This window comes from Parambassis ranga, chromosome 2 (assembly GCF_900634625.1).
Source record: "Parambassis ranga chromosome 2, fParRan2.1, whole genome shotgun sequence".
NCBI classification, from domain to species: domain Eukaryota; kingdom Metazoa; phylum Chordata; class Actinopteri; family Ambassidae; genus Parambassis; species Parambassis ranga.
In genome coordinates this window covers 21,958,782-22,212,036 of record NC_041023.1, presented here as the reverse complement: position 1 = coordinate 22,212,036, position 253,255 = coordinate 21,958,782, and the positions used below count along the sequence as shown (strand labels likewise).

The following is a 253,255-nucleotide window of genomic DNA, read 5'->3' as shown; positions in this document are numbered from 1 at the left end:
TCAGCAAATCTTCAGGCCGGTTGGTTGTAAAGGATTTCTATGCTGTAGTAGTGTCCTGCAGTGATAGACCTGATCACTCTGACCATTTGTCACAGAAATAACTGAAAATTGGGCTAAGAAACCAAAAAAGCACCAGGCAGCAGCAAGAGCGCCCCCTCTGTAGAAAATGACTGCACCTTTAAGCTCTTCATTTTATGTGAGAAGTATGCAAGTACAGAACTACTGCTCTGTGGTCTCTGCCTTCTTGATCTCTTTCACCCTGCGACCCCCTGTATGACCCAGGACCCTCATGTTGGGCACCACTACACTGACCTCCCTTCAGCTTTGATGGAGCGTCCTCTGATTCAGCAGCAGCTGAGTCATGCAGGGACATTTGATCGTGTCTGTGTTTTGACCCACTTTACCCCAACAACCCTATAACTGTTGCGTGTCTTTAGCCTCAGTCCCCTTTGGATCCGACCCTGCTTGTGATGCACTGACACACACTCACACACAGACACACATGCTGGGGATGCATGCATGCTGGGATACAGTGTCCTGTTTTATGATTGGGTCACAGCACTGATCTCATGTTTAGTGATTGGATCAGTGTTGATATCCACAGTCTCTGCTGAAAACTCCCTAAACCCTCGTCGTTGTGTGAAGCCGCAGTCTGTTGGTGCCTCCGACACACTGTGGGCCCCTGACAGTGGGTGGCCCTGCACACAGAGGTGCTTCAAATCTGAAAATGTCTTCTTCACCATAAATTCCCAGGATGCTTTTAGTCTTCCCACATCAGAGGAGCATCTGCAGGCTGAGTGATTACAGTGACAGGGCAAATCCTGCACAAACTTCACATGTGGCTCATATTTACAATAAATAAAATCACATTTTTCTACATTCACGGCTTTTATTTTTCGCTCTGTGGATTTTACGCGGTGCCAAATTACGCAAGAACAATCAGGAGTCGTATCAGAACTTCCAGCTCTGCTTTAACGTCTCCTTCAGCAGCTTTCAGCGCATAAAACAGTGTGTTGTGTGAGTGTGTGCTCCTCCTGCTGCTGCCGCTGGTGTGGCTGCAGCGCTTTTTTTCCTCTATCTTGATCTGAACTACTAACCAAGTCTTAGAGAGATCAAAATCCAATCCCGTTCTGAGAAAAAAGAGAAATGACGTTATTTGAATATGTGCCCAAAATCCTTAATGAATAACTTAGGACGAGTAGGAGGCAAATGCTGCCCCAGCTGTTTCCTGTTGAAAATGTCTGTGTAATGTAGATAAATGTGAGGGATTTTCTCTCTAAATCCGTCTCCTGTTCGCTAAATCTCACTTCTCCAAAACGAGCCTGCGCAATGGAACAAAGTCGGAATATTGAGATGTGACATTGCCCGCATCTCATCCTCTTTCTCCCCGTTTTTAATGACTTCAAACAAGTTCATTTTCGCCGGGCTTTGTCTTGCGGAGACCCGTGGGGATGTCTAGCGCTCTTTCCTTTCAGTGGCATTTATGTGATGTCTTCAAGGTAACTTACCTGATTTCCTTCGACACTATACATTATCACCTTGCTTCTTCACTTATTTGCACAGAGCATCCTTACATATTTTAACAATAAAACTGGGGATTTCTGTCGCTCATGTGTATTTTTTAGCTGTTTAATGCATGATAAGAATTTATTCTCACTTTTATCATTTTATGAAGCATGCATGTTTTATTTCAATGGATAATTAGAATTTTTCACCTTTTTCGTTATTTTTTTTATTAATTTTTGGAAATCTTTGAGTTTCTCTGGGCGGGAGGATGAGGAATATTTTTTCATCCCCAGCACCTCTGTGCGTCCTGCGCTCCTTTTTCAACCAGAAACATGAATGCAGCTCTGCAACTTTTAAAGTAATTACTGCTGAGTCTGCATTATGAAGTGCTAAATATCCTAAGCTGATGCTGTGCGGGGGGGATGGAGACGGAGAACAAGAGGAGAGCTTAACATGTAAAATACTTGTGTGCGGTCGGGGTTGATGCGGATGGATAGTGTCCTGTGTTTATTCTCTTTATTGTGAACATTTGGCCCAGTCAGCTTCCTCCGCTGGCTTTGGCGGGAGAACCCTTTTCCATCTCACATTTTGGATCGGAAAGATCCCTTGGCGAGTTTCTTTTATTCTCCGAATTTTGAAGCACTTTTGTGCGTAATAACGCGCTGACAGCTGGGTTTTGGCACCTGGGAAACGCTGAATGATGGGTGTTAATGATAGATGTGATGGATAAATTTCGTTACGTTGATTATTATATAGAGTGTTGTAAGGATATGCTATACAGGGGCTGATGATTAGAGAGGAAAGTGTGCTTTCAATTTGGATATGCTCTGCTCGGTTGCGCACAGGCGCTCCGGAGCATCAGACCTGGTCTGCCTCCAAAATCCTGTACAGTTCCCATCTGTTTCTTTCTCTTTTTTTAACTGGTTTGAAAATGTGTAACACTGCAACTGCTGCTGCGCCCTCACACAAGACCAATGTCACCTTAAATGAAACTCTTCTCCTCTGTGATGATACTCTGCCTCTAACAGCAGTCAAACTCTCTCCCTGTGCGCAGTGTGCGATGTGCTGTATCTCCTGTAGCCACACCCTCTCACTACTGCTGTGCGTCCTCACCCTGACTCCGACGGCAACAGGGGCGGGCCCTGAGACCCTGTGCGGGGCGGAGCTGGTCGACACGCTGCAGTTTGTCTGTGGAGAGAGAGGCTTTTATTTCAGTAAGTGCACCTTTTTATTTATTCATAAAGGTTGGCTGTATATGTCCCAGAGCTCTCCACCTCCAGCAAGCTCATAAATAAAAAAGCAGCCGGTTTGACATCTTCTCTTGACTTTCCCTGCATTAATGTCTTTCCCTTTCATTGGGTATCTCTAAGTTCATCAATGCACATTTGTTTTAATGCTCTTCTCACAATGTTGGTCTGAAGCCCAGTTCAGTGAACAAGAAAAATGAAATATGTAATAATAACTATTGTTGGTGGCAAATTGTAGTTTTGCCCACGGGGAAAGGGCTTTAAGTGGAATTTGGCTGACTGTCTCTAAGAGAAAGGAGGGGTAGAAACTAAATGTTGCAGTGAAGTTTTTTCTTTTTTCCACCAGAGAAGGGAAAGCTACCCAAAGAAAACCCTCGACCAAGAATCCAGGATTTAAATCTCCAATTTTTCCATTAAGGGTACAACCTAGCCCAGAACAGCACAGGATATATGGAGCTACCAAGGTTAGGTGCAGTGTTCCACCGGCAGCCAGAGTTTCTCAGGACATGTATCCTGATCTGTCTGTCAGACGAGCTGAGCGACCATACATTAGCAGTACCGCTGACTCGGCTTTGGACCACATCCACCAATTAATCCAATTTGCACTAAATGTCCTCAGTGTCTAATAATTGATTGTCCCTCTGACTCCTGTGCAGCTTTGACATAATGATCCATTATGAATGGTTTGGTTCGGTCCCAAAGTTATGAAGGATTTTCCACATGTGGTCGGCTTTGTCAGCTGCCAGTTTCAAAAAGAACATATAAGATTTCTGTGGGAGATCAGCAACATCTATAATGCATCTGCAGCCCTTTTCTTTTCCAGCATTTCGCTGCTTTTGCTTAAACCTCAACCTGGACTGGTCTGAAAATGCACCTTTAAGACCACCTTTAAAACAGCTGGAGTGTATAGTGGATTTTGTTGGTACAAAGATAAATAAATCTTACAGCTATGTTGGAAGTTCTCTGGTGCCACAATGCTAACTAGTTAGCATTCTTACATTTGCTAATAAGCACTAAACACAAAGCATTTTCTAAAAGCAGGTTCATCAGATCTGAACTGACGAAGCTTCTTGGAGGAGCAGCAAAACGTCAAGAAAACTTGATAAGTCCACATCACTTCAACCTTTTGAATGCAAACATTAGCTGATAGTGTTCGTAACGATTCTGTTGCATCCTACAAAGGACACAGTCTACAAAAATCAATCGAAGCATTGTTAAATAAGACACTGGACGACAGAGGACTTTCCTGAGTCTCAATTCAGGTGGTGCATTCTTCAAAGGATGGAATCTACAAAGGTCAAACCAAGCATTGTCAACTTTCTTGTGTCTTTCCAAAGCTTGTACCAGTGCTAGCATTTGCTAATTAGCCTAGGACTGTTTTCGATGCAAACATCTCTCTGTCTACAGCGCGAAGTTCTGAAGAGATTTTGGGATTTTTTTGTCAACAAACACTTTATGATTATGAAAGATTGCGGATGCCTGATCCACCAACCTCCACTCTACATGTGTTTTGCAACATTTGTGCGTTGGATGTACATGCTGTCATGCAGAGTTCTTGAATGTGGACTCAGCAGAACCCAAAGACCTTTTGTTCCTGCACAGCGTGTAGCTGCTAAGGTTTTGTATTGATCGAACTTCAGTGTCAGCCATAGTATTGTTAGTCATGCTAACACATTAGCAGTCCAGCGATGCAATCAGATTTCTTCACTCCTCCATTATCAGCTGTCTGGCAGCCTTGCTACATGCACCTTGCTGTTTCTCCCCACCATACTGCTGTGTGCAGCTTTTCCAGGAGCCGTCCACAGCTTTCTCCGCATCACGGGCCTCTGTATGGCCTTTATTTGCCAGAAACTTGTTGGAGGGCCACCAAGCTACTGCAAAGCTTCGAGTCTTGTTCGTCCAGATGCTGCTGGCAACACCCACATTCTGTGAAGTGGTCATGACAGGCCGTTCCACTGCCAGCTTTCTGCCAGTTAAGGCTTCTCGGTCTTTGGATACCCTCTGCTGCAGCACTTCTCTCGTATAAATGAGTATTTAAACTTAGAAGCAGAGGAAAGTTGTGGACTACACGATCACACACTGTGTTTTAGTGAATGCAGGCCGTGGATTTCTGCTATTTGTCCACAGTTGTTTTGTATTCTGAGTAAACAGCTGCTAGCATCTGGACTTTGCTCTCTGGTAGAGAATTCTGTAGAGGTGTCTGCAGCTTGTTGAAGTGTTTCAGACTTTGACAGTGTATGAGGGTGTCCAGAGATTGGATGATGTGAGAATGTGACAAGTGTTGGCCTCCTTCACTACACAAACGATTTTCATAGACTCATAGTATCGTCCGTATCCATCTCATGAGAAGGTGCTGAACAGATGCCAATACCTCATGAATCCTCATGCAGGATACCCTTCTTAAACAGGAACAGACCTTTTTGTGGTTCAGGGGGGAATGTATTTGTCTTTCCCGCATTAACTTACAGTGAGCTGTCACTGAACTACACAGCCTCCATCTATCAATGCTACATTTTCCTGTTGAAAAAGAGGTGTATTTCACCAACACTCCATCCTTTTTCTGAAAAGATGATGAGGTTTGAGCAGCAGGGTGCTGTTCCTTGGAAAATATGCTGCTCACTGTCTTCCTCGGTTTCTCTCGCTCTCTCATATTCTCGCTGTCATTCTTTCTTCCTCCACTTTTTTTGGTTGCATAAAATATCTGGAGAATCCATTTGGGTTCCGTTGACTATAGGGCCCGGCAGTGCTCCTTTCCCTGAACTCTTCCCCTCCAGTCTGGCCGTGTTGAATTTGGCAGCGCTCTGATTGATAATGTGTCCAGAGACAGTGTTGCAACGACAGAGGGGTCTCTGTGTGTGCTCGCAATGCTTCTTTTTGCCAATCCACCTTAAAGCATGCACACTTTCAGATTTCCTACCCTGACAGAAAACACCAGTTAGTGGAAATTTTTTAAAGGTAATGAAACAAACTGTGGTGAATACAAAAAAAAATCCACCATCCTAGTCAGTTTTTCCAATTATTAGCCTGACCTAGAAATCCTCAGTTGTCTTTGTAATGCTTTAGCAGGCAGCACTGCGGGCTGATTTCACTGAGATGTTCATTCCATGAATCAGATCTGTTGTGGGACTTTTTTGGCATAAGTGTAAGCACTAAGTAGCTCCGTGTCCTCAGTCACTTTCAGTTCATGCTGAAATATTCAGCTGCTCTGGAGTGGGCGTGAGATATCTAATCTTACTGCAGCCTCTCCTGAATTACACCATGAAATAGTCCATAATTTTTCTTGGTACACCGAGTTATATATTAATAAAAGAACAGCCAGATATGAAACATTTTTTTTGGTGTTACTGTGGCTCGCACGTGAACTATAGGTGGAAGGTAGAGGAAGTTTTCTTACAGCAGCCTCCTCTTCTTTAGCGTCTGTCAGTTTTATCTACTTGAGCCGGAGAGAGAGGTAGAATGTGTAAACAGCACGTCACACGCCTGCACGCACACACGCACAGCTGGGCCATGTCCCTCAGCAGCAGGGGATTATGTGGATTACAGGATGATCAGGACACCCTTCCCCTCCCGCCCTCCCCTTGCCGTACACTGGACCTGAACGCAGCGCCTTCTGAAGAAAGACCTCCTGTGTCCTCACCGTCGCTGTGAAAAGGTGTCGTTTTTCCCATTACGACCTGAACTAAAAAATCTCTGACCTCCCTGCGAATTAGCGCCCACTGGAACAAAGAGGCATCTCATGAAAAGGACAGCCAGGCATCCTCTAGACTTAGATCTGTATATTAGGTGAAGTTGAGACTGGAGGGGATTTGAGGACACTCAAACAGTACCATACCTTAGAAAGTCCTCACCAGTTTAATCCAGGCACACAATGGAGGACCTCGAAAGAGAAAAAAAGAGACATGCACAAGTCCTGCACATACATGATGACTCATACTCGACATAGATAGGTTTGTGGCCTAAAACCATTCAGCTCCTTTTGTTTTCATTAGTGAAGAGGTAGCAGGCTGATGGGTGATGGGTGAACAGGTGTTCACCTCACTGATTTGTAGACTCTGGTTGTTTCCACTGTTGGATGGTCCACCCAAGTCTCATCCATGGTTACAAACTGCTGCCAAAGTCTCTCAGTATCCGACTCAAAGACTCGCCAAATTTGATTATTAAGACTTTCAGGACTCAACTGTGAAAGAATTTTGGGTATTCCTTCCGGTGTTTCTTGCCATTTCTTCTTATGAATGACAAAGAAGAATTTAGGATGTGGTGATGTCCTTCTATAGTATGAAACCTGCCCTGTGTCCTTACAGTTCTGGGTAATCCAGGTACGTGAACAACATCAGCAGGACAAACTTGTACTGTAACATCAGGATGTCTTCCTTTCCGGACAGAGCAGTCTCTGTTTGGAGACAGAGAGATGGACTTGTCTGAGTAAATGGAAACTATATACTGTAGATGACCCCTCTGTTAAGAGAATTTTGGGTGATGGTGCAAGTGTTCACTTGTCTGGTCAACTGCGTTTTTTATAATTGTTTGACATTAAGAAGACTTCTCAGCCCTCATGTCCTTGACGAAACCTTAAAGATATCTTCAGCATTTTTAACACCACAAGTTATCTGTCTCCTCGGTCATTGGGAGTTTGTGGTGGACATGTTGCAGTGAGACACCCAGCTCTGTGACAGTGTACTGGTGCCTTATTAGATCATGTCACAGATCTTGTCAGATGTCTCATTTGTGATGATGGGGAACAGCCCTCCAGGAGTCACATCGTCTTCCAGGCTGTCTCTGCCATGTCAGCGCCTCCATGGGTGATAAGTTTTGGGAACAAGGTAGCAGGTACTGCCTAAGAACCAATGGACACTTCCTGACTTCAAACCATCTGTGTAATCACTCAAAGGGTTGAGTACCATGTGTATTTAATAAGAGCTCTGTAACTCACCTCTTCCTACCTCAGGCCAAGAACATCTCTATCACCCATCTAAACTTAGTGTCTTAACCCTCTTGCCAAGAAAATGTACCCTTAATAAATTCTGTTTTATCCATCCGTGCTGCCATAATACCATGAACAACTCATTTAAATGGAGTACCGGTGCTTTTGGACATGGTTCCAGTGTCACAGCACAGGAACACTTCACACATGCCATAAACTCTTTGTGGTACTGGTGATAAAGAGGCAGTTTCCAGTACTAAAAGCAGCTCTCATAGCCCCTGCCCAGCCGTAAACTGCCTGACACTTTGCAGGAAGAGCAGCACGTCGGCTCCAAGAATCCACTGCTTTTTATTGACCATGACCAGGCAGTAAAAACCCAGATACTTTCTGTGCCACTCTGGAATGGAGGAATCCAGCCATCTCTCTCTCCCTCTCCAGTGCCGCTCCTTAGAGGAATGAACACTATGCATGCTGAGCCTTTCAAATACCAAAAGATGTTTCGTGAAGCCGGGCAGTGTCGTTGGATGAAACGTTGGTGGAAATCTGTTCTAGTTCAGGGCTTTCAACCAGCAGACCCTTAGGGAACTTTTGTATTTAAGCTTCACTTGTTCTTTTCATTTTGATGCTGTTTTCATCAAAACTTTGACAAAATACACAAGAAAAGATAACAGGGTATCTTTAACAGGTAACAGGTTTGAATATAATCAGTACAAGTAAATGATAATTTGACCCCCTGAACAGTCATCATAAAAAGGGAACTCATCAACAGAGACCGAACTGTTTTTATACCAGGCTATAAACTTTACTGGTGTAATTTTGGACCTGTAGGTCTATGGGGGAATAAGCCAGCCCTTAAGAGACCACAGAGAAAACTGCAGGTTTTCTTTCTTTGTGTTGGCTTAATCTCTAACATGCCACCAGCAAATTATTCGACGAAACCAGGTTGTGTTTGTTAGGATGATGTCATCTGCATAAAAACAAACTTCTGCTTAGTCTTGTAAGTGGTATTTGGAGCACAAATGACTCTTCAACTTTGGTTAGTTGTACTTTTTGACTCCTCTCCGACAACAGTCCTGTCATCACAACTGCCCTGTTTCACTCTAATATGCTGACACATGGTTTTTAATCTGACTTGAATCCTTGCTGTCCCTGCATCCTCTGCCCTGAGTCCATTTCAAACAGCATAAATCCAGGAGCCGGGCATGCACTGGCAGAAAAGGCTGTTTACCCTCATTTGTTTAACAACAGTCACAGAAAACAACTCTTTGTTTATGAGGGATTACAGCAGTGATCTGTGGCACTGAAGCATGTAAAACCGAAAGCTTTTAGACCTGATTATTGTATGCGTGTTTTTCCCCCCGACCTGCTCGAGCTGATTATCCTACATGTTAGAACCGGTGCCAGCTGATTTCTCTCTCCCTTCCAGCTGTTTGTGCAGCAGGGTGGCAAACTATTTTCAGAATAACAGCGGATGTTAATTTGTGAGGGATTGGAAAACAGGCCAGGCTATGAGGCGCACGGCCTCTCTTTTGGCTTTCAGCAGCCATTATATAATCGCCAGCCAGGGCTCAACGTCATATTTTTCTAAATGTCTTGATATCAGGTGCTAATATAACAGCGAGGCTGGTCCCACTGATACACACCATCTGTTTGCTGAAAGCACAGAAAAACATTTCCTAGAAAAAAACACACCGTGAAAATAAACGTTTCAGTAAATCAGCTTTAAAAATACTTTTTTTTTAGACATGTAGATGTTTCTATTTTGGAACTTTGGAAGCTCTGGGTGAATCCGCCTCCTTTGATTCGTGAATAATGCAGGTGCACGCTGTACTTTTAGCATCATTCTACCTCATGTGCAACATGAAAGCTTCACCTGTTGTCCCCCCCATTTCATTCACACCTCCATAAGCCTCCGCTTAGTGGGGGGAGTGGGGGGGGGGGGGGGGTTGAGCAGAAAGATGATTCTGTTTCTGAATGAAAGCAGCTCCCTGTCCAAAACAACGTTGTCAGGACAAGGCAGACAGAGAGCAGAAGTTAATGCACTTTGTCAGCACTGGCAGGCTCCTGAGCCAAGAGCTATTAACTCTGAGAGGGAAAGGCATTTCCTCCTTGTAAATGCCATATTAAATTATTATTATTTCATTTGGTAACAGGGAAAAGCCCATCAGGGCTACATTGTTCTAGGTGAGCAGGGAATAGTAAATGGAGAGTCAAGGTTTTTCTAAAAGTCACCATACAGGAGGGTGAAAGAGGAAGTGTTGGCGTCATCGAGTCAAAAATCTGTCACGCTTTTAAAACAGTCTTTACATTTTATTTTTGCTCGCCCTTATTCTCCATCTTGGATTCTGAATGAGCTGTCAGCTTCTGCCAAATGAGAATGTGAATGAACAGAGGAGCAGTCTGGATGTTTCTGCAGGTGGATCGGGCCCACAGGACTTGTGGCTTGGCCTCGCCGATGTAAAAGATACCTGAGCCAAAATGGCTGAGTGGGATATTCTCAACGTCGAGGTGACTGTGACCCGGGGGAAGCAGCTGCCAGAAATGGGTCCACAGCGTGCAACGTGATATGCTGTAAATTTTACACGGAAGAAATCAGTGTCATTAAGACTGTTCATATATCAGAAACATCTGACTCGTGACCTGAACATTATCACGGTTTTACTGCGAGCGGGACGTCTGGACGCTTGCCACAGTTTGTTTGATTAATTCAGCTAAGAAATAAAACGCACCAGAGAGGAAACAGAATCTGATTTATAGAAGCTGAAGTGACTGTTTGCTAAACCTGCACAGTTCATACGCCATTTACCGCGATGACGGTGGATTTACCGCCTAAAGTTTGTAGTAAATTTCAAATCAATGAGTCCTTTATTTCCCAAAGAGATGGACAAAAGCAGGCTTCATTTCTAACTTGATTGTGTTGGCTGAGAGGATATTTACCATTATTAGATTTTATCAGCTGTAGACAGGTAGCTAATTAAACCAATGGTAGTTTCATGAGCTGATTAAATACGTTGTTTCTGGCTGAATGTCAAAAAAGTCCTCAACAGTTTTTGATAGAAGACATGGAAATTATGAACCAGCTTTCTCAAAATGAATAAAGATGTCTTTCTGAGAAAATATACCATGTTTCCAGGGGTTATGGTTTTCAGGGTCTGTCTGTGAAGGTTCCTTTCAGACTCCACAAAAAGAAGGATTTATTCACTGGGAAAAGGTGAAGCTCATGCCCCCTCTGCAGTCGTCACCATTTTCCGTCTGTGACTTCTGTGACCATTTCTGCCATGAGTCCCATCCACATCTGCTCCAGCAGTGTTCAAACAAACCATTTAAAACTGCCACGTTTGTTCTTTTCTACTGTTCCTATGTTGCCTTTTTAGTGCATTAAGCAACAAATGCAAGTCTAGAACAGCAGCTACAGACAAAAAAAGCCTTAGTACTTGGCACTTACTTGTAATTTAAACTTAATTTTCATTTTTAGGCTTCAGGCTTTACCTTCTATGTGAGCTAAATGCCAGCTACTGTATCCATTAGATATCATTCCTCACCCTGTATAAGAGTTGCTTTCAGAAGCTGGCATTTGTGAAGCTGCCAGCTCGGAGTCAAGAGGGGAAAAACAAGAGTAAAAATGAAATGGTAACTCACTTAGAGCAGTTTAGCTTAAATAAACACAATTTCTAGGCTCAACATTATTCGGCTATTCCCCAAATGTGAACCCAAAACATCTAGATTGCGCCCTATTGGCTGGCTGTGGTATAGGACATAAACCCTGCCTCCTCTATGTCAGTAGATGGAACACTGACTCAACTAAACCCTTAAAGAACTTCTCAAAAACAGTGTTTCCCAGATGGGTTTATGGCTTGTTGGCTAGTTTGTATCATGCTGATCTGCATTCAAGGGTTCAAGTTTGTATTCTGTTCAGCCATCAGCTCAGCTCTGTAAAGCAGCAATAACCAAAACATCTTCAGATCTAAATCCCTCCCTGCTATTTTTTTTCTTAAACAGGTAAACCAACAGGCTACGGCCCCAATGCACGGCGATCCCGCGGCATTGTGGACGAGTGCTGCTTCCAAAGCTGTGAGCTGCGGCGCCTGGAGATGTACTGTGCACCTGCCAAGACTAGCAAGCCTACTCGCTCTGTGCGTGCACAGCGCCACACAGACATGCCGAGAGCACCCAAGGTTAGTACCGCAGGGCACAAAGTGGACAAGGGCACAGAGCGTAGGACAGCACAGCAGCCAGACAAGACAAAAAACAAGAAGGTGAGCATGGCACTAAACAGATACACTCTAAAAAAACAAAAAGGTTTTAATCAGGAAAGGAGGGGATAGGACAGATGTTTGTGTCAGCATGCATACACAATGTTTTGCTTTGGAAAATACATTTATGTTCATTCTTGTAAACTGTGAGATGCTCATTGGGCATGACATTACAGCTTGTTAGCCAAAAAGCCAAAGCCAAAACATAAAACAGTCACTAACAGAAGCACAAATGTTTAAGTTTAGTCATAAAGGAAAGCACTGGATATATATCTGTGTCTCTACATTCACCCAAAATCCTTGGGTTTGGGTCCAAAGGCTTAATTATACTTTATTATACATTAGCAGACTTGTGAAGAGGACTGTTGCACCTGCAAAATTTCTTTTACAATGATTATATATATGTGTTATATATATATTTGGCATTAGGAGAATGAAAGAAAAAAAGTTTTCAGAGGGACTCGGTGGTAAACCAAAATAGATCTGTATTGTATAATTGCTTTTCTTCCTTCAGACTACACTAAGCTAAAGGCTGCAGTACATAATGATCAAAATACTCAGTTTACTTTTAAGGGTTAAGGGCTAAACTTTATCCACCTGAAGATGCTTCACTTCTCTCCCACAGAGACCTTCATCTGGACATAGTCATTCATCCTTCAAGGTATGCACAGTTTTAGTAACATTATGTGATTCAGACCTTTATCAAACAGTCTGAAGCATCTGATGACATAAGAGCTTCAAAGATTCTGTAATGTCTAAATTCAGAATCTGCAGCAAGTGTGAACCTTTTAAGGTTCATCTGTGTGCAGCTTTTTACCCTTTTTTCCTCAAAAAAGAAAACCATTAGCAAGACAAGGAGCTAAGTGGTTTTTGTGGTAGACCCAGTGGCACTCCCTGCTCCTCCCTAGGCGGAGCCTCCACTCTGCTGCTGTGCAGTATGTCCTGAAATTCAGACGGCTCGTCACAACAGGTCGATGCTGCAGAGGAGGCAGGAAGATCATGTTTCTGTCGCACTGGCGGTGATGGAGAGGAAAGGAGTCGTGTGATGGAGTATTTAAATCACAAAAAAAAATTAATAGGCGGTAGTCAGAATTAAGAAAGAACATAAAAATCTGTTATTCCAACTGAAAATCAAAATTAGTTAGAATTTGGTTGCTGTTCAAACTGCTTCATAACAAGCTACCTACTTAGCTGGATTGCTAACTGACTGGCAATCGCTTTTGGAGCCAGCCTCCAGTGGCCACTTGAGGAACTGCAGCCATCATAAGCCTATTAACTAGCTTACTAAGAAGGAGGAGACCCGCCAATTCTCAATATACTGTACATAACATTAAATGTATACCTTCAACATCTTCACAGCTCCAACCTTGTGGTATGAGTGGTAGCTTCCATGCTGTGTTATTGTCGACATTGTTTTGTCTCTTCATTATGTGTCTGAAGTACAGCAACACACATAAAGTATATCTATATGTGTCTAAAATGTGCTTCTCTTCTGTTGCAGGAAGTGCATCAGAAAAACTCAAGTCGAGGCAGCACAGGGGGCAAAAATTACAGAATGTAGGGAAGGAGCAAATGGACAAATGCCCAGCAACTTGGCAAGAGAGAAGGGAGTGGCCTTACCTGGTACCCCTGTGGAATGGTTCACTGTAAAACAAAACAAAGAGGATGCTAACAATGGCCCGCAAACGCTCTCCAAAATCATTGAATCCTGAGAGCTTAGCGGCGTTTTAAGGGTTTTGATGAGCGATCTTGTGATTATTTTGTACACTGCACCATTCCATATCGGGAGGAATTCTTTGTTAATGCAATGTAACAGACTAGTTTAGCTGCTGAGACACAAACAAGAGCTTATTATACCTCCATGTGTGTGAGCTGCAGCATCCCCCTGGCTCCAGGAAAGGTGTGTGTGTGGGCTTCAGCCGATCATAGAGAGCGGAGCAGAGGTGTGTGTTGGTTGAGAATGAGTGCGTCCGTCCTGTCCCCTGAACTCTACGGAGGTAAATCCTTTCCAACTCGGAGAGAGTGGATCCACGCTTTTTAATAAGACAGGGAACTTCTTCACCGGTCACATTTAACAGTTAGTACCCAAGTTCGAAGCTAATATTTTACCTTCAGAGTTTGATTTTTGCGCACCATGCATTACTGTGGATGTTTTTAATATGTAAGGACAAAGGCCAGGTGGTTCATCATTAGTCTTTAAACATTGTAGTTATTCTATCTCCAATCAAATCCTGACAAAGTGGAGTCTCCAAATCCCTGCTAAGCCCCAGGAAGTGTTGAGAACCTGAGGACTGAGTCTGCAGTTCAACAACAGATCAAGCACCATTAGAGACAAATTCATCAGACTCTAAACTAAAGCACTTGTTTTGGTTGTTAAAAATGGGTCATTCACTCAGAGGACTCAAAGTGCATTTGGCATACATGAAAGGTAAAAAATTTCAGAGTGACCATTAAAATGTTTGTCGTCTGCATCCTTTTCACACGTAAACACCCAGACCAGAGTTTGGTCAACAGTGACCTCCGATCCAGCATTTCAGGTTCAGGGTGGAGGCTAAGAAAAAAAAAACATACTCTCTTACTCTTATAAAAAATAAAAAAGGCATTATACAGTTAGAAGCATGCAGACAGAGAGGCTTTACCAACAGCCGGATCCATTCTAAAGTTTAATGATTGATTCGTCTTGACCGCGGATATTTGGTCAGTGAAGACAGGGTGAGAACTTTGCTCCTACGGTTGTCGTTCAGGCCGCATTATGTGCTCAGTTGGCAAAACTCCACGGCAAAGTCCACACAGAATAAACAATTTGGTAAATAATGCCAACCAAAATGACTCCTGGAGATTTGAATACCGGCACACACACACACATAACCAGTGCACATATGCTCCCACAACAGAATTGTGCAACTAGGAGCAATGGTCAAGCACACACACACATACACACACACACACACGTGTTTCATGGAAAGCCCGTTCTGAGAAGTCCTTGCATGAGGACCTGTTTGTTTGAGGCTCATTGTGGATTCATTTTGTCGCACAAAAATCGACATCTCTGCCTCCTCTGCCTGTGTATAATCAATCAGTACTCCCATTATGTTAACCTATGCATTACTATCATTCATTGTACATGATGGTTTCATATATCAAAACTGTATTAAGAATCCTATCCACTGTATAATGGTGCTATTTTGTAGTTTGTTACTTGCAAGAGATGGCTAAGACAGACAGATGGCAGGGCTTACATTGGAGGTCTTCCCTTTTGCACAGCCTTGAGGCCACCATTTTAATAGTGTTTTTATTTGTAAGCTGTTTCAATAAGGTAGTAGTGTAAGCGAGTAAATGTATCTGTGTGAATTCTGTGAATGCATGGAGAATAAAACAAAAAAGAAAAAAAGATTATATCATGTTGTGGTCCCAAGAAGGCAAAATGCTATTTTTTCTACTGTTTTTAAATTATTTTCTCAACATAGATCCCTTATGCCAAATAACTTGACAAAAGTACTGTGAACTGTGATTCTTCCAATTGTATTGAGATTGTTAAAAGTGCGGAGGTGTGTGTGTGTGTGTGTGTGTGTGTACGTACACACCGCACTCAAAGCCAAGGTACTGAATATTAAAATGACTTTAGCAGCGAGACTACGCAACTTTTGCTAAACAGCGGCCACTGTGGCCGAAAGTGGTAACTACAGGACAATCCAGAGAAGCAGGTTGAATTCCCTTAAAGACATCAATATGTCTGTCTGTCTACACACAGATCTGTCTATGTCTGTCTAAGTTGTAGCGCCTTAAATTTAAGATGCATTGCTTTGGGAATGTTAGCTTTTCTGTAAAAGGTAAAATAAGAAGATCAGTTCCACTCTTATCTGTGTGTGAGTTAGCCAGATAGCGTAGCTTAGCATTAAGACAGTCACCAGGAGCAAAAACCCTTAAATTAATCCACCTACCACCTGTGAGTGAGGCTTGATTTTAGCTACAGTTAGCTATCTATAGCTAATACTGTGGCTAAAGAAGCGCATTATATTATCTTGAGAAATATTCAAGGAAAAAAAATCTACTTGGGAAAATTGCTGCAGTAACTACTATGCTTCACCTCCATTAGCAACAAAACTGAGCTTTCTTTAGGATTCTGTCAAAATATCACCATGCTAGCAGATATACCTTTTAGCTAGTGCTAACATGTAACAGCTAAGTTGTTAAAGCTAAGCTATCTTAGCATTGGAGAGAGAGAGTCCCTATTCCATATTAAATGATTAATTGTGTGCTCTAATTCTAAAAGTCAACTGTTTATCCATTTTCAATCTTTATGCTAAGCTAAGCTACGCTAACCTTCTAATCATTTGTGGCTTCTTATGAAAGTGGTGTTAATTCATAAACATCATCCTGCATTCACTGCTAAATAAGGCTGTTATGACAAAAGCATGCATTAAAATGCACAAAAAATGTGTTCATACATTTTTAAAGTTACATGTCTCGCTTTCAGAGTACGCCAGGAGTTTTCATTTATATTGTTCAAATAATTTGTTAGGAGCTCTCTCGACTTTAACAGATTAATTGAACATTTACATTTGTTTGTCTCTATTATAAATAATATAAAATTGACATTTTCTCTTTGTTTTTGGTGTTGGTTCCATTCAAATTCCTTCTTGTCAGTTGGCCTGGCGACTGAAATGAAATAGAAGCTGGTTGGAGAACAGCTCTGGTCCTCAAACCAAAGACTTTTTGATGAGAACAAAGCCTCACTTAGCATTTAAAGAATCAATGCCATCCCTGTCTCGTCTACACTGCAGCTACAGTCCGCCCTTCACACACACACACACATTGTCTCTGCTACCTGAAATAATATAGCTTGTGTATTAAAAATGCCTCCAGATCATTCGACAATAAATCATTCAAACGTGTCAGCTGTTTGAGATAATGGCAGAGCGTGGGAGTGAGTGAGTCATTCACCACTCTAATGAGGACGGATAATTTCCAGAGGCTCGCTGTCCAAGAAACTGTTGATTACAGCACTCTTATGGTGCTCGATGCCTTCTGTAGAAATAAATACTGACAAACTGTTCACCATTCCTGCTGAATAAACCACTTGTCAACATCACAGACATGCCTCCATGTTGTCCTTTAATGCACACTGACCTTTGTGTTACTATGAGAAACCCTGCAGACCAGAACCTATATGTTTCCACCTGTTTATCTGCTTTTAATCACATGGTAGCAACTCAGTGCATTTATGCATGTAGACATCGTGACAATAAAAAATGATATGAGCGGCTTTGAACATGCCGTGATTGGGGCAAGACGGTCTGAGAGGGGCTACAGCAGCAGACAAAAGCACAGAGTCTCTCCTGTCAGCTTAGACTGTATCACCATTTGACTAATTGGCCTAATGTGTGTCCTCTGCTGCCACATTCAGGTGGCAGGTTCAGAATTTGAAATCTCTATGAAAGCATAGAGACCTGTGATGGACTGGTGCCTCTCCCCCCGTGACCCTGCACTGCGGGACGAAGCGGGTTCGGATGATGGATGAATAAAAGCATGGATCCATGCTGCCTTGAATGGTGTAAAGGTCCCCTCAGTACAGCTGAGCATGGTTTGTTCTATCTATCCACATATCTAAATTGTTTTGAGTCCCAGTGGGAGACTCCAACTGCCGCCAAGTCAAGTCTATAATTAAAAAGAGTGAGTCAGTAAGGATGTTATAAATGGAACCTATCAGCAGAGACCAAAACAGTCTTTGTACCAGGCTGCAGACATGTTTCTGCTGTAAAGTCAGGCAGTTTAACATGGAGGTCTGTGGAGATTGAAGCACAAAGATTTTGGAGCCAACCCCCCAGAGGCTGCAGGGGGAACTGCAGTTTTTGTCACTTCCACATTGGCTTCATTTCTCAGCCCTGGAGGTTGCTGCTTGGTTGTGACCATGTCCAGCCCATCATGAAATTCATCTCTAAAAAGAGCACCTGTATGTCTGACTGCAGTAGTCCAGCAATGTCACACCTGCAGCACCTGTGTGATGCTATCATGTTGATGTGAACTGAAATCTTAGAAAAGTTTGCACCTTGTTGAATCACCATTCTGAATACAGCCTAGCACTAGCCAGGTGTAACTAACAAAGTGTCCAAAAAGCTGCATGACAGAGACACTTTCCGGGTCTGAGTGTGGGGTGTGGTGCTCCCTGAGGCCTGGAGCTGCATGTTCAGCTCTTTGGAGGATGCTCGCAGTGACAGCATGATGGCCCAGACTCACTCAGCAGTTTTTAGAGGATGTATACAGGATGACAATGTAATAAATAAAAAATGGGTAGGGCTCAGCAGAGATCAGGATGCAGAGCAGCAGGCAGGCTGGCCAGGTTCTGGTCATCACAGCCATCCTGGATGTTATTTCATCCCTCACAAAATCAATTCAAGGTCTGAATACAGGCTGCAAGCTTAGCAGCACGGGATGTTTTGTGAATGCCCTGTTTACTCTCCTATTTGTGCAAATGTCAGATTACACGGCGAGCCGGAAGAAACACACAGAAGAGGTTTGGATGACCTCAGGAACCAGGATGATTCTGGAAAAGCACACACACACTCGCTTCCCATTGATCCCAGCGCACTCAGGATCCAGTGCATCTAAGGACACAGATTTTGGAGCGAACTCTGAAACACAATCCCTCCACACTCTTCAACTCCTCATCTTAAGCACAGGATTGTCTTTTGAATGACCTTGTGGTCTGTTTTACTACGCTCACCAATTTTTTACTACTTATTCTGCTGGTCGTTTTACACAGATCTCTTTTCCAACAAGATTTTTAAGCTTTTTCACCATTTTCTCGGGCTGTGATCCTGGAGAGTGATGAGATGATTGGGACAAATTTACAAGAAGCACCGCGTTACATTTGATCGTTGTTATGTGCCAAAGCCTGCAAGTGCACCGCGATACCACAAGAATATTAAGATTAAAGCATGTATGTGTAAAATAAAGTGTCCAAACCATTGGATTTGGAGATTGAGTCGACAGTGGAAATTCACTGAGGCTTGATTATAGCAGGAGAGAGTGTTGGCTCAGCTGTGTGCTTTAAGAACCCATGATGTCAGAGCCTTATTTTCCTTGGAGAGACTCTCATCAGCTGCATTGTTCCAGGAAACCATGGTCTGTTCTCTGGGCAACAAAAAAAATCCTACCAACCCCCCCCCCCCCCCCCCCTCTCTCTCTTTGCATCCTGAAGCATCCTGCACGGAGCATCACATTTCCCCGTCCTCTTTCTTTTTCATTAGTGTCGGTGATGAAAGGCAGCGTGTTTATATAGAACCAGGAAGCAACATGTTGGACCCCTGAGGATTACTAAACAATGCTGCTAATGACGCCCAAGCTTCTAAGGTAAACTGACAGGTGATGCAAGCAGCTCGAAGTTCAAAACACGACATGATGCCAAAACCTTAAATCTGTTGTGGAAATAATAAAAAACAATTGTAAATAATCTTCACCCAATCACATCTGGTCCTCATAAAATCATTTGAGTCTTGGCTTTTTTGTTAATGTTCCTTGTTAGGGAACCGTAGTAATGATTTCCTAGCAGTTCAGACTCAGAGTTCGTCAAATCCTCCTAAGAGGATGGCTGAGAATCAGGTGGATTCACGGTCCATGCCGCTTCATGCGTACAGCCTGTATCAGGGGGAGAAAAAGGGGGGGGGGGGCGGGGGGCATTATCAGAAAAGAGCGAGGAAGGTTACAACAACAGAGCACAAAGCTCACAAGTTCAGTTGTGCTTCTGCTGGAACGGCCGTGCCCCTGTGGACAAGTTCAGTCCTTCAGTAGAAGTCCTCGTCCTCCAACAATAATACTTACAAAATAAAGGCTCCAAGTAAAATCACTTCAGCTGAGTTCTATAGCTATTATTCATGTCCTGGTTCTCCACAGCTCCTGTGATGTTAATAAGGTAAGCCCTTCTGAGCTGAGGAGAAGCCTATAAGGAGCTAAGTCAACATTTTGCTTGCCTCCGCCTTTTATCATCAGCTGACGCTCAGCACCTTGGTGTGTGTGCTTGTCGATCACAGAGCCGAGGCAGATCGAATTCGCCTTTAAACCATGACTTTGACACTTTGCTTATTTGCGTTCTTACTGAGACGTTAGATGAAAAGATCAATACCACTCTTTGATTAGAGTGGTAAATTCAAAGCTGCTGGTTAGCTTTTCTTAGCACAAAGAGTAAAGAGAACATTTTCAATGTTGATGAAGATTCTCACTTATCCAGGTCATTTTCATTCAAAGGGGGTGGAGGGAGGCAACTGGACTTTTAAATTCTAACAAAGGTTACTATTGGCCTTATTGGGTCATTCTGATTTGTTTTTTTTCCATGCATGCATGCATCACATTTGTATTTTTGGATGGTTTACATTCACAATCTGACCTTTATGTGTCACTCTGCCCATTGAGACTTTCACTATTAACTGAATCACCTACAACATACATAACAAACATCTCGCTGCCGCTGCAGGTGGATGGCAACAGCCCTCAGTGTGTGTGTGAGTGTGTGTAAAGGTGTCATGTGGCCATAGTTCAGCTCTATAGCTTGTTTAAGACCCCTAAGGTGAATCAGGACCTAGAATTTGGCCCAAAAAAATCAACTTTCGAGGGAAAAAAGTTTTTTTTTTACAGGTTTAGATGCATATGTGTTGTACACTCACAATTGTTATTGTTTTTCCATTTATTTATTTATTTATTTATTTATTTTAATTGCCTACCATTAAGCACTTTTTCTGTTTCACTTACTGTGTTTTTCCGGGGTAGTACGCTGTGAAAGGTCACAAAATCATTTAAAACGTATTTATAGTATTGATGTCATGCACCTGCGTGCTAAAATGAGGAAATGTTAGTGCTGCTAAGTTAGCTAGCTAATGGCGGCCGCCATATTTGACCCTACTGGTATCAACATTTATTTAGACACCTTGAACACTTGAGTGCTCAACCTAAAAATTAGAAATATGATGCTTTTATTAAATTAATACATTCCATTGTTGAAAACATTTAAAGTTAGATATCTTTTATTTCTATGCCTGTGCTTATAATCATAATCATATTTTAATATTTTATTTAAGTAAAATAGATAGATAGATAATACTGAACAGAAATACTGAGAGAAGATTTAAAGTTATCATATAAATACTTCAAAATATCCTTGTAAAAAGCAGAGAGGGTCTATTGGAAGTGAAGGATACAGTTTGTGTCTTCATTCCTTTAATAGGTTCTGACTGATGCATTTAAATATTTTGATACTGTAGTTCCAGCTTTGGGACACGTAACATGTATGCAGTAATTCAGACGTGGCTTTTTTATTTTATGATAATGGAATTTACATCATGCAGGCTCAAGAACAGGTGGATTTCTGTGCAAATCTATGTTTGACAAATCTATGTTTGACAAAACTTGCATACGTTAAAAATAGAACTTTGACTTTGGTGATTACATTTGTGGCTGTATGGTGACTCAAATTAGCATATGTGTGATGCTACCAGGTGGACTAAAATAGTCATTAGCTTTCCAACATGAGTTAACATAAAAAATGTGTTTTTTGTTTTGGCCGTTAATTTCCTTATAGAGTGATATACAGGTTACATATGATAGAATTTGTGAGTTTTAGTGGTGCACACATGACAGATCTTTTCACCTTTGCCGAGCTAACAGGCTGCTACAACAGCTTTACATTAACAAGTATTAAGCTGAGCAGGAGTACATTCTGCGCTAGTAATTTTTGCTTCCGTTCATCATTTTTTGCATCATCATCATTAGTTTGGTGGCTTTCATACGTGTTACAGATCTTCACTGATGGTCAGTCAGAAGATTTTGTTTGTCCGCTCAGAGGAGATGACTACTTGCACCCACTCAGCAGGTGTCCTTCTTATCCTCACTCTGCCTCTGTTCCATCACCTGCTGGGTTCATTTCACCATGTGGATGCTGAAGGAGGAGATCTACAAATATTTCCTGCCCCCAACCTTCTGTGAGTCCTCTTGACCCCACTCTGTGAGCTGGTGGAAATTACAGCCCACCATGTTCTTCCTTTTTAGTCATTTGAATTCATCACTCATCTCTGAACACACTAAATAAGCCTATTCATTCGTTTCCTTCCTATTAATGGAGATAAAGCACATTTGCTGTGACCTTTAACCCTGTTGTAACCTTCATTCTTAAAGATGGAAGCATCCCTGCTGGGGATAAGATGTCTTTTTACTTTATACAATTTCAAGTTGATGACAACATTCAGTCTGCGTTTGTATAAAAAGCAGCAGTGAGCTCAGTCACGTCAGTCATCCGTGAACAATCTAAATACTCTAGATACCATGATCTCCATCTACTCTCTCCTGTTTGCATTAGTGCTGTTCTCTGAGCTGAACAGCCACTCGGCCACTGTAGCCATGCCTGCAGCTAAAGCAGAGGATGGGGTGGCGGAACAGGAAGGCCTGACTTCCATACTGGGTGACGAGTCCCTGACCGAGCCAGCCGTGGTTCCCTCTGTATACCGTCGGAACCTCGTGGTGGACACCAACACCAGGGATGAAGACAGGAGCCCTAAAATCATCGTCATCTCAGTAAGTGCCATCCTTTTTTTCATCACTTATTATGAAGGCTTTATAAGATTTGTTTTTTTTAGTGGGAAAATTACTATTTTATCACAGCTATAGTACAGCTATAGTTTTCCAGTCTATGAAGTGGTTTATCAACTACTTCATCACATGTGATGTAATGTGATTTCCCAAGTATGTTTGATGTCAGAAGAAAATGTATTTTTTTTTGTCAGCGAGTCAGTTTAATAGTGCTCTGTCATAAAGATGGAGGACTTGAGAGGACAAGTTTTTATTTTTTATATTTTTAATCAATATGCAAACCCAACAGTGCAGCATCCTACCCGTCCCACAATGCATTACTTATCCCTCATCAGTGTTTCCTTGTTTTTAACAGTTTGCACTGATAATTTAACTCTGGTGCATACATCATATGTGACTTTTTATAAATACATTGAAAGCTCCAAATTAAATCCAATTGTCAGAAATCTTTGAACATGAACGTACAAACTAAAACCTCTACATGAATCAGTAGTCTGAGTAGGCCTTAAGGCATGTAAATATTTAAACTTACCAGGTATTTTACAACAAACTGTCTGCAGTCATCCAACTTACTGTAATACTATTCTGCCAGTGACATTCATGCATAATAACTATTCATTGTACGATATTTCTTCCAATAAACAACCTCCACTGACCGCAGTTCAACAACAAAGAGCACATTATCTCCATCCTGTGATTGAGCACTTGACCCCTTTTAACTGGCCACCGTCCTCGCGTCTACTGTTGAGTCAATATTTCATACAAATCTATAAAAGTATTTTACAGCAGCGTAGGAAAACCGGGAAATACTATTAGCTGAAAAGGTCAAATGATCACAAGCCTATAAAGATTTATTGAAATCACAGTGGGAAGAATGATGATATCTCAGAGCTCCCTCAAACCTCAAACGTTTAGCTGCGATGTGTTAGGAGTTTATCTGGCGACTGCATCTCCTGTGTGTCATGAACATGGTAGTTATCTCTGTTGTAATGGGGAACAGGCAGCCAGGATGGAGGCAACAAAGACATCTGAGTGAACCAGAGCTTTGGAAGAACACAGGCCTCTGTGATGTAGTAAAAACCAGGGTACACATTTCTTCCATTTGGGATTCCCGAGGCTTGGATCAGCTGGTAAAGGCAGATCCAACACCTGTGCTACAATTTAATATCCAGAGTTCACATCCTGCATTGTGTGGGTGTCATATGTAATCCCTGATCAATATGGTGTTTCAGGACACGAGGCTGAAAGGGCACAACGGTCGTGGGCTGAACCCGGCCTTCACTCGGAGCCTTCCTCTGCTCTTAGACCGGAGCTTGAGCTTCACTCCTGCTGAGCAGAGTTTGAAAATAGATCGTAGAAACACCGACCTGGATGGTGAGTATTTATGGAGACACACAGATTTAGGAGAAAATATAATAGAAAATAGACATTAGATTTGTTTGTATAAACTAATCTTTTGTATTGTTTCCCCTCTTTTTCCAGTGCTGCGATGTATGATAGGAAGAGTGTACCGACCCTGCTGGGAAGTATAAGCATCTCTACTGTGCCGCTGCCTGCCCATAAATGTCCTGTACACTGATATGCATTTCCTTGTAGAAAAGAAGAGTGGACAAACCCGTAAAACAAAATAAAGTTTATTAAAAACGAACGACAGAGTTGCTTTTGTGCTGGAATTTCACAGGGTAAATAAAAGCAAAAATGACTATGATAAAGTGCAATGACCAAATCCAGGCTCATCCCTACAAGACATAACTTTTCCCCCCACAATGCCAATACCAAAACGAAAACATTTTTAATATTTGTTAGCTGTTCCAATATGCTAAAGCTTGTTAGCACTAACTACATATTGGTGACAGAGTGGCACTGATTTTCCTGAACTGACAACACAGTAATTGTGTCTTTGTGTGTCTTTTAAAAAATGAAAAGAGCACACCCATATGGCATCATGAATATTTAAGGCTCGTCAGTTTGAGTACAGTTAATCGATTACCATTCGACCGAAGTCCATATTGTCTCAATTTGTACAAATGATGATGGTTAGACTCTGAAGAAGCTGGTAAGCTTCCCCTGTCCTGCTATTAGCTGCTTCTTACTTGACGCCTTGGTGACATTTTTGCCAGGCACTTTGACTGACCCATGAGTGGGCCGTTTCTTCTCAGGAGGCTCATTCTCTGATCTGCCATCTTGGTCAGTATCCAGCTGCTTCCTCTTGTTATCCTTGCTCTGCCTCTGAGTGCCAGTTTTCTTTCCGTTACCGGGACCTTTGCCTCCGTTTGTGGCATTTCCATTTCTCTGCGTGAGAGCAGCCCCCTGCTGTACCTCACTGTGCTCCTTGCTCGGACATTCAGAGGTATTCTTGGCTGCAAATGTTGAAACAAAGCAAACGCAAGTGTGACAAGTTGGTAGAGAAAAAAGAGAAAGCGTGGTGACGAAATTGCTGACGTTAGCGGCTAGTTGAAGCACGGCGTGTGTTTATTCTATGAAGCTGAAATTCAACATTTGTCATGTAAACCTGATGGAGCTGAGCCCGAATTCCCATGGAACATAATGCAGAAGGGGAAATGGGCAAAAGGTCTGAGAATGTGTGTTTGGTTTTTACTACAGATGTGAGCAGGTTTTATAGAATAGGGATTCATTTAATGGCTGATGGTGAGTACCAGTCCCAGGGCTGGGACTGGGAAAGGTTCAAGGCCAGAGCCAAGAAGGTGTGCCTGGGCCTCAGTCCAGCTGTGTGGCGTCAGAGGAAACAGAGGTCTATTCTAGCAGAAAGAACGCAGCACAGCTCAGCTTGTGTTGACATTTTAAGCTTGCAGCAAAATACAAGAAGTACCTGTAGTGTTTTAAGGTTAAATCTGTACCTGTGGCTAAGTCATAGCTTCTCTCTTCATCCACAGCTGTCATAGTTTTGGGTTTGGGTGCTGGATGCACACAGGTAGGGACCTGGCTGGTGCTCGGGAAGTCCAGGACATGGTTGAGGGGTAGCTCCTCATCTTTGTATGTGCAGGCAAACTGAGATCGGATGACTCTGTCTTTGGGCTGAAATACACAAAAAAGGCATTTGTTTTCTGTGTTTTAAAGCTTTGGTTTTATGAAGGAAAACACTCTACTCTTGCTGATTTTAAACAGCTTCAAGCGAGCACCAAATGTTAGCAGCTCTGCTATTGTCAGTGGTATTAGCTACAAAAGGCAACTACGAACAGATGCAGGATTTGAGAAGAAGGTGTACAAAGATGTCAAGGCATGCCTGGAAAGCCACTTCCTATCAACAAATCAGGCATCCACTGTACTACATCTTGGCCTTCATGTCCTTAGTAAAGGTTGACAAATCAAAATACTGTGCGACTCATCCTATCACAATTATGTCTAAAACAGCAGTGCAGCACTTCGTTAATATGCTTCTCAGAACAGCCAAGTTAGTTATTAGAAAGTGAACGATATTAAGGACCACAATCCTGGCCCAGGGGCACACAGATCCACGGCTTTGCATCCACTGTTTGATCTACGTCTGCTTGGGATTATCACAATCCATGGATTTCACCCTTAAGGCCAGTGGGCCACATGAGGGGGGAGAAATGTGAGGGGGAAAAAAAATACAGGGAGAAAAGCTGGGTGGGTCCACAAAGCACAGAGGGATCAAAGCCTCTCAGCTTTTCAAAAGAACTTCTTAAAAAGAGCACCTAAAACAACAGAAGCCCACAAGGCCTGAAATGTACGCTGCCCTGGCTGCATGCTAATAAAACATATCAGAAATAATGGGGAGGGAACGGAAGAGTGAGCACGGCCAAGCTGTGACTGATGGAGGAACACCTAATCCAATTACAACAGGTGGGAGCCCAACGTGGCACCGTGTGGTCAGACGGCCCCTCATTCCTCTGCCGTCCCAAAATAACCCCCTGCACACCGCCTGACCCGACAAACACCTGACCATCACATTCCTGATGGTGCTTCCAGGAGCAGGTGCAGGTTATTTCTGCAGCTCAGTGTGTTTTGATGTGTGATATCACTCACAGGTGACAGAAGTGAGATTGAGTAGCAGGTGTACCATTAAGAAATGATACAAATGAATGATGAAAGAAAGTATAAATGCTTAAGTTATCTAATGCGTCTATTCATAAGCATCACTACAGGAGCAGTGGTTGCCTTTTTTTTAGTTAAGTTAGGTTTTTTCCCTATGTTTTGGATCATCTGTGGCACTGAGAAAAAGATTTGGACAAGTCCCAAAAGCAGAAACTAAATCTGTCCATCTCTGTGTGTGCCAGTTGACGTCAGTGCATGATGAAACCGCTAGAGAACTCTGGGATAAAGTCATTTAGCAGACAACAGGAAACAATAACCTTTCAAGTTTCCCTTGCTAGTCGAGTTACGCGACTGATATGGCATCTTCAAAGTGAAATTGATGCAGAAAGCTTCCGCTCACAGAGTTCAGGAAGCGGTGAGCTGCCCAGGGACCATTACGGCGCACTCGAACAGGAAGGCAGCCAGATTGTGGAGAGCTAAAATGACATCTGCTAGTTCAATTAAATAAACCCATTTCTCAAAATGTGTTCAGCATACATGTCCTTAAAAAAAGGGGGGGGGGGTGTTACACAGCTGATCAGCTTCGTGTCAAAAGGGCAGTGTGAGGTTGAACTCTAAAGCTGATCCTGTTTTCTGGGTCAAACAGCAATTTGGGAGAGTATGCAGCAATTATTACTGCAGGTTATCTGTGCAGTGTATAAGTCAAAATATCACCAACAACATGAGATTTATTAACTATAGTCTCTACTCTGATTGGTCAGTTGGGGCTTTCTACAGTCTATTATATGTGAAGGACAGACTGTTGCTATGGACACGGTTCTGATCACATCCAGTCTACTACAGAGGACCAGTAAGTTAAACTTTCAGGTGAAATTATTGATTATCCTTTCACTTTGCATGGGTAATCCTACACATTTTCTGTAAGGTTGCACGTTCCACTTGCTGAACTTGCACACTTTGTCAAAACCTGTTACAATACCCACAATGCAATGCAATGCTTTTGCATTTTGCGTGTAGCTACTGATGTAGCAACAAACTGCAAATTGTATGTGCTTGCAGAGCTGACATAGGTACCAAAGCTGGGTGCTTGTACTTTGTTGTCTTTTTTTGCATGTCTGGGATTATTGATCAATCGGTAATGACAATAATTAGGTGAAAGTTCTGATTTTCAAGGATTAAAATAGAATTTGACCAACTTATCTTCAAATTTATCATTATTTTGGCAAATTTTGTTGCTGGAGGCTACTTTTAGGGTTGAGGAATGACATGGCTTGTTGATTAAAAAAAAAAAAAACCTTACTCATGTTAATATGTTTGTATTAATGCCACATTTCCTAGGACTGTATACAGAACAATAACAGTTGAATCCTGGCAAGTGTCCCTGATCGTTTTACTCCAGAAAACATCACAGTGAAAACAGCTGAGCTCGCAGCCAGGAAGAAAGGAAGAGACATCGATATCAAATACACAGTACCCCACATTGTGCACTGTAAGCTAACGGGCCCTGAAAAGGGACCATCAGAACTGCTTAATGGGTTGAATCCCCCGCAAATAATTCATTTTATAACACAGATTTAAACAGCACACCCAAAACAACACGAAGAGCTAAAACACAGCTGTGCAAACGGGAAAGGTGGAAGTCAGTTAAGATGTGAGCTTCAGCTAAGCAAATAAATAATATAATACCAGGGAGAAATTACAGGATGTAAAGACATTATTTTCAGTGTTTGCACATCTGATTCAATTTGAAGTAACTGATGGTTTGGATTTGGGGCTCTTGGATAAAGGGGGCCGCTTTACCTTGGGTTTGAGCAGGTCTAGCCGGCTCTGGACTCGGTTCCTCAGGGGTTCTGGAGAACATCCAGTAGATACTTCAGGGGATCTGGGAAGAGGCAAAGACAAGAGGTTTATAAATTAGAAAAGCTAGAAGGTTAAATGGTCACACTAACCAAAAACATGTAAAAAGAGGTTTTCACAAGCATCACCCTCCTCTACATACAAAGCCAGTGGCTATTATTTTATTTTTATTTCACATTCGACCGGAGAAAGTGTTCCAGTGAGATGTGGGAGGATTTTCCTCCATAGTGGTAGAGTCCCGCGTTGGTCTAATTGCTGCTTCAGGGTTTTTCCCCACTCTCAACATTGAGGTGGTGAGTTCAGTCTAATCTAATTCAAACTTTGATGACTTTTCATAGTCACATTCAAGATTTTGATTCCCACGCTTTTGATTCAAATGCTTTTTGTTCACACAAGCACATGTGTTTACTGACGTGCAAACAGCAGACACCATGCTTCAGCCCTGATAGTGCTATGACCAAGAATGAATATGGATAAAGAATTTTTTTTTTTGTTTAAAAATGTTCTACCATCATCTCTTGTCAGTTTATTGACTAAAATGCCAACAAGTAATAAAAAAAAGGGACATTACAAATTTTCTAGAGACCAAAATAAAAGCAGCTTGAATATTTCTTGTGCTCCTGAATATTAAACCAGACCAACATGGCGGTTCATTTAGAAACTCTGTATTTAAATACTTTTAAGGCTAGCTAAGTTATTGGTGCAGTTTCAGAATCTGCCTTCAATTTAGATTATGTCACGTGAATCACAAAGGGTCACTGACCATATGGTGTTTTATGTTAATAATCAATGTGAAGCGATGGATAGTTTGGACATATCTTGTAATAGTTGCCTTAGTTGTAGTAGTTATAGGGGAAGGTACACAAACTCACATTAAATGAAGACAATTTTTTTGACCTGGGGACCAAAATGTCTGCTTCTACTGTTCTGCAGAGTAGGCATTGTTGAAGATATAAACATTGGGTGCATGTTTAACCCTACCAGTCATGTGCTGGTCTGTGCTGGCTGGGCGTGGGGCTATAAAAATGCTATGTATGGCATATGCAACCTGTAGGACCAACCTGAACAGCATGAGTACACAGGTTCCCTCAGCTCCACTAAGGACTGGCTGGTCCTCAGACAGCAGCTCCGCCTTGTTCACACACGGAGGAGTCAGGGCTTCTTCATCCAGCAGCGCCATCAGCACCTTCACAGTGTCCCGACCTCCATACGCTGTGGCGTGATTAATTGCATACACTTTTGGCTGGAGGTGAACACACACAATCAGAGCTCTGTCAGAGTGTGCAGTGGAGTGTGTGAACCTATGGACCTATACTGGAGCTGTATACATTACCCTGGCAGGACTTATTCCGGTCTTGCTTCCAGTAGCGTGTTTCTGGGTCTGGTGCAGCTGGCAGATCCTCTCCTTCAGGTCCTTTGCAGTCTCTTCAGCTGCAGCGTACACTACATCTCCACTGCTGCGCCCTTTCACCAGCGCTGCCCTGATGGCGGCCACCAGCCTGGTTCCACACGCACTGTGAATCCAACAAAGTGACGGACACTTACTGAGCTGTGTTATTACTGTATTATTTAATATTGTGCATCCCTGCTGCATTTGGTTTGGAGAGGAGTGGATTCATTTTTTTGCACACAGGTTTTCATCTGGATGGAATTATTAGTGTTCAAGAGTTCAGCCAATATTTGCCAACATGAATAACTCTCTCCCAAAAGTGAAAACCCAGAAAAGCCAGGGCCTTCCTCTGAATGTCTTCAAAAGATATACTGCAGCTTCACTTCCAATTAATTGGACACTTGACTTTAAGGGCTCAGAGTAATTGTTTTTAGTGTTAGCATCCAGTCGAGCTTTATTTCAATGTAACACTGCTTTGCCAATGGTAACAGTTACGAAGCAGAAAATATAGTTCAAATCCATGTTAAAGTCACCCTGGGCACTGTCACTGCGCTCACCGACAGACCATCCTCTGACAAACACCAGCATTTTCCCCCTCTTTTTAGGGCCCGAGCACCGAATGATGCAAGAGCCCTATTGAAACCTTAGGGATCCCCCCCTTTTTTTGCGGCCATTTTTTGGTGATTTCTGACCCTCCTACAAAACTTTTCACGCCTCGCATACTTCACCCAATTGAGCTGAAATTCACTGTGTCCACTTAGGACATCATAGGGAATAGACGCATTCCAAAACTCTTACAAAAGTCTCACGGTGTGGCCTCAAAGTTTGGCGATTTCACAGGAAACAGGAAGTCACTATAACCTCTGTGTTTACTGTCCGATCTGTACAAAACGTCACATGTATGATCAGAGTCTGACCCTAAACACATCTATACAACAATATTGAGGATTTGACGTTGACCTATGAAAACGTTGTGTTTTCATAGGTTTTTCTGCATGCCCCTGTGGCCTGTTTTGGGTAGGCTTATGAAAATTGGCACACATATGTATCACCCCAAGATGCAAAAAAAGGCTCTTGGACCCCCCCTCCAAACTCAACAGGAAGTCCGCCATTTTGAAATTTATGTTCACTTTTGGCGATTTGTGACTCTCCTACAAAACTTTTCACGCCCTGCATACTTCATCCAATTGAGTTAAAACTCACTGTGTCCACTCAGGACACCATAGGGAATAGACGCATTCCAAAACTCTTACAAAAGCGTTGCGGTGTGGCGGGGGCGTGGCCTCAAAGTTGACCATTCACCATTACAAAGGAACTCCCTGTATGTTTTGCCCTAACGCGTAGCCCCTCTGGCCGGTTTGACACAGGACCATGTAAATTGGCACACATATGTATCACCTCCAGATTTGTATCACCCCCCCCCCCCCCCCCCAAACCCAACAGGAAGTCCGCCATTTTGACTTTTGTTGCCATTTTTTGGTAATTTGTGACCCTGCTATAAAACTTTTCACGCCTCACTTACTTCATCCAATCCAGCTGAAATTAACTGTGTGCACTCAAGACACCATAGGGAATAGACGCATTTAATTTTTTATTGTTTTGGGGGTCCAAAAATCATAGAGAGCTGCAAATGTGATATGTTGCTAATAGTTGAGTGCACTAAAGCATGTTGGAGAAAGATTGCAGTAAGGTGGAGAGGCGGCAGTCCAACCCTGACCTGGCTCAGTAACAGAATCATTTGGGAAAACAGATGTTTCGCTGAACAAGGGGCCCTGAACTTGCCACAGAAGGTGTTTGTATGAGGAAATACAGTACTCCACTGAGAGTGTAAATGCACTGCCTGTTGAAAGATGCATGTTGGCCGGGTTCATCAGTGTCTCATCAGACGGGAGCTCTCTCATCAGTCTGTATGAACTGAGAACCCTCAGAGGAGCAGCAAGAGGTGAACTGCACAAACATCTCAATGTGTTGTTATGGCTCAACTGAAAGAAGCTAACGTTGCTACTGGGACTGCTACAAAGGGTGCCGTCAATGGCTTCACATGACTGAGCGGCTAAATCATTTCTGATAGCCACTTTTGTTGTGGTGCCAAACACTCATCCAAAATAATCTGTAATGGTATGGAGAGTGATCTGTGGGGCTCGAGGCTTGATCATCAAAGTGAACAGGTTATTCAACAAAGATGGGCTTTGATGTAGCAGAGATGAACATGCTTTAGCAATCCAAATGTTATCATGAGCAGCTTAGATGGGAGTCATTACAGGGATTTGAAGGAAATAATAACAAGCTGTGGTGGTACAGGTGGAGTTTATGATCACAGGTGTGATTTCAGAACACAGGTGTTCTCGTCCCCACCAACCCCCACCCCTAACCTCCCTTGCCTCCACCTCCACACCACCAGCACCATCTCTGACACACACAGAGTGCTGAATCTACATCTCAAACATGGAGGAATCAGAATTTAACCTGAACTCAAACAGCAGACGAAGTGAAGCAATTCAAAGAAAATTCCACTTAATCATAAATCATGATATTTCAACTGAGGGTCCTGCCAGACGCTCCGCTTTTCTTGGAAACTACGCACCCCTCTCATCAGCCCAGGATGATTTCTCTGGAAGTGGAATACATATATGGACTGTAAAACCCTAAAGGACTTAAATTGTAATGACGTTTCATTAAAAAAAAAGGAATTTACCAAGATAATCTACTGTACTATATGAACAGTATGTGATTTATTCTAAAAAAAAAAAAAAAAAAAAAACTCAAAAATGTTTTTATTTTAATATTGATTTCTCCACTGAAAAAGCTTCAAGGATACAGTAGTTAAAAAAAGGGTCTATATTCTGTCAAACACATTGCTGATGCAGTGTTTTTGCTAGTTTCATGGTAGAATTTTTTTTAAATATTTTTATTAATATTATTTCTAAAATTAGATGCAACATATTAAATACTAAATTTAAAAACGTACTTGATAGAAAATGGTTTAAAGTCTAAATAAAGCTAGAGATTGCTGTTTCTTTTAGTTTACACTGGCTAACATTGTCTGCTAGCTTTAGCCTTGTTCTTAACAGGCCCTAGCAAAAGCAGTGCAAACAGTTGGGTTTTGATCAAAATGACTAAAAACATCCCAAACAACTCCAACCTGTCATTTATATTCAATTGATTTAAGCCAGTTCTTCCTGCTGGTGAAAACATGAATTGCGACCTGGAAAATATTCAAAACTGAAGCGGAATGAATCAAAAATTTACAGTCCGTTGTGAATGGAGCACATCCCGGCCTCCCAAAATTTACACTCAATACTGTCACATGAATTGAGGAACTGGTTCAAACCCAGCAGTAAGACAGGGAGCGTGAGGAAGTCTGGATTAAGCTGTATTGTGTACCTTGGGTCAGGAATCTCTCCCAGTATTTCTTCCAGGTTGTCGAGAAACTGGACAAAGTCAGACAGGCCTTTGACATGTTTTCTCAGTGGGTCAGACTCAGATGGAGCGTAGCCCTTCCCTCCCAGCTGGATGGCCCTAACGAAAGACGTCACAGCCTGCAAAGAAACATGAAAATGTTGCAGCAGAGGGAATTGCTCCAGTCATAGTTTTGGTTTTCTGGTGATGTAAAGTGTGAATATGTCAGCAGAGGATCCGTGTGGACTTTTCTCACCAAGAAGAGAGACATATTGTTGTCACGGGCAGCATGCTTGATGTCGGTAAATGTCTGTCGTCCGAGAGCGCGACTCGGAACGTCAAGGGTCAGTGCCAAGGCCAAGTCATCTTTGGAGTTGACAAGAAGGTTGAGATAGGCGCAAAAAACCTGCCTTACAGCCATTTTCACCTATTTATAGCAATAACAAAAACACACTTTAGCTTAGCATAGAGAAATTCAGACTGCTTCAGCTAGCAAATAACCACTTGAGTGCAGTTCCAGTTTCCACAGTCCTCCATGTTAAGATATCCTATATTACAGCAGAAATAAACACATTTAAAGCATGACACCATGGGTAATAGGTCACCACCTATCCACCTTTGGATCAGCTCTTTGATGTCTTGTGATGTCACGTCTTTGTTAATATAACATCTAGAGCTCTTTTCTCAAAATTCAAAATGATTAATTTAAGTTAAGAGTTTTCTGCCTGAGATCTTACTAAATTGGATAGTAGCCTTAATGAATGAATAAAAACACTGAAAAAAGCAGCAGCTGTAAGCCTGTGTTAAACTCCAAAAATTACATCACCGTTAACTAGTAATGCAGCAGCAAGTCTCGGCTTAAAAAGAGAGGAAGAAGGAGACTGTTACAGAAGCTTGTGTCCAGTCCCACATCGTGTCGTGTTTTAAACATCTGCTTGGTAATTGAAATCACATTGCACTCTTAAATCTGAGTGATATGATATAGAGTTGCTGTCAATAAGAGCAGGATGGATTCCAGACAGAAATTAAGAAGACTGGAAAAGTAAAAGCATGGGTTATTGCCTGCAGGAGAAAAGCATGTCATATTACTAAAACAACTTTATATGACGTGAAAAGACAGGATTTACTATGAGATTTTATGATCAGTTGCACCTTTTCTTAATGCAGGAAAGCAGGGCCGGGCCTACCTGTGAGCTGCAGGGCCTGCCTTTACTGGATGGTGTTGATGGGACTGTGGATTCTGAGAACTGTGAGAGCTCCATGTTTCCCGATAGGAACTCAAACAGCTGGATCTTGGTAAAAGAATAGAAAAGTATTACAGAGATCAATTGATTGGCCTTATCTTGAACTCAGTAGCCAATCTGATCATCCACACTTTCAACCAGCCCCTACACACCGGGCTCACAGGCTCCTCTGGGTCCATGTCTGCGAGTCTCAGCTTTTTGTACATGAAGAGGACATCAACCAGGTCTACGTTGTTGGAGCGTTTCAGGAAGGACTTGTATGCCTCCAGGATGAGATCATAGTTCTCCAAGCGTGCAGAGCTGGGGGGCAGCAGGTGAAGTTTGTCTAACAATAAGTGCTTCCAGGCCATCAGGACATCACTCAGAGCCACTTTGAACTCTCCGCCACGCTGTCACAGGAAGAGAGAAAACAGTGAGAGCAGCCGCCGCAATTACTAAAGGCCTGGAACCAATCAGTTCAAAAGAAGGAGAGGACCTTCTGCTGCAGTCCAAAAATAAGCCATGAGCGGTCTCAGCCGGAAATCTGTGGTAATGTCATCAGTTAACGACGTGATGACAATCAGCCGGATGGTTCAGTTGAACTATGATAATGATATGAACTGGGCTTATATAATCTCGCTATAGACTAAGAGCAAGATTTTAATGTTTTATTCTTATTCAATTTGGTTTATTTGCGTCAATTGCAAAGTGCAGTGCTTCTTGGGACTGATATGCCTCCACTTCTTTTGACTCTGTGAAGCGCAAAATTGCCACTGCTACAATTTCTCAATTTCTTATCGCTAGAAACTTTAAAAACACAAATTATCAAACACTATGCATTCTAAGATCCAAAAAGCATTTGCTCTAACAAGATCTGTTTAAAAAAAACCTGCACTCCTCAGCACAACTAGGAAGCCATGATTACAACCTGCAATCATATGACAGATATTGTGTGACAATTTGGCTGATCTGCAGTGAAAAACTGCTTTTTAAAGGCAGACACAGCTCCTCTTTGTCCTTTTGTACAAATTGAAGAAAATCCAACTTTTGTTTGTTATTTATTTCTGTCTTCATAACTGTGTTATACTGCACTAAAGCCATATTTGAGTCCTCTGCTTCTAACTATGATTGTGTTGTTTTCAATAAAGATGTTACCCGTTTGTTAACTTCTGCCATGACCAGCTGCAGCACCATCAGCATGCCATCCGCACCAAGAATGGTGGCCCTTTCAGACTGTAAAACCCCGTGGCACTCTCTCCTAAAGGTTTTCACCATCAGCTTCAGACGGTCCTCTAATGTCTCCATTAGACACTGAAAACAGAAACAACAGGGAACACTGCCTCAACTCTTCCTTATAGCGTAGGCCTCAAGCAAACAACTGCTAACAATTATTTTATTAAAAAATACGTCGATGTCGATGCAACGTAAGAGCAGTTTTACACATGTATTATTAACAGTTTAGTACAGACTCGCAGAAAATAATGATTAAATTGTTCTAACCTCTGTTTTTCGTCCAGTCTCCCGAAAATTTGCGTCCACGTTAAACAGCTGCCGTTTTGAAATTTTAAATCCTCAATGACGTTTTCTGCCTCCCGGCCAATCAATTTGTAGCATACAGCGGCGGGCGTCTACTAAGAAATAAAGTTTTTGTTTAGATAAATTAAATGATAAAGCGCAACAAAATAACACTATATGGTTTTTGTCACTTAATTTAAAATTATTTATTTTAATTTTACTGTCGTGTTTCGTGAAATAGTGTTGATGATTTCATGCACATTGTGTGATTCCACCCCCCTCACATTTCTACCTAATGGTATAGTCTGTGTCGTACGCGGAAGAACACTAAAAACACCACAAACGCGCGCAGCATTTGATTCAGCGAATTCATTGAAAATAAGAAGGTAATGTATTACAGTCACGACTGTATTCTGAATCGGAATGACCTGTTAGCAGTATGTGCCAGCTGTTACGTTTTCAGTTTTGACGTTAAACTATGAAAACGGGCGAGATATACTTTTGTTTGGCTAATTGCTAGCTAGCAGTACTCACATTGCAGCCAGACGGCACTCACGTTTATGCCTGACAGAAGACAGGTTAACACTAGGAGCTGTGAATATAACTCACGAAATAAAATACATATGTATTAGTTTGATTTTGAGAGCGATCAAACTTTATTTTGTATGAAATTACCATAAAACAAACCACTCTATTTAAATTCACCTACAATCGTCTTCTGCATTTTACTGAACACTTGCATAAAGAGGTCGTTTTTGTCTTTGACATTTTACAGATTGAAGATTAATAGTGTAGTTCATTAAAATAAACTAGCACACTCCACGTGTGCCTGTACCCTCAAAATATGGAGATGTGGAGACATATAAGATATGTCTCCATATCAAGCAAACAAAGCACATATTACAATCAAATTTAGTTCTAAGATCCTTACTTGACTGTGGTATGTGTTGAATATCTGATTTAAGATTAGTCTTAAAAGGTTGAGGATTTTTTTTGTCATTGATTTGTCTGGAATAAATTTTGCTCTGTATATTAATGCAAAAGTCTAATCTTGTCTCCTGATTGGATGCAGTACTGTGGAAGCTGTGATCTGCAGCCTGCTTTGTCAATACACACCATGCAGGAGGACTCTAGCCGCAGTCCCAGCTACACAGTGCAATGCGAGGACTATGTTCACGTGGTGGAATTCAGCCCTTTCAGCTCAGGTACCCCTGCCTCTCTTCTTGCCTATGGTGGAAACCAGTATGTCGTAGTGGGCACCTGCATCTTCCAGGTGAGACATGCAGTGCAACACAATGTAGTACACAGATAGCACAATGTTTTCTGAACACACACTTGCTCCCACAGGAGGAAGATGTGGAGATTGAGGGAGTGGAATTTAACGTTCTTAAAGCATTTCATCATGGGCTGCGTGTTGATGCTCTGGCGTGGAGTCGTGAATCTCGACTGGACAGGATACCTACTATCAGGTACTTTTCTTTCAGAAATACTGTATTAATCCCAGGGGGAAACTTTAACATACACCTGCCTTCAGCACCTTCCAGCTGGATCGTTATTTGATTTAATTAATGACAGGGTGAAGTAGTTTTAATGTATGATGTTTGTTCCTCTCGCTCTCATATGCTCTCTGTCCTGTCTACCTCTTCTTCTCCTACTCTACCTGGCCGGCTATCAGTAGGAAGGTTCTCCCTTATACTCATAAGGGAGAACCTGCTCAAGGTTTCTTCCTGTTAAAAAGTTTTCTTTGCCACTGTTGCTTTTTAAGGGGGTTCAGGCTCTGGGTGAATGTAAAGCACCTTGAGAGAATTCTGATTGTAAAAAAACACTATATAAATAGAATAGAATAGAATTGTATTTATAAGTTGTTATTTAATAAATAAGATCTGTTCCTGCCAAGTGTTTTAAGTTTAATTTAAACAAACTTTCATTTGTTTGCTCTGATGCAGTTTATTTGAACAAACTCACACTTGGTCTAATCAATCAAAAACAAATTAAACAGCATGTGGTGTCAAAAAAGTCAACCAAACTGTATTTTCACAACTGTTTTGGTGTGAACAAGTATGTCTATCATACAGCTGCCACAGCTGGTGTTACAGCTTTACACTAACAAAAATCAGACAAATTATCTGTCTAAAGCAAAAGTGTGGAACCTTGTAACCAATGACTGGAATAAAGTAATGCATAGTTTTGGAATACCAGATAAGAGGTGCTGAGTGATGCCTTACATATTCGAGGTAAATAAATTCCTCTTTGTTAGAAGGGAAAACGTGACTTCTCAAATTCAGAATGGGGTGTATGGTGGCACATCTGTACCTGTTGTTATTTAAGAGGACATCAGACTTTCTTCACTTCCATAGTAGAAACCTGATATTTCTGTATTTTAACATAAGAATATAATTATTCCAAACACTCCTCTTGTGACCAGAAAACGAGGCGGTTGTAGAGAAAGCGGAGCAGCCGCACCGTGTGAACGTATTCATCATTGTATCTCACTATCACACTGCAGCTGCCAGGATGTGAGCCAAGTTATTTCAGGTGGCTGTGGACTGTAGGGAAGTAGCCTAACTGCAGATTGTTAGAAAGCAAGAGTTTCCGCCTAATTGGAGTGGTGAATGGGAAGGCTCTGCAGTCCCTCCGGAGGTGTTTAGGCTTTCTGTAATTGAAAGGGAAAGGCAGCGATAATTCCAGGCCTTCTGTGGTTTACTCCACAGGACCCTCGAGCCAGTGCTGTGACGTGCGCACATGTTATTGTGCTGATGACTACCCACTCAGGTTCCATCTCTCTATTCGGTCTGCACGTAGCTGCGCCTTCCAGGAAAAGTACAGCGTTCTCACGGGCTTGCCTCAAGCAGGGGCCCAGAGAGAGAGAAAGAAAAGAGGCGGGGGAAGAGAGGGGGGTCAAGCTGCCACCACAGCAGACATACAGAAATGCACATTGTTTCAGAGAGCTGGCTGTCATTTAATGAATATAACATGCGAAACATCAGACGTGTCAGCGAGTCCTTAGTAAAGTGACTCAAACCAGTGATGCTACATGCCATAGGTCAGGGTTCATACCCTGGGATGCCCTTATATGATTGCCATTAATCACTTAGATCACATACCTTGCACTTCACATCACATGAATACCAAGATGTAATGTTCACTCTTGGTACCTATATTATGAAGACTGCCAAATAACTGCAGTGTCCCCAGTCCCTCACTCACTGTCTTTGTTTCCTGTGTGCCCTGTACTACTAGACTCAACCTAGTAAACAAGAAAGGTGTAGGCTAATTATTTTTTTATATCCTGTTTCTTCAAGGTCAAGTCCAAGTAAAGAATTTTAGAATACTGTTTAAATGGAGATGGATAAAATTTGTGGCTGAAGACATGGGCCAGATGTCAGAGGGTTTTGCCATAAGTGTAAGGTTCCTGCATTAATGATGACACCTCTGACAACGAGAATATCACTGTTTTAAGGTGATTTTTGACATGAGTTGTTGTCTCAGTGAGACAGACTCATGACAAGATCTCACTTTTGTTGTGGTGCTGAAATCCGTGAGAATTTCCCTTATCATTTAATTAAAAAGGTGAGAAGATCCAGCATGTGTTCTGTGCTTAACAACAAACACTGATTCTCAGGGCTAGCCGGCCTATCCTAATATAATCTAATCTACTGTAGCTGTAAAAACCCTGAAGCACGTTAAGGGTGTTTGTAGTGACATCATGCCAAATCCATCTGTGCCTGCGACTGAGAATGTGTGAACCGCTGTCTGTTTATTCTGGTGATATGTGTGTGTTTTTCTTGTCATAAGTGAGTTAGTGTAATTGTGTGAATAATTGCAGGCGCTGGTATATACGAGGACTGATTAGAGGGAAAGTCCTCTGCCTGGCTCCGTGCAGGTTTTTTGAACAGAGACATGCGTAAATGGCGTGAGGAATCTTGTTTTTCTCCGTGTTTATCTTAGCTTGCAATTAGAATCTCCCTGGCAGCATTTCTACTGATCACTGTCCAAGTTTCTACCACACACACTCGACACGCTCATCTAGAGGTGTCAGCCCGGGCGTGTGTGCAGAAGGAGATGTCGTCTGTCAGCCTGACTCTGTTTTGATGTTCTCTCTTTGTTTATTTTTGTATGCGCTCTTTCTTTTGCTCTTCCTTTCTCTTTGCAGATTGTGCACTGCTGCAGCTGACAGAAAGCTACGCCTGCTGACTTCTGATCTTCAGGATAGGCATGAAGTCAAGGTAGTGCAACATCTGGAGCACATTGGCCAGAACTCCGCTTGTCATTTGGCATCAAACTTTCTCTTCCTAGCGCTGACATTCAGTACTTAGTGATACAGGAAATGTAACCTCACACACAGAGAGCAAAGCTGTACAAAAGTTTGCAATGAAACACTGGTTTGATACAATAGTAATCATATGTTTTATGTTTTTGTTGACACATTGTTTTTCTATCATGTTTCCTAGGTGATGGAGGGCCACACCAGCTACATTAACCATTTGGTGTTTGAGCCCACGGAGGGGAAACAAATTGCTTCCGTCAGTGATGACCACACTTGCAGGTCCAAACCGTTTTATTTCCATCTGTGTGTGTGTGTGTGTGTGTGTGTTCCCGGCTTCTGATTTTCAGTTCTGTTCTCTGTTAATGGTGCAGAAAGCCCTGACAGTGTTTCCACAGTGAAACATGATGCTAAGCACAACATGCTCCAGTGTGACTGTGCGCAAGCACAGAGCTGCTTTGTAGCTTTCCTATCTAATTGGTTAAATATGGAAATCCAATTAGCTGCACAAAGATTTTCCTCTCTAAGGGGGACCTGTTAGAAGGTCCCCAAATTTTCCTTTTCAATTAAGGCTAGAGGAGGGAAAAAGTGTGTCAGGGGTCAATACAGGGACAGCCTTCGTGCATCCTGAATCTGCTTCTCCTGCAACATGCAGGCCTGTGTAGCAGAGCTTAGACCTCACTTTTAGCTATCTCAGCTTGTTGAATACTCTTACACATTTAGCCTGTTTTAGCTACAGTAAGTCTACTAGCTTCAGATGTTTCAACAGTTAATTAGCAGCATGCTAATAAACTGTTGAAGTGGGCCCTGTTTTTACAACCCGCTTTATGAAAAAACAATGCAGAAAAATATACATAGGTTAATTTATAGTGGGTGTCATTACATAGTTCTCCCAGCAGAGTGCACTCTAACTCAGCAAAACAAAATTTGTCGTATAATTTGAAGCCATCAAAACTTATCCCTTGCAATGTAATTAACAATGGAAGCAACCATAGTCAGCAAGCCACAGACAAACTAGGTCCACCACAGTGCTGAAACATCTGATGTATCTCAGATCTAACAGCTGGTTAATTAGTCATTATAAAACAGCGTCATCAGTGTGATGATTGTCCTGTCCGACCACATCTGAGATCGCACAGAGCAGAACAAGTCTCCTCCACTCCCATCCACTCTCCTCCTCCCCTCCCTCCACTGTGCGGCCAGAGAAAACAGGAGTGCGCTCCATCTGCTGAAAGATTTAAATTCTGTCATGTTGAGAAAATATGGGACGCGGGAGGAAGACAGAGGCGGAACAAGGGATAGATCAAGTTAACAGGAGAGGACCTTCCAGTCAGCCCACACAAACTGGGCCGCGAAATGAGAGGAGGAAGGTGGTCCTGCAGAAACAGGAGGGAGGTTTATGTCTGCATGTATAGGCTCATGACCTCTCCGTCACTCTGTTGGCTTTGGCAGCAGCTGCTCTACTATAAGTTTGCTTAGTTTTGTCATCACTGTCCCCTGCCGTTGCAGGACCTCTGTGGTTGCCAGAGTGCAACCTGATCCTACAGCATCTAGGTAGGGAAGCAGACTCCACTCTTCCTCAGAGGAGTTTGCCTGATGTAGTCTAAACAACTCATGGTGTCAGTGGAGATGGAGCGGGGTGGGGTTTGTGGGGAAATGTGCCACCTAGAGATCACATGGGCACACTGCAGAGTCGTGAGAGGATTTGGGGTTGACCGAGTTCATTGCTGAACTCAGGACAATGCACACCTGCTGTTGCGGCTGCTTTATGTATGTGGTTTAAGGCATTTTATTCTGTTCTTAGTGATAATCTGTTTGTTTTTTCCCTCCATTGCTATTGTTGTGTGAGACAAACTCCAGCAGCAGTCTTCCATTATACTGGTGGTGGTTTAATGTATCACTCGCAGCCAGCTCTAGCATCCCTCTGTTAACTTTAAACATAGCACCTTTGTGCCATTTTTATTGTTTTTATCTATCTATTTTATACATTATGTATTGCTATTTATCCATTATGATGCAGCTATTTCAATATTTTAGTGCATATTACTTTTAGCTGATGATAAACCTTTAAGCTAACTATTAAAACCATTTTCGATCTGTTTAGCTAGCCATAACAAAAATATTTAGCCTGAACGTATCGCCTTCTAGCAAAAAGGCTGTTTATTTGTGTCATTAGCTGTCTATTTCAACAATTTAATACAGATAACTTAATAATAAGCGAATATTTAGCTTTAACCATAAAAATTTAGCTTTAACCATATATCCAGTGTGTATAATACTATACATAATAACCAAATTATCCATGCATAGTTGTTTACATCTTTTACAGCAATTTTATTAATTGGTAAGCACTTTGATCTGTTTAAACTATATATATATATATATATATATATATTTTGTTGATGAAGATTAGCAAGATTACTTGCATTAAAATGTTGTTGTGCCTGATTCTGAATCTTGAGAAGGTCCAGTTAGAGTAGATGCTGATGTAGACAGGATGGCCCTTGGAGGCACTGGGATGGGATTATATTGTTTGATTCCAGTTCTCTCCCCTCCAGAGAGTCACCTTCGATTATTTACTCTGCTCTCTACAATAAATCAGATCACACAGCGCTAACGGCATTTCCCGTTTCCTCCACTTATGGGAAACCCTGACAAACCGTAACGCTTTGGCCTCACTTAGATAACACAATACCGGACTGAGATGTCCTTTTCAACTCTGTTGTACATGGAAGCAGAGTGTTATTCTTTGATGTTGTGTTATGCAATTACACAATGTTTTATCAGAGGCGGTCACACGTGTTTTCGTGTCTCATGTCTTTCACCTCATTCGGCAAAGGTTATGTTTTTTTGGGGAGCCGGTGCTCTTCATTTGAAGGGCAGAGTGGTTGACCACAGTTTGGCCGTTGGTGGTGTAGCGTGCAATTGAGCCCCGCTTGGCTAGTGGTCTGAAAGAATAGGGTTTAGTTGTTGTTTTCCTGATGTGGTCTGGGGGTTTTTCTTTTCTTTTTTTTTTTTTTTTCCTCCCCAGCCTCACTCTTGCTCTACGATGGAGACTCTGGCTGAGTCTGCACATGGGCAGAGGAAAGAAGTCAAGAGTTTTGACAGGACTCTATCCTGCTGCAGGGGAGACGAGGCAGGAAAAGTTGAGTGTTTACTGTGGTCTTCATCTGAGACGGGGCATATCCTTCTCTACACCGCACCACTGAGGACATCAATCTCTCCAACAACACACTTGACATTTAGATGGTCTTTGGAGGTACTTTTTGGGCTGTATTACATGATGTCTTCTGCATGACCTCATCAGTCAGCGCCTTCCCATGCTTCACAAGCATTTGTTTTATATTCCCAGAAACACTTGCAGTCTCCCCCTGTGCCCCTCGTCCCCACCTTTTCTTCTAGTTCAGATGTGGTTAACCAGAGATCCAGGTCTCAGGAACCGCAGTGCTCTACGGTTCCAAGTGATTCATTACATCCGTGGTGTTCCTCAGCTGCTTTTGCTATTATACATCTTATTCAGCCATTGGAGCTACCATTATTTTAATCAGGATTGGTCACAGGCTCTGCCTGTCTTTGAGGCTGATCTGTGTTTCACTTGCATAAAGCAGGATGCCCTTCAGCTCCTCAGCTGACGTGCGCTTTGCTGCCCTCTCAGAAAGTGAATGGCAGCGGGCCGCCCACAGCGAAACACAGCAAAATTGTGCTGTAATGCAAGCTGAGCGTAACGCAGACTCAGGCGAGGGTGCAGCACCCCACCCACACCCATCCTTACCCTGCTATCACAGCTCAATGTAATGTAAGGCTGGCGTTTTCTCTGTAAGAGAAGTCCAGCATTAGTCTGTCTGTCTTCACAGCTGAAGGCCCAAATCTGAGAACACAACTCATTTTCCCTGGAAAAGCATGACGACCCTGCACATCCCCGGCAGGAGTTGGATAAATTAGGAGCAAACATGAAGTTGGAAGATGACTTGTCGTCTGTCATCGCATGCCCTTTAAGCCAGTTGTGTCTCACATTTAGCTACAGATTTAATGAAAAAATAGGTCTACATGAGAATCAGGAAATTTTGTGATTAGGCTCCACTCAGAGAGCAAAGTTTGAGGTGAATTCTTTCAGGCGTTATGTAAGTATCTAAGGGTGGCTCAAAATCCGACCCTATTTTTAGCAGTGCTCTCTAAAACCCGATTTTTGTTGTTAATTAAAGGCTAGCGGATTTTGTTTTGGGATTTTAGGCCAACACCGGTTCACATATCCAGCAGAATCAATCTGTAACATTACTAATTAAAGCTGATTTAAGTCCATCACAATAATGAGACAACCACACAGGTTTTTGCAATTAGTTCTCACAGCACTCATGCACACAAGCACACACACATTAGTTTAATGAAACCAAAGTAGGCCAAATGAGGTTACAGCTCAGTCTCTGTGTTTTTATTGGTGTTCCTTTTAATCCTAATTGTTGATGTGAATTTGTTTCTGCAGGGTGTGGGACCTGGATGGAAATGAAAGCATAATTCTCAGACTTCGCTCTCCTGGCATCAGTGTGTGCTGGCACCCAGAGGAAGTCTTTAAGGTAGGATTCTACATACCTACACACACACTTATTTGGAGGTCAAACTTCTAAGTGCACTCTACGTTTACCATTGTACTGGGGTCATATAAGGTGCTCCACAACTGCAAGAACTCGGGCTGGAGCACCAATGACAGTCTCCCTGTTAGGAAGCTACGGCTGAAAACAAAAAGAGAACGGAGCAACTGGTCCCTAAAACGAACTCCACCTCTATGTTCGGTACTGTTTCTGCCGGCAGCAGCGGCGCGTCTTCTAAGCCTGTGTGTGTATCTGTGTGTGTGTGTGTGCACGCGACGTGTGTCGCAGTGGTAGGGCATTGGGCAACAATTAAATTGCTCCCAGTGGTTGCATTATTGGTGTGAAAATGTGTTTGATAAGGTAAATATGAAGTAGTGTCAATCACTATTGACTAGGTAGAAAAGTGCCGTATAAATACAGACCATTTGCTTTCTGTCCTCTTCAGTTAATGGTGGCAGAGAAGAAGGGGACTATCCGTTTCTATGACCTTGTCACCAAGCAGGCAATCCTGTCTCTGGACTCCGGACCGTTCATGTCGGCAGATTGGTGCCTCACAAACACGATTAAAGTCGGTGCTGTGTCCGGCAATGACTGGCTCATCTGGGACATCACTCGCTCCAGGTTAGGGCTTGTATGGCACATACGTTATGATAATGTGTTGTCTTTTTGGCACGTGTCTACATGATGTTTTCATGTTTTGCAGTTACCCACAAGAGAAAAGACCAGCGCACATAGACACAGCACGGCTATTCAAGTAAGGAATTTCTTTACTCATCAACATTTAGGTTGTTGTAGAAAGAAGATATAAAATCACCCAGAAGCTGCTAGTTCAAGCAAAGCAGATTGATGACAAGAGGTTGAAGCTTTTTTTGAAGATTTTATGTTGGTTGCAGTACTCTCATAACTTCTTGAGAGTAAATAAATAATGAAAAAATAATAAACAAACGTTTGAATAAAAAAAAATCATGTGGCAAACCTGCTCAGGTGGTCTCGAGCCAATGAAAACCTCTTCGCCACCACCGGGTGTCCAGGAAAGATCAGCAGTCAGTTACTCATCCACCATCTAGGCCACCCACAGGTGAGTGAGTGCCTTTTGCCGATCAGATAATTGTCTTTTTAGCCTTGTTGTGTCACACTGTTTGTTTCATGTTGTTACAGCCAGTGATGATCGGGTCCGCAGCAGTCGGATCAGGCCTTAGTTGGCACCGGACACTACCTCTGTGTGTGGTTGGTGGTGACAGGAAACTTTGCTTTTGGGTGACTGAAATGTAGATGTCTTACTAGATCCTGTTTCTATTTCTGTTCAATAAAATGTTTTCTAAAAGTTTACGTGGAATGCATTGATGCATTTTTGAGCTTTTTTTCTGACTACCCCCTCAGGTCCAGATAAACAGGAGGTCTGTGCGAAGAGCTTGTTCTTTTCTGTGAAGAGTAAGTTACATCAGTTGTCTGTCATGTCCTGCCAAGGGAGCTGTAGTTCAAAGGAATGCATGGAGGCAGCGCTGCCAGCTCTCCACTTGGTGTTCATCGTGCTACAGGACAGGTGTTTTCTCTCTGCTTCTCTATTTCTATGAAACTTATCAAGAGGGTATTTTTCTGTAAATCCACAGGAAGAGCATGGGGATGCTCCAGCTGTTTGGGAAGCTTTGAGTTCATTTCAGGTCATGTTTATCTCCCGCAGCATGCAGGTTAGTGAGGAAGAGGAAGAGATGCATGTCGTCTTATGGTGGTGAATAATTATCAACGCTCTGTAGACCAAACAGGGGAGGAAGGGGGATCATTTGGAAGGAAAACAAGGCCTCATTGTGCTGTCACAGGAATGCCATGGGTGAGAAACCACCCTCTCTATTTTCAAAGCAGCCAGGTACCTGCTAAGCTGCAGGAGGCACTTGTTTAATTAAGTTAACATGAATCATTTGAGGTGACAGCTGAATACTTGTTTTCACAGATATACCTAATCTGCAAAGGTACAGCCTAACAGAGCCATTTATTGTACTTTATGAATGTATATGTCAGCTGGAACACTGAGCTGAATTGACTCCGCATGAGAGAGAAGAGGAGGAAGCGCTTCTCTTTTCAGATCTGGTTCGTCAACTATGTTTCTTGGACTGGACCTGTTGACCGCCATCCACAAAGCATGACAGGCTACTGCTCTCCTGGTCCAATGTGGTCTCTGCTCTCTCCCTCTCTCAGTGCCGGAGCAGCTGCGTACAACACAAAGACATCAGAAGGCTGCCATTTTCATCTGTACACATTTTTCCAAAGAGCCCAAACTGCAGCTGTGCAGAACTCAGGACTTTCAAACATGAGTCATGAATCTTATTAGGAGTCCAGTGGCTCAATGACACCATCTGATGGCAGATGAGTAGAACAGCACCTTTATTCCACCTTTATTTGTGAACTGCTCTCTAACATGTGATCCATCTTGGAGGTTGTATCTCTTTTCCTGGAAGCACGATGCCACCGCACCCCCCTCCCCTGCATGCTGGTCCTCCATGTTACCTTTTGATGTGGCCTGAATGGAAGCTATTGTGCTTCACAAACAGTTTGATCTCTTGTGGTGGTGTGTGTGGACTAATAAACTGTGAAACGGATAAGAGCGAGATCAGACCACCTTTTAAAATCCTCACCAACTTTCTCCTAATCTCTCCCCTCCTCAGATGGTTCTTCTGCCAGCTTTAAGCCGACGGCTCAGCGAAAAGTGAGAGCAAATAAAAATAATGAGGAGTGTGATATGAGGGGAAACAAAGACTAGAGATTAGAGCTCTTTGGGGCCGGCATTTGATTTAATCTCATGGCTGGTTTGTTTGCGATGCTTTCCCAGAATGAAGCGATTATGTTGATCTTGATGAGGAGGAGGAAAGGGTCAGTCGAGAAGCGACCTCGTCCCTGCCTTGAGAGGTAGAGTTTGCTGATCATTGAATTATTGAAGCAGCTGTGTGGCAACTTTATACCCTTGAAGAATGATTGTGACCCTGTTTGCCCCTTCAGTGGACAGTTCAAGGCAAAATGAACAAGAGTGTGGCAAGTGATAGAGCTCTCGTGCAGTTATATGTGCACTCAGCACCACCTGAAAAAATGGCCTTTGAGTACTAATCCTCTCCCTCAAGGTTTTAATCACTAAAGGAGGATCCAGAGGACAAGGCAGCATCACTGGGTACTCCTTCTTAGGATGACTGCTGAATCAATTTTTGTAGCAGTTTACCTCTGCTGAGGCCCCACTGAGCTACCCGCGTGATCCCTTTTTCTTGGAATAACTGCAGAGCTTCACCCTGAGATAAGATCACCAGCTCTGCGCCAGGTCATCTTGGTCTTCCAGGTTTTTCTTTCGCCCAGAGGACAACAGTCAGCACATCTTTTCCAATCCTCCAATGGCACGAGGCACAATTAGATTACAGCTGGTTGCCTTATTTCTCTTTCTTTTGGCCTTTCTACTGACACAGAAAATGCTTGACTTTATCTTCATGACTTGTAGATCCTCTCTAAAAGGTTGTTGAAGGATTTGTTGTCTGTTTTGTTATCAGGCCTTAGGTCAGAGTGAACTTCATCACCCTGCTGCTGCGTGTGGATGGTGCAACCATGACATCAAAAAAGAGAAACACTTACTGTGTGGGATGATAATGGTGTGCAACATAAGAAACCTTTTTTTGCCCTGTTGCCACAGCAACCTGCTTTTGTTTGGTACTCAGCAGATTCAGATCCTGGCAGTGGTTTTGTGGGGATTTGAGAGCACGATGTAGTAGGAGATACAAGGAATTATAACGTGTCAGATTTTTGGTTGGTGTGTGTGTTTGTGAGACGCTGCACACTTGTCAAGCTGTAGATCACTCTTTCCCTCCACTTGCTTCCACCTCTCACCCCACCTCCCCGTCTTCACACACAATTTTTTTTCCTGTGCAAACATAGGCTTTCCCAGAGAAGCTGAAGCAGCTTGATTTACTATACAGTGGAATTATGGGTAGGGAACACTTCCCAACACAAGGTGGCTGACATGAGGGTTTGCCAGCCACCAACTCCGTGGTCATGGTGGTGGTGATGCATTGTGAATGCCGCAGATGGAGATGATTTGTCTCCTCAGGAGGGCGGGGGGGGAGCATTGACGTACTCTGATATGCACTGTCGCCTGTGTGGAGATCAAAATGTTGGACGTCTGTCAAAAACTCCTTGAAGGCCAAATTCTCCAGTCGCACGCAGAGAGAGAAATAAAGAGAAAAGAGCGTCTGTCAGCACCACGGCCGTGTGCACCATGCTGCGGTCGACTGTGAGGTCCCACTGACCTGGCCCCACCTCAGTGCTGGCTCTGGCCTTGACCAGCAGCAGAGAGAACATGATACTTAAATCATTTATAATTAGCTCCTTCCCCTTTGCTTAATAACACATGAAAATAAATGGCTTCCAAGAATTTTCCAAATGGAAATAGTTGGTTTGGAATTAAAAACTAGAAAATGGTCTACAAGCCCTGTATTGTAGTGGTTCACCCTCTCACTTTTCTGCCTATAAAACACTCAGGTTCTGATCTTCATGAAAATAAATGTTTCTTATTTTTTACATGATTTTCACATTTTAAAATACTTTTAAATTATACACACAAATAGATAAACAGGCCTGCCTACATTACGATTCTTTGTGGCAAAAGTTTCTGTGACTTTCTTGTCAGAAAATCTGTTTCTAGATCTCACGCTGAGCTGAGCTTCTCCATGGCGCTGTGAAGGGTCCTCAGTTCTTCTCTCATCTGGCTCAGAGCATTCTGGATCTTGCTGGGCTGATCCAGGACCTCCACGCTGCAGGTGAAGGGGTCGTAGCGAAGGGCAAATGGGCGCCTGATGTTGGCAGAGTACTTCCTGGAGAAGCAAATGAAGGCATAGAACTTGAAAGAAGGTGTGTCTTATGTATCTCTCTTCATTTAGGACCAGTGTGGAGTTTTGAGTTGTCTTGTGAACCTTTGTTATCACATCTCAACAGGTTTCAGTATTTCAGTATTGCACCAACAAAGTCCCTGTGTCTGAGTCTACAGTTCAGTTGACTGATTGATGACCATTAGCAAAATTAGCATTTATAAAGCTTTGACACTGCTTCCTGTTCATGCCGGTGTGCTGAAAATGGCAGAAGTTTACCCAGAGAGCACTCACAACAAAGTCCACCATAAACAGGAGTAAATGCAGCTTAACTACTAAAATAACTACACCTGCTTCTGAACAGAAAGCTCACAGTTGAGTTTGTTCTAATTCAATGTTAATTACATGTCAACGCTAAATTATTATTATTTAAAGGCTAATATTTAATCTTTCTGACAGTGATTTATGCAAGTTTAACGAGTGGTTATGTCTCAGATAGAAATTCTCTTGAATTAATCACAACAACAATAGATGTGGATGCTGTAGATGACAACAAAAAACACTGAATTCAGTAACTGTTGTGGTGTTTTATGTCCTCCTAAATCAAACTGCCACAAACACAATAACGGCTTCTAAATTGTAGTTTTCAGTGTTAAAAAACAAACAAATGAGCTGCCTCTAAGAAAAGAGGATGCATCACTTTTTCCTAAATGTGAAGAAAATGATTCTTAGTGGTCAGTATAAGCTGATTGAGGTTTAAATGCTGTGTAATCACCTCAGCTTTATCTTTGCATCCTCAAAGCTCTCGGACACAAAGTAAACAGGCTGGTAGGTTTGGTCCTGGTAGGGCTGCACGGCGGCTTCTTCTGGATTAAAGGGCTTGTACTCCGGCTCGTTTGAGAGCGCGTACTAAAGAGACAATTCAGACAGTGTCAGCACATGAAGCAGACTGGTATGTAGCTGGATATGACCAGATGACACTCACAACAAGCTCTCCATAAGAGGAGAGGAGTCCAGCTCCGTACGCTTTCACCCCTCCGTTCTGCTTGCAGAGGCCAAACTCCACAGTGAACCAGTACAACTGTGGTGAAACATCAGATGCAGTTGATTATTTGACCACTAGATGGCACCAAATACCCTTAAATACTTGAAGGTCTAGACTTAAAGGTACATCCTACCGTTGACAGTTTCTCAATGTCCTCATCTGAAGCACCAAGAGAGGTCAGTCCAATCTCCTGAAAACATTCAAAATGATGTCAATGAAGTATAAACAGACAGATTACATAACAATAAATGTACCTACCTGTGAAAACTGGGCAAACTCCTTATCTGCCAGCATGGGAATGTGTCCTAGCAGCTCGTGGCAGCAGTCTCTGTCAGGGAAGATCATTTTGAGTCAGTGACAGAAATCAGAAAACAAATGTGCCACTGAACCAAAGTGACTCACGGCTCGGGGGAGTGCATGGGTGCAGAGGAGTGTCGGATGTACTGCGTGCACTGAAACACCCTGAAGGCCAAGCTGGCGAGGAAGTCTCTAGCTGAGAGCAGGCCGGCGACGGGACGCAGCTTAAAACCAGTTTTCTCTGAATCAGAAGAGAAAAAAGACACAAAAAGTAAATTAAATTCACATCTTCCTCTTTTTTGTTTTGTTTGTAGAGTTCCTCTTAATTAACTCTCATCTTTCTTATGGAATGTGATGACCTTTGACCTTAGTTTTTCAGCCATTTATAGGCAGATGCTTCTGTTTGTACTTTTTACTTCAAATTAATCCTGAAATGCAGCTGATCAATAGTCAATCACCACAATAGTGATTATTATTTTATCCGATTTGTCTTTTGAAAGCTGAAATCTCTCGTAAAGGGACAGTTCACCCAAAAATAACTGTATTTTACTGCCTTTCCCCCCAGTGTAATGGAAATGGATGGTACCTAGCTCTTGGTGCTCAAGGTCCCAAAGAAAGTTAAGTTATGGCAAATTGTCATAAAAAATCACTGACTTGGATGTGATAAATTTTATGCACGAACTACAGTACACTCCGCAACCACATATAATATAATAAGATGGAAGAGTTAACATCTCTCACAAAGAGCGAGTGTGTGTTTCGTGAGGCGTCTGTAATGTGCTTTACAGAGACGTGGCTGCACGCAAACATACCGGACTCTACCGTGAGTTTAGCCGGCTTTCAGTTGGTACGGGCGGACAGGAACTGCACCGAGAGCGGCAGGAAGAAAGGAGGGGGACTTGCGCTCTACGTGAACAATCGGTGGTGCAGCCCGGGACACGTTACGGTAAAGGAGCGTGTGTGCAGCCCGGACATTGAACTGCTAGCGGTGAGTCTACGTCCATATTATTTGCCCAGAGAGTTCTCTCACGCCATTGTACTCGTTGTTTACATTGCTCCCTCGGCTGAGGCGTCGCGGGCTACTGACGTCATCAGCTCTGTGACCGCGAGGCTTCAGACCCAGCACCCTAATGCCTTCATAGCGATTTCTGGCGATTTTAACCATGTTAATCTGAAATCAACTCTGCCCACTGTCAAGCAGTTTGTGGACTGTAAAACAAGAGAAAATAAAACTCTAGATTTACTGTATGCTAATGTTAAAGAGGCATACAGCTCCATAGCTCTCCCTCCCTTGGGCAGATCAGACCATAGCCTAGTCCACCTCAAACCCCAGTATATACCAGCAGTACAGCGGCAGCCGGTGACCACCAAAACTGTACGGAGGTGGACACCGGAAGCCCTGGAGACCCTGCAGGGATGTTTTGAGGTGACTGACTGGGATGTGTTCTGTGACACCCACGGTGAGGATGTAGACACACTCACAGACTGTATCACAGAATATGTTAATTTTTGTACAGATTCTCTAATCCCCACCAGGTCAATACGCTGCTTTAAAAACAATAAACCATGGGTGACAAAGGACATCAAGGCATCACTCAACAGAAAGAAGACAGCCTTCTTGAGTGGAGACAGAGAGGAGATGAGGAGGGCCCAGGCAGAGGCGAAGGAGAAGATTGGAGAGGGCAAGAAGAGCCACAGGAGGAAGCTGGAGAGCCAACTTGCCCGGAACAACTTGAGGGAGGTCTGGAGTGGCATGCGAACCATCACCGGCCACAATAGGATCTCCGACCAGCTGATGGATGGAGATCTGCAGGAGGCCAACCAGCTGAACCTGTTTTTCAACAGGTTTGATAGTCCACTCCCTGACCCCCCCCCCCCCCCCCCCCCCCAACCATACTAACCAGTCTCACCTCCCCATCAATAACATCACCCCGCCCCCCTTACCCCACCTCCCATTAACAACCCCCCACCCTCCCCCATCAGATCTCTCTCTCTGCTCTTCTGTGTCCACAGTTACCATCACCACAGAAGATGTGAGGAGGGAGTTCAGTCGCCTACGACCGGGAAAAGCTGCAGGACCGGATGGACTCAGCCCCAGAGTACTCAGGGACTGCGCCACACAGCTGTGTGGGGTCTTCCAGCACATCTTCTCCCTGAGTCTGAGCCTGATGACTGTCCCTGCCCTGTGGAAGACAACATGCCTTGTTCCTGTGCCCAAGACCAAACATCCAAGCACACACAGCGACTACAGACCAGTTGCTCTGACTTCACATGTGATGAAGTCTCTGGAGAGGCTGGTCCTGAAACACCTGCGTGCTGTTGTGGAACCATCGCTGGACCCCCTGCAGTTTGCTTACCAGCCCCGTATTGGAGTGGAGGACGCCATCATCTACCTGCTGCACAGAGCACACACCTACTTGGAGGAGGCAGGTAACACTGTTAGAATCATGTTCTTTGATTTTTCCAGTGCGTTTAACACCGTGCAGCCTGCCCTTTTGAATAGGAAGCTCCTGGACATGCAGGTAGAGACCCCACTGGTCACCTGGATCACTAACTATCTTACAGGTCGACCACAATTTGTGAGGCTGAGGAACACCGTCTCGGACACGATAGTGAGCAGCACGGGGGCACCCCAGGGCACGGTACTGTCTCCATTCCTGTTCACACTCTATACATCGGACTTCAGACACTGCTCACAGTCCTGCCACCTGCAGAAGTTCTCGGATGACTCTGCCATTGTGGGCTGTACCAGCAGAGGTCGGGAGGCGGAGTATATGAGTGTGGTGGACAGCTTTGTGGAGTGGTGCGGACAGAACCACCTGCAGCTGAATGTCACAAAGACAAGAGAGCTGGTGGTGGACTTCAGGAAGCACCAGACACTCCCAAACCCAGTCAGCATCAAGGGTACCAACGTGGACATTGTGGACAGCTACAAATACCTGGGTGTCCACATTGACCACAAACTGGACTGGTCCACAAATGCAGAGGCAATATACAGGAAGGGACAGAGTCGCCTGTATCTACTGAGGAGACTCAGGTCCTTTAACGTCTGCCAGACCATGCTGCAGATGTTTTACCACTCGGTGGTCTCCAGCGTCATCTTCTACGCTGTAGTGTGCTGGGGCAGCAGGATGAAGACGGCCGACACCAACAGACTCAACAAGCTCATTAGGAAGGCTGGCTCGGTGCTGGGAGTGGAGCTGGAGTCTGTGGTGGAGGTGACAGAGAGGAGGATACTGAGGAAACTCCTCAGTATTCGTAACAACACGTCTCACCCCCTGCACGACACACTGCTGTCCTACAGGAGCACATTCAGCGGTAGACTGAGACTACCGAGGAGCAGCACAGAACGCCACAGGAAGTCCTTCCTGCCAGTGGCCATCAGACTGTATAACTCCTCCCCTTTCTGTTGGGAGAAGCGCTAGATAATCATGTCAGGCATCACTGTCATTCCCTCCACTTGTCTATATTTATGTTTACTTAGCACCTTACATCTCCATATTTGTATCCATGTATCATATATTGTGCTCATACTGCGTACTGTACTCTTATTTGGATTATAGTGACACTTATACTCTTATACTCTGTACTTAACTGCATTTAATGTAACTTGATACCTCTGGCACAAGAATTTCCTTCGGGATTAATAAAGTTTTATCTTATCTTATCTTATCACAACACAACAGGGATCCTCACATGCTGTCACACCGGACAGGGTGTCATCAGCATGAGCCTGGTGTCATGGGTGGACTCTGCCTTCTGTGCAGACTTTAAATCACTTTAAACATTACATTCCTCTTTTTCATTGCTCTTCCTGTCTCCTGCAAAAATGTATTTCTTCTTTTAACTACATATAACTCCTCTAATTCAAATGTTTTTTTAGTGTCACCTGTCAGGAAGGCGGAGACTTCTCGGAGCTGAGGGATGCGCTCCTCTCCATAGCCGCACTCCTTCTCCAGCTGCTGCAGGCCATCCAGGAACTGCCTGCAGGCCAGACTGGGATAGATGCTCCTCAGCTGCTGGTAAACCTGCCTCCTGTGCATAATATCACGCTTCATTAACCTCCACACAAACACAATGTATCTATATCTGTGACTGCGCACGATCCTCACCATGTTGATATTTCCTCGACTGTGTACTCTACTGTGGGCAGTGGGTCCCCCCTGCAGTAAACAGCATTGTATTAATGATTGTTTGTATGATAATCAGATACACTGTAGAGACGACACTCACTGTTTGTATCTGAAGGCCAACTCAGAGATGGCAGCTCGCCTCTTTCTGTATTCGGAATCACTGTAACCCTGCAAGAAAGCACCAAATTAACATACATAGGCTTAAAAAAAACTCATACAGAATATTCATGGTAAACACTCACTGGGTGGTCCTGGTCCATGTCCGGATCAAATTTAGTTATTAACATGTTGCATCTGTCGAGGTCTTTTATCTGCCGTGGAAACCAGGGAACTGTAGAAAGAGGGGGGGAATGGTTAATTATATTTAGATTTTTAGATTTTTTTTAGATTTATTGGTCCTGTTATCATAAAAACATCAGGTGTGCTTGCCCTTTTCCTCCGGTATGGAGCAAACGTCGTCAGCCACCCTCTTCAACGAGTTGATAAACACGTCCAGGTCAGAGCTGTGAACTTCACACTTCATGAAGAACTCCAGCTCGGCCGAGCCGTTCTTCGACTTTCTGCCCGGACGGCTTTCGATGTGCAGAAGTTTGGCTTCAAACGTCTGGAAAAAAAAACACGAACAAAAACTTAACTTTATTAACTTTAAAGGTTTTAATGTAATATAAACTTTTAATTTTTTTATATCAGTTCCTCTTGATGCATGTTTAGGACTGTTTTATCATCTGCTTTAGCACAATGGCTGCAAAAATTAAAATTGGCTTAGCAATTTCAGGGATTTTTCTAAGAATCTGAATGAATATCTTAAAAAGCACAAGAAATCGAACCTGAAATTTACCATTTACCATTATTATTATTAATATATGTTTAATAATAATATTGTTGTAGGATTAATTATATTATTATAGGATTTTAAAAAAGCATTACATTATTTCGTCTTATGCATTTTAATCATTCAAATGTATTCTTATTTATTTGTATGCCCACATCTATTAAAGAAGAATGTTTATTAATGTGAAGAACACTATAATTCTGTCAATTTTCATAACACTTAACTAAATTATATAATATGTGTGTTTGCAGCAGTAAATTAAGGTGTGGCCATGTAGCCTTAAACTTAAGAATCAAACTTAATAGTAATATTTAATTTAAATAATTTATCCCCTTTTTAAAATAAAATATTGATCGAGTCTTTACCTCGAATATTTTCCCGGTCTTGAAGAAGCCCGCGTTCTTTCCGTTGCTGAGGCTGAACAGCACGTTCAGAGTGACCCTGCCGTCCTTCTCCTCGAACACGAAGCCATCTCTGTACCTGGAGGGCCCCGGGGAGCCTGCGGAGCCGCTGCTGCGCTCCCTGCGCGCGTCCTCGATCAGACTCTGCTTCCTCCCGCTGAACGTCTGCACCACGCCGTCCGTCTTCATCGTTCCTGCACGGTCACCGCAGCGCCCAGGTTGTGTGTTATCCGCGCGCCTCCATCCAGGTTTAAGTAGCCTGTCATCATCAGAGGGCAGTTCAGTTGCGCAAGTGCGTAAAAGGGTTTTTTTTTGTGCGTGTGTGTGTGTGTGTGGGGGGGGGGGACCTGTTTGCGTCATGAGGCCATTTCTATTTATGGTACAAATGGTGCCATTAAATAACAGGCCACTTTACAAGACCAAGAACACACCAGGATGGGTTACTTTTATTATAAAAGGGAGAAAGACTGGGACCTGCAGCTTTCCTTGTTTTTCTTTTGTGTTGAGTCACCTCAATGGGCTGACTGGAGCTCCTTTAAATTTATGGTAGCTCCTAAATAAGATATTTTAGCTTCCAGGTCTGTGACCTGCTTGAAAGTTTGTAACCGGTTAAGAATTTCTATATTTCTGCATAAATATGATTCAAAACATCCACCATGCTGCTGCTCATCAGGATGGAAAAGGTTACACAACCACCTGTAATGATTTTAACAAATAGAGGAAACAGGAGTGATCTATCAACAAAGAGAACTCCAAAAACAAGTCTTGTAACAGGCTGCAAGGTTACAAAGGATCCTATAAGAACCCTATAAAGGCCTTTCTCAGGTTGGTTAATGTTCATGAATCCACCATCAAGTGAACACTGAACAACCATTGTGTGAATGGCAGAGCTGCATGGAGCACAACACTGCTCTCTAACCTGGGTGCTGCTGCAAACATGCTTCACTCACATATGTGATATTGGATCATTTTCTTGTGTGAGAATGAGGTGATGCTAACAAACGTTTTACCTCTTTGAATTGGGCTTGAGGGCCATCTTCTATTTTATAATCATTTTTATAATAGCTCTATAGCTTCCAGGTCATGTGACTGTGCTTACTTGTAGTCCTGTCAGTGTTGGACTTGAGGGCTTCTTTGGAATTTTCTAATATTTTTCTACAGAAAAATTACTAAAAGCCCAGTTGTAGTTTGACAACAGACATAAATGTTGACATTTCTTCTTTTATATTGTTATTTTTTTTTAAATAGAAAATCATAATTTTTTATTGAAAACCTAACCATTGTTGTAACTGTAATGCTGTTCACATTATGGAGGACAGACACAGAAAAAATGGAGATCTGTTTATTTCATCATTTCAACATTTCATGCATACAAGAAAACGTTTCATTTATCCATCTAACATGAACGCTAACAAACAGAATCAGATTGCTGCATCATACTGAGGGAGAGGGTTCACACTAGATAGGATCATCGAAGTGATTGTGAAAAACATGTTGGTGTTATAATGTAGATAAGGTCTCAGCTTTTAAACATACATTTCTCATTGTAAGCAACACTTAAAGCTAAAATAATGTTTCCTACTAGCTGGATTACACTGGTATGGTCATTGTGTTTCATATACAAATAAAGCTAACTTGTAAGCATGCTGAGTGGAACCAGGCCATCAGCCTGATAAAGAACAAGCATTTCAAGGAAAGAAAGATGGTCTCACACGTCACCTTCCATTACTCCAGTTTCCGCAGGGCTTCACAGAGTTTCCCCAATTCACCTAAGAAACAAAAAGAAAGAATGACAATGTTATACTCAATGAATCCAGAGTGCCTAAAATACTCTGAACACGTCTGTGAGCCACTGGATAATAATGGTCCTGTTATGTTCAGTCCAGTTAATGTGCTTACTATAGACCAGCCAACTCTATTATCAGAGCTAAATGAAGCCATTGTTGTGTTTTTTAGCTTCCAAGAGACAGCGAGAAAAACCTGTGTGCAGCAATCCTCATGTTTGTGTGAGTTGTATTTGTCTGTGTTCAATGATACACAAAGATAGGATGACACCGCCTAATTTGGCTGACATAATGTAAGCTAGTATAGAGAAAAACCGCTCGCTTCATCATAGTCTGTTTTGTACTAGTGAAGATTTGACATCAATTATAATGAAATTAATCAGACATTTTTCTAATATTTGTTTATAGACACCTTTTAATATTTAAGTTTGTTATTTTGTTGTGCTATCACCACTGTGCATTGATGACTGATAACCGCCTTATTTCTTACTGAATGTTTATGTAAGAATTATGTTCCTATATGACAATTGCATAACTCTTATATAATAACTGAAGATTTGAAAGATTTTTTTATAGATTTTTTATTAGAAAAGGTTAAAAATAAGAGTCACTCTGTGATTTGTAAATTTATGAAGCTGGTGATGACTTGATCACAAACAATGCATACCATTGCTTTAATCGATGAATATAATAGTTTTAATCAAATGAAATATCTCAGCCATGCTTACTGTTGATGCTGTCAGCCAGGTTCCTGATCTGCTGGGTGTTTTCCAGCACTTCGATGCTCTGGGTGTACGGGTTGTAGCGCACTGAGAAAGGCTTGGGGATCGTGCTAGCAAATTTCCTGTAGACAGAGACTGCAGTTTTAGCTCAGGACGTCAAAGTTTCTAAACCTATAATCTGTGAGAAGGAAACTTGTACTTACCTCACTTTCTCCTTGGCATCCTCAAAGCTCTCGGCGACAAAGTAGACCGGCTGGAACTCTGTGATGGGGTATTTCTGGAGGCAGGTCTTGTCGGGGTTGAAGGGCTGCAGTTTGGGTTTGTCTGTTAAGCAGTACTGTAAGAGGAACATTTATTTGTTTGTGTGTGGATTAGTATTTCTTAATTAACACCTCTTCTCAGTAAACAGGATGTGCAGCATGATCGGCTGGTGCACATCCTCTGCCGACAGCAGCTGATGTAACCTGTGACCTCGATAGCGAGCCGCTCATCCTCCCTCTGCCCCCACTTTACCCAGTGAACCACTTTACCGCCCCCCTGCTGGGCCGACAGCCTGACTCCCCCAGTGACACATTAAACCTGAATCTGAGTGGACCACTAACCTACTGCCTGTCACCATGCTGCTGTGCTGCATGAGGTGCCGTAACAAATAATGCAGGGAAATACTTATCGCCACTGTGGGAGTCCACACAACGTCTTCTTACCTGCAGCTCTCCAAATGATGACAGCAAACCTGCTCCGTAAGCTTTGATTTCACAGCCCTGCTTGCACAGCCCGAACTCCACAGTGAACCAGTACACCTGAACACACATAAAAAGGGATTTATGCAGCAAGTCCAAAACACAGGGATGGGCTGGTAAAGAGCACAGCCTTAAGATTTAAGGGATCAGTTCACCTGAATCACTGATTTGCAGAAACCATAAAAAGCAATGCACCTTTGTGAGAGGCAGTACAGTTAAACCTTCAGTCTTATGTTCTGTGGCTGCTTTGCTAGAGTTACACAAACTTTTCATTTTTGTTGTTCATGAGTTCTCTTTCTTGTATGCAGTACTCACAGTGGCAAGTTTTTCAATGTACTCATCAGGGGCACCAAGGGATGCCAGACCAATTTCCTGTGTGGAGTCAAAACATCAAGATTAGAAAACTATAGAATGTGTCCTTATTAAAAGTTGTGAGTTTTCAGGTATACAGTTGTATTTCTGTCTTGAAGTGGTTTACCTGTGAGAACTGGGCAAAGCTGGGATCAGCAAACAGGGGCACGTGTCCCAGGAGTTCGTGGCAGATATCCCTGTGTCAGAAGCAGAAAAACGTTCGTTCACATTCTGTAGATTATGTATATTTTCTTCTTGAGATGGACTCCTGACACTCACGGCTCAGGTGTGTACGTGGGCTTGGAGCCGTGACGGATGTACTGTGTGGAATGGAAGACACGGAAGGCGAGTCCAGCCAGGAAGTCCCGGGATGAGAGCAGGCCGGCGACGGGGCGGAGCCGGAAACCTGTGCACGCTGCAGGAGAGCAGCGGGGAGATGAAAGACGGGAGAGGCTGAGTGTTTACATGTGTTGGATAAGAGCAGATAGAAGGGAGGAGGGGGGAGAGGAAGTAGGGCGCTTGAACAGATCTCCCACATTTTTCTGAAAAGATCAGGAACTGGGTGGCTCATCACAGTAATACATGTTACTATTAAGGATAAGCAAAATAAGACTTTTTACCATGTTGCAAACATATTAATAATTCAAATTGCCTTTTATGGATTCAATTTCTTATTGATTGATGCTTATTTAGCCGGAGATGGCAGTTAGCTCTACACTGCTAACATTTAGCTGAAGTCAACATTAGCTTGGGTTTTTTTCTACTATAAATGAATTAGCCATTGTTTTAGTCAGTGATGTGGAACAACAAACCCCCACATGTAAGATAACTGTATTGATTCATTCAGCAATTGTGGTAAGATGCATGGTGTAATTTCATTATTTATAATAAGGATTCACATGTATTTTTGGATATTTAATACTAAACATGAGATGACACTAGTTTAACTCCACTTACACTGCAGGAAGCGGGAGACGTCCTCCAGCTGTGGGATATTGTCTGGCCTGTAGCCACAGTATTTCTCCAGCAGGGGAAAGACGCGGTTGTGTTCACGGCAGGCGTGAGTTGGGTACAGAGTCTTCAGCTCTTTGAACACAATGCCCCATGTGGTCTTTTCCTCCTCTGTGTACTCCACCCTGGGAATGATTTGGCCACTGGGACAAAAAAGGTAACAACAACCTTAATAATGCTAACAATGTTTTCCACAAGTCTTTCAGATCCACAGTATTTCAGAGGGGCCCCTCAGAGAGCATTTTACTGGGTTCAGTCCTGTATTGCTTTAGAATTATAGACTACATATTGAATCAAGCCCATTTAAATCCACCATATTTGTTATCATTTTAATTTTTTTTACCCACAACTTTGTAAGTTGTTAAATAAGTGTAGTTACTGTCGGTAGTTGTAGGCGATGTCGGCGAACTCCTTCCTGCGGGCTCTGTACACTGGATCTGTGAAGCCCTGAACACACACACACAAAAAGGCACGTTAGATCTTATGATCGCAGCCGAGCTACTCACAGCTGAATCAAAGAGTGGAAATCCTCTGCTGAGGCTAAGCCCTGTGGCCTCTGACAGCATTATGCCCTCCTGTCTCTAAAAAGAGCATGCAAATACATATTCAAATGAAGCCTTTGTAGAGTGTTTTTCAGCTTACAATGAATACATTCTGATTTAATGGCAGTGGCAAAAGGGAGCAATTATCTATAATTATAGGGGCTCAATTAAAGCAATGACATCAATTTGTGTGTGTGGATAGTTTCCATTAGAATAGATGGCAGAGTGCGGCCTGTCATCTCCGCAGCGCCGCTTTTCATAAGACGTGTGGGGGCGTGAGTGGACGTGTATTCACACAAACACACACAGGCAGGATGTGGATGAGTCAGTCCTTACCGGGTGATCAGCATCCAGCTCGGAGCCATAACTGAGGATCTGGTTGGCAAAGCGGTCCAAGTCCTGGATGTCGTTAGGAAACCATGGCACTGGATGAAAAAAAGGGTCATTAAACATTGATGTGTGTTTTTGTTCATGTCAAATCAAATACATGTCCAAACAGAAGAGAATTTATAAACACAACAAATGTTTGTTTTTCTTATTTTTATTTCAAAAATGACTAAAATACACACAAAATAATGATGAATCTATTGTTTTAGATGACAAACAAATATAATAAATAGGGGCAGTTTGAATTTTGTCTAATTCTTCCTAACAGACGACAAACTGGTTTTTTTTTTTATTGCTGTGGCATTTTGACACTCAACAGGCATATATACATGAGCAGCATCTGGTTCTTCATATGGATTTATGACACTCAAAAAACACTGGGGACCTATCATTAATCTATATTTGTGCAGTGTGGTCCAGCCCCGAGGCCCCCGGGAAGACAACAGGCCCCTGCCAGGCTCCTCTGTAAACAGGCCGTCTCCAGTTCAGGCCATGAACATCCCCTCATCCACTTGACCCTGACCAGTAGACCACACTGTCTATGCTGGGGTCGAGGGAGGATCTTTGGTGGCCCTGTCCGTCTCGGCCTGCCGTGACCTTGGCATGGTCTCCTGGCCTGTGTTAGTCTGCAGTGGAGACACAGAGCTCCTCTGTTCTCAACAGGCCTGTTGGTCCTCAGAAGCTAAACTAATGTCATTCTGGAAATAACCAATAAAGAGGGCTAGTTGTGGGCGATGGGGCCATTGGTCTCATTGGCGACGCTAGTTATCCATTACAGAGTCTGGCTGCGGGGGGAGGAGGGGGCAACGCCCAACACTGTGCTTAGCTGGTTAAAGCTACAATGGTCTCAGTTTTATTATTTCCCAGGGGATACATCTCTCATGCAACATGTGAACTTGATGAATTGACACACAGTTTTAACTTTTTAGTGTGGTCTTTAATTATTTTTGGTCGTGAGGTTGTGTTGAACTGAAATGTCTTGCTTAATTCGGGATAGATTTCTATGAAGTTTAGTTTTTCTTACAGTATTAAATGTAACCATCTCAATGACTTTCAGTCTAGCGCCTACAGGCTAAAGCTGCCATTGCATCTTCACTGGCCTCAGATTCTTTTGTGTTAAAACAATAATATATTAGTGACACACTTACTAACCTGTGTCCTTCTCTTTGTTACGTGACAGCTCATGCACTTGGCCAGAGATTTGTGTGCGCAGGCCGTCAATAACCTCATCCAGGACCTGAGAGAAGTTGGAGTCCACGCTGATGAAGAACTCGTACTCATCTTTGTTCACCCGGGACGGACGAGACTCGATGTGCGTCAGGTTGATGCCTTTCTCCTGCACGGACAAAGCAAGTATGTTGTTGTGTGCTCACCTTTATAATACATGGCTGTAATTATGCAGGCTGCAGCACTGCTTTCTTCTACCACTAGGTGGTGGTGTGCAGCAGCTTATCTGGTGGTTTGTTATCAGGCTTTGTGGCGTCCACTGAGACCTGCTCAGGTCGGCCGCCTTGAACTCTGCAAACTGGCTCTGAGCCAGTCTGGAGGCTTTCAGGACATATTGCGGCTCAGTGCAGAATTGTGAGATACAAAAAAAATCATGGAGGCATTTCTCATTCTGCGGCATGAGCCTAAAACCCTTGGGAAGATTCCAGACTTTTCTGGCAGCACTTCATCTCAATGGCCGGCATGTGAGGAGGCTCTGGCTCGTGTGTTTTAATGCGTGACTTGTGCTTGTATGTGCCAATTATTCTAAATGTGTTTTTGTTTATGCAACTTTTGGGGAGGGATGGGGAGTGTGTTGTTCTCTGTCTTCTATAGGCCAAGTAAAGAGGAGGGTGTGAGTGAGTAGGGTGTGAGCGAGGAGGGCCTCACGTTTTCTCCTCATCTGGATCCCATTCCAGGGCCCATGTGTGGTTCTGCGTGTCCCCCCCCTGGGAGTGATTGACCAAAGATGAGTCCAGACTGGCATTTTTGTGATGTAGTATTCGCGACTTGACTATCAGCAGATTTACCTTGTAAAGAAAAGACTTAAGTGTTGCCCTGTCTATAAATTCAAGTTTATGATGTAGAACCCGATCTCTAGTAACTGGAAAATTTATCCAACACAGATGTTTAATTTTAAAAATTAGGACATGAATTTGAGGGAATGTGTGGAAAGACATGTCTAAATCTCTATTTCTGCTGTTAGCTATGTTGAATACCAGTTGAGAAGCACAGAAATGTGTACCTGTTGTGTACTTTTTGTGCCCTGGACCAGATTAACAACCCTAATTCCTAAACCTTCGCAAGAGTTTTGTACCTCTCCGTCGCCATCCCGGTCACGCTCTGACTAAGGTGCAAGGTCAAGGTCGGCCCGTGGCATGACGTGTCACAAGAAAGGCATGCTGCCATGTCACATGTGTGCTAAGCTAAGCAGGTTAAATGTGTGACTTTTTTACTGAATGAAATCTGGGGATTAGGTGTGAGCAGGAAGACGCCACAGCTGCGTGGCTAAATGTTAGCACGTGGCTCCTCACAGCAGTCTTTCTCAATTAGTCAGAAACGAGGAAGCAGCACGTTCTCTTTAAAGCTGTGTTTTATGTATTTGAGGGTAGAAGAGGAGGAGGAGGAGGAGGAGGAGTGGGCGTGTTGATGGTTTTGGGGGGTCATTTGGCCTGTTTTTATAAAAAGCTGGAAATGCAAAAAGGGGGTGGATGGAGGGTGGAGCAGGGGGAGGATCGGAAAAGAGGGAGCTCATAGGTTCAATGAGGAACCTGATGTTTACTGCTATAGCATTTGGTACATACTTGGCATTCATCAGTCTCCCCCTCTGAAGATGTGAATCCAACCCCCAAAAATTTTCTTTAATCAGAAACATATTTTATATTCAGCTACACTATATGCATGTTGTTTTTTTTTCAAAAAGACATGTTCTGTCTGTAAGAAGAGCAAACTTGGACCTTGATATCAAAGATTAAACAATGGAGGTGCTGCCAATTACTGTTTAGTTCAACCTGTCACGTACACACATGCAGTCCAAATCAATAAAAACAAACACGCAGCTAGCTGACTGATCCTTTCTAAACTCAAATTTCAATTCACTTTTATGGCTTTTGAATTCAATCATCACGATATTATGACATGATTTATGACATCCCCAACAACCTAGACCTAACTAGGTTATAAAATTCTGTGTTTCAGTGCTAATTCCTGCAGCATGCCATAACCAATACTGTTGCATTGTGGGAAATGTAGAATCCAGACTCATTTTTTATTACAGTTTACAGTTAAAAGTGCTTTAGTTGCTCCTATGTATGGGACTTAAGTGAGTGTAGATTTGTATTACTGGTTTGCGTGCATAGCATGGATCAGTGGATCAAAGAGCCACTTCCCCTGTTTGCACACCACTGATACACAAACACGTGCGATAAACTCAGTTTGTTTAGCCTCCTTTTTTTAAAGGGTCGGAAAAGGTCTGCAGCATGAAAACAACAAAAACATCTGTATATCATAGACGCCTGTCCACTGCACAGACACTGCCAGAGTTACCCAGTCAGGCAGTATAATGGTGCTGTAATGTAGGATTTTTTTTTTAGAATTTAAAATAGTTTCAGTGGCTCCAGTTTTTACAGTGAGTCCAGCTGCATGAGCTCTTAATGGTGTCTTTTTGAACGTCTTGGAACAGCGGCAAAGACTCACTCTGATTGGCTGTTCAGTAAATCACACTAGCACCAGAAGAGGAGACAGAAATATGCTAACTGATTAGCATCTCTTTACAACACTGCATATTTACAGTTCTTGCCATTCCTGGCTCTCCTGCTTGAATAACGAATACAGACCACTGCCACCTGCTGGTATGAAGGTGTATTTCCTCTCACACAGGTGTGCTAGCTGTTGACTTTGTTCTTGGGTGCAACATTCCTGCCCCAAACTCTTGCCACTTTTTTGTTGCTTTCAGTGTGGTATGTTAAAGGTAAGCAATGATGACAGATGGGTGTGATAATGTGACACTAAGCGAGATAAGTCCCCGTTCACACTGGGGAAAGTCAGTTCAGCTAGAGTAGGATTGAATCCAGATGCTGTCCTCCAAACCTAGGTGTGGCATCATAAAAATCAGCCCCCTTTCAGGCCAGAGTAGGAGTGAATGTGCGCATGCATCGCAAGGTTTCTTGGGATCAGTCAAGATGGCTGGAACCCTTATAGATGTATGCAACCTGTTTTTGGTAATGTTTTTGTGGAGAGAGGTGTCCCTTCCAGCCATGACAAAAACAAACTCTTTTCAACGGATATTTACACCCGGCTTATGTACGCAACCCGGACACTCCCTGTGAAACATAACAACCCCAAGCTCTAGCCGGATTCGCTAGCTGCATTTGCGTTCAGACCTGAGCCAGATGTAAGCCAATCCAGCTAGATCCACCTCTCAGAGGTGGCTTGAGATCTATCCGGGTTTATCTGAAATATGTGTTGTTCAGACTCAGAAATAATCTATCCGGATATATCCAAATACGGCCCAAATCCTGCACTAGCCAGATTCATTTCCCCAGTATGAACAGGGTCCGGGGTCAGGAGTCTTTTAAAACCCAGAAGAGACTGAAGGTTTAAAGAAATTCATCAACAATCAACAAATGAGTCACATGATGGCCCCTAACTTTGAATTTCAAGCGTTTTTTTTTTATTACTTGTCATAAAGTCCTTTATGTTTTTTTTCTAACTAAAGTAATTGCCCCACAGTACTATTTTAACATTCCTCCTTTTGGGGTCTTGCTGCATGTAAATTTGCTTTTTTCGCAGTTCGAACTGTGACTAAATAAAAAGTTCCTCCTCATGATAGTCATGAACAAACAGCATGTAAACTTTCCTCTAGTCAGGAAAGATGTTAAGCGCAACTCCAGGTGGAGTAAAAAGGTTACCTCAAAGAGCCGCAGGGTCTTGGCTAAAGCGCCGACCTCCTCTTTCAGGGAGAACATGCAGGAGATCACCTCTGACTTCTTGTTGGTCTCTTCCTCCAGGTACATGGAGCCCCGTCTCTTCTGCAGAGAGAGAAAGAAAGGGACACATTTATGGGTAAATAAGGGGAAAATACACGTTGAAAATATGTGTGAATCACATCTTTGGATCACTTTATTTCATTTTTTATTTATGTTTGGATCTCTGTATGTATGCAGTGAAGGAGGAGCGACCATGAAATCTGGTTTAAAGCCGTCACATTCTGCATGAAAGGCATCTGATCTTAAAGCTCACAGGCGTCACACCTTTAACCTTCTGCTGCTGCTGCTGCTGATGACGACCCCGGGCATTAAAGTGACCACACCACCACATGCCTCCACAGGATTTAGGGCAGCAAAAAAAAAGAATGCAAACACAACATCCCACAATTTCCTCTGCACAAAGGCCAACATACCTCACAAACACTCACACAGTTCTGCCCGACGTTATATTGAGTGTGAGGTTTTGTGCACCTTTATGTAAGAAAAATCTGGACTATTTGCCACAAAGGTGCATGAAATGCTAAAAAGTTACTTATATTGTCAGTTAAATGTCTAAAACTACAATTATATCACATTAAAGTAATTTCTCAACATACATTTCCAGAAAGAAGAGAAAATATTTCATTTATGTAGCTGGAAGCAGTAAAAACTTTACATTTTTCCCTATTTTCTTTAAAAAACAAACATGTGTGATATCAATTAAAACCTCCAATAAAGTAATCTATTAAATAATCAGATTTTTATAAAGCTTCCTTTTTGCTCCCACTGAATGTTTTGTTGTCCAGATGTATTGTGAGGCTTTTCCTCGCGTCAGCTGTTCTCTATTGTCTGCGCTGTTGGAATATTCCAGCTGTCACCAGCTGTCTCTGTCAAATTAGCTGCTTTTTACTCGTAATAAACAGGCGACTTTAACTGTAGTGCCATTTTAAAAGTAATAAATGTTTGTTGTTGTTTAGATTTACCCTCGTGCCCTGGTCCCCTGTCTCCGGGCCGTGGTCTCCGTTCACCCTCTTGTACGCAGCGTCCATCCTCCTCTGTTCCTTCAGGTGAGTCTCTTGGTAAGTGTGTGTGTGTGTGCTGATGCTGAGAGCTTCAGTAAAGTGTCTGAACGGCTCCTGTCTTTAAACACACTCCGATTTAACGTCGATCCACGTGACACCACACCCCCTCTGTATCGGTATGTCTGTCACGGGTTGTTGTGAAACACAATTACAATGACGCATCTGGTTCTTGTTGCGCACCGCTGGGGCCGCGTGTGCGGAAAGTTTTTTTTTTTTTAAGTTTAGCCCATGGCGGCTGACCTGAGAACCAGTAGAAATAAACGAAATTATTCAACTTTAACCATCATGTGTGTCCTTAAAATATGTAAGTAAAACAAAACAAAGTAACACTGATGATATAAGGTTTCCCAAGCCATGGTCTGAGGACCTTCATAGGGCCATAGACCCAAATAATGAAGTCACAGAGACAGCCTACAATAATAAACTAGTGTCACTGATGTAGAAACAATGATATAGGTGACAAATATGCTGAATATGTTTGTTACACAGACAAATACAATTTTTATTATCATTCTGAGGCTTGACCTGGTGTTAAAGTTAAATTAGCATTTTCATCATTTTTTTTAATGCTAGAAAAGAGCTAACTCAGTCAATCTGTAGGTCACCATCTGTAGGACACTACAATACCCACAATTTCCAAAAGACATACTTGAAAAAGAAAAAAAACTTTAAAAATCTCCTCATGGTGTGTGACAGTTTTGGTACCGAATCAGCAAAAACAATCATTTTGTTTAAAAAACTGCTGTATATAATGTGTGATTATATTACATGCATTTAATAATATGTATATTATATAATATTTGATACTCAAAGAAGTTGAAGACAGAAAGAAAACATATTTATTCTGTCTGTTCTGTTAGTTCTAGTTCTATTTTCCATCTTTGGCTAACAAACTAGGTAAATAAAAATAAATAAAAATAAAAAAACTAGGTAAACTAGGCAGGCGAGGAGGCTAAGTTACATGCACAATTTTTCTGTTGTGAAAACTATGCGCATCCACATGAGGCTGAGGGGACCCTCGGGGGCCACATGAGGGCACTGTGGGTTTGGTTATATGTGGGGAACAGCGGCAGCACACAGACCCACACATCCACTCTAATCCTGCAGGCTACATGGCTGTCAGACACTAACTTTACAAACTTTAACACCTGGATGTTATTAATGCTGATGTTTCATGTCAAAAAAGGTGTGATGTTAAAAATGGTCAAAACACTGTAAGATGCTTGAGGTGGAAGTCAGAACAGGCTGGTGTTGTGCTGTGTTTTTTGATCAGTTGGTCTCATCTGCTCAGTTTTCCTCTGGCACCACCATGAGGTTGTCAGCTGGGGTGTTTTTGTTATTTTGCATTTCTTTTGTTCATTTTAACCATCTCCATCTTATTGTTTTTGGTGTTTCACAGTTGTGGTTTGTTTAAAGCATCTGAACATTTTTTGTTTTTGTCATTTTGTGTGTTTATTTGTGCTTTTGTTGCGTATCTTTATCTTGTTGTCTGTTTCTCTGTGGTCTGTTTGTGTTGCATGTTGATGTTCACCTCAGGATGAGCTGTAAGTGATCATTTTTTTATATCTAGCACCTTCATCAAAATTTAAATTGTTGCATTGAGATGATATTTTGGATGGTTTGTTCAATGCTAATTAGCTAACATGCTAACACACTAAACTATTCAGTTGACCTGTTGAAAATCAGCTTGGTGGCTGTTTAGTGCAGCTCTTCATCCCTTTTTTTTGCACATTTTTGTCTGCTCAAGCTGAAATGAACACAAACATACTGTTTGCCCGCTAATATGGACTCACAATGGGCTTTCTAAAGTGCCCATATGGGAGAGAAATGGAGGTGGCCATGCAGCCTGTCCTGCCGTTCCTGCCGTGTAAACCTACTCTTAAGGTGTTTTTTTTTAATGGCAAGATCTCAAAGTATGGTTTGTGGTGGTGTGATCATTTAGAGCAGGAAGATCATCAGCTGGAGGAACTACCAGGCTGTCCTGCAACAGCACAGTAGTTCCTGCAGTTGAAGAAACACATTTTAAAACTACACCTGCTGAAGATCAGCATGTTGGCTATTTAGTGCTGAGGTTTAGCTGCTCATTTTTCTGTGCATTTCACAAATCAAAATGCACACTACATACAGTCTTCCTTCCAATATGGACCCACAATAGACCTCTCTGTGCTCATTGTCTTCACCGGTCAGATGAAACCATCTGTGGCCGTGATGTCACATAAAAATCTTGATAACATTGTACAGTGGATGGAGAGCTCCCCACTGCGTCATTTACTGTCATTAATGGTGATGGACACAATTGCTCATTTATCGCAAGAAGTGGTGCAGTGTGCGTCCACAATGGCCTCCTCCATAGGGAGGAGGCCTTATTCACACACTGAAGATCCTTTCTCACTCATAATTAGCCAGATGCGAGTCAGCTTCACTGTCCCATAGACTGGGAGGAATGAGCTCTTTAACACACAGCTGTCCTCACTTAACAAAAAATGATTTTTTTTTTGCTTTTCTCATGATTATGCAACTGCAATTCCACAATTGCTTTGGGGTTTGTTTGTTTTTTAAAACAAGCCCACAAATTTTGAACACCAACTTGAGCATTGCAGTGCAGGAGGAGTAGCAGGGGTGCTCAGAGATGGTAATCGGTTATAGAGTTGTGAAGTTCCTAATTGTGGTTTCATGAGATGTCGTTGATAAATGAACTAGTTGACAGACATCCTGCGAATGCTGTCCACATGTGCGCTGTCCACAGGGGTGCTGAAGAATCCACTTCAGCCCTCCAGCAGCATTGTGGAGGCTCTTTTCTGAGAGCAGGGGAGGGAGGGGTGGAGGAAGAAAAGGAGTCGGAGCAGAGAGAAGAGAATGAAACTTGGAGGCTTTCGGCAGTGCTGTTGTAAAGGGGAGTGAATGAGAGCGGGGGCCGTGCAGCCAGCCACATGGGCTGTTCTCACTCTGGATAATGGAGGCTTTTCTGTGGTTCTTAACCCCCTTGTCGCACGCTGGGAACGGGCAGCCTTCCGTCCTGCACTCACAACAGACACGCTCAGACACACTCACCCGCTGTATAATTGAATTTTACACCCAGGAAAGTCACCCCTGTCCCTGGCCAGGTCCCCTGCTACACGTGGCCCTGACAGAAACTCTCCCAGGATCAACATCTTATCCAGGGGAAGGATCCAAGTCAGTGCAGTCGGCCAGTCCCACAATAGAACTGCTATGGATTGGCATTAGGTTTTGATTGGCGATTATAAGTGCCTCAAAGACCTTAAGGCTAATGATGCTTTTCAACTGCTGATCTCTGTATGCAGAAGTACCCACCATGTAGACTTCTTTCTGAACTTCATGGTGCATGGTATTGTAATCATTTTAGTGGCACCTGCAAGGAACTACTAGGCTGTTTTACAACAGTCCAGTAGATCTTTCGTACATTTTTAGACTATAGGTGTTTTTTCACTGCAGTAACTCTGCACTAAGAAGTACCTACCACCCAGTTGCTTCTTGTTTCTACCTAGAAAACAGCCCTGAAAGAGATCCTGTGGGAGTCCTGGGTCTGGCGGTGGAAATCAGCTGAACAGAAGAGTTCTTTGTGCAGAATGATCAAACAGCTGTCAGAGAGGTGTCGGGTTAAGGTGGAGGCCGTTTTGTCAGTGCTGCCATGTTGTTTCCTAAAAATACAGTAAAGATGGAGATTAGATCAAATTTGTGGCCAAGGGCTGGTGTGTGTGGTGTTGATGATGAGTCATTAAGACCCTTCCTCCTTCACAGCCTCAGGCCTGTGGACTCGTCAGGAGGGGGACTTGGGTCACCGCCCTCCTCTAGCTCTCTGACCAAACACAAAAGGTGTTTCCTCCCTTCGGCTGTGGTCACTTTCACCTGTCACTCAGACTTTCTCTGTGGAGGGTGGCTGCTGGTGAGCGTTCACGTGTGGCTAATGGCTCATCCACTGTCCTGCACCAGGACACTATGAGATATACGGCACACCTATGAAAATGTCTGTATGTTCCTTCAGTGTGAAATACTCAGTTTCAACTAAGCATTGGAATTTTTTTTCTTATACAAGACTCTTGTTGCTCTGCTGAATGTTGTTATGAAGTCCCAAACATTTCAAAGTGACATGTTCATCATTGGCTCCTCCTACGTGTTTGCCTTTCAGGTCATCCTCAGGTCTCTGTTTACCCAGCCGTCATTGGCAGAACGTACAGTGTGCTGTAGGTGGAGGCTTTTAATGAGAACTCTGTGACTGATCCTCATTCATGTTGCTTGTCACACAATACCTACAACAAATACACACAAAGGAAAGAGAACTCTGCAGCTGCTTATCTGACTCAACATATGACAAGTCAGTGACAGCTCGTTTCCCCACTTCACAGTGCTTTTATTTGGAGAAACAAACTCTCTGCATATCAGAATAAAATGATTGTAGACTCATAAGCAAAGTATCTAAGTAAGTGATCAATAACTGGGACTTATTATTATGAATGATGATTATTAATCTGCAGTAAAATCTGTGCAGATTTTTAAGAAGCAGAATGAAAACACTAACAGGATGTCTTGTTGTGTGTTTTATCTACAGCTGCTGTGACACTCCTCCTCCAGCAGAGGGCGACATTCGCTTGGCTTCCTCTGCCCCCCTCCCTCGACCCTCCACCCCACCATCCTCCTTTAGTCCTCTGCGTCCCCAGCGACGGCCCTCCCATCAAAGCCATAACCTCTCCTAATCCACCCCCTCACCACCACCACCAACACCCCTCGTTGTCCTGGAGACGGCTCAGACGAGCAGGTGATGCATTGACAGGGAGCAGATGGTTCCCTGTGGAGGTAAGCATGGCTGAACAATGCTTCCATATTCATCATAAAGTCTTGCTAACTCTCTGTGTCTCCCTCCTTCAAATGTGTGTACACACATAACTTCAAAGTTGAATGACACACACACACAGATATTTGCTCGCTTGGGGGGGATCAGGTAACACACTGAAGGCTCTGTCAGTGAGGCGAGGTGAGGATGTTGTGACAGAACTTGATGAAAACAAGCACAAGTTTACAGTACATCAGGGAAAGTAAAGAAGTGCAGTTGCCTCCCTTTGTCCACTGCAGGTGTTTTTGTGCCGCAGTAACTCACTCTTCTAAAGAAGCTCCTTCCTTTAGCCCATGTCTCCCCTGGAGATAAAGTACAGACACCCCACTCTCTCTGCCTCTTTCTTTCAGCTAACTCCTGAATAATCCAGCAACAATACAGGCCTCTGAGGCGGTGTGCAGCGATTTGCCGGAGGCCCGACTTGTTTTGGGGTGCAGCGGCGGGGGTGGCTTTATGGAGATCAGCTAATGCATGTAAAACGCTGCATCCAATTTTTTTTATTGGAACAAGTGGTTAAAAAAATAGTGTGCAGCACAATAGAAGCTGTGTAGCGCTACACTTAACCCACCACACCTGGAGCACACAACAGGGGGTGAGAGCAGTAGCAGCAGCTCACCTCCCTCCCTTCCATTCCTCCTCCTCCTCCCTGCCTCACCCATCATCAGCAGCACCTATCAATACAGGCTGTAAGGAGCTTGGTTGGGCTTCAGGAGGAGGAGGGGTCGGCTGTATTCAGGGGCCTGACTATGATAAAGACGCACAGTGAGGAGCCATTGAAGAGCCCTGTGCCCATAATGGAGTCACTAATAGGTGCCTATTCAGCAGGGAATGTGTTTTCTGGAGGAGAAAAAAAGTTTCAGGGAAGCAACAATCACTTTGTCTGCTGCCTTGTGTATGTAAAATTTATGCAGCGCTCCTCCCCTCCACCCTCTCCCAACTCTTTTTGCTGTCTTTTTTTCCTTTCTTTAAAGAGCGTCAACCATGAATAGACGACATGCATAGTTTGGAGTCTTCCTTTCATCCTTACTTCAAAATACACTGAATGGTCTGTGCTCGAGTGAGTTTAGTGCAGAGGTACAGGAATACACACACACTTCTCAAAGTCCCTCACCTCATTAAACTATTAGCAGTATGCACAGGTGACCAGTATCTAGATTTACAGCTGTACAGAGAGGTGTTTGGACTAGAGACAGTGTAAAAAACATTGCAATATTTAATAATAACTGCTTAAATTCATGCACACAGAGGTAATTTTGCATTTGTGTTTGTGAAATGTGTGTTTTAAAGTCTAAACTCCACTTCAACTTGTATGCTTTCCTAAATGTGGCTTCTCTGGGACATTGGAGCCTTAGTTTAAAGGAGTTTTTACCATTTTCTACTTCTGTGTTCTTGTTTATCGCTTTATTTACTATTCTCTTCTTATCATGATACAACAAGGAACAATTAGCAAAAAGGTTAACAAGCTGGAAATGAAGATGAGGATGGACAATAAGACCAAAAAGCAAAAAAGAACAAAGTGACGATGTAGAAGAGCAAACAGGATGAAGATACACAAGATGATGAAAAAGAAAAGATGCACAAGAAGACGGCCATCGGTTCAAAGAAGATAAAGATGAACACGACCGAGAGGAAGACACTGATGAAGACCAGGACAAAGAAGAAGAACACAAAGATGAACGAAAAGACAGAAGAAAAAATAAAAACAAGAAGATCATTAAGGAATAAGGATGACAAACGAGAAATATGGGGAAACAAGACAATGATGAAGATGAAGATAAACAAGATAAATACCATAAAGTGCAAGAATAAGAAACAAACATGAGAACACAAGGAACGTGATAAAATCATCAACTTTATTATCATTTTCTGTGATTATCATCTGCTACACCGGTGAAGATGAATATGACAAACAACAACTAAGGAGGCGATGAAGAAGATGAAGAAGACAGTGATGCACTTTGGACCGCACTGTGTCAAAGTTCGAATGAACACAACAAGCACAGAAGTCTTAAATGCACATGTGGCTGCTTTTTCAGTCCTGAAAGCTGCATCTACATTCACTCCTCACTCATCCTCCACCACCACCACCACCCAGCAGACCTCATGGGTGAGCTGACTGATGTTGAAATACTGGAACCACACTGAAAGAGAAGGCCTGAAGTGAAAAATACTGGGACCATATTGTGCTGTGTGTCAAAGGGCTTATCTGACAGATTGATGAGATGAGGAAATAACGGAGCTAACCGGGGGAGGGAGGGGGGAATCCCAGCATGTCATGGCAGCCAGGGCTTTGGAGTCAGTGCAGGATTCCCCACAGGCCTGCTGGCCACAGCCGGCGCAGGTCAACGCTCTTTGATTCTGGGTCCCGCAGCCGACAAAGGGCAGCACGCTGTGGGCAGGGCTGCTTTCCTTAGAACAGCATGAAAGCCCTTGTAATGGCATTTTTATGTGTTTTGTGAGGGGCTTTGTCAGCTTTGTGTGCTGATGTATGTGTTTATTTCTCTCAGACTCTGTGTGCATCAAAAAAGCATTTTTATTTAACTCTCAAAACCAGATTTAACATTACATTTTCATCTTAGAGGAAAAGGTTTGTGTAACAGATGCAGCACCATCTCCAGAGGCGCTGTTGTATCCATGTTTGAGTTTACTGACGCAAAGACCAGTTAAATCAGCGTCGAAGTGCAACGTCCACACAATTCACGCAAAATGTTAATGGTAGAGTCAACTCAGCACTCCGCCAGCAGTGAGAATGATCTAAAAACTAGGTGGTGTCTTTAACACTGCTTCTTTCTCTCTTCTTTGACTCAAAGCGGACTATCTGTAGCTCGGCAGCACGCTAGCCCTCAACATTTCTTTTGCATAGAGTTGTTTCTTCAAATTTTAGTTTTGTTCACTTTGTTTTCCCAACATCTTTAAGACACACGTTTACCGACTTTAATATAATTTCAAGTAAAGGTTATGGATTGATTTTATGCTGCTGTCAACATTTGATGAAAAGCTTCACAAAACAATCCATATTTTATAATTTTCTGTAAAATAAAAATCAGAAAATGTATAGCTGTCCAGATTTGTGCGGCAAAAAAAAAAAAAAAAATGTTTTAATCTCCAAACTTCCCTGCACACACCTTTTTCTGGCAGTTTCTTAGCAACTGATATTGAGGCATCTGGATTACTTAATGTGCACTGCAGGGCTCCTGCAGACCTGAACAGTGAGGTCTTGATCTCAGCTGGCTTTAAAATGTGTCACATGTGGTGCTCTGTCTGAGGGCTACTACCTCTTTGTCGTCTTAGATATATTTAATAGATGCACTACAAATCTGAAGATGGAGAGCCTTGAGCTCAAAACACACTCTGGATAATGAGCTTTGATTGCAGATACAGATAGAGGGCTGTTCAGACTGCACACACACACACACACTGCTGAACTCTGATTTGTAGAATTGATAGGCTCCATTGTTTCCATAGAGCTTGCCACTATATGCCCTGTAATGTAATTAAAGCCAGCAGATTTATGCTTCTGTATAGCAGCCCAGAACCTGATCCATGTTGTGTCTGAAGCCGGCCTGAAAAGCCGTGGCTCTGTCCAGCTGGTGCTGGTTTCTGCTCTGGCCTCTTTGGCTTTGGTTTATTGTCGCCTTTGTTTTTGTGTCACATGTGAAAGAAACATTAGGTTGCTTTTCATTATTTCCCAGAATTTTTTAGCAGAAGGGGACAATGTTGTCTGCCAAGGAAACATGCCTGAGTGAGCTGCACCAGGTTAGCGAGGTTGTAATTATTAACAGCCATAGTTAGATAGGCTGCATTTTTTAGCCTCCCACAGAGAGTGACTGCTCAGCTCCAACTACAGCAGCTACAAAGAGCTGAGGTGTATGATCTGAGTCTTTTCCTGGATAAATGGTTAGTGGGAAATGAGTGAGAGATTACAGCTCCATGGACATGTCTGCTCCGGACGCTTGGAGGGAAACCAGACCTTCCAGAAATCAGGATTTGCAGCGTCCTCTGAGGGTTCTGGCTCGGCCTAGGCATCCTGTCAGCACCAGCACCTGGCTGCCCAGCGGCCGCGACTCTGCATGCAGGGTGAGTCCATCCATGCCCACCCAGCTCTTTCTAAAATCCACAGCTGAGCGGCCCGTTGCCGCCACCGCCCACATCTCCAATATCCCAAATGAAAGACACGTCAAATGCTGCTGAATGAGCCCCATGTTGGGAACATGAGAGAGAAGATCCGTAAGTCCAGCAGCATCTGTCCACCTCTCTGACACTAATGAATGTTAAGTAGGTTATCTGCTGGTGCACCAGTGTCTCACAGGTCATTGTGGCCAGCAGTGGCAGTGAGGCTGCGCTTTTGTCAGGGTGCGCCAGCCCACAGTCAGACGTCTAAAATGGCTGCACTGCTTTCTCCTGCACACAATCCCAGCAGCAATAGTCACCATATTGATCCTCCTTGCTTGCAGATTAAAGCATAAAAGAAGCTCTGTCCTATCAGCAGGGGTCCCCACTGACTCCCAGAGCTCATTTCAGGGTCACAGAGTCCTTGCAGCCCCCTGACCTGGACTCCAATGCAAACACAGAGACACCGGTGCAAGGAAGGACAGAAACCTTTCCAAGGATGAAACCCATTAAACAGGATTGGTTGGATGCTCACATTCATGGCTCATTATAGCTGACCCCGGGCTTTCTCTGTCTCTCAATCAGGTTCTGTCCTTTTCTATCTGCAGCTCTAACCTGGCCAAAGCCATGCTGAGGTGGTCACCAGCACCTTTTGTTTGCATTGATAGCTCAGCCATTTACTTGATTGTTTTCTGAACTGGATCTCCTCATCCGTTGTGTTGTGTTGCATTGTCGAGTTCCTGTGGTGTGCTTTTAAAGATTTGTCTGAGCTGTGGAGACAGTGTATCCCTTTTGTCTCAGTGTTGGAACAGGGCACCTAAACACTCAAACCACATTCATCGGCCATCCTCTCTGTAACTGGATAAGAAATAATTATTTCTGTAAAAAATGGACACCGCCAATTATGAGGCCAGCTACACAGACCTTTGTTGTGTCTTTCCTTTCATTGTTTAGCCATCAAACCCCATGAATTAACTGTATTGATCTGAAGAACACACTAGTGACAGATTTACCACAACAAGATACAACACATCCCAGCCTCATCCCATCAGGTGAAATAGTGACATAATCTAGTGAAACTGTCGCTTTTTTCATGCATATGTACACAAATCAGTCATCTCACAGTGTACAGTCAAGAAGGCTGGCAGGGATGTGGATGGCTTCAACTTGCCGGACCTTCATCCAGAAGTCTGAGGTTCGTGTTCTACCTGTGCCATCGCAGCTTTATTTAATGTGATAAGGTGCTTTGACTGTGACTTCCACTCGTTGTTGGGGTTAGGCTGGTTAAGGTTAGGCATTACAAACAGGGTAAGGTTGATTGTGTTAGCTGTGAGCAAAGGTTTTATAATATTATTGTTTTATATACAACCCATAGTTTCAGTGTTTTGGCTCGGGTCATACCATAGACCGTATAACAGCTTTGAATTTTGTAGACTCTGTGTGTCCTTGGTGCTGACCTCACCAGGATGTAGCTCTGTACACTGGCTCCCTGTACGATGCCTGCTCCCTTAATTAAACGCTGATTAAATGCCTATTAATGTGCGCTGACTCACAGACAGGGTGTAATCAGGTGAAACACAATTAATAAAATATCCAGCATGGTGCTGAGGAGGAGGAGGAGGAAGGACTCCCCTGAGGAGGATGGACAGATGGCGGCAGGAATCACCAGCGAGAGAGGACAAAGCTGGGTGAGGGAGAGGATAAAGCAAAGACCAGCCACCACTTTGGTGATTAGGTCTAAATTGGTAATTCGATCTAGCTCCTTCCACCTACTCATTATTGATAAGACTGCCCATATTTGAGCATATTTCCCCCTGCTGGCTCAGGCTGACAGCACAGCACTTCCTGTCCACTTGAGTCCTGCCAGCCCACGCCGTAGTGCTCTCAATGGATCCAACAGGAAGTACATTGAGGTGGAGTTTGTGTGGACTGGGGTTGGAGGGAGGGGATACATGCTGTCAGCACATACACAGTGGAAATCCCATCTGCCAAGAATCTCCCTAATCTCATCATCTGAATTGAACAAGGAAAAGAAGAGCAGCAATCGCTTTAGACAAACCCTCTATGGGATTATGTGTTGTATTCCTGATGATGGGTCAAATGACGACATCAAAGGGAGAGCAAGACCCCAGACCACAGGCGGCCCCATTCTGTTAGAGCTAACAGACCGCTAGCTTTTTAGGGCCTACATTAGGACACCATAAAGTTTGCTGTAATGATGGTAAAGTACCAATCAATTTAAACTTCTACAGAATTTCTTTTTTAAATGACATCAACATAAAGAAAACTTTATAGCTGTTCTGCTATTGGTGCCAAAATAATACAGTTTTCAATACAAAGTGCTACAAGGAAAATATGCTAAGGTGGTGCAATAAGATACTGTATAAACTCACTGAACAAGCTAATAAATGCTGTGTGTATAGCATAGCTTGTTTAGTAATCTTCTTGTTTTGACATACTAATCACCTTCCATCAAAATAGAAATTATAAAAATAAAATATAAATAAGTACGGTATGTATCATTTAAATTATCAACATAGACAACATTAACATAATCTCTGCTAGCATGGCTTGCTAAGAGCATGGAGACATAATGTGTTAGCGCTCCTTCAGCAGGTGTAGAAATCCATTTCATCCAATGATCTTATTTTGACATAACATGTGAGAACAGAGATGTAGTAGTGAAAATATATATATTTGGGGAGATACAAATAAACACAGGGAAGTTTTACTTTAAGGGTGTTTTTTCCATCTACATTTTAAAAGAAAATCATCTTAATTGCTTAATTTTTCTACAGTTGTTTCCATCATTCTCTTTGTTTTTTTCCTTTTCAGTTTGTGTAATGTTCCTGTATTTTAACCACTGTCTGACCCAACCCCCAACCACTTCATCCTCTGCTGTCTGGAAATGTACTTGATTTCACATTCAGCATAATTAGTGACAACAAGGTCACTGGGCCACAAGCACCCATGATTCATTGGGAAACTGGTTGTTGTTCCCTGTTGCTTCATTATCCAGCCTCGATTAAGGCTCTTATTAAGGATGGAGGGCCTGTGAATCATTTCTGGCATAATGTGTATAATCACACATGATGTGCTGTGTTAAATACAACAGGTACAGGTTCAAATGAAGCCCGAAACACAAAGGCGACGACACAGCAGCGCCCTCTATCCTCTCCTCTGGCACTGGAGAGGTTTGAAATCCAAGCTGGCAGAGAGCTCCACATCAATGTGAGGGGAAGTGCACACAAACCAAATCTATTGTCTTCCATCCCCTGTTGCCCCCTGTCACCCACTCCGGTCCGAGGTTACAGCCCATGAATGAAGGGTGAATCCTGGGAGGATCTGCTCTCTTGCTCCCTGGAGTGGATCGATTCTGGAGCTGACTCGCTGCTTCTGGAAGCTGCCAGAAGCTGCAAAGCGAGATGGATGAGCTGCTGGGCACTGGCTGGTGATGTGTCCACTGTGATTGATGGTTTAACACAGTGGTTACTGATCCACAGGTCAAACTAATGCACCCTGACCATACGACCACCATACTGTCCTAAGGAGCAGGACATTTTGAGCAGATGTTGGAGGGTGGCTGCGTGGGAGCACAGACTTCATCATTGAGTCAAACCTCTGGAGGTGTTTTCACTGCATGCAATGATAAAGACAGAGGGCTCATTAATGCACTAGTTGGGGTTTAAATGTCCCCAGAGAGCCTCTCACTGTGTTTGTTTTACCAGACTGCAGACTTTGAGGCCCATTTAGCTACTAAATGTGGTTGTAATTGATTAATTTGGATGATCCATTTTAAATGTGCCAACCTTATGTAATCAATACACTTATATTTGGTGTCTTTTTCTCTCACAGAGACCCATTTTTGTGTCATTTGTCAGTAAGGCCATCTTATGGGATCGAGGAGTCTGCCACTACACTGTGAGTGCTTCACACAACAACACACACGTTTCTGGGACTTTTCTTCATTAAGTGTTCAATTTCAAACTGATCAGTACACCCTCTATATGATACTTGAGTAACATTTTGGAGGTTCTTGTTTTTAAGGTTTCTTGTTCAGCTCCGTCTGTGGGGTTCAGGATATAAAGATATTGCTGCTAGCTATAGTTTGTTTTTAGCCTCAACATCTTGTCAACCATCATCACCACCATCATGTGACCCTAACCCTTCAGTAGGTGGCTGGAGGCTGTTTGTTTATATGATTTAAATATATCTCTCCTCTTTCTCCCTTGATGAGAGACTTTGACTCACTTGTCCACCTAGTGGTACAAAGAGTTTACACAGATATAACTGGTTAGCTTCATCTCTTCAACAACATACATAGATATCATGATTTTATTCCCTCTCAGATGTTTGGGTGATTTAAACAACTTTTTACATTAAGTTTTATTTAATTTAAGCACATCTTTGTATTTTGTTACAGTTTAAATTCAACTTAAAGCTCACTTGAAACATTTTTTGAAACTCACAGTCTCTATCAGCAGTCCATTACCCAAATATATACAAATATATAACCAGGGAAAAGAGCAAATCCTCACATTTAATTGGGAAAAAAGTGGATCAAAAAATAAGTAAATTCACAAGTTTACTCTTAGAAGACAATTTCAAGTCCAGAAAATGTTTCTAAAATTATACTGGATGTTTTTGCCTTTAACAAGCAGACTCAAACACACATGTACTCCTCTTCTCCTTTCTCTCCTCCGACACTCACATGTCTCCACCTCTCCCCTCTGCTGAAAAGAGTCTGGGAGTGGATGTGCTACAATTAACAGTGGCGTTGCCATGGGGACAGCAGGGCTGTGTGGGCTGGCTTCCTGTCTTGGCCTCTGGTTAAACAAACAAGTAAAGTCGGCAGACAAAGAAGCCCGCTGGTCCTTACAGCCTCATTTACATCCTCAACTGCCTTCAGCACTTCTACATTCAGCAAGTTCATCAGGCTCCGCCATATCCCGTTGCCATTCTCCACTCCTGCTCTGCTCCTGCTATATCTAATAAATCAGCAGCGCATTGTGATGGTAAAGCCGCTCCCGTCATGCAGCCTTTTACAACCAGGGTGTCGCCGTCTAAATAGACAGGCAGCCGACAAGAGGCTGTTGACCCAGCGGTCTGCTTTATGCAGCTCCTGTACTGTCGCCCGGGACACGAGCTGCAATGTGGTGGCGCAGGTCAGAGCGCACAGGTGCCCAAACAAGGCACCTCTGATTTAAACCTGATTATAATGTTTCTGTACAAGCAGCTCCAGCAACAGCTCCCTAAACTCTCAAATTAAGGATAAAGAAAATATAGGTGTTTATTTTTTACACACCTTCCTGTGGTTGTATGAATAAGTGCATTTAAAATCATCAAGATGGAGCAGAACCAAAACATGGTGCTGAAACTTGTTGCAGACAGGAGGAGTTTGCCTCATAAATATTTTAATGCTGTGTTTGTTTTAACTCAGTATATATATACTGTATATATATATATATATATATATATAATGTTTCCATACAGTCATTCTCTAAACTGCTATGTGGCAGCAACAGGGGGGTGCAGAGATGCTCTGACCTACCTGTCTCCATCCACTTCCTCCAGCTCCTTATGGATGATCCCCGCCCTGGAGATGTGATCCATTTCAGTGGGTCCTGCATGGAGGATGGAGGCCTTGTTATGTCAGACAGGCTTGGCTAGTGGTTGAGGGGCTGGTTTGACACTCCTGCTTCAGGAAAGCAAGCAAACAAACATAAAAACCCTACAAACCTTCAAGCATCTTACAAGTGTCTGAGCATTTTGTCGACTATAAGCCTGTGTTGCTGTTCACAGTCATCCTGCACTCTGCTGTGTTGAGTTGTTTCGGTGGCGTCAGTGGGTGAGATGGGGCGGGGGAGTCAGCAGAGCCCTCTGGGTCTGCGTGGGCCTGTAAAGCAGGGTCATTGTCTAAACCAGCGAAAGTAGAAAGTTGCTCTGAATGCTAAGCTGCATCTGAGCCTGGCTTCTGACACGAGCTGATAATCAGATTTACTCCCCTGAATCCGCCGGACTCCACAAAGCGCCCCACTGTCATCGTCCCCCACTTTGCCTTTCGCCAGCATCCCCTTCCCTCTCCTCCTCCTCCTCCTCCTCCTCCCCCGCAGCAAAGCTAATTACACCCCGCAGAAACACAAATCTCCATGATTTAAAAAGTCACTCTTTTTCAGGGGTTTAACCTTGTTAGGGCCTAAGCCTGGCTTTCTTGTGAAGAATTCTCTGTTCCTGCAGATGCGGGGACATAGACACACTTCTGTCTTTGCTCGTCGTCGTCCGCCTGTCAGAGGGTTCACTTGGAGGCACTGTAATTAAGTGTGTGTGCATGTCTACTTATGTCTGCTGTGTGTGTGTACATATGTTTAGAGGTGAGGCGGGGGGGTGGGGGGGGCAGTGAAGGAGCACACGCGAGGCCGTCCCTCTGCAGGCCATCTGGGACTCTCTGACGAACTAATAGACTTCCTACATTCATCGAGCAGCACTTCTTGTACATCTCAATCAGGGTGCTGTTGACCACAAACAGGCCCATAATGACATTAGCCAGCTCTGGCTGTGTGAGGACAGCGTGTGGGTTGCCTGACGCCAGGAGGTCAGCCTGTTTCCTGGGGGCCTGCAGGGCCGCCGGAGGGAGCCCACGGGTGTCTGCAGAAATGACAGTCCTATACCTACTGTCACTGCCGGACATGCCGTCTTCTGTGACATGTTGCAGCTAACTGTAATCCATCTTACAGCTTGAAAATAACATTTCCATTGATGTTTTTTAACGACTACAACTTTTGTCTGGACTTATTTATTTCTGGCAGGGGGTGCAGTCTTAATAATAAAAGCTGCTTCTTAGTTTATAGTTACGTTTACGTTAATGGAACATATGACCGCATTGCCTAACGCAGTTGATTTTCACTCAATGTTCGCGTCACCCTGACACCACCAGTTGTTTTGTTTTCACCCAATAATAAGTTTTTGTGTTTTACTGTGGCCGTATTTGGCAATAAACAGATTTTCCAGGCATGCTAAAATGAAAACTGGTTTTAGAACCCATTCGTCATTCTATTGGAGGTTAGATAGCAGGAAGTTGCACTTAGCTGTGGCTGAGATTTAGCATTCACTCCACAGAAGCCTGGTGGACCAAAAACTCAGGCTGATGATGGCATTAGATAAAACGTTTTAACAGTTTTGCTGTGACATACTTCGGTAAATGTGAGGAGAAGGTTGTCAGTAACCTCAGTGATGCAGCTTCATCCTTTCTCTGACAGTTTTTGCGTGTATTTCTGCATTAGAACTGTCTGTTTGTGGCTTGTAATGCTGCTAACGTTCATGCCTGGACCTGTTCCGCAGAAGGTCGCTGGTCTGATGACACCAACCGAGCCGGGCCTCACTGACGGGCCTGAGTGACAGGTAGTGAGGATGAGGTTGTATGGGGGGAGGAAGAGGAGCATGCAAGGAAAGAGCAGCCTCTCTTGTTTTCAACTCACTTCTCCTTCTTTACATCACAAGAATGCAAATCTGTAAAGCCTCCACATCTGAGAGAAGGGACTCAGTGGAGATGGTGCAGGGATTTAAAAGCTGATCCTCCCTGTGTGAGTCACAGACAGTCACCCCACCTTCCTCCCCCGTGTTCTCCCTCCATCTGAGGCATTCAGACAGATGTTTTTATAGTGCGATAAAAGGCTGAGGAGCTGAACTTTGTTTTAGATGAAGCTTAAATACAAGTCAAATAAAAGCCTGGCGTCCATTTCTTACGACTGTTTGCCATAGAATGAGTCACTGTCCACAGGGCTGCTTTCAGTGGTCAGTGGTCCCTCCACATTTTCAATGTTGACCGGCTTTTATCTGCTGTGTCTCTCTGGCAGTGAACACTGAGGAGATCATTCTCTGTCTCCTCTCTCTTTCTCAGAGAAGGGAGGCGAACAGGTTGTTGCATTGTGTGTTGTTCTGTTTTGTCGACACAAGGGGGCAGCGGTGGCACCATGCATCATTTGAATGTTTCTTTCTTTCCCCCCTGCACGCACCTCAGCTCCACAGCAGGGCACTGCTTTCAGTGTTTTTTTCCCCTAAATATTGTGAAATTTATTTTTAATCAATGTTATTTATATTATTTGTGCATTTTACATTTAAACTTCTTCTTATAATATTTTTAATTATCCATTTTTATTAATGTATTTTACTGCTTCATATTTGCCTTTTTATTTCTTTCAATATTTATTGTAATTTAAAAAATATAATCTAGTTTTTAATTTATTTATCTATGCTTTTTATTGACATTTTTTAATGTTTTTTTATTCACTTATTAAAATGTTTTGTTTTTCTTTCTTAATTTTTATTTATTTAAAAAGTAATTTTCACTGTGAAAACAATGAATCTTTTTCGAGTTTCTTCATGCAGGTCCCTGAACGCCCGGTCCATCGTCCCTCTCTCTGTCCCCGCTTCCTGTCCCACATGAAGGCTTGCCCTGAAGACTTCAGGCCTCCATATTTCCTGAGCTCCAAGTCCAAACCTCAGCCTCTACCTCAGGAGAGGACGCATGCACACACTCTGACTGCCCCACAAGTGCTGAGTGAGGGTGAGTCTTTATAATAATAAAACACCTGGTGCCTTCACGCCATCACAGCCACAACAGAGGGAGGGCGCTGACTCCTTTAACTCTGCAGCCCTGCTCATTAACAGGTTTTCTCACCTTTTCTTTCTGTCCTGAGTCCTGGAGGTGTACAGGCCACCAAGCTTGTCGTTAGCTCTAATCTCTCGCTGTGGTTGTGTTTGGTTAAGTGCAAATCTCGCCTATCCTCTCTGGTGAGGAAGTGCCCACAGCGCCGCCCTCCTGGTGGTGGTCTGGTGGGAGTGAAAGACCCGGAGCCCAGAGACCTGCCGCTCCTTTCAGAGCCCCAGGCTCTGATGTGAAGGCATTTTTTCCCCTTTACACACACCTCAGCTCCACAGCAGGGCACTGCTTTCTGTGTGTGCATTACTGTGTGTGTGTGTGTGTGTGTGTGTGTGTGTGTGTGCATTTGTGTGTGAGGAAGGGGGGCATTTCTTAGCACCAGGGTCTAATACTAATTATTCTACCATATGGTGGTCGGCTCCCTCACAATCATCCTCAGCCCTCCTCCCTAAAGAAACGTGCTGTGCCCAACGCCTTGGCTTTGCACTCTGACACATGTCATTCATATGCACATCAGCACACACACACACACTAGTTTGTGTGTGCGTGTGTACAACAGATGCACAGCAGGGCATTGTAAGAGGAGGCAGTGCAGAAATGTGCTCTCCAGTGCGTTTTCTTTATCCCCCTGTGCTGACTCCTCTTGGCGGCAGACCCCCAGGAAACAGGAGCAGATTGTCTGACACCCTCCACCCTTACCCACCACAACACATACACACACCCTCACCGTAGTCAACAAAAAAAATGGGAGGAGATTTGGAGGAAATGGGTGGCGCTCGATGGATTTAAAGGTTGTGGAAGAGAATCTTAGAGGGATGAAAGGCAGAAAGATAAGATGGCTGTGGCTGCACTTCATGCGGGCATTTTCACACATTTTCTGGGTATTACGTTTCATGCTTTAACACAGTAATTTAAGTCATCTATCAGCAGAAACCTAATGCCATCTTAATCTCAAGGCAGCTTCCATAAACAATTTATATATTAAAATGTCGACTTCCAGGGGACTCTTATTGTGAAAAAACTTTACAACTTTTAGGTTTCCTGCTTAGTCTCAGAGTTCTCCTGTAACTCCACCATAACTAACCCCAAAATATTTTCACCATCATGTAAAAAACTTGAAATCTGTAATCTGAAAATGATGCTAAGCTCTAGAAACTTCTTTTTAGGATGTGAGTGTGTGAATACTAGAGATTGTGTGTCTGTGTGCTCCCATGCCCTCAGGTCTGATTACTATTGTGAACGCTGGTTGGGAAACAGGCAGCTGCTCCAGTGGGGCAATTTCTCGCTGCCTTTGTTAGCCATCCGACCCACTCAGCAGGGAAACAAGTGTTTGCTGCAGGACTGAAGAAAGTGGGAACGAAAATGTCAGTAGCAGACCTGCAGCAAGTCGACCTTTCAGAAAGAGAAAAGTCAGTTCAGGAAGATCAGCAGAGAAACGTCTTTGTAATGATATGAAATGTTTTGTGTTTCTTGAAGGGCGCTGCCATTTTAATCCCACCAGGAGAAGAGGAATCACTGGTCAGAGTGCAGGTTTGAACCCAGGAAGGCGCTCTGCTTCCATTGTTGTTCCCTGTCCTCAGCCCCCTGCTACACCACCTCCACCCACCCCTTCTCCATCACCTTCCCTTCACAACACAATCCATCCTGAATCTGAAAGCAAGTTAAACACAGTCCCAGCATCTCCCCCTGGCCTTCCTCTTCCTCATCTGCCTCCTCCACGGGAAAAAGAGGAAGAACTTTCAGAGAGGGAAATGATGTCACAGCCTGCTGTGGAAGAGCAGGACTGGGAGCTGAACCTGGAGTGTGATGTATCAACGCCCTCAGCATCACCAACCTCCCTCTCCCGGGAATCTTTCTCAGACTTAAGTCGTCCAGCCTCCAGTTTGTTCAGCCGGAGCACTGACCTTGCTAGTGGCAGGAGCAGCATCCTGTGTGATGAACCTGCTGGTGAAACTGGTAGAGTCTCTGCTGCTTTCAACGGTGACTCATTTCATACAATTCATTTGCACCTTGCATTAAGATGTTCACATTTTTATCTTGTATTGTAGCTGACACAAAAGAACACTTCTGTGAGTTTATAAATTCACTTTTAATTTTCTTCTGTCTGTCTGCAGCAGATATTGAGGACTCAGATCTTAAGGACACCAGTTGTCTTTCTCCTCTTCAGCCTTCCCCAGTATTGCAGTTACTTACTTCCCCTCCAACATCATTGAATCCCCATCAGAATAACACCGTGACCACACCTCCACTCTATGAGGCAGGCTTTGGTCAAACCAAGTCCCTCTCACCTCACCTAGTGCAGGGGGCCCATCCTAATTCAGATAAACCTCTGTGCAGCAGCAGATGCACAGACCCAGCAGAAAATCTCCAACTTGATGCCTCCATGGACGCTGGTCTCAACCCATCGGATCAAGCACATCCCTCACTGGCTTTCCCCTCTGCCACTTGGTCGTCCTGCCCCAGTCCACAGAGGACCACTCTCCGCTCAGGGTCAGGAGCAAAGCTGACCCCTTCTTCTCCAGTGTCCCGGCTGGAGTCTCAACGCTGGCCCGTCCTGCCTCCTATCTCCCCTGTCAGAGGTGAGAAATGAGCCCTGCTGGCCACATATGGACCGTTCACAGCCTCCTCCCTGCCCACTGGTTACCCTCCTGTCCACTTTCTAAGGGGCCTGATTGTCCTGGACATGGCTGGACATCCAAACAGAGACAAAGAGATCAGGCCAGACAGAGAAATCAAAGCCTGCCTCCATAGTGAGGCATTAAGATGCTCCTGCCCCCATTAGTACACTGTGAAAGCATGGCTGTCAGCCTGTTTTCTCCACCGCCTCCCACCACATAATAAATAACGCAGAAAGCTTTTCTTTTTCCTCTAAATCAGCAATAGAAAGGAGGGCTTTTGATGAAAAGCTGGTACCGTTTGATTCCCCCGTTCAAAGGCGTGAGGCCCCAACAATAGAAGTCGGGGTCCCTACCTCGTGTGCCGTGCCTCTCAGCCTCAGCTCCCCCATGCTTATGCTATTCTCTGGGCTCCGACAGGGAGACAAGTGGCCGATGGTCATAAATCCACACTGACCACCGCTCACTGACGGCAAAACACTGAGGCGGACCGCCACAATAGAATACCTCTGTGGCTTTCCTGCGGCCGCTAATTTACCGTTCCCAATAGGGATAAAGGACGGGGCCACTGACATCTGACTTCTCCAGGAACTTTATGAAAGAAAGCAAACAATGTGGAAATTGTGTAAGGATTTTCTCTTTTCCATCAGAGACATCTACTGTTCTCTGTGTGGTGCTGTGCTGCAGGGGGCCCGCGCTGTATCATAGCACGCTGTTCTCTTCATGGCAGACACAGAGCGAGTGTCACTGTTTCATTTATTTCAGCGCAGATGGAGGCGATTCACTCAGTGTGGGAGCATGTCAAGCTCAAAGATAATTCCAGTTTATTACAAGTCTGCTCTGATTTTTTTTTGGATGTCAGTGTTCCAAGAAAACATTGCACAGGATATAAACAGGCCAGGGTTTTTGATATATTGTGTGCATCACAGCAAAGTATACAAGTTTGTTCTTTTGAAATAAAAGTGACATTCTGGCCCAGCTCAGCCTGCAGATCTCTGTCACCACGGCAATTATTCTCAACATGGCAGAGGTCTGAGCAGCATATACAAGAAAGAAGTTCAGACTTCAAGACTCATGTTATTGCCTGAAAGTCACATAATGACATGCAAACCTTTATGAATTGTCCAGTTATTTGCATTTTATCCATGCAGCTTTACATAATTTAGCCATTTTAAAGTTGCAAAAGTCTGGATTAAGAGGTAGGGCGCGTGCAGGATATGTATAACCCCCAGTGGACTTTGACCCTGAAGTCCCACGTTCGTGTCTACTCCACTGTCGCTTTATTTTTGTGTTTCATGACTATCACTTCCATTTTGTTTTCCACTTGTGGTTGGGGATAGGCAATAAAACACAACTGGTTAAGGTTAAGGTGTTACAAAACAGGGTACGATTGTAAGCTCTTGCACTGGCCGTCACAATCATGACTTTGTGTCAGTCAAAAAACAATAAATCACATCAATGATCATTTCACAGGGTTGGAAACTTTGGAAACTGAAGAGAAAGGTAAAAATAAAAATAGTATATACATGGCATGGATGCCACCCTGATGATGATTATGCCACTTACATGTCTTGTAGTAGGTGCTCAAGGTTTGGCAATCCTGTCAGATTGAAAGTTGTTCTTCACCGTGACTCATAGCCCACAAGCAACCCGTGACAGTGTGCAATGTGTGAGTGGGTCATGCCAGGAGATTTGTGACTGCTGGTCCTTCAGACTTGTGGAGCCTTCTTTGACATGTTTTGTACATGTTACTGGACAAGAACCCTGACCAGGCTCCTCATCAGATCAATGATAAGGAGAGCATCCATAGCAAACACGGTGTTTGTATCTGTAGCAACAAACTGTTTTAACCCCACAGTGTTGCTGCGGATGGTGGCAGAGCCTCTCCTCATCTCACTCAGGCCTTTGTGACCTCCAGCATGATTTTCTCAGATCCAAATCTTGACCCTGCGCTGACCTGTTTTCAGCAACATCTCCAGAGTTTAACTGTCCCTGACAATGAAGAGGGGCACTGTCCTGGCCTGTCCTGGCCTGGCCTGGCCTGGCCTCACCACTCGGGGGCTTTTCAGCCTGGCACTGTGACCAGGAAAAGAGGGCCACAGGCACACAGAGGCGGTGTTGTCTTCCCCTGCTGCTGTCAAATCAAACCCGCCGACCCCCCCACCGCCACCCTTAACCTCCCCGAAAAAACTCGCCCTGACTCAGTACAGCCCTCGTCGGCTCAGAATGACAGCTGAGTTGACAGCAGCAATATGCTTTGAAGTGTCAAGTCAAGTCCTTCCATTGTCTCCCTGAGTAGATCACCAAGCCGCTCAAGTGCACAATAGTGCAGTGGTGTGTGCGTGCCGTTGTTCACATACTCCACTGTGGCTTCATGTGTACGTTTATACTGAGTTGAGTTTGCCTTTTCCTTTTAGAGCCTCTGTATATATTATCCTTTTGTCCGGGCCAAGCTGTTCTGCATTTCTAATGTGAGAAAAGCCTCTTTCAGTGCAGCGACAAAAAAACACCACCCAGTGAAACAGTTTCTCCTGCTAATCCTCTGATTTTTAAACCAGGCAGAGTGAAACAGTTTTGTTTTGAGATAAGTAATTAGCCTGACAGGTCCTCTGAGTGCAGCCTGTGGTAAAGAGGGCTTAGGGGCACATTTTCTTGCCCTGTGTTTGTTGTAGGTGAGATGAGACGGCTTTTGTCCCAGGGTCTGTAACATACCTCACCTGAGGGGCTTCACTTATGGACGTTCAGACTGGGAGGTGTCCACCTGTTGGAGTGTGATGTCTGAAAGGGGCACGTTTTAACTAAGCCAATAACAACTACATAATCTACAGTATTAAATGTAAATATAATCTAGAAAAAAATGTGTATGTAAAAGAGCAGAGATATCTTTAGCAAAAGGGTTTTTTTTATTTATTTTCCTTTAAATAGTATCAGTCATACTACTATAGTTTAATAGTAAGGTGTACTATATAGACTCTAATCATCAAAAATATTTTATTTTTTAATTATTTATGTCTATAACTTTGGAAAGAATTGAACCATCTTGTTCACATTTCTAAATGTTTTCAGTATTTAAGAGTATTTAAGATAATGTAATCATCTTTCCCTTTACTTATGTTACCTTAAAGACAATCCATTGCTCAGGCTAATGTTAGGTATTAGATTCATATTTATCTCTTTAGAACATCCAGAAGCATCTCAAATACTGTTTGCTGCTTCATCTGTTTTCCTGTTACATCCACATGAAGGTGCAGCTAGTGCACATTAGCTTAGTTTAGCATAAAGACATAAAGCAGAGTGAAATGTGCCAAACTAACTAGCTGAGCTGTCTCAAATATGATAAAATCTGCCCATTTAAATGTCATTGCTAATATACTGGTTTAAGATGAAAATAGAAACCCCAACTATCATGTTAAAATCAGATACTATAACCCTGATGTACTATTTTCTAATACAGCAACCCATGAGCACATTTATTCTTCATCATCATCGTCTGTGCTGTTACAGGTCGCTCAGCAGCCTCTCACAGCTCGGAACTCAGCTGCACTCAGTCCTGCATGTTCGATGAACTGGAGGCCATCGCTCCTCTCTCCACTTCCTGTTTGTCTCTGGACGAGCCGTCAGACTCATCAGACAGCCCCTCGCCTGATACAGGTAACAACTCAGGGCACACGGTCTCCAGAGGATATACACAGGTCTGAATTTGGTAATAATCTGAGATTTCTTTTGCGCCACTATGAGGCTGTTAGTCAAATATCTGAACAGCTGTTCAACAGCTTGTTGTTTCTTGTAGTCAGAAATACAAGATTGCCCATAATTCTGTCCATTTAAACAGATTTATCAGTGGATCAGTTCACAGGTTATCAGTGATTGGAAAGTCCCCCAGACTTGATTCTTCAGTATTTTGGAACAAAAAAGCCACGTTTGTTTACTGTTGTTTTTCCTCTGCATGGCCTTCACTAACGTCTCAATTAGACACGCTCGTCTTCCTCTGCAACATCTGCCTTGTTACAGACAGGGACGGGCTTATCCGAGCACTCACTGCTCACTCTTTGTATCAGCCCATGTTGGCCAACAAAGGCAGAGTAGATGTGATGTGGAGGTCTCTGTCAGATAGCCTGTGTGTGTCCTGGAGGTGGTTCAGTGAGCTGAGGACAGAGACAGAAATTAGCCAATGAAGACTTCCTCCTCCCTCAGAGCCCGCTAATCCCTGACAAGGTGTTTAACCTGCTTGCTTGACCCGAACCTCTGTCTGACCCCGGCGACCTTCGCCCCAAGGATGTGGAGGGATCAGGGTAACCGCTGCCATAGCAACCAGCATGATAAAATCAACACACAGGCTCAAGCTAGAAGCTCTGCCAAATGTGAGCTAATGCTTCAGACTGATTTTTATCAGGCCGACGCAAAACACAATTTACATTTGTATGGGACGTGGCTGATTTACTGCTTCACTGCAGGATTTGTTAAAACAAAAACAGATATCTCATCAGGTGAAAATCTCAGTGTGGCCACATTTAGAGGAATATTCAATCCCCCGATGCATGCCATAAACTCACAATGTAATAAGACACAATTTTATTTAGTCAACTCATAATCACCTTAGCAAAATCTATACTATATGTGCCCATGAGGGTCTGTAATCCCAGTTTGTTGTGACCACTTGGCAACATGAAAACTGAGATGGCTGCTAAATGAAAGAGGCCGTTACAGCCTGCCATTAACAATATTTGTCTTTAAAGTCTTTAAAGAACCTGGTCTCAGATACAACTTTCAAATGAAAACACTGTTCGATAAGAGATATTCAAAAATATTGCCATTACATGAATTCATGAACACCATTTTGATGATATAGAAGTCTGTTTTCAACTTCAGCTGCTGCTAATTTAACATTACTAACAAATCCAATCAGAACAGAGGAAACATTTGAATCTGAAGTGTGTGTCTCTGTGACCCTGAGTGGGTGGTAAAGTGTGTCCAACACCTTAATCACAGGATTACACGTGTTATCAGCCACTGTGGTTTGCTAAGTGTTTTTCAATCTTGTGGCTACCTCTGGTTAATGATGGACTAATACCCGGCCTAACTGAAAGTGTGTCGCGCCACGTTACGTTACGCTCACAGTTATCCCAGGGATTTCCTCTTAACGACTCCTTAATTTATCAGCGGAGCTAACAGTTCCTTTTTTTTTCTTACCTGAGGTATTATTTTACCAGTTTGACTTCCCAACTGAAAACACTTAACAGAGAAATGTGTTTGGACACATTTTTAGAACCCGATCAAGACAAACTGTGATGTAGAGACCTTTTCCACTGCTTTCTAGTGTGTGTGTGTGTGTGTGTGTGGCGGAGCATGTTGTGTGAAATTCCCATTTAGATAGGAATGGTAGTAGCTCCACACCCAGTCAGCATGGGCTGGGGATTTGCGTGGGCAGCAGGCCACACTGTCACTGATCCGCTTTTAATTCAGTGTGACGATGAGAACTTTGGAACCGGGGGGTGATGGAGGGGTGGTAAAGGGGTGGTGTAATGTGTGTTTCATTGTTCTAGTTTAAGTCCTGCAGTCTACTCTGGAGCTATCAAAAGGTCAGCACATCTGGACAACCTTTACATAGACATACATTTAGTGAAGACTAGAAAGCCAAATCAAAGGTTGCTAACATGCTAATGAAGGATGCATCAGGTGGATCATCACATGTGTCTGATGAAATCTTTTTACCTATAATACAGCTCCAAACAAACTGAACTCCAATGACTGCAGGGTAAACAATAAAGTATCAATATCAGCGTCAGGTTGGTATGAGACCAAAATCTGGTGTGACTTTCTAGGACTAGAAAGCACACAGGGGATGCAGCCCCTGAACAACATGTTTCTGGTTTACAGATCTCCACGTAATCCACATATGCAAAACCAAACCTGTCTTGTTGCTGCAGGACATTAAAACACTGTCACTTCATTTGCAGCGCTGTCCCCAGGCCTCGCAGCGCTGACGGTGGGCTGTGACTCTGGGAATCTGGGTTCCCTGTCCCGGGTCCAGCTGCTCCTACTGGACCGAACTGTGCCTGAGAACCTGGTTCTGGAGGAGGAAGAGGAGGAGTTCTCACCAGTGGAGGACTGGTCTGATTTGAGTATGGATCACATCTATCCAGGTAGGATCAGAAGATGCATCTAAAATATATAAAAATAACAAAATCAAGAATATGGAAACAGAAAAAAGTTACATATCACAAAAAAATGAAGGAAATGTGACTGACACAGTCTCAGTTGACAGAGTTTAAACCTGCTCTGATGAAACTTTCTGACAGTTTGGCAGAGATAGTTTGATAAGCAAAAAACTGTCACTGTAATAGCAGGGAGCAGTCAGACAGGTGTGTGTCTGTGTGTGGAGAATGACATGAAGAAACACACAGGGGGAAAAACATGACACTGTAGGTGTGTCCTGGTCTGCAGACGTCCTTGAGACTAAGTGATGCCTTTATGGCACGGTGCGGCTTTTCTTTTTAACGAGCTGTGATACCGCCTCTCATCTGCTCCCAGGCATGCCGCCACGAGCTCCTAACTGTTTTCTTTCCCCCCTTAAGGTGTGCCGACACAGAGGAGACGTTTATAGGTTATCAGGATGTGCCATATTAATAAAGATCAAACCGCTAGAGTGGATCATTAACTGGGAAAGTCCGTCTAAGATAGCAGGAGATACTTGGAACAGAGTGCAGCACACACAACAGAGAAAACGTCTGTGTGCTGAAACTAGTGCAGGGCCTGATGTTTAAAGTCTGATAAGACTCAAATAGAGAGATTGAAGGTTCAGTTAAAGCAAAACACAAACAAACACTGACACCAGTCCAACATGGCTGCCTGCCTCGGCTGTAGAGTGTTCAATGTGATATCATAGCATGACATATATACACTACCGTTCAAAGGTTTGGGGTCACCAGGCCAGTTCTACAGCCTCTCTGATCAGCAAAACAGTTCAGCTGTGCTAACATCATTTCACAGGAGTTTTCTAATCATCAATTAGCTTTTTTAACACGATTAGCTAACACAATGTACCATTAGAACACAGGAGTGATGGTTGCTGGGAAAGTGCCTCTGTATACCTTTGTATATATTCCATTAAAAGTCAGCCTTTTCTAACTAGAATAGTCATTTACCACATTAACAATGTCTAGACTGTATGTCTGATTACTTTAATTATATCTTCATTGAAAAAAAAACATTTTTTTTTAAAATAAAGGCCCCAAACTTTTGAACGGTTATATCTATATATATCTATATATATATATATATATATATATATATATATATATATATATATATATATATATATATATATATATATACATGCAACTTGTGATGACATTCTGTGTGCAGTTACTACATATTATGTGTTATTTCCGCACTGTTTCGACTGTATTGTTGAGAATTTAAAGCTAATTGTGTATTATTTTATGCAATTTCTGACCAAAACAAAACATTGGTGATGTTTTGACTGATGTCATCGGACATGTCATGAAATGATAAAGCAACAAATGTCTGCATAAAGTTTCTGGCTGGGGATAAAGCTTTGGACTTCCACCCAGGAGTCAGGGTTCAACGCTGCTGCTTTAAGCATTGCTAACTATTTTTCACTCGCTGTTGGATTTCTACACGGAGATACCAGGCTGCTCTGTTATCTGCTTCTTGCTACTTCCATCTTGGTGCTCTCTGAGAGAGAGCATCATAAGTTAAAGACTTGGCTGCAGAGGGGTTGTTTTTTTCAGCATCAAACACCTGAGCATCCTCCACAGATCAGCCCACATACACCCAGACACAGGCAGACAATAATCAGTGACCAGAGGCAGATTCAGCAGCCTCTTTGCTCTGGTCGTACCTACACTTTTGTTTGTATTTGCAGTCAAAAGACAATTTTTAAAAGGCTGGGACAACATAATGTTTTTTTCTAAGATAGAAATAATCTCTATGAAAACATCATTGTGGATGAATCTCCACTGAAAATCCTCCACTGAATTGGAACGGCTGGAGATATTGTTTTCCACAACCATCAAAAGAATAAAATGTGAAACATTGGTGGTTTTGTTTTTGGTATTCTGTGTTTACAGAATCTGTCTGAGTTTGTAAGAAGCTTGTCTGTGTGTCTCCAGAACAATGTTTGCACCTGGCACACTCCTGGAGACAGGTGCTCTGCCGGGGTTTTGTTGCTCCATTTTCTGCCATTATTTGCTCAGAGATTAGGAGCCATAATTGAAACTACTACACGACATTGCTCATATCTGAGCACACACACTCGAACACAAAAGACAAATACATGTAAAGTGTGTGTCAGAGGCCAACATTTATGTACACACATGCACAGACGCACATGCCTGCCAGCAGTACGACTGCAAACACATGACTGCTTCCTCTCCCTTCATCCTGACGCTGTGTTCTCTGTGGTTTCTGTCAGGTGTTTCGAGGCCCAGCACAGCTGGCAGCATCTCTGAAAGGTGTGACTCCACAGGGGAAGTCCAGGAAAACAAATCGGTGAGTGCTGCTGCCCCCTGTGAGACCACTTTTTATGCTTTACCCCCCTCCTCTCTTCATCTATCTATCAGATTTGCACCAAAAGCAGTGGCTGTGCCTGGTTGTGAGAAAAACACTGGACCTCCAGGACTCGACTCCTGTCGCACAATAACTTCGCATCATGCGCACACAGTCTCCCTCCCACACAAAGACCCTCTTTTACAAACTTGAACTAACATGCATTTATAACTGTCATTCCAGTAAGACGTGCCAAATTGTTGTTGATAATTGAGACACAATATAACAGAGGGCACGCGGCGTGCAGCAGGTGTGTGGTTAATCAGTCACGGGCAGCAGGAGGAGGAGGGGGAGGGGAGGGGTGGCGGCATCCCGACTGTATGGCAGACACCACCTCATTGCTCTGTTGCATGAAGCGAGGAGGGTGTGATGAATGCACAACTGAACGCACGACTGAACGCCTGACACGGTGGGATTCTTTTGGAGGATGCACCACCACCAGGATCAGACGGGTTCAGGGGTCAGGGGAGGAGGGTGTAAACAGGGCTTGTGCATGCTGGGCTGCAGTGGAATGGACGCAGGTGCTCCACGTGATCTACGATTAATCTCCCCTTTATGACAGACGAGAGAGAGAGAGAGAGAGCGAGCCCCTGAAAAGCATGAATGAGACTCATAAGCCCCCCACAATTAGTCACAATGAGGAGCTGGAGTGCTCCGAGCAGGATTCATACGACTGTTTGCATAATTCAGCTCTAGGATTATTTTTAATGAAGCAGTGGTATGTTCTGAGCTGCAGACGATGAGGATCCTCAGCAAAGAAACACAAAGTCTCCTGGGTAATTTAGGATGATATCATAGAGATCTGTGAATGTGGACACAAAACCAAGGCTGGAGCATCCAACCATGCATATTTATAGTGACAAACAATAGCCCTTAGCAGCAGCATGTTCCTCAGAAATAACTGCAGAATTATTTGTGATAATCTGAGTATAATGTTCTCTTGTGTGTACTTGTGCTAAACTATGTTATGCTGATGGCCTGATCAGCTACAACTTCACTTCTAAGAAACCAAACCATCCCTTTAATGCTCCTTCAAGCCTTCGAAACGTTTCTAACTGTGACACCTAACTTTTTCTGTCTCCCGTTTCCTTGCAGGATCTGTCTGTAGGCGGTTCTGGCTCACCGTCTTCATGGATCATAGACCAGAGTCCGTCATTCCACATGTTCAGATCCTCTGCCCTCAGTACATCATCCTCTCAATCTATGTATTTTCCCTGCTGTGTGTGTGGGTGTGTGTGTGTATGTGTACTCCTACTACATGCCACCTCTGTGTTAAAACTAGTGCTGTTTATTACAACAATACTTAATCAATACAAGAGCCAGGCTTCACCATTAGTGTCTGATCCGGTAAAAGCCCCTTCAGTCCCTGTCAGCTCTTCTTTATTAGGAGCCATTGTCTCCCCACTGTCAGCACTGTGTTTGGCGTTCCCTTCCCTCCGGTACACTTAAGCCCGTTAATCCTTGCTCGGGCCAGCTGGCTTGCAGTATCACCTTCACCTGTAGGGCTGGCTTGTGTACATTCATGAGTGATGGTTCAGAGGCAGCACTGACTGTACACATCACAAACACTGGAAAAGCACCGCAGGAAAAAAAGGGGGACTGAGCTACACTTGAGCTAATGGCTCACTGGTTTGTTTCCTTCCTCCCTCATTGACCACATCAGTCAGATGTGACCATGCTCCATTCTGCTGTACAGGAACGATGTGATGCTAATGGTCCATGTTGTACACCACAAATTCCTCCATCACACCAGCGATTGATTTGTCTGAAGTTTGAGCTGCAGCTCCATCAGCAGTGCAGTGATATGTCCATTTAATCCAACATGTGTGATGTCAGCGTCACATGGCTGCTGAAGAAACAAGCACGCTAGATAATAGGGTTTATACTGACTGGAACTGGCTGTGAGGAAGAGGGATTCTAGTCCCATTTCAGTGAGAGAGACAATGTCTGCAGAGAAGATAATGTCACAAACTTTGAGACAGTCTGGAAGGAATTCATAGTGTTGCATCATCCAGATAAAATCTGACAGAAATTGTTGTGTCAAGAAACTGTGTGTTGCAAAACCCGTGCACTTGAATGTCAGATTATTGTTAACAGCGATGGTTGGAACATATAGACATTTATATGGCTACATAAATAAACATATATTTACTCAGGCAGTCCCTTAATTGAGCTGTTGTCACTAGTGACACCTCTCCTCCATAAATGTTGACTTGACTGTGCAACATGTTTCTTTATCTCCTGTGTGTTTCTGACAGAGAGGAGTGACCACACAAGTTAAGGGCAATTTAATGCAATTTAAGGGTCGTTCTTAGAGAGACTGATTGATTTATTAGCCTGTTAAATGTATACGATGTACATCCATTGTCTGCGTGTACAATGAGTGAAATTCCCTTCAGCTTTAAAATGCTGGTTTTGCAGCCCCTGACATTTTAAAACAAGACATTCCTCGGTGTGACTGCTGTCAAACAAACAAGAAAAAAAAAAGATGTCACACAGAGGATCCTGGTGGTGGCTTCTTCCGTGACCTTTTAAAGGCCAAAGGCATGGTCACCCTCTGAGGGAGGAAGGGGTGGAGGGTCATCAGCAGGACGTGAAGAGGTCGCTCCTGAGGTCACACAGTCTCTAAAAGATGCCCAGTGTGTGGCATGTCTTTGTGTGGCTAGGTGAGATTTGGTTACCCTGGAGGTGTGAGCAGGTCAGCTTTTCAATAAGGCTCATAAGTAATGGAGGGACTGACCTCATTCTGACTCCATGCAGTGGAGAAAATGGGCTTCTGCTGCTCAGATTAAATGAGTAGACCTGCTGATTTACATTTAGATTCTAGGAGGATGAAACATTCAGTGTTTAAATGAGTCATAAAAAGACATATTTCCCTTCCTTTAAATTTTAATCCATATTTTTTTTAGCGAATGTAACATCTTTTAGCATAGTGGCCATATGTGGAACTGCAGTTTTTTTGTTGTAATTTTTTGACCTCATAGATGGCTGTTTTTATGCCCAACTGCACATGTGCATAAATCATAGATGCTGAGTCCAACTTTTCATCTTTGTAAATGCTCCCATAATGGAACTGAAACTAAATGTTTCATTATACAAGTTGTTGTTTATTAGCCTGCATCATGGTTTGTAGCATGAAAAAAATTGATTTTGACCCCTACATCGGTGAATAATCTGTTTTCTTTGGATCGATTGGTGATTTAGAGATTAAACCAGCAGCAGAAATCCTCTGTGATGCGATGCTCCTGCTTCCCGCTGCGGCTTGCGATGAGACCTTTGTCCATGTTTGCTCATCAGGAATTCATAGGTAGAATAATCCTTCCCCTCATAATTGTTTCATGGCTGTTCCCCCCCCTCAGACTTTAGCATTCAGCTGCTACTAAAGATGTTTGTATCCACATGAATGTAGCGATGTGCGGGGCCACAAAGAGCACTAATCTGAACTGACCCTGCCGGATTGTTCTGGGGAAAGCTGAGGAAGCTACAGGACAGATTAGGCCGCAGAAAGACAGAGATGATGCTGGGAGAGATTAGTCGTGTACTAAAGCAAGGATCGTTTCCCCCCCGGAGGACCACACACTGACAGTGTAGCCATGTCACTATTGTCTCTAAGCCACTGCCGCTGTGGACTCATTGGCTATTGTCTCTGAAATCCTCCAGCGTTTCCCCAAAAACCTGGACTCAAGCCCTTTGATTGGCACTTGTCAGGACTGATAGAGAGGGTGACGTGTTGGGAAAGGCCTTGAGAAAGGAGGTCTGAAAGGAAAATCCCCTCCCCATGAATAATAATTTGGGGAGGATTTTCCTTTTTACTTTCATTCTGCCTTTCTCTGAGGAGATAGAGGAGTGGGTGGCATCACTGAATGGCCTTGGCACGCTGATTGTCTCGCTGATGCTCATCCCTTACTCAAACATGCAGAGAAAGAGATACAAGTCCAACCTTCTTGCCTCTGCCTGGTGCGCTGGATGTTAAGGGGCAGGCAGTGTGTGTGTGTGTGTGTTTTTGTCTCTGGTGGCCTTTTCCAGATCAGCAAGGGGATTTGACTCGGCCGCTCGCAGCCAAATCCAGCTATCTGCGGTGTTCAGATGCTGTGGTTGGTATGGTAACCTGCTCTGTGTGTTTTAGATGGGCTCTTGTTTCCAGCCTGAACTGACCAGTAATCACTGCGCTGCATCCACGGATTAGGCCGTGCTGGAGGTTAGGGAAGGAGGGTTTTAAAAAGAAAGAATGATTTCAGCTGGAACCTCACCCAGATGGACAAACAGTTCAGGCAGTGCTAAAATTAGAACATTAATCATCAACAAATTTTATCAAGAAGAAGAAGAAGTAAGTCTTCAGTCAATGATTATTACAAATGTGATCTGTGGAAAAGTGTTGAAGCCAAACTGTACGATTCACACACGTCGCCAGAGAGTCTTTTTAACCCCTTTTACAAAAAAAACCCACTTTTGTCTTTAGAAGAAAGTAGTAGAATCCTAATTTGGACCAAACCTGTTTGGAAAAAAAGGCAATTTGCTGTGTAGCACAAGAACTCCAAAAACCAGTGTTAGTAATAAGCTTTGACAGTAATGAACTATGGACGGAGTGTCCATGAGGTCGCTGAAGTACTTCTATGGGTCTCTTGGTGGCTCCAACCCTCACCATTTTTACAGTGTCACACTTCCTCTAAACTCCATATACAGGCAAAGGCGTGGAGCACGAGTTGTAAATTGGGACATTTTAACAGGAGTCTGTAGAGATTGACCCGCTCTTGGAGCCAGCCGCTAGAGGCTGCAAGGTGAACTGCATATTTTTAGCACTTGGCAATGAGAAATGTGAAAAATCTCAGGATGACACGTTGCTGCTGTCTCATTCTATCTGTGAGGGAGAGTCGGGTCTTATGTATGTATGTACAAAAGATATCCAAAGGTAGAAAACCGTTACCGTTGCAAGTGAGATACAGACACATAATTATTAAACAAATTGTTCACCTAATTGTTTTATTATTAGAGTTTTTAATTATTTAATTAAAGAATCTAACAGATTAATGACAGAATGTTTCAGGAGATTTTGAAAACGAGTATCGTCTCACCTCATTTGTCATCATGTCACTGTAAAGGTTTGCTGTTGCATATGAAACGGGATGATGAATCCTCCGCTCTGAAGATGAATACATTTCTCCTCGTGTGGCGTGTTTCAGTGAGGTGGACAGGGAGGCGTGTGATTGTGTGCAGTGTGGTGGAAGACAGCCCGTCAAATGAGACATGGCTCCATCAATCTGGGCTGCTCTGACCTCTGTGCGTTCACCACCGGGACAAATGAATGCACAGCAGCAAGTTCAGGAGGCTTTAAAGAATTTGAAGGCTGTCAGCCTTTCTGCTGGTCAGCCTGTGTCCTCATAATGACCTGAACTATCTCCAGATGTATCACGTTTTGAATTATCACACAAGAAACACTCGTGTTTCCAAAGGTTGCCAAGAGAAAAGAGTCTGAAACTCTATTTGAAACTGTTGCAAAAGACAATCTGAGCCTTCTTTAAGCTCTAGTCTGCATTGATGGCGCTCTTTGTCTCTGTGCTTCCACACCAAGTGTATTCTCTGGACTTTGTGTTCAGAAATAATGGGGCTCTTAATTGGCTGGTCAGTGACAAAATGGACGGCTGTTTAAGTTTCAGGGACAGCGTCCGCTCTGCAGAGAGGCTCTGAATGGACTGAAGGGAGATGTGACTGTGGCATTTAACAGAACAATGATGTGAGAATTAGTGTTTATTAAAGGACCAGAAATGGGCTTTAGTGCTCTTTACTAAGTGGCTACTTTCATGTAGATGACCATGAATACCAATGTGTTTTTCTTTGAGTGTGCTACTGTTGATACACATTTTTTTCTTTAAATATTTTTTTTTAGGTTCCCACACAGATGTTGGGGGCCTCCATGAGGAGGAGTCCAATTATACAGGACAGGGGGACCAAGTCGAGCTCTCGGATGAAAGTTTTGTATATGGAGCGGACGAAAAGGAAAGGAGGATGGAGGAGAGGAAAACACAGGTGCTGGACATGCTTTCCAAACTTCAGGACGACACACCACGTCAGAAAAAAAGCAGTAAAGGACGCTCCAACTTTGAGGACTGTGAGTACATAAAGTTAGAGTTTTTCATGTCTATATCCCTTTCTGTTCCAATTTTTAAGACCACACCAATAACGCATAACCCAAAATAGGATCACAGCTCCCTGGTTAAAGTGTCATGCTTAACTATAAGCATTTAGCAGCATTAAATCTACATCTGCCCTCAGCCCTCCTCTTTGCCTCCTATTCAGACAATGCAGGAAAAACAAACACCCCGACACTTTCGTCAACTCTGTAAATTTACCCTCAATTACAGCACTTGATTTTTAGAATTGGCCTTTTCTGCAAACAGGAGTTTTGGCCAGGAATCCTCCAGTTTCCCTCAAGTACCTAATTTCTGGCATCCAGGCCTTTGTGAGAGCACCGGGACTGATGGCGCCCCACAATAAGCATCTACACCTAAGGTCAAGGCTGAGAGGCTGGCCCTCTGCGTGGGGTCAGCTGGGTCAGAGTTGTCCTGTGAGTGCTGGTACTCGTGACTGGGGCTGATTAGACAGGTTTGTTCAGACGGTAATCAAGCAGGATGGAGAACCCTGCAGCTGGCCTGGCTACTCTGCAGCAAGGTTTACTACCGATGGAAAGCTTTTGTGTTGGTACAGGAGTCTGCTTTGTGTATCAACAGTTTTGCATCATGTTGGCTGGTCTTTCTTTTTGGACCATAGAGATGTAATAATTGGTAAGTGTGCAGCCAGTGTGGCTACACGAGTCAAACCGGCGAGGACAGTCTAAGAACCAGAAGTCAGGAGGTGGTGGAGACCAAAAACAGAGCAAAAGTGTTGATAATGTGAACGGCCTATTAACACTGCAGGAACATTTGGTTTCAGGTAATGTTAATGAAATTCCTTCTGACACTAAGAACACAATGATGAGCGTGTGTGTGTCTGGGCAATTATTAAGTGAAAGATGCTGCGTTTGTGTTAAAGGGCGTGGTGTGTTTACACCCATCTGTCCTGGTATGATCTGTAATTTTTTGCTTTGGCAGGGTCCTTTTGTTCTCTTGTGTATTTGTGTGTCTGCTGGCTGCCACTCATCCACACTCTTGTATCTGTGGCCCCTCATTAGTCTCTGAAAAGGACTAACTAGTCATAATTGTCCCTGACCACTTGCCAAGAGATTCCCAAAAATCCCCCCCACTCCACTCCACTCCACTCCACCCCACCCCACCAGCCTCTATGTGTACCCCACACCTATAACTTCCTGTAGTTTCCGGCATGTCCTCCATTCACCCCATGACCCTGCAGTGTGTCATTCTACACCAAAAATGTTGTAAATAATTGTTTTCAATTAAGTTAATATGGACCCACTAAGGTCGTAGTGGTTTCGTTTGTGTTGCTTGCAGTCTTTGTGGGACTGATGAATATGTCGATATGGAACATCTGCCAGCCTGACTTTGACCCCACCCAGTAACACCACCTCCACCACCATCAGCAGCAGCCTGTACTGCTGTCCTCTTCAGAGATATTAATAAAAAGAAGAAAAAATTCTGTGAACAAGAGAAGACGAGCCGCATACAGTAAGAGCGGTAATATGAGTGTGTGTAGAAGGACATCCGCAGTGTGTGTGTGTGTGTGTGTTTAGGTACAGTGCCTTTATGTAACCCCTGTTTGCTCAGCCTTTGGTCTAGAATACCTCTATGTATTTACCATCAGTCCAGAATGGCTTGGCAAACAAACAGCTCACCTATTGATGAGCAGCAGCGTGGAATATGCCCGCTGTATTCATAAGAGAGAAAGAAAGGAGAGAGGGCAAAGTAAATCTGTCAAAGACTCCATTATGCAGTGTCCAAACAGAGAGCGCCCTCCACAATGGCCTTATTAATGGCACAATGTCAAGGAGCGGCAGGGTGATAATAGCAGATGATTTTGCTTTGTGAGGTTATCTCTAGAGATCTGGTGTTGCAGCAGAGCAGATGATTTGGACTCTGGGGGGAAATATCAGATCTGCAGCAGGAGCTGATTGGTCGTAGGCATGTGTGTTTGTGTGCACGGGAAGCATAAGTTGCGGTTTGTGGTAAAGGCTGATGGCGTGCAGCCAGAGACGTGGAGTGTGGCCACTACGTGTGTCTTTGTTTGTTTTCCAAGCAGAGCCTTAACGCCCCCACCCCAACACAAACACACACACACTCCTCAGAGAGAGTAAGGAGGAGGAGGAGTTTTGTGTTCATAGTGCCTGCAGGAGAATGCTGCCAGATTTTGTCACCCTTGTTCATATTGTAGTGCCCACTCCTGAAAAACAAGCGCTTGTTGCCAAATTCTGATCTGAAAAACATACCAGTATATGTTTTTTAGATTTTGAAAAACAAACAAACAAACAAACAAACAAAACAGCAGCTCTGCTTTTTGGTGCCAAAGTTCAGTCCTTTTCTCAGTGCTAACTATGTCTCACAGCTTCCAGCTTTATTCTGAGAGAGGGCAGCCACACGTCACCACAATGGGTCCTAAGATCTGTAAACTCACATCATTATATTTAGGAAAAGGTTTTAAGAATACAAATAAACTTTTACATCCCAAAATTGTGAAGAAAATGACAACAATCCAAATTTTGAATTTGAAAAAAATGTATGATTTCTAGAGAAAATTGCAAAACATGTTTTTATTGCTGCCCAAAAAAGCAGAATAAAAGTGACTTTTTTACTCAACTACCATGTTATAAAATGACTAGATTTAGACTTCTGACTGGACTGACTGGATTATAGTAGCCCAAAGAGAAAAGTAAAGGTCACACTGATTACACAAAATGTCCAACAGCAAAGCCACTTTTATCATCTTTATGACAGACTCATAAACATGATTATAGTTTGATGCAAAAGATGCACCTCTTCAAGATAAAAAAGGAGCATCAGACACAACATCTGATTCTTTTATTCTGTCATTACCACCCCTCAGTCATTGGCTTTTGGTACCTACTGCTGTAAAAGATGCCAGACGGTGATTGTTGGCATGTTTCTCAGCAAAATCATGGAAAATTTGACACAAATGACACTGAGATGACACTCTGACATGGATTTCCATATTAGACAGGAGTCTAAAAAATGACTAGTTTAGTAGTTACACCAACACATAGAATAAAATGTACAGATTTCTCTATATTTAATGATGGAAATTGTCCTTGTTGACATTATTACCAGTAAACGCTGTATTATCAGACAACCTATAAGGGTTTTTCCTGTAACACTTTCATCAGATAAGATTTCAATCTTCACTTTTGTTCAGAGCACCCGACAATGCCTCGTTCTGCACTATTGTAAAAAAAGATACGCCCGGCCAGGTTTGAAGGTCTGCTTTCTGCGCCCAGACCTCTCACCTCCTTATCTCTCTGCTCCACACTTGTCTCAGTGCTTTGAGATATGAAGGATCATCTCATATTTAAGGCCTTAAACATTGAACATCCCTTAAACCTATTTCTCAGTGCAGTGCGGTTAGAACCTACTTTAGACTCCTTATATTTGTGTGTGTGTGAATGTATTTTGCTCCAGATTTGCACTCTTAATCACACATTTCAGGCCTCTATATGTGGGGCATGTTTCACTCTAACAGTGTCGTGCCATTAAAAAAAAAGGGGGTCACCTCCTCTTTGCTGCTGAATGTGACCTTTGTTAAAGGAATTATAGTTTATACAGTGTGATAATGAGCAGAGACAAAAGTCTGGGATTAAGCGGGAAAGAGAGCAACAAACAAGTGGACATGTTCAAAACACAATAGAGCCCTCTGTGTGCGTTATAAATTGTTTCCCTCTCTCACATTGTTTAGAGGTGCTTATATGTAGGTGAACACAAAAAAGTCAAGGCATCAACACAGAAGAGCAGAGCAAGTAGTTTTTTATTTTATATGATAAGAACGTGTGAAATAATATGAACTGACAATATTAGCTGATTATTGTTTTAATATGCAAAATGTTCCGACTAGAATGTGTCTAAGCACAGAGTCCTTGCCCTTTTTAATGTTTCAAAAGTTTAACAATGGTGAATTTTAACTTGTGACAGAAAACACACACAGGAAGCTGATACTTTTTTGAATCTATGTCTGAAAACAAACTTTTTTGTTAGCCTTGTCTGATCTTAAATCTCCTTATTTGGTGCTACAAAGCATAGCATGCTGCCAGAGAAGGGGATATGAATCATACACAGATGAGTACCGACGGTGGTCAGAGGAGCCGTCAGCAGTGTTTTTCATCTGTCAGCTGCAGACATTGAAAGTGACGTCCAAGTGTGTGTTAAATGAGTTGTGACCTGCGGCTGTTTGCAGCCTGTGGACCGGTGCAAGAGCAGTAACTCTGCAAGAGAAAAGGAACAAAACAGAAAAACAAACGCCAGTGAAAGAGTGAACCTCCCTGCTCATCATCATCATGGACCCATTCTTCCTCTCTCAATTGCAACTGAATCGCCTCGGTCTCATTACAGATTATGGCCTCAACAGAGTGACTCTCCCCTTTCTCTCGCCTTTCTCCACACAGTCCCTCTCTTGATTAACATTTTCTGCTAGGCTTCACACCAAAGGCACAACCTGTGTGCTTTAAAGGCAAGGGGAAAAAAAGCCATCAAGCGCTGGAGTGGAATCAGATAAGGCTATCAGGCAGGAGGCTTTACTGCCTCGGCTTTGTCCTGCTCCTCCACCCGCCCTTGCTTCCTCCCTCAATCTCTCACTCCAGTGCACCTTTTGTCCAGCTGATTCCCTGACGGAGTGCTCCCCTCAGCCGGGGACCCCCGGCCTCCTCCAGCACCTCGGCACCGTGAGTGTGTGTGTGTTTGTGTGTTTGTGTGTGTGCGCGCACGCGCATGAGGCAGAACTGATGTTGAGGTTGAACCCACCTTCACAGAGCTTCACAGCCTTTAATAAGCACTGTGGACACAGATAGAGAACATCTAAGCAAAACACTTTTGCTATATTTTCCTTAAAGCGGTAATTTCCTGAGTGTATAATAATCACCATATCACTGTTTATTTTAGATCTGAAAAGTACATATAAACACATATAATGTGATTATAATGTGTGATTACACATTAAATTATAGACCTATATGATACTGCAGAATATTTATTTATACACCAATTTTAACCCAGAAGTTAGCATCACCATGTTTACCTCAACAAAAGCTCAAAAATGTCCAAAAAGTCTTCACTAGCCTTTTAAGCTAAAATCTAAAAAGCGGGTGCCATGCATTAATGCAACTACACCACCAGGTTGTGGCATTTGACGGTACCCACTTTCATGCTGAGATGGTGGTTTAAAGTCACAATGATGATCCTCTCATAAACTTTTAGTATTCAGTTTAGGTCAGAACCAGCAGTTGTTCTAAGCAGCTCAGTTTTTAGATGGTCTCCATTGGCCATAATGTCTTCTAATGCAAGTGCAGCTATATACCTGACCTCTTCCTGCTTTATTTCTTCTGCTCTATATTTTGGGAAGAATTTGTACTCCAAACCATCATCTGCACTCAATAATTAATGAGTAAAAGATACCTTTTGACTATATTACAGTCAGAGTGACATCACAGCTGCATGTTTGTACTGAGTTCAAGGTTCCAGTGTGTTGAAATTGACTCGTGTCTTTCTTGTTTTTTAGTAAGATAAGGTCAAGATGTTTTTATTTTTTCATGTTGTGGATTCTCAGAAGTCCCCGTCAGCTGCTCCTCTCCTCCAGCTGGTTAGGGATTCAAAAAAGGAGGAGGTGGAGGAGGATCCATTCACTGCACCAGCTCCCTTCAGCAGATTGACCAGTGTGCTGATCCGGCCGCAGCACGCCTTTTGAAGCGAGGAGGACTTTAAATCTGAGCTGCAGATCCTCGTCCTGCAGCCTCTGCTCACTGCAGATATTTGCAAACAGATGCAAAGAAGGCAGCCTGCAGCTTTTTTTTTTTGATCAATCAAGCTTTAACAAGTCAAGTTGACTAGATGCGAATGTAATATTTTGCATGTCAAAGGCTGAGGCCTGGTTTTGATTAGGCCTAAGCTGATAAATGGCAGATTCAAACACCCCCCCTGCTATTGCAGAGAAACCCCAGAGGTCCAGAGGTTTAAGTCCAGACTGATATCAACTCTGTTGCTCCTCTTTCTTCGCCAGACCAATGAATAGATCCATTATTCAGTAGACTCATTCTCATCTCCTAAATTGAAGTGGCAGCAGCTTAAAAGCCCCATTTTCTACCCCTCCCTTTATTTTCCAAAGTCGCTCTCCCTCCTAAATTTGCTTACTGAAATATTCATGGGCGGGGTTTGTCTCAGTTTGTCCCCTCATGTAATCATTGCTTTTATATTTGGGACTTTTGCACCTAGTCAAGGGAATAAATTAATGTTTTAGTTGTTTTTTTTTACTCCGCAAACACAAAGAGTGTCAAATATAATGGATATGTCTTTCCTCCTTTCCTCACTGTTTCAAATGCAGCATTGTCACCTTTGATATTTAGTTTTGCATGCAGCATCCTTCCTATTCAGACCTAATACTTGGTATTCTTCATCTCAAAATCCTCAATGAATTGCCTTAAAGGGGCAGTTCACCATAAAATCTAATATTTTCTGACTACTATAGATCACTCTTAGTCCCTCATAAAACTTATTGCTGTTGTGTTAGATATCAGTTGTTTTCTGGCTTCTCAAACAAACACTTTTTTTCCATAGGAAAGTCCAATTGGAAACCCAAATGCAGGCCTCAGATTAAATATAAACATCAGATTTTGGGTTGACTGTCCCTTTAACTCCTAAACTATTCACCTTTTTCTGTGTTAAAGCAGAAAAAATGTGATTTATTTAGCTGCTCCAGCCTCTCCAGCATCTATTCATGTCACTGTATGTCTTTATAAGAAAGACCCAGCAGCCAAGTGCCACTCTGACCCCTCCCTCCTTCCTCCAGATCCTGGCCAACTGGATGCCCTGTGAACTGCTCACCCTGCATTGTCCCCCCCTCCCTGACCTCAGTGCGACCAGAGGAGAGAAATATTGCTCTAATCCACTCTGCACACACTGAGAAGCTTGAAGCTAGAAAGCGTTTTTTACATATAAGATGCCGCCGTCTGTTGGACTCAGAAAGTACAATTAATGTGAATTCTTTTTTTTCTTCTTCTTCTTCTCCTTCCAGTCGACTTCTTGGCAAAGTACTGCATTTTCAGCCAGGAGAAGCTGGCTGAGTACAAAAGAGCTTTTGAAGCAGTAAGTGAAAAGGGATTTAAATCCTTTATATTCCCCTTCTTCTTTCAGGATATTCTGTTTCACTCACTGTAAAATGTTGCTCTCCCTGCCAGAAATGAGGTGATTTCCCCTAAAAAACTACAACAAACTAAAACAAAAATTTAAATTAAAAATTTTGAAAGTTTTTCATTTTTAGGGATAAAAATGAAAGATATAGTATCAATAAATCATTTGAATTATTCAGCATTAATCAATTAAATCACAAATTCTCCATCAAAAGACATCATTTCACATTTCTTCCTCTTCAGCCTTTAGAATGAAGCTAACTATGATGATGATGATGGTGTTTGCAGGAGGACCGTGATGGCGACGGCTACATCTCCTGTGTTCAGGTCCTGCTCGCTCTCAAAAACATCCTCCCTCCGGAGCTGCTGTCGGATGAAGAGGAGATCTACGTCTACAGGGTTGGCTGCTCAGCTGCATCTGCACACATTCAAACACATGCTGACGCTGTAACTGGACTGTGGTCTCTCGTAGATCCTGGAGATGGTGGACTTCAGAGTGACAGACGGACTGGTGGACCTGAGGCTGTTTGCTGTGATCGCCAGCCTGGCGCAGAAAGTCGCCTGCATGGAGTAAGTGACCGTCAGCAGTGAGGAGGAGACCAGAGGAGTCACTGACCTCCCATAAAAAGTGTACGCAAGTTTGTTCCAGTTGGTTTGACGACGTGTGTGACCCTCTTTGATCCGGGTTTATACGACTTTAGAGGTCAAGGTTTTGAGATTGGAACATCTGAAGGGACTGCATTATCAGTCAAAATGTCAAACCTTAAACCTCACCATACTGTTTATTTTTTTGTAATTTTAGACAAAACCAGCATGAGAACTTCAACAGTAATACATGTGAAAGTCAAACAGCAGGGATAGGCTAAAGCTAATTTAACCACTTTATCATGTTTCTTTGAGCTCTTGAAAAGTAATGTAGTGCTCCAGCACCTTATATTTAATTTATTTTGAAATATTAATCTAAATCTTGAATAATGGAGATAAATAGGAACACCAGGTACAGTCCTTCATAAAGCATAGGTCCATTCTCCACCAGGTTTGGTTCTACATTGTGCTCACTCGGGATGTTTCATCACTGATGAGTTGCGATACTGATTGCTGATTGCTAAGCCTAAAAACCTAAAAACAAGCCACAGGGTGCAGGAATATCTCTGCATCTTCACCAAAAAATATGTCCTTGTGGTTCAGCTGTACTTGAACGTTTAAAAATAATTATCAAAATCTTTGATCATCAGGTGCTGTCTGCTTTAAATCATGTCTATAAATACCATTCCAAAATGTGAGAATGTTACTTACATTGTACATTTTTACTGTTTTCCAAACAGCTGAGTAATGAATTAGCAGATTGATGGTAAATAACCGAGTCTTGAACCCTGCTCAGGCCTCCGTGTCCCTGTCTCTCTACATTATGCCCCATATGCCACAGATTCCCACACACAGCGCTTTCCTCCCGCCCCAGGGTCTATAGCTTCCTACAGACAGAAGTGTGTGGAGCCAAAGCCTACTCTGGAGGTCCCACAGGGTCAAGGCCTCCACCCGGAGCCCTCACCCCACAGTGAGAGCTCCCTCTCAGCGAGGACATGGCCGGGGTCATGGGTCCTCTGATTTACGGCCAGGCCTTTGTGTGGAGGCCCGCAGACTGACTGCCTCACTGGCACAGAGGGACCAGGGTGTCTGCTCTGTATAGAGACAATTATAGTAATGATAATGAATGTCCATATTAAACCTCTTTCCACAAAACTCCTTTTTGCAATTTAAATAATAAGGAGAGAGGAGATCAGCGTTCATAATGCTGCCTCCCGAACAAGAGGAAAACAAAAGCATCCTTCTGTCATCTCATCCCAACTGAACTAAATTGATCCTCTTACCTGTTTCACTTAATCCTGTTGTCGCTAATCCTAGCTTAGAAATGAGCTGCAACAGTAGTTACACAATCAGCCTCTCTGATCATGCAAGGCTCAGAAATCTGAGGCGGTGCAATCCACGTTTTCAGTTATGTCTCTGGCACTTTTACCTCACACTAATTGCACCCTTCCCCCCGTGGCTCTCCTCTTTCCTTTTCAACTTAAACTGTCCGTCCCTCTCATCTCTGCAGCGTTCCTGTCACCTCCCTCTCTCCCTCTGTGTTGTGCTGTTTTGGCCCTTGACTCAACCCATCTGTCCCTGTGTACCATTGTGCTCTGCTCCTCCACCACCTCACACGGTGCTGCATTCCCTCAGGGTCTGCCAAACACCACATTTTCATACAGGATTCCCAAATGGTGGCGCCACCGTGGTTGTTGTCATCATTTGTTGTGAGCATGCATGTGTGCACAGAGTTACCATAAGTCTTCTTGCGTTTGGAAATTCATAAGTGAGTCAGCAAGAAAACAAGTGACCATAAAGTGCCCCACCTCCTCCTCCTCCTCCACTCTGCTGCAGCCCGCAAAATATCCCAAAACAAATCACAGTTCTTCAAATCAAAGTAGGTCAGGATATGTTTGCATCCCTTCACCTCCCGCCTCACTGTATACCGCCAAAATTTTGGGCATTACGTAAGCGAGAAGTCTGCTGTGCTGGCCTCAGCGGGGTGCCAGAGGAGGGCCGACAAAAGATAATGGGTTAGGCTGCTATTATCATCCCTGCAGTCCATCACCGGTCCCACTGCCCCTCGTTTATGCTAGCCATTATCACGGCAGTGTCCTTAGCGCACCAGCATTTGGGCTCTTTTACTGCAAACCATGTGCAATTAATGATCATTAGCTGCCTTGTCTCGCTTCATCCCCATCAAGCCCCTGCCTTGGCTGTGGTTGGAGGACAAGGGCCAATCACGGCACTGGGAGCACTCAGGCGTGCGTTGCACATGATGGCCTAGTGCTCGGCCATTCTTTGGCCTAACAGGCCATTGAGCGCTCGACGAGGAGGCGCTCATTAACACCGGGCGCTCGTTAGAGAAGGGACGACCGTCGCTGTGCCACACGTTGGACAGGGGAGGTCTGTCCCAACACAATCGGCCGTGTCTCCCTCTAATTATCCCAGCGGACCTACATTTTGTTGGTCTGCCAGCACTCACATTGAACCAGAGTGTGCCCCCATGGCCACTTTCTCCCCTCCCTTATAAAAAAAAGAAGACTCCACACAAACCCTGCTCAGCTCTGCTTCAGCCCCTCCCCTCCACACCCACCATCCCCAAAAACCAGAGCAGTTTTATCCGTTAGTGTGGCGGGATGTCCCCGTGTGCCCACGCATTGTTTGTCAAATCAGCCACTGTGAGCAACCACAATGGGCTCAGAACACTTTACCATCACTTTACCAACAACGTCGCACGGGAGCAGACCCGCCAAAAAAGTTTACCCGCCACCTCAAACAAGAGCACATAATTCTGACTGAGCCACAGCTCAACACGCAATCAGATATTTGTGTTTCACCTGTAATATGTTTCCATGTTTTGGTGTTTCATCAGATCTCTGTGCACACTGCCTTGCGTAGTGACGTGTTTTTTTTGTGTTGTTTGGTGGAAAATAGTTCCAGTAGGAGGCAAAAAGCTGTGTTGATTTTCTTGAGGAATCAGATTGTTCTAATATATTTTGATTAAAAGGAGGGAGAAGGCACTTCAGATCGTATTAAGTGGTGGGTGCCATGGTTGGGTCGCACTTCTTGCTGCTGTAAGAGGTTGTCCAACGATGACCTACGCTTGGAGAAATGAGGGCTGGTGGAGGACATCAGAGTCTATGAAACCATTACTTTTATTTGCACCTAATACTTAATCACAGTGTGAGCTGCCATCTTCCATGACTGTCTGCCTGCCTCAGCCCCACTCATGCTCCTCCTCTGTCTGTATTTGGAGTGTAGGTGGACTGTGACGCTGTCAACATAGAGACACTCTTCTGTGGATCTGGGTGTTGTAGTATCTGTTCCTGCCGATAAAACACTTCATTCAAAGTCTTTCTAATGATGACAACATAGGAGAGTTGCTGGTTTTCTCGAAGCAAATCAAATTAAAAACTCTGAAACCATCCAAACCTAGACCAAGAGACCCGATCTAAAACAAGACAAAGTCCAAAAACAGGAACTTTGAATATTCACTGTGGACTCTGTTTTCTTTCTTTCTTTCATCAAACTTTATTAGAATAATCAGGTTGAAATGTTGGTGTTAAATGTGACTCTTTGTGAACCTGACTATGTATTGCTACAGCTAATATCTCCAAAACGTGGCAACTTCAAGATGGATAAAGAAAAATGTTTCCCTTTAAAACAGTTGTTTTAGGTCAGCAGGTAGTTCTCTTTGCAGTGGCCCAGGTGTAGTCTAACTGCAGGTCATCTCCCTCTCTTTATTCCTATTATATCTTGTAAAGGCAAAGTGCTGCAAAAATACCTAAATAGAATTTTCCTGTTAACTAATTGTTGTTGTTTTCTTGCAGTGAGTTTATGCGCTCGCTCATCAGCAGCATGGACTTTCGCTCTCTGGAAGTGAAGCTTTTCAAAGCGAAGGTAACGTCTGTGAAAACCTGCCCACCGCATGCTTATAGTCCTGAATCTGTGCTCACAAGGTGGACTTGATTTACCTCAATGCAACATCAGATTAACTCTCACATTAGTCACATTCACACCATCCCCGCCTCTCTTTCATGGCGCCGCACGTATAATTATGATGAAATAAATATGGGCAAACACTTTGAAGAGTGATTCCAAAGCTTTCTACAGTGAGCTCCTTTTTTTCTTTCTTTTTTTAAGGGGCATTCAGGCCTCATGCATAGAAATGAGGGAAGCAGGCCAGAGAGAGAAAGAGAGGGGTGCTTTTCCCTTTTCATAGATTAGCACAGCCCTAATCTCATTAAAGTGCCCAGCAGTGAACATGCCGTCCACTCCGCCCAGCCCTGTAATCAGGCCGAGACACACGGCTCATCTCAGATGGACCGGGACCCGGCCCACCAGCTGGCTGCTCACAGGCCGGCCCGGCCTTCATTCATTGGAAGAGGTGCTGAGCCACTGAACATGAAAGCCTGCAGCCGTGGGTGTGGAAACTGAGCCCCCAGCCAGGTAGGGGAGGCTTTGTAATTACAGAGCTGTTAGGGATAGGGTTGTTAACTGGAGAGGCTGGTGGTGAGGGAGGAGAGGGGGGGACAGGCTAATTGCCAGGATTATTCTCTCCCCACTTTCCTCTCCTCCTCCCCCCCAACAATTATTACCTAGACTGCATTAACAGTGCAAACAGGTGCGCTCTAACAAGACTAGAAACGGGCTGTGGTAATCTGAGGCTAAAGAGCACACACACACACACACACGCACACACACACACTGTGCTGCTGAAAATGAGTCCAGTTGTTCTCTTTGAAACTTATGATTCTAACGTCTGCAGCAACTCTTCCTGTTCCTCCTGGAGGAGCAGCGAGGAGACGCAGGAGCTCAGAAAGGCTTCATCAGTGCAGAGCAGCTGCTGCTGGAGCTGAAGGCTGGCGGAATCCACCTGGAGCAGGAGGCGGCCGTCCGGCTGGAGCTGCAGCGTATACCTCCTCTGGACCTGCTGGACTTCCTGGCCTACCTGCCGCTCTTCATGCTCATCCACAAGTCGGTCATCTCCAATCCGCTGCACGACTCCAGCAACCTCTGACCTCAGTCAGGTATCAGCTGCAACACCTCCAGTCTGTGTAGCCATGACAGACTGTTTGAAGGGAGTGAGTCATGTTCTGTTCTTTGAATTTGGCAGTAATGGCTGCTTTTCCTGATAGTGCTGAGCTGATGTAGCATGCATGTTTAATGCTTAAAATGATTCATAGTGATGAAGAGAGTGAAGGGAGGAGAGGAAATAAAGAGAGACTTTGACTCACTATTGGAGTCATCCTTGTTTTGTGGAACTGTTCCACATTGCCAAGTAACAAAAAACACACACTTCTTGGTACTTTTAGGCCTTTATGCTCAACATTACCCCTCTAATATGACCCCTTTATTTAGACTTTGTAGTTAGATCAACCTGAGGAAGCTGAACTTTTCATCCAAGTGCTGTCTGTGGTCCTGAAATGTCCTGTTGGCTTTAATAGTCCAAACTCTGCTTCTAGTATGAGCTTCATGATGCAACAAGTGCTTATATTCAATATCTGCATGGTCTCGGCTGCAGAGATGTGGGCTGTTGCTCAGTTCTCTCTGGCTTAATCAACACTGATGAATGATATTCAGTGAGATAATCCACTAATGTAGTTTGAGCCTTTGTTTTGCCTCAGCATTGCCAATTAGACATGGCCGTGCCGTTTGTGCACGCCTGACAGAGGAAAACATAATGGACTCTGACAGGCAGTGAAGCCGGACTGTTAGATCAGGGACGTCCTGTAAGCGGCATATGCCGTCATGAAGAGACCAGAGAAAACTGCCAAAACTGATCATATTGGGTTGGTAATTTGTTGTTATCTATCTTCATTGTAGTGTTTCTCCTAGCTAGATGGGCTGTAAACGTTGGCAGCATTTCAGTGAATGTTACTTGTAGACAGAAAAACACCAACATATTTCTGTAGCTGTCAAACAATCTACCATGATTAAAAGCAGAGAGTTGAGCTCTGCAGCTCTCCTTATACCAACATGCAGACCAGCTCTTTGAAGAGGTTGATAGGCTGAAAGTTCAAACATCTCTTGTGGTTTTTCTGTTTACAGTATTAAAAAAGGTTGACGCTGTCTGAGGAACTCAGCCTGAATTTAATACTACTACCTCTTCCCCAAGATGACGGAGGACCTCACAGGTCACCATGTTCACAGATGATGAACTGATCTGATGCTCCATGGCTGCTTAACCTCACTCTGACATGTGTGATGCTGCCTCATTGGTTTAAGGCTTCTGACTTTGTCTTTTATCAGATAAAACACTTGTTGTTAAGATTAATTTCTGTTTTATTTGTCTCCTAAAAAATAAAAGATTGTAAACTGTCAAACCTGTCAAACCTTTTCTGTTTGTAGTTAGAAATCGTATTTTGGACTTATTTTTAAATCATTTTTGTTGTTGTTCATTTGATGGGATTGTCTATATGTGGCAGGTTGCTCTATTAGGAAGTAAATCATCTTTTTTGACTTTTATTTTCAATTTAAATCAATTTTAATAATTTTATTTTTGTTTGATTTTGTTTGTATTGTATTTTACAGCTCTCTTGTAGCCCTGTGAAATCGTAGAAAAGTTTCTTATCTCAATGGATCTGCTGCCTCTCTCTCTCTCTCTCTCTCAGGCCTGGTCCACGAACCCTTCTTTCTGTATAAATATAATCTTGAACGCAACACGAAGTTTTCGTGTTCTCTGTGTAAATACTAACATTGCATCATACACATACATATTACTTTTAATATCTTACATTCTTAGTCAGCACAAGTAAAACAAACACAACTTGAGACACAGTTTTTTTTCCTTCAGGTGGTGGTGTTGGTGTTGGTGGAGGCTGTGTGCTCAGCGGCAGGCTGCTGTCAGGAGGCACACGCCATCAGCCAATTCAGCTCCGTGTCTCCACTCGACCACCATCCAGAGCCCATTCACTCATTAAACCAGACACGCGTCCGGCTGCAGCCTCCGCCCTACCTGTCAAACTTAGTTGGCAGAGAGAAGCTCTACCTCACAATCCACTGCTGACCTCCGAGTGAAACGAACCCACTAAACCAGTCCGTCCTTCTGTTTAATTTTAAGAGCCAACCTCATAGAAACTCATTTTTCTCAAACTGGCACCTGAATAGAGAATTATAGAGGTCTCTTTTCTACGTAAAATAGAGCATGTTAGGATTTTACGCACGTTTTCTTTTGACTAAAATGTATCTCCACAGTTAAAGACACCATCCACTAACACAAAATATAAAGTGTAGAGTTGGACAGTGGGTGGTTTGGTGATGGACCCATGACTAAAAAGCTTTATAGCCACTCTGTGTTGAATTTTGTCAAAGCAGTAGGGCGACATTTTGTGCGTAAAGGTGTTTTTCTGTGTAAATAAAGCATCCAGTCATCACTTTCCTGTCTATATGGCGCGTCAGGTTTCTGTCATGTTGTAGCTCCATCCCTCTAACTATGTGTTTTATTCACCCAAGTGCCCACCCCTTCTTTTAAAGAACAATAACACACAGAAAGTGTTTCAGTAGCATCTCATCTTTATTCTTGGACTAGAGTGTAGAAAATATGGTTATAAGACTTCTTATTTTCAACATCTGTTCATGTGAAGAAGATACAGAGCTGGCAGTGTAAAGAGACAATGCATGGCTATTGGACTCCGTTTGGACAATAGCTGCATAAAGTGTTTGATCATTGTGACATGACGTAATGCAATAACATGGGTCTGCTATTAAATAAGACACATCGGTGCTAGGATAAAACGCCGGAGTATCAAACTCCATCTGGAAACCTCGTGAACAGAAGAGCCAGAGAATAATAGACTACACGTCTACATAGGCAGGAGGTATAGAAGCAACTTCGCAATATATAGACAAAATATATACAAAAGGTTGTGTACAAAACATCTATAAATCTCTTACATACAAAAATATCTTAATATATTCAGAAAAAGCGTTTGATATAGAATTTAATAGAATAAATCCGTGACTTGGAAGCATTTTCGGAATTCAACGTCTGAGAGGTTAACCAAAGGGTTGCTGTTGTTTGATTGGGTTAGCATAGTTGAAGAGCGACGTTTTAAATAAAGTTTTAATGTGCTGCCGAAGAACATGAATTCACGTTTTGTCTGTTTATCTTGGGCAAAATGCGCAGAGGTTTGGATTCCCACGCTGTCAGGAACCCCGTCTTCCCTTAAATCCTTTGGCGCTGATCTCTGGCCTGATTTCTCCATCAAGTTTTCAGGACTTTTAAGGCCGTGTCTGTCTGGCTGTCAGCCTGGGGGCGCCGGGCGTTTAGGACAGACGACCAAAACGCTTGTACAGTGCATCTTGTTGTTGAGGACGCCCAGCCTCCTCCGGGAAAAACCCAAGCGAAGGACAACAGTGGAGTGGAGTTCATCCATATTTCTGTGAGGAGAAAAGACAAAAGTTAAACCACTGATCTAAGTGTTAATGTGAGGTTTTATCCAAACAGTCTGATCATATTTATTCTTACCTTTTACAGATGCTCAGAACCAGTTGGTGAAGTCCAGCAGCTCCTGTTCTTCTGGACTGAGGGGGTCGTAGGAGCCCTCGTCAGATGAGTAGGAGGACACGGGTGAACCTGCCATGGAGTTCATGTCGGCGGAGTATCCCTGCGACATGGTGGGCGACAGGACGCCGGACTGAAACGCCGCGCTCACCGCGTCGTGTTCGTCCAGTAGCTGCTGCAGCGCGCGGATGTACTCCACCGCAGAGCGCAGCGTCTCCACTTTGCTCATCTTCTTATTGGCGGCGCCGTTGGGGACGTGTTCCCGCAGGGTGGCGAAGCCGTTGTTGACCAGCTTCACCCGGTTGCGCTCCCTCTCGTTCCTCCGGGCCACTGCGTGCGGCTGCTGCTGCGGCAGAGTGTAGCCGAAACCCGCAAAGTTCAGCCTCCTCTTGCACCGCAGCAGCTCTGGAGAGGAGGAGCGCTGCCTCTTGGGCTGCTTGGACACCGACTTCCCGCTGCCCTGGCTGCTGCCGCTCGGGCTCAGCTGGATGCTCTGCGCCGCCGCGGCGGAAAAGAAACACGCAGGCGGCACGAGCTGCTGCTGGCTGACGTTAATTTCCATTTTGGCTGTGAGGTCCATCCCCGGGTTAAAAAAAACACAACACACAAAGTTATAAAAAATCACCAAGTCTCCAGGCGGTGCGTCCCGCTCGTGCCGTTCACGTGGTTGTGGTCGCTTGTCGCGCACTTGTTCTAGTGGGGGCAGTCCGCTGGGCTGCTGCCTCGCGCGCTCCTCAAAGCTGCTCTGAGTCCTCGAAGAAAGACGCCACTGCTTTTCAACGCGTTTGGATGAGGGACAGGCCACGCCCTCCTGTCGCGTGGATTCACCTTGGGCTCCTGCCCCGGTACCGGTGTGTTGCGCGCGCCTGACGCGTGCCGCTGGAAGCACTGAACAAACAGTCAGTGGTGAGTTGTTTTGTGTTGTTTTGTTTTCTGTGGATCTGTCACTGGTGTCAGAGGAAAGTTTTCAGCGGAGAGGAGCTTTAGGAGACAAACACGTGTTGATATAGAAACCGCAGAAATCTGCGGGTTTCTTACAGTTTGTGCAACTTTTAACAAATCATATGGAGCAATTATTTATCCCTTTGACAAAGCACCGGCCTCACACATCACTTTAAAATCAGTTTCATACATTGTTTAAAAAACAGTTCATTCAACAGGTGAACACAAATCATAATTATTTTGACAAGACAAATAATTCAATATATATTATTAAAACGATAATGATTCTGAAGGTAAAATTATTTTAAAAAATCTAAGATTTATTGGAAGAAAATTGTCTTCATGGTACAGAAAATAAATAAAAGAATATTTTTCCTTTTTTCTCGGGTCAGGACCAAAGTTTGGTGCTCCCACCTCGACACAAACCATTAACGTCCCCCCCGTCTGCGTGTAAATCTCTCTGTCACTTCAGCTCCAACTCAGTTCAGTTATATTGTTACATTACAGACGCGCCTGGATGCCGCTCATTTTAGCGACTATTGTGCATCAGCGGCCGAATTTTCCACTTTGATTGGCGCAGATCATCAGTCGCACAGGCGGAACATAAAGAGCGCAAATCTGTGGAGGGGCGCTAATAAGCGGCTCGAAGGAGGCTTTGTGTTTGATTTGATACACCCGATATGGTTACAGTAACGTGGATGCGGTGTGTTCTGTCGATTATTGTGGCTTCGAAGAGAGAGGAATAATAAAAACACATCTTTTCAGGGAGGGACAAAAACACACACACACACATACACTGTGTGTGAGTGAGTGCGCATAGTGAAACGCAAAGTTTTTTTCAGTTTTACGCACGACGTTCGTCTCTCTTCCTCTTTATTTTCCTATCTGTAGCTGTTATATATCTGTATGTTTGCGTGTGAGGGAATGAAATTGTGTGTTTGCGTGTACACAAGCGATGCACATGTGCACAGTAAAACTCAGAAACACACTAGAATGTTTTTTCCAGTTTTACGCACGAAGTTAATCTCCTCTCTCTCACCCTTTCTGTCTGTTCTCTCTCTCTCTCTCTCTCTCGCTGTGTGTGTGTGTTTACACATGCACGGCAATAAATTGCAAAAAGAAACCAAACTTAGGATTGTTATTCATCTTTACGAACTGAGCCCCCTCTTCTCTCTCGTTGTACCCCCTCTCTCCCTCTCTCTCTCTCTCTCTCCCTCACACACACGCAGCCTGTCAGCCCTCCCTTTTTTTCTTTCTTTTATTTTTGTGTGTATAAGAAGGTGCACGCGCAACTTTTAGAGAGAGGGTGTAATAAACTGTGCAATTTTTGTGTGTTAGCAGTGGCTTTCAGAAACAAGCTTGCTTTGAACAACACTGCTACACACACACACACACACCACCTTTACTTACTTTCCTCTCCGTGCCCCTCAATCCCCCACCCCCTTTCCTCCCCTCCTTTTTTTGGCCCAGCAAGAGAGTTTAGAAAAGAGGCGTGGGTTCTATTCAGCGTCCCCCAGCACCCCTCCGCCATCAGCAGGCTTTCTGAAACCTATCCATGCCCTGTCAGTGTGCTTCCAGAGTCCAATTAGTGCTTTGTGAGGACTTTCTCCACCACTGCTGCTGCTGCTGTTGTTGTTGCTACTGGTCTTCCAGAGGCTGGGGGGCACTCACTTTACTGGAAGGGGTTTTCCAGTCTGTCATTGCTGGGTGTAATAATTAATATGACATCTGGGCGTTTCGGTTCCCATTTACGCACTCTGTGTATTTTTCTCTTGTCTTTTTTTCTGAGAGGAGAGAGAATAAAACAAAAGCGTACAGGCACCAACACTAATGTGTCAACTTGTTTGTCATTAAAAACTGTTTTTCTCAGGAGTGTGTTGTAGCAGTGAACACAAAAAATCTTCTATAGCTTCTTTGAAGAAAAGATGCTTGCCAAATTTCACTAATAAAATATTCCAAATTCTTTTGTTGTGTCCATGTTTATGTCATTTGCTCTGTTTGTTCTAACACTCTCTCCTGTAGTGCAATTTTCTGCCTGACAGGCAGGAAAAGTTGTGATTGGACACCGCCCTCTAGAGGACAACTGTAATATGCATGTCTGGGGGTTAAATAAATGTCTTCTCCACATTACAGGGTTTAAAGTTTAAATGACACATAAACAAACAGAGATACAATTTTACAATCCAGCAGGAGACAAGTATGTTAGAATCTGTATATATCTGTACATATAAACATAACTCTACAGACAGAGTATTGTTGCATATCTTAATGTTTTGTTGAGTAGCATACATGAAAAATTAGAATTCATTTTCTTATGCTGCTGCTTTTTGAGACATATATTCCCAGAATATAATTGCATACTGATTGACAGCACGATGCTGAAACTAGAGACGTCCATTGTGTTTTTTAAAAAAGGGGATAAAAGCAAAACAAAAAGAAAAGTAAGACATTTTCCCTTAGTGACCACTAGATGTCATTAATTTACCGCCTAACACCCCTATTAAACTTTATCCAGACTCAAATGTTAAATAATTGTTTAAAATGTATAGCGATTATTTAAAATTAAAACAAATAACGTACATGTACATCCAAAGTAGCTGAAACAATAGACAGGTAGTTCTGTTTGCGCACCTTCTGTCTTCTCCGGGCTTCCGTAGTTTTTGGGTCACGTGTTTTTGTTTATAAGGAAGAGGCATGTCTGTTACCCGAGTTAACTTTACTACTATTTATACTAAAATTAATTTGTGTTGGTTTTGACGGTTTTACACAACAAAAGTTAAATAATAAAATACGTGTGTTCTATATATCGGACCGTCTGCGATAACACTTTATGCTATGGCTAATTTGAACTCTTAGACTAAGCTAGCTGTGAACTGGCTAGCTGTCTTCTCCGATAATAAACGAAGTTAACTGCACGTTTAAAGGCACTTAGTGGTTAATACATAAAGCCAACAGCAGCTGCTATGAGGTCCCTGAACTACGTCCAGCGGGTTAGCTTGGATTTCACAGGAACTCTGTTTCCTCATGCTATCTGTCTGGGAGACGCAGACAACGACTCGGTAAATAAAGCTTTTCTTGGTATTTTGGATTCGTGCTTTCATGACTCAGAAATTATTTTTGCTAAATGTTATACCCAGAGCTGCTTTAAAATGTGTAAAGCCGACTGAGTGCTCAATTTAGTACAAATGCTTGAGAACATTCATTATCTTAAATGTCATAATTACAGAGCTCCGGAGACAAATGTGTGACAGACATCTTGCACGTTTATGTTTTAATGGTTGAAGAAATAAGCAAAATATTGTGTTTTTAAAAGCATTTTCAGCGACAAAAAGTTAGTGAAAAAATTTCTACTTTTGATATTTTCCTCTTTGTGCACCTGTTACAATGTTGTGATGTGGATTAGGTATTTTTTAGCTTTTCCTTCCCATTAATATGTGATTTTGTTAAATAGAGAAGTAGTTACTTCCAATAAATCCAATATAAGGTCTGTATTATATCCCTTTACTGATCATGTTCCACAGAATTTTCTTGTTTTTTAAACTGCTGTGTGTCTGTTTTCTCTGCAGCTGAACGAGCTGGTTGTAGGAGACACCAGTGGAAAACTGCTCATTTACAAGAATGATGACTCCAAACCGTGGATCACAAGAACCTGTGTGGGCATGGTCAGTACAGAACACAGAAATTGATCTGACTTCAAACATCAGAGTTAACGTTATAATGTGTCATGATCTTCCAGCTGACCTGTGTAGCAGTCGGAGATGTGTGCAACAAAGGAAAGGTAAGAACAGATAAATAAGAGACAGCTGAATGTCAAAGGTCTGTCATTGTGAGGTAACAGAGAGTTCTGTGTGTGTGTGTGTGTGTGTCAGAACTTTGTGGTCGCTGTGGGGGCAGAAGGATGGTTTCACCTTTTTGACTTGACAGCTGCTGCTGCAAGCAAAGCAGATTCATCCAGCCAACATGAATTCCAGTCATCAGAGGACCAGAAGCCCTTCTTCACCCAGCATATTCCTGCCAACACCAAAGTCATCCTCATCAGTGATATTGGTACATTCTAGCTTTATTGTCTAATATGCGCCATAGTAAGTTTTCATAGCTTTTCCTGTATGTATTGTATTTATTGTTCTTTAATTGTTTTTTAATGTATGCTGCTGGCACAACAGCCTAATTTACCTACTGGATTAATAAGTTATAAGTAATTCTTTATTCTGACTTTGTGTGTTTGCAGATGGAGACGGGCGTTGTGAGCTGGTGGTGGGCTACACAGATCGAGTGGTGCGAGCCTTTCGGTGGGAGGAGCCGTTGGATAGTTCAGAGGGGGGTTCGGGTCAGCTGGTTCTGCTGAAGAAATGGCTGCTGGAGGGACAGGTGAGTGCTGCTGATGTTTTAAAGAACATACAGTAAAAAAAAGGATCTCTGCTGACCTAATTTAATTTATTCTGAGCTAGCTGTTTGAGCACAGCATATGATGATGTGTCCTGTGCTGCAGGTGGACAGTCTGTCAGTGAACCCAGGACCTGACGGTTTACCAGAACTGATGGTGTCCCAACCAGGCTGTGGGTACGCTATTCTGCTCTGCTCCTGGACCCAACAGGACTCCTCAGGCTCAGGAGACGATGCCCCTGCCACACCTGGCAGGTAAACACTGCAGCAGCTGAAGGTATTAATTAAAGAACTGATTTATTGGTTCCATTTTCTAAGGCTTTGATTTGTTTACACACAGTGAGGGGCCTTCCAGAGATGTAGTTCTCCATCTGACCACTGGGCGGATACACAACAAGAACGTCTCCACTCATCTCATTGGCAGCATCAGCAAAGGTACACATGGTGTCAACCTTTAATCAGATGACTGGTTCAACATTATATATAAGGCTCCCTTTGCCAGCTTGCTGTAATTGATTATTTAAGACATATTTAATGATATATACAGTTGGGAATAACAAACTAAAATAAAGTATTAATCTCAATAAATGAGTGTACTTAATAAATAATTGTAGGCTTTATCATAGCTGTTGATTTCCTGTCATTCTTTCAGTACAGTCGTGAAGTAATAAATTGTATTAGCTATGATTAAAACAGTCCTGCACAAACATCAGAAATGAATCACAATATTTATTTAAATTGATTTTCATATTTAATCTTTGTTTTTCACCAGGTTCAAAAGAGGAGTCCTCAACATGTGGATTGTTTGCTCTCTGTACTTTAGATGGTTAGTTATAAATTTTAAATGTTTTCTTAATCCCTTTCTAGCCAAAAAAATCATTACAAGATATTTATGTTTATATTTATAACTAATTACAGAGAAATTACATAAAGAGATTACATAAACGTATCGTGTTTTCAGAATGGTTTTGGAACTGCATGTTTGCACATCATTCCATCTTATTTAAGGGTTAATGATTGTCTCACTGTCTTCAGAGTAGTATTGATTAAGCATTAAGGACAAGCAGGTGGAGAAGTAAATCCTCCAGCATACGTAGGTGACTGTGAGCCGAAGATCCTCCTGCCAGCAGCAGATAACTGGCAAACAGCTCTGAGATCAGCTGGAGAGTCCATCAATATTTAAAGACAAGAGGATCCAGTGAGATTATCATCAGTCAAGGCTTCCGGCTGCCAACATTACTTTCACAATCCCCTACGTGTAGACGCCCTGATGGGCCGACAGACTGTAAGGAAATTATTTCACCATCAGGCAGCAGCAGGAGAAATTATTACCTGCTGTGTTTCAATGGCGCCATTTCAGGTTTATCTGTGTAGACTAGAGAAAGATGGTGGAGGGACTTAAATTCTCTTTGCTGCACATTTTGTTGGAATCATTTTAGATTATTAAGATGGTTTAGTGGTTTCATTTTGTGTAAATAAAAAAAAAATACGGCAACTTGTTTTATGTCTGCATAACCCTTTTTTTATGTCAGGAACCCTGAAGCTGATGGACAGCTCAGAGCAGCTGTTGTGGTCGGTGCAGGTGGATCATCAACTCTTTGCCCTGCAGAAGCTCGACGTCACTGTGAGTCTGTGTGATGGCTAAACTCATCAATTCACATTCAATAAATGTCTGGCTTCTCTTAATAAATGGTGGAAGTTATTTTAAAAAATCATAGTTAAAGACAGTTTTTGTCATTTATCGTGTGTGTATCGTGTTATTGATCCATCATTATGTGTGTTTGCTTTCAGGGTGACGGCAGGGAGGAGGTGGTGGCGTGCGCCTGGGACGGTCAGACCTACATCATCGACCACAATCGGACAGTGGTGCGGTTCCAGTTCGATGAGAACGTCAACGCCTTCTGTGCTGGTGAGAGGCCTTAATCATCAGGACAGGATCTCTCCTGCTCACCTCCCTCTTGTACATTTGGTTTGTTTTGAGCTTTGTTTTCTGTCTGAGCCAAGAAGAAGACATCAGAGTTACAAGATAAAAAACAATCTGTTTCATTTGAATTGGGCTCTGGCGTCCTTCTTTGGAACATTTAGCAGCTCAGATATTTCCCTGGTGAGTTATGAAAATTAAAAGCATTCATCATGTGGCACTACACACAATGATCATGTTGCTCCGCAACTGCTGAAAGTGTAAAAAACAGATTCATTATATTCACTTGGAGTTTCAAGACTTCTCCACCAGGTGGCACCATTGAGCTTCAGTGTCCCCCCTGTGTTTTGCTCTGTCTGTCCTGTCAGGTTTCTCTGCAGTGTTTGTTAATGTGATATGTACAGTAGTAAGTGGATTAGAGAGGGAGACAAAGACTTTGTTTGATCTTGCTGATTCCACTGAGGGTTTGCTTCTTTTCACCCACTGAGTGGATGTTTGCTGTCTGAAAACAGTCAAACCCCCACTTTACCTTCCGCCTGCTCTCTGTGATCATTAAGACAGATGAGATTTGTTTCTCTGTTTGTGTGCAGGCTGCCTCTGTTACTGTATCCTGGCAGCAGAGGAGCACTAATGTGTTTAGTCGGCTTCATATAATGCACATTATCAGCGTACTGCCCTAACATGGTGTTATTCATGTGTGTGCTCTCAGGTCAGTATACATGTAAGGAGGGTAAGAACAGCCCATGCCTCGTGTACGTCAGCTTCAACCACAAAATCTACATCTACTGGAAGGTGGAGCTGGAGCGCATGGAGTCCACCAACCTTCTCCGTGTGCTGGAGGAGAAACCCGAGTTCAAAAGCCAGCTGAAGGTGCTGGGAGTCGGTAAGTACATCAGCAACCCGGGTCAGTAATTAGGATGCTGATTCTGTTCGGAGTAGAGCCCCTTCCATTAAATTCAAACCAATTTCTTCTCTGTTTGAGGTTATAATTGAATAAGAGACCAACTGTGACTGTTTGTATTCGACATTTGTGCAATCCTGCTGTAACACTCTGACTCTGACCTGAATACTAATGAGGAAGAAGGAGGAAGATGATCCCCCAATGAAAGATTTTTATTGCTAATAAGATCCTGCTCTGTTCTCCACACTGTCCTTAAAGGAGCAGTTTGACATTTTGAGAAATGTGCTTATTTATTTCTAGCAGCAATTAGACAATCAATACAGTCTTTCACCTGTACGTTTGAAGTCAAGATACACTGCTTAGCCGAGCATGATGGCTGTGGCAAAACAAAACATGGTTGTAATCCAGTGTGGATTACAACAACTACACTCAAAACAAGACAAAATTGATGCAACCTCAGAGACACAAAGACAAGAAAACACCCTCAAAGAGATACAAGATGGCTTAAAACAGACACTAGACACATGATGGCCCTAGAGAGACGTGCTGACGAGGTGCAATAGGTGCAATCTTCAGCATCACCACTAGAGGCCACTGTATTTTACAGACGGTTCCTTTAAAAGACAAAAACGGTGATATACCATACACACAAGATGAAGATATGAGAAGGGAAATTGATTCAGTGAGCATCTGATCTAGGTCGTTCTCTCTGTGTCCACATGTATCCTGTCATGCCTGTCGCTCAAATAAGCGGAGAAATATTTTTAGAGGCGTATAATCCACGAGCACACAGACTGCAGAGTCCAAACATACTGCTCCCAGACTCTTTATTTCTTATCTGTTGGCTCTCCTCTCTCTGGAAAATTGAGTCTGTGCAGTCTAAATATCATCCTCCCCACAAACACAATGTTTCCAGTCAGTCAGGAACTCGGTTAATCATGCACACAGTTTATTTCCTGCTCATTTCCTTTGTTAATGACCATAGCAGATTATTAGCCCCGCCTTAAGTCTCAGCACATTTTCAGTCTCAGCGTATTGTTATATAAAATTAAAGATACGAGTGATTTAATTACAAATTAGCCTGTGCCTTTTTGGTCTGCATGGATGACCAGCACGTCAGGCGCTTTATGTCAGAAAGAGGAAACAAAAACAATGACACACAAACATATGATCAGTGGAGCATAATGATCACAGATGAAAATGGATTTATTTAGTAAGCCTGCTGGTGGTGTTAGCTTAGCTTTCTGTTCCCTCTGTTAACAATGCATCCTCTGGGTCTGTTCTGACTATGATGTCACAGACAAACCCACTGTGGGAGGTGTCTGATGCAGAAGCCAGGAGACAAGGAGGGAAAGAGATCACTCATGTCAAATCAATCAAAAATAGATAAAGGTGTTTTTAATTTCATAGGGAAAGTTAGCTGCCTCGCCCTGACCTCCTATAAATGTCAGCAGCTGCAGCCGCTCTCAGGCTCTTCCCCGCTGTTTTCTCACCTTAATAACCGCCCTTTAGCCAAAGAGTGATTATGAAGTGCCTGTCTGTTCTTCATCACAAGCTGGTACGGTCAGCTGGTCAATTTTAATGTGTGATGGAGGCGTTCAATCATTAGCTAGTTTAGAGAGGGTCGTGTGTTGCAGTCAGGAACAGTGCAGCATAAGCAGCATCTGCTAACACAGGAAGGACTTGTGGACATGGTGCTGACCGTGTACAAAACAGGATATTTAGCTAGTGACTGTCTCAGCACAGGCGCACCATAGATAACTTATTAACGTGTCCAACCTGCAGCTGCTTCATGGCGGTTGTTCGCAGTGTCTAATCATTACAAAAACAATTTGTCCTCCAAGTTCTATTTATATATTTAGAACTACTTAGTGAACTACTTGTGCATAGTCATAAAAAATAAGGTCACAAATCTGCTGTCAAATGTGCCAGTATTTTGCCACACATTCCTGTATTACCAAAAATGAGGATGTCCACCCAGACATTGTGTTTCCATCACTACAGATTAGAGTTAGAAGTCGTTAAATCAGGCCTTTTTTTAGATTGAGGTATTAGCATTCATTGCCATGTCATATTTCCCTCCACAGATGCTGAAGACTCAGCTGCACTGAGAGCCCTGGTGGCAGATGTTCTCTACAAGGATGCACAGACGTAGCACAGTGACATACATCACCACCACCACCCCTCTCCTGAATGTAAATACTCTGTTAATAAACACAGGCTGACTGACTGTTCCCCCGCTGTTGTTTTTTGTGTTCTCCACAGATAGACGTGTCAGGTTCGGGTTTCTGATCTGCTCGCTGTAATCTCAGACCTACACGCTGCCTCTGTCATTGGTATTCTGTCCACCCAGGTTGTTTTTAACAACGCAGAGAGAGGATAAAAACATGAGACACACAAAGCAGGGGAAACGCTACACTGTTTAACATGCTGTGGTGAGTGAGTGAGGAGGATCAGGAGAGGCGTTGTGCTGCTGTCACTCAGCACTGACAAGCTGCTGAAAAGGACTCCACTATCAAGCAGCGGCACCTTTTCATCCCATGCCATCTCCCAGAGTCTTCCTCTATCTCCTGTATCACCTCATAGATGTAAGACACTAGAGATGTTACATAAGGTTTGTGACATAATGAAATTTACACGGCAGCAGTATTGTTTGTCAGCTGAGCAGCAGAGAGCCTGCAGGGCGTGACGGCTGGAAGCACTTGGGGAATCACCCACTGTTCCCAATGGGAGGATCCTGTAACCACCTATGTTGACTGCCTCTATCTTTCTCATGCAGTATAAATGAGCTGTGTGTGTGTGACTGAGGGTAAATGAAGGCTCAGGTGTCCTGGTAGGCCACAGCCTCTCATCTCTCCTGTGTTTCTGCCCTTTAGAGACGCCCTTAAGCTCTTGGCTTCACAGATCAGCTCATTTGGTCAGAGAAAAAAATTCTATGAGCATGAACATCCAGGAGTCATGTTAGAAGCATGGACGTCATTTTGATAACTGTCCTAATGTCTGCATCAACTCTGGTTGCCACCATTTTAGCAGCACCTAACTTACAGCTCCATCCCTAGGTTAGCTTAGCTCCATCCCTGGGCTATTTTATCATATTTAGTGACCAGTCAAAATGTGGGATTCACTGCGAGGGTTCAATGTGGGCTTATGCACACGTTGACAATGTTTGTGTAATGAAACTCTCTTCCAGTAGGGGGAGACAAACATTAAGCACCATAGCTTTAAGAGGAAGTAAACAAAACACTTCCATTACCTCACTGCAGCCGTCAAATGTGGGACTATTTATTAAGATCTCATATCAGCCTGTAGATTCTCTTCATCTTTGATTGGTGTCATTACATTCGGTCTCAGTGAGGGTTAATGACTTGTCCCCACACCATTGATAGCTGTGTTTTTGTGTTTGATGGCTGTGCTTAGCTGCAGCTTATCTAAGTGGTGAGCATTCCTGTGAAATAACCACACACTCATTCCTATTTTTTACCATCAATGGTCAAGCAGGACCAGGCTGATGCTGTCTTGTTGTTCTTATGGATTCTGGATGGATCCAGACTGATTAGTTTAAACCAATCTTCCTTTGCTGCATCTATTTTTCTAAGAGAGGACGTCAGCCTCTTTAGCATGCAGAGACCTCCCTGGCTTGTTCTGATGAATCCTGTGTGACTGTGACTTTTGCTCCTATGTTTTCCTCGAGCAGGCAGGCTGGACACAAAACATGTCTCACACATCTGACCCTGTGACATGACCACACAGGGCTAATAGCCTTGTCATGATCCAGCTGGTCTCATGTGTATATATATATTTTCATCCGCAGCTATTTTAGCCACATGATTTCTTCTGCTGAAACCCACACTGCCCTTTTTTTAGAAGCCAAATTGGCATCTGGAAGTTGGAAATTGCCCCTTGGGAATTTGTAGGGATAGATGTTGCGGTGTTGTTATCACATCTTTAAAGGTTATCATGTTAGAGAGGAGGACACATTTCAGGTAGAAAACTGCAATGCAAGCCTCTGTTACTGTGCATCCCTGACATATCTGGGGAGTAAACGTTTAAGAGCAGATTGCCAAAATATCTGTATGGTTGCTTTTTAAAAAGGGAGTTTAGTTACAGCTCACTCAGAGCTGCAGTTATCTAACTAGTTAGTTTATTTTTTTCATGTTTCTATTCTATTAATCCCCAGCTGGGAAATATTCAGACAGTGTTTAGGACTCCATATGCTAAAAGGTGGACATGTCACCATATTCTCCAGCTATAAAGCCATGACACATTTCACTGAGTAAGAAACCCATCACAAGCAGCTCGCCTATACAACCTGACAGCATGTAACCACACTCCCTCGAGGCTGCTCACTACATGCTGCTCCATGAATGGATGCTGCTCCACTTGCTCATGAAACAGCAGATACAGCCACACTGTTATTTAAATTCTAACGTCAAACAGTCCAGTTTTATAGCTCAACCTTCTTTGATTTTACAAGTGAAAGGAGCTGAAATGACATGATTGCTGTGAATAAAAATAAGGCATTAAGTTTAAGCTTTATGAAAACGTTTAATGGAATGAAAACAGAAGGAATTTTAAATATCTGATCCAACTTTAAAGGAGCTTTTTAAATCCTGTCCCAGTGTCTTGAAGGCATAATCTACTAAAATAATGCAGCTTCTCAGAGTGAGGAAAATCTTCTCGATGAGCTGAACATAAACCGACAGGCCGGCTCTTCCTAAAGCGCACACAGCTTCCTCCCACTCTCAACAACCTCCAGTGTCAGGTCAGAGGGCAGTCAGGCAGTCACTGTCAGATCTGTAAAAGAACATGACTGTTGGTACTCAAAATGTTGTCATGATGTTCCTGTGAGAAAGAACATCCACAACGATGGTCCTCTCTGCTGCTGCTAAAAATAGGCTGTTTACTACAAACTGTGGTCATTTATGGGCAAATATGTTTTTGAAAATAGTAGTGGTTAATGATCCTCCGGCATGTGGAAATTTAAATTGTACAAATATTCTGTTTGAGGCTGCAGCTTTTTTTTAAAGGTTGTTAAAATTAAATATGCAATCCAGGCTGAGACAGCTAGTGATTAATTCACTCACTCCACAGTATACCCATTTATACACCTTGAATACAATGCTGATGAAGACAGGGATGGCTGTGTTTGGTGGAAGACAGGAGGGTAATTATGTGCAGGTTTTTTTAAAAGAGTATGTTTCAGGATTTGTTTTAAAAAAGAGAGTTTATCTCCAGATCTGCAGGAGGCGGAGGAAGTGACAGGAACAGCTGCGAACAATCCGGTGCAGTCCACCTCTCTTTTCATATTGTGAAAGAGAGTACAGCAGCTTCAGCTGTTACTTAATATTAATTTAACATGCTATTTTTGTTATTCCCAAAGCTTGCCAGCTAGGTTTCCACAAGCATTAAGACCATACATCGTTCTTTATTGCATTTTCCTCCATTGGTCATTGGTTGGCCTTTCAATGCAAATATTGGTGGAGCAAAAACAAAAAACCTTATTATTTCTTATAAAAGAAACTTTTTTTACTAATTTGGATGTAGGAGCAGTACACCATATGTTTGTGCAGTATAAGTTAAAAGTAAGTTTAAGTTTAAAGTTTTTATCACTTTACAATGACCTCATGAGCTGCAGTCAACTTCCGGTATGGTGCATGCCCCGCCCACCTACATGATATCACACTAATCAGAGCTCTAAAACTAATAAAGTACGTACTGTTTTAATTACCTGGTGTCACAGGTAGAATTCAGCAATTGTTTTTATTTTCACTCATCAATCCAGATCAATCCTCTGTAGTTCCCGTGGGGCCTATTAAACACGGTGCACCTGCGTCATCTGGCACTTGTTTGCTCACGTGAGCATTCCGTAGATGTCAGTAGGTGATGAGGAATACCTGAGCGTAAAGCCGGTTTGTCCACGTTTTCCACAGGTTTTTTTTAGCTTAGTTACGAGGCACATATGTCGGTAAGTATACTTACTTGACGCGTTAAGTTCATTTGTGATTTCCGCTATATATATATATTTAATTACCAATTTAGTTTGAAAACATTAAAAACAGCTGCGATGCTAATACGTTAGCATCCTGATAGGATTTGAAATGGAAAGTTAGCATTGATGCTGACCTTTAGTGTCGCTAAAGTAAGTTAACAACATAAAATTGTATATTGTAAATGTATTCTTTGTGCCTTGAATTGCAGTTTTACAGAAAATAAACACCTCAACTGTCAAAACAGGTTTTAACTAATGTACCTGTTTAGCTGTCTGCCAAGCTAGATATCACAGCTGTATCTCTAGTGAGGGCAAAATAGTCCTATTAGCCTTATATTCCAATCACCCTGAATTCAGCTAACTTGCTGTACTTATTCAAGAACTATTTCCCAACGACAGTATACAAATTATGGATGAAGATTCTATTTCCCATTGGTTTCTAAAGAGCTGTTTACATGGAGGTTCTGTCGCCATGTTGGCAGCAGTCGAACCTCCCAGTTAATCAAAATACATTTGCTTGTTGATCAAAACAGTCATCTTAATTATGCAAAATATATTCAAGCCTTAAACTAAATAAACATGGTGACATACTTGACATGGCTGTTGGGTCTCTGTGCTCCATTCTAACTCTGAACTTTCATTGCAGAGATTTCAGGAAGTGAAGAGTCGCAGAAAACTGCATGAATCAGGTCAGTGTGAGCTAACTGATTATGGTTATTTTTTTAAACATGCTTTTGTGTGGAAATAGACACTGAATTCCATTTAATATCCACATTAATGGGATATAGGTGGAAATAAACCACCATCAGTATTTCTCCCAGTGTGGTCATATTTTTAGCTCTGATCATGTGAGCATTGAGCATCACCCTGTGCCCGTGCTTGGTCACAGTGTGGATCTGATCCTGACAGACAGACAGCTGGACCCCCCTCCTCCTACTAAAAATGGAAGAACACTTGACATGAGCTCTGTCATGTTCCATCAACAGCTCCATGCAGCTGAGGGAAGTGACACCACTGATTAACAGTACCCAATTTTGTCAGCGTCTGGCTTAATTCTACGCCGTTTCATCATCCACTCACACTCGCAGCAGTAGGAGGGAACCGTTAGCTGGATGTACATCACAACAGGAAGCTGTTATAGCCAACAGTTTTATCTCTGCAGAGGCAGAGAGAATTGCAATCTGCCTGATTATACCCAGTAGTCTGTTAGTGCTTGGTTTTTATGTAATACACTTTGTGGTTGCTGTTTGGATTTTGATCAGTGGAACGGTGTGTTTCAACTCTGACTAGATAATGGTTCTTTTAAACTCAGTGCTGAAAATGAAAGGTGGTCCATGAAAGGCTGAATACAAAGAGAAAGATAATCTCTTTTCTGCGTGGGGGAAATTACTTTACTTGGCCTTTTTTATTCACTTATTCACTTCTGAATCCATGAGAGGATGTTCTCATACTGCAAACAGTGTTTTTGTTGCCAATTTCTAACACTGTCTGACACTTAATAATGAGAAGGATGCCTCTAATGCATATAAAACTCTCTTACTAATGGCAGCATGTTGTCATGTAGCTTACACTTTTAAGAAAAACCTAAACTATATTGCAAAAAACGGCTGCATTCCTCTGATCATCACATTGTATGTAAGCAGAATGAAAGCTAATGTTAGCACATTTTGATATTAAGACTTTATTTTGTTCTCTATAAAGATCATCACAGCTTCATTAGGGTGGCATGTATAGTGACATTTATGCTTTGTGAAACAGGTTGTTCTTTAAGCTTTTTGATGTACTTTGCTGCTATACTACACTCAAGTTGGCAGCGTGTTTGTGTCTGCTGTGTGTTTGGCATGTGTTAGTTTGTGATTTACAATTTTAAGACATATGTAAAAGTGACCGGCTTGTAGGGCTATAGTTACGTATAGCTAACAAGGAACATGCTAGCACTAGTCTGCTACAACATCCTGCAGGTCTGTGTGGCCATGATGTTTTTCTTATATATTTTTTGGAGATGTAATCTGGCTGATATGAGCAATATAAAATGAAATTCATGGGAAACGTCTTACATGATACAAGTCAGAATTTTTCTTAGGTGAATTTACAAGTTAGCTACAGTCTGTTGTCTGTGGATGCTCTCATTCCTCCAGTCTGGACACTTAGCTATGTTGTGCTCACCTTCCATCCAGCCTATAACCTGAAATGTTTGCTTATTTGCATGTTAAGTTCCCGGTGATTCATTGTAGTCAGGTGCTTAAAAAGTTTCATTGTCTTGTTCTCTGAAGGATCTCCCACTCGCTGTATGTTGCATAACATGCAGCTTCACCACAGAGGACCTGATCTGATCAATATCCCTCCCTGACAGCATCCCTGCCTCACTCTGTGGGGTTATGGCCAGTGGGCCATCCCCATTGTGTTACTACAGCCTGCAGGGAGACACTCTGTGCATGTGGGTGTGTGATAAAGATCAAGGACAAGGAGACATAGGATGCTATTTCTGGGTAAAGTAAATAATTTCTTGTGTGACAGTCTTGCTGGTGTGGGAGTGAACAGGCTGTGATGAGGGTCTGGATGGCGGAGTGGGCTGTGTGCTTATATCAAAGGTCTGTGACAAAGGCAAAGTCCTCCTGCCCACAGCCTTTAATCAAGTGAAGTAGAGCAGAAATCAAAAACGCACATGAAGCCGACTTAAACCAGAACAATCTGCTTATTTAAAAATGTTTAAAAGTACAATTTAATCCTTGGAGTTTTTCTTCTGCACAAGTTCAGAGCACAGATGCACTCAAATCTTTGTTATTATATTTGCAAAATTAGCATGTCTGAAAGATTTTCCTGCAGTTTTATTGCAAAGCCATCCACCACAAACGAGGGCTGTGAGCAGATTGCTGGAGCTAATGGCTAATTAGGCACTCTGAGCTAACTGGGAGGTTTCTTCCACGCTGTAATAAACATTTTCCACCCATTACCTTTGCTGAGCACAAAAAACCCATCATTTTGAGTTTCTCATAAGCTCTTTCCTTTATGTGTATGCATCTCATACATTTTAGTTGTAATTTTAAACATCACTTTATTTATTTTGGAATAGATTTTATAATTTTTCTATCAGTATATCTTATTTCTGTTTGCCAGTAGTCACGTTTTAAGCATATTGTATTAGCAACTGTAGCTTCTGGTTAAAATCAGGTAAACAAGGAAAATGCTATAATGCTCCCTTGTAATATAGGGCACTAAAAATAATAATATAAGCAACCTTATCATTTAAATGTACAACCTTGAAATTATATCTAAACGGGACATTTCATGTGTTAAATTATGTCTTAGATGCGGGTAGAGCCGCATAAAAATATAGTCTGAAACTCACACCATATTTAGCTGTTATTGCTTGACCTGTAATTATCTATAAATACAATAAGTAAGTCTGTGATGCTGGTGCAGCCCCAGAGAACTAGTGGAGAGTGGGAGCCTGTGGAGATCACTGTGTAACAGTATGTTATTATATGTGTGCTTTTAGTCCTCTGGGTGGAGATTTATATTAGTCATTCTCTGCCGCAGATCAGTTCGCCCCCTCTGCTGCACTCTGTGGATAAGATCTGCCCTCTAAATGAACAGTGTATTCTGCATGGGAGGACAAGACAGGCTGCTTTATGCAACACCTCTACCTCAGCTTAGAACTCCACTTAAAGGTCATAAAGTCAACACGTGCCTTGTCGTGTTTCGCTTCATTATGAGTAAGAGATCAGTTTGTGGTTTAAGACAGTCTGTTTTTCCTTAAGACACCAGTGCAAAGAGAAAAAGATACATCCACCGAATGGTACTTTCCGACCTGAAGTGTTACCAATGCAGCATTAACAGGATGTGGTGTGCGAAGTGACTCAAAACAAGGAGGGGGGCAGACTGAGGGGGAGCTTCTCTAACAAGGTTTGTCGTAATTTTGTGTTCCTGTTATGTTCTCTCCTCTGGTTCCCTGGGCTTACCCGTGCAGGGAGCTGTCACACCAAGCAGAACAAAAATAAAAGCGTTGTCTGACAGATCTGACAAGATGAATGCATTTGTTAGAAGACAGTCAAACCAGAAATGAAGTACCAATCTAATGCAGCTATGTCTCTGAACACAAAAAGTAATGCTGGTGTTGTCACTGATCTTACCACCTTTGTTTTCCTACGCTCGTCACAGTGGTGTCTGTTTTACGTTTTTCGCTGCTCTGTGGAACTGAATATGTTAGGATCACCTCGATTTTTTTTAAACTGATTAATTTTACAAGACTGTCTGCTAGACAGGGCAGTGATTCTGAGACAGTATCACTTAAAACAGGCTAACCTGCTAACTAACTAGTGTTGTCAGGGTCGCTGACACTAAATTTACTGACAGTAGACCACGATGTTAGCATCCTTAGAGTCCACCTAAACTTGTGTTTGATCCACATGTGGGTGAAGAGGTGGAGCGTGAGTAGAGCTGAGTGGGCGGTAGTCTCTTGGGTCTTTGGACAATGGGAGGATGGGAACCGTCAATAGTCAGACCGGTCATCTGTCGAAGCCCCCCTGGTGCTGTGGAAACATCTGCCTTCTGTGTTCTTATGTTATGGTTCTTAATTTAGCAGTGAAGGGCACAATCAGGGGTGTTTTGCCAGCACAGACCTTGGGAATCAATGTGCAGGCTTCTATTGGAGTCGTCCCATAGTCTGCTGATTCATGTCATACAGGCAGACAGAAACTTGTTTCCAAACACCACTTAATATTAAAACGATACATACAAACAAGTCTAGCCAGAATACATATTTTATTAGGCAGAGAAAATACTGTTCAGAAGAAGAAAAACACTAAAAATAAATTTCTGTCAAACACTGAATCCTCTCACACAGCTTAGGAAGGTCACTAAGTACATCAAAGAGAAACAAACATTGCCAATCTATGCATGGAACGACCGCCAAGAAGAGGTTAGATGGACACGGTATAGCATAATCAAAAGCACAGCATGGCTCAGGTGTTTTTAAAGCAGAGCATGGCGGCCCTCGACAAGCGCATCTGAGGCAGTTCCTGATTCTCCACACTATGAAAACGCAGACGAGAGAGGCAGGTGGCGCTGTGGTGGGGAGGTCTGTTCTCCTGTGACTGGCAAAAATCATCAAGCATGAGGTGTCAGAGTGAGAATATATCAGCCAAAAAGGTGGTAAATACTCAAAGAAGAAATGCTTTGGCACTGAACGCAGCCTCAGCCAAGTGATTAAAATCTCCTGAAAGAAGCAGAGAGGAAAGGCAGCTGGGGTCAGCTTTTGGCAGCTTGTTCCGACCAGTTGGGGATGATGGGACCTATTCCTTTTTTCCCATGTGAAACAGGAGCCATACAAAGCAGAGAACTCTGCTTCAACTCACATGCACACAAACACACACACATACACACAATCAGCCCCATCAGACTTTCAACATGACACAATCAGTACACAAACATGCAGACATACTTATACAAAGGCAGAACTTTACAAAGTCATGCAGATGGAATGTTTTGATATTTCTGCATTCTGACTCAAATATATTTGGCTGGTTGGCGTGAAGTCTATTTTTACTCATTAGAAGGATTTTTATAGGGAAATAACATAATTCAGTCTAGGCCATCGGGACAGGCTGGAAAGTGTTCCTGGAAAACTCGACCATGTGAGTCTTTTTGACGAGGAAAGAAAGAGTGAAGGGGCTTTACGAGGCTCAAAACCAGAAATCCCACAGATCTCTGTTTCTAAACGATTCTAAACGAGAACCCATCCCTGACTCATAAGGAGGTAGCCTGATCCACACCTAATTACACAGACTGTAAAGAACTTTTCAACAATTTCTTGAAAACCTGGAAAGGACATCCTACAAACTGCTACTTTTTAGAGGAGTCATATTTATTTTATAAAGGACTAGTTTGACATTTTGGGACATTTGTCAAGTCTGCAGCCAGCAGATGTTGGTGGAAACAGTCTGGTTCTGCCCAAATAAACCCCACTGCACCTAAATCTTACTTTTTAACATGTTACATGTGCTTATATGGCTGGAGTAGTGACTTAGTTTGTACATTCCAGCTTTTGTACTGATTACACAAAATGTTGGGTTTTATAGGTGCTGTAGCCACATGTTGTTGCTGTCATCTGAATGTCCACAAATGTAAAACTTCCTTTCATCATCAGAACTGAAATGTTTGCACTTATCATTTTTAATTAATTTAAAGTACAGTCAAATCACTAAATTTTCCACTAAAGTTTGCTTTAGATTGTTATCCCAGCATCAGTGTATCCAAGCAACTCCACAGAGGAATTACTTTAAATATACAGGATGATTAAACTTGCAGAGCTTTTGCTCTGTAATGTAATTTAATATAAGAGAGAATCAGTGGTGAATGTCTTAAATCTACAAACACAAAGATGTAAACTCAAGAACGACGGAGGCGAATGCTCATCTGTGCTCTGGCAGTGAGAGACACTGTGATTGGACAGTCCAGACATGAGCGGCGTCAAGCCTCATAGCGGCAACCAGTTAGGCCTTTAGAGGAGGTGGTCGCCACTGCCGCACCAGGCTCACAGGTTCTCGTTGGTGTCATGTCGGCACTGGCTGTCGTTCGAAGGGTTCAGGAAGGGCAGCTCCTCACCGCAGCCTTGCAGCTTCAGGACACGTCTGCTCAGATCCAAGCTGCACTGTTAGAGGAAATTAGTGGATTACTTTACTAATTTTGTCCATCAGTCTACTTAGCTTGTCAGTGGAGAGGAATTATAAACACAGCAAGTCTACCAAATGCAGAACATGGATTTCTCCTGTTTTAAATCTGTATGAAAAATTATCAGGCTTTTTTGCTGGAGCGTCATATTTTTCTCTAACCTCTGCATTATTCTTTTGAGTCCAGTACTGTTGAGTTTTATTTATTACTCACTACTAAATTCTGAATTTTATTATTTGTGCCATCACGTCCTCACAAAAAATGCTGTATTTGGTCAATAATACACCCACCACATACGACACAGATACATTTCTGCTATGGTCATATTGCCTGATATCATCTGACCATGGGACCAATGAAGCCACGAGTCAGAGTAAGGAGATGGATGCAGCATAGTAGAGGGTTATGCAGGAAAAAGCTGCCAGTTTGACCCATTAAATGCTATAAAGTTCTTTGATGTGACACTGAACTTGAGTTGTAGTTGCTGGTGCCTGGTGTGAATTGCATGAATTAAGTTTTGTTGTCTTATGTTGCAGCACAGTACAGGACTGGATATAGTGTCCTCTTTGGTTGAGCCCTATCATTTGTCATGGCTTGATGCATGGCACCTTCTGTGCAATGATCTGGGTGCCCTGTGTACTGTGCAGTAAACAGTTTCTTCTTAAAGTTGCTTGCAACAGCATCTAGATTTCATTTAAATATCTGGGTCACAATTTCTGGAAACAGACATTGAGTGTTTGAAGTTTGGTGCCATCCAGAATCATTACATTACAAAGAAGGCTCCGAACCTCCGCACCATCCACCTATTCATCATATGAACCCGCTTTGTCCTGCAGGGCATGGTCACGGGGGGCTGAAGCCTATCCCAGCTAACCTCTGCATTATATAATACATAAACCAGAAGAAAAATATGAATATATGAACTCTCCCTTCACATAAAAAACTAGGACTATGTTCTTCTTACCGTCCCTCTGTAATGTATTCCACTAATTAATTACTAACATTGCTTATGAAAATGTGCAAGAGGGAGCTCAAAGCTTAACCATTCATCTAACCTCCTCAAGGGGCTGATGTTCAAAATTACAGCTCATGTTCCTTTCACACCCTGAAGTTCCTAATTAGATTTTTCAGAAGATAACTAGACCCACAGCATATGTACTGTGATGCTGAAATTAGAGAAAGCACTGCATTCTGGTTCTTGTCGTTGAATTTAAAAGGAATGTGCACACAGTGTCCTGAATCTACACTTATCTGGGTTTTATCTGCACAGCGGGCAGCTGACTGACGTCTGTAGCATTACCTTATTTCTCCCTCAGATAACACTACACACAGCACATGTCTTTTTGAATAAGTACACGTTATATTCAACACAATATGGTTTGCTGGTTTTATACATCAAAAAATATTAGCAAAGCAAATGAGGACCTTACTTTAAGTTCCAACAATGTCTGAAGACCCAGGCACAGCTCGTACGCCTCATCCTCTGAAAGTGTAACGCCAGAAAGAAAAGATAAGGGCAGCGGGAAGTAAACTGAATTTTTATAAGTGCATTTGTGATTCTCATTTATTAACACCCCAGCATGCATACATTAGCCTTAGCCCAGCTTTCGTCAGCACAGCTTAAGTGTTCTTTTTTGTGAGCACCTTTAAGCATATGTACTTGTGAGGGAGGGCGTTAGCTCTGTGGTGGTGGAGTGAGAATCTAATGTCTGTGAAGAGTCTGAGATTGAGCTGAATTAGAGTCATTATACACACAGGAGTGCTGTGTGCCCCCTGTTCTTTAATCTTTGTAAAAACCAATTAACCCATTTAGCATAAAACAATTAACAAGGTACAACTGTTTGCTCATGCAGTTTTCATGCTAGGCTAAGCTAATCATTTTCACATTTAAAATGACTTTTAATGGAGATCAGTGCCGCACTGAAAATCCATGAAGGGACACATCTTTCCTGGGAATTTGCTCACCTGCATAGGAGGCAGACACACACATACGACTCAGTGTGGGCTGAAAGTGTCCTTAAAAGGAAAGCGACCTTTTTCGTGACAAAAATAAACTTTGGTATTTACTTCCAGAGATGGAGAGTGATATAAAGGGACACAGATGATACAGCTATAACATTTTTCTCTTCCTGCTTTTGGGCCAGTGCCTGAACCAACAACCAGGACCTTAAATTCAAATCATTTTACTGATCCCCTGACATTTCATCAAGCTTCCCTTAGTGACTTATCTTAACATCACATACAGATTTGCACTGATAGTCTCGTTTTCCATGAGAATTGATTTTTTCTTTGCATTGGTTTTCTGTCAGTTATTTGTGACAGTTTGATATACATACCATAACTCCTTAAACTTCACATACAGTGGCATCTCGTCATATTTTTGACCTGTCTGTCTTTGTTTTTGTCCGTCTTTACACTCCCAAGCTTAAAGTGTTGCTGTGCCAGAGTGTAGAGTCGCTGGCATGGCTGCAGACAAGCAATCTAAGTACATCAAATCTAATGGTTTGACCTGCAACTGACACGCTTACCTTTGACATAAGCTGAACATTGAACCGTCTGTCTGCCGAGCTGCAGCCGCAGATCCGTCACTGTGCTGCTTCCACCGCAGGGTGACCTGTCCTGACCGGGCAGCAGTCTGGCAACGAACAAACACCGTCACACTAATTAATATTAGAGCCCATCATCCATCCATTTTCTTAACCACTTTGTGCTGTAGACACTACAGGTTACCAGAGAGGCGGGGCCACACGGAGACAAAAAAACACTCACACTCACTCCTACAGCCAATTTAGTTAACCTATGTGAGAGAAAGCCGGAGTACACGTGCAGGTACAGGAAGGACTTGCAACCTCCACACAGAAGAGCCCTGGCTAGATCCAGACTAGGAACCTTTCTTGTTGTGAGGCAGCAGTGCTAACCACTGAACCACTGTGCCCAATTTTAAAATCCTTTGGGGATATACTTGATTTGAGTTGCTGCCTCCAAGAAATAGTTTTCACTTATGAGCTGCATTAGATTTTTATTAAAATGTCAATCAAAGAGCTGGGATTTTATTAAGAGTAACAGAGCAGCTTCACTGCATTGATACTGGTCTAAACACTTAGCTTTAGTGTGCATTTTCCTAAGACAAAGGGGGTTACATATTTTAAAATCTAGAGAAACTATTTTAGGAGCTTCTAGGCTATCATTATTAACCCTTTCCTTAAAGCTTTTTTATTTCCATTATTGTTGTTGAATTTTTGACTCTCTTTTATTGGTGTTGACTGTTTTTAATTGATTTGTTTCTTAAAGCATTTTTTAAAGGTGGAAGTTAATATACCTTATATGCACCATGAGTGTGTTTTTACTTTAGAGTGGTGGTGTTTCTTACCCCAGCCTCTGGCAGCAGGAGGTGGAAATGTGGTTGTGTTGGCTGCCAGTGTTGATGGATGCCTTAACTTCAGTCTCAGAGCACTGTGAGGAAGACAGAGGGGGAGATTTCTGGTGTCACAGTGATTTTTCCACTGCCAGAGTTTAGTACCACCGTACGCACAGAAACAACCGTGTCACAATAACACATTAACACAACCCTGGGGAGTCCCTGAAAACCATTGATCTCTCCTTTTTTGGCTGCTCTATCCCTGTCAAACTGCCAAACTGAAAAACAAAGATAGTGCAGACTGTTAATCAACGTTTCACAAACAAAATAAATAAATCTCCATTTGTGGGGCATTTCCAACGCAGTGTTTGTTTTTTGGCTTGTTTTGTTGGTGTAACTTGATCTGTATTGATTCTGCAGGCATTCAGCTGAGTAGCCAAACACTTAATAATCAAGTTAACAATATGTGCACTGTCCTGAGTGCAGATGACGTGGGTTGTTTTTAATTATTGGCTGATGTATTACTCTCATAATGCTGACAGAAGGTGCTGAGTCTTCCGTTTATTAAGTACACTTTGATTTTTCAGGTCCATGCATCACTGGAGCATTAAATATTAAACAATTAGTGTGTGCACCTGTCAAACAGCTCCGCAGTGCAGGGAAATATGCATGTGATTAAGGCAAGACCATTTATTTTATTTTTCCACATTTGTTAAGTATTTTTTTCCCTCTAGCAGTTAAGTTTTGTTTTTCCTCCTACAAACACCTACAAACCATTTTTCACATTATACTAAACTTAGCTAACAAGCTAATACATCTTAAGGGGTATTTCCATAACATCTATTCCTGTAATCTTTTGCTGAGTTTTACAGTAGCAGTGCTAGCAGGCAGCTTGCCCTGATTTCCACTGACATTTGTCTTTCTCTTCATCTTGCAGTGGCTCCGCTGCCTGCAGGGCCCCTCTTGTCACAGAGACATGTTTCATGCTCAGTGCAGCAGATTGTAATAGATTGTTGTAACTGTGGTCTCTACACTATTCAGCATCTTGGAAATCACCGTCGTACAACCACCTGTACAGGAGTAGGGACATGTATGAAAAAAAAAATATGGGAAGAATAAGGAATGTATTCAGAGCATATGGCAGCTCTGCATGCTTGGAGATAAGCAGTATGCTGGCACCACCCCCACACTGGTAACAGAGCATCAGACTGCATAGATTAAATACATACATTTTCCACAACACTAAAAATATATTTTTTGTGTTTTTTTTAACTGTAAGATAAAATACAGCCTCCTCCACAACAGTTTTAGTTAATACTGTGTAGTTGTATCAATCTTTATGGACTGTCTGAAATGTGTGCAAGCAGATCTTTAATGAAAATTTAACCTGGGTTCAGCTTCTCATTGTAACTATTTGCTGCTTTCCTGCTTTAGTATCCTTTGAGTTTTATGTGTTATTTTAATTTTTAAAGAAATTCCAACTGTTATGGTGAATGGCCTTTTTTTGCTTCCATTAACACCTCCTGTGGCTTTTACTGCCCAGCACCTATCCTTTTTTCCCCTGAGAACATGTCTGTGTATCCTCCAGTCTCCGTCATCTCCTTCATAAATCAATACCTTATCCACTTGACCTGGGGATTTTTCTTCTTTTGGAAATAAACACGTTCATTTTCCATGTACCTTGTTTGGATCCCTCTCGCTCTAGCCAGCCTGAGCCAGCCGTCCTTTGTTCTCACAGGCACGTTGGCTTATCAGCAGACCCACAAACCCTCTCTTTTGTCTCAGTCCTGGTGGAGCTAAAAATCCTTCTCTATCCCTGAAGTTTAAAAATAGCAGCTGAATGAGTAACCAGTGGAACACTTTGCATTTAATAAGTTGATGATAAAACCCAACAAAGCACACTGAGTAACAAGAGGAGGGAGGGGATGCTGAATCCACTGAAAAGTGGGCTGATGGTTTTAAATGTACTAACACAAGCATAATTTAGTATCTGCTTACATAGTTTAAACACCTCCAGGGACAGAAGTTGTTTGATCTCGATATTGATTACTTTAAAATGCTAAAAAAAATGGCTCTTCTCCTCTGTGAGGATGAATTGATTTTGGCATACATGTAGCTAAAATCTACTTTCATTGAATATAAAGTCTTTTCTGGCAGTTGTAACAGAAGAAGTGTGGCCCGTCTTTGGGTGTTTCAAATCTCTTGAAGAGAGACTGAATCACAAGTAGTGAGTATTTTGTGTGACCTTTCTGCAAACATCAGTCATTGAACTGTTGATGGGGGACTGTAGGGAGCATCTCCATGTGTGGCCTGACTACCATTAATGCCTAATGTGCTTCAGAAAAGACAGTTAATGAAAAGCATGAATACAGACTCACTGCATGTAAAATGGTGCCGTTTCTTCTATTGATTTCAGAGCTAGCACATGTGAAAGAGGTTTGTAAATGCAGCATAGTGTCCCCTATACGATGTAACACCCCAGACATATACCTGGGGTGAAAACATGGGGCCCCTTCATCTACTTTTAAAAAAATATAGACTTGATGGAAGAGGATATATGATGAGTGGTTGAGGAAGTGTAGCCCTATACAGTTGCAAGATTTACTTAAATATTATGTCTGTCTGTTGTGTTTAATGTTATGTTAAAGCATTAATAATAATATTAATTTTAAACATACTGTTGGGTGAAAAAACAACTAGCAGCCCCTGATATTAAGATCTGCTGCAAAACCATAGTTATATAATCTGCAGGTGTGAGAGCTCAACATGCACACTGGCTGAAGCTCCTATATAAGTTATTTAGTAACACAACTCAAAAAATCAAAGCCCTCACATGTTTGGTCCTAACAAACCTGCAATGAATCCAGTTTGGGCCCATGTGCACATGTTAACCAGGTTGTACTTTAAGCACCATGACTCAGTTTTCTGTTGTTCGGATATTGTAAGACAGCTGCTAGGTCCTGCCATCCTTTTAATGTGTTGTAAAGAGAAAGAAAATGAAGAGCATGCTTTAAATGATGAGTCATTGCAGCAGAACGGGGATGTCTTTGTGTCTTCTCTGTTTTTGTTTGCTAGTAGAAAGTGGCAGAGCAGTGAATGGGATGAATATTGTTTTGTGGTGTTAGTACCTTGCATTGAATGACAAGAGCTGTGAGGGTTGAGCTTTCTGTGCTCTGAGGCTTCTCGGCTGTCTGTCTGGCTCCGGCTTCGCTGCTGTCGTCCTCCTCGTCTGAACGTAGACTCCTCTCGCTCTCCTCCAGAGACTCCCTCTCCTCTGTGGAGTCATCGGCCGTGCTCTCGCTCTGCTCCTCGGTGTCAGCTTGACCGTCCTTGGTGTCAGCTAGTGGAGAGCGAACCCTGGCGCTTGGGTCCCTGGCCTCACCTCGCAGCCGTGTGATGTTTCCCTCCAGCAGGCGGCGCTGGACGATGCTGTGAGGTTGCTGAAGGGAAGGTTGGAGTAGAAGTAGATAAGAAAAGATGGAATGTATTTTTACAAGGTGCAAAATATAAGCTTTATGACAAGCTCTAGACATTAAGATTATATTTCCACATATTTCCACTTGCCATTTCTTCTCTTAAGAATAAAGGTACATTTGTGTTATTATCTCAACATCTCAGAAAAACAAGATGTAGGTCATTGTGTTAAAAGAACTTGTCACTATACACAGAAATCAGTGTGTTTTCTACCACACTAACACAACATATCCCTGCATATCTATGCAGATTTGATAACAATATATATATATATATAAATTATAGGCCTATGAGGTTAAGCTCTGGAGTTCTTCTGTTCTACTGATTCCTCAGTGCTACCACTCTGTAGTAGTAGTTTATTTTTTCTGGTGAAGATGGCCGACCTAAATGCCAGTATCAGCTCTCACTCTCACTAAATATGTTAACATGCTTATCTTTTGAAGTATTTTTATATACCGTCTTACTCTATCATGGTGTTGTTCACTAAATAATAAAACATCCTGGGTCCAAATCTTATAATATGTGACCACCACTGTTATTGTTAAGGTTATCACACTGTAGTAGAACAAGGGCATTTTTGGCTGTGAACTTCAGACTTAAAACTACCATAACACTGTCTGTGGCATTTCAAAGCTTTCTCCTCCTCCTACCCCCAGCATGAAGTAAGACATTTAGACCGCTAACTTTAGCTTCAGTGAAAAGGGGAAAAGCTTTCCAAACTACCTGAAATGAAGGTCGCATTATCATGTCATGAAAGCCAATTCCGGGGGCATGTTAGTGCTTTCAGGTCGCCACTGTTAGAAGGTAGAGGGGCTCTTCTTCAAGGAATTTTTCTTTGCTACACAAACCTGGTGACCATATTTTTGCTAATAATTTTCTTTAAGGCCCAAAAAGCAGCTGCACACCGTGTTCAGTCAGTACATACTTCTATGCTACAGTGTGATTAATGCCACGTTTCCACTGTTTCAATACAACATGTTGTCAGTGACTGTTCCTTCTAAGTCATATAAAAAGTAAATTGTATTTAGGCTGCCTGTTCTTCTGTAATCACATTGCTGTTGTACGAGCACAGAGTCTGAATACTGCCTCTCAGACAGCGTGTTGTGAAAAGAGCAGGTCACCCAACACCAACACAGCCGCTGCATTAGTAACATGCAGGGTACTGGGTTTCATTTAAATCAGAACATTTCAAAAGAAGGAACATGTAGTTTGCATGAGAAAAATATATGAGTCATTGGTCACCCTTTTAAGTGTCTTTCAGCACTTTGTTTTGGTATACAGCTTCACTGTGTTGGCTCATATGTTTAGGTTTTGCCTGGAGACACAGATTTAGCAGTTAGGTGTGAACAGAGTGAAGCATGTGGAGAGGCGCAGAGATTATTGTCTTCAGGAGTCACAGGTAACAAAACAGCCCTAAGCCCTACCTTGAGCCAATGGGCACATAGGTCTGTTAGGATTCAGCAGCTTTAATATCCTGAAGCATTTGAACTCTGTAAAGTCATGATATAATTTATAGAACCCCACCACTGGAGCAAAGTGTTGGACCAGCTGACTGGTTAACTGCCTTGCCAGCCAACAGTGGCATCCTTAGAGCCATAAAGTCATGCTTACTGGGTGAATGCCAGGTTTATAAAGCTTACATCACCAGGCTGCCAACCTGTTATTCACAGGTGCTTTGTATGACTATCAAACGAACAGAAATCTCTTCTGTCTGTCTGACACAATGCATCCTCTCCCCTCCCTGCGCACATTTCATCATCACATTAAACGCCTGTTATCACCCAAACATTATAGTTCCATTCAATAGCTGACATAAGTTACGTTATGATCCTGTATTTGTTATCATCCCATTCAGTGATAGTTATCTGTAATGTTATCGCCCCTGTGACAAACAGGGACTTGACTTTTTCCTCAAGTCTCAGCAAAGACACAAGCATGCACTCATTCAGATGACTACACATTAGAGGTCTGATAACCACTGATAATGATTAATGGGTTGATAACTTCAATCATTTGATTGTGTTCTATCACAAAAGCAGAAAGTCTCTATTGATCGTGTGTGATTGTCTGGCTCTGACCCCCAATAAAAGTCTGCTTATGTCATCAAACACAGACCCTGATTTTCTCTTCTCAAGTTTTTCCACAATGCGTTCATTACTTGATGTTCTGCTCTAAGTATCTTGCCCTCAGCAATGCTAGACTCTGCTGTTAAAGTATCCCTGACCAGAATTTGAATGAAGGACAATTTCGACAGAAATATGGAGGCAGAAAAATAAATAAGAAAGGCATAGTGGTCCCCAGGAGATGAGGCTTTCTGACCTTAACATGGCTGTAATATGTCAGCTCATGCCTGTGGCTTTACTGTGTGTGATCTGTCATTATGTTTTACTGGTATGTTTATGAAGCTCAATCCAGCACCTCTGCAGATTTAAAAGTCAGTTTCTACAAGGTTTCTGTAGTAGATTGTCAGTCCACTGCCAAGCTGCGAAACAGCAACACTTCAAGATGTAATCACCGCCCATGTCACTGAGTTCAGTTCAGTCCATTGGTTCAATCTGGAAGCTCCTGCTGTGGCTGAGCAGGCAGTGATGAGCCTCTCGTTTTTACACCTTCTCTCTCCTCTGACTTTTCCATTCCCTTTCCTCTCACCTCCCAATTTCCTTCTATTGTCCTCCCTCTACTTCACTTTCCTTATTTTCTCCCCTGGCTTTTGTCATTTTTCTTTCTCTCTCTTCCCTTTACCCTCGATTATCTTTCATTTGTTCAATTTTCTTGTCTCCTTTTACTCTTCATCATCCATTATCCTTCTTTCTTCTCCTCTCTTTTTTCCCTCCATATTTCATTGCAATCAAGAGAAATCAAGACAGTACTTCTGCCTTCTCTTGATTGCATTAATTCCACTAAACCAGCCCAAACTCCTGGCCTAACATAATCCTAATCTAAAAGTAATCTTCTCCACTCCTCTCTGCAGGACTAAAATAGAAACTTTCAACATTCAGTCTGTCATGAGCTCCACTTTAAACTGGACTGATGTGGTCTCCTCATTGTGGTCTCTGGCCTGTCAGTTTGAAAACTGTGTGTAAAACAGACAGTTTGCAGAAGTGAGACAGAGAGTCTGATTAAGTGTTTGATCTTTTGACATCTGCTGCTCTTGTGAGACTGTAGGGCAAAGACTAAATCTGATAGACAATAAACATAATGTAATGTCAGCTATTAGCCTCTCCATGTGCCCTCTGATGGATGACATCTGTTTCTGAGCCCTGACTAATCTGAGGTCAACTCCAGAGGAGAAAACGTACACATATCAGAATGCACATAATCCTCATCTGCTTTTTTATAATATAATAATAATAGATGAGGATAGGGACATAGACTAATAAGTAAATTAAGAGCCTTGGCTGTTGGCTCAGCTCTCTCTTCACCACAACAGACCTGAGTAGTGCCCTTCTTTATGCGGATGCCTCCCCAATCTGCCTGTCGATTCCTGCTGCCTTTTTTCCTCTCACATGACCCCGAGATACTCCCACCCCATACTCCCATCTCCCATCCTGAAAGGGCATTGCAGCCTTTTGCAGTTTTGGACCATGGCCTCCACATCATCTACAGAAAACCAGGCCACCATCCTGTGGACTCTAAACCCAGAGTAGCGTAGCTATGAATCAGAGGTTTACTTCATTAATACAGATCTCCAGATAATATTATCTGTATATTGATTAATTACCTGTAAAAAGGAACTACCGTTAGCCAACCCAGCATGCTTTTAATGGTGCTGATTAGCCAAAATATAAACAAATGTACACTGGGAAAGAAGGATTCAATAGAAGATGAGTCACTGTATTCACAGCAACATCATTCTTTCTGTGTACATGGATGTACAAAGCATCATGGGAAATATTATTCAATCTCTAACCAGACTGAGAATATTAACTTTCTTCTGCCCACAGTGTCTGTCACATATGCACTCTTGCTGCAAGCTGTTGGAGAGTCTCCTCATAAACTGGCATGTGAGACAAATTTCTTCCTCCGTGACACATCTTGAGGTTTCATCTCTTTCCACTGACTGCTTCTTAAGAGGCTGAGAATATGAGAATTGACATCAATCACAGGGCTCCTCATGGATTTAACGCCATGTAATCTAATGAAGACAGCAGGGCGACAGTGTCCCATAAAGAGTCTGTTATACTCTGTGCAGCCTGTTACACTTTATTTGGCCGTGAAGATCTCTCATTGTTGCAGCAGCTGAGCTGCAATTCGATAACACTGGTATAAAGTTTCATACTGTAGCAAATCTGTGTTTTTTAGCACATAAGCAGGATGCTGTAGTGCTGATGTGTGGTCTGGCTAAGACACTGTGTTCCTTTATGTCATTCATACGTGGTGTGTTGCTAAATTTGCTGATGTGAGTCCTGTGGTGACCTCTGAACACTAACCAGTGCAAATCATCCACCTGCCAGCAGGTCAGCTGTTAATGAATGACACCAGAGCTGCTTTTCCCCCTCTTCCTCCTTGGTTTCCTTTCCTCTGTATTTGAGTCAGATTAGAAGCTGATTGCCATGTGGACTAATTATCTGACTCTGCTACAGTGTCTCTCATTCAGCTGGTCACATGAGCTTTCTAACGCCCTCTTTCTTTTTCTGATGGACGTCCCCAGTGGCTGACTTCCTGTCGCAACGACCAGGAGGCTCTGGCAGCTTCACATCTGCTGTCGGCATGCCTCTGCTTCCTCTTTATTATCATTTTACATATTTTTACTCGTTCTTTGTAACCTCACTCCCTGTCTGTTCATTATGTCCTAAAATCCTCAGTGGAACATAATTTATTGCCAAGGCTCCAGCAACTGAACAAACAACAGATGTGCTCTCCAACAGTGCTGCTGGAGTTGTTGAGTTTATATTATTTACATGTTGATTTTTTTGGTTGTAATAAATCTATTAAGAAGCCTTTGTTTTTATCCATAATTTAAATGTGATCATTTCAAGGTTATCTTTAGATTCATATAATTAGCATCTGTAGATGTTGCATTTGAGCACAGCCTCACTGTTTCCCTTTACTTCCTCTTTATGCAAAAGCTAAGATAACCCTATCTTTCCTATTTAATACACAGATATAAAGATTTATAGCAACAAATCACCTTAAGATGAATATTTTGAAATGCTTAAGTCAACTCCCAGAACGACTGGGGGAACACAACTACAGCTTTAGCTGACTGACAGAAAGTAGATTACGGTAGAAACTATTTAATAATCAGGCCACATATTCATTGCTTGTCAAATACAAGGATTAAAAGTGTCTCTATTTAATGTGATTTTAAAATGGAGTATCTTTGGGTTTGAGGTTAAAGTTGGCATGCTGGATTTGTTGTGCCCTTGGTGACAGCCATTTTGACATTTTATAGACATAATCAAAAATGTGTTGCAATTCAAGTTGTACATTTTACTTTTCAAACGGCATCCATCATGTGAGCTCAGCTACATGTTTCCTCTTTTAAATGTAGCTTTCTGAGCATTTTGGATGTTTGTTTCTGCACATATACTGCTTAAAAATTAGGGGTGTCATGTGTGACACCTTGCCATGCCCAACAAATATTTCTGTCTGTGTTTTTTCCCCCTCTTCTGTTGTTGGGGTTGTTGTGTTGTTTTTGTGGGGTATTTTTAGCCTCCTGTCTTCCTACACAGCACTGAGGGAGCAGCTGAGGGAGTGTTGCCGCCCATCCACAGATCCAGATGACAAAGAGACAGAGAGAGAGAGAGAGAGATGGGTTCATGCTAACCTCTCTCCAGCCCACCTAATTGTCCTGGAGCTAATAATAAAACCTGTATCTGAACCGGTTTAACACGGCGTGTTTTGGTGCAGAAGGGAGTCGAACTCCTGAGAGATTTGTCAAGTGATGCTGTTGTGTTTGCTCCTCACTTCTGAAGTCCTGTTTTATCCTCTGGGGGAAAACAAATAATCGAGCTAAGGGGGGAATCAGGATACAGACATACAGGCATACAGACATAAGACCAGGCTGAGATGTACTGTGCACCATCTGCACGTACAATTTCATTTCCTCATAAAAGGACAGGATCAGGAAAGTCAACAAATTCAACAATTCTGTGCTGAGTTTTCTAAGACAAGCTGGTTTATTAGCTTAAATTGGAAAAAAAAAAAACAATTTCACTGAAATTGCCCCCTCAGGAAACTACCACTCCACAGTCAGAGGCTGACAGCTGAAAACACCTCAGTTTTTGATTTGTGAGTGCCATTTAACATTCAGGCTTTGATTTACGGGGTTAGGTAGAGATCATGGTTTGGCTGACCCTTTGAGAATAGTTTACAAGGCATACACTGTATGTCAAATGGTTTTCTTGTTCATGGGGGCGGGTACTTGTCCCGATGGGAGTGGTACTACCTCTAAAATGTGTTAAGGTTATAAATTTGTGTGTTTTAGGATGATCTTTACCCAACCCCCTACCCTGTTTTTATTGCCCTAACCATTGCACCCCTAATGCAACCCTAAGGCATTGTGGCGTTTATTTGTAACGTCGACGTGTTCATATCATTCCACATTATTAGCGTTTTGTTGTTTTTCAGTGTTATGAGTATTTCTTGTGTTGTAAATGCCCACAACAAAGGTACTTTTACTTTTTCTCTAGCTATAAGCCCATACTTCTATGTCACAGTTCTCTCTCCAAACCCAGTTCTGTTCCTTATGATCATCTTCAGATGCTGGAGACTCCGGTTTCTTGATTAGACAGACCTTCACACACACACAAACACAGGTTTCATACCTGCTCATGTGCAAGAGAGAGATGTGAGCAAACGGACAGCAAAGCTGCAGGGAGAGAAATGAGGGAGGTTTGCAGCAGCAGCAACTGAACCTTAGTGCTCTCTTTTGAGATTTTTATGGAAGAGATTTTGGCTGTAATACGTTTTCAACCCATATCAATTGATAAAATTAAATGATTTTCATTTGGGTGTGATGGAAAAGCCTTTTCCAAATTGTGACAACAAAAACTCCTCCAGTGATGCCCATATTTCTTTAAAAAAACACCTGTTCCCCCCAAAAAACCCGACCTTAACAAGATGAAATATTGGAACCTTCTCTGCTAGAACTCTGTTGAAGTTTCATTCAAATTTAATATTGTTGCTTGCTGCAGGAGAGATAGCTGTGCTCATTTTATGATTTTTCACTTCCTTTCATTCTCTGTTACTAAAAGACTTGTTTCTTAAAGTAACTAATGCTGTCAGATTTCATGTGTAATGTTGCGATTAAAGGCAGCATTTCTGCAAAAAATAATCAACATGTTATTTCCCTCATATCACAGTATGTCTGTGGAGCTCACAGTCAGTGTGTACAGTAGAGAGCATCGAGGTTACACAATAACTGGGCCCATGCTGAGCTCAGGTGTTAGCATGCAAGCTGCACTCAGATGTTTCCAACCCAGTACACACTCTCACATATATACACAGGCTCATTCTGTCTTGTTTGCCACACTCATGGACTCAAAGCCTTACATAGTGTTACATAACTGTAAACCGTGCATCCTCCCAGACCCCAAGTCCATCCCCCTCTTTCCTTTCCCCTGTCGCTCTTGTGTTAGAGAGGTGGATTTTGCCCTTTTCATGCTCACTGCTCTTCTGACTGCAGCACAACATGGCTGGACTGATGATGATGCTGCTGCTGCTGCTGATGATGAGAGTGAGAGGACCTCGGGCTAAAGAGCAGCAAAACAAATTCACTCTTACATAACAGGCTCCACTGCTGAATTACACAGCGGACTGACCAGCCAGCTATAAACTAACAGCATGAAAGACAACATTACACAGACAAATGTTAAGAGGAAGCAAGGGAGGTCATTAACTTATTACATCAAAAGGCAGCAGGCAGCTAACCAGAGAAAAAAAATAAAACTGTAGAATACTTTCTAGTTCAAGAGGAATAGATTAGCTAGATTAAACTGTTGAATATACTAGAAAACAAGCACATATATTATATTTACACATATATATATATATATATATATATATATAAGTACATACAATGTCATAGTATAAGTACATTTTTTATACAGTAAGTTTTTTGTTGTTTTTTTTACTGAGATTAAACAATAATTTAGTCTATATACTGTCAATAAGGTGTCTAAGGTGACGTCTTCCTATATATTTTTGTCTGACAGATGCTTTCACAGATGCTATGTGACATTTGTCTACATGTGTTTTTATAGCCTAAAAATGTGATATAAAAATACTATGATAAATGCAGATAAAGACAGCCTCATTGGTAAACAGTCTAGAGACAAATGGATCTGACAGCTGTACCCAGCTGTGTCTTCATGCAAGCCATCTCAGAAACACATGAGGCTTTCTTTTCTTTGATAGTCCTTGTATTCATGGCCTGAATGACTAGTCGGCTCTCTGCAGAGAGGACATGGAGGAAGACTGCTGCCAATTTCAGCTTTTTCTTCTATTTATCAGAGCTGTTCTTACATCTAAAATCACTTGTTGTTACAGATGCCACACAGATCTCGCTGTGCATTCTGCAGCCACGTCTGTGCCTCAGATTTCTGATATCTGAGATGAGATTCATTCTCTCTGTCGGCAGAGATAGTTAGTATTACGATAAGAAGGTTTTCAGGTCCCCGCAGGAAACCTTGAATCTTTGGCTACCAATGGAGAAGCTCCTTGAGTTTAATAGAGTTTTTCTCCAGTAGAGAAATCCTTTTCTTTTTTAATCTTTATAGTATTTTGATGAGAAAGAGCCATACTACCATATCTGTGTGTTTGAACTAAATGCTAACATCAGCATTCTTACAGTGACAAAGCTAATGTTTGCACATAGATGCAAAAGTATGGGGCTACTTGGCCATTGACTTTAGCCCTGCTGATGCGTTTAGGTGCAAGTTTCGGCAGTGCTAGTTTGTTTGGTGTTGTAGTTTGTTGTGTTTGTTTATTCTTCTTTGCACCTTCCAGAATGTATGATAATGTGCAAACATGATTTTCAAAATTTCATTCATAGCTTTTGCTAATTAGCTATCAGATAAAGGCTCATGTGTTTTGCATGTATTTGGTCAAAACCCGATAATTCTAATTTTTTTAGCTGATAGATAGAAGGAAAAAAATAGATACATCCTCTGAGAACCATAAATGTTTGTCAGATAATATTGGTATCTATATAACAGTTGTTGAAGAAATGTCCTTTTTATTGCAGAGCTCTCTGTAGCTCAAAACCCCAGAATGAAATGAGGTATGAGAGTCATTTCTATCATTAGCATTCAATAAATGTGTCTCAGTCATAGGAAGAGGAGAAGGCGGGTGGAATGTTTTTCTAGCAGCAACTGTTAGTAATAAAATCTGGCAGACGTGAATGCATCACAGTGTGAGATCCTCTGAGCACAGAGCTGCTTTCCAGTGCCAGAGTGATTGTGCTGAGGTTCTTAGAGAGCTCTGGGGAATTTGGGAAGCCGCCATCAAACCAGAACTGTGTCAGAGGAGAGCTGGAGTAATAAATTGTTAAGATTATTACAGGGAGTTCCTCCAGAGTCCACATAACAGCCTCAATTCAGAGACTTGTGCAAAGAAAATGAAGATGTCGCTCCACTTTATATGCAGAACGGCCTTTTATCCTGTGTGTCAGCTATAAATGTGTGTGTTTCTGAGTGTATGATGACATCAGTCTCTGTTTGGAAGTCAACTGTAACCAGCTCTGACAGGACTTTCTCTCCTCTGTATGCAGAGTGCAAAACTCTGAATCTTTCATGACTTTTTCTGATGATTTCCTTCTCAAGGCTGCACTTTATGGAAATGCAGTATGTATAGTGAGGAATGCCAACAGTAGAGGATTTATGACTTTAAGTAATTAAAGAACAGTTATGAGAATTATGGCTTTAAAGGAGGGAAAATTATCAAGGTGTGCAAGGGGTGCAGTTTTAGAAGATGGTGAATAAAGGCCTTTATGTCCACTGAGAGCTACATGAAATCTGAGCCAGCATTAGTTTAGATTTTGCCGAGATTATGGGGTCACCTGTCAGTGTCACACACACACAGTTAATACAGACCTCTACCACAAGTCTCACCTCTTTCACCAAAAATGGCTACTAAACAACAGGATCTATATGAGAAAGCATTTCTGAGAGAATTTATAGTCTTCTACATATACCACATGACCAAATTTGATTTTTAGATTTAGAAATTACCCTATTCTGTTGCCCTATTCTGATGTGTGAGGATGTGTTCTTAACTTCAGACGTGTAAATGCTCACACAGAAACTTCCTACCAGGTGTGAAGAGCAAGTCCACAAACCTTCAGGTGAAATGTTGGATGGTGTGATGATAGCTGCTTACATAGCAGACACACAGCCTCCTCCTTTTAAATTGTAAACTGATAGTCTTAAACCACTGTTTTGGATTTTCCACTCACCAAGTCTTTGGACGTGCCCAGTCTTTTCAGCCCGTCCAGGGGCAGGAGGTCAGCTGAGTCCTTGTGTGTGAACTGGGTGGCCTGCTTCAGACGCCTCTGCTGGTGCAGGATGGCTTTATCCCGGATGGCTAGCTCACCTTTCTTCGCCTCACTCATGGTCTCAGACTGTAAAGCTGTAGTCCTTTGTAACCTCGCAGCAGCAGCAGAGTGGATGTGCAGAGAGCAGGAGGGAAAAAGATCCCCCAAAGGTAGCTGTTTAGGTCCTTTTTAAGGTCCTTAGCAACAGAATAGACCAGCAGATGTTTTCCTCTTTTGAAATGCTACTGTCCTTCCCTCAGGGCGCTCTCGCTCTCTTTCTCTCTCTCTCTCTCTCTGTAGTCCTTGTCATGTATTTGTCTCAGCTGCTTTTGGAGCTATTGTCCTGTCCTGGGTGCCCCTCTGATGTAGACATGCATCTTCCTCACAATGTCAAGATCAGCTCAGTGTAAGGTGTGACTGAGAGTCTGTGAGTGTGTTTGCTCCCCTCCCCTCAGTATAGTCTGTCCTTGGATCTCTCTCTCTCTCTCTCTCTGTTACACTCACATCTCTGCTTTCAGTAGTGCTCTCTCTCTCTTTCCCTCTCTCTCTCTCTCTGAGCCCTCCTCTTTCCGTCACACTGACACACACACACACACATACTCAGCTCCAAACACTGAGCACATTCTCTCTGTTGACTCCTTTATGCTCCACTGTAAATCTATGACAACACTGTCAGCCATGGTGCTGTACAATAACATCACATTAGTCACATTCTCTGCTTTGCCAAGCCTTGAAATCAGTCTGTGTTCATTTTATTTCTATTAGTCCCTAAAGCAGCAGTTGGCCCCACTGTGGTGGTGTGAGAGGGATAACAGATCTGACCCCTCTCACACACACACAAGGATCAATCTGGACCACTAAAGGCAACAATTGATTTTCTTCCCCTACCCTGTGACTGCAACTCTGAATTAAAGAATCCAATTTATTCTACACCACCCAGACCTATAAATACACATCCATCTGTGACCTCCAGACGATGACACGTTTTGGAACGATGGTCAGACTTACAGGTGTGCAGGGTTTCCTCAGATAATAACAAAGTCATCACTTGTAATGTTTAGTGAGATTCATGCAAACGGTCCATGTTGGTATCAAGAGAACAAAATATATGCATAGACATTATTCTGAAAAAAAGGAGTCCTTGTGAAGGTGAGGTGTAAAACACTGTGCGCCTGCTGAAATGTTTCATGTCTTTAAAGCCTGTGCTGACCCCTGCTGGCAGCCGTTCATCTGCATTTATTTTGAGCCTCACATTTTATAACCTAAAACATTGACTTAGTTCTGAACTGATCTTAAGTGATTTTACAGCTCATATAAATGTAAGCAGGTTTTTGTATTATTTCCATCTTTTGTGCAGTGTGCAAACATTAGAGGTGATATTTTAGATGTAAGTAAGCAAATAAATATATTGTTTTTTTATTATTATTTTTACTTCCTACATGATACTGTCCAGTTACAGTAAAGCATTTATTTGTCTTTCTTTTCATGGAAACATTTAGTTCCATATTCCAATCCACTCAGATTTAAATCAGAGCAAAATTATGTTTCAGCTTGTTTTATTAACAGATTAATGGCTTTGGAAAAGATTTTTATTAGTTTCTACTCACATGTGATCCTAAAGATTCCTACAAAACTTTTTATCCTTTCTAATCTCTCCTGCAGGCTTTTGGGACACAAACCTGCTGCGTCATCTTGCTGATGAGTATGTCCTTCCTGGTTCCTGACAAATCAGGAGAGGAGGTTTCAATCTGAGGAGCGTAGCTCAGACTGGTTTGGTCATTTGTGCAAAACATTTCCTGGGAAGCAATGAAGCAGACCACCTCCAGAGGCAGGACTTATTCCAAGGTCATGATCCTGGTCACATGGGCAGATATTTTGGGTGAGATGTCGTACCACAGACCACTATCAATATAATAAACAGTTTTTTCTGTTGATATGAAATTTCATGTCACAGATCAATAACACTATAAAAACAGAGATCCCCATTTGCCATCTTTATTGTCATTACCTACATTTCAAAACAAGTCATACAGAGAGAAATCCATCCAATTAAATAGATACTATGTGTAGGCTCACTTCTTAAGACTGCTTTGAAGACCCCGTCTTTCAAGTACCTCAATAATAACAAATCTGCTCCTTCAACAGAACAATCAAGTAAAACACAGCAGTTTTGGTCAGTTGCTGGCAATGTAACAAAGTCTTGCATTTTGTGCTTTTTTTCAACAAAATCCTTTTAACTGCAGAAGGCACGTGTGCATAAATCAGTTCATGGCGCTTGAAGCTTTGCTTAGTGTGGTCTCTGAAAAACAGCATATGTCACATGATGTTCCCAGATCTGTTAATTTCAAGTCACATGAAGCTGGCAGTGTAAAACCAAAGCCAGCTTCATGATTATCTGCTGTGCAGCGCATAAAAGACAAGGAATAGGATTTGGAGTGTTTTAAGGTTTGTAGTGAATTATGGTTGAACATACAGCAACGCTATATTTGGAGTGTATACATCAGGACATATGTGGCCCATAGATTTGAAAGCATGCTGTTAAGTACCTGTGCATCTCATGTATTAGCATTGCAGCAAATCTTAGATTTTCACAGAATTTTCAATGTTTTTGCAATATCTGGAAGCATTTTGAAAAAACTATCAGTCAACTTTGTTATCATCAACAAAGATCCAGGAAAGAGAAAATGCTGTACAACTAATAAATTAGCTTTAGCATTACAACTAAGGCCTTAATATAACATTGCCTGAGGCTTTGTTTCACTGGAAAATCAACTGGATGAACTCTATCAGGGCTGATTCCAACCAATCAATGAATCACCAGGACACCAAGAGATTCTCAACTTGCTTCTCAGTGGTTAGTAATCTTATTAAAAATCAAAAAAAAATATTTTTCATCTGGATGGTTGAAAGAATCTTTGAGGATTTAATCCTAACACACAAGAGGCACAGATTGGTGCTTGCTGTCGTGATGCTGCTGACAGCTCTGTGGACCACAGTGGTTCATCACTCTCACTCTTGCCATAGCTTTTATATTTGCATCCACAGCAGAATTTACAATGTAGTTTTTTAGGCACAGAGGTCACCAAACACTGTTCCTGCTAATGCCTCTGATCTGCATTCAGTGCAACAACAAGCCACCACAGGCCTGTTAGTGTTCTCTTTCCTGCTGCCATGTAGTCACAGCACGTTGGGGAGGTAAAGCGAGCAAAGCAGCATGTTCTGTCCCAGAGCCGGGAAGCGTCTGAAGGCCTCCCAGGCGTCAGAGAAGATGTTGTATTTCAGAAAGACTCTGTGCTCCAGGCTTGTGGGCAGGCTTACGTCCCGGCTCATGATGTAGATGCCGTCGTTGTGCAGTGTGCACGTCAGGTTCAGGCCCGACTTGGATGTGTTCTCCTTCAGCTGGATCCACTCCCCTGTGGTGATGTTGTAAGACTGCACTGTCAGTACGTCCTCTGTCTGGCTGGGTCGCCGTTGCCGCCAACCCACCTCAAGCTCATGGGTGTAGCCACCCACCAGGTAGATGGTGTCCTCCACGGAGAGCATCTGCTGTTTGCGGATGTGGACTGAACAGGTCCTGAACGCTGTCCAGGCATCAGAAGTTGGGCAGTAACGGAGGACACTGATGTTTCTGTCTGTTAAAGAAAAAAACAAGTTAATCAGATAAAGTGAATCCTGGATCTGAGCTCCTGTACACCCACCTCTTGCAGTGTATCCACCCATGACATAGATCAGACCCTGGCATTCACAGGCTGAGAACTCAGCCAGTGGTTCAGGCATGGAGGATACACAGGTCCACCAGTCCTGCTCTGGGCTGTAACACTCCACAGTACCCAGACACTGGCCTCCCACAGCGTACAGCTTCCCCTGTACTGCCAGCAGCTTAAAATTGGACCTGTATGGAGGGTACAGTGAGTGAAACTTGACAGTAACAAACAATTAACTGGGCTAACCTGTGAGGGGAAAATACCTCTTCTGGTTGAGCGGAGCCACCTGGTTCCACTCATTCCTGCAGGGGTTGTAACAGTGCACAGCAGAGATCTCCTGACTCGTCATCCTGTATCCGCCGACGATGAACAAGTAGTTGTCGAGGACCGTAGATCCATATCCCCTGACATTGATCATATCTGGAGGCAGGTTGTTTGCGAGGGGCTTCCAGCGTTGCTCCACCTCTCCGTACCTCAGCATGGACCAGGTTTCATCCTGATCAGGCACATCCAGGGACAAGCAGGTGAAGTCTCCGATAGCCACCAGGGTGGCAGTGCCTTTCATGCGCATCTCCCTGACTTGGTCTCGAACAGCAGACGGCAAGCTGCTGAACTCAGGCCGTCTTAGCATGGGGTGGTAATAGCAGCTCATGTATTTGAGGCAAGCATTACGCAGATCGTGAGTGCCGTAGACTTCAGAGAGGCTGTACAGTTCCACGCAGTTGTCCAGCCGGATCTCCGAGGTGAGAAGCTTAAGGATAGACGTGACCTGTAAGAAGGACGCAGTCTCAATCAGGTCTTCCAGAGTCTCGTTGACCACCTGCACTTTGGAGGTGTTGATGAACTCCAGGACCAGCTCCAGGCCGGGCACACTGAGCCCTTGCAGCTGCACAGAGTCCTCTGTGGACTCCCTCATCCCGGAGCTGTATAGTGCACGAAAGTAGTCGCTCTTCTCTATCAGCTTCTTTTTATTCACTTCATAGATCTTGTCATCCATGACGATGGCAATAATCTGGTCAGTTGACATGGTGAAGCCAGTGGGGGGGTGTTTGTCTCTCTCGGGCTGAAGTTTGTTTTTGCTTGCCCTTTTGCCTGCCTCCTGTACGAGTCACCGTTTACATTTCACCGGCGAGGGAGCTCCGTGGCCGGTCTATATATGGTAATGTTCAGCCCATAGATCGCCATGGAGCCGCTTTCTTACTCAGCCTGGAAAGCTAAGCAGCTAGCCACACAATACCTGCTGCAGCTTCAAGTTAAACTAGCCAAAAGAGCCTTTGCTATGGGTTAGCATTCCTCGGCAGTTCAGTAAAACGAGGCTCCGATGTGTAAAGTTGTTTTCTAAATAGTGTCGTTTGCCGGCAGTAACATTTTCCATGGCATCGTATAAACCTTTTGCGAAAAGACGCCGAGCCGTCAAATGTTAACTGTTTTGATTCTGCAGGAGACGTCATTTCCGCGTTTCTTCTTCGTGAACATATTTATGTTCAGCTGCTGTGCGTTACCGCCATCTACCGGAATATGAACAAATAGCGGCGAATAACTGTAAACTACTTTAGTGGACCTGCAGCTCAGAAGAGGCAGATAGAAGGAGAGGATGAAAGAGAGGAAGGGAATAAACAAGCAACATACTTCATACAACAATAAGAATAAGCATTAACCTTTTTAAGTTTTTGGTATTTGTTTGATTTGATGTTTTCTTCTTTTTCTGTTTTGATTTGATTTAGTTTTAAGTCAGCATGTAGGCATTATAGCTATAAAATATAATATAGCTATAGCTTAAAGCACACTCACACCTTCACAAAACCTAAACTGGGTCTCACAGGTCCCAGTGGAAGGGGGGGTGTCCTTCAGACCTTTGAAGATCTGCTTTGATGAAAGGATCCTTAACTTGTGCACTTCATCCAGCAACAAACCGGTGTTTGTGGATCCAAAACATTGCTAACAGTAATGGCTTCACTGAAGTCCCCATCTTCTCTACGTGTTTGTCAGCCACAGACTGGCTGTCAATATGACATATGACTGTGGCTGACAAACACGTAGAGAAGATGGGGACCTCAGTGAAGCCATTACTGTTAGCAATGTTTTGGATTATGCTAGAATTGGTGATGGGAGTCCCAAACAGAAACTCGTCTCTGTTGTCAGGGTTATGATCATCACATTTGTGGCGTCACTGTCTGGGGGTTTATCACCGAGAGAGATGCAAAGTTACCAGAAACTAACCAGACAGAGACAGGAAGTGTCAAAATAAAAGAAAGAAGCAAAATGCATTTAAGTATAATATTTAACTTGTTAGCATTTTTAAATGTACTCTATTTGTTTATTAAATTTATCGTTTATGTAAATATTTGAAGTATTCATATTTTGGCTTTTAGGAGTCGTAAATGGTGATTTAAACGAGGTTGAGGTGTAAATAATTTGTAGGTTTTTTTAAGTCTCAGTGGTTCTAAAACGTATAATTTTCATATTACCATTAAGAATGATAAATTATCTCACTATAAACAACAGTACACTACAAATATTCTTCATTCTGGAATTATCAAGGCAGTTTTAATTTGAAAACCGGAGCGGAAGTGACAGTATTAGCCTGTGTGTGGGTGGCTGTGGTGTGGGTGGAGGTGGAGGATGAGGAGGAGGGCGGATGAGAGACTGAGGCACATCAACACGCAGACACTCAGCCCTTGGCCTGTTTCATGTTTGTGGTTCCAGGCAGCGGACCGCCGGCTGTTTGTGATCCGAGCTGAGGATGTGGGAGCAGGTGTGGACCTCCTGGTTCCCCCGCTGTCTTATACTCTTCATCACCGCGCACACATCAAGAGTGTCAGCCGACGGAGATTTACGGCCGTGCGATAAGGTGAGTGTCTTCAGTGTTTGTCATTATTATGTCACGATGTCTTGCCGTGTCTTTAAATCACATTTATAGATTAGATACTGGAACCCTAAACGAGAGTTCCTTAGAATTGTGTGGTGTTATGTTTGTTTATCTCCAGCGTCAATGCGACAACATGTCAATAAAATGGCCATGCATGCAGGCAAACACATCCAGATTGGATAATAACCCAAAACAGTCACTACTGCAGCTCCATAGTGGCTCAGCAGGGTCTGGATGTATGCGATTCTCCTCACGCTGCAGAGCGGCTTAAAATGCCGTTCATGTTGACTATAAACATGCCGCATAACCAAATGACGCCGTCTGCTGGTCTCTGACAACCTGCTGCCGGTCAGACCGGCCGGGATTACCTTCCTGGACCGGGGGGGCGAGCCAAGCGGCTGCTGTCATCCACATTGTCGGATATCATCGCTGATGTTTATGGCTCAGCAGAATGTCTAAACTAATGGTTCAATTTAAAGTAAAAAATATATAATTCAACAGCATTCCGTGTTGCTATTAGAGAGACATTCTGTTAGTAATATTGTCATTTACATGCTATAGCTAATGCGTAGCTGTAAACAGAGGACAGACAGCTAGCTTAAATTGAAATTCCCACAAAGAGGCGACAGAGGATTAACTAATTAGCTTAAAGTTTGTCTATAGAACCACAACATGTAGTTAATACATCATTTTGTACACAAATAATATGTTTTCCAGTGAGTAAATGTCTACCTGACTACCAAACAACCACAGAAAAAAGCTGCTAGCTCTGCCAAGATGCTAACATTGGGGAAATGTCCTCTAGTCCTATTTGGCTGTTCAAACTGAACCTGTTTTTACAGGTTAAAAATGCATTTAATAGATAAGATAGTAGTTTCATATTTCATAAAATACAATGATATATTGCCATTATTTATTATTATTATAGTATTTCAGACTATATCTTTATTGTCCAGTTATTAGCTTATTGGACAGACTGACCACTAGTAACTAAAATCTGATCCTAAATCCAGATTTAGGCATTTTTTCACACTCTGGTCTGAGTTTCGTGTGACACAACAGGATCCATGGTTTCCCATTAATGGTCTTTCATTGTTTGTTAAATCAATAAAGCCTGCTCCACCCTGCATAGAGGAGCTGCTAACCCACTGGGAGCAGCTGTCATCATGGAGATTCAGTTTTATTGTCACCACACAAAATAAGACATTGTTTAAGCAGATAGTGTAAACAAATGTTCCAAATATAACAGGCAGTGATACCAACGATGACCTAAATCCAGGATCAGACAAAGACCCTTATTAGTTCTATCAGACCAGAAAAATTCTCATCAAATCCTAAAACCTGCTGTTTCATAACTCAGAGGTTGGCTTGTCGCGGTGCTGAATTTCATACCATCTCCTTCTCGCTCCCTCCCATCAGTCTCCATGACAACAAGCTCGAGTCACTCGGGAGACCAATAAAACACATTAGCCTGTGTCCTTTTTATCAATCTCACATTTTCCCCCTCACTGTCAGCACATTTAAACTGGAGGCAGCCCTCTTGTTTGTCTCCTCTACAGAAAGAAACAGCAGGTGAGTCACAGTGCAGGTGGATACATGTTAATGAGGCGGTTCACATAGTAAACCCACAATATATGTGTGTGGGTTGGAGGAGGAGATGGGTGCAGCATGAATGACCATGTTTGTTGCTACAGCGAGGTAATTAGTCATTTAAAAGAGCTTCGGCTTATCTGAGCTCCACACACATCTAAAAAAAACCATCTCTCTCTCTCTGTCAGTGACACAGACACACTGCAGATCATTTCTGCTAGAGTTTCTGTTACATTAGCTGCTGCTTGGATGCTGGTCTGTGCTGCACTGCAGCCAGCTGCCTGCATGTTCTGCTGATTCGTCTGCCCAGTTTGACAACGGGATTGGGGGAAGTAGGAGATCTGCCAGAGCGAGACTGAAGGAAATTGCATTTAAAGTACAAACCCTGCATTTTATTACCTGTCAGAAATTGTCTGGGAAGTTAAAGGTAATGTTTTTGTTATTTTTGCCTGATAAGATATTAAATTTTATTATCATAGAATTCAAGAGACAAAGTAAGGAACAATTGCCATTTTGCCTTAGAATACAAATCTAAACCACTTTAAATAGTGTATTTTTGTAGGGTTGCATGACCAAAAGAGAATGATGTTTTGCATCATATAAAACTTAAATGTATGGAAAGGTTTTTTTCCTATGGAGGTCAAACGCTCTCATCATGTGGACAACATGTCTGTCCACATAAATGTTCAGCCAGTCACACAATAAGCATGATGTCACAACCATCCTCAGAAAGAAGCGACTGTACATCTGGCCCGCTGTCCTTCTCCTAATGGACTGTTAGTGCTTCAGCAATTTGTTGCCATGGCGATCATGGCCAGTCGGCACTTTTAGTCTAAAAAACTTCTTCCATGTTCTCGTTCTATGAGCAGCTTATGTATTCATGTGTGTGTTCTGCAGACAGACTACTACTACCAGTACACAGAATGTGACAGCACAGGGTCACGATGGAGGGTCGCCATCCCTCTCAATCCGGGCTCCTGCTCAGACCTTCCACCCCCAACCAGAGGAACAGACTGCTGTGAGTAATACCTGTAAAAATGTTTGTGTTCATACCCGTGTATATCTGCTTATTTACATAATAGTGTGACCATGTTTTTTTAGCCTTCTCCTGTTCAGCTGGGATGTTTTTGGAGATTTCCACTCAGCAGTGCACACCATGTGCAGCTGGCTCCTACTCTCTGGGCAGCGGTCTCCGTTTTGACCAGTGGGACACCATCCCTGCAGGATTTACCAGCCTGACCAGCTTCTTCGACCCCGGGCCAAATGGAGAGGACGCTCAGGCCTGTAACAGGTGAAACAGACACGGACATTAGGCAGACAAATATGGATTTAGTAAATGGACTTTGTATTTCTGTATTGCAGCTCAACATGGACGCCGCAGGGTGTTTATCTGGAGTCGAACCGTGATGAGTGCACAGTGTCGCTTGTTTACGCCGTCCATCTGGAGAAACAGGGATCTGTCTCTTTCACTTACCAGTACCCCGACAACAACATCTACTTTGAGTTTTATGTGAGCAAATGTTGTAAATATGGTCCTCCTTGTAAATATTGTTGTAAAGCTGCAGCTGTTAGCTTGTTGCTAATAGCTGCCATGCTAACATCTTAGGTCCAGAATGAGCAGTGCCAGGAATTAGCCCAGTCCGACGATCAGAAGTGGAAAATCACCAACAACGGAGAGTGGAACACACATACAGTGAGTAAAGTCTGTTAGTGTGTGTGCGTATTGTTATAATATGCGTGGTTCACTGTGTGTGATGTTGTTTTCAGGTGAGCTTGAAGACTGGTACAAACATCCTGTACTGGAGAACCACAGGAATACTGGTGGGAGACAAGATGGTCAAACCTGTGCTGCTCAAGAACATCCAGATAGAAGGTAAAAGTTGTAAGAACGTGCACTCAACCAAACACCTATTCACTCAAAACTGAAATATTATGTCTACACACACTCTTCCAGGTGTTGCTTACACTTCAGAGTGTTTTCCTTGCCGACCCGGCTGGTTCAGCTCGCTACCTGGGTCCTCATCCTGCCAGCCGTGTCCCAGCAACACTTACTCTGTGAAGGGGGCATCCTCCTGTACGCCCTGCCCCGAACACCACTACTCACGTACGTATGCAAGAGTTTGTATTTGTGAGTCTCTAAAGGTCGCAGAGTGTGTAGTGGCTCATATGTGTGACTCCTCTCCCAGATGAGGGATGGGCAGAGTGCAAGGTCAGGCCGCCGTGCTCTGAGAAGGACTACTTCCAGATCCACACTGCCTGCGACAGTGAAGGGAAGGTCAGCAGAGCACCCGTGTTTTATATTATATACATACACATTTTTTACTTCCACAAGGAAAACACACTTTAGGCTTGAATTTCAAGGTTGTTCTGTGACAGCTCTCTGAGTGTGTTACGTTAGAAACAGGAGACGTCTGTGATGAGAAAGGAAGTGCTTATAAAGCACTTTGCTTGTCATCCGATCCAGATTTAACTTCCGTGGTCGTCTTCCATGACCTTGATCTGTCACTCTTCTTAAACAGCACAAAGTGATGATGATTGCTATTTAATAATGGTCCCTTTACACTTGTTAATACTTCCCTCTGTGACATTGTTACAGACACAGGTGTTGTATCGTTGGGTGGAGCCAAAGATCTGCGTGGAGAACATCAGAGGGGCCATAGAACTGCCTGCTACCGGCCAGAGAGAGCCCTGCCCTCCCTGTAACCCCGGCTACTACAACAGCAACGACTCCACCTGTCTGCCCTGCCCTCCTGGATCCCACTCTGACGGCACCTCTAGTAAATTTTCAGTATTGTTACCTTGTGTCACAGCAGTGCGCTGTACATGTAAAGTGGTTCACCTGGTCTTATTCATCATCATAGTTGAAATGTGCTGGATAATCCAGCCCTGAAAAGATGCTTCCTGTCCAAACACAATTTTGTGTGCCTGAATGTCAGTGTTGTATCTAAATGTATCCTTTGTGTGTGTGTGTGTCTGTTTGCAGCGTGTGCTGCCTGCCCTGCAGGTACAGAGCCAGTGTTGGGTTATGAGTACAAATGGTGGAACGTGCTGCCCTCTAACATGAAGACTTCTTGTTTCAACGTGGGCAACTCAAAGTGTGACGACATGAACGGTGAGCACAACAATGGCTGTATTTCTTAGTCAACAACAAGGACATGTTTACACTGTGCGCACTAACTTAGAAAATAAATTAATTCAAAACTGTTTATCAGGATGGGAGGTGGCAAGAGATCATGTCCACAGTGGAGCAGGCAGTTCAGATAATGACTATCTGATCCTCAGCCTGCAGGTGCCCGGCTTCAAGTAAGTCTGAGTGCTATGGAGGAGTAGTAACAGTAGGCTGCCATCTTTAACACAGGATTTGTAGGCTTTGCTTTCTTCATTGTTGTGTGGGATCATGTTCAAAGTGTATCTGCTAAATCTCAGCCAGCGTTTGTGTTTTGTGGCAGAGTCCCAGCTTCACTTTCAGGAATGACCAGCAATGAGTTTGGTCGGATCACCTTCGTGTTTGAGACTATCTGCTCCGCCGACTGTGAGCTCTACTTCATGATGGTGTGTGTCTGTTTGCAGCAATGAGTCTGGTTTTGTGTCACAGCTCTGGTTAATTACAATATTCTGCATATTTTTTTCTGGCACCTGTAGGATATGAACAGGAAGAGCACCACAGTGGTGGAGTCCTGGGAGGGCAGTAAGGGAAAACAGTCGTACTCACACAGCATGACCAGAAACGTCTCGGTCACGTACACATGGGCCTTCCAGAAAACCAGCCACACTCTGGATGTCAGTGAAACATTCACACCTTTCTTACTCCTTTATGTTGTTTAGTTTATTGTTGTCAATAGTAATGGTGGTGGTGTCAATTATTAAATCACAGGTCCGCCGTTATGTCAGCGACATGGTGAAGATCTACTCCATCAGCGTGACAAACGCCCTGGACGGCGTGGCGTCGGCGTGTCGGGCCTGCGCTCTGGTACCACAGAACTCCCAACAGGCCGGCTCCTCCTGCGTTCCCTGCCCGGCTGGTTTTTACATCGATAGAGACACCAACCGCTGCCAGGAGTGCCCGGCAAACACACACCTGGCAGGACGACACACCTACGGCCAGGATGCGTGTGTCGCATGTGGACCAGGAAGTGTGAGCAACAAGGTAGAGACACCAGCCTTTACTCTTCTTTCACCAGGGTTTGAATCTTTCAGACCTGTCTTAGAGAGAGCGTTTGTTTCCTTCTCTGTCAGGAACATTCACGATGCTACAGCGACTGCTCCTTCACCCACACCGAGAACAACCGCACGCTGACCTATGACCTCAGCCCTCTGAGTGGCGTGGCCTCGCTGACCATCAGGCCAAGCTTCACCTCTAAAGGCACAAAGTACCTTCACCTGTTTAACATCAGCCTGTGTGGCCATGAGGTGACTATTATCACATCATTTATAGGAGGTTTTTTATTGTTTGTTGTTTGTTTTTTGCATAATATATTAGTTATATTTTACCTGACAGTGACCATAATAATCCTCCTGATTGTTTTACTACTACATTCAATTTTACAGTTGTCTCACAACCTGTCAATCATTTTGAAAATCTGTCTGTGACAAGTGTGTCATCTGTCACACGGTGTGACAAAATAACAAAAGGAAGCTGCAGGCAAATGTCGTCACTATGGCGACCGTCAGATAATTTTCATGGCATTTGCATGTGCACGTCTCAGGGAAGGAGAGCGGCCATCTGCTCTGATAACGTCACCGACGTGTCCAACAGAGACGACCAGAGCGATTCAGCGCAGTTTGTCAACTCAGTGGACAGCTTCATCTGTCAATCAACCATCATCCCTTCAGATGGACGGGGCTTCAGGATGGCCATTTCCTCACAGTCCATCAGCCTCGCAGACACCTTCATTGGTATGAGAGTTTTTTTTTCTCTGCTCTGTGTGTGTGAGCTGTTGAAAAACTGCTGTCTGTTTTTTAGGAGCGACAGTAGAGTCTGTTCTGAATGGCGTGAACGCCAAACCAGAACTTTTCCTAGAAAATTCAAAGGATGTTCCAGACATCAACTTCTTCTACAGGTACAGAATGAATCACAGAGGCAGTGCTTATGTGTGTTGTTGTTTTTTTCTTACTGTATTTGTATGTTTATTTTCTTTTAGGTCAACACAGGCAACAGCGTCATGTGATCAGGGTCGAAGTTCAGTCATTACTGTTCGCTGTAACCCAGAAAAGTCTGATCCAGGAGAACTGTCTGTGCCCAGGTAGGCGTTTATGTCACAGAGATCTGAATTTCTGATTTAAATGTATATTTACATTTTATTTTTGGAGTTTCTGCAGCAAATTATCATTGTAGCAGAACATGAATTTTGTCTGCATGCTAAAGAAAGACATTATCAGACAGACAGACAGACAGTGTGTGTGTCTGTGTGTGTTTGTGCAGCTCCTGTCCTGCTGGGACGTGTGACGGTTGTATGTTTCACTTCCTGTGGGAGAGTGCTAGCGCCTGTCCACGCTGCACTGAGGACGACTACCACCAGATAGAGGGTGCCTGTAAGGGGGGCGTCCAGGTGAGACACTAACACACCTCCAAACAACAGTTTCAATCTACAGCTCTGTAAAATGTTTTTATTCATGTAAAACCTTTATGGTAAAAAGGGTGAATTGGTATTTTAAATAGCTTCACCTCCGCAGAAAACTGTGTACGTGTGGAACGAGCCGAAGTTGTGCACCAAAGGCGTGTCACTGCCTCCTCGGAGCTCCTCCGACTGCGAGGCTGTTGCTCTGTGGCTGAAGATTGGGGTTGGAGGTGGAGCCTTCATGGCCGTGCTGCTCGTCTCCCTCACCTGCTATTTCTGGAAGAAAAACAAGAGGTAAGAGCCGCACGCTGCCACCAGTACGACCAACGTGCTTATCAGGGTCTGGTGGTAAATACTCATCAGCAGGTCTTAAAAGATGACAACGAAATTCTATTTGTGTTACATAGCGTCATCTAAATGCTTCTAAAATTAGATGGAAGAAATCAACATGATTTTGTGTATGTTTTCATTTTTTCCCTGGATATATTATGGTATTAATGCTGCTATATATATGTATGGAGTGAACTAAGGAATGTTAGAAAGATAAAGATTGAAAGGTAAAAGAAAAATATAGAAATTATGTCTTAATTTTAACAAGAAATAATATTTAATTGCACCAAAAAAGAATTAATAAATAAAGTTTTTAAATTCTGTCCTAGTGAACAGGTGAACAGTTTGTGAGGTGTGTTCTGTGATGATGATGCTGGGAGCTGCATGTTGTAAATCATACACTGTCTCATGGTGACTCATGGACTTCATGTGGTCTGTGGTCAGGCTGGAGTACAAGTACTCTCGTCTGGTGATGTCTGCCAACAAGGAGTGTGAGCTGCCAGCTGCAGACAGCTGCGCGCTGGCTGAAGGGGAGGAGCCAGAAGACGACGTGGTCTACTCCCAGAAACCCTCTCTGCTGCGGAAACTCAGAGCCATCGCTAACAAGGTGTGTCCAAGTTCCCTGATGTAGTGATTTACTAAAGATTCGGCTGCAGTCCTTCCTTTGTTTTGATCATTAACACATGTAATATTTCTGTGTCAGCATGAGGACAGCGAGAGCAGCGAGTCTGTGCAGCTGAACTCCTCCCAGTCTGATCAGTGGGTCCTCTGATAAGCTGAGAAATGCTGAGTTGAAGAACGGAGGGACTGTCTGTCAGTGACAGTGTCACTGTTCACCTCCCTTTGACGCCTCCCTTTTTTGTCGTAGGCGGGCCTCTATAGACCCAGTTTTTGGGGATAATCTGGACAATGGCTTTCATTCCTCGACCCTGACAGGAACTCACAGGAAGCTCCGGCTTTAATGCCATGGAAGCTCAATGACAGCTAGTGAGAGAAAGATGCTTCTGCTGGTTTTGTATATTTTGTATTTTTATTTGGTATTTTTTGTTCAGAGTCATGTATTTATATCAGTGTTACAATGATGGTGAACCTTTTATTAAAATCTTCTTTGGCTTTGGGATCTGTGTCTGGATTATCAGAATCAGAATCGTGTTTATTGCCATGTAAGTGAAGAGAATTCACATTACTAGGAATTTGCCTTAGTGATTGGTGCATACAAAGAACATATAATAATTAACATGAAATAAGATAAAACTAAGGTAAACAAGATAAAATAAGGTCAAGTAAACAAGGTAAATAATGTAAACTAAGAGTAAAGGTATAAATTGACATGACATAACAGACATACAATGAACAGAACAGAACATGAGTGATGGTTGTAATGGCAAACATAGACCCTGATATGAAAGAGTGTAACAGTGGAATAGGTACCACATGGATCGGTGAGGTGGTACTGGTGTGCAAGATGGAAGTAAACAGTGCAGATAGTCATCATTATGCAGTGACTATACTAACATCCTCTGCTGGGCCTTTTTGATGAATTTGGAATTTATATTGATCAGAATAAAGAATTAAAAGAATGTTCTTAAAACAAACACAATTTTAAAGAATAGTCTCTATTCACAGTGTTATCTTATATATTTTGACTGCAAAGAGAATTCCTGATTTTCTAAGAAAGTTGATTGAAGATTTTCAGTGTATACTGTAATAGTAAATGACCCCATTCCTTACAAAGTATTATTATATCTTACGTTAAGTGAAAAGTTATGAAATCAAATGTACACGTTTCTAAAACTAATGTGGTGAGGTTAAAAGTTCTGGCACGAAAGTTATTGTGGGTGCAGTACCGCCGATGGCCACTGGGTGCAGCTGTCAGCGGGCAGGTCGGCTCCCTCTGTGCCCATCGACACGCCTCCTGCCCGGCTGCGCCTCTCGCTGCGCTCCGCCCTCTCCACAGAACCGTACCTCCTCCCCGTCCTCCTCCTCCTCCTCCAGCCATCGAGGAAACTTCCAAACGGACTTCGCAGTTTTTCCACTGCAGGATTTATGTTGTTAAAAGCGGCTGATGTGACGGAGAGCAGCATGTGAAGGGTTCTGCGGCCGAAGCTTGAGACCTGGGAAGATGAGCTCCAGTTCGTAGGCAGCGGTATGAAAGTGTCCCCCCTCCTCCTCTTTTCTTCCTCCTCGTTTCTTTTTCCGACGGCATGCTCATGGAAACAACCACGGCCTGACGCTGGTTGGAGCTCTGTTTGCAGACTCGAACCCGTTTTGTTATCGGAAAAGTAGAAATATGTCACATATTAAATATGGCGCCGGTTAGTTTCTGTCACTTTTTATCGAAAACTTTGAAAAACGGAGTGAAGTTCAGATCTGTGACGTCACGTCGGGATGAGGATCCCAGTGCGGCCAATAAACAACTAAAGATCAGATAAACAACAAATAAAGAGTCTGTTAGAAACATGAAGAATTTATTTACAATGGTTTATTTAATTTAAGGTATTTTAATTTAAAAAAATAAATAAAAATGGTTTAAATTAAATGGTTATTGTTGAGTTCAAAAAACGTTCTTACATTTCCAGTCTTAGATGATGACATCACTGCTTTTAAAACATGTTTTGTGTAAAGTCTATAGTGTTTTGATTAAAACGTCACTCAAATCCAGATTGATCTTTAGATTTTCCGACTCTGGTTCTGTCTGTTGTGTAAATGTAAACATGTTAATATTTGTTGGCCTGTGTGTGACAGGTTTATCACCACAGCGTCCTCCTCCTCCTCCTGCTTGTTGAAGTGGTAAGTTTAACTCTTTGTGTTGTGGTTTCACTGTGACTCCAGAGAAAACGGTTTAGAGTTTTTTATGTTTTAATGTGACACAGGGTGGGCTGTGAATCACAAGGTGTGGTTTTACTGATGGAACAAACAACTTGCAACAACAAACACACTCTAAGTGTAGCCTGTAATTATTTGACTGGACTTTATGCATTTTTGCATTTATTAACAAAGTCTGTCCTTTTTTAGTTGGTCCAATCATGGCTCGCGGCTGCATCTGCTGTGTGAAATATATGCTCTTCCTCTTCAACCTGTTCTTCTGGGTACTACCTCCACACACACACACACACACACACTTCATCAGAAAAATATTCTTTAGATGTAGCAGTGGGATCAGCGCAGCAATTAAAGCACTTTATTGTCATAAGATCAGCAGGAAGTGTGTTTCAGTTTCCTGTGTGTGTTCCAGCTGGGCGGCTGTGGGCTGCTGGGAGTCGGCGTGTGGCTGTCGGTTTCTCAGGGAAGCTTCGCCACCCTGTCGCCCTCTTTCCCATCGCTCTCCGCGGCCAACCTCATCATCACCCTGGGCTTTGTGGTCATGGTGACAGGTTTCCTGGGCTGCCTGGGTGCCATTAAGGAGAACAAGTGCCTGCTGCTGAGTGTGAGTACGCTTTTATACACACTCTTTATTTTCATGTTTTTTTTAATAAATGCTGGAGCAGCTAAATTATAATTCACAAGAAAAACATAAACTATTTTATTTATCAGAAACTCACAATCAAATATATAAAAAAAATCACACAATTGCAAAATGTGAACAAACAAATCACACATTTTTAGATGAAATTCCACAATTTTTTTATGTATACGGTATATCAGATTTACAAGAAAATAAGATCTACAAAAACTTTAGAAGAAAAAACGAACACGTACAAATGTAAAACAGTAAAATGTAAAATAATAAATTTTTTCATTGCCTTAATGCTGTATTAAATGATAATGAATATTGTCTTCTTTTAAACCAGTTCTTCATCGTTCTGCTGATCATTCTATTGGCTGAACTTATCCTCCTCATCCTCTTCTTTGTCTACACTGACAAGGTAAATGCACATAACAAGCCTTTCATATTTGTTGACGCTTACGTCCCATCTGATGATCCACCTCCGACCGTCTGTCTGTGCAGGTGAGTGAAAATGCCAGACGGGACCTGAAGGAAGGTCTGGTGCTTTACAACACTGACAACAATGCTGGGCTGAGGGACGCGTGGAACACCATCCAGGGAGAGGTACGCAGTGAAACATACACAAGATGAGGCTCTGTACTGCTGATACTGTAGTTTGATTCATCGCGTTTAACCCTTTCCTCCTCTCCTGCCTGTTCCAGTGGAGGTGTTGTGGTGTGATGAACCACCAGGACTGGTTTACCTCCCTGCATGAACACGTGGTTCCTGACAGCTGCTGCCAGCAGGTTTTCCAGGGCTGTGGACGCAACGCTTCCAACGCCTTCTGGACACGGGTCAGTCATGAAATCTTACTACTAATGTTCCCTAGAACTGATGAAGGAGTCACACTGTGGACACAGCTCATTATCATAGACACTTTCATTTTCAGTGGATCCCACATATGCAACCAGAAAGAGCAGAGAATATGTGCTTCTTCCTGTTTTTCCCCCAGAATAGTTTACACAATAAGAAACATGTTTTAAAAACCATGTTCAAAGCCATATTTGACCATGTTGACAGTAATCCAGCTCCTTCATATTTGTACCACATGATCTCACATATCTCAGCATGATGTGGTGTGAATATGGTTTCAGTGCTAAGTGTAGTGTTTAAGTTTTGTTGTTTAAGATTTTTTTTAATGTGGTCTGATGTTGGCAGATGTGAAAAGTACAGGTAAATGTTACCACACTAAAAAATTAATAACTTAAAAACTACACAGCACCAAAACCATACTCACACCACATCATGCTATCAAGCTTGTGGTATAAAAATGAAGGAGCCGGATTACTGTCAACATGGTCAAATATGGCTTTGAATATTGCACATTTTTGTAAAAACAAAAATTGTAAAAGATGACATAATAAAATACTTCCTGTGCCATTTCTTTGTAAGATATCAATATACTGGTGCTACTTTCTGGTAGAGACATATTATATATATAGCACTATAGCTGTAGCAAATATTAACTCTCCATCTTGCATATTTACAGACTTTTCAGACTTCTGATGCATAGAAGTTAGACAAATTTTTGCGTTTATTGGTTTTTGGCCATTTTAGGCCTTTATCACACCCAAACTATTCGAGATAGGAAAAATCTGAGATTAGATTTTCTGATTCTACGGAAAAAGTTAGCCCTACGCAGCAAACGCCAGATTCCTACATGCAACAGAGGCCGTGCAGTAAAAGCTTAAACTTGGCCGAAAGCACATCGACCAAAAATTAAGAAAAAAGACTAAAATTTCAAAGGGCTGTATTTTAAAAATGGCTACACTTACAGACCTAAAACTCTGGATTTCTCCATAGTATTGATTTCACATGGAATGACCCAAATATATATATATATATATATATATATATATATATATATATTTATGTATGATGATTAAGAGTCATTAAATTCTTAAATGGAAAGGTTCTTATAGATGCCTGCCCTGCTTTTTGCTTTTGAAGATGTCCTTTTGTCTTCTTCATCATTGGAGAGCTCTTCCTCTGTGTCAGACCTCAAGAAACAAAATGGTGGATGTTAACAAAAGGAAATCATCTTATTTATATTACACAGAAAAGCATAAGTGAATATGATAAATGTTGTCGCTGTTATAACAGCAGTAGTTCTAGTTGTTGCCTCTGTCGTAACAGCTGTTTGTGTGTTTGCAGGGCTGCTATGAGAAGGTGGAGGAGTGGCTGGATGACAACAAACACCTTCTGGGAACCATTGCCATGTGTGTGTTGGTCATACAGGTGAGCAGCTGTTTAACACACACACACACAGGTCCATGTGTATTTGTTAGATAAATAACTGCAGTGTGGCCTCATGTTTCCAGCTGCTGGGTATGGCTTTCTCCATGACGCTGTACCAACAGATCCACCGAGCAGGGAAGAAGTACGAAGCCTGACGGCGTGTTCCGGTACAAAAAGTCCAGCATTTGTTTGTAATAACAGTAAGCCAGTTATCCTGTGTGCCACTACAGCCTTTTATCTTTATCGTCTATGCACCTAGTTATTTTTGTGAATAGCATTTAAAGTAGTTTTTATATTGTTACCCTTTAATCACACTATAATGAGGAGACTGATTTGACTGCCTGTGGAAACATATTTAGATAAACATTATGTACTAACATGTTCAATAAAGGTATACAGCACTCTTCACAGATCTGTTCTGTTTCATTACACAGGCTGACCGGGTCACATCAATTAAGTGATCAGTGACTAATCAAGTCATCACTGTGTTGCTGACTTACAATACACTTTACTGACAAGAGAAGTCAGATAACATTTATCTACATCAGTCTATTGGATGATTTAACACTGTTTTAATGACATTAATTTTCAGCCTTGGTCACTGCATTGACTAAATTCAATCAGAGCTAGCGTCTGTTAGCTTAGCATGAACGGCGAAAGTCTACCTGAAAGAACATGTTCAGTTTGCTATTAAAAGGAGACCTGGTATGTGTTTTCTGACTTCTCTACCATGTTATATTATTTAAGTTGAAGCCCTCATACTACTGTAGATTTAAAAACTGATCAGTATTCTTTAAGTTATGAGAATAACGTAGCAAAACACTAGCAAAACACTTGTTGACAAAACTGGGACAGGTTACCAGCAATGTGAAAGGTTAACTTGAACTAAAATTAGACTTCTAGACTGTTGCTCTGGACTGTGAGCTGAATGTTTGACATTTTAATCAAAACGTAATTTCTTACCTTTACGTCTGATACAGCAGGAGTTCGTCTGTGGTCACAGGTCCATGGTTTTGTCATTGTCATAGACAATCTTTCCCTTAATGACGACGTAGCGGAGGACCTCCTGATGTCCTCCCAGCTGGTAAATCAGGTGCTCCCACCTACAGACAGACACGTGCATTTGTAAGCTGACTGTTTTGTAATCAAAGTTCAGTTCCGAGTGTTGCCGCTCATTTACCGTGCTGCATTTAGGACCAGCAGGTCTCCGTGTTTGTTGACCTCCAGAGACCCATGTGTGCGTGAGCGGCCCAGGGCGAAGGCTGCATTGATGGTGGCCGCAGCCAGAGCTTCGGGCATGGACATCCTCATGTTGACACAGGCCAGGTGCATGACCACCGGCTGAGGAACATAACAGAGGAAGATGAAGATGAGGGGCAGGCGTTCAGCTGCTCACCTCCAGCTCTACTCACCATGGAGCAGCAGTAGGCATTGGGGTTGAAGTCACTGCCGAGGGCAACGATTACTCCAGCGTCCAGCATGTCTCTGGCCCGAGGCTGGGGCAGCCTAAACACACACCCATAACTAGATAGCCACAAAGTGTGTGTGCATGTGTAAGTGTGTCTGAGAGGTTACCGCAGAATATAAGCAGTTGTTGGCAGCAGCACAGCAGCGGTTTTTGCTTTTGCCATGGCAACGATTCCTTCATCTGTGACCTCCTCTAGGTGACTGATGGCTAAGGCTCCAAGCTCCGCCCCCAGCTGACACACACACATATGCGCACAAACACACACACAGCTCAACAATATGCAGCCAGGTGAGCTGGTTCATACAGCACCAGAAGACAGTGGTACCTGAGCAGAGTTCATGGGGTGAAGCTCGTCTCCATGGAAGTTGATGTTGAGGCCCATGTCTTTGCCAGCTTGCAGGATGGAGCGGGTGGAGCTGAGGTCAAACACTCCCTGCTCACAAAACACGTCAATGTTGTCGACTCCAAGCTTTCCGGCTGACATAAGCTCCTTCAGACGAGGCAGCTGAACCTGCAGGATGTCCTCTGTGGCTTCTTCAACCGTCTTCCCTCTGAGGAAGGATGAGAGGAGGAGGGGGCAGGGTGAAGGTTTTTCAGGATGGGCTGGAGGTGGATGATACTCACTTGGGAACTGCGTGGGCTCCACAGTAGGTTGAGGAAATGTTAATGAGCAGAGAGCGCCGAGCCTCCTCGATCACCTGCAGCATCTTGATTTCAGTCTGCAGCTCCAGGCCGTAGCCGCTCTTACACTCCACCAGGGTGGTGCCCGCTCGCTGCATCCGAACTAGCCGGCTGCAGAGCAATGCTAGGAGGTTAGAGGCGGAGGCAGCTCGTGTGTGCTCCACCGTAAAGTGGATCCCTCCACCTGCTCGGTGCACGTCCATGTAGGTGGCACCTGCAAGCTGCAAGAGGAGCATTTAAAAGATGGAGGCTGGCTGTTACAAAATACACTCTGTGTGTGTGTGAGATAACTTACCTTCATAGCAAATTCATGCACTCTGTCTCCAGCCCAGACTGGATGAGTGTGAGCATCAACCAGCCCTGAAACAAGAATATTAACTCAAGGACTCAATGTACAATCTGTCAGTCACACCACTGGTTCCCCCTACAAAGGTTTATCACATGATAAATCTGGTTATGACATGATTACTGAGAATTAGGGATATTATTGACAAGACCTAATTAACAGCAAATATTGTCCTTAAAGTTTAATAAAAAAAATTTAAAAAGTGTTTGTTTTTGTGTTTATCCATCTGAACCCCAAGTTACTTTGGTTACCGTGTGTGTTTTTTCTGGAAGATTCTGTAATTTTATTTGGGTACTTTGAACACCACATACAGGGCATCATACTTTTTTTTTAAATGGACAGGAGGCACAAACTCTGCATCTCCAAGCCAAAGGAAAAGCATGAATGTTTGATTGTGGGGTGAACTGTGCCTTTAAAATGAATGCCTTTGTAAATCCTAACATTCTTATCAGCTGAAACTCACCAGGCAGGACACACATTCCTGTAGCATCGATCACTTTATCAAAGGAAGCGTCTGCATACTGAACTCTGATGGTTTCTGCAGGACCCACAGCTTTAATCAGCCCATCACTGGATAAAGAAATCATCAATGTAAACATATGATCTATACAGAAGACACACTGTGTAAGGAGCCACTGCATTGTGTCATGTTTTCTAAAAAAAAAAAAAAGCACAAAACTGTACAACAAATCAAAGCTTTCATCAAACTTCATCTAATCTACTGAACCCACCATGTTCCCTCCCTAAACTATTAAACTTACCTCCCTATCACAACGCTGCCATTTTCAATCACACAGAGATTCTGCACGCCATCTTTGGTCAGGAACTTCTCTCCGTTGTTGCAGATCAAAACCACCTGTTTAGCGTTTTTCACCAGTAACCTGTGATTTCTGGACATTGTGACTCACTCGGAGCGAAGCCTTCACAAGTTAGCGGGTTTCACCAGACAGTTTGGGAACAAGCAAATATTTGTCCAGGAGAGCAGAGTTTAAAGTGCACTTTAAAAAGAGGGGAGGACCCACACAGAGGAGGGAAGAAAGCAGACAATTGGTAAGAAAGGGTACAATAATCACTTTATTGTGTCTGTATCATAACAAAAAATGGCCTCACATACAGTAAAAAAGGAATCATTTCAATGCTGCTTGGAAAAAAAAACCTAAACCCATTCCATCAGTTTCACATGGTGAAAACACAAACACACGTTATTTCAAATACAAAGGTACAATCGCACTCAGGACGTCAGGCCGAGGCATCACTCTCTCATCTCACCATCTTCTTCCTCTTCTTCTACACCTCTGATGTACAAAACGTTATTACACCTGAGGGGATAAAACAGAACCACCATCAGAGTGAAGATTTTCACTTTAAACACTGACTGAAAATCACACGTTAAATATTAACACAGGTTAGTGAAGCTAGTGGGCATTCAGTGTTTTTTTTATCATGCCAAAATGTCTGCTGTGTCAAGTTTCAACTAGTTTCTGTTTCCCCATGATGCAATTCTTAATTTAATAAAGCTGCTTTAAAAAATTATCAGGATTTTGATCTAAGTAATCTGAGATCTAAAGTGTTTAGTGTAATTTTGTCAACTTTTTGAAAACACAAATCATTACAATCCCAGCAAGACTAAAGATAAGAATACACATAAAATAACATAATTAATCAAGAAGCTTTAACTGAACAGGTTATGAGATAAAAATGAAAAAGTATTTACCTGATGAGAACTTCACCAAGATGGCCAGCCAATGCTCCATCTATGTACTCCTCTGTGTTTGCCAGCTGTTACAAAATTGTGGTTTAAATAATGTAAGTCTCATTATTTTTTTAAGCCTCCATACTTCTGTTCTACATTTCTGCTTCTTAAATTGCATTAAAATCTGAACACAAAAGGGGACAATAATGCACCAAGAAATCCACCAAGCTGCTTGTAGAATTTTTAGATTTTAAGACAAACATGTTCTTTGAGCAGGAGTCCCAACATTCATAACTGACTCATGCTATCAGCCCCACTGCAGATATGTACCGGTATAACCACATCATAATGAGTCCATGCAAAATGAAAGGTAAACTGTGTGGTTTATAACACCTAGTCCCAGATTATTTCCTTCATGCAAACTGGAATGTTAATGATCACAGCTGATCAATAAAAACAGTTCTCACCTGCATGTTCATGTATCCATCCACAGACACCAGGTAGCCTTTATACTCCATCCCCCACTTCAGCTTCACCATCACGGGTTTGCCTGTGAGGCCGTTCAGGAAAGGTTTTGGGTTCAGTGGTAAACTCTGGAACAAAACATGAGAGAGATAAGTACACACACATACGTAAACACACACATTCATTTTCAAACAAGCTAGTAGGAACCTGCAGAACTCGCAAAACCCGACGGAAATATGCCATATAAGTTAGGATTATCCCATAAACCTGATCTACAGCAGAGATGATTTCAGAATGCGGTTTGGCTGCTCCGACTCTCTGTAAAGAGCCGAGACAAACTCAAACATTTCACGCATAAACAAAAGAAACACCTGAGAACTTAAATAAAGTTCTAATTCTTTCAATAGATACCGATAACACTTTATACTGCGTGTATACATATATACGCCTAACGAACGAATTCATTCAAACTAAGTTATGAATATAAAGCTAATGTAGCTAATGCTAACTAGCAAACGAGCTAGTTACTTTCATTGCGTGGTGCTGATAAAAACAAACAAAGCTACAAACTCTTCGGTGAATTTATAACTAAAGATTTCAAAGATGAACTCACCATTTTGTTCGGGTTAAATAATTGGTTTTAAATTAGGTATGTTTGGTATGTTTTCGTCACAATAACGTTGCACTTCACAAGACCAGCAGCACACGCTTTACCGCCGAACAGGAAGTACATCCAACACTGTGACCTGCGAGAAGTTTTTAGGTTTTACATACCGCCACCTATCGGCCCGACGGTCCCACTGCAACGGGGGCAAATCTAAGTCACTGACTCCTGTTTATGGTCATTAATTGTGTATGTTTGGCTTTTATCTATGAAATTGAGTCAAGTAGAGAGGTTTATTCAATTCAATTCATAATAAATACTAATTTATAGTAAATTCATGTCATAAAATATGTATTAAACAGACATTTAGGATTTAAACTGTAATATAGATTTTTAAATAGATACATTTTAACTTTTGATATTCAGAAAACTAATTTGTTTTCAGGATTTGTTACCATTGACAACATGTATGATCTTTTTATGGTAACTCGATATATAGAGGAAATTAAATTTCAGTAACTTATTGGCAGAATGTAAATGATTTTCTATTGCTGAATGATATATATTATTTTTTTCCTTAAATCACAATAATAAACTTAAAAGTTTCTCATGTAATTAAATAAAGTCACATTTTCCAGCATCACTCTCTGTCCGCCCTGAGTTGAACTGTACTGTACGTACATTACCTGCTCTATTTATGTCACTTTGACATGAACTCTTCTACAAAGTTATTCTTCATAATTGAAAACTGGCCTGTTTAGGAGCAAGAAAAGTGAAATGACTGTCATATCTGGGTCGAGCGGGCTCTCTGTCTGGACAGCTATTTCTCTCCAGGCACAAACCGTCTGAAGATTTCACATTTTTTTGTGTTGAAGCGTTCGACTGTTGCTGAAGCATCAGACAAGTTCGAACCTGATACAATGGATAAAACTAACACCTGACTTCCTACAGTAAAGGGCTGGGTTCTGTCAGAAAAATTCCTCTCAAATTGCACCAAAGCTTTAGATGCATGTTTGACATACTCGTGTCCTGACATCATTTAGCTTATTTTTCTTCCCTGTCCTTTTTGAATTGACCTTTGTGTCTAATTAACCCACCTGTCCATCAGCCACTGTGTATGGCATGAAAACGATGTGTATGTTCAGAGCAGAGCCAGGGGCCAGAAGGCCAGAGGGCCAGAGGGCCCCGTCTCTGCTCTGCTCTAGTACACTTAAAACATGTTAGTTGTGTACTAACAACAGCCCTGCAGAAAAATGAAATGAACTAAAAGATAGTAAAGTAAAAGATAGTAAAGATAGCCAGAAATGTGCAAGAAATGGCCACATGGCCTTCTGAAGCTGGTGTAACTGAGTGGGCCTGTCGAGCAAATGAGCTGAGGGAAGTGTCCAGCATGAAGCTATACGGCTAGCAGGTGGTTAGTTTAGCTTAGCACAAAGCCTGGAAATTGGGTTTAAAAGAGTTTAAATCCCTCACAGAGAGCAGCAGCAGGGACAGACAGACAGACAGACAGAACACAGTGAACAGGTGAGATAGTTTAACTTGGCTCACTGCTTATTGGACATGGGTCAGATCCAGAGAAAGCAGGTCATCGTCTGATTACACAGCAGACAGAGAAGCCAAAGCCATGCTGTGTTCAGTGGAGCTTGACCCAACTGGGCTGGGGCTGAAAGAACAGTTTTACAACACCACCTTCCTATCTGTTTTTAATGCCATTTTTAAACACAGGGGGGTGCTGTGCTCTGCTCATACAAGCTACACTGTGGTTTAATTGAAGCTGGTTTTAAAGTTGCTCCTGAGTTCATTTTTCATATCATTCCTCATTATGAAGATGGTCATGTGGAAACTGGAATTAAAGAGCTCACAGTTTATTGCCTTGCATATTTCACTGGTTTTGTATAAACACCAACAGTGCTGTCAACAAAGGTCCTCAGTCGGCTTCAGCCAAGCAACCAATTGGTGCAATCTGAAGTGCGTCACCAGAATCACTGTGTGTGTGTGTGTGTGCGCACTTCTGCATCTAAAGCCAGTTAGTTAGAAATATGGATGTGAGCACTCAGTTGCACACCAAATCAGGTTTTCATCAGGCTGGATGTAGGTCTGCAGCATCAGCAGCGGAAAGTACCAAAACATTTATATAATGAACATGTTACTCAATAAATATGATAAAAAGTAGTGTGATTTCTTTACTAAAAGCTTTTTAGGGTAAAAATCTGTTTCATTCTCTTTGGCGGCACCTGTGGTGGCAGGTGGTAATTGCAGGTGTGCATCCACACTGGGTCACAGAGGTTACCTCATTTGGTGATAAATACTGACTAAAACCGTTTAAAAGTGCCATTTTAAATGTAGAATGTAAAAGATGACATCAAAGGCTCTAGGTCCAAGGAGGCAGCGACAGCTTAGTTTATCCAACAGATTATCAAGCTGGTTAGTTATTGGACGATTTCTGTGATGTTCTAAAAACCTCTAATGTACCAAAGAAATTGAAGAAAAGACTGGAGCAACAGCACCCCCTTCTGGTGAAAATACTACACCCTTTGTACCTGTGTGTTGCTTAATATTACCCAAACAGAGAAGGTCTGAATTTGTCCATTAAAAGCTCCTAAAAGTTGGACCCCTTCAGCTCTTCGATAGGCCTTTTATAGGTCCGGGACCCTCATGTTGAGACCTTCTGGAGTGAACTGGAATGTTCCTTTAAGTCCGGGAAAAATGCGGAGGAGAGGCGGAGCTGCGGCGGTGCGCTGTCACTACACAAACCTCCGCGTCTCGGTGCGCTCCTCAGACGTGTGGATGTGCGGCCAGCGGGCTCATTCTGCGGGGAAATGAAACACGCTGCAGGTCCCGGAGCTGCAGACGATCCGGCGGGCTTATTCTCCAGCACTTCTCCTCCTCCGCCTCTTGTCCTCCTAGTCCTCCTTTCTCTCCGGGACATCACGCACCGTCCGGGACCATGTTGTTTTTTGAGTTATTATCGCCGTATTGGATCGAGTGAAAGAGAAAGTCCACACTGGATCTGAACCCTGCGCACTTCTCTTTGGATGCTTACTTGATGTCTGAATAACCCCAGCGGATTTTCTGGCTCAGTTTTCAGTCTCATATTTTCTGGATTATTCCTGCTGGGAAGGAGATATGTTGGTTTTATTTGTACTGAGTCTGGCCGTGTTGTCAGATGCAGGTTAGTGTCATTGTTGTTAGGGACAAGTGCACCAATGCAGAAGTCCATTGGGTTTTGGGGTAATTTAAGCTCTATAAGAGTTGATGCTTTGCATGAATTTAAAGTTTATTTTGAAATAATACACATAATGATATAACAGGTCTTATGTTAATGATAAATAATTAATGACGAGTCTCATTGTTGCTTATTTTTGGTTAGTTTGGTGTTTAAACAATATGTGTGATCTGGATTTACAACTCTATCACTGATTTCTGTCCAATATCTATTGATAAGATCAAAGGGAATTTAATGTAAATGATTCACTCCTCCCATGACCTCCCCACCTACAGACAGTTACATAATTCATCCAGAAAAAGGTTCCTCGGTGCAAAAGTCCAATAATTCATCTCCTTAAAGCTTTAATAGTGTGTCTGTGAGGTCTTCCACATGGAAGAGAAAAAAATAACAAAGGAAGCTCCAGGTTAAATATAATAAATCCACTTTGGAAGATGACACTGTGGCCCTCAGGGGGGCTTGCAGAGCGCCTGGAAGGCGTCTGAATGCACCTGATCATCCTCCCAGAGAGCTGCCAAACTTTATCTGTGTCAGAGTCCACACTGCACGGCTGCAGTCTGAGGCAGGCAGGTGCACAATGCCTCCATTATCCAATATCCCCCTTTTTGCATAACACTTCCGATCGAGGTAAATCACTTGACTTGTGTACACACGCACACATTAAGTCACTCTTGCTCTCAGCACACCCACTCACTCTCACAGATTCAGGTGTGTCTGGTCATTAATCTCTGTGGAATGTCTCTTTTTTTTACTGGCTAATATCAGATTAGACTACGTCAGCACAAAGAGTCGTCTGTCAGAGTCTCTGTTATGTGTTCTTCCTCTTCAACAAATAGTCCCAGTTAGGAGATTTATTTGTGAGTAACGGACTCTTGTAACTGCCACACCTTGTCATACCTGACGCCGCTGCACACCCTCTTCTCCTCCTTTCTCTGTGCAGGTCTCTCTGTGGAGGTGTTCCGTGCAGGCGTGGCCCCTCGCTGCGAGAGCCGGGCCTGCAACCCCCGCATGGGTAACCTGGCCCTGGGGCGCCAGGTCCTGACGCAGACTGTCTGTGGCAACAACAGCACCGAGCTCTACTGCTCCTACTCTGACCCCAACCCCAACCTGGCCTGCAGCGCTGCCAAGTGTGCCAAATGCAATGCCGGCCTCCCCCTCCTGTCCCACTTGGCCGGGTCCATGTCCGACTCCTCCTTCCGCCACCCAAACACCTGGTGGCAGTCTGCTGAGGGGGTGGAGTCAGAGACAGTGCAGCTGGACCTGGAGACGGAGTTCTACTTCACGCATCTCATCATTGTGTTTCGCTCACCAAGGCCTGCTGCCATGACCCTGGAGCGCTCACAGGACTTTGGGCGGACATGGAAGATGCTACAGTACTATGCCAGCAACTGTACCGCCACCTTCGGGCTGCAGGAGGAAAAGGCAGACGTGGGCCGGGATGGAGCCACCTGCACCTCCAAGTACTCAGGCGCTTATCCCTGCAACCGGGGAGAGGTGAGATGCATCATTATCATCTCAGTGTCCACAGGCTTGCAACACATTTATTCTCTGTTCTCATTGTTACTGGTGGAGTCCACCTTTGCCACACAAGGTTCATATTCCAGCTACACACAAGTGGTTCACAGGATCTGTGCTGGTACTGGACATTGTACACCTGACAAAGGCCAAAACAGAGCAACACGAAAGACAGCATTCAGTCATGAGCTTCTTCTGTTGTGCTCCTGATAGATGAGCAACCAGAGGTGTCAAGTGCATCACAGCATTGTGCTGGAAAGGTTTGCTTTGTTTAAACCACAGGTGATCCAGACCAATCAGCATCCTGTGACAAATGTAGGGCACATTTTACAACCCATATATGCCTTTTATTTACACATTCTCGAACGAAGACAACAAAGACCCATTAATGACATGCTGACTGTACCTTTCTCTGTCTGTGACTTGATGATCTCATCATTCAAAGTTCATAACAGGCGCATGCCTTCCTTTGAAGTTATTTTATTATTCATTTATAACCATTTCTAAGGACAACATCCTAGACGGTTCTGTGTAAATGGTGTGTGTCAGCTCATCATGTGTAAGGACAGGTGGGCATGCAGTCAAGGCTGAGGACCAAACTGTCAACCTTACAGCTAGTGGACATGCAACCTATCACCCAGAACATCAGGTTAATAGTGGACCCCAGCTGGACTGAACCCAGGTTTTGGTTCCAGCTTAGTGCCTCATTGGTCTACCTGTCCACTGCTACTTGGTTGAAAAAATCTGTTGAACTGCTGTCTGTTTGTGGTGTTGTGGGTCTTCTGCTGTGGTCGTCCCCTTTAACCTAACATCAGGTTTCAGTCTTCACTCTTCTCTCTGGGTTGCTTAATTTCCCCCAATCCTTCATACAGTGTCGGGAATATGACTTTAAATGCAAGAAGTGAGTGAGAAAAACCTCAAGAAGCAGCAGTTAAAGTAAATAAAAGTTTAGGTTCGCGTGTAAATCAGCTCTTGAATTACCTCTGATCAGCAGGTTAAGGTAGGTGTAGAGGACGGATACACACCTGCAGTGCAGTGCTGTGCTGGAGGGGGTCACAGGTTTTCTACCTCTGTGAATGGATGATCATGCCGTACCTGCCGCGTGTGACGGCTAAACCATGCTAACAAACAGTAGATTTTTTAAAGCGCAGCCTGTCTGTCATTTCCCCTCCCTCTGGAACAAAGTTAGCTCCTTCTGCAATGAGTCACGCAACATGCAAGAGTCACACGGCGTATAGTTAGCACACTGAGCAGAATGAAAGCGGAGCGCAGCCAGGTGGGGGAAGCTGTGTGAGTGCATGATTGAGTGTTTAATAGGCGTACTTTGACTGTAGCACGAGAGGGCTTCCTGAGCTCCATTGATGTTTAATTGAAACAGTGTGTGTCGGGAGCTGCTCTGCAGATGTGTGTGCATGGGCATGCCAAGCGTGGTGCTGCTCCAGGCTCCCTGCAGAGCTCTCTTGTGTGATGAGCATTTACACCCTCTTTGACGGGCTCTCCCTGCTACTACCAAGGATTCCTGACATTATTTCCTCATGCTGTGTATAAATATTTATTTACATTTTGTGTGCAAAGGTGTAAAAATAGCAAACTGGTTTTCCTCCTCCTCATGTTATGTTAGTATCACCTGTGCTGGGAACATGACCTCTGACCTCTAAACCCTCAACTGATGACCCTGAGGTTAAAAGAGGTCAACAGCTTTGACAGCCCAGCTGCTGCTGCTCAGCTGTTCACACCTTCTCTGTCTGAAGCCTTTGCCTGTAGTGACAGCCCATGGTCTCTGTGAGGTCATAACAACCAGCCAGTGCAGGATACTAAGCATGTGGGACATGCACCTGCTTTAATGTCATTTTTAGGATTAGGCTTCAAGGTTTCCATTATAGGTGGAAGCAGAATTTAGCTTTTAGCACTTAAGGGATGTTTTTATTTGTCTGAATTAACATCATAAACCAACCAGATCAAGGCAATTTTTACATGTATGATACGATGTAATATGATGGTGGTGACAGTGAAGTCATGTGACCATAGTGTTGTTTGGTTGTAGCTTTAGCGATTTACTTCTGACAAATTAAGGTTAAAGAAAAAGTTGAAAACTGCGCATATTGAGGCCCTTACAGGATGCAAAACATTTCTTACATTTAGTATTAAGACCAACAAATAAGACAATATTTACTCTAAAATTTAAGATTCAGCTGCAAATTTCCAATGATTTCTTAGCCTAAGAAGGTGTTTAGGCCGCATAATGTTAATTGTCTGTCTGCTTCAGACTGATGGACAAATAACATTATGCACTTAAGTATTAGTGATTTAAAGTTGTTTGTTTTTGTCGTCTGTGTGTATCAAAGCATGCTGGGTTGCATGTGAGCGGAAGAGGAAGCTGTGATGGATGGCAGCGAAGGTTTGCGAGCGGGGGGGGGGGGGGGGGTTGAAGCTGGGAGCGATTACAGGCTGCAGGTATTCTCAGCTTTCTGCTTCTCCCCTTTCTCCCACAAACATGAAAGCATGTCATCTCATGCGCTGAAAGCTTTTCGTGTTCACCTGCTCTGTGGAGAAAAGGTAGTGTGTGTGTGTGTTTGTGTGTATTCAGGGCTCCTTGTCTTATTTATGAGGTCAGCTGGGCTAGAAGAATGTGAGTGTTTGTTGTAGAGACTGACCTCCTTAGGGAAGAGAGAGAGGGACACCAGCTAACACACACACACACACACACACACACACACACACACACACTGACTTCTTCTTTTCTGCAGTAAGTCGAGCACACACACTCGTCTGTGCCCTTTCAGATACACATACAGTCGGCTCTCCATCTGTCTGCAAGGAAGGAAGTGCCGTTGCTCTGATGGCTAGACACCCATCCCCCCCTCTCTGTTTCCCTCTCCCATCAATGCCCATTGTGTCTGTTTACCAGATTACAGTCCACATTGCTTTGATGGAATTAGGCCTGTTAAAGCCAGGCTTACTTCATTTTTCAGCCTGAAACAGGAAGAAAGATTTTTAGAGGCCTACAGTGAGCCCACAGAGAGCCTGCAGTTTGTTACATACCTTCATGGCAGGTGTAAAACTTTTTCACCAACAGTAATCTGCTTTCAGCACAGCATACTCAGTTAGACACTTTTCACTGGCTGTGTTTTTTTCGCTGCTTTAGACTCACTGTTGGCATCATGTAAATCCAAAAATACTTTCACAGTAAAATAAGATTGTGTGGAAACACTGACCAGGTGGTGGCAGTAGGATGAAATTTAATTGTTTTCCTGAAGTAAACTGTGAAAAGGAAGAAGGAGAAACAGCAGTTTGGCATTTCTGAATTGCCAGTTGCAAATTTGAACAGGAAAGAAATGGCAAGTCTGATTTACAACTCGGAAAGTTCCAACAGCATCAAATTACGATCCATTGATTTATATACATGTTTGGGTTTCCAGGTATTCAGATTTGTCTACTGCTAGAGGTTCACTTCATTTATCAAACATACAGTCCCCCCTTGCCCCACGTATGTCTTTTGTTAATATACTAATGTTATAGGAAATGGGAATGTGGAAAAGACAACCTGAACTGGAACCCAACATGTTTGTGAATAAAATTTTAAAACAGTTAGAGGATGAGAACTCCAGGATTAGCTTTTGGACCCGCACAGGAAGATAAATTCTGGTGTCATCAGCATATATATAGTAGAAGCTCCGTGAAGGTCTCTTGTGGAATGTGGTGTGTAGAGGAATGCACTGATGTGTTTTATCAGCGTATGTTTGTGTGCATGCCAGCGTTGGTGCGTGTGTGCTAGTGTTGCTGTGGTGTCGCCGTGCTGTCGCAAGCCTTTTGTCCGGCCCTGAGTTATGTGGAACTGCATCTCCGTCCTCGTCTTTGTCTGGCCCTGCTCTCCGCGCTCTCCCGTGGACCGGCGCCCCTCGTCCTATTTGTCGTGTTCTCTTAATTGCGAACCACAATGCCGTAACCTTGTGACCTTTTCCAACAACAGAGAAATTAATAGCGCTCCTCCCATCACACTCTCGGTGAGTCATCGAGCCAATCAGGGAGCAGCATGGGGGCCTTTTCTTGCATATGAAACCAGAAGAAAACTCACACACATAAACACACACAATGATATCGGTGACAAAAACACACCCTGGTAAAGATACACACTGCAAACACACATAAGTCTTTCACAGCAAGAACTGGGGCAGACACCAACTTTTTCACCCTAACAACAGCAGCAGTTTTGGTTGCTAATGGCAGCAGTAGCCATGGTGATGGCAGGCTATAAAGGGATCTTCAATTTGAAGGATGTCCAGGGACCAGACAGTGTAAAGAGAAGGGGAGTTGGGGGGAGTACACACATTTAAAGACACCCAGCGCCTTTGTGGTCACATGAGGACATGTGATGTGTAAGGTCAGAGTGTACGCCACAAATGATACCAAAACAAACCCCCATTAACGTGACAGATGTAGCGACATGAGCAGCATCAATGAACCTGATTGTGCTGCTCAATACACCTGTCTAGTCCCTTTAAATCATGAAGGGGAGCTGTAGAAGAAAGAGCATGCTATAACTTCTTTGCTAAGAAAAGATTTTCTGAAATGTGACCACCAAAACAATGTCACCACCGCAAGCTTCTATGATCCTCAAAAACAGGGACAAAGGGCTGCACAAACATGATTTTGCAGCTTTCTTCTATATTATTTCTCCAAAATTATCAATGCTATTACATTTTTAAAGACACCAGGTAACTAGCATTGCATTTCTTCCAGTCAGATATTGCATGAATGCTTGTCAATCATCACTTTAAATTACGCATGTCCCATAAAAACCTGCCCAGGCTCATCAGATCAGAGAGAAGTTAAAAAAAGAGGCCTGTTTGTTCATGCTAATAGATTATGATGTGATTGAACACAGACTGTTCGTCTCTCTGTAAATATCAGGTCATCTACAGAACCCTCCCAAAGTGGGAGTCCCTGGATCCGTTCGGGATGGAGGGCCAGCAGCAGCTGAGGGTGACCAACATCCGGATTCGTCTGCTGAAGCATCAGGCATGTCCCTGCCAGGCCAAAGACCTCAGCTCCGATCAAGAGGCTCTACCCACACAGCACTTTGCCATTTACGACCTGATAGTGAAGGGAAGCTGCTTCTGCAATGGCCACGCCGAGCAGTGCATTCCTGCGCCGGGATATCAGCCAATCAGAGACCGAACCAATCATGTGGTAAGATGAGAGCAAATTCTCTTTTGTGTTTGTATTTATATTCTTGACCTTGATAAAATAAGTCCATTTATAACCTTTCTCTGGATCCCTCAGCCTCTTAGAAGTACTCCATCAATAGTGTCTTTAGTGGTGAATTAAAACCAAATTATTTAGTAAAAAGTATTAAAACACTTCTAGATTTGCTGGATGTACCTCTTTGGTGTTATTTAATGCAATCAGATTTCCAGTGCAAACAAACTTGTTTTTAGCTGCGATTCTGTGATAAATTGAGCTTCTCTTCCATGTCTGCCATGTTTTGACAGCTTCAGCCAATCCTCAAGTCTTACTTGTTTTGATAATTATCAAGCAGTAATCATACCCCATGGGCAGGTTTTTTCACTCTTTCTAAGGAAATCAAGATTTAAGAGGGTTGATAGTTACACACTGAATGCCTTGTTCACTTTATTTTGGCAGGCGTGTTAATAACAGACTAAAGGAGGGGTCACCTTTCCATCTCCCCTGTTTCCTCTGCACTTCTGGCTCAGTCTGGTCAGATAAACAGCTGCGTTGATGTGCGTGTGTGTTGATAAAGGTGTGAACAGATAATGTTTTTCTTTAGCTGGAGATCAAGCGTAAGTGTTTCGGAGGCCGGATCCTATCGCAGCCGTCTCCACAAACAGAAACGCCGGTCAGCTTTGAAGCTGAACGCCTGTTCTCCTGCAATCAGTGAGGTTCCACAGGAAAGTGAGAGTTTCCTTTACAGCATATGGGCGAAGACATTTAGACAGATAAACAATGGTCCTGGGGTATAGCAATACTTAACTGATTATAGATTTGTGAAGTTGATAGAGGCTGTTTATGTTTTATACTATGGTGTTCTGCATAAACATCCTATAAAGCAAACATACCGTAAAACTTTAAAAAATAGCCCGGGCCTTTATTTGCCTAAATCGCAAAATTGTCCCTGCTTATATTTGGGACAGCCATCCAGAACTAGCTGAAAAGTTGTCCACATCCCTTCATCATTAATGTCATCGTACATTTCTTTAGCCTTGTTTATGTGTCTCCATGACAATTTCACACATTGGCATAAATTGTTGTTGTTGTTTATGTTATATTTATAGTTATATATTTGCTCCTTACCTTATGAGAAAATCAGACCCGGCTTATAATTGAGGCCGGCCTTTATATGTCCAAATCCATAATCGGACCGGCGTCAGTTCAGGACTGCATAAGTTAAGCTGCCGAACAGCAGCAGGTTAATGACCACTAATATTAGCATTCATTCATTTTGGAGTTATATTTGGTTTATTGAACATGAACATATTTTTAATTTTGTATTGTCTGTATTGTCGCTTATAGGCTACCACTCTCAATAAAGTGGTATTGACAGGGGCAGGGGTAGTTTTTCCCAAAATGTCAAACTATCATTGAAGTTATTCATACTTGACATGTGTTTCTGTTTAAACATCTTTAATTAATCTATGAATCCATTATGGTATAAAGAATAAAATGATAAAAGTATGTCAAAACACAACATAGCTCACTTCAGGGTCCAGATATCGCCTTCAGACGAGCAGCTTAAAAAACTGTTATGAAGCAGAGTGTGTTTGGTATTCTGCATGATAAATAAATGGCACGATTCTTATGTGTTTTCTTTGCTGACACCAGCTTTTTATAACGAAGCTGCTGATAGCCGATTTATTAGACGCAGTTCTTTAAATCTGCCAAGAAATTCCAAGTAGCTCTGCTGAGTGTTTTCATGAGGATTTCCTTCTTTTGAGGGTAGAAAATCCTCTAAAATGCTCTTTCAACCAGAGCACTGTAAAACCCTTCTCTGCACGCCAGGATCATATTAATCATAATAAATCATTATATTGCTGGGGAATACAAGACCAAGTATATGTATTTCTTCTCAACTTTTAGTCCAGCTGCACTTAAAAATTAAAGTTTGAACAGTAAATCCTTCTCGACTGTCATTCTAGACAACATTGCCTCAGGTCATTGGAGCGCAGCGGTGGTGCTATGTGCCATGCAGGAGCGTTCGGTAAACACACACGCTGGTTATATAAGTGCCTTTACCCGCCTATCAGCAGTTTGTTTTGTGTCTCCGTTTTGACAGAGAGCCACTGTTTCTGGCAAAACCCAAACAAGCAGAGCAGCACAAGACAGGAGATGAGGGCAGAGATTACTGATCGCTTGGGGAACGGAAGGGAAGGGTGTGTGTGTGCGTTTGTGTGTATGGATATGCATTTTTCTATGTGTTAAACACAGTGCAGCGTTCTGTTCTATTCATGTACTCGCGTTCATAATGGTCTGCTGTATGTAATAGCTGTGTGTTCTTAGGCATGCAATGTTGTGTCTGCTCAGAGTGTGTGTGTGTGTGTGTGCAGTAATCGGCAGAGAAAGTGGCCCTGATTGTCATTACTGCTGAGACGCTGTGAGATGAAAAAAGGCCAGTTTGTTTTTTGTTTGTTGTTTCTTTGTGCTCCTGTCCTTCCACAGGGGAGTTTGCGGTTCAGGGTGATTACACTGTCTGTTAGTTGGTCACAAAGCCAACATACACACACTTAATGACATCTGGGGCCCATGATACTGGAACATTAACGGCCAGTCAGAGAGTGTGTGTGTTTCTACGTTTTTGTTCTCATCTTTATTTGCACCATGTCCTCTACCGCTCCAAAAGTGTCACTTCACAGTGCTGCTTTTGTGCACACATCTATAGGCGTGATGCTGCCCTGTATTTATGGAACAAAGTGGAGGAATGCAAGCAAAAGAAGCACATATGGTTTGTTGTGCTAACCACAATATCGTGTGTGGTTTAATGTTAACCTGCCTCACACACAGAGGTTGAAGCTCTCTAAAAAACCTCTGCTACTTTCTTAAAGACACAGCAACCATGCCCCCATATTTCGACTCTTTCACCTAAGACAAGGCGAAGAAGACTAAAGCCATCCTGTCTGTTGTGAAAATGACTAGTAATGCCTTTGCAAGGCTTAGCTAAGATGCTGGGTTTCATTGTTGTCGTATGTTCCTTCAGTAACACCAGAGGCAAATATACATATCTGCTTTTTTCATTACAATTGTTTGAAAAACATGATTTGCATAAAAATGTCAAAATGTTCAATGAATTCCTTTATCATTGCCATAATGCCTCAGATGCAGGTGTGAATGAAGCATGTCTATTGGCACCATTATTCAAAACTCCATTTAAACATTTGGTTGTCCCAAAGACAACTAATCAAGATCAACAGCTTCAGTCCAGCCCTGCTTGTCCACAGTTTACACGACTGGGTGTGTGCAGGCCTCAGTGTGTACATGTGTTAATTGTCCCATATCACGGAATGGTAAACATGTGAAATTGGTTGAAATACCAGCTGTCTGGACTCCAGCCCTAGGCTGCTGGCCTTTTGTCCTTCTCCTCCCTCCTATATGTCCATTCTTTCTTCTCTTTCTGCTCCTTTTCACTAATTACTTCTTCATTTTTTTGTCAAATGTGTCATTAGGTCTCCTGCTACTTATTTCCCCAGACCTCTCATTTGTGCAATTGCCCCCTCTATTAGTGTGATTGAAAAGCTGTGTGATGCGTGTAAAACCATTTGTGTGTGTGTGTGCATGGGGGGTGGGGGCTGATCTGGGGTCAGTTCAGGCAGAGGACATGCTGTTTGTATCTCTGCTCCTATAGCAAACCATGTGGATGTGTTTAAGTCTATACTCCCTGTGTGTGAATCAGAGCCATTTAGTTAGTGACACATCACACACACCGTGGGAAACAAGAACTGATGTGCGTTTTTGTGCAATTGCCATTATTTTCTAAGCTTGATTAGTGTGTGTGTGTGTGTGTGTCTACCTCTGTAATCATTGTATAATTGTGTGTCCTACATTACAGTTGCACGGTGTAACGCAAACAAATAAAGAGCTTCCTCAGATGCCTTGACCCCCCCCCCCCTTTTCAATCATTATCCAGCATGCATGGCATTCCAGCTCACAGGAATGACAAGGAGATTGTTATTGTGCTCTCAGAGCTGCATACTTGCACTCTTCTCATACACACATACTCATAAACACACACACACAGGCTTTTCAGGGCAGAGGCCCATTCTTGTTTCCAGTGATGAAGCCAAACAATCAATCTCCATTCACTAATTTCAGGCATATAAAAGAGAGAGAGAGAGAGACCGATACAGAAAATCAGAGGAAACTGAGAAAAAGAAGAGAAGCAGAGAACAGCAGGAAGTCACAGAAAAAGAAAAGAATGAAGGTGTTTAGACCAAAAAGAAGAAGACAGAATTCCACACCTCCAATAGTCTCATGCCCATGTGGGAAACGTTCCTTTCCATCACACTGACCTCTTTGTTCCTTCCATTTCTACCTCCATCTACCATGTGGCCTGTTGCTAATGAGCTCTGTCTCTCCCCTCTCAGGTCCATGGGAAGTGTGTCTGCAGACATAACACTGCAGGTGATCACTGTGAGCGCTGCGCTCCTCTCTACAACGACCGGCCCTGGCAGCCTGCAGACGGACTGACGGGAGCGCCGCACGAATGTCGGAGTGAGTTGAACAAACGCGCTCACACCTTCTACAGGAAAAACATTATGTAATGTGCAGCCCATCATCAGAATACCACTGTGAATAAAGTTTCTCTGATTTATGAACCAAAGCCCCTAGTTCTCTTTACAGGCTGTAGATCATGATGTTGTTGAGTTTCTGCAATGTACAAATGGTAATATACACATGTAGTGTGAGTGCTATATTCTGATGGATGGTTTCCTCTTTCATGTACACTAGAGTGCAAGTGCAATGGACATGCTGAGAGCTGCCATTTTGATTGGGCGGCATGGCGTGAATCAGGTCAGCGCAGTGGAGGCGTGTGCGACTGTCTGCACAACACTGAAGGCCGACAGTGTCAGAAATGCAAACCCGGCTTCTATAGAGACCCCCAGCGACCTCAAACGGCCCCAGATGTCTGCAAACGTAAGACACACACACACACACACCTCCCTACTGAGAGCAAGCTATTCAGTATTCTTTCCTATCCAATAAAAAAACAGAGGAATCAAGCTAAGCTTAGCTACACTACATATATCTTGCATTAGTAAGGTCAACATTAGGTGACAAATAATTCACATTGTAAACTGCAAGTTAACCAATACACTGGCATGGGGTCAGGTAATGTTAGCCAGTATTGCACTGTGTTGGTACCAGGAAGTGAGAATAAATATACTATGTTTTTTTATTAGGCATAAATGTAGTTGTATCTGTTAAAATAAAAGCTCACTTACTTCATACTGACCGAATATTGTGTTGTGCATGGAAGTCTAATTATGAGAGATGACATGAGGAATTTCACAGGGAAATGTGAGGTGTCGTTTTCTGTATGCGTTGTGGCAAAATGACACTGAAAGTCACACCCTCGACATGTAAAACACACTCTAAAATGTCAGAGAGCATAATTAATCATACCTGTGGTGACAGACTCTTGCTGGTGTGAATCACAACATTAACCCCATACACACCACATTGGCACAGCACTCTTATTCTCTCAAGGAATGCTGAGGACTGAGATCACAAGCTGGGACGTGCTGGATGACGCTGAAATCTGATGGGCACCTGGCTCTGTGTGTGTTGGTGTGTATGTGTGTGGGGTGGCAGACGGACCACACTATGTTCAAGGTTTACACCATAGTTAATCATCAGATGGCGGCATTCCTGTGTCCTGACTTAAAGCTCAACACAAAACTGTCCTTCTGCCATTTTTCAGAGGTGACTCAGATCTTATGGTGCTTTGGGGTAATCATCGTCAGTATTTGTGTGAGGGTCCTTGCTTTGTCAGTGTCTGTGTGTGTGTTTATGGTGGGTGGGTTGAGCAGCATACTGCCCTCCGGTGATGAGATGAGTCTAAAGTAAACAAGAGATAGTCATCCATAAACAGAGAGCGGTGGCTACATTCTCCCTCAGATTATCCATCAGATTTGACCCAGTGAGCTAAGTCCTGCAGGTATGCTGGACTTGTGTGCGTGTGTGTGTCTGTGTGTGTTAATGTACACTCACCTCAGTGAGTCCTAAACGACTGTCAAATAGCACCAGACCGTTTAAAACACCCAGATTAGCAGATTGTGATGACAATCAGCCCAATTTTGGCAGAGTTGTCATTACGTTGTCATTTTCTTTTTCATATTTGGAGAGATGTGAACTAAAAACATCTGTGATCTCTCAGCCCAGCAAATTATTCTGTCTAATCATTCTGTGTCTAAAGATTGCAAGAAAAGCCACGCTTGCAGCTCTGTGAAGCTGAACATTGAGCAAATTCTTCTCACATTTTCCATACAAACATGTAGGCATGCTTGCTATTACTAAACCTAAGCATAGTTGTTGCTATGGCATTTATATGAAGCAGTAATGCTAATCCTTTAGTAGCTGATGCTCCGTTGGAGGTCAGGAAAGGATTGTAATTCTCCTTAAAAGTGAAAGTGTACATCACATATCTTGACAATCATAAAGCCTTAATTTTACCTCAAACTGTTAGTTTAATATTTTAATGCTTATATTACTTGGGGTAAGACCAAAAACATGCAAACAATTAATTAATAGACCTTCATGTTAAAACACAACAGAAAATAAAACATGTTTACTTGGGTAAAAAAATGATGTAGCCCTTTTATGTGACAGGTGGGAGTCATGTCGAACTGTGGGTGTCAGGCATCCAACTGAGCTCCACCTTTTCTCCCACTTTTAGATTAGCTAAATCCAAAAATGCAAAATGCTTTATTGGCTGCAATACCACAAATGACCACTGGGAGAAGTTGAAAATGTGATTTTAGCTTTTCTTTCAGGATGCATTATGCCTCCTATTGCCACTAGCACAGTGGTAGACTATCCCATATTTATGTAGGCTCAACATAAATAATAATCCACTACTTGCAGTTCAGTAAACAGGGATTACCAGATGAACTGAGCTCATTGCCTGCAGCAGGCGTGATATGGTCGGGTTTAAATTTCAGCGATTAGGCCGTGTCTGTTTTCCGCACCTGAAATCTCACCTGCAGAGCAGCTAATGATCCTCACACAGCGACAGCGTGCTCGGAGAACCCCGAGACAAAAGTAGACAGGTTGTGAAATCCCACTGCAGCCGCTCACTGACAATGGAGGAATTTCCCTCTGTGTCGTGAAGAACATTTTTTTCATACCAGTCTCTGAGGGGCCCAGGAAAGAAAACACTCTGTTCAAGCTCATACACACCGAAACAGTTTAGCAGGAGGGAAAGTTACAGTGTGTATGTGTGTGTAGATTGTTGTCTGCTGTGGGTTTTTTTTGTTCAGACAGGTGTCTCGTCATGTCTCAGCACACACTCATGAAGTATTCATTGTCAGAGCCCTTGTAGCTGACAGCTTTCTTACACACACATACATTTGCATGGTGACCCCTTGAAACTCTCATAAACTCTCACGCAGATATGTAAACTCACACGTGTTCTGGCTTTACATGGAGGCAATGCTGTAATCTCTGGTAATTATTAATACATGGTGGCTGCTCAGCAGTGTTGATACGGCCTGGTGTGCATGTTTACGTCAATAAACAATCAAAATGTGATATCTTTATGATTTTGTAGCTCACATACAGTTCAGTTTTATGACAGGAGTTATCTTATCTTTGCTGTGTGATTATTTGTCTGATAGACTGTCTGGTTTGATTCTCAGAAAGGAGTGTACCATCGTTGTTATGGAGAAAAATAACAAACCCGAAAAAAATAAAATTACAATTAAATCATAAAATCCAACACAAGCTCTTAGCTCTTGTACAAAAATTAAATGCACTGTAGAAGTTTTAAAAATGTCAGAAACAATGAAACATATAAGAGGTTTGTTCTAAAGTTCCAATATTATACTAAAAAGAAATTAAAGAATTAAATGATTCTGTGTTTCTGTGGCCTCCTGTAGGGAAGACTCTTCACTCTCATCAACATGGTAGCCAATAAAATGGCAGAGAGGCTTATTGCAGAATGGAGAAATTCACCTTAGTGTATGTAAATTGAAGTCTGGCCACAATATTGATTATTCATTTAAGGACTCTTTGACGATCTTTCCATGCTCATGGACATTTGTGTGCCGTAGATACACAGGTTTAGCTGAGAGATTATTGATTTCTGAAACAGTTGATCTAATTGACCACATCGAGAAGTTTACACAATGATGGTAAGTCATGTGATAACAATCAAAAGCACCTGAACATCCACTGAGGTCAAGACTGAACAGTAATCTTTCAGTCATGTTTGTTTATGGTCGACAGTCATGTGAATTTCTCATGATGTTTCCAGACACAAATGCAGCATTAACAGAGGAGCTCAGAGGGCTTCTGGGTGTACAGTAAGCAGTCATTTACTGCCATTCAGGCTTCAAGCATCATTAAACAGGAGAGAAATGGCTGCAAACACCCTGTCTTTGTTTCTCCCTGCTCGTCTTTTGCCTTTCCTTCACCACCACGTCTCATCCTCGTCCTGCCCCCTAACATAGGGACAGATTTATGAGGGAGGCCTGACACCTACTCTTGCAAGGCTCCATGTCCCAGCAGACAGTAGTTTTCTCAGTGGAAACATGAGTGGGTGTTACAGTGTGTGTGCAAGTATATTGTTTTTGGAGGTTGTTTGAAGAGCACCCTATCGGCAGACAATTAGAGGGGACATGAGGGAGGGAGAGGGCAGAGTGCTTGTCTGTGTGTGTTTTGTTGTGTTTTTGTGAGGACCGGTTTGAAAGCTGTGTAAATGTTCTGTTCAAGTGTGATGGTTAAGTTTATGTCGTAAAATAATAAAAGCAAACGTGTGAGTGTGGGTGATAAGAGAAAGAAAGAAGCCTTTGTCTTACAATACAATAACAGCAGACAGACAATAGATCATCTGATAAATGATGAAAGTGCAGGTGATAAGTTATGATTTACTGCTCATTAATTGGAGACCTTTAGACTCACTGCTCCTCTGTTGTGGTGGGTCTTTCATATGTGAATTTTGTTGAGGTATTCTGTCAGCAGCAGTTCTTTTTTTGAGCATGATCATGCCAGCAAAATTAAATAAGATGTGAATGTAGCCTCTGACTGACACCAGTGCTATTGTTTTATGTAATGCATGATGTGGTTAAAATTAGATCCACATTTTTTGAGCGTGTGAGTGTGTGTGGAGAGAAAGCAATTAGAGAAACATATTGTTTAGCCTCACTGCTGATCCAAACTTCAGAGACTTTGTCCAGACAGTGAGGGATTATTGGAATTCAATGCCCTAGCAATGCAGAGGCACTGCAACTCAAGAAGAATGGCATTGCAACCATAGTTCTTGTTAAGACATATGTGAACAAAGAGGTGGAGCTTAAGCTGGGGTGAGCGGGGAGATGTATACGCAGGAAGCGGCCTTGAAATTTTAAGACTTTTTTTAAGAGCAAGATATCTAAAAATTCAGCCTATGAACTGTTTGCATACATTTTGTTTTCCAGCCTGCAGCTGTCACCCTCTGGGCTCCATGCCGTTTCACCTGGCTGACAGCTCGCTCTGTGACCCCTCCAACGGAAACTGCATCTGCAAGCCAGGAGTAGGTGGACCCCACTGTGACAGGTGCATGGTGGGATACTGGGGTTTTCATGAATATGGCTGCCGGCCGTGTGACTGCGCAGGAGACTGTGACCCGTTTACTGGAGACTGCATATTTGGGTGTGTTGAACAAACCAAATGTCACACTAAGTCCTGATGAATTGATTAGTAAAATGTTTATTGTAATGTTGTGCTGCAGTTCTGATCTGTACAACTTAGAGGGAAACTCCAGCGAGCCTGTGAGGATCTTCAGAGTAGACGAACTTTTCTCTGCCCTCCACTACTCAGGTGAGATATAGAGACTCTGCTTGTGTGTGTGTGTGTTTCCTGCACAGTCCAGTGACCAAGCATTAATGGTTAAGTAATGACAGTCTTGATGGGGCCTCAGTCAGACATGGAACAAAGATGGATGTGTGGACTTGTATTATTCATAAACATAATGGTGACCTGCCTCCATTTTAGGGACAAAACAAATAACCATAATCGTGACCTTTTAGTCTGAATAGAGTCCTTAATTTCTTGGGCTTGGTGTGTATGTAATTACAGACAGCAGACAAAGTTGTGTGGAGACATTATGTAAGGGCACGTTATCACTACGGAATCAATGTATTGTGTGTGTGTGTGTGTGGTTTCCAAGTGTCCCTTCTCTTAGACCCCCCTTTACCTCCACCACCCTGAAAATGCTGCTTTCATAGGCACATTCCTTTGGACACACACACAGTGTACTTGCATTCTTAGGACACTACGTACAGTTTCTGCGACCACACACACACACACACGTTATTTAATTATGTTACAAATCTGTACTCGTGTCTTGTCCCCTGCAGAGAAGTGTGAGTGCAAAGAGCAAGCCCTGACCAACAGTAAACTCTTCTGCACCATGAATTATGCATACGGTAAGAATTCACACACACACACAAACACACACTCAAATTAGGTCTGGTTCATTACAGTCAGCGAGGCAATCCAAGATCATTATAGGTCAAAAAATGATGACCTCCAGATAAACTCCATATAGTTACTGATCCAAAAGAAACCCCGTTCTCCCCAAAGCCCTCAGGGGACCGAGATTCTAATCTGAATTTCAGCTCAAACTAAAAAAAACTCTATGATCCTTTTAAAGTTTGCCCAGCTACCAAACACACAGACTATATAGCGCCACGTCAGCCTTCTATAACAGCTTATATTAACCGTTTGTTCCATTTTAGTACAGCTGTTAGCACGTAGGTGCTAAACAAGATGGCAGATTTTCAGCATACTCTTGGTTCATTTTATCTGCTCTCTCTGGCTCCTTAGTGCTGAAAGTAAAAGTCCTGTCAGCTCATGATAAGGGCTCCCATGCTGAGGTGGAGGTCAAAGTTCAGAAGGTGCTCAGTCAGAACACCAAAGTGAAGATACAGCGAGGTCGAGTCACACTTTACCCAGAGTCCTGGACTGCACGGGGCTGCACCTGCCCCATCCTTAACCCAGGTCAGACACACACACACATATTTACACATATAGAGATAAATATATAGCTTCTAAGTTGACTGTCCTTTGACCTATTTTTTTCAGGAGTGGAGTACCTGGTGGCAGGGCACTCGGACCGTAAACAGGGCCGCCTCCTGGTCAACATGAAGAGCTTTGTCAAACCTTGGAAAGCCAGCTTGGGGCGCAAAGTTCTCACACTACTTAAGAAAGACTGCAACTGGTAGATGCAGAGTGGAAACACCAGAGAGACAGGTGATGAAGACATGGACTGCCCTGTCTCCCGGGTGTGGATTGTTGTATCTAAGCAGGATTTTGGAGAATTGAACTGAGATGATTAGATTCCTCACTTTTCTCTGCTATCATTCAATGGTGGACTGTACAAACTGAAAGCATGCAGGACACAACATTTTATCAAGAGAAACTGTCATTCTTACGTTCTTATGTAGGAGTCAAGCATCTGTTGCTGCAGCTGAAGACATTGATGAACTTTATGAGCTCTATTCTGAATGACTGAATGACGCCTGGAATATCGACAATTATTAAAAGCACACAAAAAACTGTTCTTCCTCCTCTGCAGCACTTTAGCCTGAGAAGGACTGGGAGAAAACAGTCACACAAACAGAGGAGGATGAAACACACACTCACATATGACCCACCCCCCTTTAAAGAGGACACACACTCCTAGAGGCAACTGTGTGTGTGTGTGTGTGGTGCAGAAAAATTGTACAAAGCACCCAGAGTGACGCTGAACAAGCCATACAAGCCGCTACAGGTGGTTAAATCTTAGTCAGTCCAGGTGCGCCGGTGTTGAAATCAGAGCGAATGGGTTTTTACCCTAAACGTGAATGTATTTGCCTGACTCTGTGTGTGTGTGTATGTGTGTGTGTGTAGAGAGAGAGAATGCAACAGTGAGCACAGTCCAGATTCAGTCGTGCTCTGAAGCTCATCTGTAGGTTTGAACCGGTCCAATGTTAAAGATGCAGCAGTATGTTTATTGATTCATCTCATATTTACAGTCCACTGCTAAATCCAGAAAACTCTTGTTATTCCTTCCTTTGTGCTCTTGTACAGTATTATTTGTATATATCTATATAAATATTATTGCTCATCTTTCCCTCCCTGTTTAATTGTTTTTGTACATGGTAATATTAAAACATCACACCATCCTATCTCAACTTTGCTCTTATTTTTGCAGTTTGACAGTCTTATCTATCACTCATATGAATGTTCTGATAAAGCTGCATGACTCTAAGTATAACTGCAGTTGATCCAGATTAGCAAAACACGTAAATCAATACGCAGGCATTTACATCATGTTAGCTATGTAAACATTAATTGCACAGGAAACTTTATAATGGTACAAATAAGGTGAGTACGTACAGTCTAAATTAAATACATTACACATAAAAGCATCTGGGGCTAATAGTAAGTGAAAATGTGTTCCAGCAGCAAAAAAAAGCAAAACTTTAAAACATTTAAAATGAACATTCTCTGTATTATAATTGTAACACTGTGGTGTTCCCCTAAAAATAAATAAGACAAATATCAAAGTACATATAGGTCCTCAATTTAAATGGCAGTTTCTTAACTATTAGGACATCTACGTGGACCCACAGCTGTGGAGTCAAATCAAAAGAACGACTCCAATCTTTTTCAAGAGCAAAACTGAGTAAAATGTTTAGCATTAGCATATCAGATTGTTGCTTAGCTAAAGCTCTGTTCCCAAAGTGGTAATTGGTTTTGCTAATTGCAACAGCTGTCTTATTTGAGAATTATTTTGCACTGAATTGTTCCGTATGTTTATTCGAATAAAAACTTGGCCAAACTGAGATAGCGTGGTCTCTGGTATTAAAGCTAATGGTGTTAGCAAACATCTTGGCAACCAGATCTCATTGCTAGTGGTTCTGTAAAGTGCGTTGTGATTGTTAGTGCTAAATAAATGAATCTCCACATGACAGGCGACTCTTCAACTGTGATGATATTTGTAACAAATGGTTTGTGTGGCAGCTTTATTTTCTCTTCTAAACACGTTAGTCTCTCTGGATTTCTTGCTACATTGCCATTTGTCAGCTTTTATGTGATTATAACATTACAAACCTAAAGAAATAACGGACAAAAACCAAGACCTGTGTTGTAGTGAATCATCTCTTTTGTCATTGAACCCTTGTTGCTGAGCAGAACCGACTCCAGACACACTCACTCGAACAACTCTCAACAACAGTTGATATAACTGCCCAGGCCTTGAAATACCTCACATAAATTGGACAAAAATATCCTTATCATGCTGCTCTCTTTCTCACACAGACACCTCCTGTTCCTCTTGCTGTGTCCCTTCAGATTAAGTCATCCATCACTCTCGCTCCCAAAACACTCTCCCCTACATTCACACAGCGCCACAGAATGTAGATCATAACAGAGAGGCCTGGGCGAGCACACACACTCTGTTTGGGTTTAGACGGAGCGCGTGTTTTCCACTCGCCGTGACGTGGTTGGCCGAGAGGTGTGGACACATTCCTGGCGCATCGAGCAGTAATCTGCGGCAGGCCAGGTCGAAGGTTGTTCACCTGTCTGCTGGCCTCGCCTCTCCAACAAGGGGTGAGTGGGAGTGGATGTTTTCTCACAGCTGAGGCCGGATAGCCTCTTGTACCCACATTTCCTCATTCATGGCCCATTCACAGATTTGTGGCAAAGGGGTCACGGCTCCTCTTACTTTCTCCCGGGCTGTTTCCAGACAGCAGGGGAAGGGGTGAATGAGTGCATACAGGAAGAGGAATGTGACTCAGTGCCAGTGGTAGAAGTGAGTAAGGAGATTCTTTTTAATGTTACTGCACACCACAACACCACATTTATCTGTATCTTAAGAAAGAGGGCACAACTGAAATGATATTAAGCTATTGCCCATCAACAGTGGTTGTAAATTATCCCTTTTAGTTTTAGACAAAAGGCAAGTTCCAGACTGGAATGAAGCTACAGCAAGTGCAGGACTTAGTGCCTCCATGTTAAGATGTCCAACCTCACAGCAGAAACAAACATGTTTACAGTCTAGTCCACAAACGGTTTGTCTCACTAGATAAGTGTCAGGCACTGCCAAAATGACGTTAACCAGAGCCAACCCCCCAGTTTCAAAGCTGCTCATCTTTAAAAACAGCCAGAATTGTGAATTTCAGTCTTTAGAATGTTTGTTTTTTCTGTTCAGCTGTAGAAACAAAAATATTAAGGACTAATCCTAACCAACTATAACTAGATCCCCCTGATTCTTACACACTGGTCTTTAATTATTCGTAAAGGTTTTTAAAAAAAAGGTGGCAGTTGCTAAAAAAAAAAAAGTTCAAGCATTTATTTATAACCCTTGGAACCTAGTACATTGATCAAGACCCAGGACCTCTGGGTGCTGGTTGCTGTGACACCCAAAGCAGGCCAGCTTCAGGGTGTCTGTCTCAAGCTGATGGGTGCTGCCGAAGAGGGGTATTGTGACTCCCAGTGAGAGGAAGGGAAGGTAGGAGGTGGTGGTGGTAGGGGGGGGGGGTCTTATTGTCTCCAAGCCTGCGGGAGCTGCCATGCACTCCGGGGCCAATGGCAACACAAGAATGCTAACAGGACAAAGGCCATAACTCCATTCTATAGCAGCACAAGCGAGGCATTGTGTTCATACAGGCACAAACACACACACTTATATACACACATGCATGCATTACTACAATAACACACACACATAAACTATACTGGAGCAAACTATGCATCTGTGCGAGCATGCCAAATGCTCATTTATCAACTAGTTTCCCACACCATGCAACCCCCCGCAGGACATCTCCATCACAGGCTGAGAATGGCCAGTCGATCCTGGGACAATGAGCGAGCGATCAGCAGAGACACACAGAGAGAGAGAAAGAGCGAGGAGAGAGAGGTCTGGGGTTCAGCTGCAGCAGTGCATGTGTTTGTGGCCTGTTGTGTCTACACTTCAAGGCCACTTACCACAAACACCTCGAATCTGAAGGTGTGCAGTGAACAGCAGTGGAAGAAGTAAAGGAAAAATGAGTCCTGCATTATATATCATGTGCTTGCAAAAGACCCATATATATCATTATTAAATAGGATAACCACACTCAGCACAGGTTAACTCCTCCTAGAAAAGCTGAACAGCTGAAAGGATCAAACAAAATGTGGTGATTGGATTTCTTCTCATATCTCTATAGTCAGAGGAAGTGTGTGCAGGATAAGTGAGTCATGTGGTCAGTATTATCCCATCACTTACAAAGGAAATGAGAAGATTGAAGCATAGAAAAACCAGTCTGAAACCTAAAAATATCCAGCTCCGTCCTCAGAAACTGTTCATGCTCTTTAGTTTTCAATTGCACGTGGAACACACAGACACACATCAGGAATGTTTCTCAACATAAAGAGCAAGCCAGAACAGGGACAGTGCTGTTGACATAGCAGAGCGATCAAGACACTATCTATGATTATTATACAGCCATTCAAACAAGGTCCTGATGTCATTGAGTCATTATGAATAAACCCACAGATCAACGTGACAAGAGACGGACAGTTAAGGAAGAAAAAACAAACACTCACGACAAGCTGGGACACTCTATAAAAAACCTATTAAACATCAGGAGCTGTAAAGTAGCCAACGCTAACACTCAGCCTTCCACACACACACACACACACACACACACAGGCTGGAAGTCTGGAGCAGAAATTACAGGAGATGTGTTTGTTTACTGGCATTTCCCCCCTCTGGCTTTACCGGCACCTGTGTTTTCAGCCACCACAAAACAAACACCGTATCCAGCTGCGTTAACACCACCATGAAACCACCGGAATGGCTTCCTTTCACTGAAATCACCAACCATCTTTCAGTGAAAACAAGTTGCAAAACTGCTGGTTGTTTCATGTATGTGTGTATTTTCTATCTTTATTGGGACAAACCTTTCATAGAGAATTATTTATTTAATTTCACAAACAGTCATATTTATGACCAGATTTGACTTTTTCAGTGGTGCACTGAATGCTAACAAGGTTTAGAGGTCATCTTCCAGATTTTCTCTCTACCAAAAATCAGCAGTCTTCACCATGCTGGAAAAAGAGCACCCCTTATTAGTGCTCTCATGTCCTCATGGACCTCTTTTAGGTAGCAGACAATTGTACGTCTGCAGTGCTGATTTACAACAACCAGAAACACCACGCTCTCTGCATGTAATGAGAGCTGAATAACTCATCTCCTTCTATCTTTGCCAAACTTATCAATCATTACTCAAGAAACAAAAATCAAAAACTGGGCCAGATTTGTAGTACTAGGAGGAAAATATATGACTATTGACACTTGGGAGACAGGAGCCAGAACAACATTCTCATCCCCTATGCGTCACATTTCTGACAGCATTTCAAATTCAAGTCCAACTTTCATTGGCAGCATATGTCTGCTTCCATCTCCACAAGCTCCTGGGAAACTGGAGGCTCAAAGCTCTTCTCCAGCTGGTTTTATCAATGTGTTGTTTGATTCAGGAGAGGTAACATAGTGTGAGTTTAACACAAACGTTCATGAGAACAATTTGATAACGATGCATGCAGTAAATACTCCCAAACAGTAAGCAGCACCTGCCACGATTTATTAAGTCATCAGATTTAATGCTCAAATTAAACCTAGCGATTAAGGCAGAGGACATGAGGTCTTCAGAAGAAACGGACAAAAAAAAAACATGTGTGTTTATGAGAAGGAGAGAGTGCAGATGAAAAGGAGAGGGAGGGTGAGTTAGCATGTGTGGACACGAAGGCAGTAAAGGCCCCGGGGACATTGAGGGAGAAAAACATTAGAGATGATTCACAGGCATCGCATGGCACATCAACACATACCTCTTTCTCTAAGTCACTCACAAACGCCCCTTAATCTCTCTCACACAAACGTCTGGACACAGGCATGAAAACACACACACACCTCCTGTTCAGAAGGGGTTTAATGAGGCTTGTATGGATCAGCTCCCCACTAATCAGAACATGAGAGGGATTCTTCACAGACGTGTGCTGAGATTAAAAGTTTTCCTTCAGGCGAAATTTCTTGAATGAAACCTGACTCTTGCCTTTAAGCTCTTATTGAAAATGACTGTATTAGACTTAGACTTAACAATAACCACAAAGTGTAACCCTTCCATACATTTTCACAATTTTTTGACAGCCTAATCAACAAACAACTGTTATATTTTTGAGACGTAAATCTGTGCAGCAGACGATGATTTCTCCCTAAAAACACCAGCCTACACTGATAGCATCTACACACTGAGTGCCACCATGCAGCCCCCATTAGCCAGCATGAAGCGCTACACCTGCATTACACACCAGCATACACAGTTTGTAAAGGTACAAGGTCAGAGGACACACACACACACACAATTGTGAAAGTAGAAAAAACAAGCATAGTATTGTGATGATATTACCAAAGACAGAACTCTACAGATGGAGACAAAACCACTGGAATTAAAGGGTACATTTGTTAGACTGGATAACTAAAAGTGGTGAACAGATTGAAACATGACATTTACTCTGTGGGACACAGATCAGATTTCCCAAAAATATCCAAAAAAGTAAAGGGACAGCTCACTTCTATGCTTACATGCTGCACACACTGACAGGTTCTTTGTGCCCTCATGTAGAAATATATGAAGTGAAAATGCATCTAATCCATGGAAACTGCAGCTGATCTGGTGGGTACTCTAGCTTTCTGGCTATTTTGAACTTTGTGAACAATACTAGATCGTGAAGGTACGTCCAGCTGAAACAGGCTGTGATGACAAAGGGGGCCAGAAAACACTAAAACTACAAAGCACATGTAAACAAATAGATTTCAATTTCTATTTCAAATTCAATTGCATAGGTACCATCCTTATAAAGTGGGGTGTAGTACATAAAATATATAGGCAGCCAAAAACTACAGTACAATTGCTATAATAGCCTAATATAGCAGAACTGCTTCATATGAGTGAGCATTTAATCCTTTTTCCTTCTAATTTGTCTATAAATAAAGTTAGAAGCCAATCCTGTTTCTGGACCTTTGATTGGAAATATAAATGTGATTGTACTGATCTGGTTTGGCAGTATAGTGTTAATGGCAATGACCATTGGGATTATACGTGAATGTAAATGATGTAACACTTCCCTCTAGTGGTATATAATTACATTGCGTCTATTTATTTATTAGAGCGTTGCACTGATTTTGTCAAATTAACTAATATTCTTGCAACGAGAAGTTTTCAGCAGCAGAACAGCGGTAAATGTGACACTTTACATTCATTCAGGTAATATAATGTGCTTTGCTTGAGTATTTCTATATTTAATTACTTTGCATTTTGATGACATTATTTATTGTTTTTGGTTTCTCGATTGCAGATTCCAACAGGTCATAGTACATTCGAGGAAAATATGATATGACTTTATTGATCTAAAGAGATAACTCACGCAATATCCAGCAGAAAACTATGTAAAGTAATAAAATTTGGCCCAATCCTTAACCTCATTTATTATTGCTAATGCTACTTTAACTACAATGTTTAACTGTATGTTACTGCACTCATGCAGTTTTACTAAAGTACTGCGTTGCAACAACAGGCAGGCACACTAAAACACGTGTCAAAATCATTTAAACCACAATAACAGATCTCAGTTACACCTGCGAACATAAACAAGAGCGGAAGTTGAAAAAAGTGAAACACTACAACTTTAAAGACAGGTAAATAGATTCAACAGGAGATAACGAACATCCTCACCATCTTCATTATCAACAACAAAAACAACAACAACAACGTCACGTCTCGAGGACGCGCTCGAGCCAACACCACGCGACAGGACTGACAAGATGGCGATCATTTTAGAAACAGAGGAGTTACTGCCGTGAAGGAGAGGCTCGGTATGGTGATTTCTTTTCAGAATATTTTTTTAGTAACACGTTTGTAGATGTGAAGCCGGTGATAGGTCTATTCTGACTTGGACAAACACAGCGGTTGGGTGGTAAAGCCGAGCACGACGCTGGGAGCCTACCTCCGACAAGAACTTGTTGGGGATTATCGCTCCTAGCCCTGGCTGGCTAATGCTAGCTAGCATGCTAGGCTAATGTTAGCAGCAAGGACAGCCAGGGTTCACTAATCTCTTGAATAAGTACAATACGAGATGGTAGAGGTAGCACAAAGGGCGCCGGTTTCTGTGTGTGCTGCTTGTATTTTACACTCTTGTAGTTATCTTTTGTATTATGTTTTGGAGTGGTTTAGGATTTGTGTGATTTTAGTATTTTGTAATCGCAACTCCTTTGAGCTATCAATTACACGTTAGCGCTAGCTAGCTATGCTACGCTGTGAAGGAGTATCTATAAAGTTGTGCTAACGTTGTAGCATGTGTCGTTTAGCTGTTGTGTTGTGCAGTTTATTGAATGGCTGTTGGTGTTTTGTTTTGGTTTATTTACGCAGAGATTGTGCGTCTGCGTGGTGCTGAACCACCTGAGCATGCATCCACAAGGACAAACCAGGCAAAGCGCGCTAACTTCGGTGACATTAGAAACTCCATGGCGACTCTCCTCAAGAGTGATCGCTCTGTTTGATGAATTAAACTCTGCTCATTACACGCGAAGACGGTGGCACGGAGCGTAAAGCACCGCGCTGACTACTTTGCTACACTGTGGATTGTCTTTAATGACTTCACAGATTAACGTTTGAATTACTTGCTCTGACAGCCAAGTGTCACGTTAATTTGACTTTTCATTGCTTATCGTGAAGGTGCACAGTGAAAGGATTTCCTTATTTACGATTTAACAATCTTTCACAGAACATGAGGTCAGTTATCGGCTGAACAGGATATGTCCTGGACCGGTGACAGCTAGATTGTTTTTATATCATAATGGCAGCACTGACTCCTTCAGCGCTAATGAACAGTGAACACTTATTGAACACTTCTACACTGTAACTGGTAATCAAACGCGGACTATGACCTGAGTGTGATAATAAGTCATGCTTGTTTTGCTTTTTAGAAATTTAATTGTACTGCAAAAATCAATTATAATAACTAAACGTTTTTATATTGTTCCCCTAACAACCCACCCTCCATGCATCCCAGTCCTTCTTTCTGTTGCCTAGGTAATTTATGGGGGGAGTTTTCTTTCTTTCATTTCCCTTTGCCAAGGTAGTCCTGTACCCAGACAAAGGGTGTACCACTTGGGAAGCCCAGATCCCCTTTTGTTGGATAATCTTTGCTTCTTTGACCCCAGTAGGGGGGTTGATAGAGGTTCAGCCCACTAAAGGATTTAGTGGGCAGAACAGTTGCCTCAATTTAAACTCTTGGAAATGGAAATAGATAGTTAGGATTTAGTTTGAAAAACATTTCTGTACTTGGAACATCGAAAACTTTCTAAACACACCCTGTAACATGTTGCTTTCACTTAGCTTAATGATTTCCTGATAGCTTATTTTTGTCTTTTCCAGTGTGTGTCCCTAGCAGCACTTTGTACGAGCATGATATTATATTTTTTGTCTTTCTGCCACAAGTTTACCAGTTTACTGCTTACAAAACAGTCACTGGAGGTTAGATGTAGTAATGCCGAGGCAATAATTTTGTTGTGTGGTTTTATGTGATTAAAGGCAAAACAATAATAGATTTAGTCTTTCCAGGTAAATTAACCCAAGGTAACAGAAAGTAAAAGCATAGTCAATTTAATTGCATGTTCTGCTTTTTAATTATTTTACTGTTTATCTTTACTAACCTGATCTGTTCTTTCTTACCTCTAGAAAAAATCACCATGCCCTGGAAGGGTCTCCTGTCTCACCTCACCATGGTTTCCATGGTGATATGAAGCCGTTGTAAAAGCCGACACACTCATAGACTCATTCAGAGACAGTCGGGTATTGACTGACACAGCCAGCCAGCCAGCTCGGCGGGCAGGCGTGTGTAATGGACAGGTGTAAGCATGTGGGGCGGCTGCGGCTGGCCTCAGACCACTCCATTCTCAACCCGCAGAAGTGGCACTGTGCCGACTGCAACACCACCGAGTCTGTATGGGCCTGCCTCGGCTGTGCTCACGTGGCGTGCGGGCGCTATATCGAGGAGCATGCCCTACAGCACTTCCAGCAGCAGCACCACCCGTTGGCTATGGAGGTTAATGAACTTTATGTGTTTTGTTACTTGTGTGATGATTATGTCCTAAATGATAACGCCACTGGAGACCTCAAGCTACTTCGCAGTACTCTCAGCGCCATCCAGAGCCAGCGCTATGAGGTTACCACCCGCAGTGGGCGCACCCTCCGCTTTGCTAGCTGTGCACCAGATTCTCTCATGCCATCGGGTGCCCGGGAGCTGCAGCTGAGGGACGAGGACAGAATGTTTACCGCCCTCTGGCACCGCCGCAGGGCACTTATGGGGCGCATCTTTCGCTTCTGGTTTGGCCTGACAGAATGTGGAAAGAAGAGAGAGGAAGAAGAAAGGAGGAGGGAGGAGGAGGAGGAGCAGAAAAGGGAGGCCAGGGAGAGGAGGCAGGCTCTAAAGAGGCAGCTACAGGAGGAGCGTGAGAATGCTCCTCTTAGGAAGAGTCGCCGCTTACGTCAGAAAAGCCAGCGAGTTACAGAAGCAGCAATCAAAATATCAACCTCTCGCAGGGCAAAAACAAAGGCTAAAGCTCATGTACCCGTTTCCCTCACTCGCAGGCCACGGACTCGCAGCCCCGCCAGTACTACACCCAAAAAATCTGGACGAATGAAAAAAGTCCAACCTCCTCCCAAACCCCGGAGCCGTACTTCTACAACCAAATCTAAACCCAAAACACCTTCTATGACCCCTCGTCGTGCCCAAACCCCTGTCCACCGAAAGCAGAGTACCAAACAGGGAGGCTCACCCTTTAAACGGCGTCCTACAGTCACTCCTGGGGTGACAGGCCTGAGGAATTTAGGAAACACGTGTTATATGAACTCCATTCTGCAGGTGCTGAGCCACCTACACGTTTTCAGGGAGTGCTTCCTTCGTCTGGATCTGACCCAGGCTCTGGAGCTACTGGCATCTGCCGTCCACGGCCAACTGGCAGGGAAGTCCTCATCACAGCCCCCCCTGGCCCAAAGAAAGGGATTTCAGACCAGCTCCGGCTCTGGGGTAGGGCTGAGCGGCGGGGCTTCACGGGCCCGCAGCATGGAGCTGATACAACCCAAAGAGCCCAGCTCGAAACATATCTCTCTCTGCCATGAGCTGCACACCTTGTTCCAGGTCATGTGGTCTGGCAAATGGGCGCTGGTATCGCCTTTTGCCATGCTCCATTCGGTGTGGCAGCTCATCCCGGCCTTCAGGGGCTATGCTCAGCAGGATGCTCAGGAGTTCTTGTGCGAGTTGCTGGATAAGGTCCAGCATGAGCTAGAGAGCACGGGCAACTACACAACCTCTGCAGGAGTCCCACAAACACAGAAACGACTCATCAAACAGGTGCTCAGCGTGGTCAACACCATTTTTCATGGCCAGCTCCTCAGCCAGGTATGACACACACACCTACACCTATAATTACATTTAATCCTACTCTTTGTTTGACTCATCGTGCTGCCTGCCCATATGTGCCCACACACACTAGCTGCATTGATAATTCCACAGACATCCTGAGCTCTGACTGAAAATTGATTCATATATATGATCAGATATGCCCTGACAAGTTTATCACATAATGTAACGAGTGGCTTTGGATATGATATTAGATTTTGGACTGATTTCATAGTGTTGTTCATGATTTTTCTGTTTAAGATCTTGACCAAAACTAGTGTTTACTGACCATTATCTATAAATGTCTGTATATTTATATTATTACAGATATTTTTAATATGTTCTCGTCACACTTGATGGAATCATTTTCAATACTTAAAGCACAAAAATTGGTTAATTATTTCAGTTGTAGTTTAGAGTATCAAATATTAAAGTTTAACATTATTTGTCTTGTAGGAAAGTAAAGTGAATATCAGGATGAAACCATTGTGTCTCTCTTGCAGATTTAATGTGTAGCAGCTCTACCATTTTTTTGTCAAGAATATGCAGCAATTATCAACATTAGTTTAATGTGGTCTGAGCCTAAAGTGAGGATGATTCAGTGCTAAACACTTGCAGGTTCTGATGTTCAGCATCACTTTAAGTAATTGATAGATAAAGATGCTGGAGGATAGGCGATTAGTGTCTGCTTGTTGAGGCACACACAGACACCTGCTCTTCTTGAATAGATGGCTGTGTGTCTGCAGTGGTTTTTGTGGTATTTTGGCTCAGTCGTTGGTCACCACAACACTGACTGATTTGCCTTCACAGTAAAAAGAGTACTAATTACTGTTAGCCGTATGAAGCACTGGCAAGGAGAAGCATACATATAGAAATGTATCTTTTGTTTAAGATTCATACAGTGTCACAGCAAGGATGCAGTTCTATAACGTGCTAATTCCTTCATTGTCCTCAGGTGACGTGCTTGGCCTGCAACCATCGCTCCAACACCGTGGAGCCTTTCTGGGATCTGTCTCTGGAGTTCCCTGAGCGGTATCACAGTAATAGCAGGGAGTCAGCTGCTCAGGCTTCATGCCATTTGACAGAAATGCTGGCCAAGTTCACAGAGACTGAAGCGCTAGAGGGAAACATCTATGCCTGTGACCAGTGCAACTGTGAGTTAAAACCATTACAAGTGTTTGCTTGTGGCCATTGGCCATGATGAGAATTTAAAGAGAGTAGATGTAGAAGAAGGTTTGGTTGTATATTCTGACAGAACCTTGTGGTGATTTGAAATCTTTTGTTACAGTATGATCACATACATTTCTTAGATCTGCTGCTGCACACTTACTGTGAAAGTTAACTCTTCATTCTCAGGAGTGATGTTTGTACTGTGTGTTAACGCTCTCCTCGTGTTTACAGCTGCGAGACGGCGGATATCCTCCAAACACGTCATCCTGACAGAAGCACAAAAACAGCTGATGGTTCACAAACTGCCTCAGGTTCTCCGGCTACACCTCAAACGCTTCAGGTGGTCTGGGCGAAACCACAGGGAGAAGATTGGAGTCCATGTCAGCTTTGACCAGCTGCTTAACATGGAGCCCTACTGCTGCCGAGAGCCTTCCCCCAAAGGTGTGTCCTGCTCCAGTCCCAGCAGCCCCAGCTCCCCGGGCTCACCACGCCCAAAGCACTTCCTCTATGAACTCTCTGCTGTGGTGATGCATCATGGGAAGGGCTTTGGCTCCGGTCACTACACTGCATACTGCTACAACACAGAAGGAGGTGAGTGAATTGATTAAGAATGTTATTTATGTTCAAGGTAAAAAATCAGAATCAGAATCAGAAATTACTTTATTTATCCCCGAGGGGAAATTATTGTTTGTTACAGATACATAGAAGAAAAAAGAAGAAAGAAAGGATAATTGAAATGAAATAGAAATATATAATAAATATCTAAATACCTAGACAGCATTTAAATCCCGGAGTTGTTACCTAAAGAACATACTACTGTATAAACCTTTACATAGTAAAGAGCATGACATGAATGTACCAGTATGAATGTACAGTGTCTGAGTGACTGTTACAGTTCAGAGTTCAGTAGTTTGATTGAGACAACAATGTTGCTCCATCTAAGATGTTCCTCCTCTTCCTCCAGGCTTCTGGGTTCACTGTAATGACTCTAAGCTAAATGTGTGTTCAGCTGAGGAGGTCTGCCGCGCGCAGGCCTACATTCTCTTCTACACACAGCGAGTAACTCAGGACAAAGACTGGCCGCTATAGGACCACAACCCCCTCTTTCTCCTCCTCATCTTCCTCCTTCATTGCTGCAGCCTGACCTCTCAGCGAGGTGACATTAGCACAGCCCCACATATCGCCCTTTCTCTCTTTCTGTGGCATTTTAAATCTTGGGAGGGTGGCTCTTTTTTTAAGTCTATTTTTGTAAAAACAGATAAGAGGGGAAGGACTCCTTTTATAAAATCTGGTTTGCTTGATGTAATTCTTGTATATGGTGTTTATATGTAGGTATTTTTTAAAAAGAAATGGTGACATTTGTGATTTATGTACAGTTGTATTTTATAAAGAAGAGAGTATCAGCCAAGATGTGTCTCAGTAGCAGCCAGCAGACTCTGGCTACATACAACATAAAGTGTCCTCTACAGGTGTGTGTTCACGTGTCTGCCATGTGGTGGCTCGTTGATTTAAAAATGCTGTGGGTTCATTTAAATCAGATAAAATGTTTCTCAGTCACTTTAGGTAGTCAACACAGAACTGGATGTAGTAAAATGTCATTCACTCAGCAGAAATGGCCTTCCCGTGTTCTAGACGGGCTGCTTGTGGCTACACTTTTCCTGCCAGAAATGCACTAATTTCTACATAATTGTTTTTACTCAGTGTTGGATGATTGTAAAAATCTGTACACAAGTTTGTTTTTACTCAGGTCTGAAGCAGACCTCAAGCCAAAGCCTTGAGAGGAATATTTCCAAAATGGTTCAACTGGATTGTTTTTTTCATTTTTTCCTGTTCCTAAGGGATCATGTTTTGGCTTAATGCTGCCACCTTTCTGCTCCAGAATGTAACTGTTTTCACAGTGTTACCCATCCCTGACCAGACAGAAACTACTGTACTAGAAAAAGTGCCCTTTTATTGACCACATAGATCTATTTTTATAGCTCATATCAGTTCAGCAAAGTGGAATCTGAACACTTTGCTGAATTTTGCGTCACACTTATACAGACGGCATTTAGATTATGAATGTATTTTTATACAATTCTTAGAGGATTTAGAAACAAGGCTGTTGATTGTTTTTAAAGTTGAATACAACCACCAGCAGATTTCACTTTGTAACAGTACATTAGGTGTGTGTACTGTACATGTTGTGTTTATGCTGTCTGTTCGGTTAAATCCACAATTAACAGGATTTAAACGATTACAATTTATCCATCTGGTTTTCCTTCAGTGTCAGAGGTTGTGACATGTTATTTGTTGGGATTTTGGTTACTACTCCATGGATGTGTGTGTGCGTGCATGTGTGTGTAAATTTATGTAAGTAATACTATGCAAATTGTTACCTCAATTTTTTTTCTAGAGAAAATTACCTCAATAAATGAGAATATTTTTTCATTTTTCTACAAAAGGTGCAATTGTGTTTAATCCTTGTTTTAGAGTATTTTGTATTAAGATGGGTTCAATATTCAATGAACAAAATACTAAGTGCTAACGGTAAGGTTTTAAATTACTTGTTTTTGACTTTCCCCCCATTGTTTAAATAAAACAAACTTGCATGACTAAGTGAAACTTCCAGCTTTTCAGCAGGAACAGACATGTCAGTTGTCCATCAGTCTTACTGGTCTGAATATAATGTTCTCTGTATTGTGATTGAAGACATCTGAAGAGACAGCTGACAATGAGCAAAATTATTTTAATTATCTTTTTTTTCCTCTTACAAAAAACACTTTCAGGGAGTTCAAAATGAAGCATTTTAACTGGGAACATACAGTGGCAGCAGCCATTTCAGAGATATTGTACAAATATCAGAGAAAAGATGACTGGAGGGCCAGAGTGCAGAGTTCCCTCCTGTAGCGACAGAAGCCAAACATACAGCTGCAGGTGCACAGTGTCTGTATGAAGATGGCGTTTATTACTAAGCACCCTGATTTTTTTTTCAATGTTAGAATTGTCTGTATGCAGAGATTTATGGCCATGCACAACTTCTTAAAGCCTTCAGTACACTTTGTGTTTTGTTTAGGTCAAGCACTAAAGTACTGGAGGCCCAGAGAGGAGCCACAGAAAGTTTGAAAATAACTTAACGTTATAAAGAGGTGTTCTGTGCTTCACCTTCTGTTGAATACTGGGTATGTTTTTAACTGACAGTTAACATTTTCATGGCATGTAAATGAGACTGAAGGAAACTGCAATGCCTCCTTCAAAAGAAACTTGTTTATGATTTCTTTAGCTGTGGTTGAAGATAGAAAACTCAGTAGGCCGTTTCTCCTTCCTTGAAAGCCATGAGTGGTGCATTATGGGTAGAAGATCGTAGCATTTGGCATTCTTCACTGCTGCTCTGAGACAACCACTTCCTGTTTTTAAAGCTCTTTTCTTGCCATTTCTCTATCAGGGTCTTAGAGGTGCTGTGTGGCGGTGAGGAGAAGAGGGGGGTCTGGTGCTGTTGAGTAAGGGTGTCAGTAGTCATCTCCCCGGCTCACCACCTCCTTGCAGGTGGGCCTGAGCAGGATAGTGTGCTCAAACTGAGCTGTGTAGCAGCCCTTGGTGTCACAGAGTGGAGGGTAGGGGTCCACAATGCCTAGGTCACACAGGTTCTTCAGGGCCATAAGGTACTTGCTCTCGCCCAGGCGGTCCAGCCAGCGCCGGCAGAATGCCAACGTGCCAAAGTTCTCATTGATGACATTTAGCAAGTGCTTTGCTCTGGGCAGTCTGGAGAGGAGAGGGGGAAACGTTAGAAACACCAAGACCAAGCTGTTCTGTATTGAGCCTGTTAATTACTGGAAAAACTTATTAAAGAAAAGTCTCACCTGATGGGAACATGGCCAACATCAAAGTTTTTCATATAGTGAGAGCACTCCATGTCGTCATGGACCACGCCTTTCCCTGTGCTGCCAAATGTCTCAATAGCATAAACTTCTCCCTCCTGTAGAGTGGACACAGGACCATGATGATCTTATTGTGAAATTCCTGAAGATGACAGAAACCACTGCCAGCACTACTGTAAAAGGCACTGACCTCCATTCTGGTGGCTTCTCCTCCTTTTACGATGGGCACAGTCTTTCCAGCATGTATCCTGTACTGACCGATTGAGTGACCATTCAGGTTTCGGATGGGCTTAACTGGAAAAACAAAACGAGGTTCCACAAAATAAATAATGCGTATTTTGTATGGTAATAAGTGAATTACATCAAAATGTATATTTTTACTGTAGGTGTGTCAACAGCTGTATGCACAGTCCTTTTAGGTACCTTGGTATGTTTTGCCATCAAGCTCGACCTCGTAGGACTCCATAACCTCCTGAATCGCCTCGCCAACATCACACAGGCGCACGTCAACGCCGGCATTCTGAAACAAACAACAGTATTATCAGAAAAGCATAAATCAGCCCAGGTGTTTGTCGGTGTGTTTGCTTTGAGTCATACTTTGATTCCGGTATTGGTGGCATCTCTCACAGCCTCCAGCAGCTTGTCGTACTTTGGGTTAAATGTGACAGTGAAGGCACAGTCAATGATTCTTCCTGTCAGAGGAGATGGGGGGAAAAACTCATGTTAAGCCTTACATCACTGTTTGCTGACAGTGTAACTCTCCATATCAGACGAAGAGTGGGCCTAGAATGCCTCAGCACAAACTGTGGCTGATGCAGCACAAGGTTTATGTGGTACCGTTGATGTGCGTGCCGAAGTCGATCTTGCAGACGTCGTCGTACTGCAAGACAGTGGTGTCTCCAGCATTGGGAGTGTAGTGGGCAGCACAGTGGTTGAGGGAGCAGCCGGTAGGAAAGGCCAAGCCAGCATTCAGACCATTCTCCTTAATCAGCTTACGAGAACAGTCTTCCAGCCGCTCGCTTGGGGGGGGTCAAATAAAACTGTGTCAATGAAGGTGCAAATTTAACACACTGTTAAAGATGACGTCAGTAAATAAAAGCAGCCTCACCAGATTTCGATCATGGTCATGCCAGGTTTAAGGAAGCTGCGGACGTGCTGGCGGACCTGTCTGTGGGCCTCAGCCGCCTGTCTGAAGTCGTTCCACACCTCCTCATTGGCTTTGTCCAGCACCCGCTTCTCCTCATTGGTCAAACGCCATGCCGCACTGCGACTGGAAGATGAACAACAACAGATTTTTACTACAGCCCTTAACAGCCAAGAGCAGCTGTGCTGGAGGATGATGATGATACACAATCGGTAGTAAGACTAACAATGTTCACACTGCAGGTTGTGAAAACAACAGAACGTCTGGTTTAGCATGTTTTATTTTCATTACTGTCACCTGACCAGGGTCAACGAGTTTGTGACTTCCTACACTGTTTAACTTACAAAGTTTATTTAAAAGAGAGCAACACCTTCGTCTTAGGAAAAGAAAAAACAGCAGGTAGGAAACATCTGAGACTTCTTACCCATCCTGAGCGAGGGGGTATTCACACTCCTGTCCCACAGGGAATGTACCATTAGGGTACAACTCACAGATGGGCACAGATGGGGGATCAGTCTGAGATTTGGCTGAAAAGGCGACAGAGTAAACATTAAACTCATGTTCTGATTGCTGCCAGACTTCTAAAAAGTGTCAACTCACGTCCTTTCTTCTTCTTTTTCTTCTTCTTCTTTTTCCCTGCTGTGTTTTCACCATCATCACCATCTGTGCCAGCAAAAACACAAATGTAATGTCCATATGTGATCATCTTTTAAGATGAACTGCTGACATGAGATCATCACATTGTAGACAGTCACCTTCCTCGCCATCCTCCTCCTTCTCTTTGTCCTCTATCACCTGCTTTTCTAGCTGTTTGGTCACTTCAGCTACTCCATCTGCCTCCGCCTCAGTGCCTGCCAACCAAACAACCAGAATGTGTAAACAGTTCACCAACAGGCATAATCTAACATAACATATGGGACTAGGGATGCACCGATGCATCAGCTAAACATCGGTATCGGCCGATGTTTGCCTCGTTAACTGCCATCGGCCATCTGCAAATAAAGATGACAATTGCCGATGGCAGTGGCCGATGTTTATATACTACGACCTCCCGGCTACTCTCAGTGCGCATCAGTGGCAATTAATTGAAAACTTTATAACACTCCTCTCCCCGTTTGAACAATTGACAAGAGAAGTTAGCTCATCAGAGGCATCAGCTGCCGATGTTATCCCCTCTGTGACCGCCCTGAGACGTCTTCTGAGTAAGCAGGCTGACACAGCGTTAAAACAACAAAGGCCTCATTATTAGATGCTGTAAATAAACGCTTCGATCAAATCGACAATGATCCCATGTTCTGCATTGCTACCTTATTGGATCCCAGATACAAGGATCGTTACTTTGATGAGGACGTTAAACAATGCGCACGAGCAATACTTGACGCGCACCTGTTGCCTGCTGCCGGTGCCGAGGATGGCACACGCGATGGAGAGAGCGCATATCACCCACAGCTCAAGAGGCAACGAGCCGACGGAGGGGCATCCCTGCATGGTATGTTTGAAGAGATTCTGGAGGAAAACGGACCAGAGAGGCCAAGTACTTCTGTATTCCAACAACTGGATATTTTCTTGGCAGAGACCCCTATTCCCAGAAGCGAGACTGCACTCGGCTATTGGAGAAATAACCACCTGCGCTTTCCAGAAGTGGCACAAATGGCACGCAAATACCTTTGTGCGCCATGCACCAGCACGGAGAGTGAGCGGTTATTCAGCTCTGTGTCTCATGTCTTGGATGAAAAGAGAAATAGACTTTGCTGCGACAAGGCAGAGATGCGTATCTTTGTAAAGAAAAACATGCATCTTACTAAAAAGTAGGCGAAAGACACAGCGGGTGACTTATGTATCATTAATGTTCAGAAAAGGAAGTCCGCTGTATGGGACTGTTTTTTGTTTTGTTTTGTAAAGATGTTTTAATGTTGTTTTAATATGTGATTTTAATATGAGAAGTACACAAGGTGAAAGGTAGCCCTATTTATATTTGTATTTTGTATTGCATGAAGAACATAATTTATTTTATTTCCCACTTATCTTTTGTATTTTTATTTACACTTGATGTGTTTTTATTTTTTGCAAAAATATTTTTATTGGGCCATAAAAAAATCTTCTCATTGAGTAAGTTTTTGTTTATCAGGCTAAAACCACATTTTGTTGGGCAATTCAAGTACAATTTATTCAATGATTAGGTAGCATTCCAAGAGGGTTTTTGAAAATAATTTTGAAGAAAAGAATTTACATGTGAATTAAGGTTAATCTTAATCTTAAATGTCAATTAAAAAGTGACATTAAAGGTTGTTTCATAAATTTGTCTAAATTTGTGCTCATTCAAGGATAGTATGATGAAGAGTTGAAAGACCTGTATGTTTCTGTGCACAAAAGAAGGAATAAATAACAAAAAGAAAAAACATCGGCACCGGCCAAGTTGTTATGTTAAACATCGGTATCGGTATCGGCCCAGAATTTCACAATCGGTGCATCCCTATATGGGACTGATGTTCAAGTTAGAATAACTGAGTTTCTCTATTGATGCTGGCCTATGATCACACCTGCTGTGTAAGTTCTACATTCATAGGCAATATCCAAGCAACATTAATGTTAGCCTTTATATGACACAACAGATTTTTGGGTATTTTAAAAAAACATTTTCCCCCCTAAAAAGAAAAAGAATCTGCTGATCTATGTGTGTGTAATTACAGCTTGTTCAAAATGGCAGTTCTGCTAAATGACAATTATGAATGTACCATCGAGGAGAATGTATCATTAAAAGGTGTTTGTGTGAGCTGCAAAAACCAGAGTAAAAACATAAAATGTGGAGAAGATAAGGACTTTAAGAAAGCTTGACACATGTCTAATATTTTTTGGAAGAAATAAGTGTGTGTACTTATAGCACTGCCAAATCAAATGTATTATTACAAAGCACATGTTTTCTTAATTCTTGCAGCTTTTATAGACAACTTGAAATTCTACATAAAATCCTTTTAAAATTATTTTTGTCAACCACGTGGCTGGTTTATTAAAGAATGAATTCTTTGGTTCTTTCCTTACATAATAACTCTGGCACAGGGAGAATTACGAAACAGGAAAACTTGGCTGAGGGTCAACGCAGTGAGCAACAGAAAACAGTGGCTAAAAGAAGCATTTAGGTCATCACATGTTCGCATAGGCTCTCAGAGTAAACGGTTAATGACTTTTTCCAAACACCGTGGTACATGTCAAGGTCCCTGGTTCCGGTTCTGGCCAAAGCCTAGCGTGTTTCATGAGGCCTGACAGGCGCTGTAAAATCCACACCACTCTCAACCCGCATGGCTAATAAAGAGCAGCGCCAAGTTACACCTGTTCTACAATACGGCTTCCGGAAGTACTTCGAAATTAAAGTATCGTAAGAAAGACATTTTTGCAAAACATTATTACACAGTTGAACCTCGGCAACACATGGACATTCAAAAACAACTTCGCACCTTGCATGATCAATTGCCGGTCAAAAACCTTGAAGTTTTGAGAAGAAAAGGCAGCTGCATGCTTTTATTTTCACAGCAACTTCCAATGATTTCCGACTGTGACATTTAGCTGTAGCTAGCTTGACATAGCTCTAATAACTAACATTAGCTACGTTAGCCTCGGTAGTCTGTTAGCATGACAGTGTTCGGGACAGCCTCACCTGTGGTCACAGACTTGTTCTTCTTCTTCTTCTTTTTCTTCTTTTTCGCGGTCTCCTCCACTGGGTCGGGCTCTTCTTTGTCCTCAGCCTGCCCGTTCAGCTCCTGTTCTTGCACTGGCTTCTGATCCACTACCTGCTCCGCCACCACGTCCGCCATGATCGCAGGCGCTGCTGGAAAAGGAAGCGCGAAGGATTGTGGGAGTGCTGACTGAAATGGGCTTTCACGGACACTCGTTTTTTTTATTGTTGTTTTATATGTTTTCTAATCGTATAAAACTGCAATTATAACTATTTTTGTATGTTTTTGTTTTATTTTCATATTTTGGTCATTTTGAAATGAAACATCCCAACCCTTCATACAGCTGCAATATCATTTAAGCCCAATACAATTAATAACGATAACTTTTAATTTCTGAGCATTCGTTATCTGAATTTGGAGTTTAAAAGTGGGAGCACGAAGGCATCACAAAGTAAAACATGCTGAATCAGCTGAAGTGGAGCTTCAACAGGGAGCAGGAGCCAAAAGAGGAAATATCTTGCGATGATGTATAAATAAAGAACTGATAAACAGGCTGATTATTGTAGGTAAGAACAACAGACGTTGAATAAAAACTTAATTAATTACAACCAAATAGAATATATTGACGTCTTTTTAAACTATGTGATTAGTAATAAAACCATTTTACACACACACTGTTCGATGTCATATTTTACACTTGTAATGATAATTAAGAAAAAAATCTGCATTCATGTGAAAAGCAGCTGCAGTACTAAGACAAATGGCCACTAGGTGGCAAACCTGTCACAGGAAGCAACTTAATAAGTCAATACTAGAGTTGCAGGGTGTTTAATGTTTGCCTATTTTCTCTATATAGATGGCCTTATTGTTATGCAAAGTAAAGCTGGTTTTGACTCTTCAATGATAGGGGCTGAAGTATTTAAACTACCCCAGGATTTTGACTGTTAAAATAGTTTGTTTTATTGTTGTGTACTTTTCTGTAAAATTTAAATCTGAAAGTGCCATTCTACTGCCTTCTATTAAAATGCACAAAGTAGTGAGATGAAATGTGAGTGAACTTGGTTACCTTTGTCCTGTGTGTGAGTCTCAGTGGCCAGGAGGGACTTAAAGGGTGCGCAGCACCTGTTGTGAGACAGACAAAGGCAAAATCCCACGAAACGTATCAAATAACCAGCTGAACCCGTTTCTTAACCCTGCATTGAAACCCGAGTGTGAGGAACGACTTCAAACTCTTCCAGAATGGTGTTTTATTTCACACTGGAAAATGCAGGAGGGGATCAAGACAAGGCAGACATGGTGACAAGATCAGGAAGGTGGAGGAGGGGGGGGCAAACACCAGGGCTTTCAGACTTTATATGAAACATATACATCGCCCTCATATGAGAGAATTTTTTAAATTATCATACCCATATAGGTATTAAAATTCATTAAACCACATTTCACAATGCAGCCCGTGAAGTGACCTTTCCTCTACAAGTGCCCCTGTAAACACGGAATATTTGATTGTGTCCGAGTTCATGAATTGTTCTTGTATTTCAAAAACATGTCACTGAAAACATGTATGTTCAGCTACATGTCCATGGTATCCCCATTTTGTCCCGTCAGACAGCATGGAGATGGATCGCAGAAAAAGAAAGGAGGGGGAGAAGCCCGACTAAAATAATGCTCCGATAGTAAAAATAGCATTTGACTTCCTGTTCCTGCAGAGTTCCTTCTCACATGATTCTGCCCCTTCTGCTGCAGTGTGAGTGCTCAGACAGTCAGCTAACATTTAAACTTCACTGCTGCACTGTCTGTGATCATTCATCCTCAAACTGCAGTTTGTTGTCCACATGCCCTACAATCATTTTAAAGGGATGTTTCACCCCAAAATCATATATCAGTCATATTTTCTCTATAGTCTTACTCATCCAGATGCAAGTTGCAGAGTTTTGGATATTTCTTCCTTCTCTCTAACATAACGGAGCCACAGACTGTTAATAAAGATGGATAAAGGTTTTTTTTTTTTTAAAAAAGAGTTTCATTAAACAGGAGAAAAGTGTGAACTCTGCACCTCACACCACAACAATCTAACACTAAAAACTATACTTTTGGAGTAAACTGTCCCTATAAACATTCCATCAGCCCAGCTCCTTTAGAGAATCACCTTCCTGACAGTAAATTAAGATTAGCGAATTTTAATTACAGCAACAGTAAAAACTGTAATTAAAAATTTTTCTTAAAAAGATCTTATAATTTTTCAGGGTGATGGTGATCAAGCGTTTCTTCCACATCTACTGATCAATATTCACTATGTGGATGTCACCGGTAAACTGCAGACATTCTAGTCTCCTGACCTCAACACTGTAAGATCATGTTTTGTTGTAGTGGTTCTGGTACCTGAGTTTTTAAACAGTAAAAGAGCAGTAAGAATGGTGGGTAATGTACAGTAACATGGACGGACGGGTACGACAGTGATTGAAATACCTCTACAATAACACAGAACCCACCGATAACAGACAGACATAAATACGGTCTCTGTTCAGTGCTCGGATAAAGCCGAGGGCTTTAATGTCTTGTCGTTCTCTAGGGTTGGTCTGTCACTTTCTGCTTCTTCTTCGTCGTCCTCCTCCTCTTCCTCGTCTCCAAATGTCTGCTCCTCCATGTTGATAAGTGATTGTGAGCGAGCAGCCACCTGTGCAGCGAGGGTAGAGCTGAAGCTGAGAGCCTCTGAGCCGTGGATCTCTGTCAGTCTGTCCATCAGAGAGACAGCAAGGACTTTAGGCTTCAGGAAGCAGTCCAGACCATTCTGGCCCTCTGCCTCTTCTGCCACACCATCATACTGGTGCAGCTCTGATGCCCCTCCTCCTCCTCTGCTGCAGAACGAAGTTCCTCCCATATCCCCTCCCTCCAAACCACAGCTGAACTCCGTCACCGGGTCTGCAGAGGGGTCAGGCCTCACCCGGCTGTCTTTTCCTTCCCCTTCCTCCCCTTTGTTTCCTGCAGAGCGTTCTGATAGGTGGTTTCCTTCTTCATTGCCTATATCCACGGGGCCTACAGAAGTTGGAGCGCCTGACAGGTTTGTGGCAGGATCTGAACTGTCAGTAAGGGCTGAAGGTGTCAAAGCAGCTGCAAGTACAAGAAACATAACCTTCAGAATTATTTGCAGCTTTGACCTTGAATTACAAATCTGATAAAGGAAATAGTGCTCTATTGTCAGATGGGCATCCGAATGGGGCGCAAAGACAAAATGCCCCATTAACAACTTTGTATGAATTTACCAACAGAGTGTACAAGCTAATTTATAAACCTCATTATAAGAGTATCTGTAAGACTCGTGCAGACCTTGATCATTGAAGAGCAGCTGCTTCCTCTTCATCCTCTCCCCCTCTGACGCACGGAAGCCCAGAACAGCTTTGAGTTCAGACAGGACGCGGCGAGACTCCTCCCTCTCCCGCCGCTGTCGTTCACGCTCCTCTGGTGACAGCATGTCTGTCCACGACCCTTGGCCCTCACTGTCAGAGTCCGAGTCAGACACGTATGCCTCCCACTCCTGCGAGGATGAGACAGTGGGAGACAGACAGGATTAAGAAACTGTTTAAGACACGACCTATGTCAGTTAACGGTGGACATGCGATTATACCAGCTCCTCCGGCACCGGGTCTCTGTCCAGGATGAGAGGGTAGGATGGTGGAGGAGCAGGGACTTTAAATTCAGGAGGACCACACTGCTCCACACCCTCAGTACTCCCTGCAGAAACCATTTACAGTTTAGGTTACTATGCGAAAACAGCAGATGACCTCAACAACTTGGTATTGAGCATGGTGATTGTTGACAGCGGTGCTGTTTCTAACTCTTATTAAGGCTAGACTTTACACTCGGATACATTTATAAAATACCGGAAACACTTCCACTCCACTTACCTGGACAGGTATTGGCCCGTTTTAGCATGCGCTCCACCTGGCTGATGGTGTCCTCCCAGCAGCCGGTGCTGGCTTGCATGTGAGGCTGCAGCTGATGCAGGCGGTCGCTAAGATCCTGGTAGCCCTCAAGAGTCAACTCTGTCAACTCCTTTGACACCATCAGTTTCTCCAGGTCGTCCTCCAGAATGATCATTCTGACAATATTAAAGACAGAGGAGAAACCTCACTGTTTTATGTTTCTCCCATCTGTAATGGCGCATACACTTTTCTTAACTTAGATATGCTGTTGCTCTAGCTGTGACCTATTTTTCATTCTCTAACATTAAACTCTGATCTCCTGTGGAACAAGTTCTAAGTGTGTATGTCTCACTCGCTGAGCAGGGCCTTGAGGTGCAGCTGCAAGCTTCGGATAGAGGTGTGCAAGGTGTTGAGCTCTCGGCACTTCTCCCTGGCTCGGCCAGTGCGGTCACAGCCCGTCATCCTCGGCTGGGTCTCGAAGTGTCGGTGGAAGTCGTAGCTGCGCTGCACTTCGCCAAGACAGCTGGCAAGTGCATGATGGAGGGGTTCTGTTACTGCAGCGATGGACCGGTGGAGTGGAGGCAGAGGAGATGCAGAGGGGGAGGTTTCAACTTTGGTCACATACTCTTCTGCCTCATCCAGTCTCCGTGGCGAGAGAAGGAGGGCCAGTCGACGGAAACATTCAGAGCTTTGTCCCACCCACAGCTGGAACAGCATCTACAACAGCAGAAAAAACACCACTTATCTTGTACTCCATCTCTGTGCAGCATCTCTCCTCCTACTGCACTAGTTCTCCAGCCTTACCTTCAGGGCGGGCAGGCTGTAGTCATCAGTCAGCTCCTGGGCCTGTTCATCACCCAGGTGCTCAATTCCCAGGCCGAGCCCCAACTCCTTCAGAGGCACCGCAGATACGTAGTTGGTCACATTATCAATCTCAGAGTTTAGTGGGAACGTGGGAGGCGTTAGGGACCACAACACTTCAGTGTAAAACAGCTCCTATTCTATAAACTTTTCAAAAATGTCATTGTGGAAATAACAAATACAATAATAACATCAAATCCATCTATCATAAAGAAGACCTACAGTGTGAATAGCTACTTATTCCTTAGACAAAGGATATGCCTTGAGCATGTGACACGTAGCCCTGCGTGAGGCTCTAAAGGCCGAGCGAAGCGCACGGTACAAGGCCTTCCGGAGTCCAATCAGCTGCTGGCCACGTGGCACCACCCCTGGCCCGGCCCTGCTAAAGGAGCTGGCCGCACTCACCCTGTCGAGCAAACTTGACAAGTGAAATGTGATACAACTGTGGAGACGTCCCAGAGAGGCAGGGGGCACACACAACACTGAACACAACATCACTAAAGACAACATGACAAGACAAAAGAAATGACAAGTTGGACAGGTGTGACAAACAAGACTACAAAACATGCTATTAACACAAAAATTAACACACTGGAAAATATGCTTTTTTTGCTTTATTATGCATTATGTCTGTAAGGTAAATGCAGCCAGTACACTGTGCTCACAGTGTGGAAACGGGAAACAGCTAGGCTAGCTCTGACCAAAAGTAACAAAATCCACCTACAGGCACCTTTTCTTGTTGTGAAGGGGTGATAGCAGAGCTGGATTTTGTTACATTTGGACAAAACCAGACCTGCAGATTTCCTATTTCAGCTGGCTTCTTCTCACATTTTTATTGCAGTGTATATAGACATATTTTCCAAAAAATTGGTTATATTTCTTGGTGATTTAAGTTTTATGCTAGCAGGCTACAGACAGACAAAACTGACAAAACTACACTAATGCTACAAGGAGGGTGAATTGACAGGCTTGCATCAGGATCAGGGCATGACACTATCTAAATGCTCATTATCATGACATGATTGGGTGATGGGAAGGTTAGCGATCACACTTACAGGGTGAACCCTCTAGAAATGACCTCTGTCTCCTGCACAAGGCGCAGGGCCTTACGGGACAGCCCAGTGAGAGTCTTGCTGTTGTGAACCAGAATCTGGAGCTGCGTGGCCCTGGTGTGCACAGCCCTCTGCATGCGACCCCGTCTCCACAGCGTGATCCCCCTCAGCACCACCCAGCCCAGCAGGGCCATGCCCCACGGTGCTGCGGCCAGCGACCACAGGCCCTCGGACACAGAGCAGAGTCCCAGCAGCACTGCCGCCAGGCCCACCAGCCCTGCCATGTCCCTGAGAGGAGAACAGGAAGTATGTGTTAACATTTGGCCCAAAAGACACTGGATGCAGGGATTAAAAGGGAACAGGTGTCTTCTGTGTTTCTGGAGCAGCAGCTTTATAAGGTCTGACAAGTTTGTGGGTGATTCTTTTAAATCAAAGTACCAGAGGGAGGGAGTGGCAATGAGGCTCGGTCTGGGCAGAGAGCTTGCTCGACTGGGTGAGCCAGAGGGCGACGAACCAAGAGTGAGCAGGCTCGGGTCTAACAGCTCAATGAGTTCCACATCCTCCTGCAGAAGCACATCCTGGTCCAGAATGCACCTAACCGAGTACTGGCCAAACACACAGTCCTGCAAAGCAGAATAGACATAAAGGCAGAGCTGCTGCTTGCTGCTGGTCAGTGTCTGCATTCTTTCTGTTTCTTGTTCTACTTACCAGTTGCTGCTCCTGCTTACGAGAGGCAGCCCTCGGGTAAATTGGGCTCCATCGCCACAACGCCTCAGCCAGCCTCCATAAACATCCGCCCTGCAAACACACACAGTGTTAAAGGTCAGTCAACATTATTTTAATCCCTGATGAAGCTCCCGTGGATCAGTCCTCACACTCCCACAAAGGGTCAAATAGGGTAACCCAGGAGACACAAGCAACAAAAAGTACAATGTGAGTGTGTGAAACACTTATACTCCAACTCATAGTTGGTGTTCCTACTTTGGTATTATAACAGAGTTTACATTTATTTTCAGCATCAATAAAACTTTCAGTCATCAAAGGGTAAAGGACGAATTCTTTGAGTTCCACAAAAACAACAAGCATGTACTTTCTGCTTTACTTCTCGACTCCAGTGTTCCCAGCATCAGGGACTCCCACTGTAAACAGCCTGAGAGATACGATCAGCAGAGAGCTCCACATTTTAAAACAGAATGACTTTCGGCTGCATAACAAACCACAGGCTGCTCAAAGTTTCCCTGCAAGTGCTAAGAGCCTGAAAAAATTCAAATGGTGTAATGCCTAATCATGAATAGGATTTAGTTTTCACTAATCTGCTTACAGAGCTGAGTGGCATCAGTGAAATGCTTTGTTAAACGTGGGCCTCATTTCGAAAGATGGCTTTAGTCCATCCTGTTATATGAATAATGCAGGAGAGAGCATGATAACATTGTCTGAAGTGTGTGCGCGCTCCAGTGTGCAGCAGCAGCAGCAGCAGCAGCGTGGAGTAATTGATCCAGCTGGGCAGACAGCGTGCTGACCCTTTTTTTGGAGGGGCAGAGCACAAGTGTTATTACTCTAAAGGCCGCAGTCATATTGATTACTGATCAGAGACTAAGCTTCAGAATTCGGCACTCGGACAACACTGTGAGCTGTCAAAGCAGACTGCTCTGCAGTATCAAAGTGAATAATGCCAGCAGAGATTCTGTGCACATGACTACAGATAATATGCAGGTTCAGTCTTATCGATGCTGATCAGTATTCTGCAGCCGTCTCAGGGAACACTGCAGCTTCCAGACCCTGCACTGACTGTCGGCATTAATGACAACAGACCTACAGTAATCTGCACAGGAAACAACCACGTCAGTGTCATTTGCTACTTTTGCTTGTCTTATATGTTAATATAATATAAAGCATTAGTGTTAACTGCACAACATAAAAAATAACGTCAACTCCAATATAGTACATAAAGATTCATTTACAGGATATTAAATATATACAGTGCTCCATGTTCCACGTGAGTCCCTTAATCATTTTCTGGTTTAACTGGTTAAGAAGCATAAGCAGCTCTTTGTCTGCAGGGTTTAACATGGTGTTTTTCCTCGGCTCCGGCCTTATCTGAGCTCCAGGAAAAGTGATCACGAAGTGACGACCCCACAGCTTTCCTGCCCGATACAAATCATCCTCCTTTACTCCTTAGAACAACAGAGCACCACAGAGGAAGCATGACACATGCGGAAAGTTCCTGAATGAGGGGAACACAACACTGTTTCCCGTCAGAGCAGGAGGGGAGGCTGTGTCATGTGATCCTGAGCTTCCCAGGACGCATTATTCTGTCTGACCGAATCACAGGTTGCCTCAAACTACAGTCATTAGCCGTTAGAATAATGCCAGTGCCATTCAAAGTTCACAAGTTTTAATCCTTTAATTGCACAGTTGAAGTGCTCACAGCTACATTTAAAAAGGCACTCACGGCAGTGTAACTCAGTGTAAGACGATGTTTAGAGAAGCAGAGCAAACAGTGTGTGGTTGCTGTAATCACAGCTGAATGATCTATTCTGAAAATCAGAGAAAATCTTACAGAGAACAGAAAAATACCTGGATTTTTGTGGAGGGAACTCTCCTCGCCATGTCTGATCCAAGTGAGGCATGATATAAACACAGCGCACGCAGCGCTCTGTGGTTGATTCTGTACTAATTTGTGTCAGCAGTTGAAATCAATAGTCAAATCAATTACTTTCTATCTGACTGCACAAATCAAACAGAGAAAAATCACACATGCCTCAGGTCAGGGATGCTGATGGGCTGAAGAGAAAAACAAGGATGGGACGCCCCATCTTGACCTTTTGGGGTATTGGTCAGTATTGCTTTGATGTATAAAACAAGCTACACATTATTCACAATGTTAGATGATAATTTATTAATCCCACAGCAGGGAAACTTGCATAGTTTCTGTAACGATTTATCTGAATTTCCCAGTTAAGGTTAGGGCTTGTTGCAGTTTTGATGAAAAACATTCACTTCAAAGTGGAATAAAAATGGAAAAATGTGCTCATATATCATGCTAGAGATACATATTTGTTTGAGAATTGCTCACAATTAAATTATTTTCTCTTAATCAATTAATAAATGTACAGGTTACTCTAGACTGTTTGTTGGAAAAAAAACATCAAGATGCCACATTAGGCTCTTTTGTCAGTATTTGCTGACCTTTTACTGACCACTCAATCGGTTTATTAAATAAAAATATAATTAAGAGTTCTTATTATCATTATTATTTCAACATTTTTTAAATCATTTTAAACTTTATTAGGCTGTGTAAAAGGTTGGAGGTTGAAGAAAACTCACTGCAGTGTTCTGTGAATCTTCCCCTGGAGATGTGGGGTCTTCCTCTTGTCCGCCATACTCCTCCTCCTGTGACGCCGTCGGACATGCCTCAAAGTCTGTGTGGCCTAAATCGTGCAGGTACTGGAAAAGAGGAGAGTTCTGCAGAACGAAAAGAGAAACAGTCAGGCAGTTTTATGAGCAGCCCAAGAAATGATGGATGAGAATGACACAGCCAGGTGAGATTAGATTATTAGTCTGATTCTGGTTGAGGTGGCACTCATTCTGTTTTTGCCCCAGTTCCTGTGTGAAACTAAAGATGCCTTGGCTCTGATAAGCGAAGGAAAAGCATCACTAATTCACCGAACTGGCTGTCTTTTCCCTCGGGACTCATCAGCTGAAGTTGAGTCTCCGCCCTCACACAGAGCCCTGTATCTCTCTTTAAGGCAGCTTTACTCTTCTATTCTGGGAAGAATGCTGTAAAATGGCTTCACGCGTGAATCTGAAAATCAGCAGACACTGACACAAAAATGTCACGGCCATCTTCAGACACCCAAGATCTCCTTTACATGTAATTCCCTTGCACCGAGCCCATGTTATCATGTTATAATCTTGCCTTCTCAACTCAGAAAAAAAAACAGCCATGCAACAAGCAGTGAGATGGAAAAAAATCAGCACCGTGCTAAAATGTGTCCAAAAGATGCCTGACCCAGTTCTCCTCCAGCTGCTGGGAAAAATGTGACTCTGACCATCTCTGCTGTAATGTGCGGACAGATGCTCAGGAGTGTCTCAGATCATCATAATAATAACTGCATGCCTAAAACGAACAATTTACTGCTACTCACATGCATTGTCACAGCTCATGTTGTCACCATCCAGATGCAGCTTGTGTCATTTGTCAGAACCGACGCATTGGATATGGTCATCCCACCCCACCTCTAAGTCTAGAAATGATGAAACACCAACAACAGTGCGCACACTAGCCCCAACCACCGGCTCAGCCCCTCATGACCACCAAAGCTTCTTGGCATAAACGTAGTTAACAATCAGCCAAATATGTGGAATTGTTCGGGATTGACCACGCATGGCAACAAGGGGTGCAAACAGCTGCTTATATGAAGCTAGTTACTAGCTTGTGCAGCTATATCTGTGTATGCTAGCTGCCGTTGACGATTCTATTTGTATTTCAACTCAGAAGCGGGGCGACATGACAAAGCATCAGCTACGAGTTTCGATAACAAACGGCGACGTTAATACAAACCTCAAATACCACATCTTCGTCAAACTCTTCAGTCATTGCTCTCCGCCATCTACACGCAACCCGTTTTGCATTCTGAAGTTGTAGGCGACAGTACTCAGGAGCAGCGGCTGAGAAGTTGATAGCTAGCCGGTTGCTAAAGCACATAAAACTACATATCCCACAGACAGAGTGACGGAGGCCGCTTCCTCGCGAGAAACGAAAAGGCGCTCCTGCTGCTTTGAGCGCCTCTAGTGGTCGCGAGAGGCGGACCGGAAAGCTATGTAAGGAAATGAAGTGTGACGTTAGCAGAAACTAGCACGCGCACAACAGGAAATGCCTTTTAAAATAAAAGCTCAATTTTTGATGATGAAATTGATGATTTGAAGCAGAACAGTAGAAATTCAATTTCTTATAGACATACATTTAAATAACATATTTGCTTTAGCCTACTCATTTACACCATATTCAAATATTTTCAATACAATCCTTTTTAACAACAGACTTATTTTTTAACTAAAACCGGAAGTGTGCTGTTAAGTGGTGTCGTCGGAATTCACCGTTGGGCAAAGCACCGTGGCTGAAAACTTAGAAAAATGGAAAAAGTAACAGGCGTAAAGACTTTATCCGTGCATTCGCTGAACAGATAAGGAGTAACCGCGATGGATCTGCATGTTTTCTCCGCTGAGTGTTTTCCACGCTGACAATGGTGTCGAAGGAGGAAAAAACGCAGATTTTCTCGCAATTCCATTGAAAGTAAATTTACTCATGGAGAAAGGAGCAAGTCGGGAGTCATGAGCACAGGTCTGTTTCGTGGGAGAGCTTACTTTGCAAAAAAAAATTGAAAAAAAAAGATTTCAGTCTGTTGTTGTTAACTAAAACTAAATACAAATGTTTTTTTTCTGGTTTGTTGGTACAAAGTGGACAAAACAGCGCTGTTTCAGAGTTGTAACGGTCGATAGCATCCACTCTATTTTTACCCTGCCAGAGTTAATTACAGTTTTTCTTAATAACAGCTTTCAAAAAGATATAAAAGTGAATGCTCTTGACCTCAGTTTTAGAGCTTTCTGAAAACACAATCATAACTCATGATCAGAAATCCTCTTTCTGATCTGTTATTGTAGATTCTGTTGCAGCTGGAGGGGGTTAAATCCTTTGTCTTAAACATCTGTCCTGCTGTTGGTACGAGTCGGGACTTAATAATAAGCTGCAATGCTAACATTTCATATAAAACACTTACCGAGCTCTTGGATGAAGACGGATGCCTTCAGTGAATTGTTTTTAATAAAAAGGGCATGTTCTTTTTTTCATGTTTTAGCCCTGATCTCTTTTTACGGCCAAACATAAGGCCAGATTCCACTCAAAATATGGTGGTTTAAAGTTTATTCGGGCTGTGTTGGTTCATGTATCACTGAGGACCCTGTTTATTATCTGAAGTGCTGTGTTGACTTGTCTTTGTAAAGTCGGCTTATGGGTAAAACACAAATAACAGTAGGTTAAAGTTGTAGCTTGACACTGCTCCCCACCACCATCCACTCTTAACTTTAATGTCTTTAAAACACTCCTTAAAGTTTGGCTTTTCTAATATGAATTATACGCCGAATTAAAATGTGTCCCTATTGTTAGAAGAAAATAATAATTAGTGTTTTATTACAGACGTATGTCGCCTAATAATCTCAGCGATTTTATATGTTGTTATTTCTGGATGGAGTTTGGAGCGAGGCTCTCTACAACAAGCATGGGGGGGGGGGGCGTTTTTTGGCCTTTTCGGAAACATCCGCTCGATGACTCCACTTCTCGTGGTGTCGGCCAGCCAACAGTTTCATCCAGTAGAGCGGAAAATATGTCCTACAATCTTAATTCACCACTTTTTATTAGTGGTTTAAAAAAACTTTATTTAAACAGGTTATGGGATTCTACGTATGTCAACAAAGTCCAGTCTTATTACATTCGTGTGGGAAAATCAGCAATTTGAACTCCTAGCATGATGCAAAACTACCATAAATATGATTATAAACATGTAATTATCTAAAAACAATTACCTAAATGTAAATTGGACCAAGAAGAAACAATAAACATGAGTTAAATATAGAGTACAAAGTATCAGCCCAGGCATACCGAACATGCCAGGCTCTTTCAAGAGCAGGAAGGAGGGCACAAATTTAATTGTGAATCTGAATTGAATAATCCAGTTTTACTCTGCATGTACAGCAACAGACAGCCACTAACAGTTAATACTGTATGATGGATCAAACAAAGTCTAATGCTGGTCTCTGCTTTATTTCTCAGTTCTCCCCCTCTGACCCCTATAAGACTGCCTGTTTGACCCGAGCTTTAACCCCTGCCTGCAGCTGTCTGTGTGTATTTGAGGATGTGGGGTTAAAAGCATGCGTTTCTCTGCTGCAGCATTCATTCAATGAAGTGTGAGGAAATTCTTATTGTTTTTTTTTGTCTTTATGTCCATGCAGGTGTGAAGAAGCCGCCGTTAGCTCCCAAACCTAAACTCCCTGCTGCTGCCACCAAACCCTCTCCCCCACCCATCGCCCCCAAACCGGGACTCCTCTCCCAGTCCTCAGTGGTCTCCCAGCCTTCCCCTGCCACTCTCAAGAGGGCCAAACCGGCTGTTGCCCCTAAACCATGCATCCCCAGATCCACAGCTTCCCCTCCCCCTGTTTCACCTCCACCACCCAAACCCGCTGAACCCCTCATCCTGTCTCAGGAGGCTTTACATGATAGCCTTTCTCTCCTCAACTCCAAAAATGGGATTTTATCACAGAGCAGCAGACGTGAATCGGATTACATTATCCCCACCTGCTCCTATGGGCAGGAGGACTGCTCTCAGTGTCAGCCTCTGGAAAATGGAAATGCATCTGAGACCGGGGGCGATTTGCACAAAGACCTGTTGCAGAATGGCATTTCTACAGAAGGATTCTCACAATGGAGTCCAAAAGAGAAAAGAGACAGCCGACAGGAGGGTGTAGTTATAGATAAGGGTGAAGGTGGACGGATTAGCAAAAAACCCAGAGATAAACCCCAACGACAGAGACACCTTGATAAGGGATTGGTAAACAAAGAGGCACAGAGGACTGAGGAGCCGAAGGATTCAGAGACTGTAAAAGACCAAGAAACTGTTGCTGCTGAGCTTGATGTATCGAAAGAACAGACAGAGGCCCAAAACACAGACTCAGCAGACTGTGAGTCTGCCTGTGATGTTGCAGGCAGCATCATTGTCCTTTCAGCTGTCGGTCCGCCTGAGTCGTCTGTAGACAGCAGCGATGCTATCAGCACCCGGTCACACCCTGAGCTGCAGGTCCCTGCTGCTCCCAGCAAGCCTCTCCCCGTCCCTCAGCCACGCAGGCTTAAAAAGCCAGCTCTGGTGAGACAAGATGGCGTGGAGAGCGTCAACCAGGATCAGGCAGCGGTGGAGGAACAGAAACAAGCGGCTGAGGTGCCGGAGGGGAAACTGAGTCTAGCTGGTCTGTCTCTCAGTTTGGAGACCAAGGAGCTCAAAGAGGACAAATATAATGACCCTTTTCCAACAAAAGACTCAGATTTGGACGATGATGAGACTGATGTGCCAGTCCCGCCTCCTCGGCAGACCTCCCTGTCCCCGCGCCTCCACAGAACAGTCCGTATGCCTCCATCTCTTAACAAAAACACCTCCCACTCCTTAGACCTGCTCTCACAACCTGACTCAGAGGATAAAGAGCACCGGGTGGAGGAGGATGAGGAGGACGGGTATGGTGACTTTGAACGGTACCCGATCACTCACAGCCTCCCTAAACAGATCAAACTCGGCTGCAATCCTCCTCTGGTCACTGCCAGGAAAGCCTTCTCCGCTGATGATCAGCCATCACCGAGGGCTCCACCTAGAAAACCTCAGAGACACAGCCTTCCTGCGCCTCCTCCACCCTCAATCTGCCCTCCAGCACCTCCACATGCCAACACCCCCATGAGGGAGCTGCCTGCACCCCCTCAGGAGAAAACAGCTTGGCGCTTCACACGACCTTGTGTGACCTTTTTCAGCAGACAGATGCCCACCAGGAGCAGCGTGCCGCCAAAGAGCCGGGCCCCGGCACTGGGGGGCAAGCAGAGGGCACAGTCCTTCTCTGCAGCTGACCTGGCGACCAGAGCCAACTCTCAAAAGAGGAGCCTCTCTTTACGGAAGCTGCTGGAACTCCGGCTGTCTGTAAAGATGCTGCCGAAGCTGCTGGCCAAGGGAGGGCAGTCCCTGGACTGTACGAGCGCCGAGTCCCACCATGGCGAGAAAAGCCTTGATCGGCCCAATAGCTGCATAGGGGAGGCTGACATTTGCGGAGAAGACGTGGAGTCAGTGGAGTATGAGAATGTGCCACTGTACGAGGAGATCCCGGAGTATATGAACCTGCCGTTTCACAGTGCCAGGCTGGGCTGGCCACATGACCCAGAAGCAGCCGACATCTACGAAGTGCAGGATCCCTATCACAGGTGTCAGGACCACGAATATGAGAGGTACAGTCCCCTTATAAAAAGTAGATATTAAGCACTTGGTGGGTGGCAACTAAGATGGGAGTTTCCATCATGTGACGTAGCTTCAGAGTGCAGATATTTGTGTGCTTACAGTTCATCATCACAAAAAGTTAAGGACATGTCTTTTGAGGACAAAAACGGTGAAAGACAGTTTTATATCAGAAACAATAGTGTTCCTGGGTTTGTGCAACTGAAAAAAATGAGCCAGAGAGTTGATGTAGGCCAAGGTCCAAACCTGCCACACAGCACCAAACCTCTGCTGCTGCTGCTGCTGCTGCTGCCCCGGGATTCCAGGTGACCCACAGCTGCAGTGTGCACAGGTGACATGAGCAGTTTGTGTTTACAGCGGTGTGAACAGTCAGCCTTGGAGCCAGTGGCGTTGAATTTGAATAGAGCATTGATGTGCAGCAGGTCCGCCTGTTTTCCTGTGGGTTATTTTCAGTGGCCAGAGCAGGAAATGTCTGAGAATCGCAGAAAACGCCACACAGAGCTCTAGAACAGGGAAAATAAACCTCCAGCAACCACCGGCCTCCTCCTTCTCTTCGGCCTGCCCGCCCTCGCACCGGGTTTAGCCTCCTCTTAACCTCATCATCCATTTTTCTTCTCGTGCTCTGTGAGAAAATCTGTAGTGAGATTTGTTCTCAGACTGACAGAACAAAACAACATAAAAACCTGTATACAGTTAAAATACAAGTACAATATTTAAGAAACAAATAAGTTAATAAAGAAGTAGTGGAGAAAACATAATAAAAGCCATACAGGTAAACAACTTAGGAATTAATTATCTGTCACCTATGCTGTCCTGATGCAGCACATCTGGATCAGGATTAAAATCCAGTCAGTGGCTCCTGAGATCTTTTCAAATTTATGTTCTTTAATTTCTAGCTCTAACAGGTAAAAGAATCATCCAACCTATAGTTCTAAAAATTGACATTTTTTGTCTTGAAAATAAGATTCCTACAAAACAAAAATAAATATAGGGTCCTCCTGTATCGCTTATACAGATAGCGATATAGTCTTATGTTGGGTGTCTTTATTTCTTCCTCTCTCGTGCTTCACGTCCAGCCTTCACCCACAACGTCTCTTGTAACATGGAGGGAAATGAAGCTGAGATCAGCAGAATAGCAAAGCCACTTTATCTGTAGAGAAGGAGATAAAAAGTTAGGGTTGCAAAGTGGAAACGGTTCAGGTCTCTCTGGGTGATAATAACATACATGTACATTTAATCAATAGAAAGCATTGATCACTGTGGCTTTGAGAAGCTAGAAACAACAGATTTTGCTATTTTAAATCCATGTCCAAATCACAGACAGATCGCATCAGTATGCTCAGCCACATTACAAGTGATGCGTTCAGGGTCACGTCGGTGGACGCCGCGGTTACACTGGTGTGAAATGAACCGTTGAAACAATTAAGATGTGCCCTGCGTCTTAATTCAGTCTGGTATGCAGAGCGGTTGTGTGCCGGAGAGCAGAGTGAATCTGTAGTGTTTCCCAGGCATCTGAGCCTGTTAAGTTTATGTAAGTAGCCTCAGGCTGTAAACAAGTGGCACTCTGTGCCTGACCCAGCACGCTGGAGTGCTCCACTATAGAGAAAGCATACGGGGAGAAAGAAGCGTGGGGGGGAAAAAGATGGAGGAAGAGCCAGTGTGCATTCAGATTTAGGTAAGAAAAACAAGGAAGTGGAAAGAGTGGGCGAGAGAGTGAAAGGAAATGTGAGAATTTCTGGACTCCCACCATCTTTATCTAATATTTATTCTGAGCCATCACCCTCCTTGTGGAAGATGTCCACACAGATCAGTGTTTACATGAAGGGCGAAACACATTAGTTCTGAAATATTAGCTCATCAGTCTTTGAACTCAGACAGCTTAATTCTACATAGACGACTATAAGAGACAGATCAAAACATTAGTGACACACAAAAGCATGTTGCCGCTTGTACTAACCTGGCAGACAGCACTGTGGGAGGACCCGAGCCAGCATGTCAGTTCACTGCCAGTTGCTGGGCTAATAAAGAGACATGGTGCAGAAACACACAGACACTTCAGCAGCTCATTTTTCATGATATTAAATTGTCGATTTAATGTCATTTTTATACATGAATTATATACATTAGCCAATTAAATTTCAGCAACAGATTACACCTTCATGTTTTGTTTGGTTTCATTTTTCAGCTGTAATGTTTTCTTCTGCTTGACCACCGTCTGCACTTGTTCAGTCTCTAAAAGCCTGGTCATCCAAACCTCTGAATGAGTTTCTCGTACTGACTCATATGTTTTAAAGAACATTGTATATTCTATTCATCACATCTCCCACATTGCACAAGGCTTCTTTAATCTTTGTTTGTCCAGGGAGTGTTTGTCTGAACACACACACACTCCTCTGCTGCCCAGCCCGGCATCTCTGTCGCACATTTCAAACATTTCTCATGAAGAAAAGCTACATTTTGCCACCGTTTAATCTTTGTGTGACTGTCACGCCTCCGTCTGTGTTGTTGAATGTGCGGTTTTGTTTTTTTGTATTTTTGGTGAGCAGCGGCTGGCCGGGACAGGACGTCCACTCTGAGGAAGAGGAGGTAATTCACAGTTCTGAGGAAGAGGACAACAGCTCCACCTCCAGTAAGGAGCACCTGGATGAGGCAGACCGCCAGGTACAGTTACCAAGCCCTATCAGGGGAATTCAGCTGTAAGACAACACAGCAATTAGGTCAAATTGAAACTGAAATGTTTGCATGCACTTGATGACGGGTCATTTCCATTTATTACTTTACTGCACCATCATACCTCCACCCTCTGCAGTTCACCTGCTTTAATGAAGTCTGTTATGGGTCATAAAACCATCATCCACATACAGTGTATCATGTGATGTCATGCTGACTTTTCCTTGCACTCTAAAGCAGTTTCCTTCTTTGTGAATTGTTACATTACTGCATTCAAGTGGCTGTGATTGGTGTCTATCCTAGATTTATGAATAGACACAGCTTTGCTTGAAATGATGGCCACACAGCATCCTAAAATATGGCCAAGAGTGGAGATTGTCATCTTGCTATTGTGTTCTCAGAGCTGACAGTGGAAAGTTTTCTGCTTCCTGTGTTTCATTGCTTACAAAGGGTAAATGAATCAATTCAAAATGGGGTGCTATTTTCACCCTGTGGTAATGCTATTTACTTTTGGTAAAACTCCGTCTCTCTGGGGCATCTCTGGTTTATTTTAACCTGCATTGTTTGTTGAGATGAACCCCTTGACTCAATCTCATCCTCATAAATTGATTAATAATGATTATTATTCACTCTTGGGAATGTAAGTGAGCAGCAGTTAAGTGCTAACCTCTATGGGAAAAAGGCACACAGTGTTTACAGGTCACGTTGAACACCTCGTATCACTTCCTGCAACCACAGGAGACCGTGTGCCTGCATGCTGCCAGTTGTGTTTGTTGCCTGTCACACAGCTTTCCAGAAGTGTGTGTGTCTGTGTGTGTGTGTGTTGAAAAGAGGGGGATGGTGAGCAAACACAGAAGGGCTGCAGGTTCAGGAATAGCTCTCTCCATGACTGAAGTAGTTTTTTCTTCGTCCTGTGTGACCCTCTCTATGATACTGTCAGCACCTGTGTGTGATGCCTCTCAAAGCTGCGGTGGTAACACAAAATCAGGCTTCGATAGGACCAGGAGGACATTTCACTAAGGCAGGGGGGGGGCAAGGCTGCTGGCCAAATTAAGTCATTGATGGAGACCGCCTCCCCATTATCATTCAACAACACACACCAGCAGAAAGGGACAGGGAGAGGAGACAGGCGTGTAGAAGGGGAAGGTTGCTGCTATGCTTTCAGGCCCAATGGTTCACAGGATCCTGTGATCATGGTGATTTGAGTGAATGCTGGACCGCTGTGGAGTTTGCGTCTTTGTGGCATCGTCTGACTGTTTGTGTTTTCTGCTCTTTCAGCTGGAGGATGAGATGAAGAGGAAGAAGGTGGTGCACATCGCTCAGGAAATCATGAGCTCGGAGAAAGTGTGAGTGATCAACACATAACATCACTCATTAGGCGTTATAATGTGATGTTGTTTGACTGAAATATTTCTGCGCTTGTCATAGGTTTGTGGATGTCTTGAAGCTTCTTCACATAGTAAGTGTCTTATTTTATGCAGGACTTTTGTTAAAGAAGCATTTTTCTGATTTGTTTCAGCAGCTTTAGAAACAGAGTGCCGCTGAGCTTAACAAATGTTCTTCATGTTCTGTTTGTCGCACTGTCACTGTGACTATTATGAGTGCTGATCAAAGTTTTCTTCTCTGGGATGGAGGTGAATGAATGCACTCTTGGCTAATGCTGTCTTTGCAAAAGTGCTCTCACACAGTTGAATAATGCAGCTATTTCACAGCTGAGGCTTTTAAAGTTGCTGTGTCGGACAGATCGTGGTTTCCCAGCGGCAGAATTGGGCAGGTAACAGCGTGACCATGAGGAGGGAGGAGGCTCTTTGATCAGTCCCATCTCTGGGAAACACTGTCAGGGGAGTGAGTGTGTGTGTGAGAGAGAGTTTAGATCAGCACTGGAGTCATGGGCTGTACAATTTGTCTGGGGTCACCCTAGGAGACTACTGGTAAGGAGCAGGCACTTTCAGGCACATGGTTGGATGAAGCAGCCAGCCGCATAAATGAATCACTGAAGAAGAAACACAAGCTGCTGAGGATCTTTGAAAGCTAGCATAGCAACTAGCAGTTAGCATGTCGACAAGATGATTTTGGCATCTCTGTGAGAGAAATATGCAAATAATTTTTTGTTGTGGCTACATCTAAACAAAAACTCCTAGTAATTCCTCATAGGATCCTGATTGGTTCAGATCAACCCACAGTTCAGTCACAAGTACATGGCTTAAAGCCAGGAAACATGCATCTGCGTGGGAAAGCATTAGAAAAGTCATTTATCAGGCCAGTGTCAGGCTGTCAATGAGTGTTGGAGGCTGTTCCAGATATGCTGATACATTATTGTAATTTTTAAGTTTATACAAAGAAAAGATATTAAATAGAAAATTGCTCTTGCTCGCTGACTAATTGATCACTCACATTACAGCTTGGGAGTAACATTTGACAGGAAAGCCATGCCTCTGTTCATGAGTGAGGTCACGCTCTGTCTCAGGTGAAAGAGTTCAGACGACCCACCCTGAGGGTGGAGTGTCCACCTGTCTGACTGCCTCAGACGTGGCTTTTAGTCAAACCGCCACAGGATTAGTAGAAAACGGCGTCCTGTGGCTGACGGGTGGGGGGAATCTTTCTGTCCAAGAAAAGAGGTCAGATCGCATTCTTTTCTTTCCGTGGACGGCCTGGCCGTGCAGCAGCTGCTTCCTCAGGCCACGGAGACGACCTCCAGACATGCACATGCCTCAGATAATCCTCTGTGTGTGTGTGTGCAGGTGGGTGCGTGGGTTGATGACTGTGTCCTGCATAGTTGTGGTAAATCATCCAGCCGTCATGTTTACATTATTTTAGTTTATTTAGCAAACCGTCCTGTGTGTTTGTGACTTTCCATGTGCATGTTATGGTTTGGATTTGTTTCACGTTTTGTTCACTGCCGGGTGGATCTACTTATGAGTGGGAGGGCACAAGTTAAAGAGCACATCGGGATCCTGCGTGGCCTCCCTGCTTCCTTCCAGGTGGATGTGTGTGTTGGCGTACTGGACAAAGTCAACATGCTGACTCAGCAGTGTGTGTGTGTGTGTGTAGGAGGTGGAGGAGTGTTAAGTTTATGAGGTGATAACCAGGTGATCCTGTTCAGCTGCAATACAGTATGTTGTCATGTGTCACCCCACCCTCTACAGCAGTGTGTATGTGACATGACATCAGAATCAACCGCACATCTATGTGTGTCTACAGGACTTTCGAGATGCTGTTGCCAAGGCAACCCGTCAGAATGGCAAGCCGGTGTTGGATGAGAGGATCCTCAGTCAGATTCTGTACTACCTGCCTCAGCTGTACCAGCTCAACAAAGACCTGCTGAGGGAGCTGGAGGAGAGAGTGGCACACTGGTACACACACACACTTAGGCTATACCCAATCAGAGTACAGTAAAAACAGTGATGCTAAAAGCATCAGCTGCTTTTTGTAGCAGCCTGTTGAGTGACTTTTATATACACCTCCGATGTTTGCACACCTGCTTGCTGGTTCAGCGTCAACCTGCTGTAATAACATTTTAATATCCGTCTGGTTACAGGAGCGACCACCAGACGCTGTCGGACATATTTGTCCAAAAAGGTCCTTACCTGAAGATGTACTCCACCTACATCCGCCAGTTCGACAACAACGTGGCTCTGCTGGATGAGCAGTGCAGGAAAAATCCAGCATTTGCTGCTGTGGTCCGAGAGTTTGAGGTAGAGTTGGGTGTTTACTTTTTTTTTATCTATTTTTTTTCTGTATACTGTATATGTAGTGAAACCCTTTTTAATGGACAAATGTCGGCCTCTGTGTTAAAATCAGCCAAGCGTCTAAATTTAGCTTTTTGTTGGCTTAAATTAGATTTTCTGTCATATTTTGAAGCAAATTATCAACTTTGATTTCATGGTAACCACAGACATTTAAAGATGCCAATAATCCACACATCAAAATATCCAACTCATACATGACATGACATTTATAGCATCATGTGACAGCCTTGTGTGTTTTTGTGTTTTTACAGATGAGTCCAAGGTGTGCCAGCCTGGCTCTGAAACACTATCTGTTGAAACCAGTACAGAGAATCCCCCAGTACCAGCTGCTGCTCACAGGTACAAACATCCTGACACTCGCTCTCTGTTCTCCACAGGTCGCGGCTTTATTTAATCATCTTTTATTGGCAGCACGAGAATGTAACTTGGACTGAGAACGAGTTTTACTGCGTTTGTGTCAGTGGTTTTTTTGGATTTATACTGCCACCCGGTGGACACTCACAGTAAAGGAGACCTGTTAAAAAAGTGGACAAAAACATGTGTTTATTCAAGATATTTTGAGGAAAATGAAGGCACAAAAATGGAAAGCATTGTGCTTGTTTAACGTTTACAGATACAGATTACAGATTAGATTACATTGTCATTTTTTGCCTTTTAAATGTTCCAAGCTAGGATGACCTTTGATTCTTTTGTAGCCTGTACCTAGCAGAAGTCATATGTGTAAACTGTCCACCTTTCTACACACTACCGTTCAAAAGTGTGGGGTCACCAGGCCAGTTCTATATCAGTTTCTCTGATCAGCCAAGCAGTTCAGCTGTGCTAACATCATTTCACAGGAGTTTTCTAATCATCAATCAGCCTTTTTAACATGATAAGCTAACACAATGTACCATTAGAACACAGGAGTGATGGTTGCTGGGAAAGTGCCTCTGTATACCTTTGTATGTATTCCATCAAAAATCAGCCTTTTCTAACTAGACCACATTGTTGTTACCACATTAACAATGTCTAGACTGTATGTCTGATTACTTCAATGTTATCTTTCATTGAAAAAAAAACATTTTTAAAAAAATAAAATAAAGACATTTTCATGTGACTCCAAACTTTTGAACGGTATTTTTAATTAAAATAAATGTACACCTCTTTCTCAGATTATCTGAAGAACCTGCCAGAGGACTCAGAGGACTATAAAGACACACAAGGTCAGATAACAAACCAATTACCCGTCCACAGTGTTTGCGTCTGTCTTTAAACATATCCCAAATGTTGATGTTTCTGCTCTGTCCACGCAGCTGCCCTCGGCATAGTGAAAGAAGTGGCCAACCATGCTAATGACATCATGAAACAAGGGGTATGACCTGTTTCCATTTACAGTCATTATAATATGTGTATTTTTAGCAGTATTGCTCCGTTCCAGCCTCACCCGGCACCTGTTTTTCTTTCAGGATAACTTTCAGAAGCTGATGCAGATTCAGTACAGCCTCAATGGTCACCATGAGATTGTTCAGCCAGGTCGGGTACGTCACACAGTTCAGGACCAGCACTGTATTGATGCAGGTGTAACTTCTAATTCCTATTAAAAGTGAACAGGTCTGTGTTTGTAGGTCTTTCTGAAGGAGGGAACTCTGATGAAACTGTCCAGGAAAGTCATGCAGCCGCGGATGTTTTTTCTGGTGAGCCATGGTTACACAAATGTAAAGAAAACCCCACACCTTGTTTCCTGCCTTTTCACTGAAGGTTGTGTTTCCTTATTGTTTGTCTAGTTTAATGATGCACTCATGTACACCACTCCCGTCCAGTCTGGCCAGTATAAACTCAACAGTGTCCTCTCTCTGGCTGGGATGAAGGTTAGAGGATTGTTATTTTCTTCAGGCTGCTCTAACAAGTTTCCGTCATGCACAGGTTGAGGTGGTGATGTTTGATTTTTGCGTTTCTTTTCTGTAGGTGAGTAAGCCAAGTCAGGAGGCCTATCAGAATGAGCTGAACATCGAAAGCGTTGAGCGCTCTTTCATCCTGTCCGCCAGGTCAGCTCTCTGTGTATTTTATTGCATTTATGAGCAGGAAGCGTTTATAAAGAGCGGGCCTGACAGTAATGATGTGCTGTGTTTTTGCAGCTCAGCTACAGAGAGAGATGAGTGGCTGGAGGCCATCGCCAAGGCCATCGACGACTACACAAAAAAGAAAATCACCTTCATATCCAGCAGAAGTCAGGAAGAGGTAAAACTACGAACCTTTGTGTGTCGGGAGAAGAATGTCACACTCTTGGGTCTCCATGGTAACCGTCAGTCTCTTTGTCAGACGGAGGGTGCTGTCGACAGCGGGGCCCCGTTAGGTTCGAAGGCTCCCATCTGGATCCCAGACCTGAGGGCTACCATGTGCATGATCTGCACCTGTGAGTTCACCCTGACATGGAGGAGGCATCACTGCCGCGCCTGCGGGAAGGTGGTTTGTCAGGCGTGCTCTGCCAATAAGTACTACCTGGAGTACTTGAAGAACCAGCCAGCTCGAGTGTGTGACCACTGCTTCGCCAAGCTGCAGGAGAACAGTGAGTGAACCTTTTTTTGTCTGTTAGAGAACCATCTACTAAAACACCTTGTTCCCTAGCTGTGTTTAATAAAGGTATACCTACATTATTGTAATATAGATTCTTTCCTTGCTGTATTACTTGTTTTCAGGTGACCGCTGTGCCTCTACGTCTGTGTCCCCCATCAAATCTGGGGCGTTCTCCTTCACCAGAAAACAGAAGAAGATTCCTGCTGCACTGAAAGAGGTCAGGAACACGAACAGGTTTCAGCTTCAGCTCAGTTTTTATGATGTCAGCGGTCTTTATTTTTCACTTTATTTTATTTTCAGGTGTCCGCCAACACAGAGAACTCATCCATGAGCGGCTATTTAAACAGATCAAAAGGCCACAAGAAGCAGTGGAAAAGGCTGTGGTTTGTGATCAAGAATAAAGTCCTGTACACCTACGCTGCCAGCGAGGTATGTGCCCTGTGTGAGCTGATTTAATTTTCTGCGTTCTGCATCTGCATCTTTTTTTTTTTTCATCTTTTACTTGAACAATTGTTCCTTCATGTAGGACGTAGCGGCGCTGGAGAGCCAACCTTTGCTGGGTTTCTTCCTGAGAGAGGAGAAGAACGGGCCGGCTCAGAAGCTGCAGTTCAAGCTGTATCACAAAAATACACTGTTTTACATATTCAAAGCTGACGACATCCCCACAGCACAGAGGTATGACTGGCATAATACATGGGACGCATGATGTCTTCCCTTTGTTTCATTGTTGGCTTTGTTTTTCTGCTCTGCTCTGTGCAGACAGAAATCAGCTGAAAACATTTGTGAATTTTTGTGAAACACAGCTTGCTTTTTTGTAGGAAATGACAGTATTTGCTTTTAACTTGTAATATTTAGGATTTAGGACTTTTTTTTGGGCTGCAATTGTCCATTGACATGCTAACTGCTTAGCTTTAAATGCTTCTCAGTCTGCAGCTTTTCAGCACTCTGGTTTAAATCAGCTTATGATAGGCAGAAGGTACCTGTCCTTTTCACACACCATAGAAGTGCCACCTAAGTGTAACAGATCATTAGGTGTGTCAGATTATCTTCTTCCTTTGGTTGCTGAGGATAAAATGCCAGTAATTCCAGCAGTCTTGTTTTGTAAACATCATTTAGGCCGTTCTGGTACGGATATTCTTTCAGTAGCTAATTGTGTATTTTGTGTTTTCAGGTGGATCGAAGCCTTCCAGGAGGCGATGATTCTTGAGCAATAATCACGTTTTACCAGTGAAGTCACGTCGCAGCCCGGAGTCGGTTGACAGACAACTTGCAACCCCTGACTGATCACAGGTCAGGGGTCACCAGCTCAGGAAGGACTCCAGGTCTCCTTTTGAAAAAACAGATGCTGCAGAGCACCACAGACTGTGTGTGGAAGTGAGGCTGCTTTGCCCTCAAAGAACTGGATTCTGTTTCTCTGAACATATTTTCTTGATGCTAAGCAGTGCTGACTGAGATCAGGGTTTAGTCGCAGTTGTGGGTCAAAGGTCAAGTCCAGAAGCATGTGTGTGGAAGTGAGACCAAACCGTTGTCTGGGCCTTCTAAAGCCCACTGAAATCTTTGAAAGTCTGAAGTCTGAGAATGATTTTGAAATTTTGCTGGGTGAAGAAAATACAAACCTGTCTCCTTGATTCAAGCGTTGACATGACGGTCATCAAATTCTAAAGATTCTAAAAATTGTAAAACATTTAAAAACGTTTCTCCTGAAGCATGGATGCAAACGTTCATGGGTGAGTTTAATCATGTCACAAAATGGGATTTTACTGTGAAAATCAGGCTTCAAACAGGAAAGGAAGGTTGATATTCTGCTCATCTCTCTGGGTAAGAGATTTTCAGATGTAAAATACATTTCATAGTCTTGGTATAAAAACATCCTGGAGACAACTGGAAATGAATATTGTAGATATTTTAAATGTATTTGCCTGTTTAGCCACTTTAGAACTGGTTAAAGGGTAAAAGTGTGTATATGGACATGAAGAGGACATTGACTTTTTTATTTTGAAGCCAAGAGCTAATATTTATGAAATAGGGAGATTTTATTGTTTGAAAAAGCGCAGGCTGCCACTTATTTTTATGGGAGTCAGGGTTTCCATCAGAAACATTATTTTTCTAAATTTAACAGAAAGGTTTTTATGAGCAAACACTGTGCTGGTGTGCATGAAATACAGATTATGGTGAAAAAAATGCTCAATTTGAATTGAACTTGTGTCTCTTTGTATCTCAGTAGGTGCTTTGTTGGGAATTCCTCACAAATTTCAGCGTCCAGTTTGCATGACTACTCACTTTCTCGCCAGGGTACTCTGAGTTTATACTGTTAATTTAATTACCGCTGTGGTCAATGTGTTGATTTCAGAATCCCAAATCCTATTTTTTTTAGTGAAGGATTAAAACAGTTGAACTGTCATTGGAGCTCTTTGGCTGATGTTGTCATACAGCTTCATGTATGCTTCATTTAGATTTGAGTCCGCAGCAACCTTGTATGAAGTCTGGAGCTACCCAGCATTCATTTCTCTATGATTGTACATTAACATTATGTCTCTATCAGTGTTAGAGTCTCTTATAAACAATGTTTCTAAACTGTCAGGCAACAGTTTTTAATAAAATATATATAAATAAACATCCTGTCGTCCTGTATTGATGTCTAGCTTCGTTGCTTTAGAGGATGAAAAGCAGCGGGCGGTTTTTAATCTCACACCACTGTCACTGCCTTATTACAGAGTGCAGACAGATGTAAGCAGAAGGCAGGAGTTCAAATGCATCCCCGCACCATCTGAGTCGCTCTTTGAGCTTGGGATCAAAGCACTGATACGAAATATTTTTTTAAGACGGCAAAGCTCTGAACTTGATGCTGCAGTCCTCCTTTTCTGCCTTGGCAGAAGTTATATCCACCATCCCAAGCAGCAGAGCGTCATCAGTGACAAACTGTCCTTTAATAAAGGATATCAAGCCCCTGAGCCACCAGCCACATACTTTAGGTCTAACTTCAGTTTTCCACATTTTTCTTACTTTAATGCATTGTTTTACAAATAAAAATCATACATGCACACACAATAGAATATTAAGTAACATTATTTTACCCATATTAAGCATTAACAAGCTTGATACAAGCCTAAACTAAATAAAGTAGCTTGTTGTTATTTGTCACAATTAGTCTTTGTTCTGCTAATAAATCTATGTCTGAGAATTTTAGATATTATTAAATAAATAGTGAATAGTTTCATCAATGTGGAACTAAACGCTCTGTAGGTCGTTGTCCCCGGAACCATTTAGAACACGGAACTGTCCGTCATCCTAATCCTTCCGTCTAAACATGGCGGAGTATGCGAACATCGTCCGAAGGGCTTTCGGACAAATAGGAGGTCATGGTGGAGTGCGAGGTTTTCTTCTTCAGCTCTTCAGGTCAGTTTAATAAAACAATGTTGGTGTGACAGAAAAATATTTGACAAGACAGAAAATCATCGTTAGATGCGCTACTCAGTGTCTGGATTTAAAGCTAGCTTAGGTTAGCATGTTTACAGCTTTACGTTAAACCAGTCAGCAAAAGTCTCTGGATCTGCAGCAAACATTGTTATTTGTAAAATCTGATAAACATCTGTTTGATAATGATGGATTTATTCCACTGGTGTGTGAATAGCTTCTTACACCAAACCCCAGTTAGAAAATACTCATTTTAAGACAATGTTAGGTTTTGTAAGTGTTACAGAAATCAGTAAGAAAAAACGTGAATGTGAATTGGACACATAAACTGAATTCCTCTTTTACGTATTTAAATGTATACATACACGTTATTTTGCTCGAAACGGGGCAGGGTAATCGATTTATTTGGAAAGTTAACATCAGTTATAATAATCTGATTTACAGAGTGAATGACGTGAAAACAGGCACTTTGGTTGGTGTGGATAAATATGGAAACAAATACTATGAGGACAACAAACATTACTTCTTTGGTGAGTCACATTTCCATCTAATATGTCTGATTTCTGAAGTTCTGAGAGGACTGTAAATCACATTAAGGTCATTTTTAGGGTGATTTGCCAAACAATTTTCAATTTTTGGTGTCATCAAATAGTTCTTTTAAAGAATATTTCAGACTACTTTACATGAGTTGTAAACAGTCTGTTATATTACTGTGTTCAGGACGTCACCGTTGGGTGATCTACACCACAGAGATGAACGGGAAGCGAACCTTGTGGGAGGTGGACGCCAGCATGGTGCCAGCTGAATGGTATGGCCTAAGCATTGATGACAATGAGATATGACTGTATGAAAAAAACAGTTATAATTTCGGAAAGCTGTGTAGATTTGTTTTTAAAAACACGTCCATCCTTTATGTGCACCTTTCAGGCATCGCTGGCTGCACTGTATGACAGACGACCCCCCCACCACACATCCCCCCGAGCCCAAGAAGTTCCTGGCTGAGATCCACCAGTTCAATGTTAGCGGCAGCGCGCAGCAGTATGTGCCATACCCCACCACCCGCAAGAAGATCCACGAGTGGGTTCCCCCACAGGCCGGAGCCAAGTGAACTCTGACCGCATTTCATTTTCCACACTGTAAATTATGGTTTTCTGCCTGTATGTACCATGACCTCAATAAAATATCTATACGGATGTATATGATGGGAGTCTTTTGTTACAGTTTGAGAATTAATATTGATCTAAGCTCCAATATCTGACACGCATTTGCACAGACAACCATCATCTGCAGTAACCATGGTAACCGAGGAGCAGGAGTGCTGCCGCGCAAAGTAGCAGCACCGAGTTCTTTTTATTCGCTTCTTCAGGTATGAACAATCAATCATACTCAATAAAAACAAAACAACCCCATTACGTGTAAATTAGAATCACATCAGTCATTGTTTGGCTATTGCGTAGCTAGCATTAGCTTGTTGTGGTTAGCCGCTATGCTAATGTTCTGTCAAAGAAATGTACATAATAATGTTGAAATAAGTCCC

General features: G+C 42.9%; 21 protein-coding genes across 26 annotated transcripts; 11 read left to right on the top strand and 10 right to left on the bottom strand.

Moving 5' to 3' along the window:
* Positions 1-1,198: 1,198 nt before the first annotated feature.
* igf1 (insulin-like growth factor 1) lies at positions 1,199-17,021 on the top strand. Of its 2 annotated transcripts, XM_028431084.1 has the most exons (5): positions 1,200-1,499; positions 2,561-2,720; positions 11,674-11,930; positions 12,553-12,588; positions 13,429-17,021. In XM_028431084.1, exons 1-5 carry the CDS (start codon positions 1,452-1,454, stop codon positions 13,486-13,488), a joined length of 561 nt encoding a protein of 186 aa, XP_028286885.1. In that variant the 5' UTR covers positions 1,200-1,451; the 3' UTR covers positions 13,489-17,021. The 2 variants fall into 2 exon arrangements, with proteins under 2 accessions (XP_028286894.1, XP_028286885.1); XM_028431093.1 differs by lacking the exon at positions 12,553-12,588 and having other exon boundaries at positions 1,199-1,499.
* A 5,217-nt stretch (positions 17,022-22,238) lies between these two features.
* Positions 22,239-24,034, top strand: pmch (pro-melanin-concentrating hormone). The gene is made up of 3 exons (XM_028400036.1): positions 22,239-22,487; positions 23,735-23,876; positions 23,985-24,034. Exons 1-3 carry the CDS (start codon positions 22,239-22,241, stop codon positions 24,032-24,034), a joined length of 441 nt encoding a protein of 146 aa, XP_028255837.1.
* An 86-nt stretch (positions 24,035-24,120) lies between these two features.
* parpbp (PARP1 binding protein) lies at positions 24,121-35,948 on the bottom strand. Its single transcript, XM_028399410.1, has 11 exons — positions 35,889-35,948; positions 35,544-35,699; positions 34,562-34,798; positions 34,353-34,457; positions 33,422-33,592; positions 33,151-33,305; positions 29,710-29,890; positions 29,438-29,619; positions 28,320-28,401; positions 25,361-25,538; positions 24,121-24,862 (listed from the first exon to the last, which is right to left on the bottom strand). Exons 2-11 carry the CDS (start codon positions 35,691-35,693, stop codon positions 24,540-24,542), a joined length of 1,764 nt encoding a protein of 587 aa, XP_028255211.1. The 5' UTR covers positions 35,694-35,699; positions 35,889-35,948; the 3' UTR covers positions 24,121-24,539.
* A 262-nt stretch (positions 35,949-36,210) lies between these two features.
* Positions 36,211-46,082, top strand: nup37 (nucleoporin 37). The gene is made up of 10 exons (XM_028398580.1): positions 36,211-36,289; positions 36,976-37,176; positions 37,251-37,372; positions 40,057-40,129; positions 40,355-40,449; positions 44,648-44,738; positions 45,199-45,374; positions 45,457-45,507; positions 45,738-45,831; positions 45,912-46,082. Exons 2-10 carry the CDS (start codon positions 37,021-37,023, stop codon positions 46,023-46,025), a joined length of 972 nt encoding a protein of 323 aa, XP_028254381.1. The 5' UTR covers positions 36,211-36,289; positions 36,976-37,020; the 3' UTR covers positions 46,026-46,082.
* Positions 46,083-49,428: 3,346 nt separating this feature from the next.
* Positions 49,429-56,485, bottom strand: th2 (tyrosine hydroxylase 2). The gene is made up of 12 exons (XM_028433430.1): positions 56,261-56,485; positions 55,493-55,667; positions 55,306-55,394; positions 55,164-55,231; positions 55,043-55,093; positions 54,820-54,965; positions 51,036-51,171; positions 50,892-50,961; positions 50,767-50,823; positions 50,574-50,669; positions 50,364-50,497; positions 49,429-49,594 (listed from the first exon to the last, which is right to left on the bottom strand). The coding sequence occupies exons 1-12, from the start codon at positions 56,483-56,485 to the stop codon at positions 49,429-49,431; spliced, it is 1,413 nt and encodes a 470-aa protein (XP_028289231.1).
* A 1,139-nt stretch (positions 56,486-57,624) lies between these two features.
* pah (phenylalanine hydroxylase) lies at positions 57,625-67,998 on the bottom strand. Its single transcript, XM_028399265.1, has 13 exons — positions 67,769-67,998; positions 66,729-66,848; positions 62,986-63,169; positions 61,783-61,871; positions 61,284-61,351; positions 60,851-61,047; positions 60,173-60,308; positions 60,021-60,090; positions 59,858-59,914; positions 59,507-59,602; positions 59,006-59,139; positions 58,809-58,924; positions 57,625-58,065 (listed from the first exon to the last, which is right to left on the bottom strand). Exons 1-13 carry the CDS (start codon positions 67,832-67,834, stop codon positions 58,022-58,024), a joined length of 1,377 nt encoding a protein of 458 aa, XP_028255066.1. The 5' UTR covers positions 67,835-67,998; the 3' UTR covers positions 57,625-58,021.
* Positions 67,999-76,550: 8,552 nt separating this feature from the next.
* LOC114432486 (uncharacterized) lies at positions 76,551-116,707 on the top strand. The gene is made up of 16 exons (XM_028400515.1): positions 76,551-76,793; positions 80,682-80,747; positions 85,212-85,389; positions 86,962-87,465; positions 87,600-88,064; positions 91,605-91,751; positions 94,058-94,243; positions 96,538-96,614; positions 97,767-97,854; positions 102,556-102,777; positions 109,845-109,915; positions 110,248-110,358; positions 110,432-110,529; positions 114,360-114,429; positions 115,298-115,559; positions 116,581-116,707. The coding sequence occupies exons 1-15, from the start codon at positions 76,647-76,649 to the stop codon at positions 115,547-115,549; spliced, it is 2,682 nt and encodes an 893-aa protein (XP_028256316.1). The 5' UTR covers positions 76,551-76,646; the 3' UTR covers positions 115,550-115,559; positions 116,581-116,707.
* A 1,836-nt stretch (positions 116,708-118,543) lies between these two features.
* On the bottom strand, positions 118,544-119,647 carry ascl1a (achaete-scute family bHLH transcription factor 1a). Its single transcript, XM_028399605.1, has 2 exons — positions 119,000-119,647; positions 118,544-118,911 (listed from the first exon to the last, which is right to left on the bottom strand). Exon 1 carries the CDS (start codon positions 119,613-119,615, stop codon positions 119,013-119,015), a length of 603 nt encoding a protein of 200 aa, XP_028255406.1. The 5' UTR covers positions 119,616-119,647; the 3' UTR covers positions 118,544-118,911; positions 119,000-119,012.
* Positions 119,648-122,651: 3,004 nt separating this feature from the next.
* On the top strand, positions 122,652-129,417 carry itfg2 (integrin alpha FG-GAP repeat containing 2). Its single transcript, XM_028399151.1, has 12 exons — positions 122,652-123,036; positions 123,544-123,639; positions 123,714-123,755; positions 123,847-124,024; positions 124,206-124,345; positions 124,467-124,615; positions 124,701-124,795; positions 125,133-125,186; positions 125,893-125,984; positions 126,152-126,269; positions 126,991-127,164; positions 129,270-129,417. The coding sequence occupies exons 1-12, from the start codon at positions 122,941-122,943 to the stop codon at positions 129,335-129,337; spliced, it is 1,302 nt and encodes a 433-aa protein (XP_028254952.1). The 5' UTR covers positions 122,652-122,940; the 3' UTR covers positions 129,338-129,417.
* An 8,501-nt stretch (positions 129,418-137,918) lies between these two features.
* On the bottom strand, positions 137,919-157,620 carry nrip2 (nuclear receptor interacting protein 2). Its single transcript, XM_028400899.1, has 6 exons — positions 157,075-157,620; positions 146,330-146,641; positions 143,214-143,296; positions 142,372-142,478; positions 141,274-141,326; positions 137,919-139,823 (listed from the first exon to the last, which is right to left on the bottom strand). The coding sequence occupies exons 1-6, from the start codon at positions 157,228-157,230 to the stop codon at positions 139,707-139,709; spliced, it is 828 nt and encodes a 275-aa protein (XP_028256700.1). The 5' UTR covers positions 157,231-157,620; the 3' UTR covers positions 137,919-139,706.
* A 1,518-nt stretch (positions 157,621-159,138) lies between these two features.
* klhl42 (kelch-like family, member 42) lies at positions 159,139-162,293 on the bottom strand. 2 transcript variants are annotated; one of them, XM_028397999.1, is made up of 3 exons: positions 161,120-162,293; positions 160,851-161,044; positions 159,139-160,784 (listed from the first exon to the last, which is right to left on the bottom strand). In XM_028397999.1, the coding sequence occupies exons 1-3, from the start codon at positions 161,881-161,883 to the stop codon at positions 160,330-160,332; spliced, it is 1,413 nt and encodes a 470-aa protein (XP_028253800.1). In that variant the 5' UTR covers positions 161,884-162,293; the 3' UTR covers positions 159,139-160,329. The 2 variants fall into 2 exon arrangements, with proteins under 2 accessions (XP_028253800.1, XP_028253790.1); XM_028397989.1 differs by having other exon boundaries at positions 159,139-161,044.
* Positions 162,294-163,502: 1,209 nt separating this feature from the next.
* On the top strand, positions 163,503-172,147 carry LOC114428429 (UPF0577 protein KIAA1324-like). The gene is made up of 22 exons (XM_028396834.1): positions 163,503-163,707; positions 166,213-166,333; positions 166,417-166,606; positions 166,678-166,825; positions 166,922-167,008; positions 167,083-167,188; positions 167,270-167,419; positions 167,502-167,590; positions 167,912-168,092; positions 168,299-168,427; positions 168,528-168,618; positions 168,765-168,867; positions 168,958-169,095; positions 169,190-169,462; positions 169,552-169,725; positions 170,022-170,211; positions 170,279-170,375; positions 170,457-170,558; positions 170,738-170,864; positions 170,989-171,167; positions 171,648-171,810; positions 171,907-172,147. The coding sequence occupies exons 1-22, from the start codon at positions 163,600-163,602 to the stop codon at positions 171,973-171,975; spliced, it is 3,015 nt and encodes a 1,004-aa protein (XP_028252635.1). The 5' UTR covers positions 163,503-163,599; the 3' UTR covers positions 171,976-172,147.
* Positions 172,148-173,164: 1,017 nt separating this feature from the next.
* LOC114431906 (tetraspanin-9) lies at positions 173,165-177,338 on the top strand. Its single transcript, XM_028399581.1, has 9 exons — positions 173,165-173,349; positions 173,949-173,993; positions 174,219-174,292; positions 174,439-174,630; positions 174,995-175,069; positions 175,153-175,254; positions 175,353-175,484; positions 176,845-176,928; positions 177,012-177,338. Exons 3-9 carry the CDS (start codon positions 174,230-174,232, stop codon positions 177,081-177,083), a joined length of 720 nt encoding a protein of 239 aa, XP_028255382.1. The 5' UTR covers positions 173,165-173,349; positions 173,949-173,993; positions 174,219-174,229; the 3' UTR covers positions 177,084-177,338.
* amdhd1 (amidohydrolase domain containing 1) lies at positions 176,203-180,370 on the bottom strand. Its single transcript, XM_028399580.1, has 10 exons — positions 180,185-180,370; positions 179,887-179,993; positions 179,373-179,437; positions 179,021-179,298; positions 178,722-178,947; positions 178,504-178,628; positions 178,341-178,434; positions 178,109-178,269; positions 177,892-178,031; positions 176,203-176,690 (listed from the first exon to the last, which is right to left on the bottom strand). Exons 1-9 carry the CDS (start codon positions 180,319-180,321, stop codon positions 177,926-177,928), a joined length of 1,299 nt encoding a protein of 432 aa, XP_028255381.1. The 5' UTR covers positions 180,322-180,370; the 3' UTR covers positions 176,203-176,690; positions 177,892-177,925.
* Positions 180,371-180,474: 104 nt separating this feature from the next.
* snrpf (small nuclear ribonucleoprotein polypeptide F) lies at positions 180,475-182,323 on the bottom strand. The gene is made up of 4 exons (XM_028399293.1): positions 182,195-182,323; positions 181,584-181,709; positions 181,138-181,202; positions 180,475-180,742 (listed from the first exon to the last, which is right to left on the bottom strand). The coding sequence occupies exons 1-4, from the start codon at positions 182,195-182,197 to the stop codon at positions 180,676-180,678; spliced, it is 261 nt and encodes an 86-aa protein (XP_028255094.1). The 5' UTR covers positions 182,198-182,323; the 3' UTR covers positions 180,475-180,675.
* A 2,622-nt stretch (positions 182,324-184,945) lies between these two features.
* Positions 184,946-204,310, top strand: ntn4 (netrin 4). Its single transcript, XM_028433745.1, has 10 exons — positions 184,946-185,357; positions 186,352-186,905; positions 191,838-192,116; positions 196,520-196,646; positions 196,884-197,069; positions 201,572-201,785; positions 201,865-201,953; positions 202,493-202,561; positions 202,962-203,135; positions 203,220-204,310. Exons 1-10 carry the CDS (start codon positions 185,312-185,314, stop codon positions 203,357-203,359), a joined length of 1,878 nt encoding a protein of 625 aa, XP_028289546.1. The 5' UTR covers positions 184,946-185,311; the 3' UTR covers positions 203,360-204,310.
* A 6,467-nt stretch (positions 204,311-210,777) lies between these two features.
* Positions 210,778-218,227, top strand: usp44 (ubiquitin specific peptidase 44). Of its 2 annotated transcripts, none has more exons than XM_028430814.1 (5): positions 210,778-210,855; positions 212,897-214,619; positions 215,575-215,773; positions 216,021-216,380; positions 216,754-218,227. In XM_028430814.1, the coding sequence occupies exons 2-5, from the start codon at positions 213,060-213,062 to the stop codon at positions 216,876-216,878; spliced, it is 2,244 nt and encodes a 747-aa protein (XP_028286615.1). In that variant the 5' UTR covers positions 210,778-210,855; positions 212,897-213,059; the 3' UTR covers positions 216,879-218,227. The 2 variants fall into 2 exon arrangements, with proteins under 2 accessions (XP_028286615.1, XP_028286606.1); XM_028430805.1 differs by lacking the exon at positions 210,778-210,855 and adding an exon at positions 210,877-211,032.
* Positions 218,228-218,781: 554 nt separating this feature from the next.
* metap2a (methionyl aminopeptidase 2a) lies at positions 218,782-224,636 on the bottom strand. Its single transcript, XM_028430826.1, has 11 exons — positions 224,443-224,636; positions 221,546-221,641; positions 221,391-221,453; positions 221,215-221,317; positions 220,755-220,916; positions 220,484-220,665; positions 220,244-220,338; positions 220,070-220,166; positions 219,837-219,940; positions 219,629-219,744; positions 218,782-219,530 (listed from the first exon to the last, which is right to left on the bottom strand). The coding sequence occupies exons 1-11, from the start codon at positions 224,597-224,599 to the stop codon at positions 219,278-219,280; spliced, it is 1,428 nt and encodes a 475-aa protein (XP_028286627.1). The 5' UTR covers positions 224,600-224,636; the 3' UTR covers positions 218,782-219,277.
* Positions 224,637-225,734: 1,098 nt separating this feature from the next.
* Positions 225,735-235,011, bottom strand: vezt (vezatin, adherens junctions transmembrane protein). 3 transcript variants are annotated; one of them, XM_028400037.1, is made up of 12 exons: positions 234,859-235,011; positions 233,622-233,759; positions 231,003-231,092; positions 230,733-230,917; positions 230,298-230,582; positions 229,502-229,660; positions 229,186-229,333; positions 228,734-229,098; positions 228,364-228,557; positions 228,084-228,190; positions 227,786-227,993; positions 225,735-227,569 (listed from the first exon to the last, which is right to left on the bottom strand). In XM_028400037.1, exons 1-12 carry the CDS (start codon positions 235,000-235,002, stop codon positions 226,983-226,985), a joined length of 2,610 nt encoding a protein of 869 aa, XP_028255838.1. In that variant the 5' UTR covers positions 235,003-235,011; the 3' UTR covers positions 225,735-226,982. The 3 variants fall into 3 exon arrangements, with proteins under 3 accessions (XP_028255838.1, XP_028255839.1, XP_028255840.1); XM_028400038.1 differs by having other exon boundaries at positions 229,502-229,648; XM_028400039.1 differs by lacking the exon at positions 234,859-235,011 and adding an exon at positions 234,443-234,540.
* A 374-nt stretch (positions 235,012-235,385) lies between these two features.
* On the top strand, positions 235,386-250,912 carry fgd6 (FYVE, RhoGEF and PH domain containing 6). The gene is made up of 20 exons (XM_028400490.1): positions 235,386-235,638; positions 237,303-239,325; positions 241,879-241,993; positions 243,281-243,348; positions 243,431-243,461; positions 245,204-245,355; positions 245,541-245,697; positions 246,003-246,090; positions 246,903-246,953; positions 247,044-247,102; positions 247,197-247,268; positions 247,356-247,424; positions 247,515-247,598; positions 247,696-247,775; positions 247,866-247,968; positions 248,050-248,296; positions 248,427-248,521; positions 248,605-248,733; positions 248,831-248,979; positions 249,476-250,912. Exons 1-20 carry the CDS (start codon positions 235,629-235,631, stop codon positions 249,516-249,518), a joined length of 3,825 nt encoding a protein of 1,274 aa, XP_028256291.1. The 5' UTR covers positions 235,386-235,628; the 3' UTR covers positions 249,519-250,912.
* Positions 250,913-251,565: 653 nt separating this feature from the next.
* Positions 251,566-252,915, top strand: ndufa12 (NADH:ubiquinone oxidoreductase subunit A12). Its single transcript, XM_028399501.1, has 4 exons — positions 251,566-251,700; positions 252,163-252,248; positions 252,439-252,526; positions 252,646-252,915. Exons 1-4 carry the CDS (start codon positions 251,612-251,614, stop codon positions 252,824-252,826), a joined length of 444 nt encoding a protein of 147 aa, XP_028255302.1. The 5' UTR covers positions 251,566-251,611; the 3' UTR covers positions 252,827-252,915.
* Positions 252,916-253,255: the final 340 nt, after the last annotated feature.

Excerpts from the sequence above, each read along its gene's own strand:
- igf1 (XM_028431084.1), top strand. The coding sequence starts at position 1,452 with ATGTCTAGCGCTCTTTCCTTTCAGTGGCATTTATGTGATGTCTTCAAG. Across the intron at positions 1,500-2,560 it reads ATTTATGTGATGTCTTCAAG|TGTGCGATGTGCTGTATCTC; the intron begins GTAACTTACCTG and ends CCCTGTGCGCAG. Across the intron at positions 12,589-13,428 it reads ATAGTCATTCATCCTTCAAG|GAAGTGCATCAGAAAAACTC; the intron begins GTATGCACAGTT and ends CTTCTGTTGCAG.
- pmch (XM_028400036.1), top strand. The coding sequence starts at position 22,239 with ATGATCTCCATCTACTCTCTCCTGTTTGCATTAGTGCTGTTCTCTGAG. Across the intron at positions 22,488-23,734 it reads CTAAAATCATCGTCATCTCA|GACACGAGGCTGAAAGGGCA; the intron begins GTAAGTGCCATC and ends ATGGTGTTTCAG. Across the intron at positions 23,877-23,984 it reads TAGAAACACCGACCTGGATG|TGCTGCGATGTATGATAGGA; the intron begins GTGAGTATTTAT and ends CTCTTTTTCCAG.
- parpbp (XM_028399410.1), bottom strand. The coding sequence starts at position 35,693 with ATGGAGACATTAGAGGACCGTCTGAAGCTGATGGTGAAAACCTTTAGG. Across the intron at positions 29,620-29,709 it reads CCGGAATAAGTCCTGCCAGG|CCAAAAGTGTATGCAATTAA; the intron begins GTAATGTATACA and ends GTTCACCTCCAG. Across the intron at positions 28,402-29,437 it reads TGTGTACTCATGCTGTTCAG|ATCCCCTGAAGTATCTACTG; the intron begins GTTGGTCCTACA and ends GCCTCTTCCCAG.
- nup37 (XM_028398580.1), top strand. The coding sequence starts at position 37,021 with ATGCAGGAGGACTCTAGCCGCAGTCCCAGCTACACAGTGCAATGCGAG. Across the intron at positions 37,177-37,250 it reads TGGGCACCTGCATCTTCCAG|GAGGAAGATGTGGAGATTGA; the intron begins GTGAGACATGCA and ends TTGCTCCCACAG. Across the intron at positions 45,508-45,737 it reads GACACAGCACGGCTATTCAA|GTGGTCTCGAGCCAATGAAA; the intron begins GTAAGGAATTTC and ends AAACCTGCTCAG.
- th2 (XM_028433430.1), bottom strand. The coding sequence starts at position 56,485 with ATGAAGACGGACGGCGTGGTGCAGACGTTCAGCGGGAGGAAGCAGAGT. Across the intron at positions 55,395-55,492 it reads CTCCATACCGGAGGAAAAGG|TTCCCTGGTTTCCACGGCAG; the intron begins GCAAGCACACCT and ends CTCTTTCTACAG. Across the intron at positions 50,670-50,766 it reads ACATTGAGAAACTGTCAACG|TTGTACTGGTTCACTGTGGA; the intron begins GTAGGATGTACC and ends GTTTCACCACAG.
- pah (XM_028399265.1), bottom strand. The coding sequence starts at position 67,834 with ATGGACGCTGCGTACAAGAGGGTGAACGGAGACCACGGCCCGGAGACA. Across the intron at positions 66,849-67,768 it reads CAGGGGACCAGGGCACGAGG|AAGAGACGGGGCTCCATGTA; the intron begins GTAAATCTAAAC and ends CTCTCTCTGCAG. Across the intron at positions 60,091-60,172 it reads CCCACGTACACACCTGAGCC|GGATATCTGCCACGAACTCC; the intron begins GTGAGTGTCAGG and ends CTTCTGACACAG.
- LOC114432486 (XM_028400515.1), top strand. The coding sequence starts at position 76,647 with ATGGACATGTCTGCTCCGGACGCTTGGAGGGAAACCAGACCTTCCAGA. Across the intron at positions 96,615-97,766 it reads AAGTCCAGGAAAACAAATCG|GATCTGTCTGTAGGCGGTTC; the intron begins GTGAGTGCTGCT and ends GTTTCCTTGCAG. Across the intron at positions 102,778-109,844 it reads ACGCTCCAACTTTGAGGACT|TCGACTTCTTGGCAAAGTAC; the intron begins GTGAGTACATAA and ends TTCTCCTTCCAG.
- ascl1a (XM_028399605.1), bottom strand. The coding sequence starts at position 119,615 with ATGGACCTCACAGCCAAAATGGAAATTAACGTCAGCCAGCAGCAGCTC.
- itfg2 (XM_028399151.1), top strand. The coding sequence starts at position 122,941 with ATGAGGTCCCTGAACTACGTCCAGCGGGTTAGCTTGGATTTCACAGGA. Across the intron at positions 123,037-123,543 it reads GAGACGCAGACAACGACTCG|CTGAACGAGCTGGTTGTAGG; the intron begins GTAAATAAAGCT and ends TTTTCTCTGCAG. Across the intron at positions 126,270-126,990 it reads CGTCAACGCCTTCTGTGCTG|GTCAGTATACATGTAAGGAG; the intron begins GTGAGAGGCCTT and ends GTGTGCTCTCAG.
- nrip2 (XM_028400899.1), bottom strand. The coding sequence starts at position 157,230 with ATGAGTGAGGCGAAGAAAGGTGAGCTAGCCATCCGGGATAAAGCCATC. Across the intron at positions 146,642-157,074 it reads TGGGCACGTCCAAAGACTTG|CAACCTCACAGCATCGTCCA; the intron begins GTGAGTGGAAAA and ends CCTTCCCTTCAG. Across the intron at positions 141,327-142,371 it reads ATGTTCAGCTTATGTCAAAG|AGGATGAGGCGTACGAGCTG; the intron begins GTAAGCGTGTCA and ends TTACACTTTCAG.
- klhl42 (XM_028397989.1), bottom strand. The coding sequence starts at position 161,883 with ATGTCAACTGACCAGATTATTGCCATCGTCATGGATGACAAGATCTAT. Across the intron at positions 161,045-161,119 it reads GCTCCGCTCAACCAGAAGAG|GTCCAATTTTAAGCTGCTGG; the intron begins GTATTTTCCCCT and ends CCCTCCATACAG.
- LOC114428429 (XM_028396834.1), top strand. The coding sequence starts at position 163,600 with ATGTGGGAGCAGGTGTGGACCTCCTGGTTCCCCCGCTGTCTTATACTC. Across the intron at positions 166,607-166,677 it reads GACGCTCAGGCCTGTAACAG|CTCAACATGGACGCCGCAGG; the intron begins GTGAAACAGACA and ends TCTGTATTGCAG. Across the intron at positions 167,420-167,501 it reads CCCCGAACACCACTACTCAC|ATGAGGGATGGGCAGAGTGC; the intron begins GTACGTATGCAA and ends CTCCTCTCCCAG.
- LOC114431906 (XM_028399581.1), top strand. The coding sequence starts at position 174,230 with ATGGCTCGCGGCTGCATCTGCTGTGTGAAATATATGCTCTTCCTCTTC. Across the intron at positions 174,293-174,438 it reads TCTTCAACCTGTTCTTCTGG|CTGGGCGGCTGTGGGCTGCT; the intron begins GTACTACCTCCA and ends TGTGTGTTCCAG. Across the intron at positions 175,255-175,352 it reads GGAACACCATCCAGGGAGAG|TGGAGGTGTTGTGGTGTGAT; the intron begins GTACGCAGTGAA and ends TGCCTGTTCCAG.
- amdhd1 (XM_028399580.1), bottom strand. The coding sequence starts at position 180,321 with ATGTCCAGAAATCACAGGTTACTGGTGAAAAACGCTAAACAGGTGGTT. Across the intron at positions 178,948-179,020 it reads GGAGCCCACGCAGTTCCCAA|AGGGAAGACGGTTGAAGAAG; the intron begins GTGAGTATCATC and ends ATCCTTCCTCAG. Across the intron at positions 178,270-178,340 it reads ATGCCTACTGCTGCTCCATG|CCGGTGGTCATGCACCTGGC; the intron begins GTGAGTAGAGCT and ends TATGTTCCTCAG.
- snrpf (XM_028399293.1), bottom strand. Across the intron at positions 181,203-181,583 it reads ATGGATACATGAACATGCAG|CTGGCAAACACAGAGGAGTA; the intron begins GTGAGAACTGTT and ends ATTTTGTAACAG. Across the intron at positions 180,743-181,137 it reads CTTGGTGAAGTTCTCATCAG|GTGTAATAACGTTTTGTACA; the intron begins GTAAATACTTTT and ends TTATCCCCTCAG.
- ntn4 (XM_028433745.1), top strand. The coding sequence starts at position 185,312 with ATGTTGGTTTTATTTGTACTGAGTCTGGCCGTGTTGTCAGATGCAG. Across the intron at positions 196,647-196,883 it reads AGCGCCGCACGAATGTCGGA|AGTGCAAGTGCAATGGACAT; the intron begins GTGAGTTGAACA and ends CATGTACACTAG. Across the intron at positions 201,786-201,864 it reads ACTGGAGACTGCATATTTGG|TTCTGATCTGTACAACTTAG; the intron begins GTGTGTTGAACA and ends GTTGTGCTGCAG.
- usp44 (XM_028430814.1), top strand. The coding sequence starts at position 213,060 with ATGGACAGGTGTAAGCATGTGGGGCGGCTGCGGCTGGCCTCAGACCAC. Across the intron at positions 214,620-215,574 it reads ATGGCCAGCTCCTCAGCCAG|GTGACGTGCTTGGCCTGCAA; the intron begins GTATGACACACA and ends CATTGTCCTCAG. Across the intron at positions 215,774-216,020 it reads TGCCTGTGACCAGTGCAACT|CTGCGAGACGGCGGATATCC; the intron begins GTGAGTTAAAAC and ends TCGTGTTTACAG.
- metap2a (XM_028430826.1), bottom strand. The coding sequence starts at position 224,599 with ATGGCGGACGTGGTGGCGGAGCAGGTAGTGGATCAGAAGCCAGTGCAA. Across the intron at positions 219,941-220,069 it reads TGATGGCAAAACATACCAAG|TTAAGCCCATCCGAAACCTG; the intron begins GTACCTAAAAGG and ends TTGTTTTTCCAG. Across the intron at positions 219,745-219,836 it reads GAGAAGCCACCAGAATGGAG|GAGGGAGAAGTTTATGCTAT; the intron begins GTCAGTGCCTTT and ends TCCACTCTACAG.
- vezt (XM_028400037.1), bottom strand. The coding sequence starts at position 235,002 with ATGTGCTTTAGCAACCGGCTAGCTATCAACTTCTCAGCCGCTGCTCCT. Across the intron at positions 229,661-230,297 it reads ATTTCTAGAGGGTTCACCCT|TTTGCTCGACAGGGTGAGTG; the intron begins GTAAGTGTGATC and ends TCACTTGTCAAG. Across the intron at positions 228,558-228,733 it reads CTCAAGGCCCTGCTCAGCGA|AATGATCATTCTGGAGGACG; the intron begins GTGAGACATACA and ends TAATATTGTCAG.
- fgd6 (XM_028400490.1), top strand. Across the intron at positions 239,326-241,878 it reads CAGGACCACGAATATGAGAG|CGGCTGGCCGGGACAGGACG; the intron begins GTACAGTCCCCT and ends TTTGGTGAGCAG. Across the intron at positions 246,091-246,902 it reads GTACCAGCTGCTGCTCACAG|ATTATCTGAAGAACCTGCCA; the intron begins GTACAAACATCC and ends CCTCTTTCTCAG.
- ndufa12 (XM_028399501.1), top strand. The coding sequence starts at position 251,612 with ATGGCGGAGTATGCGAACATCGTCCGAAGGGCTTTCGGACAAATAGGA. Across the intron at positions 252,249-252,438 it reads CAACAAACATTACTTCTTTG|GACGTCACCGTTGGGTGATC; the intron begins GTGAGTCACATT and ends TACTGTGTTCAG. Across the intron at positions 252,527-252,645 it reads AGCATGGTGCCAGCTGAATG|GCATCGCTGGCTGCACTGTA; the intron begins GTATGGCCTAAG and ends TGCACCTTTCAG.